At 49.7% G+C, this 281370-nt stretch overlaps 7 protein-coding genes across 28 annotated transcripts; 6 read left to right on the forward strand and 1 right to left on the reverse strand.

Annotated features, from left to right (window-relative positions):
- The first annotated feature begins 18120 nt into the window (after window positions 1-18120).
- On the forward strand, window positions 18121-119637 carry SCUBE3 (signal peptide, CUB domain and EGF like domain containing 3). Of its 5 annotated transcripts, none has more exons than XM_050953016.1 (23): window positions 18121-18702; window positions 36255-36377; window positions 40132-40257; window positions 51968-52102; window positions 64417-64542; window positions 67256-67372; window positions 78291-78338; window positions 88428-88544; window positions 92777-92899; window positions 96603-96719; window positions 101899-102021; window positions 103948-104064; window positions 105151-105243; window positions 105349-105465; window positions 105618-105779; window positions 106740-106943; window positions 107205-107366; window positions 108290-108457; window positions 109791-109952; window positions 110343-110540; window positions 111587-111739; window positions 113514-113593; window positions 114539-119637. In XM_050953016.1, the coding sequence occupies exons 1-23, from the start codon at window positions 18618-18620 to the stop codon at window positions 114686-114688; spliced, it is 3006 nt and encodes a 1001-aa protein (XP_050808973.1). In that variant the 5' UTR covers window positions 18121-18617; the 3' UTR covers window positions 114689-119637. The 5 variants fall into 5 exon arrangements, with proteins under 5 accessions (XP_050808973.1, XP_050808975.1, XP_050808976.1 ...); XM_050953018.1 differs by having other exon boundaries at window positions 64420-64542; XM_050953021.1 differs by lacking the exon at window positions 18121-18702 and adding an exon at window positions 31383-31438.
- Window positions 119638-122882: 3245 nt separating this feature from the next.
- Window positions 122883-128044, reverse strand: RPL10A (ribosomal protein L10a). Its single transcript, XM_050953101.1, has 6 exons — window positions 127931-128044; window positions 126686-126760; window positions 126406-126486; window positions 125862-126010; window positions 124870-125042; window positions 122883-123083 (listed from the first exon to the last, which is right to left on the reverse strand). Exons 1-6 carry the CDS (start codon window positions 127933-127935, stop codon window positions 122913-122915), a joined length of 654 nt encoding a protein of 217 aa, XP_050809058.1. The 5' UTR covers window positions 127936-128044; the 3' UTR covers window positions 122883-122912.
- A 1634-nt stretch (window positions 128045-129678) lies between these two features.
- On the forward strand, window positions 129679-156623 carry ZNF76 (zinc finger protein 76). Of its 4 annotated transcripts, XM_050953036.1 has the most exons (16): window positions 129679-129841; window positions 133685-133874; window positions 135395-135585; window positions 137813-137893; window positions 139475-139552; window positions 142412-142614; window positions 147170-147244; window positions 148055-148171; window positions 149293-149368; window positions 149741-149866; window positions 150963-151142; window positions 151930-152163; window positions 152493-152620; window positions 154520-154672; window positions 154765-154878; window positions 155534-156623. In XM_050953036.1, exons 3-16 carry the CDS (start codon window positions 135561-135563, stop codon window positions 155636-155638), a joined length of 1695 nt encoding a protein of 564 aa, XP_050808993.1. In that variant the 5' UTR covers window positions 129679-129841; window positions 133685-133874; window positions 135395-135560; the 3' UTR covers window positions 155639-156623. The 4 variants fall into 4 exon arrangements, with proteins under 4 accessions (XP_050808993.1, XP_050808992.1, XP_050808991.1 ...); XM_050953035.1 differs by lacking the exon at window positions 135395-135585 and having other exon boundaries at window positions 129682-129841; window positions 154520-154642; XM_050953034.1 differs by lacking the exon at window positions 135395-135585 and having other exon boundaries at window positions 129683-129841.
- A 1265-nt stretch (window positions 156624-157888) lies between these two features.
- On the forward strand, window positions 157889-193815 carry DEF6 (DEF6 guanine nucleotide exchange factor). 6 transcript variants are annotated; one of them, XM_050953030.1, is made up of 12 exons: window positions 158396-158478; window positions 160520-160585; window positions 174774-174914; window positions 177692-177877; window positions 183699-183926; window positions 184905-185051; window positions 186510-186618; window positions 188021-188319; window positions 189246-189412; window positions 190021-190219; window positions 191929-192019; window positions 192595-193815. In XM_050953030.1, the coding sequence occupies exons 3-12, from the start codon at window positions 174882-174884 to the stop codon at window positions 192804-192806; spliced, it is 1671 nt and encodes a 556-aa protein (XP_050808987.1). In that variant the 5' UTR covers window positions 158396-158478; window positions 160520-160585; window positions 174774-174881; the 3' UTR covers window positions 192807-193815. The 6 variants fall into 6 exon arrangements, with proteins under 6 accessions (XP_050808985.1, XP_050808987.1, XP_050808986.1 ...); XM_050953029.1 differs by lacking the exon at window positions 160520-160585 and adding an exon at window positions 169990-170075 and having other exon boundaries at window positions 158448-158478; XM_050953028.1 differs by lacking the exon at window positions 160520-160585 and having other exon boundaries at window positions 157889-158478.
- An 8426-nt stretch (window positions 193816-202241) lies between these two features.
- On the forward strand, window positions 202242-251481 carry PPARD (peroxisome proliferator activated receptor delta). Of its 8 annotated transcripts, none has more exons than XR_007774406.1 (9): window positions 208077-208109; window positions 230312-230542; window positions 231588-231739; window positions 233391-233529; window positions 235091-235293; window positions 238531-238981; window positions 239468-241204; window positions 245561-246046; window positions 251259-251481. XR_007774406.1 is itself a non-coding variant. In XM_050953051.1 (8 exons), the coding sequence occupies exons 3-8, from the start codon at window positions 230413-230415 to the stop codon at window positions 239713-239715; spliced, it is 1323 nt and encodes a 440-aa protein (XP_050809008.1). In that variant the 5' UTR covers window positions 202264-202323; window positions 205544-205657; window positions 230312-230412; the 3' UTR covers window positions 239716-244157. The 8 variants fall into 8 exon arrangements, 4 of the variants coding, with proteins under 4 accessions (XP_050809007.1, XP_050809008.1, XP_050809009.1 ...); XR_007774407.1 differs by having other exon boundaries at window positions 245561-245758; XM_050953051.1 differs by lacking the exons at window positions 208077-208109; window positions 245561-246046; window positions 251259-251481 and adding exons at window positions 202264-202323; window positions 205544-205657 and having other exon boundaries at window positions 239468-244157.
- A 54-nt stretch (window positions 251482-251535) lies between these two features.
- Window positions 251536-259099, forward strand: LOC127051146 (E3 ubiquitin-protein ligase makorin-2-like). The gene is made up of 8 exons (XM_050953076.1): window positions 251536-251774; window positions 253780-253899; window positions 254824-255128; window positions 255435-255529; window positions 256163-256371; window positions 257025-257135; window positions 257332-257464; window positions 258074-259099. Exons 1-8 carry the CDS (start codon window positions 251701-251703, stop codon window positions 258227-258229), a joined length of 1203 nt encoding a protein of 400 aa, XP_050809033.1. The 5' UTR covers window positions 251536-251700; the 3' UTR covers window positions 258230-259099.
- Window positions 259100-264006: 4907 nt separating this feature from the next.
- Window positions 264007-277085, forward strand: FANCE (FA complementation group E). Of its 3 annotated transcripts, none has more exons than XM_050953039.1 (12): window positions 264007-264175; window positions 266533-266757; window positions 267428-268100; window positions 268860-268904; window positions 269497-269556; window positions 269710-269853; window positions 272522-272645; window positions 273414-273489; window positions 274025-274091; window positions 274560-274685; window positions 275553-275882; window positions 275999-277085. In XM_050953039.1, exons 1-11 carry the CDS (start codon window positions 264150-264152, stop codon window positions 275655-275657), a joined length of 1671 nt encoding a protein of 556 aa, XP_050808996.1. In that variant the 5' UTR covers window positions 264007-264149; the 3' UTR covers window positions 275658-275882; window positions 275999-277085. The 3 variants fall into 3 exon arrangements, with proteins under 3 accessions (XP_050808996.1, XP_050808997.1, XP_050808998.1); XM_050953040.1 differs by having other exon boundaries at window positions 275553-275653; window positions 275942-277085; XM_050953041.1 differs by lacking the exon at window positions 275999-277085 and having other exon boundaries at window positions 274560-274733; window positions 275563-275653.
- Window positions 277086-281370: the final 4285 nt, after the last annotated feature.

Here is a 281370-nt window from a genome sequence, read left to right on the forward strand (position 1 = left end):
GCTCTGCTGCATGCTGCTTCGTCAGCAAGTGCTGCCCCTGCAGCTCTTATGGGCCGCGGTTCCTGACCAATGGGAGCTGCTGGTGTGGCGCCTGGGGCGGGAGCAGAATGCAGAGCAGAGTCCCCTGGCTGCCCCTATGTGTAGGAGCTGGAGACGGCGATGTTACTGCTTCCAGGAGCCGCGTGAAGCAGCCCCCAACCCTGCTCCCTGGCTGGAGCACCAGAGTGGGCTAAGCCCCAGACCCTGCCCTCCAGCATGAGCTCGAGGGCCAAATTAAAATGGCTGGCGGGCCAGATCAGGCCCATGGGCTGTAATTTTCCCACCCCTGCACTAGTAAGTTCTGGAATGGAACCCAGGAATTGTGACTCAAAGACTCTTGCACTATGCCCAGGACAGCACTGCTCCTCTCGCTCAGTGCATTCAGACGGGTAGAGATTCATTGTCATTTCCATGTAAATAAATGTCTAGTATATAGTGCTGCTTACTGGACATCTTTGAGATCATCCCTGCATCTGAGGAGACAGCTGAATTAGAATGGAATCTACTCATGGAGAGCACAGATATATTGAAACTATAGCAGAGATAGGACCAAACAATGCAAACTTCAGATGAGGATTCCAATCCAGATTTCCCCAAAGTTCAAGTGTCTTGGTTTAACCCATTCTAGAAATGAGACTGGATCCAGATCAAAACGTCCCCAAACTTCGGGGATGCTCAGCTCGAGGATTTTGGTTTGAGACTCATCTCTAGTTTATAGTGAAACTGAAGGACAGTCTTCTTCTTTCAGTGCATTACATCCTGCAATGTGTCTCCCGTGTAGAGGGAACTTTTGCATAGAGGGAAATTGCCCTATGAGAAAAATGACTTAGCTCCTAAAAGTTTCCACATTGCTTCAAAACAGCATGTTGCAAGAAGTCACTGGAATGTTGCACTGCTCCATTCAGGTAGGTCTTCCTGGACCAGTTATTCCGCCTGGTTTCTGTCATCCATGTACGAATGCCATCATCTGCTAGTTGAGGATTTTCATGTTGGATTGGCAGAGCTGTCCCATGGCATTGCTTAGAGCTTTCCATACATTGATTTCAAAAGACAAACATACATTACTTTAAAAGATGTTTTGAAGAGTTGCAGTGGCATCATTTTCCTATGGATTCTCAGGGCCAAATCCTTAGGCTTAAGATTCTAGTTGGTCCTGACTCAAACAAAACACTCTTTGGTGTTGAGGGGAGTTTACGGCATAACAGCCTCAACATTTGGGTCACAGTTACTGGATCTATTTGCAGAACTTCTTTAATACACCTTTCTTAAAACAGTTTCTTTCAGTTCCTTTCTGAACTATTCTGCATCTGTTCCATGCCACCTGGGAAAATCACGGTTAGCTTGTTTTCAAATTCAGAAGATGACCATGTGATGGGAGTAAGAATGGCTGAGCTATAGGAGTTCTCACTCTTTTCTTTCTTGTGCCTTCCAGCGTTCTTAGGGCAGAAGACAGACAGGGCCATGGAGCTGACAAATTAGGTGTGTTGTTCCAATCTGATGCCACATGGGCAGTTGTCTGTGAAATAAGCCCTTGCAGAGCCTTTGGGGAGCAGTGGAGTGAAGTGTAATCCAAGTGAAGTGTGACCAAAGCTTTGAAGTGCAATTTCAATGGCTGGAGCGGGGTTGGAACTGAAAGATGGGCCCGTGCTGGTTTTTATTGTGGGGGCCCCCTCCCTCAAATTTTAATGAGTGCAACTCTTATTTCCATCAAACATGCCAATTCAACTGATCTGTCATGCACGAAAGAATCTCCAAAATCCAACCCCTCTCTGTCCCCCTCATCTGATCCTGCTTCCTCCCCGCACTCCTGGGGTGGAGTTGCCAGCTCAGCCCTGAGCACATGGACCGGGTACCCTGGCTCCAACCATGGCACGGGCTCCTTTTCTCCACATCCTTCCTCCTGCTGCAGCTCCCTGCTGGACCAGGCAGCCAGGAGCTTGCTTCAGCACCACCAGCCCCTGGATGCTGTTACCAGTGGCAGGGAACAGCCTCTCTGCAGCCGGCTCCATGCACCCTGGGATGGGACCGTAAACAAGTGCCCTGTCCCACTCCCACCCTATCTAAATTGTGCCCTGACCCCTACCTCCCCCATCCTGCTCCTTATCCTCCCTGCTGGCTGGATGCATCCTGCCTGTCTCCAGCACCAAGAGCAGCTCCCACAGGTTCCAGCAGGTGGAGCGAGACCCAGCTGCACTGTCTCCTCCATCTCCAGCACGGCTCTGTTCCTTACCCCTCGGCTCCAGGCTTCCTGCAGCACCGAGAGAGGCCAGGGCAATCCAGCAGGAGGGCCTGGCTGGTGAAGTGGAATGCAGGTGCCAGCCGCGCTTCCGAACGCATAAAGTAGTTACTGCTGTGCAGCCGTGCATGTGAATGGCAGAAAGGGAGCGTTGGCAGGCCGGCCAGATTTGACTGGTGTTGTGACCTGATGCACAGGGTTGCAACACCACTGAAATTCAGTCCAGCTGCCCTTCCATCTGGTATTATAGAGGAGTGGTGGGGCTAAATTTGATTGGTGGTGTGACTCCATGTGCCAAGTGCTGGAACGGATTTCAGGTGCCAGAGCAGCACGCCAGACCACTCCAGCACCACTATCCCCCTGCCCTCTAGATTGTGTGGGCCCCTACGCATCTCCCCCATGAGCTCTGTGAGCATTAGGGAAGATGCTGAGGCTCTGCACTGGCTGAATCAGGATTACTGCGTCTCCTTTCATTTGATTGTTTGTTTATTATAATGTACTGGATTATTTTCACCTGTCTGTCTCTAGCCCTCTCCCATTACTGAAGTAGTGCATCCGTCTTTTTAAATGTATTTGTCTTCACATCCCCCCTGTGTGGTAGGGCAGTGCTGTTATCCCTGTTTTTACAGATTGGGCACAGAAGCTACATGACTTGCCCAAGGTCATACAGGAAGTATGTGGCAGAGCAGGGACTTGCAACCAGGTTTCCTGAGACCCAGGCTAGAATCCTAGGATCCTTCCCACAGATTTAAAAAAATCTGTGTGAGAAAGAGCTGGTGTTGAGCGTGAGATCAGCAGAATGATGGAAGACTAGACAAGGAGTCAAGGAATGCAGAAATGAACGGATTTGCCTTTCAAGACTCCAGTCCCTATTTCTTAGACTGTGTGCTCTTCGGGACCGAGACAGCCTCTTTCTTCTGTGTTAGTACAGCACCTAGCACAGCAGGGTTCTGGTCTCTGACTGGGTCTCCTAGCACTATCACAATATGAATAATAGCAGGCTAACTTCTCCAGAATTCACTGGAGTTATACCCCCGTATGCCTGCACCAAATGTGGCCTGTTAATACTCTATGAGCCTGGTTCCTCTCTTAACCCTCTTTAATACCATGGACTTCTCTGGAGTTACTCCTGTCTTTTGTTGGCGTGTGAGAGAACAATCTGGTGCTGAGCTGAATCACCCTGTGTTTGTGAAGGGCTTAGTGTCAGGGGACATCATGCTGTGGGGTGGGAATTAAGCGAAACTCCGACAGAACACTGAAGGAGTGCCAGAGAACTCCAGGTTATCCCTCAGCCCGACAGCAGCTCCAAGAGCATCATGACGAGACATTGCAGATGGTGCCCAAAGTAGATTGGCCACCTGTGGTGATGTGTGGTTGGAATCCAAAATGCTAGTGTTCCCATGGGTAGCTGGGGAAAAAGAGTGGACTTCATTCAGTGAACTCTGCTGTTGCAGCATATTATTCCCAAAGGAGATTCAAGGAGGAGCAAAGGTCCAGGAGAGAAAAAGGTGACACTTCTGGAGGGGCCAATCCTAGCCTGATTTGCACTATGCACAGCCCTGTGAAAATCAGTGGGGTGTATGTCCGGGCAGAAACTAGAACCTACTGTGGGACAATGCTAGATTGGAACTTCCCTGGGGCAGAGACCTCGTCTTCATATGTATCTGACCAGCACCTTGCCTACTGTTCAGACTTTGGAAATAATAGTGTAAAATAAGTCTATGAGGAGATGTTTGAGAAACTAAAACATTAGAGGACTTAGCCTATTAATGCTGGGATTTGCCATTTTCCAGCAGGTGGGCAATAACGTGATGGACCCAGAGGCTTAAGAAATTGTTGACTGGCTGGCTGTGGTCGTTACCAGTATCAAAGCCTTTGCTTTACTGCTACTGGAGTGTGCATCTTATGTGCATGACCCTGTTTGTGAAGAGGGCCATGTGTCTGTCTCTCTTGAGCTCCCATGATGAATTGTGATCACTCCCTGTTCTAAGTGGTCGGCTGATTGAAATGACGCTATGTCAGGAAGGGGTTGGGGCACTGCAGAAGGAAGTAGGAGAGGCTGCATTTCTTTAACTCGAAAAGCTGCAAATGCTCTCTGCATGGAGGGGCAGGAGATTTATTAGATTATGAGAGGGATGGGCTCTTCTGAAGCTGAGGAGTGAATTTGCTTGGGCCAAAACTCTTCCACTCCATCTTTCTGTGAACCCCTTTCTGCATGTAGCTGTTACAAAGTTCTTCACATTACTAGCTGGTAAACGTCAAGGTAACGCTGAGGTCAAGCTCAGATTTGAATTTGGTGAGCTGAGCAGATATGACTGACTGAGCCATGTGATGTGAAAATAAGTATGGGAGGGTCATGTGACATCCCCTTCCTCTTGTTTCTTGAGTCTGCTGGGATTATGGGAAGGAATTTCACAGCTGAGAGGCCAGCCTTGTGTTAAGATTTAGATAGTGACATGTAAACCAAGTCAGTCCCCTTGGGATGCTAAGTGCCTCCTGGGTCTGTTCAGAGCATTTTGAAGTCAATGGAGCTGTCTTGGTTTACACCAGTTGAGGATCTGGCCCAATGATTATTATGCCCATTCAAATCTTTAGTGAACTTCTCAAATCAGGCATGTGCATAGAAACCAAATCTTCATCCAGCAAGAACAGGCTAAGCTGACGATAGGCGTTTCAATACGGAGCTAAGTCAGCCAGCTCTAAACGGCACTCCAAAGCTACATCTACACTGTGTTTCAGAACCTGTGGCAGTGAGTTTCAGAGCCTGGGTCGACAGAGTTGTGCTCTGTGTAGATGTTCGGGTTTTGAAGCATGGAGAGGGGTGTGGGCTTGCAGGGTGGTGGTGGTGATGGATTTACCAGAATCTGGCTGTGGTCCCATGACCTGGTAGCAGCATACTTGGCAAAAAATTCTTGTCGGTGGCCTTTGCTAATGCAGGAGACAGTTCGCTCTGTTTGCAGGACAGCAGTCAGAACAAAATGGAAGAGTTAAACGCTGAGCAGCTGTACTCGAACCCAGGGGGAGTTGGCGGTGGGGGTGGGTTGCTTCTGTTTCCTGGGAGTCGACTGGCTAGTCTTGGGATAAAAAAGCCAAAGGACACCGGACCAAGGGATTGTGGGATAACATTGGTGGACTCTCAGGGCACAAGTCTGGGAACTGGGCCAGCGCTGCATCCGCACTGCAAAATGATTGAGTTGGGACTCGAGTCCCATTGGGAGTTGAGCTCTAACCCTCCCCTCCTGCTGAGTTCTGTGGCCCCCATTCTGAGGGCTTACTGGCCCGAGTAAGACGCATCTGTGTATAGATGGAAGGGGGGTTGGGTTCAAACCCAAGTCTGAGCCTGGGCATACACTGCAGTGTAGATGTACCTTTAGCCTCTATACCTGAGTTCCCCATCATAATAGCACATCCCTACTTCACAGGAATGCTGGGAAGGTAAATCCTTTAACGATCATTAGGCACTCAGTGATATGGGCCAGAACATAAGAATGGCCATACTGGGTGAGACCAAAGGTCCATCCAGCCCAGTATCCTGTCTTCTGACAGTGGCCAATGCCAGGTGCCCCAGAGGGAATGAACAGAACAGGTAAATCATCATGTGATCCATCCCCTGTTGCCTATCCCCAGCTTCTAGCAAACAGAAAAAATCCATCCCTGCCCATCCTGGCTACCTGATACATCAGTCAGCACCCATAGAAGGTGGCTATGGGAACACAGTGTCTAACAATGAATGCAAACTGGGATCAATAAAACCGAAGTCCACTGCTGTGATTGAATGGAAGTTATAACTCACCACAGTAACAGAGACTTGACTTTGGATGATACAGGACCTGTATTTTGCCCATAAGCTTGGGACTCCCTCTTCACCTGGCCACCCCAACACAGGCATCAAATTAACAACTTATTTGATGTGCTGTGGTGTGTTAGTTTCTTCTCCTGCTTCCCCAGTCACAGGGAATAAACCCTGCAGTGTGCAATAGTGTTCATTTCATGTGAGGGTAAATATAGAAAAGAAAACCTGCTGAGATCAAGCCATTTTTTCCCCTGCCCTACAAGTTCTCCAGTTATAAACAGTCAGTCATACCCATTTGGAAAGTCCTAGCATGGTTTACTTGGCAATCCTATAAGAACGTTTGCTTTTCTGCAGGTTAAGGATTCCATTTAATAATAATTAATGGTATCTCACTCCCATCTGCTCTCAGATGTTTAGGACTTGTTGGCATTCTTCTGCTGAGCTAAAGCTGCTCTGTTCTAATGAAAAACTGGTCTGCTGGATAATTTACTGGGAAGCTTGGGTTCACCTGTGGAAGTTGTTCCCGATTCTCATTGTGCTGCTTAAGTTAGGTAGGGTGGAGAACCCAACTCAGGACTTTTGTCAGATCTTTCACGAGCCTTCCTGTCCCGTGTATGGAAGGAGACCCACCAGGCAGGAAGGCTGGAATCGTATGACTGAGGAGGTATTGGGTTACATCAGTGTCAATTATATGGGAGATGGCGCTTAGGAGGTGTTTGAAAATGTCTCAGCAGCCCGTTTGGGGTTTGTGTGGTCCAGAGCAGATGCTGTGCTTAGGGATAGCACCTGCAGGCAGACAAGAAACCAGCTAAGGTTGAAGGTGGGAGGCGAGAGAAGGAGCTGAGTTGAGGGTGGTTTTAGCTGAACAAAAGGAACTGAGCTCATAATGCTGGTTGCATGGCAGCTCAGAAAACTGCTGTGAGCATCTGCAGTTGAGAAGCCCCCAAGAACAGAAGCAAGGCCCAAGGACTGTACCTCTCATGCACAGACTTCGAGGCCTACCATGAAAGGTCTGGATGGCCAGCTGGTCAGGACAAGCCTATGACATGTTAGCAGTGGAGGCAACCATGCAGGCAAGAAAGTCGGCCTCTGGGAGGATGGGAGGCATCATAGAATGCTCAGGGTGGGAGGCGGGGAGACTTTGGAGTTTGAGTGGGCCCTGGCATAGGTGGAAGTGTGGAGACCTTACACAACCTCTGCTGCAGGGTTAGGAGGACTGCAGCATCGGCCCTTGGGGACTGAATGCCACTTCAAAACAAAGCATGGTCTCCTCAGGCTGAACACACACATTCCCTGTCCATAAGACAGTGGGAAGCCAGATTTGAATCAGGTCATCCCCTTCTTTTGATTCTTGAGTGGCTAGCACCTGAGAGTGATGGAGATAAGTTTCAAACCCCACTGAAGTCTATAGGAGAAGGGGACTAAGACCCTGATGCAAAGCCCACTGAAGGCCATAGCCCACTGAAGTCACCATGGCCTTCAGTGGGCTTCGGAGTAGGTGCCAAATCTGTGTTGACTTCCCCCAGCAAGTGCCTTTCTCTCTCTTTGCCAGTTAAGTCCCTTGGAAGAATAAATGAGCACATGCTATTAAATGTCCTTGAGTAGGGTTCTTCGCTCTTTAAAGCAATGCCTCTGCACCGAGGTGAGCCTGGTTAAAAAGGCCTGTATTCCTGTTATTATTTTAAGAGCTATCCATACATCATCCTGGAGAAACCATGTTTAAAAAACCCAACCCCAAAAAAACTCCATCCTAAATGTTGACTCTAGTGGTGACATTTGTGAAAGTGACAAAATATTTATGCAGTTGGCGTTGGTTCTGGTCAGGGCTTCTGGAAATAAACCAATGCCTTGTTAAATTGTGTATGGAATTGAGGGGTGGAAATGCAAGGGGGAAAATGCCTAACATCTTATGCAGCTTGTGCAAATAAAATCATGGCTTTACTACTGCATGAAAAAACTCTGGAATTAATAGATCTCCTTTGGCTTGGGGGTGTGGGATACAAACCCAGCTAGGATTCATAAACTATTTAAAGCAAAGAAGTGCTACTTTTAAACCCACACATCTGGATTCTAGAGTTAAAGCTGTGTCATCGGTGCCCGTATTAACCCCTGGCTTTCCTGTGGTTTGTGTATCCGAGCTGCTTAAAAGTAATTCTAAGCTGAGCATTTAGCAGACAGGAATAGTTCTGTCCTCAGTATAAACATTAAGCAAATTGTGATTGTTTTTGGTCCATATTTAGATTTATGGACCAGAAGTAAATATTGTTAGTTTATAATTTATTTTTGAAGGTCATCATTGATGATATTGACTGAAAACTTAAGTCAAAACATGCTTTTAGCCCTGATCTCAGAAATGCACTTAAGCATATACATAATATGACTTCAGTGGGATTTAAGTACGTGCTTAAAGTTAAACACCAGCTGAAATGTTGTGCTGAACAGGGATAGATTTCAGCTAAGCATAAACTTCAGTGCAGTACTGAATCAGGACCTTAGTAATATACAGATTGATCCAAAGCCCATTGTTGGACTATTTTGGGGAAGTTCACTGGCCTGTGTTATACAGCAGGTCAGATCAGATGACCACAGTGATCCCTTCTGGCCTTGGAGCTTTGAAGTGAATGGAAAGACACCTTTTGACTTCAGTATTCAAATGGCTTGTTAGAGATACCTTTTAACGTTGCTTTCTAGATGTAAGCTATCTGTTTCCATAATATCCAAAGCACCTTCTTTCCCCCCATATCACCGTGCTCCATAAATTGAACATATAGGTGCCTGCTGAGCATGGGAGATAAAGGGTTACAGGGCTTGTTAGACTGTGATCCAGAGGTTTTTGTAGTTTGGGGCTTGCATGTGAGTACTCGTCATCCAAAATAAAAATGACCTTTTTCCAGCTTAGTTTATGTTGTTTTGAAAGCAGGATGAGCTAACCAGGAGAAAGGGACTCATATTCCAGGATAAGAGCATGATTAACTGGTAATCAGGATGCCTGGATTTTATTCTGGCTCTGCCATCAACTCACTGTGTACCCTGGGCAATGGTCTCGCTGTGTCACTTTCCCCGTCTGTAAAATGGAAATAACCACACTGACCTCCCTCCCAGGTGGTTAGCTGGGAGGCTTCATGAACATTGGCAAAGTGCTTTGAGACCAAAGGTGTCCTAGAAAGGCAAATTATATAATGTGGATTTATTTTCTCCTTCTCCCCAAAAGTGTCAAAAAAATGAAAGGTTTTGGCAAATTCAAGATCTACTAGAGAATTCGCAGTTGGGTGTGTCTTAGTTGTTCGAGCCTGTGCCATTTGCGTGTTACTGTGAATACAGAACTTTCTTTTATAGTTTGCAGTGTTGTTGTAGCCGTGTTGGTCCCAGGGTATTAGCTATAAAAGGTTTTACCTCACCCACCTTGTCTGCCTTTTGTATATGTTTTAAACACTGAACTCTGTTCTGTTTTTATACCACACCCAGCACTGTGGTATCTAGGAAACTCTTCTCCGCGCTTTTCTTAAATGAATACTTTTCAGTTTAGGTTCTCAAAGCACTTTACAATATTAATAAATTGAGACTTTCAACCTTTAGGGAGGCTGGGAAATCTTATTATTCTCATTTTACAGATGGGGCAAACGAGGTGTGGAGAGGTGCAGTGGCTTGTTCAAAGTCACCCAGCAAGTTGTAATGGGAGCCCAGAATAGAACCCAGGTGTCCTGACTCCCAATGTTGTAGTTTAACTACTAGATCACCCTTCCTCTGTCTCTCTCAGCTCTCATGGGTAGGTCCGGAGAACCATTATATAAATGCCTTTATTTCACAAACCATTATATAGGGATGTGTTTGCACAGCATCTAGTATAGTGGAGTCCTGGTCATCTGGAAAAGGGGAGTGAACAGTAGGGTGGCAAAATTTGCAGACTGTACAAAGTTATTCAAGATAGTTAAGACCAAAGCTGGCAGCAAAAAGTTACAAAGGGATCTAACAAAACTATGTGACTGGGCAGCAAAATGGCAGATGAAATTCAGTGTTGATAAATGCAAAGTAATGCACACTGGAAAACATAATCCCTACTATACATGCAAAGTGAAGGGGTTTGAATTAGCTGTTACCTCTTGAGAAAGAGATCTTGGAGTCACTGTGGATAGTTCTCTGAAAATATCTGCTCAATGTGTAGCAGCAGTCAAAAAAGCTAACAATTTTAAGAACTATTAGGAAAGGGATAGATAATATGACAAAAAATTTCATAATGCCACTGTATAAATTCATGGTACACTCACACCTTGCATACCTGGTCGCCCCAGCTCAAAGAAGATACATTAGAATGGGAAACAGTACAGAGAAGGGCAGCAAAAATGATTAGGGGTATGGAACAGCTCCCATATGAGAGCAGATTAAAAAGACTCTAACTGCTCAGTTTAGAAAAGAGACAACTGAGAGGGGATATGATAGAAGTCTATAAAATCAGGAGTGGTGTGAAGAAAGTGAATAGGGAAGTATTATTTACCCCTTCGTATAACACACACACACAATGAAATTAATAGGTGGAAGTTTAAAACAAACATAGAGAAGTACTTCTTCACACAACGCACAGTCAACCTATGGATCTCATTGCCAGGGGATGTTGTGATGGCCAAAATTATAACTGGGTTCAAAAAATAATTAGATAAATTCATGGAGGTTATGTTCATCAATGGCTATTAGCTAGGATGGTCAAGGACACAACCCGATGCGCCGGGTGTCCCTAAACCTCCATCTGCCAGAAGCTGAGACTGGACGACAGGGGATGGAGCACTTGAAACTGTCCTGTTCTCTTCATTCCCTTTGAATTATCTGGCACTGCCCACAGTTAGAGACAGGAAACTGGTCTCAATGCACCATTGATCTGACCCAATATGGTCTTTCTTATGGAACATATATGGATCCAGAATTCATATCTTGTTCGAAATGCCCAACTGTCTGAAAACTCATGATCAGAAGCAGACTCTGCCTGTGGAGTTGATGGACCAGCCGCCTGGTGCAGAGGCAAATAGAGAATGTGTTGTATCCTGTTTATGCTATGCCTATCACAGCACTATCCAACTGCTTTAATTTTTTGGCACTGTCCATGCAGCCCTAGTCACTGCTGATCTGAGTGGGGTTTGATCCAGTGAAATATATAGCCCCTTAACAATCCCTACAGCTAGTCCATCCGCCTTATATAAATTGTGGAGGGCACAAAATTATTGTCACCTGAATATGCGAGTCTACAGTTTTTGGTTTCCTGACTCCCAGCCCCATGCGCCTTCCCCTTGGCTTTGCTGCAGCCGATGGCCCTTGTTTGAACCCCCGGAGTTGGGCATCTTTTCAGGAGCTCTATAACCACCTGGCTATCGCTGATCCTTATCCCCCACCATTCTTTGTGCTCTGAGTTCTCCAGTTAAAATCTGCATGGGAAGGTTCCAAGTGAAAATGTGTGTCTGCTAATGGGAAATGAATTCTCTCTTCCTCTGAAGGATTGTTGCATGAGGAAAACAACACAAGGTCTAAAAAAAAATATGACCTCACGCCATCTCCTGGGGAATGTTCAGCCAGATGAAGGAGATGAAGGAGTGGGAGACAGCACTGGGGCAGCACAATGCATGTGTTGCTATCCCTGTGTAAACACCCTGTAGCTGCGGAAACCTCTTAAAACCCAGAATGAGAGGGAAGTGAACGCTTTGATCTGTGGATGTGCCTGTTGTTTTCTAAATGCAGATTCTTCTTTTTTTTTTAAATTGTGCTTCAAATTGAAAAAAAAAAAAAAGGCCTATTGTTATCTTTGCCTGTTTTTCCTGGTGACAGACTCTGGCAGGGTGCCCTAAACTTCCATTATTCCCCATGTAACCATTTCAGCATGGCTGACAATTTGTTACTGGCTCTTCCTCGTTGGAGCACAATGGACCAAATCTTCTGTCCCTATGAGAAGCTGGAGTGAATGAAGTGTGCCATGGCGGCTAGGGAGACTGAATGCTCCTCAGACTGCAAATATTGTGATCTCCTACTCAGGCTGGTGGGTGTTTTCCTACTCTCTGCAATGTCTTTGATCAACCATCAAGAAGTCTCCTTATATGGTACTGTGGATGGAGCTCCTACAGAGGATAGGCCCTATCTGGAATCACTGTTGCTTGCCGCTATTTCCTGGTCAAGTGGATCCGCCCTGGGTGGAAAAGATGGTCTTGTGGCTAAGGCAGTAGATTGCTACTCAGGAGTTTTGTGTTCAGTTCTTGGCTCCGTCACGGGCACCCCATGTCACCTTCTCTGTGAGATGCTCCAATACTGCAGTGATTTGCTGGGATGACACGTGAGCACCCATAGGGATGGGTTTGCTGCCTTTTCAGGCCATACGTACGTGCAGAGAGGGAAGCTAGGCCCACTACCCAGGCATCCTACTCGATAGCTTTTGGGTGAAAAGAGGCTTCAGAGAGACTCGTGCTATGGGGCAGTCATAGGCAGCAATGGACAATTGGACCACCCGCATCGAGCCAAGTTTGCAAAGTAGCCTCCACTCAGCCCCTCATTATGTATCCCCAAAGTAATGCTCCCAGCTCCCTGGTTTTTGGCCATGCACTTTTGGACAGCCATGTTCTCAGTCACCCACAAAGGCCAATCCTTACGTGCACTTCGGGCAGCTTGTGCGCACAGGGCTTGTTCTGGGAGTGCAAGGAAAACAAACTCACCCTTGTTGAAAATGGCGCCGTCAGCATCATGGGAGCACAGGTCAGGGATGGCACTGGCTGCAGCCATGTGAGCTTTCCCCATTCCTCCTCCTAGTGCTGCCTGGCCAAGGCTCATCCCTGAGGCAAGAAGAGTTCGGTGTCCGTGGGTTGGTGTCCTCTGTGCTGAGCGCACCAAAAAGGGGTGGGGCTAATTGTGGTGTGAATTTTGTGGTGTGGCCACCCACCAGTCACGAACTGGACTGAGACCAGCTCATTTCACACAGGCCTCCAAACACAGTGTCCGATTTTGCACCTCCATAGTTAGAGGCTCCTTTGGGAATTGTGTATGACTCATCCATCCCATTCCCACTGAGAACTTTGCCATGGGACATAGACCCCTCCACTGGGGGAAATCAGCGAAGCTCCAACAATCTACGTCAGCTGAAGATCTGGATCAGAGGGTCAAATTCATCTCCAGTGGAATTCCATTGGCTTCACTGGGAATGAGAAATTATTTTGGGGCAGTTTTCTGGCCTGTGTTTTGTGCAGGAGGTCAAAGGAGATGATCACGGTGGTCCTTTGTGGCTTTCGAATCTAGAAAACTATGAGCCTGGCCCAGCAGCTGGCCATGCCAGTAGCACTGTCAAACCTAAATTCAGTCCTGAGCATGTTGCTAATACTTAGCTTTTCATCCAGTGTTGTGCACGAGGCCCTATGGTGTTTTGGCATTTTGATTACATGTGATGCTGTGTATTTAAGGCTGGTTTATGGGTGTTTACACTAGTGCGTAAACCTGTAATTTATAACCTCAGTGTATAAATCAACATAGTTAAAGGTCTTGTCTCTAGTGCCTTGAAGTCTGTTTCCAGATTTAGAAGACAGGTTTTGTTTTTGTTTTTGTTTTTTGTTTTTAAATAGTGTTTAGTTTTCCTCTAGTTATGGCACTAAAAAGATCATCTGGTTGGAGAAGGACAGGTTCTGCTCTGGGTTACAGTGTCAGCTGGGGCTTGCTGACGTCAGTGAAGAAGCACTGGTATGAGTGAGAAGAATTTCCATTTGGACTCAGGAGTGTGAGGACAGCGACTTGTAAGAAAGTCTGATGTTTACACGACAAACCCACGTCTGGAGGGAAAGCCATTGCATCCTTGCAGTGGGTGTGATGTCAGTAGCTGAATGCAGGTTTAGGACTGTACTGGGCAGAGTATTTGTACGGGCAGTGCAGTGACCTGAAAGGAGATTGGGGTCCCATTGCGCTAGTCCCTGCTCAAAGACAGCCCCAGTCCCAAGAACTTACAGTCTAAACACACAAGAAGGTATTGGAGCTTGTTAAACACTCGAGATGTGTTAGCAGAAAAATAAAATTAGAACAAAAGCAACTAGTTTAAAATGATACCGAGAAGAGTAACTCTTAAAGGCTTGAGAAGGAGCTGACTAAAAAGCCAGAGGATGTTCCCAGCAAAGTTGTTCTTATCCAGATCTATAATACTCAGAAGTGTGTATATGCACTGCTCCTCTGTGTGTATTGGGTCCGATACGGATAGGTATTCAAGGTGCTTTGCTTTCAGCTTCATACTGTGGGGGCCTAGGTTTTTGGAGCAGAGTTCTGTCCCCGCTGTTGCTGTGAAATTCCAAGTGGCCGTGGTGGGCGGCACAGTGACAACTGTGAAGTTGCTCGGTAACCACAGATTTGTTACAGCTGTTGTAAACATGGCCTCTGCTAGTAAGGATTGGGAATGATGCAACTCGACCCTTCTTCTGCCTTGCCTGGAGCCATTTTTGTGTTGTTTCTGCTTTAGGGTAGCTACCCTTGGCCCTGGTGCAGAAGCAATATGCCCATGCAACATAGTCCCGTAAATTACCGGGGTAAATCACATGGGTGCAATTCCTGTTTTGCACTGTCTATATTAGTGGTTTGCACTAGTGCAAACTGCCCTATTTATACAAGTCCTTACTCTAAATACAAAGGCTGGTGGCTGCCCCACTGGTACTCGCTGACCAGTAAGGGATGACAGAGGGGTACTGGAAAGGCAAATGTCTTGGGTCCATTTGCAGCCATCAAGCCAGTGAGAACTTGTACCTTTGAGTTGTGTGTTGAGCACAGCTGAACTAAATGTTCGTATTAGGCTGGGAAGGGTGAGTGTAGTAACCAGGATGTCAGTGCTGCTAATGGAAAGAAGCTTTATTCATCCATCTTCCCTCATTTTCTCGTTCCTGTGAGTGTCTTTCAGCTCTTGCTCCCCTCTTTCTCATTGGAAGGGGTTGATTTCTGGGTTTATTGAAGGGACATCTCCACTTCAAATGCGTATGCCCCTGTTTCCATGTCAGTGGTGGCGAGAATCTGAGGATAGAGAGGAGAGGTTACAGTTACTCATGAGGTCTCCAGCGAGGGTCTTGATTGTGGTTAGGGAGGGGAAAGGAGGGGGTCCCAGTGGCAGGTGGCTTTTCGAAGATCCATTGTGCGGTCAAGGATATCGCTAGCAATTTATACACCTGCTGCCATCTTGCCCCATCCACAATATCCAAAACAACCTTTCTGCTACAAACACTCTGATCATTAGTGCCCTGATTTAGCAGCCAGGGCCCCTGCTCTTGTGTGGGGGTTGAGGTTGTTCTGTACCTATCTTGCAGGACAGGTCCAGAATCCCCATATAGGGTATAGTGGTTCCTCTGCCACTCCCTGCCCTAGGTTAAAGCCCTGATTGCCAGTACCTGGGAACAGAGAATTGCCATACTGGATCACACAAGGAGTCCATCTAGTCAAGATCCTGGTTCCAACAGTGGCCACCACCAGCTGCTTCCAAGGAAAGAGTAAGAAACCCTAAAGGAAGCAGTGATAGGATAACCTGCTTTTGGGGTCAATTTCTTCCTGACCCTCAATAGATAGTGGTTGGCTTATGCCCTGAAGCATGAGGGCTTAGATCCCTCCCAAACCCTTTTATTTATTTTTATAATTTATTGTTTTAACTTGGGTTAGCTTTGTTAGCCATCTCAGTGGATAACATTCAGTTTTGATTCCGAATGGACAGGGGACTAGACAGATTCTTGGATCTTCCAGGGGTTTGCTGGGTGATCTTGGGCAAGTCACTTCCTCTCTCTGCACCTCATTAGCTGTAAAATGTGGATGATGTTTTGAGATCTCCAGATGAAAAGCACTAAGAACTGGCTATTATTACTAAGCTCTTGGCCGCGGTGGTATCTTAAGGCGAATCATGGCTTGTGTGAAAAATGTCTTTCCTTTTATTGGTCTGGAATGCTGGGATATTTGTTTAGCCAGCCAGCTCTGTTTTGCACAACTGATCTAATTTCAAAAGAGTTTTGCTCATAAAACGTGCCACAAAGCTTTTCCACCCTCACACATTGACCGAGCTGTCCCCCAAAACTGATACTGTCCATTTCCTGCTAGGTTCAGGCAAGCTTCCCCTCCTTTCACTGTGTCTCACACTCCATCTCTCCCTCCTGCCAGACGCCTGGCTGGTCCCATCCAATTCCACAGGATCACACGAGTGCGTTGCTGAGTCTCTTTCATTTCTTCGTCAAGGATGGCAAAAACAATTGCAGGTTTGCTCATGTCCTGCATCACTGTTCCCTGAGTAGGGAGAAAGGGTAGCTGCTTCTAGCAGTGTGGTCTAGCAGCAAGAGCACTACACTGGGATTTAGGACCTGACCTAGGTGTTAGGCTTAACAGCTGCAAGCATTCAAAAATCGTTAGACTGGCTTAAAAATCTGAGCTTTCACAAAATAATGAAGTGGGGCTCTTTGTATTTAGCTACTAGTTTGGGAGCTTTGGGGGTGATGTCTCAGGGTTTTCTCTGCAACCAAGAGGGCTAGAAACTTACTTCAAAGACAAGAAAAATGAAATTCTGCCCACATCATTTGTCTCCAGGAACTGAGGTTTAAGAAAGATGCTAAATATCACGGGACTTGGACTAGAACTGCCAGAGTTGGCAGCATTGGGGTTCTATCCCTTGCTCTGCTACCAACTTGCTGAGTGACCCTGGGGAAGTTTCTTCCTCTCAGTTTCTTGCCTCTTTCCCCCCCTCCCATCCTTTGTGTGTCTTGTCTATTTATACTTTGGGGTAGGGACGGTCTCTTACCACGTGTGTACAGTGCCCAAGTCACTAGGGCCCTGATCTCATATGGAGTCTGTAGACCCGACTGTCATGCAAACAGCCGTTACTAATGCGTGGTAGTGGGAGTGCTTGAGATGAGTGATTTGCAGGGATGTGTGTCGGGATAAAGCCCTTAAAGGAAAGTCCTCCCTGCTGAATGTCATTGAAAACACATTGCCTTGGGTGCAGAATGTCCGTGCTAAGAGCTTCTAAAGTACCTTTCGTCTAGGGAGCTACAAACAGGAATTATCATTCCACGACCCCTTCCCCACCATGTCTGTGCAGGATTTACGATGACCCCTATTTTACTGATGGAGAAACTGAGGCACAGAGCGGTTGAGCTGATTTGCCTACATTCACACAGTGGAGTCTGTGCCTGACAGAGAGAGGGAGTAGGACCCTGGATTCCTGCCTCCCTGCTCTAAGCACTAGGTAGCACTGCCTCCCAAAACTGGGAATGGAACCCAGGGTTTTTCTTGCTCTAACCATGCTTTCCTGGAGATGGAACTAGTCCTGGCTCTTAGTCCCTGGTGCTAATCGTTAGCCACACTTCCTCCCAGAAAATTGGCTCTTCAGAGGTATCTTGAATAATTCAGGGAGAGAGAGACCCTTGGGCTAAGATGGTTCACGCAGTATCCAGCGAAGGGGATGGATCTCACCAGGGTAAGGCAGAGTCCCCACCACGCATCGTATATTCGTACACGAAGTGGCGGGGACTGGAACTGAGGAGAATGGGGAAGCTGCTGAAATGCAGCAAAGATTCTAGATCATTTGCCTACCAATTCTTTTGCTATTTCCAATTCTCCCTCTCCCTGCCTACCCCTCCCCTACACCTACACAGCAAAGAGAAGAGAGCATATTCTTTGATCGGGAGTTTCCATTGATCCACAGAGTGAGGGTGCATAACATGCTCTCTTGTCTTGAGACCAGGCACCAAAGAGGTGTGCTGCGAATCATGGGATCTGTAAACTGGTTTCTTTAATTCCCTTTTCTGAACACTCTATCCCTACCCCCCAACCCCATACACCTGCCCAAACCCCCCCCCCCATTCCTTCTGAACATGGCAAAAAGGGATGGGGGGGGAGAGTGCACAGTGCTTGTTGGGTCTGGAGGTTGCGTGGGAGTCTTGCATTGATCCATTGATTGCACATGGTCTCTTGCCTGACCTCCTTGCTCCCAGGGAAGCTGTCTCCATGGCTACTGGCCCTGCTCCCCCAGTGGCAGACTGTAAATTCCTGCAGGCAGAGCAGAGCCTGGGGATGGGGGGGGTGGAATCAAAGAAGGAGTAGCCAAAGCCAAATAGAAAGAAAGGAAGAAAGGGCGTTGCTTGGATGGATCTCTCCTTTCCACTCCCCTTTCTCAGGTCCCCAGCTCTAGACCAAGGCTCCTTGTTTCCCCCTTTCATTGCTGCTGCTGCTCTCTTGCAAAACTGGAATTGGCTGGGATTATTTAAAAAAAAAAAATCAGAGGCAGCAGCCGGGAGAGCGATCAAGTCCACTTTCTTCAAACTGCCCTGGGTCTCCTTCTCTCACTCGCTTCTCTTTAGAATCAAAGCCTCAAGCTGAACCCAGAGCAGCGTTTTCCATCAGTTCAGTTCCCTTCCCTCCCCCAGTCCCTCTTACAGCTAGACGAGAGCTCCTTATCCCCCCCCCTTTTTTTTCTTTCTTGCATGTTTTGGCTGTTGTTGAAAAGCATCAGAAAATTCCCCCCCACCAACCATCCCGTAGCCTTCATACACACACACACACACACACACACACACACACACGCAGACTGCAATGGGGGCTTTGCAGATTGCTGGATTTTGCATTCTCTTCTTTCTCCTCCACTCTGGAAACACGTTGGCAAATAAAGCTAGCCAAGGTAAGAAGAATCTTCCCTGCTCTAAGGTTTACTGTTCTGTCTGCATGCAGGCGACTTGTACCTTTCCTTTGGGTTTTTAATTCCGTCTGCCGTCTGAGAATTGAGCAGCATTTACAATAAATTGTGGAGTTGTTTGCAAGGTTGATCACAAAATTATCCTGCTCTCCCTTTAGTTTTTAGCCCTTTAATGAATGCGGTGTTCATGTCTTAGAGCTTGGTTTAGACTTCCTTTGAGAGGCAAAAGGGGAAATATTGGGTGGGAAAAGTTTTTGTTGGTGGTTTGTGGCTTTATTTTGTTTTTTAGCCCTAGAATCAGAAAGAGGAAGAAGAGAGCAGTTTTCTTCAGTGTCTCTATCTGTAAAATGGGAAGAAGATTACCTACTCCCGTGTGGGTTGGGAAGACTAATTAGCTAATGGGTTTAGAGTTAATAAGTGATGCTGAGAGAGACAAAAAAGAGTTGATGTTGGTAATGATGGACAGTGTAAAGTCCCTATTAATATTTATTTTTGTGTATATTCAAGTTTATTTAACCTTGGAAACATTTAGTAACTCCTTTGGTGATGGATGGTAGGGACAAACTTAAGGTAGATGATGTATAGTGCTTTGGATATATATATATATATATATATGCAGGCTACTTGTACCTTTTCTTTGGGTTTTTAATTCAAAAGCCAAAGCTGTGTGTGTGTGTGTGTGTGTGTGTGTGTGTGTGTGTGTGTGTAGATATATAGCCAAAGCACTGTGTGTGTGTAAGTACTTTATCTGACTCAGGTTTTTCTATATCACCACTTCTATATTTACCTTGACTTTTTCTATATACACACATTTAGCTTTCTGCGTGGTTTATCTGTATTTTAAATTTTTTATAGCACTTCTATATTTTGCTTAGACTTTTACACACACACACGCACACACACACGCATGTGTGCATACACACACGGATATGTGTGGTCTGTCTAGCTATATCTTCTTTTTTTCTATAGCACTGCTATCGGTATCAGTCTCTGTTTTTTCTATACACACACACACTTTTCTCTTTTTCTGTAAGTATAGATCATCTATATAAATCTGTCATGGCTTTTTTTTATACTAGTATCTAAGCACCTATGGACATGCTGAGATTAATTAGTGAGTAGGAGAAATACGGGGGTCAGTAGGGGACGTTTCTAAAGAGCATTAATGATAATCATAGTTCAGCCATGGGTATTCTCCCCCTCATCCCCATCCTCTGCAAGGTTAGAAGGAATTTCAAGGCTATTGTCTTATCTCTTTTAAAGTGTTTTTAAAACAATAGAAGACTTTATGGGAGGACTGTCTGGGCAAACGCAAGCGGATATTTTCCAGGGTTTGGAAAGAGAAAGTCCAGCTTAATGTAAAGCTTTATGATTTAGGCTCGGAAAGGAATGTTTCGGTTTTTATCCCGCCTCAAATTATCTTTGGTGTATACATTGCTTTCATTTCTTATCATAATATTTATTTATTAAGGCCTTTTGGTTTCCAGTTCCATTTAAGCCTGGCCCAGAATTGCATTAAAATAGCAAAGTAAAATTCCATCCTGCAGAGACTTGACAGATCCCTTCAGGGGAAGAAGGAGGAGGGGTGGGGAGAGACAAAACGCTGGGCTAGATTCTCCACTGAGGTAAATCCAGAGATTTACCCCAGTTGATGATCTACCCTCTCCCCATTTTAATTAAAAGAACCTTTCTGATCCAATGAGCTGATAAATTGAATTATTCTTGCAACTGTAGATTAGCAGGCAACTCTTATAATCAATTAATTCTGTAGCATACAATAGTAGCTGTTCTCAGTGAGGACATTTCCAGTGAATTGTGAGTGAAGAGTAGCTGTGAAAAAGTTTGAACTTCAGGATTAGATCCTTCTGTATCGCTGGAAAGACCCGAGGTTTTGAACTAAATGGTATGGAGAGAGGGAGAGACAGGAAAAATGTTGAACTTGGAAAGCATGGAGTATAAATTGCATATCACAGAGAAAATGTATCCTCATTGGGAATCCAGTATCCATTGGCTTTCAGAATGAACAAGTCACTGTAGGTCTCTGGGAAACTGACATGTAAAAATTAGGGTGGTTAAGGCATATTTTACTGAGAGGTTTTGAAAAACGATGGGCCAGATCCGTGGCTGGTGTAAATCTATGAAGCTATGCTGTTTTACACCAGCTGAGGATGTGGCCGTGTATAAAATATTTCCTTTTTTTTCTTTTCTTTTTTTTTAAAGGGCTCTTTAAAAATCTGCTAACTTTGAAGCTTTTATCCTTCTACCACCCAGGCAACTGTCTTGAAAGCTGGAGGCAGTTCATCTCCATATTATGGGTTTGCCTTCATTTTAATAAACAATCTCAGCATTTGTAGGGCTTGCTGACTTATTCATAACTTTGAATTATCCGTTGGAAGTTTAGTCTGAAAGAAAGAAACAAATTTAGTACAATCATCCTCCAGGCCTCACTTAAGTGGAGCCAGTGTCTGGAAGAGCTTTGGCCCTCTGGGGAACTTGTCAGGTCTGTTTAGGCAGGGAAAGGCAGGGGAATTAATAGAAAACCAAATAATCTGGGTTTAATTAAGAGACAGACAAAAGAAGATGCTGGCAAGCCAAGAATTATATGTACCAAGTTGCTAGTGAGGTCTGCGTTCTTCCCATAAACCCCTGGATAAACTGGTCAAAGAGTATATTTCAGGATACTTTGGAAGCCAGAGCCATATGTCAAGTCTCCTTTTGTACTGAAAAGCTGATAAATTCACCCATTCTTGTTTATTCCTTTGTCTACCTGTTAAACCATTTTACGATCCATAAGAGCGTGACATGGAAGCCACCTGCTCTACTGCAGGGCTTCACTCTTGTAAATAAGCCACAAGTGCAAGCCAACCTCTAACTACTGGGGGTCAGGAGAACATAAGAATGGCCCTACTGGGTCAGACCAAAGGTCCCTCTATCCCAGTATCCTGTCTTCTGACAGTGGCCAGTGCCAGGTGCCCCAGAGAGAATGAACAGAACAGGTAATCATCAAGTGTCGCCCATTCCCGGCTTCTTTCTCCCAGGAAATCTTTCCTCGGGAGCAGATCATCCCATCACTGCCTCCTGCAGGGTGTCTTGCAGCTTCCTCTGAGGCAGCTGGTGCCAGCCTCTCTGAGACGGAATTCTGAGCCAGATGTGGACCCATTGTCTGATCCAGTCTGGCAATTCCTCTGGTCCTAGATAATCATGCTTCTCCTTTAGATACTTCCTTAAGTCAGTGAGCTGCAGACTCCACAGTTTCAGAAGCAATGCAAAATTGCATTTGCCCTTTGATGGGAAAAATTCAGAAAGAAAATAAGGCAGGAGAGGGGTGAATATAGCATCTATCAAAGGATTCTGCTGCTTCGTTCTTAATACCAGGGTTGCAAACACTAGGTAGTGCAAAGTCTAATACAGACCCTGTGCAAATGCAGTAAAGCAAAATGAGATTTAAAATCTCGTGTGTGTGTGAACGCGAACGCGTGCATGCACATGTGTATTAAATAGAGACGGAATGCATAGCCTAAATAATTATTAATCTACAAGTAAAAGCATTAATTAGCCTCCTTTCTTAAATATCTATAAAGACATAATACTTTCCTGGCTCCAGTTTGCACTAGAAGGAAAAGATCTTTCAGCCTCCCATCAAGAATCTTCACTATCTACCCAGAGGCATTAATTTCCAGTGTTATTACGAAGATGCTGATTGCAGATGGGTTTCTGGAGTAATGGGTTGGGTTCTCTTTTAATGGGAGTGCACCTGCAGGGCCCACAGCGTGGGGAATTTTCAAGAATATAATTTATATGATTGCAGAGAAAAGACGCTCCCCTCCCATCTCAGTGTAACCTTTTCCCCCCACTCCTCCTCTTTCCTCCTCCCCCACCTTATGCCCTGGAAAAGCCAGAGTATTATAATCACGCTCCCCCTGCCGCCACGCTAAAATATGAAATATAAAACTGTAAACATTTCAACATGCAGCAGTTCAAAGGAGATCTTTGATTGAGGGCATCTAACATGCCTGTACTTAGATTTAATAAAAAGGGGGGTAAGAGAGAGGGAAGATGACTTTTTTTTTTTTAAACTGACGACTGGAGAATAAATATCCAGACACTTTGAATCTTCCTGTGCTGAGGTGCATTGCTGTCTCCAAACGGTAGAGGATTTTTATTTATTTATTTTTCTGAGCAGAAAGTCACACTGGAGTAATCTATTTAGGAAAAAATATGCATGAATGACTTTACCCTTCACTTTCAAAATTACAAGTCTCTAGACAGGCGTTCGGAAAAGCTTGTGATGGTAAAGAAGGTTCGCTCTGTCTCACAATGTGAAACTAGCCCCAGTGCACCATCCAGACTGACTTTTAGTTAAGGCCCTTTTCCCTTCTGGAGATCATGTGATCATCAGTTTCTAAACATAAAATTTTTTAAAAGGAAGTTTGATTAGTTTAAAAAATCCACTGTCCAAACTGGGAGGGAACAAAAACCAAAACAAAAAACCCATAGTAACGAACACTTTTATTTTCTTAAAGAATTAAGGGCTGGTGCACTTTAAAATAGTTGTGTCTAAATGGATTTAAAATCGATCTGTTAAATTGGTGCAAAAACCCTCCTGGTGTAGACTGAATTGGAAGTAGAAGTGGGTTTAAATCGGCACAGCTTTTCCAATGCCGATCAACCCACAGGGACTGAGTGATCTCCTGCATGCTGGTGTGAGATTGGTATGAAGGAGAGGACCCAAACAATGATTAACGTTTGCCATCCTCTCCAGAGCAGAGCAAATTATTTAAAAAATATATTGGGAGTGTTGTAACATCTTAAAGAAACAAACCTATGGGGGGAGACAAGCACAAAAGCCACAAAGAAATTTACAAAAGAAAGACCAGCTTGTAGCGAGGCGTTTGAGATTGTACAGCACAAACTGTGGGGCCAGGATGGCATGGGGAACCATGGAGCCACAGGCTGATTATAAAAATACATGAGAACTCGTCAGCAATAATACAGAAGAGTCAGCAAGGTGTAATGGTGGAAAAACCTGATGAAAGGCCCAGCACTGACTCTTACCCCGACCATTGAGTAAGGGAGCCCAAGATTGGCCCTCACATGGGTATTATGGGGATCAACTGATGGCCCACTTGAAATCAGTCTGTAAAATTGTTGCCTTGTGGCCAAATTCAGCTCTATTACATGGAGTTATCAAGCCATAATGCTGTCAAAACCACTCTGTAACTGAGAGCAGAATTTGCCCATTCATTGTTGCAGTTACCCTCATAGGAACCTGCACACAAAAGAAGTAACAGTGTACCATAAACATGGCATACAGGAGCTTTGCTGCCCCAACGTCCTCGTTGAATAGTCTCTCTTCTTTACATAAGGGAAGATGTTATTGAGGAGGAAACATGGCTAGTAGATAGGATCCTGGACTAGGCTGCAGGAGACCTGGGTTCAAATCCTGACAGTGCGTCCTTGAGCAAGTCACTTAATCTCCCTTTGCTGACTGTAAAATGGGGGATAACCTCTCCTGGGGCTCCGTGAGAAGACAATCCCTTATTGATTGTGAGGTGCTAAGATGTGGGGATGAGAGTCACATGCTGTGAGATGGCTCCTTAGGTGTGATGAGAAAGCTGCTGCTGCCGCCCTGGGATTGGCTGACCACGGTGAATTCACCCTCCCTTCTGTGGCAGAGGCCAGGCAGTGGTGGAGAGCAGCCAGGGAGGAGAGGAGCACATGGCAGCATACATGCTAGCCAGCAAAGGGCCTGGTTTTGCTCAAGGGCAGGTGTTAGGAATTCTGCCCACCTGCTGCATAAAATAGTGCTTACAACAAGCCTGTTACTCCAGTTCTCCAGTGGTGGCTTCAGTGGGTACGTCTACACAGTAGCTTGGTGGGTGTGTCCCAGTGTGGGTAGAAAGACAAGCAGTATGGGCACAGTGGCACAAGTGGGCAGGCCCATCTGATCCCCAGGGTCCATCCTCGGGTGGTTAGCCCATGCTGCCATGGCTGCTCTGCTCTTTTTAATGCACTAGCTTGCGCAGAGCTAGCGTGTCTGTCTGCCCACACTGGGAAGCGCCCGGCCAGCTGCTGTGTAGACATACCCTATGGAGCGACTCCTGATTTATGCCAGGGAAAGGGAAAAGGCCGTCAGGCCCAGAGCATCTCTGCGCTCTCACTCCCTTCCCCCGGTAGCACAACCAAGGATTTTGTCCTTAGAGATTGTGTCTGAGACTTTCATGGCCCTTTAATTTTAATGGGAACTGGGTGTCCAAACTGGAGGGCTTTGGGAATCTCAGCCTAGCAACAAGGATACTTTCAAAGCGGTGCGGCCCCTTCTGATTGGTGTGGCAGGACAGTCTTGTGGGTAGAGCACAGGACTAGGAGTCAGGATACCTGAGTTCTGCCCTGACTTGCTGTTCAGCTGTAGGCAAATCACTCTTTGCCTCCACATGCTTCAAGTTCCCCTATCTGTGAAATGGGGATAATACCCCATCGGGGCGGGAAGGGAGAGGGGGTATGAAAGCCTGAGTAGTGCTTTGAGCCACGGGCAAGGAAGGCCATCGCGAAGGCCACTGGCTTGTTGTCATCTATTGGAAGTGCACATAAATGCCTGCTCCATCTGCCAGATTTTCAGATGAGCTCAGAATGTTGGATGCTGGTCACTTGACAATCTGGCTCTATGCGTCTACTTGAGTCTCCAAATGCAGGGCCTGGCTAATGCTGGAAAGCCCTGGGGGTAGTGTTTGAGATTTGAACTCCAAGTTTTTGACTGCACATGTCCATTGCCTGTGCGTGTCTCTTCCCTTCTCTCTTAACTTTGTAACCCACTGTGGCCTCTAAGATTGCCAGTTTTGTTTGGACATATTCCTGGAGGTTTCATCATGTGACATAATCTTTGATTCCCGGAGACTCCAGGACAATCCTGGAGGGATGACAACCCTATTGTCCTCTCCCAAAAATACAAGGCTCTGTAGAGAGTTATCTGGGGAAGCGGTGAACTCTGAGGCCTCCTGATAAACCATTCCAGTACAAAGAGACTCAGCCAGCCAGCTTCTTTAGAGATGCCTCCAGAGTACATTCTGAGCTCCTGAGGCCTGTTTCTGGAGGAAGGGGCCATGTGTTCAGGCCGTTTCATCGTCTTCCAGATGAAGCAGCGCGTTGCCCTGTGACCAGACCTTTTAAGTGCAATACAAATTGCCCTCCCGAGTCCCTCTGCTCCCTGGCTGTGCTGTGCGCCAAACAAATGATTAATAAACTGCACCGCAGTGTCTGAGGTGGTTCTTAATACCCTGGTGAAAAGGGCTCCTGAAGTTATAAAGCTTAAATTTGGCATTAAGGCTGAGTGGAAACTTAATGAGCCTGCCAACAACTACACACACAAGTGTGCATGCACACACACACATGGAAAGTCTGTTAACTGTATTTTTATATAGTATATATATTTAATTTAAAAGAAAAATCTGAAGCTCTTATAGAGAGATGAAAATTACAGCATTTTTGTTTGTATTGGAGTTGTTTTTGCCACCACCCCAGCTTTGCAAATTGATTTGGGCTTTTAATCTAGAGATAAAAACATATTGGCACTTTTTTTTTGGTCTTAACACAAAAAAGGAGGAGGAGAAAGGACCCACAGCCAGTTTTTTTTAAAAAAATAAAAAAAAAATAAAGCTGGTAGCACGGATAATGTGGCCTAGTGATGAAGCACTGGACTGGGATTCAGGAGACCTGTGCTTTGTTCTTGGCTCTGCTACTAGCCTGCTGGGTGACCTTGGGCAAGTAACATCTCTTTGTGACTCAGTTTTCCCATCTGTAAAATAGGGATAATAATAGTGACCTCTTTTGAAAAGTGCTTTGAGGTGTGATGATGAAAAATGGCCATATAAGAGCTAGGTATTATTATGTGTATGTACAGTGGAACCCTGGAACGTCTAGCACCACTGCAGTACAAACAGGGTGGAGGTAAGGGACCACTGGTTAGGGTATTAGCCTGGGGCACTGGAGATCTGGATTCAGTCCTTGCTCTGCCACAGACTTTCTGTGTCCCCTTAGACAAGTCACTTAGGGTCTGGCTACACAGGGATAAAAGTCTCATGGTGGGCCTGGGTCAGCTGAGTCGATCTCATGGGGCTTGGGCTGGAGGGCTAAAAATTGCTGTGTAGCCATTTGGGCTCAGGCTGCAGCCCGAGTTCTGGGACCCTCCCCCATCACCAGTTATTTAGGTGCCCAGATAGAAGCCAGGCTCTCTTGGAAATCCAGCACTAAGCGGGGACGCTGAGCCCTTCTGAAAATTCTGGCCTCGGTGTTTACACTTTTCCTATCTTTGCAGTCATAAGAGAGGGCAATGCTGGTTTTGATTTTGCCGACAGTAGTCTGCATTTCCTTTGCTAACCAGGTCACTGATCCTTGTGCTCCTGTTTCTTAGGAATGCCACACATCCTTGGATCTGCCAACATGGTCCTACGGCACAGCATCCTGTCTTACCTTCCTGCTCCTGTATGAAGAGCCAAGCAGACACTCTAGCTTGCTAGGTAGCTTAGGTATTTACAGGGCAGTATCTAGGTGCCTGGCAATTTCTAATGTCGTTTTCCTTGTGACAGGCCTAGAAGCTATTGTCCTTACTGTGCAGATAAGGATTTGAGGCACAGAGACATAAGGCTACATTTTAAAATGTATTTAGGTGCCAAAAGGTGAAGATAAATGCCTAAGTGCCTAACTCCCTTTGGAAAGCCCACTTGGCACTTATCTATCTGTACCTTTGGGTGCCTAAAGACCTCTAGAAATTTGGCCCTAAGTGACATATCCAAAGTCTGTGATGGAGCAGGGAATTGAGCCCAGATCTCCCAAGTTAGCACCCAGATCACTAGATGATCATTTCTTGGTCGGCAGTGCAGAGCGGGATGGGTCCAGACAGCAACCCCTAGTCATGAGCTCACTTGGGTGCTGGGAGGGAGAGGGGAATTCCCAAAGGATAAAAAACAAGATGGGGTAAGAGAGGACAGTCAGAGTGAAAGTGATGGCGGGGAGAGTAGAAATGGTCAGGAGAACGGAGAGAGAGTGGCAGCTGTGCCAGGGAGCTGGGGGAACACCTGGGTGCCAGCTCATTGCAGTGAGGGAGCTCACAGCTGACAGAGGTTGAGGCTGTGAGCATGAATAGGAGTTGGGAGAGAGAAGAGGTGGGCTGTGTCTCAAGAGGTGTGTGAGCACAGGGGGCCTTCCCCACCCCACCCCCCCCAAGTTTCTCACTGTATTTATTTTTGCCTTAGTGTTTTGAGGCTGTTTGCTCCAGGAACCCCTGTCCTTGGTGTTTGTTTTTGTTTCTGACTGGCAGCTACCCCTTCGGGGCCATGTCTCTGCTCCTTTGGTGGGTGCAGAGGCCCCGAGCGTGCTCGAAAATGGGGGCTGTCCCCATGGCTAGGGAGCAACCCAAATAACTTCCCCTCAGCTTTTCCTTCTGCTTCTCCACTGCCCCGTTCTCCTCCTGAGTGACGCACAAAATTCCATTTGGGGCAGGCCATGCCCTGGGCATGTGCTGTGGTTGCCACTTCCCAGAACCCTTTGCTGCTGCTGCTGCTGGGTGTCCACTAGCACCTGGCCACATGAAAGAGGACAGAGAGACAGTGAAGAAGAAATTGTATCCTCACCCTCAGGTACCCAAATGCTTCTCCCCCCCTACCCCCTTAGTGTGGCTCCAGCCTTGGACCCATCCTACTGTGGGCTTGGTAGTGACAAGTGTTAATAATTTAGTCCTTGGTCAAGATCAGCGTAGGCACTGGCACTACCCAGAGGGCCCATGGGATTCACTCTACACGTGTGGGTCCAAAATAGCCTGTGGGTCTCAATCTGCTGGTAAGCTGCAAAGTCTGCCCATGTTCAGCAGGTGTTTGAGGAGGGCTGTAGGTGGGGGTCTGTCTCTCAGGAATTTGCAGGGTAGTTGGGGGTTTTGATCTGGTCTGTGAGACGTTCCAGTGACAGTGGATGGGAGGAGAATGTGCTGGTGTGATTTTTTTTGCATTGGATTTTTAACTTCTGTGTCCAGAGCCTGGTATAGGTGGTGCCCATGTTTTCCTTGCAATCAAAATAAGGCCTGGACTGTGCTTAAAAGTTAAGTATCAGAGGGGTAGTCATGTTAGTCTGGATCTGTAAAAAGCAACAAAGAGTCCTGTGGCACCTACCCATGCATCTGACAAAGTGGGTATTCACCCATGAAAGCTCATGCTCCAGTACATCTGTTCGTCTATAAGGTGCCACAGGACTCTTTGTTGCTTAAAAGTTAGGTCAACATCACTCTGGCACTCCCTGTGTGTTGTGGCTGTGCCGATCTAACCCCCGATGTAGATGTGTCTTGGTGCACCTAACCACCACTGCTTGGAGAGGTGGATTACCTATGGCAATGGAAGAACCCTTTCTGTCACTAGAGGAAGGGTCTACACAATAGTGGCTGCAGCGGCACAGCTACAGCACCCATAGTGTAGACGTGGCCTAAGTGAAGAGTGAATTGTCTTGTAGCATGGGCTGAGCCAGCGTCCAGATGAGTCGCTGTGTTCTAATTGCCTGGACGCGGCTGGGAACGGTCACATAGTGAAAGTTTGTGTCAGCTGGTTTACCCAGCACCTGAATATATCCTAATGAGGCTGATAAGTCTGGCTTTGCCTGGCGATGGAGCTGCACAGACGAGTGTGGGGCTGCTAGGCAGAGCTCCTCTGGGAACAACACTGTACAGTCTCTCTCCACATGTTTAGTCACTAATTCTTAGTGCCTCCATTTTTGGATGGATTTTTGAATTCATCTGGAGGTCTAACAGCTCAGCCCCATTGCAAATCAGACCCATAGGTTCTCCAGCTGGGTTCCCATAATTAGTGCCCACTTCTAATCATTTAGGTTGAAGTAGGTAGCAGTGAGTCCACACAAGAACAAATTACTCCAGCCATTTCAACCCCAAAATGTTGAAATCCTTCCTCATGCTCCTAATTATGAGCCCTACTCATGGTCCAGGATCCCTTTGTGCTATATAAACAAAACAAATGTCAAATGTCAAGTGCTAGTTGTGTCAGGAACTTCCTTCACCCAGAATGCTAGAAAAAACCTACATCTGAGCCTGGATTTGAGAGCAGAGACTAAAAGGACTTTCTTTCATCAAGGGGCAGCATCACATAGGTTGTGTCCTACATTTGAGAGAGAGAGGATTTTACAAAAGCAAATATGAACGGAAACATCAATGGGATGTTGAAAACATTCTGCTCAGGTGGTCTAATAATCAAAACCCTCCTGCCTTCCATAGTGCTGGAAATGCAAACAGCAGTGTCATGCCTAGAGCTTGTCAAAATGTTTCAACTGACATTTTTTTCCTGCAGAAAAACAGGGTTGCATTTTCATGGGAAAACATTTTTTTTTGTGAGAAATTTTTGAAAGGTAGCAGTAAAGAGTCGTGTTCGATATTTTGTGGGAAATTTTCAATGTGGTTTTTGAAAAGTGAAGATGTTGAAAATGCTCCATTTTTGGTCATCCCCTCCTTTCTTGTCATTTTTTATCTTTTTTTGCCAGTGAATCCAACATTTTGTACCCCAACCACAGGGGTATTCCAGGGGGTCTACGGGCCCCAATGACCAACTCTTCCCCCTCCCTTCCAGCACTTCCTGCACGGGACGGGGCGCACTCGGGGGAGGGGGTGGAAAGAGGCAGGGGTTGAGCGGAGGTGGGAAGAGATGGGGTCTTGGGGGAACAGATGGAGTGGGGATGGGGCCTGGGCCTGAGTATGGGGTTTTGGGGTCTGTGAAAACTTTTAAATCAAAATGACGATCCCCAAGTTGCTAAAGTTTGAGAACTAGAAGATCTCATTGTCTCCACGGAGTGAAAATGAAGCAGAGTAAATTAAATTAAATATTTAGAAATTTCAAAGCTAATGTGATTTTATTATCAGCACGGGTAAAGAAGCGTCTTGCCTCAAGAGCTGTTAAGTAGAGCGTCTGGGAACTGCTCCTGGATGCCTGTCTGTGTTCTAATTCCCGTTCTGACTCCGATTCCCTCAGTTGACTGTCCACAAGTCACTTATACCAAAACTTTCCAGCCGTGGTACCTAAAATTAGGCTCTTAAATCCAAATGTAGGTGCCTATGCATAAGTGGCCTACTTTCTGGAAGTGCTGAGTACCCACAAATCTGACTGAAGTAAGTGGAAACTGATGTTGCTCAGGGCCTCTGAAAATGAGGCTGCGTTTACTTAGGTGTTTAAATGTGGATCAGGGGGCCTCAGTTTAGCCTCCTGGGTTTGTAAATTTTGGCCAAAGGTCTTTTGTTCTCTGTATAGCTCCCACTGGCTCCTGGTCTGTGACTTGCGCTCAGAAGGAGGAGGAAGGTGATCTTGTGTTTTGAAGCATCAGACTTGGAGTAAAGAGATCTGGGTGCCTGTGACGTGAACACCCTGTGCATTTTTTGGGCCAGTCATTCCAGCACTTTCAAGCACACACAGGGGCTGCTAAAGGCAGTGGAACCCCAAGTGCTCAGCACTTCTGAAAAGCCAGACCTTTGTGTCCGTGCCTCAGTTTCCTCATCTGTAAACTGATGCTTCACTACTTCTGCAAGGCACAATCGGTTAGTGTCTGAAAAGTGCTGTGAAGATGGCAGCCGTGCCTAAGTGCTGAGTCTTGCTATTCTTAGCATCCCTTTCAATGCGATGAAAAGGTTACATAGAGTTGAATATTCCTTTGAAAGTCTAATTGCAGCTGGACGTGATGCCAAATGGTGAGTTATGGTAATTCCAGCGCTTCCTCCTGCACTGAATGGCTCTTTGAGTGAAAAGTGTTTTAGCTGCAGCCTTGTGAATCCTTCCCTTCTCCCTCGTAGCAGGCACCACGCAGGTCCCCAACTCTGTGGTACCGTCTGAGAGAGAGTTTGAAACCCGTGCCAGTGGCGGTTTGCTGGGGCACAAGACGCCCTTGTCTGTACTAAGGGGCATCTCTGGCCTTTGCATAAGACTCCGGCGTCCTGTGTCTCCCCAGGGGCAGCCTGTCAGGTCTGCGGATTGGTGTGGGCAGCAGCAAGAGCCTTGAAGCGGAAGGAAAAGATTAGGGGGACTCTGTGTGTCCTGCAGCGACCATTAGCCTTTAACTTGGGATCCCTTCACCGCAGCCTGAGCCATGGGTTCCTGGCTCTGTATACCTGAGGGGTTGGAGCCGCTCCCGTACCATGGCGAGCTCTCTGAGCCCCTCGTCTCCTTTAGGAAATGTGGTCGTGGAGTTCTCTGTGTGATCCTGTGTGGAAGTCTTGGCTCTGTTCCCGAGAGCTGGGAAGTATGACTCGGGGAGGGATGAACTTTAAGTTTTTGGGGGCTTTTGCAGGTTTTTCCATCTTGTTTTTATTTGCAGATATTTTTAATTTTAAAAGTGGTGCCCGTGTATTGTTGGGTGCATGCGCCCTTGGGGGCAGGGTGAGGCGAGGAGTGGGGGTATATTTCCACAATAAAATGCCTGGCTCTGCTTGGGAGGAAATTACCTTCCCCCTTTCTCCCGTAGAACTGTAAGGAACTTTGGGCCAGATCCTGAACTCAGCTACGTTTGTGTAAATCAGGAGTAACTACATTTAAATCAGTGGAATTACCCTGGAGTTACACCAGTATGACTGAAAACAGAATCTGACCCTCCTTCCCTTCCGTCTGTATCTCAGACCCCTGTGTCCTAAGGGTTCCCTGTGGTGGAGTAGATGCTAGTTCTAAACTACAGCATTGTCTTTGGCTCTGTGGAAGCCCTTTCATCTTCATCTATTGTTGGAGGGTCTGCGGCAGTGGCTGCCCTGTTGGAAATACACAGTTTCATAGGAATGAGGGGGTGGGGAATCCCAGGAAGGTGGAAGGTTTGGACTAGCGAGGGCTTCCCTTCCCAGAAGAATAAGCGATAGGGATGGGCAGCAGGGCAGAGACCAGGGTGGAAAGGCAATGAGAGGAAGGATGCAGGGAGATGGGGCCGGTGACAGCCTTGATCCCAGCTTCAGAAAGGAAGGGAGGTGAGCAGAAAGCATCCCTGGGGAAGCTGAGCAGCTTTCATTGCACACAGGCTCTTTATTGCAGCAGATCGGTGAAGTGCGCGTGGCAGCGGTTGGTGGGGGGACAGACAGCGGGGAGCACAGGGTAAGTCTGCAGCTGGGGAAGTCTCACTGCCAACAGCTTTAACAGTGGGGACTGGCCCCTTCCTTGTGCCCAGCCCAGTGCGAGCTGTCAGCGAGGCCAAATGCGCTCAGAATGTGGCTGTCTCCATGTGGCTGTTATGAGGTAACCGCTCGGGCCTGACAGGGTTCGCTACTATCCGGAAAAGCTGTGGCACAAAAAATCTGATTTCTCTCATCGTGAGCACTCTGTGCACTGAGTGGCTGTATTAACCTCGAGCCCTAGAGGGATTTGAGCAGAGGGCTCCCTGGTGAATTCGATCCGAGCAAGTTGAGCCTGAGGGCAGGTCTACACTAGAAGTGCTCCAGCACCGATGCAGCTGCACCGCGACTGGTGAAGACGCTCTGTGCTGACGGGAGAGCGCTCGCCCGTTGGTGTGATTACTCTGTCTCCATGAGAGAGCATCTCCCGGCGATATAGCACCAATGTGGACAGCACTTAGATCACTGTAACTTACATTGCTTGGGGGAGGTATGCATTTTCACACCCCTGAGTGACGTAAGTTAGATCGATTCAAGCAGTAGCGTAGACCTGCCCTGAGTCTAAGAAGGCAATTAGGTCCCACGATGGCGACGTGGAACCGTTGCATTGTGCTCTCTTCCACCCTGTCTGGAGGTGCCTCTTCCGGCAGAAAGTTGGATCCAATTTCCCCACCCCAGACTGTAAATCTTCTGTTGTCTCCAGTGTGTTGGGTGAGGTTCTAATGGATGATTAATGACCCGGGGGTTGCAGTAGTGGCTCCCGGCCATGATTAATGTAGGATAACAAATCTGAATGGATTGTGTAAATATTTATACAGTATACATGCATGTGCCCCCTCTGTGTTGCAAGTGAAAACCTCCCAATAGCAGCTCCTATGATCTCCCTGCAAGTGTGAGAATAAGAGGCAGGGCGAGAGATAGTAACTGGGGTTTCTCCTGCTCGACGTGGGACTCCCTCCTTGGGATAACTCCCATTAGTCACCTTCACGCTTCGAATGGCGGCTTCCCCCACTTGGGAGTCTGCTCAGCTGCCCTTTAGATCTCCTGAAAGCAAAGATTTCCCAGGCCAGTGGAATAGTCTCCCAAGAGAAAATTGCGGCATCCCTGCCACTCTGGGCTTTCCAAGGATCTGTGGGTTTCAATCTCTTTCCACTGAGATTAGCCATTTGAGAAGGACCAAATAGTCACGACCCCCAAGCTGAGAGCCTGTGAGCTAGATGGTGTACTGCAGGGAGCAGTCCTGCTGTGGGTCAAGACCTATTTTATTATCCCCCTCTCCTATGTCTTATACAGCCCCCGTCGCTGTAGTGTCTGAGCCTCACAAGTATAAATGGACCTACCCAGACAACACCCTTCCTATGATCCCCATGGTACAGATGGGACACTGAGGCACAGAGAGGTCAAGTGACTTAACCAGGGTCACAAAGGGAGTCTGTAGCAGAGACAGGAATCAAACAGAGCTCTCCTAAGCCTCAGTCCCGTGCCTCAACCCAACCAGCCCACCATTCCTCTAGCTCTGTGAAACCATCTGTACAGTACCTTGCGGTGGAGAGAGATGCAGCTACTGACTCTCTCTCCTTTTACGGTCTGCGTAGTCGTTACAACCCTTTTAAACGCCTGCATTATTCTGCTCATCAGCACAGCTTCTGTGCCCTTCGCTCTTGTGAGAACCGGGGGTGAAAGCCAGCCTGAGAAGGAAGCAAAAGCAGAATAAGATGCCACAATAGCTCATCAGCCAGCTTGCAGCACTAGGGGTGGGGCCTGGACCTGTCAGTCCCTGGCTGGGGCTGAAAAGTCAACCAGTCGAGCTAATTGCAGTGGTGGCACTCTAGCTGAACGAATGAGATGTGAGCCGTAGACGGGTTCGTGCCTGCTGCTGCACATGAGGACTCTGTTATTCACTTAGGGTATGTCTACACTGCCATAAAACACCCTCCCACCTCGCAGAGTCCAGAGCCTGGGCACCAGCCTGAGCCCAAACGTCTACACTGCAGTTTTACAGCCCCGCAGCCCGAGGCCACTGACATGGGCCAGCCATGGGTGTTTAATTGAACTGTAGACATACCCTTAGGGAACCACATAATGAAAAGCCAGAAGGGAACCAGGTGAATAGCCTATTACTCATAAACCCCAGTCAAGGGCTGTCTGTTTATAAATGGCCACTGTCATTAAAACCCCCAATAACTCTGCCTCCTGCTGTGTCAAATCTTTGCAGCCAGCAGACTGCATCCTCCTGGAGCCGGGGTGGTGGGGAAGCCAGGCCTTTCCTCCACCTCCTACCTGGTGCTTATCCCCTGCCATCGGTACATCGCCTGCCAGCGTAGCTGCTGCTGCTGCTGCTGAATTGCAACAGGGCTGGTGGGCACCTTCTAAAGAGTGAGCGAAAAGGGAGTGAGGCAGAGAGAAGAGGACCGTGTGAAGCAGACAGATGGAGAGAAAGGGAGGGAAAAAGAGAGTGAGGTTAAGCAGTGGGAGCTGAGAAGGGAGACCAGGTTGGTGGGCGAAGGAGGTAGAAAGGGCCGGGGGGGCGGGGGCAGAAGAAGGGAGAGACTGGCAAGAGGAGACCTGAGGGAAGAGAGGAGGAGAAGAAGCACTCCATTCTGGAGCAAGGAGTCAAGAGGATGGGCTGCAGCTAAGGTCACAGACTGGGATATAGGAGACCTAGGTTCCGTTCTCGGATCAGCCACCGTCCGACCTTGGGCCAGTCACCGAGTCACTCTGTGCCTCATCTGTGCAGTGGGGATCATAGCCCGGCTCTGCCTCACGCAGGGGTTGTGAGGATAAACCCCATTGCTGAAAGGGGGGCCAGCTGGAGACCTAGGCAGAGTGGAATGTCTCCAACAGGGCTGAGAACCCGCTTCCGGAGACTAGGGGAGTTTAGTCTCTAGTCACTGGGGGGGCTTGGTGCTGTCTGGCTGTGCCGGGGAGAAGGCTGGCTGGGGAGGGAGCGGCGCTCTCTGACTGTGTGGGGATTCCCGCATCAAGCCCGACAGCTCATGATTGAACTTGTTTGTACTGATCCTGATCCAGCTCTTGGTAAAGTCACTGGGAGTCTTTCCACGGATGTGAGCGCCAGCTGTGTCAGGCCTGTCATTGGCAGTCTCAGCAGAGGCCAAGGGCTGGAGCAGGCCTGGAGACTGATGGCTCGCCCCTAGCGGGGCTCCCTCCATGGCTCGGCTGAGGCCCATTGATTGGGCGTGGTCAGTGCACGTGGCGAGCCTGCCTTGCTGCTGCCCGTGCTTCACCTGGTCTGTGGCTACACCAAGAATTTCAGTCTCTCAGGCTGATCTTTCACCCGCAGAGCGGCAGCAGTGGGCGCAGTATTGACAGGTGGGATGTTTTTAGTGCATCTCTAGGCAGTGCAGCAGTGCAGAAGTGCAGAGATTCGTGACATTGCTTTCTCTCTTCCTCCCCACAGATGTTGACGAATGTGTCGAGGGGACCGACAACTGCCACATTGACGCCCTCTGCCAGAATACCCCCAAATCCTACAAGTGCATCTGCAAGTCTGGATATTCCGGGGACGGGAAGCATTGCAAAGGTAAGGAGCGCAGATCAGTCCAGCTGGGCGAAAAACCAACCCAAGCTATGAATGTGTTCTTAAAGAGTTAGCAGTTGGAAGTTTTGTGAGTGCTGGGCTGGTTGGAGTGAAGGTCGATAGGTGGCTCTTTAAAGCCAGAGAGCTTTCTGCTATGACTGCAGTCAGTTGTGCACCTTTATAGTCCTTTCCTGCCCAAATCCAGAGTTCGTTTTGGTAAATCCATGGCACGTTATCCGTAAATCCATGGCTGCTGCTATAGAGGGGCGACAGTGAACCCAAAGTGGCTCTGTTTATACTACTGTTGCCTTGACTACTCAGGCCAAAATGAGAAGCTCCAATTCTTAACCAATGAAGTTCTACTGCAGGATTGGATGACAGTCCTAAAAACAGTCCTGTCTACACTACTGCAGCTTCCAGTGTTGTTACCAGCTGTGCCATTGGGGAATTACAGGTTCCGTTTTGGCCAGCACAGGGTCAGCCTGTGCAATGGGAGCTTCTGGGCCAGGAGAAGGCTGGGTCTTATTTTTAATTGAAGGGTGGAATTTGGCTCGGAATCTAGAATTTGTAAAAACAAAGCCGTGGTGGGCATCACCCCCACACTTTTAGGAAAAGACAGATTCCCGCAATTGTATCTATTTAAATTCTTGTAGGATGCACTGGATTTTGTTTTAAAGAAATCAAACTTTTCCTGCCATTTTTGCAACCCAAACACTGCAGCCTTGTGCAAAAAACATGAAAAGGACTAGAACCCAGTAGTGAAATTGACTACCCATTTGGCGCTCTGCCCAGTTACCTCAATGCTGTACCCTCTATTCTGTGACCCCTGTGTAAAGTCCCTTCCAAAATGATTTCACTGAAATGAAGAGCAACAATAAAATGATTGGGCTGGAATTTTAATAGTCATAGCTTTTTGTTTGATTTGAAATCATGCTCTGGGGTCAGAATAGACTGGACACAAATAGCTGATGGATTCATAGAATCATAGGACTGGAAGGGACCTCGAGAGGTCATCGAGTCCTGTCCCCTGCACTCATAGCAGAACTAAGTATTAGCCCATCCCTGACAGGTGTTTATCTACATACAATCTAAGCTCAGAGATGCCTAACTGTGGAAACAGAGCGCATTAAAAATCATCTTCAGCCATTTCAGGAAATCCATTTATGACTTCTTGTGCCAGAGACTCCATGAAGTCCGCTAGAGACTTCACTATTGCTGTTGATTCTACATGGCACAGATGCTAAGATACTGTGATGGTGGGCAGCAGGGGAAAAGCTAGAGGTAGATATTCTCTGCTCTGAGCAATTCTTGCCTCGGGACTCTATAACTGCTTACAACATAGAAGAGATTCAAGTTTGATCTCTATCCCTTCCCATCTTTTTCATCTCTCTATGTTGTTGACACCATTCATCTTCTATGCCCCAAGCCAGGGACGCCTGGTGGAATGCTATTGTAAAGATCACGAGAAACTTTCTGCAGTCATTTCTAGGGGTCTGTAGGATAGATACTTGATCACTAACCAAAGGTTGCTCCATAAAAGATGCTGTGTAAAGTGTTATGTCTGAGCATTACTGTGGCTCCTTGGGCCTCATTGTGCTAGGGGCTGTACCTATACACCACAAGAGACAGTTCTTGCCCCCAACAACTTATGATCTAAATGTAGAAGAATGGAAGTATTGTTATTCCCATTTTTCAGTTGGGTAGTGGAGGACCAGAAAAATTAAGAGACTTGCGCAAGATCACACATGGGGAGTCTCTGGCAGAATCAGGCACTGAACCCAGATCTCTGTAGTCTGAGTTCAGCGTTTTTGCCACAAACCCATCTCTTCTCTAAAGATGAGGGTTCCCACCCAATCGCACCTCACTTTTAGCTGTTGTAATCGCATTTGCAGTGTAAAGCAGCCACCACTTGCCCAGATATTCGCCCCAGTGAAGTCCGTTGCTGGAAATGAGATGGCATGGACTAGTAGTGGGGAACCATTGTACAAGGTTCGTTTCCTGCACTCTGATTACATTGCCTTCTGTAACGCTTTCCTCTTGAGCACGACACCCATTCCTTTAAGCATCAGAACCAACTCACTTGTCTCTGGAATATCTCAGCTTCCACTGACATGGTGAATGGTGGAGAAACAAACAAAGAGATTAAAGAGACGACAGCCAGTCAACTGAGGTCCAAAATCTAGCTTGTGTTGTGAGGGAAAGAAGGCATTTCTACACAGCTTAATAGGAAGAGACACGCTGTGAAGTTCAACAAAAGAAAAGAAAATGAGAACCAATTTTAAAAATGCAAATGATGCCCTATATTTCCACTATCCCACACACAGCAGCCTCAGACTGAAGCCAAGAATTTAGCAAGAGCCAGGAAAGGACTGGGTATTTACACAGATAACAAGCATATCCAGACTTATCGTAATTAATGATGACAAAATTTGGAAGGGATATTAAGCCTCATCCTTCAGGGCTTAAGCTGACTTCTAATTATTAGAGAACAGAATGAGATCTGTGAGGTTCTTACAACTTTCTTTGAAGCAGTTGATTCTGGCCACTATCAGAGATGAGATACTGGGCTGAATGGACCTTGGATCTGATCCAGTACGGCAGTTCCTATTGTTCCAGCCTTAGTACAGAGGGACAAACCAGGAGAGTGAAAAACAGGCTGTAAACAGAAAGTGGAAGTGGCCAGGCTAGACTTGCTGTTGCAGCTGAGAGAGATGCAGAAAACACAAACTGCATCAGCAGCGGAGAGTTAAACTGGTTTTAAGAATCCTAGATGATTTCATTGACCCAAGTAATGACTTGTGTTTTTTTAATTAGATGGGGGTGTATCCGGAGTTGTTTTTTGTACTGTGCAACCCCATGGAAGTCATAGCCATAAGCTAGCAAAGAGGTCAGCCCAGCAGTTTTGTCTGCACCATGTTGCTTTAAACGCATCCAGTTCTTTACTAGACTAGCTTACTCAGTGACGCATCCTGCCCTCTGTCCTATGGGCCTTACTGTCCCACAGCAAGAGTCCTGCTAAGGAGGTGAGGGGAAGAGAGCTCCCCATGCAGGATGTTTGCATCCCAGGCCCACCATGAAGCTGAGCTCCATGGGAGCATCCTCTTTCCCCATGCACGTGGGTTGCTGGGGCAGAGCAGGGCTACACATTCAGAGTAATGGTGCATTAGCAGCAGGGGCAGCTGCAGGATCGGCTACTCCTCTGTGGACACCCCCTGTGTCAAGCCCAGCTATCCTGACTTGTGCGGATTTTGCTCTTGGAGCCCACAGCAAAGGTCACGCTGTCTTTGCATGGCTTGTTCTGTTGGTCATGAGCCGATGGCTTCCTTAAGACTGCAACTGTATCTGACGTTTCAATGCGTGATCTCTGTTTTGCATCCCGTGCCTGCTGACTCTTGGCAGAGGCTGATAACAGGCCCGTGGTTATGGTGCTTTGCTCCTGCCTAGCTGCTTTTGGCTGGTCTCAGTGTCGATGGCATGCCCATCCTTCCCGCCATACTGTTGCCATGGTGCAAGGAGCACCAAAATGCAAGTGAGTGGCACTAGCCCACACTGGGATGTGTGATGTTAGGGGGCGTGCATGTCACTCTGACCATAGCCAGTGTGGTGACCAAGAGCATCACATGTGTAATGAGTTAGCAAGTCTCAGTGAACCCCCTCCTACCTTGGAGGCGTGTAGCTGATCTGTGGTACAGCGATGGGCCTGGGGAGGGGATTCAGGTCTCTCACCGCTCTCCTCGCTTCTCTCCCCTCTCTGCAGATGTCGATGAGTGTGAGCGGGATGACAATGCTGGTTGCGTCCACGACTGTGTCAACATCCCAGGGAATTACCGCTGCATCTGCTACGATGGCTTCCGCCTGGCACACGACGGCCACAACTGTCTGGGTAAGGGTTTGGCAAGCTGCTCAGGGTTGCGGGGTGGAGGCAGGCAGGCAGGCAGGTGTTCCCCATGAGTCTAAAGCCAGGGAATCTGCTCCTGGCTGCAGAACTGTGCTCTGGAATCTCAGTGTGCATGTTAACCATAGGATCCATCGAAATGCTGGGCTGGAAGGGCCCTCGAGAGTTCGTCTAGTCCACCCCCACCCCACCCCTGTGCTGAGGCAGGACCAAGTACCTCTAGCGTGCCACTGGCTGAGTCGTCCGCAGAGATTGACCCCACAGCTTCTGGATCTAAAATTATGAGCCTGAGCTAAAGGACCAGCTCTAGTGGCTTGAAGGCAGCAGCAGGCTTATCAAACCCTTATACGTGGTCTAATCACTGTGGGATGCACATAAAGCTGGGCTGTGTTAATAGAGGTTACTATGCAAAACAGGGTGTTTCTGGCTTTCATAGTTGCAGAGAAAACGTGACTCCAGTGTAGTTGATAGCTGGATGTTTTCCTGAGTCTGCAGGCAGCCTGAAAAAAGCCTGCAAGAGGAATGGCTTGTTCCATTCATCTCATTGGAGTGTTAACCCTGAATCCTGATTCTGGGCATGAACCTGGGATGTGCTCAGTGCTTCCTATGAGTTGTTGAGAACCTTTTGCTTCCATTGATATCAGTGAGGTAGGAGGGTGGTCAGACCCTCACAAGGTCAGGCCCAGGCCCATAAGCAGCAGGCTCACATTTCTCCAATCTTGCATTGTGAGGCTGGGCGCAGCAAATCAGCTCTCGTGGTTGAGAAGTCTCTGGTGGAGCAGCCAGTCTCCGAGCCATCGCGATGGATCACCTCCCCCCTCAATGTTCTGCCTCACGCGGGTCCAAGGAGGAGTGTCTCGGAGCTGCAGGGTGATCCATGTTCCCTCCTGTGCCTCCAGACACGCAGTATGGCATTGCACAAATCCTCCAGCTGTGAGATTTTACTGCAGTGTTTATTGCTGCTGTGTCCCAGAGAGGAATGCAAGCTGCTCTAAGTGGCCAGTCCAGCTAGCAAAGTTAAAGGGCCCCCCACCCTTTCTCTAGGGTCAGGCAGATACTGCTGGGTTTCTTCACTAGGGGAATTATCATGGAAAGGATTTGTTGCTGTCCTACGTCTCTTTTTAAACAGCCCCTTGCAGATCTCCATTCTCTGTCCCCTTTATCCTGGTGGGAAACAAGCTTTGATTCTGGGCTGGGGAAGGATGAAGCAGGAGCTGATGTCTAGCTCAGAGGCTCTGTGCATGTCTTATTGATGAGACAGCTACAGCTATTTTGGGCATGGACCTGCCATTTATCCTATGTTTGTACAGCACCTAGCACAAAGGGGCCCAACCTGGAAATATTGCAATATTAATGGAGAGATAATAATACATGATTATTCTTTTCCTTGGATTGAGGATGATGTACCTTCAAGGAGGCGGAGCTCTGTGTCTCCAGCTGGTGGGAGGAGCTAAGCCCTGTAGGTGGAGCAGGAGCAGCTCTTGCACATGGTGCTGGTTATACTGTCCGAAGCTGAGTTTCCTTCCTACAATCACCCCATCAGGCCAGTGATTGCCAGGGGATGTTCAGGACCCATAGACCTGATAGGTAGGGAAGCTGAACACCTGCAGGATACAAGAGTTGTGTCCCCCTACCCCCCCATCCTAGACTAAAGGGATGAGTGTGAATCCCAGTAAGTGAACCTGGACAGCTCCTGCCCCTCTGAATCTATAATCTATATTGAGCCCCCCATGCTGAGGGTCAGTGGAACAATGTACTTCATGGCTCGTGGTGTGAATCCTGGCTGGCAGAGAATCTGCAGTGTGTCTAAGTCCCTGCTGTAATTTTTGCCTCCCAAGAAGCATAATCAGGATGGTGCCAATCTGGGTAATGACCATCTGAGACCTTCCCACACCCTCTGTTTCCATCTGGAGGTCCCAGGTGTCTGGACAGTGCTTTGCAAATGATCAGGACACTGGGAGCTTGCAGGGGGAAGAGGGGCAGCCTGGTGTCCTCAGTCAGTGTCAGGTATGGGTATCTTGGAGGAAGCCCGTGTCGCTCGGCCCTTCCTCGCCGAGCCAAGGTTCCTGCCTCCTGCAGAGCTGGGATCCTCAGTAGGCCTTTGTGCACCAGCAGGGGAGATGACTCTGGCTCAAGAGCTTGGTGTAAGCTTGAAAGCAGTTGGTCCAGTAAAAGATATCACCTCACCCACCTCTCCTCACTAATATCCTGCAGCCAACACGGCCACAATACTTCAAACAAAAAAGAGAAAGTGTCACCTTTCTGCAGTATGGATGGAATCCAACTGAGATGAAACAGGGCCCCGAGGATCAGGTCCAGGCAATCCCTTGATGTCTCATTTTGTGCCTTCTGAAGAATCTTTTGAGCCCAGAAAACTGGCTTTGGAAATGTCAAGAGTCCTGTTCCACTGTACAAGCTTCCCAGCTGGTGTGATGCCAGCAAGGCCATGCACAAGGTCTCATGGAATGAAACAGGGGAGGAAACTCATTCAGTACAACAGCAACAGTGTGGCCCATCCCCAGCCCTTGGCGAATTCAGAGCCAAAATAGTGGTTCGCTTTTCCAGTGCTGTCCTAAGATCCCCTTTCCAAGGCTCGGGTGCCCCTTGGTACCACCAACATGCCATGTAATCTGCCATGTAGCTGTGCAAAGGGCTCCTTGCAGACAATCTTCAGGCCTGCTCCAGTGGGTGAGCAGTACATGTGTCACAGGTTTTCCCCACTGAACTGGGAAACAGCATTCCTAGAAATTTTGCTTGTCGTCAGCAAGTCCTGGCAGGTCTGCAGGCACAACCAGCCAAGAAATGGGACTCCTAGCTGCTGGGGAGTCTCGCTGAGCCACTCGTACGGGGAGCGAATCCTGGAGCGACGGAGAGAAAAGTTTTAAGAGGCATCAAAATTGGGAAAGACACAGAAAATGGAGATGCAGGACCCAGCAGAATGGATGTGGAGGGTGTGATGAGCTGCGATCCCCGCTCTCCATCCCCACTCTGCCATGCCCCCTTCCCTTCCCAGCCTCACGGTTCTCTTGCTCACCCATTCAGCCTTGTCATGCAGCATTACAAGAGCTCCCTAACGATCTGCTATCCCCATCTTCTCTGCTCAGGTCTATCGTGGAACATTCCAGGAGCTGCTTTGGCTTTCCCATCTCCCTGCTGTGCCCTCTCCCTGGCTCAGCCTGGCTTTGCATTATTGCATTCAGTTACCCAGCTCGGTCATGCCTTCACGTCTCCCCCTATTGCCATGCCCTGATCCCTGGCCGAGCCCTGCCCTGCCGCATTCTAGTACTACCCCTGATTTCTCGAGTCCTGCCTGTCCTCAGCTCTGCGGCATAGAATCCATTGTGTTAGAAACCAACACAAAAATGTATGTTGGGGGCAGATCTTTTCTTTAAAAAACCAGTTGTTGTTGTATCTGGATGTAGCAGTAAGAACAGCAGCAACAGCTGGGAACCTTCAAAGACTCATCCGAGTTCTTTAAACACTGACATATCATCAGTGAAATGCTGACTCCCGCCCACTGCCCCTGCCCCGGGACCTCATGCTGAAAGATCGTAATCTCCCAGTTACGTATTTCAGACATGTTATTCGGGAAAATTGCTGACAAGAGAGACATCCAGCCCTGGATCTCATCCCTCTGGTGGTATCTGTGAGCACGGAGCTGCTCAGGAGCTCTGAACTGGCAGCACCTAGCGATCAGTCCCTGCTTGGGCCTGGGGTTATTATTTCCCACGTAGGCGGCAGTGGTGTCCTAAGGCTGTTTCTCATTCTGCGGCGGCACCCCAGGAGTGCTGGGAAGTCAGTGGATCTCCTCATGCCAGGAGAGAAGTTCTGTGCTTTCCAGCCGCCCCGTCCCGTCCTGGAATCCTCGGAGGGGCCACGGGTACCAGCACTAAGGGTTATGAGATGCAGGGACAGAGCGTGAGCCACCGCGCCGCGTCACACAAGCAGAGGCTCCCTGCCAGGGGTGCTTCCTGGGAGTGGTGGGCAGTGGTGGAGAGCAGGGCAGGTATTGCCCTGCACCAGGCTATGCAGCTAAAAATAATGCTCATAGCCTCCTTCATCCACATGTGGCTGCACGCCACGCAAGCGCTAGCTGGGTTTGTCCTCCACCATCCTCTCTACAAGACTGGTTGCTTTTACAGATGGAGAAACTGAGGCATGGGGTGGGGGTGAGAAGTGACGTGCACAGTCACACAGGCAGCCAGTGGCAGAGCTGGGGGTAGAATCCAGGAGATCAGCCAGCCAGCTCAGCCTCGGGGGGAGAGGGGAGCCCATCCCACTGGGTCACCAAGTGAGACAGTCTCTGTCTGGGAATAGCCTCGCTTGGTTGTTGTGTGGCGAGTGCTCAGTTGAGGGAGAGTAGCATGAGGAGTCAGGAGGGTGGCAAAAGGGCAGAAGTCCCCCATGTGAGCGCGCACACATCTGCACACCCTGTGTTTTGAGAGCTGCAGACCCCTGCTGCCAGAAGTGCGTCTGTGTCTGTGGGGGAAACCAACATGAACTGCCTCCCCCATCGGCCCTGCTGGCGTGTGGGTGTGCGTCTGGCAAGGACATTCTGCTCTTCCCCAGCTACCCGAGAAGGGACCAGTCTCCTTCAGATGCAGGCGCCTCAGCTGCCCGTTCCCTTTGCTTGTGCTTGAGGGTCAGCCCTGCACCTGCCAAAATAGATGAGTTAATAGCAAATATGGCAGGGATGTCAACCAGCAACCAGGGTGGGTAAATAATCCCCAGGCCAAGACAAACCCTGCATCTGCCTACAAAGGGGTCGCACATCCTGTCCCCTATTGTCACAGCACTGCCTCAACAGAACTAGCAGGCCACCTGCCCTCCTGTAGCATCACCACCCCTTCCTCCATTGGCACCTTCTGAGGGAGGAGGCGGGAATAGCACCGCGCCTATTAGCACCCAGGGGTGGGGTAGAGAAGCCAAGGAGATGGAGCAATTTACAGTCCCTCTCGCATCAGATCTCCGCGGAAGAGGCGGAAGCGGCCCCAAGCTGATTTCACTCTCATTAGCACCTGCAGCGGGATCGGTAGTGAGCTCATCGCTGGGGGGTTATGTGCACATACGTTGTGCATTAAGCCTCATCACCGGGATCTTGCCGTCCTCCCTGTTAATAGCGAGCCCGAGATTTACACAGCTGGAACCAGAGGCGGGAGGGGTGGCCCTGCCTTCCTTTCCCGGGAGATGATGAGCCCAAGGAAAGAAAGCAAAGCCGGGATGAAGAGCAGAGGACGTCATGTGTTTACAAAAATCCTGGCTCCAGCAGGAGGGCCGGAATTCCACAGGCAGTGCAAAGGGTGGGTGAGAAGAGGCTGCTTGCAGGAACTGAGGGCCACTGGTGGTGGAGGGTAGTTGGCTTTAGTAGGCCTTGGCCTGGGGAAGGGAGATTATTTCACTGTTTCTTTCCCCTGCTCGTGAGCGTCCGGCTTTATCTTGATTCCTCCCAGTCAGGTGCCTCAGCCCAGGAACTGGGTGTTAGGTAATGGGGACAGGATGAAGTGGGAAGCTGAGATCCTGCCTTCTTGTGCTGCTTGGGGCTTATGGGGTAGCGACCAATGCCGTAAATGTGCCCCCTACGCGAGCCTCACCCGTCCTCTCTCATGTGCACTTGGATGGTTGTTTTTTTGGAAGGGAGTTGTGGGAAGCAATATAGCCCAGGGGATGGGGGGGAGTTTATCAGACAGAAAAAGTCCACTTCCTCCCCACACAGATCTCTCTGCCTTGTCCCTGCTGCTCACCCAGGGACCATTGCTCTTTGCTTGCCCAGTGACATTCCCTTCCCACTCACTGGGGTCTGTCAATCTGATCAGCTTCCCAGCTGCTTACATTTCAGGCCATGTTTCCTTGGTTGGGAGCCCCCTGCCAGCCAGGACAAATTCTCCTTCCCCTTGTATCAAACAAACTCCCCCCAAAGTTTTCTTGGGCACCATCTCTGGTGGCTCTATGCTCTAGAGCAACAGCGGCCTTCTTGGTGGCGTGGAGAACCTGCTTCCAACCAGTCTCCACCTCCTGTGTAATTTGCAGCCAAGGTTTGCAGCTCCTAGTGCTCTTGGTTTACAGATGCTAGCTGTCCTCCCAGAAGGAAGGCCAAGGATTGTTGTCTACATTTCACAGAGAGGGACCCACACCCTCTCTGTGAAATGCAGACCTGAGACTCCTGACCTATCTGATTATTCTTCTCTTAGACCAGTGGGCAGTTCCAGGCAACCAGCTGTCGTTGGCTTCAGGAACACAACTGCTAGAAAATAATCCTAGGTTGCATGTATAAAGGCATCTTTTGAGCCAGGTCATCAGCGAGTGCAGGTGCTGTAGCTACACCAGTTTACACCAACTGAGGGTCTGGCCCTTTATCCATGGCGCTCAAAGGAGGGTAGGTCTCCATTATCCCCATTTCACAGGCAAGTAAACTGAGGCTGTGTCTTAACTGCAAAAAATAAAAAGTGGTGTTCATTCCACCTAGAGAGTTATCCTGATGTAAAATCCTAGTGGAGACAAGGCGCAGATAGTTATTACCTAGAGCTGGCGAGTTAAGGTCAAACCTATACCCCGCACCTGGGGTTTACCTTGTGTAACTGCATCCAGATAAAAACTCCAGTGCCTTTTTTGGCAGTGAGAACCTAACCTAAGGCACAGAGAGGCCCAGTGACTTGCTTAGGGTGTTGCAGTGAGTCAGTGGCAGAGCTGGAAATAGAACCCAAGCATCCTGATTCCCAGCCCCATGCCCTGTACTCTGGACCATGCTGCTGCTGCCAGCTCATACCCACAGCATGAGGCACAAGCCTCCATGCCAGAGCCCTCTTCACCAGGCCACTGGCTTCAGCATGTCCTCTTCAGTGCCATGGGGAGGATGTGTGTGACAGCGAGGGTGGGATCTGAGTAGCAGGCAGAGCCTGGGGTTGCTCCTCCTGGGACTTGTAGAGGATTGTCTGCAACTTAGACGTTATTAAAAGAAATTCCACATGCAACCCCGCCACCCCCAAAAAATCCCGAGTGACCTTTTGAACCAGGATAGGAATTCAAGCACTCCTCCTGCCACAGCGGCCTTTTGGCTTCTGGCTGTCTCCGTTGCATTTAATAAAACAGGCATTAGGGGCTGCGGAGACTCAATTCAGCCCTTGGGTTTGAGCCGGTGCCTTGTCGTTCTTATGCTGAGTTTGAAGGAGAAGTCGCAGGACGTTAAGCTCTTGTTATAAGTGAGGGATTTGAAGGGAGTTATTGGCCTGTGCAGAACGCAGCTCAGCTAGGACAAAAACTCAAGCTAAGGAAACAAACCTCCTGCCGTTGAACAGGATGTCCCTTTTCTGTCTTGCTGCTGGCTTTCCAAGCTGGCTACTGCCGAAAAACTGGCTGGAGCTAGCTTGGTCCATGGAACAGCAAGGGCAAAGAACATTTCTGTGAGGAAAAATTATGATGTGTGGGGACAAATCCAAGTGCCTTTTCTGAGGTGATGTGGTCTTTTATTTTTCTCTCTGGCTTTTATCCTTGCCCAGTCCCTGGGTCAAGCCACCTTGAGCTGTGATCTTGGTTACGCTTCCTAAGCTGAGTAAGGTTAAGCTGGAAGTGCACGGCTGGGAGACGTCCCTGGAACACCTGGGTGGCAATGTTGTCTCAGACCGTGGGGCTCCTCCTTGGGTGTCAGAGCTGAGTCCTAGCGGCGGGAGGCGCTGGGCTGGACTCTGAGTTGAAACTGAGTGGTGCGAAGGGGCCAGAAGGAAGCTGTATCCGCCCATCAGAGAATTCCCCTGGTGTAGGGGGGCTCCTTGTTGCCCCTGACCTGTGCCACTCCATGCCCAGGTCTGGTGTGGGAGACTAGGGGGAGCCTGCCAGGAGTGAGTGATGCTCAGCTGGTGCATACTTCAGAGGCAGCTGGCCTAGGTTGGAACAGGGACTCAGGAGAATACAAGTGTGCCTTGAGACGTGTAACTGGTTCTCTTTGCTCAGCGAAGAAGCTGGGTTTCTGCCTTTTGGGTTACGTGTACAACTGAGGTACGGGTCCATGTGTTCAGGGCAGATCCCTTAGCCCTTTTTCTAAAGGTAGGGATGCTAGCCACAATATCCTGGGTAAATCCCAACTTGGGAATTTATGTTCTGCTAAGTTAAATTTCCCCTGTAGTTTCAATTGGCTCTGGTCAGAAGCTGTTGGGTTCCATCCCAGAGGTGGCTGCACTGCAGTGGTGGGTGAAGGGCCTGCATTTCCTTCATAGAGGCACTGGGAAGATGAGCAGAGGAGTGCTTTCGGACCCTTGGATGAAAGCCAAGCATTTGTGTATTCTGTCTTCACATCTCTTTCTCAAAATCAGTTTTGCACCTGTGCCCTTTCAGTGAGAAACACCATACTGATAGGCCAAATGAAGAGCAAACTCCTGAAGATGGGGAAGAAAGTTGCTGGCCATGGCTTTGGACTGCAGGCTGTTTTCAGGAGATAGCAAGTCCTGCAAATGCCATGGGATGCTCCCCTGCAGGAAGCCCTTCCAGGGGGCAGCCTTCCCCTCCGGCTTCTCTTGACCATTCATGACCTTCCCATAGGGGTTTCCCCCCCCCCTTTGTTTCATTCAGAGAAACAAGTGATTGTACCTGGCACCTGCCAGCAAGGATTGCACAAAGGAAGCTGTTTGAGCATGGGTAACTGTCCTGGGAGAGCCTTTCTTGTCCAGGTATGGGAGGGATGTAACACCGTGTGGCTGTGTACATGGTGACTCTCTCAGCAGGGCCAGCTCCTAGTGTTTTGCCAGCTGGAGCGTAAAACATTTTCTGCACTGCACCAGCCCAGAGTGGCTGCCAGCCAATGAGGGTAGGAAAAGGGGTGTGAGGGAGCAGCACAGTGCTGTGACGCATCCCCTGGCAGTTATCACTCAGGCTGACCAGTTGCCCTGCTCACCTGCCCTGTGTCTCAGCATGAGTGTGTGCTTATGTGAATCTCTGTGTAAGTGTATATGTGTCCTCAAATATGTGTGTGTGTGTCCAGCTGTCTCTGTAGGAGTGTATGTGTGAATGTATGTTTGTCTTGGCATGAGAGGGTACATGTGTGCACATATGTGTCTGTCTGTAAGAGGCCATTTGTGGACTTTGTGCATCCTTGTGTATGGGGGAGCGTGTGTGTATTTTAATTAGTTGCTCAGACATTTGCTCAGGTTTTCGGGCCTGATCTGGAATTCCTTCACTCTGCAGGCTGTCATCAAACTGCTAGTCCAGCTTTTCCGGAGTCCAATCCACAGCCCCTCTGCTGATGTCCAAGGGGCTCAGCTTTCCTCTTAGCTGCTGGGTTTGAAATGCTCGAGTTCACAGGAGGTTTTCTTTGGCACTGGGCCTCTCACCTCTCATCCTGATGCTTTCCCTGCATGTTTGGATGGGAGAGGTCTGGTCACATTTCTCCTCTGCTCTTCACGGCTTTCTAGAAGAGGGTCCAGGGCAGGAAAAATCACTGGATGGAGAAGCTGCATCGCCCCACAGACCTAAGCGTTTCAAGCCAAGGTGGTAAAAGGGGATCTTCAACTCTGTGATCTCACTGCAGCCCAGTCCAGCCCCAGCCATAAGCTAGCCTGGTGTCTCAGAGACAAGATAGGCCTAGAATTCTGTGCCCAGAACTTAGTATTTATACGAGCCGGGAGATACTGGAATCACTCATCTATGGGCACAGCTACTGGCCTGTTAGGTAAGGTTCAGAATGACAGAGTGAGCGCTCTGACATCCCAGGATTCCCCTCTGACAAAGCAACCGTGTGTTGATTTTGGATAGGCAAGGGGCCAACTGAGACCTCTCTCTTTCTGCTAAGTCTGGTCTATTTTGCTATCTTCTCTTGCTCACCCCACTAGTCTGTTTTGTCGCCCTGTCGTATCCTGTCTGATGCCTAGATTGGGCTGATCTCGGGCAAGTCCCTGTATCCCTCTGTGCCCGGATTCTCCATCAGTACAATGAGCATAACAGCCCTGCCTTACCCCACAGGGCATGGGAGGAGAAATAGATCCAAGATTGTGAAGCACTCAGATATTAAAGTAAGGGAGGCCAGATACGCACCTAAGGTAGACAGTGAGTTATCCACAACAGGAACTGTCCTCCTTGTGACTCTTCTGTACAGAGCCCACCACGATGGGGCTCTCGTCTTTGACTGGTGTTCCTAGGTACTATCGCAGTGCAGACAACTAATGATGAGAATCCTCTCTACCTGCAGCTGGTCCTATTGCCATCCTTCCCCTAAAGGACTGCGTTTCTTGCAGCTAGGAAGTGGATGAGCAAGTGCAGGTCGAAGGCAAAGCTTGCAGGCTCCTATTGATCCAGCCTTCATTTTTGACCCCAGGCTAGATCTTTGGTCCTTGCTGTCAGGTCATGTGGCCTGAAGAACATCTGTGTGGATCGTTCAGAAGTGCAGTTCTTCACGTGCCCATTGTGTTTGTGCACTTGTGCCCATATCAGAGGCAGCTGGGTTCATGTGCTGTCCCCAGCGGCTGCCGTTCGTGTGTGTGTGTGTGTGTAACTTCCACAATCTCTGCTCATGTTGTACTTCTGCTGGGGGCACTAGAGGGCTGGGGGCACTAGGGGACTCCATTCTCCAGAGGGCAATTTGGAAAGCAATTTGCCTCCTGGCCAGGTTATGGAGCAAGGGAGGCTGGAGCTCTCCTTACAGCCAGGCTGATGCTAAGCCAGACGCACTTGATGAGCAAACAGTCTTTGAGCTTTGTTTTTAGTAAACCTAAATAGGCAAGAGAGCAGCGGCGAGATTAGGCTTCTGGGGATTTGAGTCTCCTCAGAATTCATTCTCCAAGCGAGCACCGAGCTGAGGTTTCCCTGCTCTGAGTAACAAACACCTGGTGTTTTCAGGCCCGTAAAAGGGCCAGAGAAGTTGGCTGGACAGCGTTTCGGCCCAGATGTTCAAACCCAGTACCTAAATTGAGGCTCCATAGTGCATATTCAGGCACCGGCTGTGAATAAATGGTATGACTCTTCAGAAGTGCTGAGCACCCAGCAGACGTGTCAGGTACAGGGAGAGGCTTCCCAGGGATCTAGCAGACAAAAACCCAGCCACTTACATATTCAGAGGAAGGGAATTGAGCTTCAGAGCCAGTGTAGCGTCTTGCAGCTAGAACAGGAACCTGAGAGTCAGGACTCCTGGGTTCTTTTTCTACATCTGCCACAGACTTCCTGTGTGACCTTGGATAAATCATGTTGTCGCTCTCTGCCTCAGTTTCCCCATGTATAGAGCAGGGATTATACCTGCTAGAGAAGTTGTAAGTCTTAATTAACCCTACTATTAACATACTTAGTGCCTGTTCCGCAGTGTTTTACACGAGAGGGTAAGTATCCCATCCCCATTTGTACAGATGGGTCAGTCAAGGCACAGAGAGAGGAAGTGACATATTCAAGGCTCCGCAGTGTATTAGTGGCAGAGTCAGGAACAGAACCCAGGTGTCCTGTTTCCCAGCCCAGTGCCCTGGCCACTGAGAAATCCTGCCCCTCATGTAACCGCTATGTGCCTCAGTTTCCTCATTGATAATACTGAGATGACTTTCAGCCATTTATCTAAAGCACTGGCAGGTCCCGCTGCATGCTCCTATGGGAGTCCCTAGGGACTAGAGCACAGTGTGGTACTCTGGTGTACTAGTGCCATGCTTCAGGGGGGTTGTCCTTAGACAGAGAGTGAATGCACGGTGGTGATGGCGGTGAACGTTGCACTCATTTCCTCTCTCACTTGCCCTGGCAGATCTGGATGAGTGCTCGGAGGGGAACGGCGGTTGCCAACAGACCTGCGTCAATATGATGGGGAGCTACGAATGCCACTGCCGAGATGGCTTCTTCCTGAGTGACAACCAGCACACCTGTATCCAGCGCCCGGAAGGTTGGTCTTTAACGGCTCTCGCTCCCAGCCCAGTCACTGAGCACTTCCCCCTGCCTCCAGCATCTCCTTTACGGACTGGAGTGTGCAAGCAAGATGGGCAATCGCTTGGACACTGGTGGTGTTTCAGGCTAGAGAGGGGCCATGATCTATAGGCCTTGTCTACGCTTGGGAGTACAGCCTCCGGCATAGCTGCACCAGTGCAAAGCCCTGCTGTAGATGGGCAAAGCCACCCTTTGCCTCCTCTGGAGCTACCTCGGTGGCTGGCCATTGATTGGGAATTGGCCCTGATTCCAACGATGTAAACAGGTTCTTAGCCACGATGACTCTCGCTCGTGTGCAAAGAGTTGAACTGTTCCCTAGTGCAGGGCTGGGACTGACCCCTCTGCACATCAGCTGGGACGATGGGGTCCAGTCACCGCCTTCTGAGGCCCACAATGCGAATCGGCTATTGGGACCAGGTGAGCATCTATCGCCTGTAATGACAGAGGCTGGATATTGGCGAGCCTTGGTCTTCCCATCCTGCTGGGTGTATCCTAGCCCTGGCAGAGAGTTCGTTACTCACATTGTGGCAAAAGGCATGTTGTGAGCAGCTCATGTCATTTTGCATTAGCGTACCAGGTTGGGGAGACCCATCTCTCAGCATCACAGGGTTAAAGCACCATCAGCTATCCTTAAACACAGGACTTCTTGGCTATTTCCTCTGTCTAATCAGTGTTGCCAGAACAATTTTAATAGTAGGGGTGCTGTAGGCAGAAACCATGTATTTGGGCTGTTATTACTACTTCAAACCAGGGGGTGTGGCAGCACGCCTACTTCCAGCACCTGTGTCTAATTTACTTTATCTGGGGATTTATACCATGCCCATCACCATGGTACCTGGCATCATACAAAGGCATCCGCCTCCTTTATGGCTTGCATTCTTCCACCACTGGGAATGGTTGTCATGCCAGGTTGTCATGTCAAGTCAGCGGGTGGAACAGCTGTTGCAGCCTAGCATTCTAGACACTTACTAGAGCAAGACGCCTGTCGTGCTGTGCCACAGCAGATGTTGCGCATGACCAGTTCGGTTTTACACCAGTGGGGCAGTTGTTCCCAGCAGCTGCTTTGGTGGGCGAATGGGCTGCTGTGTTTGGATGCTGGCTGTTAAGAAAGTTTTTGTGGAGAGTCTGGAGTCATTTGCAGACAAAACTAGACCAGCTCTTTGATCCATGTATCAAAGCCCTTGTAGGCCCTTTAATAAGGCATCTGAAACAATAATACCAAACGGAGGATGTTAATCCATATCCAGGATGTTTTATTAAAGGAAAAGGTACCAAAAAACTCTGCACGCCAATCCACAGGACTCATCTTCGCTTGCCAGTACTGTATTGATCCTGCTGTCTCCTTGTCGGTTCTAATTCCCTCTTGTTCCAAGTAGCCTCTTAGGTATGCTGGAGAACGGGGGTTTTTGTTTCACTAGGTTTTGTCTTTTCTGCTTAGCAAGCATCCATTTGGGTTTGCTCTTTCTCTCCCAGCTTCCCTGGCTGCAAAAGCCCACGTAGCAGCTTTTATCCTTTGAGTTTCCATGTGAATTTCACCCGCCTGGTGCCAGATTCCAAAAGAGTAATGTGGTTTAGTGGGTTGAGCCGGGACCTCCTGAGTTCTGATCCTGGTTCTGACTCAATGCGTGTCTGCAGGTTAGAGCGGAGCATTAGGAGTCGGGAGCTGCTTTTCTTTCTCCCACTGTGACTCATGGTGTGAACATGGGTGAGTCCCTTCCCTACTGTGACCAGTTGGCTGAGACGCTGTCTACCATGCTCAGCATTTCCCTTCTTCAACCTAGCAAGCCCCTTCCGGGCAGAGGCGACCTATGTGGGGAGGAAGTTTAGCGTCTGTGCGCTGGATCTGGCCACACTGCCAGCCTCCTGTTGAAAGTGTCTGAGCCTGGCCAACTTCCTGCAGACCAAAGGCCTCCTTGTGCTGTGAGAGCTGTTGTGGGGGCTCCACGCCCTGGCGATACACATCACTGCTGAGTATCAGGGGATAGCCATGTTAGTCTGTATCCACAAAAACGAGGAGTCCGGTGGCACCTTAAAGACTAACAGATTTATTTGGGCATAAGCTTTCATGGATTAAAAAACCACTTCTTCAGATGCAGGGAGTGAAAATCATAGACACAAGCATAAATATACTGGCACATGAAGAGAAAGGAGTTACCTTACAAGTGAAGTACCAGTGCTGACAAGGCCAATTCAGTCAGGGTGGCTGTGGTCCACTCCCAATAATTGATGAGGAGGTGTCAATACCAAGAGAGGGAAAATTGCTTTTGTAGTGAGCCAGCCACTCCCAGTCCCTAGTCAGGCCCAATTAATGGTATTAAGTTTGCAAATGAATTGTAGTTCTGCAGCTTCTCTTTGAAGTCTGTTTCTGAAGTTTTTTTGTTGAAGGATGGCTACTTTTAAATCTGTTATTGGATGTTTCAGGGAGATTGAAGTGTTCTCCTACTGGCTTTTGTATGTTACCATTCCTGATGTCCGATTTGTGTCCATTGATCCTTTTCGTAGAGACTGTCCGGTTTGGCCAGTGTACGTGGCAGAGGGGCATTGCTGGCACATGATGGCATATATCACATTAGTAGATGTGCCGGTGAATGAGCCCCTAATGGGGGGTCCTATTATGGTGTCCCTAGAGTAGATATGGGGACAGAGTAGGCAACGGGGCTTGTTACAGGGATTGGTTCCTGGGTTGGTGTTTCTGTGGTGTGGTATGTAGTTGCTGGTGAGTATTTGCTTCAGGTTGGGGGGTTGTCTGTAACAGAGGACTGTCCTGCCACCCAAGGTCTGTGAGAGTGAAGGATTGTTTTCCAGGATAGGCTGTAGATCGCTGCTGATGTGCTGGAGAGGTTTTAGCTGGGGGCTGTACACGATGGCCATTGGTGTTCTGTTATTTTCCTTGTTGGGCCTGTCCTGTAGTAGGTGACTTCTGGGTACCCATCTCACTCTCTCAATCTGTTTCCTCACTTCCCCAGGTGGGTATTGTAGTTTCAAGAATGCTTGATAAAGATCTTGTAGGTGTTTGTCTCTGTCTGAGGGATTGGAACAAATGCGGTTTTATCTCAGGGCTTGGCTGTGGACAATGGATCGTGTGATGTGTCCTGGATGGAAGCTGGAGGCATGTAGGTAAGAATAGCGGTCAGTAGGTTTCCAGTATAGGGTGGTGTTTATGTGACCATCACTTATTTGCACTGTAGTGTCCAGGAAGTGGATCTCTTGTGTGGACTGGTCCAGGCTGAGGTTGATGGTGGGGTGGAAATTGTTGAAATCCAGGTGGAATTCTTCAAGGGCCTCCTTCCCGTGGGTCCATATGATGAAGATGTCATCAATGTAGTGCACGTAGAGGAGGGGCGTGGGGAGGAGGGTGAAGTGAACCTGCCCAGAGTCCTCCGGCCCTGCGGGAACCTTTCCACTGGACTCGTTCCCTTCCCTCTGTTGTCTTCTCCATCTCTTCCTCTTTCTTCCTTCTCTGCTTCTCATTCTCTCCCTTCCGCTCCAGTATACTGCTCTCCACTCTTCTCTTGCTTGGGCTCACCTATCCTCACTGTTCCTGCTGCTCTTTCTGCCAGTCTCTCTCCCTCCTCGCTTGATAGCTCGACTCCCCGTAGCCAAGCTGGGTCCAGCATAGGAACCTGTTCACGGGAGTATCTTGTGTTCGGGCTCAGCCAGCACTGATTTGAAGAGGCCAGCTTGAGACGCCTGGGGCCTGATTAATTTTTTGTTTCAATTTTTTTAGCGGAGGTGCTGCGCTCTTGCCACTCCTATTGGCTTAAGTTAGAGCTGTGGGCGGTCAGGGCTTCTGAAAGCCAGGTCCACAGTCTGCTTAATGCTGGGCAGCCCGTACATGGAGGTGCCTCAAATCATTGACCCCTTGGTAACAGTGCTGCGGGCTGCTGCACAAGAGCCCCTGGGTATGTCATTGGTGGAGCTTGGGTCGGTGCCACTGTTGACTCATTTGGGGAGACTGCAGCCTCCTGTCAAAGCATTGGTGTCCAGCATTGAAGACAGCTGGGGGCTCCCACCCACAGGCGGATGGAGATCACTGCAGTCAATCCCAGCCACCAGCAGAGGGGAAGATAAGGAAATGCCAAATTCTGGGGCTCCTGTGTGTCTCAGCTGGACTGAACCCCAGTGTGATAACCCAGAGGAGTAATGCAAGCCCCTGCCTTCTGCCTCAAACAAATCAACCTTCAGACTGGGCCCCAAACCTCCTGCCTCCTGACTTATGTTGGTTTCTGGTTTTCTTGGCATCTCTACACTTGCTCAGCTTCTTTTGAATGGGTGGAAAATACCCAGCAACAGCTCACAGTCTGAGTTAAATCATCATTAAAGCTGCCCTCCCCCCTTCCTTCTCCCATCTGCCTCTTTCAGCAGTTGGATTTACCTTTATTATCAGCCAGAGTTGCGTGTCTATAGATAAATGGTTCAAGGGGCAGGAAACATTGGCTAAAAGAGTAGGGGATTACTCGGCTGGCAGGAAGCAGAAGGTAAGTGCAGGAACAGGCAGGTGTGAGGTTTCTGTGGCTGATCCAGAAGGAATCCTGCCTTCCTGGCTAAGCTGCGCTCCTCAGAACCCTAATCCCGCTCTGGCAACGGAGGTGCAGAAGGAATGATTAAGAAACCCTGGAAGGCGGTCTGTGCAGTACAGGATCAGAACTGGCCATTAAGTCTGCTCTCCTGCCTCCAAGTATTGGCAATACCAGGCGATTCAGTGAACAGAGAGGAAAAGCCCATAATGCACCTGGCCAGTTGGACAATGCAGATGGTGGGGAGGCGCAGGAAGAGACCGTCCTGACCTTCTATGGGTGATCAACCAGTGTCCCTGCAGCATGAGGTTTATTTCTCCTCTTTTTATGAGTTGCTATTGCCTCAGCACTAGAGACTGGTAGCGAGGGAAGCCATAAAGCTGTGGCTGTGGCTGGGGTGTTCTGCAGATTTAGGAGAACCAGAACCTAGACACAATAAATGCATGTTCTGCAGTGAGTGAGTTCTAGAGGTGGGGGGCCCTTCGTTGAGAGGGGAAAGTGCTTAGGGGAGGGAGAATGACGGTGAGGTGTGAGCTTCAAAGAAGGGATAGAATCCAGTAAATTGGCAGTCTGCACAGGGCCCTGCTGGTTTACGTGAGGGGAGAGCTGGGCCTGCTGCATTTCAGTGTGGCATGCAGGATGCCAGGGGAGGGGCATGACTGTGAGCTGGCGGACGGATGGCGCAGTGCTGGTGTGACGGTGCCTTGTCTGTGTTCCCCATGGGCATGTCTTGCACAGCTGTGGACAAGGGGCCTGGTTCCAGCATGGCATGAAGGAGGGGTGCAAGTGGAGAAGGCACAAGCCAAGTGGGGCTCAACTGGGAGAGACTTGAGCAGAGAGAGTCTCTGGGAGAATCTCGGCAGGGGAGACTCTTACACAGCGGGGTGAGATTATGCTGTTCAAGAACATGGTGCCTGCTGTGAGACCCAAGGCATTGATGGGTCAAAGGTGATGAATCGGGAGGTGAAGCAGGGCAGCTCACACTTGCTCTTCTAGTGTGAATGTGCAGCATGGCTCCCAGGAGGCACCTGTTGCCGAAGGAGATGCCAGTTCCCTGTCCTGACTTCTATTGTGGCTGCCGGAGTCTTCTGTTAATAACTCTCCACAGTAGCATGTGTATAGTAACTTACGTTCTCTATAGTGCCAAGCATTTTATAGGCCAGATGCAGGGGAACTGCCGACTCCCCCCTGAACGCGCAGGCATCCCCGGGATGGAAGGCAGCTGCTATCTAACAGCTCAGCATGACACTTTAGGGGAGCGAGTGGAGAAGAATCCTATGCCCAGGTGAAATTGCCAGCTGCAGCTCTCCTAACCTGGAGCTGGGCCAGCATGCCAGAACAAAAATCCTCCTGCTCTTACATGAAATCCTAGGGCATATTTAATGACGGCACATGTCCTGAAGATGCACCATCCTTGGGCATTGCATCAGTACTGACTTGGAGGAGAGAGTCAGCAACGGGCCCTCTTGGCAGCCCTGGGGTTATTTTTGGAGGTCTCCCAACTGTGTATTAACCCAGCTTAGCTGGTGAGAGCTGCCAGGATCAGAATCCAAGGTGGTATGGCTGCAGGTTGCATAAACTATGGCTGGTAGTAAATTGAAGCAATAAAAAGCAAGACAAGCCACCGTTTGGATGAGAGGCAAAGGGCTGTGGCTGCTTTTCCCACCAACAAACAGCTCAGAAGTACTGCGTGTGCAGAGCAGATCTCAGAGGGCAGGGGCTGGCCAGGCAGGCCTGGTACTTGGTATTAAAGGAGAGATTGAGCAGTAAGACCAAAGAGCGGAATCTCACTCCAGGGACGGAATTAGGGTCACTGAAAAGAAGCTCGGTTCTGAGCACAGTGGGGGTTTCAGAGCCGGCACGGAGGCCAGGACTGATGTGGTTTGAACACAGGATGGTTGTAATTACGGACAGCTTGCCTGCCACTGCAATTAGAGATGATCACCATTATCTAGAGCAGAGCTGCGTTGGATATGCCATGTAGGTGATGCAAGGACAGCATGTGTAAGGCAGACAGGGTCCAGACCTAGCTGCTTTAACCCCTTCTGCACGGACAGCCAGTGCAGCCTCTGGGCGATCCAAAGAAGTGAAACGAGAGCGCAGGGTCAAAAAACCCAAGCGACTGTACTGCAGCCAGAGCCCTGGCAGTGCAGAACCTGCCTCCCCTAAGGCTGGCAACAGGCAGCCCATCTTTCCAAAAAACAGTTTCAGTTCCCATGTCCCCCAGCCTCTCACTCAGCACCCACCTGCAACCCCAGCTAGGCTTGGAGGGGGAAGTCCCTGAGAGTGGAAGAGCATGGCACGGCAAGCCCTGGAACCCCCGGTTCATTGCCATTAATACACTGTGGGTACACTCCCGCCAGCCCCACCCGTGTGCCTGTCCCCAGCCACAGCCGGAACACTGCCCCATGCTGTGCTCCTCCCACACAGTCCTTGGTGATTTGGGACACAACCCGGGTGTGAAGCAACTGGAGTCTAGGCCCCATGGACGTTGGCACTAATATGAAAGTGACCGCACAAGCCCTTGTCAGCCATGGATTTGTAATGGGGAAATCCCAGGGGCTTCCCTGCTTGTTCTGTGACAGTGGAGAGGCACGGGCGCGATGGCGGATGTGAACTGTCCCCGCTGCTGTACAGCCAGACCCCTGGGAGGCAGTCGCTCCATCCAGCACTGCAGCTTGTCCCATGCATGCTAGGCAGACTGCTCCTTTGGGTCTGCCCCTGCATACTCACCTCTTCTTGATGCTGGTTCTCCCACAGCCCTGCTTTGATCTACCTGGGAAAGAATTGCCCTGCCCCTCCCGTTGCCCTGCTCCAGTGCATTGTACCTATCTCCGAGTGCCCACCAGTGGGAAAGACATGGGCTCAGGGCAAGAAGACGGGCTTCTGACCGTGTTACAGACCTACCCTGGCTCCCCGGAGTGACCCTGTGTTGTGCTTGGGGTCCTGTTTGCCTCTGGGTGCTGGATCTGCTGGGACCTGGAAAGGAAACTGTGTAGCCCAAGTTTCTAAAGAGAGACAATTAAAATGTAGCAGTAAAAGGCGAGAGAAGCAGGATGGGAGCAGGCACCGTGGCAGGGGCTTTGGCCTTTCCCTTTGAGGAGGGATGGTCAGAGCTGGCTTTGGAAAGGCCAGGACACATCTCCCTATGCTAACAAAGTCCTGGGGGTCAGAGAGGAATGCTGAGCCATTTCATAAAGGGCACAGCCTCCTGCAGCCCTGCTCTTAATGGGCAGCTGCTTAATACTGTGTGCTGCCAAGTATGTCACACCTCGGCACCTCCATGTGGGGCAGAGAAGCACCAGGCTGTTCTTTGTTTGAAAAATAGGTTTAACGGAGACACCCAGAGGGCTGACACGTTGGATGAGTGGCGAAAGTAGGAATATAGCCCAGGGGCCCTGAATCCCAGCGCCCCCCACTCCTCCTGGCTCTGATCACTAGGCATCACTCCCTCCTCAAATCAGGACTAGAACCCTTGAGTCCTGACTCCCAGCTCCCCCTGCTCTAACCACTGGACATCACTCTCCTCCCCAGGCTGAGAACAGAACCCCGAGGCCTGACTCTACCCCACCTCCCCTCTGTGTTTTTCAGCAGAGTGCCTCTTAGCATGTGGGACATTTCACTGACCCTATTCAAGGTACTCCAACCCCCTGAGGTGCCTTCTCCCAACACCTTGCCTTTGGGATCCTCCATTTTCTTAGCTGCTGACTCATTTTCCAGCGAGTTCCCTTTGGAAAGGCTGCCGTTGCTGACACTTCTAAGCCGAGCCAGTCACCTGCCCTGCGGCGCCCATAAAATGTTCACACGGTTAGTTCCCCTTTCCCCACCATAAAGCACCCCCAAAAGGCCCTGGGTTTGCAACTCTGCATTCCCCAGAGGGAGCCAGAGCCCTCCCCTTGAACTGGCCGCCTCTGTGCATCACACGGCAGTTGGACTCGTAGGGTCTGAGCACTCTGCATGGAATCTCTTCCTGGAACCGGGCTGTGCGTGTACCCACCCCAGGTCTCTGCGCTCCCCTCGGCTGGCTGTGGGTTTTGTTAAATGTTATATAAACTCCTGTCAATGCTCCATTCAGCACCCGCTGGACCCAGCTTTTTGCGGCTGAGGTTACAGGTGACCTTTCCTTGTCTCCCGTCTGGCTCTAGCCGTCAGCAGCTCCTCAGCCGAGGGGGGGGGGGCAGAGAGGAAAAGGAGACCATCCTGGGGGAAGTTGGGGGGGCAAGGGAGGGGGGGGCGCATGGCTAAGATAACAAGAGACATAAGGCCAGCAGCTCCCCAAACCCTCCCCCCCATGCCCTTTCCCCTGCAGCTCCTCAGGGCAGCCAGGATGTAAATCCTGCCTTGGTTGTCAACACTTCATGCAGCTTATGGGCACAGACAGAAGTTACGTTGCCGCCCACGCCACGCTGCTGCCTTAGGAATCCCCTGGGGCACACGTTGAAATGGGAATGCGAGCTGTCGCTGCCTGGTTCCTGGCTCCTTTCTCCTCTCTCTGGGCGCTTTATTACCCAGCATAAACAATGCTCTGATTATATGTATGTGTGTGGATAGGCCTTTCGTCACAACCATACCCACCGTGTTCCCATCTCTTCGCCTGTGCATGGGGCATGGCTCTGGGAAGCTTCCCTTGCAGGCAGCCCTTGCAGGGCATTCCTGCAACACTAGGGTGTCTGCCCTGGTAGGCCCAGGCCCCATATGGCCCACCCTGAGATGACGTGTTACAGTTCTATTGTCCCTTGGCCCGAGCGCTTAGGCAATATTCAAGGCCCTTGGCAGGTTGTTTCCAGTAGGAGGAGAAATGGATTATCTGAGTCAGGCATTTGTTCGGTGCAATCCTATTGCTTTACTGAGAAGGCACGCAAAGTCCTGGTTCCCTGAACCCAGAACGGACCAGCAACAGCAAGCAGTTTCCTTGCTTGCAATTCTCAAGCCTGCCTCGCCGGCCAGTCCTGTGCTCCAAGGAGTTCTGTGTCTGCTCCCTCTCAGAGCCATGCTCATGACTGCTTCTCGGGCTTTCTGCCTCGCACACCCACACAAACAGCTGCAGCCAATCAATGTCCTCACCTCCTGCATCTGTAATTGGTCCCCAGGGAACCCCCTCTTATGTTCTCCAAGTTAGTGCATACTTGCCCATGCAGCCCAGCGCCTTGGGCAATGGCTTCTAATATTAGTTACCTTCCTCCATAAAAGAACTTAGTTGCTTCTTCCATTGAGCTGGAATGAAAGGTAGGTGGCAGCCCCATCAGCGTCAGTGAGGTCTGCGATGTGGATGGAAGACACACTTGCTGGCAGCCGTAAGCAACTTCCAGCATAGCCGTCCAACACGTGTTGATCACATTGGGCCAGGCCTAGTTGAGTCTGAGATGCTGCGTCTTGGCTCTGAACTGGCTGGATCTCTGCTCTCCTCAGGGGCCCAGCCTTGATGAGATTGGAGATGCATCCTGGTCAACCCCGCCCTGAGTGGGGGTGGGATGGGATGAGCTGAGCTGGAAGTTGGAGCCACCTGAGGGAGAGGGACTGGGAGGTTGATTAGACCTGTTTGGTTGCTCTCGGCCTTCAGCACTGGGAGAGGCCAATGCACTGGCTCTCCGACCGGATGTAGGTTGTGTTGGAGTAAAATTTTCCTCTGGATGTTGCTTTCCCCTAGTGTGTGTCTCTCTCATGGCCAGTAAGAATCTTGCTATGGGCTAATTCCCACCAGTCACTTTACAAAGGGGACGGGGGCCAGCGTCCCTCTCCGCAGTTTTACAAATGGGGAAACTGAGGCATAGCAAAGGGAAAGGACTCCCTGTAGCCAATTCAATGAAGCATTGGCAGAGCTGGGAATAGAACCCAGAAGTTCTGGCGCCAACGCGTGTGGTTTGACAGCAGCCTTCCTCCGTGAGCTGCAGAATAAGCTGGGCTTCTGCCCTAAGGCTCCGCTGGCAAAGTCTCCAGATGGCGTTTGTGCCTGGTCATTACAGAATGCCCCTTTATGGTCTCACGTGCGGCTCAGGGCTGATCTTGTACAGCCTCTCCAGGAGCCGAGGCACCGCGAGGGGAAACCAGGCCAGGCCGTGCACCGGCTCACCAGGGCCGCAGGTCAGCGGTGGCAGCCTGTGTGGAAGAGGCTGTTGCATGCCACTGTCTGGCAGGGACGGCTCTGCAGGGGCAGAGTCGAGCCCTCTCCCGCTCCCACTCGCAGTGGCCTGCCAAGAAGAACAGAGACAGCAAAGAGCGGAAGGGACCCACGCTGCTGCCGGCAGCAGAAATCTGAACCGTGGGCCTGCAGAGGATGCTTCGTGGCTTGGCCTCTGGGGACCCTTTCCCCCATGGTGTTCCATGGCAGAGGAAGTTCCATGATGGGGACGAAGTGCTCTGTAGGTTGTGGAGAGGGGCTGTGGGCAGACAGGGTGCCATGCACACCCCACCCCTGGCCTGGCTGGGAAGTGCTGCCACCCCACATAACCTCCACCATGGCTGAATGCTGCCCTGGGGCTGGCTGCTGTTGTCAGGCTGAGGCCAGGCTGTTGGGTCAGCACTGTGACATCAGGTGCCTGCAGCTCCTCCCACTCCCTGGGGCGGCTGGAGCTGGGCTGGAGCCAACATCAAGGCACCACAGTAACCCCAACAGCTGCCCCATACAATGTGACAGATCCACCCAGCCCTGGCAGCCCCGAGGCCGCTCCAGGTCCTACCAGTGCTGTGTGTCCAGGGGGAAGTCTGGCTCCAGCTCCTGTTGATGGCAGGTGGCCAATACAGGGTGATGGATGCTGTCAGGCTGGGGACATTGCTCTGCACTCAGCCTCCATGCACCAGAGCAAAAGTCAAAACATTCTAGGGTTGTGAGTCAGCAGCGCCCTGTTTAGTTTGCAGCCTGGATAGCCCAGACAGCATCAGCAGCAGCTAATGCAGCCTCTGGCACGTTGACTGCCCAGCCTTCCTAGAGCTGTCCAGCCCCTCCTAGAGAAACAGCCCTGGGCACCTTGGCACGGCTCCTTGCTGCTGAAGCCACTGGGGAGCAGAGCAGAGCAGGCAGACAGGCCAGATTCGGGGAGGATAATTGGAGGGGGGCTATGGATGGTGGCGAGCTGGCAGAGTGGGGGTAGGGAAGGGGAAGAGAGGAAGGACCCTGGGTGCAGAGAGGTGCAGTGGGGCTGTACGGTGGGGGCTGAGCATGGGGAGGAGGTTGAGGGTGGGCAAAGTGAGAATGGAGGGGAAATGGGTACTGAGGGCGGAGGGAGAGTGGGCAGTGGGACAGGAGAAAGAAGTGATGGTCCTGTTGTTGATGGAGATGGGGAATGGGCATGCCAAGGATGGGTGGTGATGGATGGCATATGTGGGAGGGGGAAGGTGGGGCTGGGTTTCAAAAGTGGGGGAGGCACGTCCTGGCTGGATCTGTCCCAGGCTGGCAAGAGGGGTTTGAAGGGAGTCAAAGGCATTTTGGGGTGAGGATGAGATGCATGTGGGGCGAGGAGAGGGTTATAGAGGGGCTTGTGTTACTTGGCTATGTGGACAACTGTCCCCGGAGAGCCCTAGGCAGGGCTGTGGGATGCTTCCCCCAGGCACTCACAGGCAACAGAGGTTTCAGTGCAGGCGGGGCTTGGCTCTAGACTGTGCCCAGGTAATCTGGCCCCTCTGAGATAGTGACCATCTTGTATTCAATCCTAGCCAGCGTGAAGGAAACTCACCCTTCATCCCAGACCCTCCCTGGCCCTATGGCCCAAGCCCTGCAGGGGAGCGGTGGAGCTTTTATGTGTTTTCTTCTCTCTTTTAGAAGGAATGAACTGCATGAACAAGAACCACGGCTGTGCCCACATCTGCCGGGAGACCCCCAAAGGGGGCATCGCCTGCGAGTGCCGGCCGGGCTTCGAGCTCACCAAGAACCAGCGGGATTGCAAACGTAAGAGCCCGGTGCCTGGCTGCTCCTCTCCCCGCCTTTGTTTGTGGCTTCAGCCTGGGGGATACCAGCCCAGCCTTGTGTCATGAGACCCACCTTTCTCGGGGGGCTTCGGGCCTTGACGCAGCTCCATGGCAATCACCATTCCTTTGTGAAGCTAATACATGGCTCTCCAGACTCCCACCCCCTGCTCTAGGCCGCCCTCTCCACCTACCCAAGGAAATGAACCTCAGACCCCTAGTGCCCAAACTTCCCGCATTAAGCAGTAGACTCAGGAGTCCTGACACCATCTCTTCCTTCTCTGAGCGCTAGACCACACTGCTCTCCCAAGTCTGGGAGCAAAACCCCAAATCCTTGACTCCCGGTCACCATGCGTTAATCTCTAGGCTTCCCAGATCCAGATAAAGAACCCAGAAGCCCTGATGCCCATTCCTCGCCCCTCGGCTCTAACCACTTAGACCACATCACCTTGCACTGCTCTGCACTTTCCTCCTACCATCTAGAAATCAAACCAGGGAGTCCTGACTCCTAATAAAAGCTTAATAACACCCAGTTTCCAAATGGGTTGATTCTCTGAGGTTTAAGGGCCGTGTTTCCAGCCAGCCTCCTTCACTGCTCTTGCAGCATCTGTTGCAGATGCCATCTGCCTGCCCAGCTTTCTAGTGGTTTGCCTATGCCGTTGTGTCCGTGGGCGCAGGCCGCTCCCTGCCCAGGCTGAGGCGACCCCGGATAATGCAGAAGTAATTAAAATGGGGTCCTGACGGCTCAATATCCCCCTGTGAGTTCTTTACAAAATCCCATTGCTCCCTCTTCACAGAGCTTCAGAGCTCATTCTTTTGCAGAGACAATGGGCCAGAGTCACCTCTGGTATAACGCTGCATGGACTTCACCACTTTTCTTGGGCCGAGCCTGCTGTCTGATCAGCTTTAGTCTTAAAGTAGAAGATTATCTCACTCTAGTGATTGGCACCAGAGAACCACAAGAATCATTTGCCTGGGGACTCGCTGTTGTCAGCTCCTCTGATCTCAGGCCAGGAATTCACTGCTGCTGGCAAGATTTTAATTTTTTTTAAAAAATATTTTATTTATTTGATTGTTATTTTATTTGTTCTCAGCAGTGAGGATGAAATGGAGCTTGAATCCAGCAAACTGATTCTCACTCTGGGCTAAGTTAAAAGAGCAACTTGCCTGCTTAAGAACATCGGGTCGGATTTTCAAAGCACCTAAGTGACATAAGAGTTTTTGAAAATCCCACGCATCCCCAGTAACAAATGTTTTATTACTGAATAAACATTACCATACTGGACCAGATCAGTGGTCTTTCTAGCCCACTCTCTGACATTGGCAAGTAGTAGATGCCTATGAGAAAGAAGCAAGAAACCTCATGGCAGTCATCTGCTAAGATTTCTGCAGCGAAAGTCAGAGACTTAGAAATGGCTGAGGAGGATTTCTTTTTAACCATTGTGACTGAGACTTTCCAAGTTGCCTAAGGGATTGGGAATTGGGAAGCTAAATCTACTAGGTAGAATTACATTCAGCTTAAAAATTTCTGCAAACCCTGGATTTTAAATCCTTTCATAAATTTTAAATTTAAACCATCCAGGGTCTCCCGGAGCAGTCTTGGAGCTAAACCCTGTTGTTCTGTGTATTTGGGACTGTCCTGTCAGTTTCTGTTCCTGTAGAGTTGAAGGCCAAATGGGACCACTGTGATTATCTAGTCTGACCTCTTGCATAACACAGGCCAGAGAATCCCACCTGCTCCAAGCTAATAATTATTATTATTTTCATTTCTGCTACTTGTGTTTCCTTGGGGTTTGCACTTGGTACCTCCAGCACTATAGGCAGGAAGCCCACCACAGAGCCATGATGCCAGCTCCCTACTTCCCCTTTGAATTGTGTAAGGTATTGTCCTCCAAGTAGTGATGAAATGGCAACCACTTTCAGTCACTACCAATTGGGGCCAAGATTTTCAAAACTTACTAGCAATTTTGAGGGCCCAACTTGAGGCACCTTAATGGGCCCTGATTTTCATGGTTGGGTGTTCAGCACTTTCTGACTTTCAAGCCCCTTTAAAGTGTCTGAAGTCGAGCACCCAGAATCACTCCTGATAATCTTGACCCTAGGCTGGATTTGAACTCGCAACCTAGGGTGACAGGATCTAGATCTGACTCACTCTAGAACCGCTCGTTCCTCTCATCTTACCTCGGCTGGTTTTCTCACGCGGCTCTCAGCCTTCCACCTCTAGGACACCAGTTTAAACGTGGCCCAGCTGGGTATTAACTGAAAGTTGCTACCATGGGATGGTGCATTGGCCAGTGTGAATCGAGCTGGGAAGATGAGTTCCCAGTAGGCAAGTGTCCCCATGACAAAAATTGGGAAGAAAGGCCAGAGACAGAAAGGGCCATAGGGATAGAGCGTCTCTCTCACATCCCTAGAGATGATCTAAATAGCTTGAACATCAGGTACTGGGTCAGATGGACCAGTGCCTTGCTCAGGATGCCTGACTAAATGGATCGTTTAACCTAATTCATCGTGGCAGGAGATGGGATGCTGGCATAAAGGGACTGTTTGGTGTGACAGTTCCAATCTCCAGACAGCCTGCATTCCCCTGCTCATGTGCATTCCAGATCAAGAGCGTAGGATGATGATGTTTGGAACCTGCTCCCTGCTCTAGGCTGTTGCTGACTTCTTGACTGTGGGTTCTTTGCCCCCTGCAGTGACCTGCAACTATGGAAACGGAGGATGCCAACACACGTGTGACGATACAGACCAAGGGCCCAAGTGTGGCTGCCATGTGAAGTTTGTGCTGCATGCTGATGGGAAAACGTGCATAGGTAGGTGAAAGCTGTAGCTTAGATCACACCTGTGTGTATCTGTGTGTGTGCTCTGGCTGGCCTGTGGATCTCAGTGCACTTGCACTAAGACTACTTGCTTACCAGGCTGCTGCCCCAGACTCCACTGAAGTTTACTGAATGCTCCCTCTCCTACCTGTAACACTCACCGGCCAGGGATCCAGAGCTGTACAGAGAGGGTCAACACTGCTGTGAAGATTTATTCTCTGATCTGTCTCTGTACAGCCAAACAATTGGCTCTGGATCTCACTGAAAGTACCAGCTCCTGAGGCTTCCAGACATTGTGGAGTTTTCCCCCACAAGAAATCTAGGTATTCTAAAAAGCAGCACAGGGGTGTGTGTGTGTGTGTGTGTGTGTGTGTGTGTGTGATAGATCCAACTCAGCTGCACATCATAAGCCCTGTACTGTTGTCCAGTAATTGGAGAGTCTCCTTTAGTTCAAATGGACCAACAATAATTGGTTGATTAATAGAGCTGGATCAGAAATGGACTCAGTATGTTTGAGGATGTTTCTAAGTAATTTAGCAAGGGTGGGGGAGCCTTTTGTACAGGCTTAATTAATGCACAGATCTATATATATTACATGACAGCATGTATTCTAATTGCAGACAGCTGTACGGGGTATATGTGCATTCATTCGTTTGCTCTTGTGAACATGGTCAAGTGGATAGTTGCACGTGCATGCCCAGTCCTGTTCTCACACTCACACACTTTTGAGCAGACACAAGGGAAAGTTCTCTAGGAAAAGAATTAGAATGCCTTGAATGAGGAATCTGAAGCTTTGTTCTGGGCTAGCAGTTATCTTCCCTTGTGTTGTTATCCTCTAGTCTTTGGGGAAGGATGAGTGGGGGAGTTAAGATTTGGACGTGAGAAACTTGGCACCATGAGGTCTCAGCCCACCAACAATTGTCTTGCAAAAATGAAAAAAACAGAACCCAACAACCCCCCAAATCAGCTTTTTTTTCTCTGTGTGTTTTCAAATTGTAAAACATCAAACAGAGATAGAAGTTTTACTAGTTTCAGATGCTTGCGCAGCTTAACAGCTGATTTGATTTCAAAAAATGTTACATTTGGGAAGTGATTAAGTCCACAGATTACTGTAAACATGTTAGCTCTTACTGAAAAATAAAAAAGGAATTAAAAGCAACTGAGAGATTTAGCTTTTCAAGCTCCTGCTGTGCAGGCACAGAAAATGCCCTGCACACGAGGCAGCTTCGTTCTACAAGCTAGCACTGGGAAATCCCATCTCATCCCTCTCCTTGGCCTGTGACTGTTCCCTGTTTCACACACGTGATCTGTCCAGTCTAACTTTACCCCTCCCAAGGAACAGGGCTCCCACCCCTGCCTCCTGGGAGATAATTCCCCACTCTCAGAGATCTCACTGCCAGGAAAACTTTTCTGACATTCAGACCCCAAGTTTTCCCTTCCTTAATTTCATCACATTATGCCTAATTCTACCCCCTTTTGCCCTCCTAAATAATCTCACTCCTTCCTTGGTGTTTACAGATATGTGTATCCTGTTATCCTGTTCTCCCTTAGATTTCAGTGAGCCAGTCTCTGTGTATTTACTTCTATTCATCTCTCCCTCTTACCCCCTGCCCCCCGAACATCTGTGTTACTGTGTTACTCTCCTGTGCACACCTGCAGTTTGTCAATATCTTTCTGGTACCAGGGTATTTACTCCCTGGTGCTCTTGCACCAGAGCCGTATAGATCCTGTTCTCACACCTGTTGAAATCAATGGCAAAGCTCCCATTAACTTCAGCAGGAGCAGGATTGACCCCATGGAGAGGAACTAGTGCCTCCCTGCTCCGGGATGTGATGCCTCTACCTAGGCAGCCCCATGCTACTTCTGGGCAATATTGAACTGCAAATGCCTGTCTAAATTATTGGCCACCATCATCACCCCTAGACGTCTTCCAGCCCTGCTGATTCTCCAGTCTCCCCTTCCCATTGCATAGCTCTGCTTGGGAAGCCAGTGCCCCTAGGTGTGTTAGTGCTTACATTTCCTCTGAGTTGAACCTCATTGTGTTTGGGTTGTTTTCTGATCACGTTTCCAGTCACTCTGGCTCCGCTGGAATTTCTCTGTCCTCCCTGATGTTTTCAGCTCTTCCGATAGAGAATTATCTGTAAATGTAATGAATGGGCAGCTTCAGCCTTGGTTCTGCATCATTAACGAAGAGATTCAACTAGACGGATCCTAAGCTCTCTGAGACAGAGACTGGCTTTTCATTCTGTGCCTGTACAGTGCCTAGCATTATGGGCTCCTGGCCCAGCACTAGGGCTCTTAGGCACTACCACAGTACAAATGATAAATAATCATTAAGCACGCTAGTCTCTGTGGTACCTCCCCTTGCTTTGATGCTCTTTATTACCCTTTTTCCATGGCCCTTCAGCCTCTTTTCGATCCTCCTACCTTCCACTTTCCAATCACAGTTGTGTTATTCTAACAACAAAAAAAGTGCAACTGAGTGACCAGATCTAGTCTTTATAAACCATTTTTCATGTTTTCATTATCTTCCAGCAGTTGAGTGATTTTTCCCCCACCCTCTTATTCATTGAATCATTAAACGAACGGCAGTCATGGCCAGGACCGACCTCCTCGCCTTTCTTTGAAGTTCAGTACCGTATTTACATTTCTCCACTCTCATGGCAACATCTCAGATTTCTACCAAAAAAAACCCAAAAAAACCAACAGTGGTATGGTAAATTGAGTTGCAGATTCCCTTGAGAGAATCTTTCTTCTACGACAGCAGTTTTTTTCTATGGTCTTAACAGGGAAAAAGACGAGGGGGCAGATTTTTCAAGGTATTTAGGTGCCTAAAGATGCAGAATGCCTAGCAGAATTAGATGTGTAATGGCCACTGACTTCAATTGCACTTAGTCGCCTAACCTGCTTAGAGCTTTGTAATTCCCAGTCGGCCCCTGTTTGCATCTTTAGGTGCTTCAATTTCTTTGTAAATATGTTGGATTTTTCCAAATATTCCCTTGCATTCTCTGTGCACAAGTCGGTCAGGGCTCCTTCCATCCTCTAGCCTAACCATTCCTGCTGTGCCTGGGAAGTCTAGTGGTTAGAGTTGAGAACTGGGTGCTCTGGACACCTGGGTTCCACTCCTAGCTCTGCCACTGACTTACTCTGTAACCTTAGGCAAGTCATTTCAGTGGTATGTGCTTCTGTTTATCCACTAGTAAAATAGGAATACCTACCTTCCAGGGCACCAGAGCTTTAATGTCTAGCTAGTGTTTTGAGGTCCTCATTTGAGCCTGTACAAGCCTTCAGGATAATGTTTTGATGGGGCTCAGCAGTGTCTAGGGATTTAGGACACACAGCTCGTGGGGCCTGATTTTTAGAGGTTTTCAGTGCTCAGACATTTAAGATATCTCATCAAGTTGAGGCCCAAAATCACCAATCTCTTCCAAAAACCTTGGTCAAAGAATCTTCTTTCATGTTTTCCCTGCCCCTTAGAAAACATTTTCCTGTGCGATTCAGTACATGTAGTTTATATTCCTGCTAACTCACCTCCATGCATGAAATTAAATACAGCCACGAAGTATTTTAGTAGTAACATTGGCCAATCCTGACTAGCCGCTGATGCTCCACTCTGGACTCATCCCAGGGGGTCTGTTCACTGCATCCACTCTGCCGCTCCTTCCTCCCGCAGCCAGGTGAGTTACAGACATAGCATCCCTTTCAAACTGGGCCAGCTTCCCGCATTGCCCAGCCCTTTGTCTAATGAGCCACGCTCTGCCCTTGGCTACACCTGGCTGTGCTGATCAGCGTGAGTGAAGCCAGGATCCAGCCCAGCATGGTTGGTAGCATCGGAGTGCAGCTGAGTCCCCTAACTGCGCCCGCCTCGAACAGTGCAGGATTGTGCTGCCATCTGTGACTAACAGGCAGCCAATCTTGCCTTCCCTGCAGGGATGCCCGGACGACAGATTTATAGTCAGGCAGAAGGCTTAGGTACCTGCTTGGATATTTATAACTGCTCTTTTTTGTTCTACGGCCGAGTCTCAGCAGACAGCTTCCCTTGCTCGCCCCAGCCCTCCCCCGCCCTTCTCCATTTCCTCTGAAATACTTCATCATTTCAAGGGGAATAAAGTTTCCAGGGAGGGGAGTGCAAACCTGCTCCCCAGGCCGAGAGCTTTGAAATTGAATGCGGTGTGTTTGAAGGGCCGCTGGGAGCAGGCTCCTCATGCAGGTCTCCTTCAGCTCACACCAGCTGGCAGGAAGCGGGGTGGCTTCATTTGAATGACAGTTTCATTAGGCCGCGGCCGGTGTTTTTCATTTTTCTGCTTTTTATTGCTGCTTTTAAAAATGCAGATAATGAATAACATGCCTCTGAGCAGAGCAGGGGCCAGCCCTCATGACTCCCACCCTGGCTCCAGCATCAGAGGAGGGGAGGCTGATGACCTTATGTATTCATGTTTATTCTCTAAAGCAGCCTTTTCAACAGCCCCAAAACCCACCCCGCCCTGTTGATTAAAGTGCTTTGCAGCTCTTTGGGTCAGGTCAGCCTCACACGATGGGAGGGGCTTGTTCTGTCCGCTGTTAGAGACGCCAGAGGAAAGCAGCAGGCTGCAGTTGTGCGCTCAGCCCTGGACTTGAGGCTTTGTGGTTCCATATGGAGAAAACATGACTGTGAGATGCACTGTCACTGGTGGAGGTGTCAGTCACCCTGCTAAAGTGCTCCCCAAACAGGTGGTTTATGCTCCCCAGAAATGGCAACACTGATTTATAGCACGCTCCCCAGACACCCCAGCGCTGTCCCGCGTTGTGATGTAGCACGCTCCCCAGACGCGCCAGCGCTGCCCCCGCATTGCGATATAGCATGCTCCCTAGACGCGCCAGCACTGCCTCCCCATTGTGATATAGCATGCTCCCCAGACGCGCCAGCACTGCCTCCCCATTGCGATATAGCATGCTCTCCAGACGCGCTAGTATTGCCGCCGCATTGCTATGTAGCACGCTCCCCAGACGCGCCAGCGCTGTCCCCGCATTGCGATATAGCATGCTCCCTAGACGCGCCAGTACTGCCTCCCCATTGCGATATAACATGCTCCCCAGACGCGCCAGCACTGCCTCCCCATTGCGATATAGCATGCTCCCCAGACACGCTAGCATTGCCCCCGCATTGCGATGTAGCACGCTCCCCAGATGTGCCAGCGCTGTCCCCGCATTGCGATATAGCATGCTCCCCAGACGCGCCAGTGCTGCCCCCGCATTGCATTATAGCACGCTCCCCAGACGCCCCAGCGCTGCCCCCACATTGCAATATAGCATGCTCCCCAGATGCCCCAGCGCTGCCTCCCCATTGCAATATAGCATGCTCCCCAGACACGCTAGCGTTGCCCCCGCATTGCGATGTAGCACACTCACCAGATGTGCCAGCACTGCCCCCGAATTGTGATGTAGCACACTCCCCAGACACGCCGGCGCTGCCCCTGCATTGCATTATAGCACACTCCCCAGATGCCCCAGCACTGCCTCCCCATTGCGATGTAGCACATTCCCCAGACGCACCAGTGCTGCCCCTGCATTGCAATATAGCATGCTCCCCAGACGCGCTAGCGCTACCTCCCCATTGCGATGTAGCACACTCCCCAGATGCCCCAGCGCTGCCCCCACTTTGCGATATAGCTTGCTCCCCAGACACGCCAGTGCTGCCCCTGCATTGTGATATAGCATGCTCCCCAGATGCCCCAGCGCTGCCTCCCATTGTGATGCAGCACGCTCCCCAGACGCGCCAGCGCTGCCTCTCCATTGCGATATAGCACGCTCCCGAGACGCACCAGCGCTGCCCCCGCATTGCGATATAGCACACTCCCTAGATGCGCCAGCACTGCTCCTGCATTGCAATATAGCACACGCGCCAGTGTTGCCCCCGCACTGCGATATAGCACTCTCCCCAGATGCACCAATGCTGCCTCCCCATTGCGATAGTGCACGCTCCTCAGACACACCAACGCTGCTCCCGCATTGTGATATAGCACGCTCCCCAGACGCGCCAGTGTTGCCTCCCCATTGCGATAAAGCTCCCCCGGTGCCAGCGCTCCTTCCCCATTGCATCCCCTCTGTATTAGGCTGTTAGTGGATGCAGGGAAAGCGGGTTTGTGTCTAGGATGGAGCATAACTCAGCTGGCAGCTTGGAAGCCGGAGCCACGAGTTGGCAGGAAACATGATTGGAGCAGGAGAACAAAATGTAGTTTGGCCTTTAGGGCAGCAGTTCTTGAGTTTTATCATACATTGACCCACACTCAGCCACCTGCAACGGGTCCTCCTCAGATGCTCCCAGAATCCTTTGACTTGGTCCTGTGGGCTTATGGGGGCACTCCTGGCATCAGAGGTGGACCCAGATGGGCAGAAGGACAGGGACTAGGAAAGAAGAACATGCTCTGCCCCCTTCCCAGGCACCTTGAAGAGATGCTGAAAGATCCAAAGCTACTGAGCACGTGCGTTATCGAGGGCAATTGGTCTGCAGAATGAGCCATGCATGGGGGATTTGGAGGTTGGGAGAAAAGATGGTCTGTGAAGGAATCTTGCTCTTGCAAAATGTCTACAGAATGGAAGAGCCACTGATGTGGGGTGGATTTTTGCTTTTCTCTGAAGCATGGAGCAGAGATCCGATCAGGAGTGGCATACCCTGTGTTCTCGGGTCCTCAGCTTTGTGGCTCGTGGGCAGGGGCGGCTCCAGGCAGCAGCACGCCAAGCGCGTGCTTGGGATGGCAAGCCACGGGGGGCGCTCTGCTGGTCGCTGCTAGGGCGGCAGGCAGGCTGCCTTCGGCAGTATGCCTGCAGAGAGTTCGCTGGTCCCGCCGCTTTGGCGGACCTCCCGCAGGCGTACCACTGAATCCGCGGGACCGCGGACCTCCCGCAGGCAAGCTGCCAAAGGCAGCCTGACTGCTGTGCTTGGGGTGGCAAAATACCTAGAGCCGCCCCTGCTTGTGGGTCACCGGGAATCCCAATGAGCATGAGTTCCAGTATGTATCAGTTTAGTAACTGGCTCCCCCTCTCTCTGGGGGAATGCCGATGGATTGCATGCTCTGGGGTCACTGGGTGAGTTGGCCCTTTAAGGCAGCTGGGGCTCAGTGGTTTGACTCCCGATGTGGAGAGGAGGAGGGACACAGAGTCAGGTGGGTAAGAGCAGGCCTGTTGGGAACTAAGAGCAGCCTCTGGGGCTGCTGACCCAGGGACTCCAGGGAGAGGAAACTGAGAAGTCAGGGCTCTTTAACGACCAGGAGGACCGGCACTGTAGGAAGAAGATGGGGCAACTTTGGAGCGCGGGGGTTAGATAGTCTGTCTGTATCGGGTCACCAAGCCTGAGAACCCATAGTGGAGGTGGGCCTGGGCTCCCACTGTGCTGCCGTCTAGAGACCTCTGCTGCTACCAAGGGGCTGATTAGATCCCAGGTGGGCTGGAAGATTGGTGGAAGAGGACAGACCTTCAGAGGGAGGAATGAGGCCCGGGCAAAAGATCTGGGTTTGTGTTGGTTTGGATTATTTGGGGTGAACTTTGGGACTTAGCCAGCGGGCTAAGTCGCTTCAGCAACTAATAGAGCCATCGGACACGAGGAGAAACTGAGGTAGGGTCTGACATTGGATATAGAGGGTCCTTGCGTTTGGTTAGCTCTCTTTCCATCTTTAATAGCGCGGATCCTGTGAGCCCCTCTACCAGGCTGCTCTACCCCTTCTCCTTCTCAGTGTGGGTAGAGGGGTGCACATCATCACCCAGCTTTTCTGCCCCCTGTATTATCCAGGGTGTGTGGGGTTGTGCTATGCAGGGCAGCATTAATAGGGAACTAATTCAGTCACTGCTTAGTCTGCCAGCCAGCAGGCCAATTGGTGCCAACTGTGACAGTGTGTTCTATGGCATAGACCTCCGTTCATGGGCTGAGACCCACCCAACTTATTTTGCATAGGATGGGGGCACTGACCAAACTTTGGATAGCAATAGCTTTTGGTCGCTTCTGGGTTCAAGGCTCCTTATCCCATTACTGATTTCCCTGAGCCACTCCCAAAACTCATTGGGCAGCCCTGAACCAGGTTGCCAGTCCCCTGCAGCTGGACTCCCCAATCCTGCCTCACATCCTGCCCATTCTGTTGGCCATAATGGGGTCAGCATATTACAGGCAGGTCTGCCTCCCTCAGAAGGTCCGTTCTTTCCCCAAGGCTCCAGTCTGTCCCCACTTTACCCCAACATGGGGAGTGCAGACCTATGCCCAAGATAGATATATGACGTTTGCATCAGTGCAGTTGGCTTGAGCAGCTGTAAGATGTTACATGGTGTTCTAAGGTGGGAAGGGGCATGGTGGGGCTGAGGCAGCGTTTCCTGGTGCATCTACAAGATGTCATCTTCTGCTGAGTGCCCCCACAATCACAAGAGACTGACCGTACAGGAGATACTCCCTCTTTGTTGCTGCAGAGGAAGGGAGTGAAACCCCCTGCCCATGTGCCCTGAGGGCATCCACCATCCCCCAACCGCTGGTTTGTCCAGCATGGACATTTGGGGAAAATCCTGGTGGCAGAGTAAGGTCCCAGGTGCCAGTTAGGATTTGCCCAGTACTGAGCACTGCAGAGAGCCGAGGACCTGAGGTGTCTGGGAGCAGATCGCACTCCTCTCTCTTTTCCTTCTCACCTTCCTCCTCTCTTCGACTCCATCCTGGCCTCTCCGCGCAGTCTTACCTGCCTCTGGAGTTTATTTCTTGTTAAGCCCTTTGCTCAGACACTCTGATTGTCTCTCGTCGCCTCACCATCCCTGGGGAATAATCAGTTCCACATGGGCCGTGAATGTATGGGGGAAGCACTGCCCAAACGCTCACCTTCTCTGTGCTGCCAGGTTCCTGGTCCTTGGGTCCAGCCCATCTGCTTGGCTCTTCCTCTGTGGAGGGTTGAGGAATTGGCTCGGGAACCCCCACGAGGCCCAGCGCGTGGAGAAATGACTCTCCCAGCTCCTTCGCCTGCTGCTGTGGATCCATCTTACTAGGCAGGGATCCACACAGTCATATAGCAAAGCCCAAGCCTGGCTCAGGCTCGATCCTGACCCTAGTGAAGGCCCTGGGACCTCTGCCATCGATTTTAATGGGAGCAGCAGCTGGCGCTTTGTTCCTCAGCCCCCCATCTCCCCTGAGTGCAGACGGCTCCAGACGGCTCATTGCCGGTGCTGCCTAGACCTGATCCGTTACGACCTGGCTGTGACTCCTCCCTTCACCTCCTTCATGCTGGCTCAGGCACCCATGGGCCTTGCGACCATAGTGATCCCTCTGTGAGGGCAGGGCTGAAAGTGGAGGCAGGTTCTACGCAAAGGTCCTTGTTTCAACACTGCTTCCTCCCAGGCACAAGCTCCCCCTCTCACCCCCTCACTCCAGCTCTCAGGCTCCAGCCTCCTCATCAGGTCCCCCCACCCCCTGGCCAGGCCTTGGCTTTTCCAGAGCAGCCCCACCAGCACGTGTGACACATGCATGTACCCTGGAGCCTTCAGCATTGGGCCTTGGCCTCCCTGGAACTCTCTATACCAGGCCTCAACCTCCCTGGAGCTGCCTGTCTCACGCCCCCTCTCCCTGCCCCAGGTAGCAGCATACTTCCTGCTCCTGAAGCCTCTCCTCTAGGACCTCTCTTCCTCATACTTATCTTCGCCTTCTGTGACATGTCTGTCCCCCCTGAGCCCCCTGCAGCCTGGCTCAGTGGGGCTGTGTGCCCCTTCCCTTTATCTTCCAGGAACTGCTCCAGCCCCTGCCAGGCTAGTTGGGTTCATTCCACGGATGCTTTCCATGGGATTGCCCCAGGGGGATATTTGCCATGCAGCTCATGGCAGAATACAGCCCCTGGCCCAGCTGCTGACTTGAAGCTGGTGATACAAGGGCCAGATTCCCAGGTGATGGGCAGTTACACATCAGTAGGTGGGCCCTAGGGGTCTAAATTGCTATATGGTGAAGGAGCAGAAGAGGGTGTATGTTGAAGTGTGCTGGGAGTTACTTGGGCTCACTCCTCCTTACACCTCCCTCCTGCTTGCGTTTCCTGCCACACTCTTCTTTTGCACCCACGGGGCCTGATTCTTCTTTCACGCCACTTTTACACCAGTGTCGCGTCTCATTTACATCAGAGTGACTGAGGGTGGAATTGGTCCCTTAGTGTGTCCATAACACTGACTGCCTTAGCCCTTGCCTTTAGCCAGAAACCTGCAGTTAAATGTATTGGAAACTGATCTAGTTAAATGAGTGAACGACCTAACAAAGACATACTTAAGCCCATTTAACCCTTGCTGAAATTGGTTTAGTTTGGTACATCACTGGATTAAGCTAAACTGATTTAAATGCCTCTCCATTAGGAGGTCTGCACCAGTTTAACTACGTGGATTTTTAAATCAGACCAGTGCACCTTTTCTCATACAGACAAGACCGTATGGTCCCAGAGCCTCGTTGCCCTTACGCTTAGACTCCCTTGCACCCATCGCATATGCCTGCTGTAGCTCACAACCCCTTACATGTCCCCTGCTAAATTTGTGTGGGCGACACTCTGCTGCCCAGATAGTGAAGAGCTAGTCTGCAATAGCATCAAACCAAACGAGGGAAGACGTTCAATACTAACCAACTAACGCTACTTCTCTTTGCAACTCTTGGTCTTTCATCCTCTCACCCCCAGCCTGTAGCATGAGAATTCTGCCTCTTTGTGTCAGAGGACGTGGGAGGGGACCGCCCCAGCAGTCTGCTATGGGTTGTGATGGGCTGGGTGACGGAGTGGTTTGCTGATACAAGCTCAGGCCTCTGTGCCAGGCTCATTGGGGTGGGGGAAAGGGAGGAAATCTTTGCAAATCTGAGAGGCAGAGAATAAGAAATAACTGAAATTTTAAAAAGGTAGGCTTCTTGCTGGACACTGTTTCTAAATCACTTTTTTATAATGTTAAACAGGGGAGAGGCACCTCCAGCAACACGTTACCCCCCAGACGTTTTCTAATGGTAAATATTTTTGTTCTCTCTCTATCTCTTCGAGGAGTTCTAACCGTAGATGCATCTTGTCTTGGGATAAAAACCAGGCATGGGGCCTGAGCCGTCCACCTAACTGCATGCCACACTTCCCGCCCTAGCGCATGTGGCTCAGGGGTTATTAATGATGCACTTTCCATCTCCGATGCTTACTAACCTCCCCCACCATTCCTACTTCTAAACCCGCTGCAGCAAGGCCAGCCTGGGATCCGGCCCTGAGTTGTCTCTGCTACTGGAGAAAGAGAGAGAGAGAGAGACAGGGCCATCCGACAAGGAGCAGACCTTGTGCAGGATGTGGGGCTCTGAACAGCTGCCTGCTTTGCTTGTGCATATGGCCAGTGCTGCTATCAGAAGACGTAACCGGCTTTCAAACTGAGGATTAGTGTCTGTAGGAGGGACACTGAAACTCTGCCCATCTCAGCAACCTAAGGTCCTCTCTTCAATTTCCATGCAATGGAGCAGATCATGGTTTCTCTTGTCTCTTAGTGCAGAGCTGCAGCTACCAGTTCCAGCATGCAATGTGCCTAGCTGCCCTCGTCAAAATGGAGCATTGTATTGTGGGAATTGTGGTCTCCAACTGTTCAAAATAGATGTGGGCAAAATTTTTCACTCTAATAATTTGTTTGCCCAAAAATGCAGTTTCAGGGCAACTGAAACTGTTTGCCAATTCAGGTCAAATTCAGCAAATAGATTTGGCTGAATAAGAAGTAAATGAAAAACAGAAAGTTTGAAAAATTCAAAATGACATTTGAGACTTTCAGAATGAAACCTTTTGACTTTTCGTTTTGAAGTGACGTGTTTAGAAATGTAGCTAGATTTTGGTTTTGTTTTTTAATTAAAAGGGTAATAAACATAATGCAAAAAGCAAAGCAAACAAAAAAAATTGTTTTGTTTGATACCAAACAATTTATTTTTTATATTGGTATTTTGTTTTGATGAGAACAACTGAAAAATGTCAATTTCAACCCAAAATGAAATTTTTTTCTGATTTTTTTTTTTTTTTTTTTTTTTGGCTCCCAATCTGGAAAACCAGTGATTCCCTCCGCTCTAGTTGTGATCCCCACTGTAGACCTGGCCTAGCCAGTGGGCAAGTGGTGGACTCCAGTGTGGCTTTGATTTAAGTGTGGAAGGGTGATAGAGTGATCCTGTAGTTAACTGAGATGCCACGTACCTCCTTTATGAGGAGACTGTCCCAGCCCAGAGAAGAAAGGAGTTTGCTGCATGTGGAAGGTCAGTGCCAGGACTAAAATCCAAGTCTCCAGCTTTCTAGGCAATGATGTAACTTGAGCTGAAGGGTCAGCGGTAGCTAGGTCAAGTCCCCAGAGTGTCTCTTACTTTTGCCCATGATGCTGTTTTGCTGAACTGGCTGTGAGCTTGGATGTCAGTCAGGGAGAGTGGTGCTGAGAGTCTGTCTGGAAAGAGCTTTCTCTGAAGCTGCCTTCCCCTCCACAGTGGGAATTGAGGGAACGGCTGGTGTCAGTTTGGGGCAGCCAATATACAAATAGGACTTTGCAGGAAGGAAGGAAACACAAAGCCGTTGGAGTCTCTCCCAGGGCCAGCATACTGGGCAGCTTCTGCAGTAGGTGAGGGTCCCCTCTGCATTCTAACTGGTCATGGGTTCCAAAGGGTTTAGCTGTTTGGAGGACAGGGCCAGATGTCTTTTCCCCCTTGGTTTGCTGAAAGGGGATAGTGCATCAGTGATGGCCAGCGCCCTCTCCTCTTACAAACAGGGAGTTCCTCCAGCCAGGCGCAGCTTTGATCCCTGTCCAGATGTTAACTGGGAGCCTGGGGCGCCTGTTCTGTCCTATATTTCATCCTCCACTTGGTAAATGTTAATGCTCTTCTCTATGTTGATTGGCTTTGCTTCTGGTTCGGACTCTGGGGAACATTCTCGCTATGTGCACTCCCCATGGACCACTCTTCTTCCCCCATGCTCTGCTTCCTGGGCCAGTGACACCAAGCTGCAGGGTGTCCTCTTCCCACCATCCTTTTCCCATTTTCTCTCTCCCCCGCTCTCCCCTTACAACCGGGAAGGTGCGTTTATTGCAGTGAATTGTTGAGTTGTCAATGTCCAAACCTCCCAGTGTCTGTAAAACGAGTTTGCTTCCAGTCACAAAAGATCTGCTTGGCCCAGGATCGAGCAGATAAAAGTTCCCCTAACGGTTTACCCACACTAGGTGTTTGCTGTGACACAAGCACCGCAAATGTGGCTAACAGTCACCAGGATTCAGTTCATTAACCACCTGTGAAATAAAGCAAAAACTCAGATTTTTTTCCAGCCAGTCCCCTGAATTCCCTCCCCCCCACAACCATTGTTTTGCTTGTGCAAACTGGTGTTCATACACACACTGTTTTCACACGTGCAGACTCCCTGTCTGCTTGTGCACCAAAGCACAGGTTTGAAGCGTGCAAACCTAGTCATATGTGCAAATACTGTGGGTACAGTAGAGGTAGCTGTTTGAAAATTTGGCTATGTGTGTTAGACAAGCCCTTGAAACTAAGGAAACAGCTCCCCAGACATAGGCACAAGGAGAAACACAATGTTATGGCAGCTTCTCATTGGATTTGGCAGCTTTAATTGGCCCCTCCGAATTTTTGCATAGGATATTTTTCACTTAGCACCTTTCATCTGAAGACCTCAAAACACATTAGAAAGGTATATAATAGCCCCACTTTACAGGTGGAGAAACCAAGGCACATTACAGGTGAACTGACTCGCCCAAGGCTAGAACCCAGGAATCCCCAAGCCTTATTTTTCGAGGTGCTGAGCACCAGTAGAGTTGTGGGTGCTCAGCACCTCTGAAAATCATGCCCTTCCCTTGTTCTGAGCGCTAGAGAACACTGCCTGCTGGCCTTTCAAAGCGTGTCCCAGGGCCTTGGTGGTTTTGTTATGGAGATTTGTTGTTCATTTTGTAGGTTGTAATTTTGGCATAATAGTTGCAGTTACACAAACTGCCGTCATGAAGGTTTGTCTTTGGAGGGATGTGATTAGAACAGCAAATGCTGCTTTTGAGGGGAGGCTCTGCAGAGCATTACCCCAATTTTTTGACCATCCTGCATTGCATCACATATTTCCTTGCATCCCAGTGATCTGCCTTTACTCCCAGGCAGGCTTAAATAGGTCTGCCTGTAAAGCCCATCAGCTCAGCACTACTCTTAGATCACCCAGAAAGATCCTTGTGATGTGAGGCAAAGGACTTTCTCTTGCTGTGGAACCTGCTGCCTCCATGGCACCTCCTGGCTTGGTAGCCAGGGCAGCACCCTACCGTGATCCGACATTAAGAAGTTTTCAGTAATGTGATTCTCGCCTTAGACAGGCTGGATTAAACGCTCTCTGTGGTTACTGTATCTCAGCAGTACAGCGATAGCAATCGGTTCAGATTATCCAATGGCTCATTGGATGAAAGTCGCAGGATTAAATCCTTCAGCATCGGGTTTCAAGGCAGGTAACAGTCGATTCATCTTGACTGGCCAAGGGCTTATCTACACTGGTACAGACTCGTAGTATGGACAGGGAAGGCAGCCATAATAATAATAACACTACCTAGCTCTTATTTAGCACTTTTCACCCACAGATCTTATAGTGCTTTAGAAAGGAGGTCAGTACCATTATTTCCATTTTACTGATAGGTAAACTGAGGCACGGGGCAGGTAAATGACTTGTCCAATGTTGCACAGCAGAGGAACTGGAAATAGAACCCAGGTCCCCTGAAATCTAGTCCAGTGCACTCTCCACTAAGCTACACTGCCTCTCTGTAAGATGCACTTGTACAAAGTGTGGCTTATTCCAATTTCAAGCAGGGCTAACCTCCATCAGTGCCAATAGCAACTTTGCCTATCTGCACAGAGGGTTTGCACCAGTGCATCTAGTCTCTTCTGGCTGGAATCATCATGGATCTGCATAGACATGGCCAGGCCTAACGTCCTTTCTTGCCCGCTCTTCCTTTTAAGGTTTTTGAAGAATTATTTTGTTCCTCCTTGGATGCTTTCATTTGGCAGAGTGCGGCTACTTCTCTCTTAGCCGCTGGGACCAGCTCTGCGATATTTTAGTTGTGGTTGGTTTCACTTTTGTACAGTGCCCAGATACATTGTAATGGGCTCAGTAGGCATTAATTAAAACAGTCCCTGATAACGAGGGTATAAACACAAAACCCCTTGACTTCCATTTATTTAAGGCAGATGAGAAATCAAGGACAGCAGCGTGGCTTCTAAGATGGTGGCCCGATTCTGTTCTCACTCTCCCTGGTGCAAGTCAAGTATAGTTCCTTTGAATTCAACGGAAACACCCCAATGTAAGTCTCAGAATCGGTCCCTTTTTTTTTTTTTCCTGGTCCTCGGCGTGTGCTGCAGGGAATTAACCTTTCAGTTCCGTGTGAGCCAAATTTATATGGCAACATTATTAGGAGTGTGCAGTAAAAACGCAGGCAGGCACAAGATGCACGGAAAGCATGATACTGTGTTAAAAGGCTATAAACCAAGGACTTTAAAGGGACCAGCTGAGGTTAAAGACCATGGGCCCGATTTTCCATTGCTGTGAACTTTGTGTTGTTATATCAGATCAGTGTTCATAACTGCTGGTCAATTTCACATGCCCCAGGGCAGATTCTGTTTTTTCTTACACGGGTGTAAATTAGGAGTCAGTGGAATTACACCAATATGAAAGGAGGATTGTGAGCAAACATTAGCACAAGGCTGAACACAACACAACAGAGGAGAGTTTGTGTTTGTTTTCTTTTTTGTTTTGTTTAAAAGCAACATGTTTTCAATTGCAAGGCACAGCCGTATCATGACATGCTGGAGAATTTTCTCTTGGTCTTTGTTCTTGTCAAAGCTTATTTTTACAAAACTTAGCTCTGAAGACAAATTTGACTTGACGAGACCTCTTTAATATTGGTAGTCTGGTTTTCTTTCAAAGAGTCTTTGATTTCGAACTGAAATCTCAGCATAGTCCACTCAGAGGTCGAAAAGTAACTTCTGCTGGGGTATGAGTTTCTTGAAACCTTCCCTTCTGAAACAGACATATGTCCTGAAAGCAGGTTTGGAAACTGATTTCAGATGAGACATAAAAGCACTTGCAGTTAGTAAAGGTTTCATGGCACTTGAAGAGTATGGATGTTAACCCCATCGTCCTCCCTAAACATCCACACTGCCTCAAAGTTTTATTTGGATACAACAGTCTTCTTCACTTCCCATCCTAAACTATTGTGCAGTGTTGCTTTACACTGTTCACAAGATGCCATGTTCCACTCAGAGGTGGCCGCGTTGCAGTAGGGGGTAAATGATCCATATATGCTGATCACCATGGTCCCTTCTAGCTTTCAAATCTATGCATTTTTATAATCTAGATGTTTGTTTGTTGTTGTTTATCATTGAAAGAACACCCTTCTTAAAAAAAGACTCTTGGGATCCCTTGGGGGAAGCATGTCAAATGCACATGCTGGCCCAGGGAATACAGGAAAAGAACCCAGGGTTATCGTGGTTTCCTTGCCCCGATAGTTCCAAAGGTCAGTGCAATGGGGAGCAGGGGTGCAGCCGGGCATAAGAAAAGAGGGTAAGGAGCAGTTGTTGGCTGCCTGGATCCCGTGGAGCAGAGGGGAAAGGTAATGTCGGGGCTGGTATCTGAGTTGTTGTTTTAGTGCATAAGGCTCTTTTTGTTTGTTGGTGAGCTGTGCTGATTGCAGCCTGCTCCAGCTGCTGTGTCATGGTCAGGAAGTGAGACAGCGGCTTTCTGGGGGTATGCCGCTCTTGTGTCTTTCCTCCCCCAGTGATTCAGCCGGCACTTGCCAAAACCCTGTGTGGTTCGGGTGAGTCATGTTAACACACTCCAGGCTTGGAGAGCCACATTCTCTCAGCCACCCAGGTCTGATATCACCGCAGAACAGTGGATCCCACCCCACACTGCAAGCAAATTACTGTCTCCAGAGGCCTGAGACAGGCAGGGGTGAACCCAGGCTATAATTAGGCTTTGGGTGTTTTAGGAGCTGGAGTCTTGATTTCCAAGGCCATTTGAAAGTCAATGGGACTTTGGTTCCTAAATCACTTAAGCACCTTTGAAAATGTTGCCCTTTGTCTACCCAGGAGATTTGCCCTGATTACCACCAGCTGCACCGGTGCTAAACCACAAATAGGCAAAGCTTCCCTTTGCACTAGTGGAACTTGACACCGGGAAAGTGGCACCAGTGCCAGTCCTGGTGTGTAGCAGCTTTGCCTGTCTCCACAAGGGTCCAGGCCCAGATCCTCAAAGGTATCTAGGCTCCTGACTTCCAGTGATGGGCCCAGGTTCTTATCTGGTGTAAATGGGTGTAACTCCATTGAAATCAGTGGAGCTAGGCCTGTTTACTCCAGCTGAAGGATCTATCTTCTTGCATGCACCACTGCAGCTATCCCAATAGCTGAGTCTGGCTGACTAGGTTCTTGCCTTCCTCCGTGTTAACACAGAGCATCAAGGGTCAGATATGGATTCCATTAAGGGAGCACATGGAGAGTAACTGTCCATCTAGCCACTCGCTCTAGGGATGGGAACTTGGAATTATTCTGCGCAGGTCCCCTTGCTGCCAGTGTTTGTGCTGCCTCATAATAAGAGATGCCCTGGGTGGGTCTGGAGGCAGCATGCCCTAGTAGATTGGGTACTAGGCTGGAAATCAGGAGAGGTGTGTTCTAGTCCTTGTTTGACCATGGATTTGCTAGGTGAGCTTGTATTAATCTGTGCCTCAGTTTCCCTTCCAGCCCATTTGTCTGTTTACGGCGTACGCTCTTTGGGGCTGTGATGGTGTCTGACTGTGTGCATGTACGGCACCTAGTACAATGGGGCCCTGACCTTGGTTGAGGCCTCTAGCTTCTACTATAATGCAACCTGATGCTCTCGGTTCTGCACAGAAAGGTCCTAGGGAGGTTGACTAATCACTTTGATGAGGGGAGCGCACCAAAAGCCCTGAGGCAGCCACTAGAGAGAGAAACATCCTTCACCTCTATCAAATATTGTCATGCAGTGTGTTCTCTCTGCTCCTCTCAAGGACGGTCACCCTGATGTCTCAGTCCTTTACGGTCGCACTATTCCTCCGCTGAGCAAAAAGGCTTTTGTGGGTCTAGAACCCAATAACTCCTGCCTCCCTGCTCAGGAAACCGACTCAAAGCCAGCTCTGACCCTTGTGACAATCATGGCATGAGACATGTCATTTGCTCACCTCCAGCTCTTGCATAGCTGCAGTTGTCCGTAATGGTCATAAAGTTATCCAGCCCTAGTATTAGGCTATCTGTTTTCCTGCAGAGGGGAGTTCCGGTGGTTGGCTGCATGCTATGTAAGCATCTGGTTACATAGATAGGTGAAGAAATATGTCCTTAGCATTACATTTTGTAATTCTACTGGCCATTAATTTCATAGAATGGTCCCTTTGTTCTCTTGTGATGAGAGCATAAAAATAGCAGCAGCAGGACATTCACAGAATAATAATCCCAAATCCCCAGCACAGCAGACAGGGGTTAGGCATTTCAGTCAATTACACTTCATGTGGTTCCCGCAAAGAGAGACAACCTGGAATTTGCTCTTTTCCAACGACTTTCTTCAGCGGGTTAGCACATTAGGTTCCTTGAGCCCAAATGTCTCGGTCTTCCAAGTAGCTGATGTTCTGGAAGGGAAACTATTGGTCTTCATTAATGAATTCAAAGCAATGTTCTAGTGGTTAGTACAAAAAACAAAAGATTTGGTTTCACAGGGACATTGTGCAAGATGAAAATGTTGCATTTAAAATAATGCCTCTTCCTGTTGTAACAGCAACGGCTGAGTTTGATAACAGGAAGTAATTAACATTGTAAAAAATCGAATGTGCCCTTTGCCATACTGCAGTGTGGTTTTATTTTGCAAAGCTTCATTCAGCTTGGACAGTGCAAATAGATTTGCCATTTTCATTTCATGGAGCCAATCCCACTGTCCATACCTCTGTTTACTCTGCCAGGGAACTATTCATGAAGCAAGATGCTGCTGAGCATGGGTAAGGGTGGCCGAATCTATTCCAGATTTCAGAAGAGCCTGGCACACAGGTGATGGGCTCTTCTGAAAATCTGTGCAGCAGTGCCATGGTGGGAGCCTGAAGGCTTTTGAAAATCCGATGATGAATGCCAGGTAACATTTTCAAGTATGTCTACCTAATTGAGGAAGCTAAATCCCATTGATTTCAATGGGAGTTAGCGTCTAAATACCTTTGAGGATTTAACTTCAAAGTCATGTTTGAAAATGGGGCTGAGGCATTTTTGATAATTATTCTCTGCTGAGCACTTGTAAATCTGACCCCATGTTTCTAGTTAGATTCACTTCTTGTTCCCCCCTCTAGCCCAGCGCTGTGATGTGTGGGTTGCAAACACTGACTCGGCATTGTGAAATCATCCCCAAAACTCTATTTTCCTTGAATTATAATTTTCTTTAAAGGGAAAAACCGTTTCTACTAGCGTTAGGGTTTGCAAAACGTTTTATTTCACAGCTCCCTGTGCCTAGCTTTAAGCACGTGAGGAGCCCCATGGAACTTGTCACATGCTTAAAGACAGGCACATGCGTAAGTTCCTTGCTGGATGGGGACCAAAACAGCCTGCTCCTTTGGGAAGCCAGAACCTCTTCCAGTCACAAACAAACTCCACTTTCCCAGTGCCTGGGAGTGAGAGGTGGCCTCCTACAGGGATTTAACTGGCTCACATATGCTCCCCTGAAACCTGCCAGCAAACTGCTGTGCCTCAATCTCATCTCAAGATCCATCTCCAAACATTCCTGAGCGGCCGCTCTGGCTTTTACCTGTGTTACTGCCTGACATGTTGTTTTAATAGAGAAAGCGTCTCCTGATAGAACAGACCAGTTCCCCTTTCCTATCTGCCACACTTCAACCAAGATATTCTGATGTTATTAATGAGCAGATTCTTTGAAGGAGAGAGGGTTATCTAGGGGGTAGAGTGGGGGACTGGGCACCTGGACTCCTGGTTCTTTTTCCTGCTCTGCCATCGACACATCAGAAGACCTGGGATTAGTTACTATAACCAGGATGATAATGCCAGTGCACCCCTCAGGATGTGGGGAAGGCTCGCGAATGTTGTCAAATGACTTAAAATCCTCTGAAGAAAGGCACGATAGAAATGCAAATCATCAGGAAGGCTGTGCTCAAGTGGGATGCTGCCAAGTAGATTTACGCCCCACATTTGACCTGCCTTAAAATTTCTACAAGAGTGTTTTAATTTAAGCTAGTAGCAGTTGTCCTCCAGAACCTGAGCATCTATTAAACAATTCTGTTGCTGACACATTAAAGACAACCAGTGGCAACAGCTGTTCAGTGTTTATGTAGGACCTACTCTAAAGTTTTGCAGTCTCCTGGTTCCCTTTGTCGGCCCCTCAGCAGTAGGTCACTTAGCAGGCCCTGTGTGGTCGACATGTGTGATGTTGGTGCACAAACAGATGTGTGTGTCTCTCCCACCATTCCCCGGCTTTCTTGAGGCAAAGAATCAGTGCTTTCCAGATGGAAAAAGCCAAATTCCATATTTCCTTTCAAAGAGAGGTTAAAACTAATACAGGGAGAAAAGATCCTGCAAGTTCTGAATGAGTGTGTACATGCATGTGTATGTGTGTGTGAGATGGTGTCACTATTAATGACTGGTTGCTCTACTGGTGAGTCAGAGAAGATTTACTCTCTCCTCCCTAAGCACAGGTAGGCATCCTCTTCTCTTGTAGAAAGCCCTGCCCTGGGTTTTGTTGCTCTGTCATTACATTCAGACCACCGCTGAGCCATGTGACTAGACTTTCAAAAAGGGATGCCCAAAAAAGGGGCTGGATTTGCAGAGGGCATTCAGCTCTTTCTGGAAGTCTGGCCTGTTTGGGTATGTCTAACTGCAGCTGGGGGACCAGGCTGCCCAGCCCGAGTAGTGAGACTCATACTAGCCTGCTAAAGATAGCAGTGTAGATATTTCCACTTGGGATCTCAAACATACCCAGCACGAAGCCACCTTAGCAGCATGTTTACACCTCACTTCTTGAGTGGACATCCTTTAAAAGCATTTATTGCTAACCTCTCTCTTTTCCCCCCCACGCAGAGACCTGTGCCGTGAACAACGGGGGTTGTGACAGCAAGTGCCACGACGCAGCCACGGGTGTGCACTGCAGCTGCCCAATGGGCTTCATGCTGCAGCCAGACAGGAAAACTTGCAAAGGTAAGAGACCAGCGAGCGAGGGCCTGGCAGCTTTGAGCCCATTTTACATGCGGGAGTGTGAAAGCAGCAGCTCTCCTGTTGGGGGATTATTCTCTGCTGGGAGCAACTTTTACTCCTGGGAGAATTCTGCACCACTGCACATGTGCAGAATTTATGTCTCCCACAGAATTCTTTGCTTCCCTGCAGAAAAATGATTTTCTGATAGGGTAACAAAGGGAAGTCACAATAGCGGTCATGTGACCCTCCCCAGCAGTATGTTTTGGGTGCCCAGGCCATAGGGTGACGAGACAGCAAGTGTGAAAAATCGGGATGGGGGTGGGGGGGTAATAGGAGCTTATATAAGAAAAAGACCCCAAAATCGGGACTGTCCTTATAAAATCAGGACATCTGGTCACCGTACCAGGGCAGCTGGCAGAGAGGTAAATCACTATGGGGCAGGAGGCAGAACTGGGGAAGACCTGGCTGGTGGCTCCTATCCTGCGCCGGGCTCAGCTATTAGTCCCCTTCCCCACACACTTCCTGCACCCATCACTACTCAGCTGCAACCCCCTTGCATCCAGATCCCCTCATACACAACCTCCTGCTGTGCACGGAGAAACGTTTCAGTGGCTGTGGAATGGATGAGACAGCTGCATATGTCTCCCTGGGGAGCTCTGGTTCCTGCTTTTAGCGATAAGAGGCCGTCTTCCTCTCTGCCCCCCCAGTCCCTCTCTCTCCCTCATCAGCCCCATCGCAGTCTGCTGTGCAATGGTTCAGTAAGGATTAAATCCCATGCGGAAGAGCATTGCTGTGCCATAAGAGAGCCTGGGTCTGTCCTCACTGCCATCTCGCTGGTGTCTCTGGAGGCTTTGTGGGCCAAGCAGAGCACTGGTTTTTAAGAGTAGAATTCTTGGTGGATGTGGACCCTTGTACTAAGTCTTCCTCGTACGTGGGGATGGTGACCTGTGGGTGCTGCGTGCTAGACCCCGTGTTTGAGGTAGATCTATACTGAGGTCTTGTGATGATGAGTGTTATACCGGAGATCTGTGCCTAGATACTATGGTGATGAGCACTGTGGTGTGCACATAGGTTGACAGGCTGGGGCTTGAGTATCTCAGAAGACTCCAAAGAGTTTGGGCAAGATGTACAAAGGGATTTAGGTGCCTAACGATGCAGATGGGCGTTGAGTGGGATTTACAAAAGTGCCTAAGTGCATTAGACACTGAAGTCCCATCGACTTTTCTGGGAGTTAAGCACCTAACCTGCTTAGGCACTTTGTGGACAAAAGCACTTACCTGCATCATCTGGCGCCTAAGCACCTGGCTCCCTTGACAACATGAGGTGCTCTCCTCTCCTCCCCTGCCCTCCAACAGGCCAATGTGGTTAGGCCTGAGGATGAGGGCTGACTCCCAGCCAGCACAGAGGCCTCTACCCAGACTGTGCATCGGACTGTGGGAGATGAAACGCTCTTTTTCAGTCTCTGTGGTGCCACAAGTACTCCTCTTCTTTTTGCAGATACAGACTAACACACCTGCTATTCTGAACCCTGTCATTGGGAAACCAGTTCACCTACAAAGGAAGGGAGCTGTGTTTTCCAGCCGAACTGTCCGTGCTCCCCGAGCTTACCGGGAAGGTGCACCGTACCTGGGATCGCTGGCGAGGCAGACTGCACCCTGTCCCCTGGGGCGCCTTTTGGAACTTCTGTTGTTCAGAGGCATTAAAATCCCACTTCCCAGACACTCCCCCCCAGCTCTGCCTGGGAACAGCTGCCTTGTTGTTCCGATTCCTTTTGAGCCGGGGATTGTAGCTGCCTTGTGTCAGCCTCGTTCCCTGTGAAATCCAGAGGCGGGGGAAAGTTCGGTCTAGCGGCAGTTATGCAGCCTGGCAGCACAAACACTGTGGTGGGCTAGCAGTTAGAGCAGGGTTCTCAGTGCCAGGACTTCTGCATGCCAACCCCAGTGACTCACTCCTTCACCTTCAGCACCTCCTGAACCTCTCTGCCTCAGCTCCCTCCCCTGTGAAATGGGGTTGAAACATCCAAGGGGGGACTGTGGGGAAGGCTGATCTTGTGATGAAACCAGAAGACTGGGAGCTGGGGAATCTGGATTCTGCTCCTAGCTCTGCTACAGACTTCCTGGGCAAGTCACACACAGTCTCCCTGTTTGATGTCTCATCTCTAAAACGGGATAACATGGCCCTGTGTCAGGGTGTTGAGAGGCTAACTTCACTCTTTGCAACGATGAATCATATTCTTGCCGGTGGTCATGGTTGATTCATAATGTGTGGGTGCCAAGGAAATTGACCCATTATCCCAAAGTCAGAGTGGACATAATGTTTGTGCGGTGTTTTGAGGTTCCTGGATGGCAGATCTAGAGGTATGTATGCTATTCGTGGGGTATCACTGAGTAATAACCCATGCACACCCTTAGTACAGCAGAGTTAACCTGCGGATGGCTGCCTTGCGTGGGCTGTCTGGTTCTGTTTTCAGCTGTGTTTCTTGTTTCCTGACACAACTTTCACCTGTGAAATTTGCACCTGCAAAATGAATTGTAGGAACAAATAGAAGTCTCCGTGCTTGCTGGGGCTGTACTTGAAGAGAAATGCTGGCCGAACGGCCATCAATCCATCATGTTTTAAATTAGCAGCAAATTCCCTACATTATTTTAAAGAAAAGGAGGAACATTTGGAAGAATTAGAGGTAACACCAACACATGTGCATAGTGTATGTGAGTGAAAGAGACAGATCCGGTCACACACACACTCATGCACATATGAGCTTGGGGTTCCAGACACAACCGCACTGCATGCTGTCCCTTCAGCGGGAGACCCTTGACTCGGCCAGCCCCCAGGAGAGAAGGTGAAGCTCCAGAAATGGAAGGCGCCTGCATTCTGTCTTTTGGCAGCTTGGGGTCCTTGACGGTAGTTGAAAGGAAAGAACCATCCTGCTGAAAGCCATCTACCTGCCTGACCGATTCCAGACCCCTCTCGGCTTCATTATTTTTGTTCAGAACACACCACCTTTCCCATTGTGCAGTTCCAGGAAAGCATCATAACCCAGAGCCATATCCCCTGGGTCTGGGATTTTATTACGGTTGTGAGCTGTTTTATGGCTAGTTCACTCACCATAATAAAAGAAAAGCCACAACCCCAGAGAGCCGCAGCTGTTGTCCTGGAGCTGAAGGCAACACAGAGGTGGGGGAGGGATGCAAATTGAGCTTTGGGCAAGGTCTGCCCTGAGCTCTTACCTGGGATTTGTCAGCCCAGCCTCCTTCTTCTGTTTTACAGGTAATTTCCTAGCAGTAAATTTTCTGGCGAATATGAAACAAAACCCAACCGCTTAGCAGGTTATAGAAGCTGTGTGTGTGTGTGGGGGGGGGGGGGGGAGAGAGAGAGAGAGAGAGAGAGAGTGTGTGTGTGTGTGTGTGTGTGTGTGTGTGTGTGTGTGTCGCTTGTTGCCTAAAAGTCAGGAGGTTTTCCAAACTGCGTGCTTATTTTGTCTAACTCCTGTTCTTCTGAGGGTGACTTTTCCCCTTCTTGTTTTCTGCCAGTCTTTCTATTTCTAACACATGCATTCCCCAAGAGCCGTCAGCCCCACTTGCCAGTGGTGTCTGCGCAGAATCTTTGTATCTGTGTCAGAACGGATGCTTTCCACCAAGAACATCCAAGCATTTTGCAGATATTCATTCATCCTCCTTCCACGCCAGTGATCTGGGCGCATAGTCTAATCCCCACTGGACAGCTGGGGAAACTGAGATGCAGCAATTCCCCCCGAGGACGCAAAGCTGGGAATACAGCCCAGGTGTCTTGAGTCCCTCCTGGCCTCTGACTGTAGCATATCATCCTGTCCCATCACTGGTAGCCGTGCTCATCAAAGGCCCCAGTCCCTCTCCCGTTAAAATCAATAGCAAAACTCCTCTTGACTTTAATATCCATCTAGCTGAGGCACTTAGATGGACGCTCTTATAACTATAATATCAGAGCGTCTCTCAATCTGTGCCACATTGAGCCTGCCAACACCCTGCATGAGAAGTCAATGCTGTTCTCCCTAGTCTTCTAATGGGGAACTGAGGCACCAGGGATATCACACAGGGTGTCTGTGGCGGAGCAGAGACTTGAACTCGGGTCTCCTGATTGTCGGGCTACTGCCCTAACTGCTGGGCCGGGTTCCTTCGCCTCTAAGCGCACCTCGCTTGCTTGTGTCACCGGCTCCAGTCAGTCTGTGTAATGGGACGTTTTATGTCTCCCTGCCCCAGATATCGACGAGTGCCGGCTGAACAATGGTGGCTGCGACCACATCTGCAGGAACACAGTGGGCAGCTTCGAGTGCAGCTGTAAGAAAGGCTACAAGCTGCTGATCAACGAAAGGACCTGCCAAGGTGAGCACCGTGTGGGGCCTGCAGCGCAGCTGGGTTTCACGTCCTGTGGAGGGCCTCCAAGGCTGATAGCTGGTCCCAGTCCCCTGGACGTGACGCAGTGTTGAATGGAGTCATGGAGGGGTGCTGTGTGCCTCCCAGTGAGGAGTTAGCCACGAGGGCACTTCTGATGGCTAACGCATGCTGTGCTGACAGCATCACCCCCGAGCACTCTTGGCTTTTCAGGTACAAAGGACTTTGTCTTAGCATCAAAAACATCCCACATCTCCAAAGCAGAGGTGGCCAGGGTTGTTCAACCGCTCAGCATTGTTCTCAGTGGGAGCGCGAGGGGGAGGGGGGGGTCCCCATTGTTCTCAGTATGTGTGTGCATGTGGGAGAAGGGGGTTCCTCATTGTTCTCAATGGGGGTGTGGGCATGGGGCAAGGGGTTTCTCCATTGTTCTCAGTGTATGTGTGTGCATGGGGGAGGGGGTTTTCCATTGTTCTCAATGTGTGTGTGTGCATGGGGGGGGTTCCCCATTGTTCTCAGTGCGTGTGTGCACATGAGGGAGGGGGTTCTCCATTGTTCTCAGTGCGTGTGTGCACGTAGGGGATGGGATTGTCCATTGTTCTCACCGGCTGTGCGGGCATGAGGGAGAGAGTTCTTCATTGTTCTCAAAGCGTTTGTGTGCATGGGCGAGGGGGTTCTCCATTGTACTCAATGTGGGTGTGGGGCACTGGGTTCTCCATTGTACTCAGTGTGGGTGTGAGCGCATGGGGGAAGGGGTTCTCCATTGTTCTCGGTGTGGGTGTGAGCGTGTGGGGGAGGGAGTTCTCCATTGTATTCAGTGTGGGTGTGAGCACGAGAGAAGGGGTTCTGCATTGTACTCTGTGAGCATGTGGGGGAGGAGGTTCTCCATTGCACTCAATGTGGGTGTGAACACTTGGGGGCGGGGGTTCTCCATTGTACTCAATGTGGGTGTGAGCATGTGGGGGAGGGGGTTCTCCATTGCACTCAATGTGGGTGTGAACACTTGGGGGCGGGGGTTCTCCATTGTACTCAGTGTGAGTGTGCATGGGGCGGGGGTCCTCCATTATTCTCAGTGGGAGCAGTCAGAGGTCACTTTTAAAAATCTGACCCCAATTGTGGGTTCTGAGTACTTAAAAATCTGGCCCCAGGGGACTCCCTGAGTCTCAAAGTTCCGCTCCTAGACTTCTCCCAGGCCTGAAGCCATGAGGGAGACTCAAGGGCCCAGCAGTGAAAGCAGGTTCCTGATCCAAACCTCTTCACGCTTCAAAAGTGTTTGGATTTTGGGCTCTGGTCTGGGCCCGTCTCTTGAGTCTGCTCCAGGCATGGCTTTGTCCACAGTCAGCGGGGTTACTCAGATCGTCAAGCCACCGAGGGGATGGCTGCAGGAATCGCTGGGTGAGGTTTTTTGGCTGGTGCTACGTGGGGAGTCAGGCAAGATGATCATAATGATCTCTTCTGGCCTATGAATCAACTGACAACCTCACCGAGCGTGCCAGATAACATCTTAGAGACCACAGCTTACAACCAACACACGAAAGCCTGCGGGTGTTCAGTGTTATCACACCTTGGCATGTCTTTCTGCAGAATGTGCACATCTCTGTAACAGTGAGATGCATGGCCGCACGCACAGGCGTGCTAAACCCAAGGGATCTGACGACACGAGGCACGGGATGCCCTCTGAACCTAGGGGAATGCGTGCAAGCCTCATTCGCCCATTAACACACTCAGACATGTCAGTGTTTTTACAGACCACAGCAGTTGTTTATTGCACAAGACTTTTGCAGGGAATCCAGGGGATGAGTTGACATCTCATTGGCTACGGCACACACATGCACATTCACACATGCGCGCGCACACGTACACACCTGGGCACACACATGCCAGCCATTTCTTTTTGCGAGATCTGTTCTCTTCAGAGGCAGCCAGGACTCTCAGGAACCTTAACGGGAATAATAAACAGCCTGGCCCATCCCCTCCTGCCCTGTTCCCTGGGAATTCACCTTTGCCAAGTGGCCCAGCTGGTTGGAATGAACAGGGATAGAGTTATGGCATGTGCAGTCTGGGATTGTGCTGTGGTTTGTAATCAACCACATTTTGTGTTCACCGTGGACTATAGAGGTAAGGCAGGGACTGGCTGGGTGGGCACGAAGTGGTCAAACCCACAGTCCCTAACAGAACACTTCTGTCCTGCCGCTGCTTTCAGCTTCTTCCATGCTCATGCGACTTGATCTGCTTGGAGCAGAGAAGGGAGGCAGTGTGTTGACTACTGGTTAGAGCAGGGAACAGGGAGCCAGGACTCCTGGGTTCTCTGTTCCCAGCTGTGCCACGGGCTCACCTCTCTCTGCTTCAGTAGATTCATCTGTAAAATGGAATAACCTTTACCTCTCTCCCTGGGTGAGAGAGAGTCATGGTTTGCAATCTTCTTATGAAAGGCCCCATGGGCATGCAAAGTATTATCCGTCTGAGGCCACCCAACTCATCTCGCTTGTGAACAAGACCAGCCTTGAGCTGAAGTATGCAGGGGGGCCGGTATCTGCGCCTCCCCTTCCCCCCAATGCCAAGGTTCCCAGGCCTTCCCTGAATCAGCACTTGGGCCCTTCATCGCTGGGTGAGTGTCTGAAGCCATGAGTCGCTGGGGTGTGACAGAGCACAGGTGTTACCTGCTGAGTGCATGGGGCCAGGCCCTGGGGAGGTCGGCAGGGGGGGTTGCTGTGCCTTTGGCTGGCACCTCTTTCATCTCCATCCAGGTTCTACATTCTTGGAAGTTTGAGCTGATCGTGGCAATTAAGTCAACAAAGCCAATGAAATAAAAACAAAGGTGGTGGGCCAGGTTCACCCCCGCAGACTGTGCCGCCCTCCCACAGCGAGGCCCCCCACAGGGCAGTGTGGGTGATGTTGGCACCTTCCTTGGAGGAGGCTCTGCCAGGAGATCGCAGCTTTGGTTTCCATTTGGGGTGGAGGAGGGGAGAGGATGTGCTGGATCAGAACATGTCCCTGGACTCTTGGCATTGGGGAGCTTGCAGCTGCTTTCCCGCCCTGCACCCCACAAGGGGCTTTCCATTCCAGGCTGGCACCTTGGGATTTAACCCTTTGTCTTGCAAAGCATCTCTGTGGCAGGGTAAAGGCTGGGCTTGGGCAGGGGGAGGCGCTAAGAGGCATAATCCACCCGCTGTGGAGCTCTGTCGCCCTCTAGTGGTGGCTGGGCCACCGGTGGAGGTTGATGAGCCTGGTACATCCTTTGCTAACACAGACAGGTCGTTTAGCTCCAGCCATAGAGGCTCCTGCTGGGAGGTCCCAGGTTCATTGCGCATAACCCGCCCAGGGGCACAGCGTTGCATAGGCCTAGGGAGGCTTAGCGTGGCAGTGGGGCTGGGAAGGGGATGTGTTCTGGGGTGCCCCATCCCCTGTCCTATGCAGGGTAAAGGAGCAGATGTTGGCATAGACTCCATTCCCGGCTGGCTGCCTCTCTGCAGGGCTTTGGTCTTGGACCACCCCTCTGGCACAGTGGGAGAGAGCTGTGCACGGACCTCACACGGCGGGAGTATTCATTTCAGTCTTTCTGGGTGACGCTGGAGGTGGGTGGGGAAGGAATCAAACCCTTGAGAAGCCAACCAAGCCCTGGGGCTCGAGACCCCTGTGGAGCCCACCCCCTGGCTGGGCCGGGCCTCACGCTCTCTGCCTTCCCTCTTCCTCCCAGATATTGACGAGTGCTCCTTCGACAGGACCTGTGACCACGTCTGTGTCAACACTCCAGGGACCTTCCAGTGCCTGTGTCACAAGGGCTACACGCTGTACGGGCTCACCCACTGTGGAGGTATGAGAGTTCCTGTCCCATTTGCCAGCTTCCTGGCTGTGGGATCTCTCTGGTAGGGGACTTGACTCCCCTGGGAAGGGCTGGGAGGCCCATCACTTGGGCTACCTAAGATTAGACTGGACCAGGCCCTGGAGAAGGATTGTATGGAACAGTCTTGCCTTGTTTCCTGGGGTGAGGAGAGGGGCTGGGCTAGATGGAGCCCAGTAGGGTTTTTCCAGCCTTAACATGTACAATTCAGTAGAATGCATGGCTGGGCTGTGGAACTCATTGCCACAAGTTATCACTGAGGCCAAGAGCTGAGGATTCAGAGAAGGATATAGATAAGGGTTAAAATGAACAAATGGTCTAAAGCTTTCTGTGTCAGCAAGAAGCCAGTCTCGGACTATTGGGAGACAGGAAGAAACTATCTCAGGCAGATTTTCCTGGAACTGCTCACATCAGTGTTTCTTGCACTTTCTCTGGAGCGTCTCATACTTACTGCTGTCAGAGACGAGATCCTGTACTAGATAGATTGACGCAGTCTGGCCATCTCTGTGCTCCTACCAGGGATACATTTCCTGCTACCCAGCAGGAGACAGGAACCATGTGTGTGTGTTGGGGGGTTATGCAGGTAGCATACAGGTGTTCCAAAAGGGCTGGATGAGCCATGAAAGGGACTGCCGCCCGGGTGTCCCTTGAGGAGGAGTGGATGGCAGAGAGATCTTTGGGACGCAGACACTGGGATCACGGTTGTGGGGAAGTCCCATACTCGCTCCTCTCCGGAGCAGTTGAGTCCCTAGTTTCCCAATCCGCTCTGGGACTTTGATTGCTTCTTTCCTGACTATTCCAATGGCTTCACCTCTTTGGATAGGAAAACAGGGCCCCCGCTGCCACGTTTGCCTTCCCCTGTAAGCAGCTAGGGGGCTGCCAAGGGGGGAGGGGATTTCTCTCTTTCTGACGATTCCTCAGTAGCTGGAAATGGAGCTCCATAAGCCGAGTGGGTGAGGGAGCCAGACAGTTGTGTCTGCAACTTCAAACAAAGCGACCAGAGCGATTTGCGACTTGTCCGCTCAGGGAGAGAGAAAAAATCCCCAGAGTTCTTGGCACAAAGCTGGGGGGGGGACTTCAAAAAGGTTTTGAGTTGAGTTTCCCGAATCAGATAACTCCTGAGCGTGAGGGAAGGGGAAGCCTGTGCCCGAGGGAATAGCAGGGAAGATGAAAAGCACAGAGAGGTTTGTTCAGGCGTGTTATGGCAGTAGTGTGGTTTGCAGCGGTAGTTTTCAGTGCAAGTTACCTATGTTGAGATATCCTGGATTACCTAGATTAAGGCTGGTGCACCACACAAAGAAGCCCTCACGCACACAATGTACACACCCTACTGCATGACACCCCCACCCTCCCGTGCACACACAACATACACTTGCACAGACCAGTGCAAATGCCTCTACCTGGAAACCCGTTTGATTCTGTGATGGCCTGTGATAGCAGGGGACTGCACTCGATGACTCAGGAAGTCCCTTCCCATCCTGTGTAAACACAGTCCAGACTGAAAACTCGCCTCCCACATCCAGAAAACACAAGTGCCCATGATGGGGCATATTCTCTGCCGATGTAAAGTGGTGCAGCTCCATTGACTTCAGTGGAGTCAATGTAAATGCAGTTCATAGAATCACAGAATCAGGGTTGCAAGGGACCTCAGGAGGTCATCTAGTCCAACCCCCTGCTCAAAGCAGAACCAATCCCCAACTAAATCATCCCAGCCAAGGTTTTATCAAGCCAGACCTTAAAAACCACTAAAGAAGGAGATTCCACCACCTCCCTAGGTAACCCATTCCAGTGCTTCACCACCCTCCTGGTGAAATAGTGTTTCCTAATATCCAGCCTAAACCTCCTCCACTGCAACTTGAGACCATTACTCCTTGTTCTGTCATCTGCCACCACTGAGAACAGTCTAGATTCATCCTCTTTGAAACCCTCTTTCAGGTAGTTGAAAGCAGCTATGAAATCCCTCCTCACTCTTGTCTTCTGCAGACTAAATAATCCCAGTTCAGTTCAGTTAGATGTCATTGGCATGGCACGCTGGATTAGTGTTGTCAAACTCACATACCTAAATGTTCATGAACCCTGTACCCAGGAGCCCCCCTATTAGACATATAGTCCCTGCCTGCCCCAAATAAAATCCTGGCCCTGCTGAAGTCAATGGGAGTTTTGCTATTCACTTCAATGAAGTCAGGATTTCACCCACCAAATGCAGCTCTGCTCCATCTTTCTTGCCAGGCTGCCTCTGTTTATATAGCCAGTGAGTCCTTGCTGTGATTTCATGCCCACTTACATGCAGACACAAACACACAAGCGGGTGAACACAGACAGGCAGCCACACTTGTCCATGAGCGCTCGCTGTGCTAATCGCGCCAGACAGGGAAGTGCTGTCCCTCCCATTGGGAGCAGAAGAGTTCCTTGAGGTAGGAGGTTTATAAAAGCTCTCGTAAAGCCAGAGGCCAGCTTAAACCGCCTGCTGGCTGCGGTTTGCAGAGAGAGTGAGGCAGGATGTCGGGAAGGGCTCTTGGTTTGTGTCACACCGCTCAGGAGCACACATGTTACTGGGCTCAGTGCTGGACTCATGGTGTGAATTTCTCTGTCCTGGTATATAGGAGGGTCGCCAACCCTCCAGGATTGTCCTGGCGTCTCCAGAATTAAAGATGAATCTTTAGCTGAAGATTATGTCATGTGATGAAATCTCCAGGAATTCATCCAAAAAAGGTTGGCAACCCTAGGGTCAGACTAGGTGAGCTAATGGTCCCTTCTGGCCTGAAGCTTGATGAATCAATGAATGTGGGGTGGCTGAAATAGACGACAAACTGGGAAGCAGAATCCATTGGGGATGCAAATTGAGCTTTGAGAGCAAAGCTGCTAAATGGAATCTAGTTTCTAAGTCCTCTGTCTGTCTGTCTCTACGTCTGGCTGGTCCCCCATCTAGCAGAGTGATTGGTTTGTCCACTGACGGAGAGATTTCACATTGAAAACAAAAAGAAGATTCTGTCGAGCACTTCAGCTGCCCCTGCGAGGCAATCTAGACAGAGGATCTAGTCCCTATGAGCCAAATGTTTGTCACCACCTGGCTGGGCTAGTTTATTTCCTTGTGTCTAGGGGTAAAGGTGGAGCCACACAGAAATTCCAGCTGGTGGAGAAAGCAGCCACTCCTTAGTGAGAAAAACCACCAAGAACACAAGGGTGGGACAAGGGTGGTGCTGGTGATTCTGAGTCAGTCCTGCATCCAGCACCCCAGCAAAGTTGGTGCAAAGGCTGCTGTCACAGAAGAGCTGCCATGGTTTGGGATAAGAAATAAAACCCAGGCCCCGTCCTTTGGCTCATGACAAACCGCTCCACCAGTAGCACTTGTGTCAGGATTCGGCGCGTTAGCCCTCGCATCCAGACCAATTTCAATTGAGAAATTCCTTCCTACCTCCCTGTGGGTCGGTCGGCTACAGTATTTGTCTTCACTTCTTGAGATGCAGTGTTGCTGTGCATTGTAACATAGCTGTCACTTTCCACCCCAGAGACGGATGCAGTTCAGTGGTGAGCCCTAATAAGATCGGCCCATTTGGGTGATCGAAAGAGCTGTGAAGAAGGGAAGGCAGAGCAGCTCCCCTGCCAGTGCCATCCACTACGGAGCTTGTGAAGCAATTGACACGGTGGGATTGGGTCAGAAAGGCCAGGTTCACATTGGCAGTGCCTTCAGCCAGGACAGAATCCTCTTGCTGGCCTTGAGCCTGAGAGGGTGGGATGGATGGTGAGAGCAGAGTCCCTTATCCCCATCTCTGGTCTGCCTCTCCCATCTAGCTGTTCAGTCTTAGATTGCTTCAGAGCACCCATCGTCATGGGCTCTTCACCCCTGAGGTTGCTCCTGGTCACTCACCATTCCCCTACTCTCTGCTCACGTTGGATCTCTGCCCAGCCCTGCATTCCCCCTCCCCTTCCCTTTCCCTCTTGCCCAGCTGGGAGAAGCTGGGTCTGGCTCCGCTTGCAGACCTCCAAGGCCATGATTGGAGTCCCAGCGAGGTGGGGGGATTGCTCAGCTCTGAATGGAGACCCATTCCTCTGGTTGCTTTCCCCAGCCAGTGGGCGCTCTGTTGGCTTGTGGGAGGAGTGATCAGAGGACGGCTCCTGATTAATGGAAATAGCTGTTTAAATTGCTGGTTGCAGGGAGCTCTCAGGGTGGGGATGAGGATGATTACGGGGCTGTGCTCACGCCCGGCCTGGCTGTCAGCAAGGGGACAAAGGTGAGAAGAAGCTTCAGGGAGCTGAGGAGCCTTAGGGTCATGAGGAGTTTGAGCAGGGAACATCTTCTACATCCTACCAGAGAAGCCGCTGGCAGTTTTTCTCCTCTGACCCTGGCTTCAGGGAGAGGCTCTGAGAAGAGGGGTCTGGCTAGTGGTTAAAGCAGTTGCCTGGGTGCTGGGGCACCTGGGTTCTCTCTCTGGCTCTGCCCTGACTTGTCATGAGACTTTGAAAAAGTCCTTTTGCCCCTCTGTAGAGTGGGGTTGGGAGATGTAATGGGTTCCTGCTCACATGGGGCTTTGAGACCTTCACAGACAGTGCTGCTAGGTACGTGCCAGGTCTTGCTCCTGTTTGTTACCCTGGAGCAGCTTCATTTTCTGCCGTCCTCTGAGCCTTTCTCCAGAGTGTCCTTCCCTAGCTGCTATCTGGAACTGTGTGCCCTTACTTTCTCCCTACGGAGAGTGCCTGGGGCAGTGCTTTCCTGAAGTCACAGCTGATACGCAGCAGGGTGCTGTGAAGAGGGGACTCATGTCCCTGCACGTGTTAGACTAAATTCTCCTCTTCTTTCACGTGACCTTCCCCACTGGTGCTGATTGGAGCTGTGGGAGCCCAGCTCCTCCGAAAACCTGGCCCGAGACATCTCAGGTTGGACACCCAGAATTACAGGCCACTTTGAAAATGTAGCTGTAAGAGATTTGGTCAGGACTGCGCAGTGAGTCAGTAGCAGAGCCAGGATTAGAACCCAGAAGTCCAGGCTGCCACCCTCTGCCCCACCAGCTCTAACCACTTTAACACTCCAAGAGCTAGAAATAGAATCCAGGAGTCCTGTCCCTGCTCAGCCTACTGTAACCTCTAACAGAGCTTGCTTTATGCAGCATGGCAATTCCAGTTTTCAGTAATCGTCTCGCTTTGCTCCCTGCAGACATCGATGAATGCAGCATCAACCGAGGAGGCTGCAAATTCGGCTGCATAAACACCCCTGGCAGTTATGAGTGTACCTGTCCGGCCAGCTGCAGACTGCACTGGAACAAAAAGGACTGCATAGGTGGGTAAAGAAAGCCCATGCTGCCATCTAGTGGGTGAGCATAGGTCAGCCGGCAAAGCCAGAACAGAGATCTGCATTTTTCTATTCGGTCCTTGCTGGGACGTGGTGGATAGACTTGATCCAGGTGGATTTTGCTGTGAAGGTTTTGTAGTATGGGGAGATGGTGCAGCAGAAAGGGTGCTGCTTATGGGATGGATTTGGCCACTGGGTGCGCGTTGACCACGCACCCCGGCATATAGTGTCCTCTCTTGGTCCTAGCGTCATGCCGGGTGGAAACCTTTTCAGTCTCGGCCTAGAGCTAGACCATGTTTATTTTTGTGCGGATTCCCATGATCCCCATGCTTCCCCAGTGTTGTACCTTCTGGCAGAGACAGGGAGTTCAGGCGCCATGCCCCAGTCTGCCTTTCGCCACTCTGCTGAGACTGCTAGCACAGGAAACCAGATCATGCTGCCTGTGAAGCTGGTTTTCATGCTGTGGTCTCCTGATCTAAATACCTCTTTCCTCCTCTAAACCCATCTCTCCTGGGCCGATGGACTCAAGAAAAGAGAGAGTTTGGGAAGCAGTAGAGGAAATTCTGGCACCTCACCTAGAAAAGTGTGCATCAGAAAGTGTAGTCCTTCACTTGCTGAACTTCCCTTGGCTATTTCTGACCTGGTTCAAATTCTGTTTGTTCTTTACATAGTGCTCTTCTCCCCAAGGGATCCCAAAGCACTTTACTGATAGATATACCTATAAAAATCTCTGTACCTGCCCTGGACATGCAGCAACCTCTGGGGAAGGACACAGCAGCTGTTTTAAACAGCCTGCAGCAACATTGTGGTGCCCAGTTGATTCCCTTCCATTACCAGCCAAGAGAAGGGAGGGGGATAGGCTGAGCAAAGCCTCCTCAGAATAAAGGAGTGAGTGAAATCCCAGCAAGTGCCTCTTACTCCTCAAGATGATCTGCTGACTCCTGGCCCCAGGTTGAGCATGTGAGTGTAAAGTTGTGCAGGAGAACCCAGAAGACCACACACACCCCTGTCTTGCCAGGATGGCTCATGGCAGAAGCAGGTGGCTGAGGGAGGAGGATAAATGCTGTGGCGGGAATGGAGTTGGGAGCAAGGTTAGAGTCCCACTGTAGTATTAATTTGGATAGACTAAATGGGCTTTTAGCTGCCTCTTTCTGGTCACAGGCTTCCAGCAGTGTTGCAAAATAGGCAGTCTTGGCCAGCTAAGCCAGACTCTTCTTAGCCAGAAGGAAAAAGGAGAGAGAGAGAGGAAAGAGAAGAAAGACAGTGGGGAAGGAGAAGAACACGCCTGGGGGGAGAGAAAAAGTCTCTCATCCCAGGTGGTGGTCAGGATTCAGACAGTGGAGGTGGTGACGTCATGTGACTCCTTCTCTCTCTGGCCTAGTGTGCTCAGGACATCTCTCAGGGTCAGAATGATGAAGGCCCAGGGACACAGGAGATGGTGGGGGTGGCAGCCATGATGGTGAAGCTCACTGCAGTCGCTAATTTGTCTCCCGAAGTCTCTTTCTGTAAGGACCTCAGAAGCAGTGATGGGCTGAGTAGCCCATCCCCTCACTGTTTTGCCCACCATTTAGGCCTAATTTCCAGCCCACCAGTTTTGATTCATTGATGTTTCAGTCTCACAGTGCAGGGACGATCATAACGCCGTCCTTGAGCGATATCACGAGGTCTTTTTGTTTCTACTAATTCAGTCTCTCTGTCTCCCCGTTGCAACTTTCCCGATCACTATTGATGCCGATAGATTATCATGAATGAAGTTTCACTCACTTTTTTCAGTTGCGCCCACAATTGCGATAAATTTGTAAGCCCAATTATGATAACTCCCCACTCCCAGTGCCTGGAGCAGCGCCTGCTTGGCTGGTCGGCCCTGAGTCGCCCCCTGCTTATTGTCACCACTCAGTGCTTGTTGTCCTTCAGAGCTGGTGAAATGCCTGACGGGCCCCATCTCTCACCGGGCCATGCTTACCTGCAACAAGAATGGCAAGAAGGACAGCTGCTCCCTCACCTGCATCTCCAAGGCCCGTTTCTTGCCAGGTACCAACCCATGACCGCCACATCTCCCCTGAAACCTACCCGGGGCACTGGCCTTTTCCAGTTCCTTCCGTCCCAAAGGGCTTTACAAATATGGATCTCTCCCTGCCCGTTACTTAGGTGGATGCTTAACGGTGCCCCCCATCGCCGTGCAGAACACTGTGTGTCGTTGAAAGCACAGAGGGGGCTAGGGAAGCAGGATGTCTCTGCACAGGGTAGATTTAGGCCTGGATAATGCTGAAGTCACCACACCGTAGGGTGCACCCCCCTCGGGGTGATTAGAGGACTTTTCAGGAGCCATGACTGGGGCCCGGGCCAGCCCCCACCAGGGCCAGGGAGAAAGCACCACACAGCTCTGCTCCTGGCTCCACGCCTGGGGCTCCACTCCTGGCCCCACACCCAGGGCCCTGGCTGCCAGTGTCGGCCCCTGGCTGGGTCTCCACTCCACTCCTGGCCCCATCCCCAGCTGTGGCCCCAGCCTTGGCCCCCTTACCCCTGTCCGCAGCCCTCCCCACAGAGCCACAGCCCTGCTCCCGGCTGGGCAGAAAGGGGGCTTGGACAGAGAAGGGGAGGCACAACCCTGAAAAGTTTGTTGACCACTGGGATAATGACTAGATCTGCCCTTGGGATCATCTTCATACTTCAGAGCCACAGCTGGGACACTTAGCAGTCCCCATTCTCCTCCTAATGGGGTCCCCATCCATTATACCTCCTGCTTCCCCTAGCTCTGGACACTGTCCCCATTGCCCCTTTGCGGAACTGGACTCTCTTCACTGGAGCTAGGCTGGTGGGGATATCATGGAGTGGGAGTGGGGAGGAGGCTGTACACAGGATCTCAGACTTTGCAGCTGAACGGCTGAGCAGGGCCCTGGCTTTGCCTGACTCTCGGGTTGTGCTAGCAATGAACCAGTCTCTAGAGCTTCAGAGGTTGGGGTCATATCAGCACACATGGTCTTCTTAGTGCCTGATTTCTTAGGGTGCCGAGCCCCCACTGACCTCCCTGGGCGATGCAGCGGAGCAACACTTCAGAAGCTAGCTGGGAGTGAGCCCCAGGCTCTGTCTGAATCCCTCCTTTCTCCTTCTTCACAGAGTCAGACAGCAGCTACACGGTGAGCTGTGGAACGCCCATCCTGCGCCAGGGGGCCCAGCAGAGGCCTGGCAACAGCAGCCATCACTGCGTGGGTAAGGTTGCTCTCCTGGGCTGGGCCGAGCCTCCCCTACCCCCAGCTGCCATGACGGGAGGCTCAGCTGGTGCCTCTGGTGTTTAGCACCTGCCTTTTCTTTTAGAGACTGTCGCTGCTCCAATCAAACAAAAGGCTTCCTTCAAGATCAAGGATTCCAAGTGCCACCTGCACCCACGTGTGAAGGGGAAGCAGGACGAGTCGGGGAAGCATGGGGCGCCAGGTGAGGTATACAGCCCCCTCCCCACTCCCCAACCAGCCATGTAAGCTCCTCTATGGCTGTGTGGAGGGAAGTGGCCCCATTGACCACCTGGTTTTGGGTTTCCCAAGGGAGCTGTGGGGAGGATCCTGACTCTCTACCCTTCACCCTTCCAGGCGGGGCGGCCCCCTGCTCGGATTGCCAGGTGACCTTTGTGAACCTCAAGTGCGACTCATCAAGGAAAGGCAAAGGCCGCCGGGCCCGCAACTCCCCCAACAAGGAGGTGACGCGCATCACCCTGGAGTTTGAGGCAGAAATCAAACCGGAAGAGGTTACAGGTGAGGGACAGGGCTGAGAGGACCAGCTTTCCCAGAGTGCACTGGGCCTGAGGCAATCCCAAGTTGGGGGATATGGGACTGGGAGCACTGTTTCTCCCAGAGTGCATTGGGCCTGAGGAGAGAGGCCTGGCTGTCCCAGAATGCACTGGAACTGAGGTGAGCCCACGTAGCAGTAGAAGCCCTGGCTTTCCCAGTGTGCACTGGGCTGAACTCTCCAATAACATCTGCTTTGTGCTCTTAATTACCTTCACACCTTGCTAGGCAGCATGTTCCATGGCCTGTGTGAAATGAGCTTGGCCATTCTCAGACCAGCTCCTTCTGGGCGGGCGTCTGTGTCATGAAAACCACTGTCCCGGCTTGCACTAACTAGCCCCCTCACCAGCGGTCTGGCCAGAGGCCAAGAACTCAATAAGACCATGGAAACTGAACCCCTTCTGCACCTCTAGAAGGGGCTTGCCCAAGATGTAGATGAAGCAGGCTGATGGGGTAGGGTGCGGGAAATTTGCCCTGCCACTCCTTGCTGTGGTTCTAGTTCTCTGGCCAGTGATAATGTTGCACAGAGCCTCCTGCTGTCCACAGTACCGCTTTAACAGTTACATCCAGAGCCATCCCAGGTGCGGTGATGGCACTAAAAGAGGAGGGGGGTAGAATAGGCAGAGATGTATAGTCACCCCCAGCATGTGGAAATGCAGAGGTGGGCAGCAGCCCTGGCTCGGGCATGAGGAGATGGGATGAGTAGTAGGAGGAACCCTCTAATCCAGCTGAAGATACCTGCTGCGTGAGTCCCGTCCCCCCCCCCCCCCCGCCCGGTCCCTGCCACCCCACTCACACCTGATAGAAGATTGGTGAGGAATCACATTGCTAGCCCCTGCAGGGATGGGGAGGGGCAGTCTAGGAGGTCATCTGCTTTTCCTTTGCTCACCCTGATAGTCTACCCCCTCCCCCGTCTCTGACCTCTAGCCAGCTGCAATATTAACTGCCTGCGGCAGAGGGTGGAGAAGAAGCTGAAGTCTGCAATCAAGGCCCTGAAGAAGTCCATAAACCAGGAGCGATTCCTGATCCGCTTCGCGGGCATGGATTACGAGGTGGCGCGGAAGCTGGGCATGTCCCCGGAGAGGCAGGAGAGCTGCGGGCCAGGGCAGCAAAGGCTAGGATCCAAGTGTGGTAAGGGAACAGCTGGGGGGCTAGGGCTGTAGGCCCTAGTGCTGAACTGCAACTCCCAAGCACCAGCGCTGCCAGCTTCATGTGCTGACTGGCAGTAGGTGAAGTTACCATGTGTTCTCCCTTTAGAGGCACTGACTTGTCAATATTAGGAGTTGGGGATCCTGAGGGCCTCTCACCTGCAGCCAGAATAAGGCATGTTAGGGGATAGCTTGATGAGGGTTCTCGCTACATGTGTCCCTAACGGCTCTGCCTTTCTCTTAGTTAGCTGCCTGCAGGGAACATATTACCACGGTCAGATGGAGCAGTGTGTCCCTTGCCCCCCTGGGACTTACCAGGAGAAAGAAGGCCAGCTGTCTTGTGACCTTTGCCCTGGAAGTGATGCGTACGGCCCAGCCGGAGCAACAAACATAACCACCTGTGCAGGTATGGTGCTGGGTCAATCGGTTGCTGTTTGTGACCTCGAGGCTGGCGGAGGAACCAAGAGGCACCTTACACCTACAACGTTCTTGATCATCTCTCCTATCGGGCCCGACAAGGGCCTTTGGGTGGGCTCGGCATTGTGGGATGGGGCTAGGAGCACCCACAGAATCAGTGCAGCGTGCAGCTTCCATTCTGCGCTGCAGAGAAACCATTGTAGACCTCATCCCCGTCTTGTTCAAGGCCCGGGCGTCAGGCATGAAACAGCTCCAGGGGTTCCACACCAGCGCTCCTTGCATTGCCTGGCCGCAGACAGGCCCTTGGAGCTGTCCCCTGACTCTCCATTCAGAACAGGATGGGAGAGAAACACGAGAGGGAAGCACAAGTGCCCAGTTAGGATGCAGGTGTGGTGGCGTGACTGCAGGGGACTGCCGCTTTTGGCTGTTCTTTCTGCAGGGTAAACCTGGATGCATCCCAGTCATGAGCCAAAAGGGGGTGGGAGGTTGTAAGAGCAGAACCATGGGGCAATCGGAACCAGTCCATTTTATCAGAGTCCCCAGAGTTCAGGGGAGAAGGGGACAGACACCATTTCTTTGTCCTTTTTTATACAGCGCCTAGCAAAATGGGGTCCATTGTGGGGCTCCTCGGGGCTGCTGCAGTAAATAATAAAGATCTGGCTGAATGGTTCTGATCCACCTGCAGCTGTCACCAGGAGGTCACACGGCAACAAGGTGATAATTTCCAGGCTGCTGCAAGGTCCATGCAACCAGTGGGGCTGCCCCACGGATCTGATGAGGAGCCACAGCTGCCTGTGGCTCCCCCTGTCTGGGGTTCAGCGCCAGTGCCACGCAGTGGAGCTCAGGGCACGAGGAGGCTGCGTTATTGCACAACTGACCCACATCTCTCTTTGATTTCCGAATGGGCCTTAGGTCAGTGTCCCCCCGGCCATCATTCAGTGGACGGCTTCATACCCTGCCAGCCCTGTCCCCGGGGTGCCTACCAGCCCGAAGCTGGGCGAGCTCTGTGCTTCTCTTGCGGTGGGGGGCTGACCACCAAACACGAGGGAGCGTTCTCCTTCCAGGACTGTGATACCAAAGGTACGTCCAAGCCAGCAGCTCCGTTGGCATCTGGGAGGGGAACAGCCACGGGAAATCAAAGCGGCGGGGCAGCTCCAGGGAGTGTTGGGGGCTGAGTTCCCAGGACTGAGCCTGCTTCATTATCGTTACATCCCCCAAACCCACCTCTGCCTCTTCGGCTCCCCAGGCCCCGTCACAACAGCGATATGGGCAGCGAGGCGGGAAGCTTTCATTTTGCCAAGTGCCTAGTGGGAGCCAGTCCCACCCTTGCATCACTGCTCCCTTTTGCCCTGCACATCCTTCCCCAAGACTCTTGGTTTCGATCTACGCCCCCACCTTTCCTGCCCTGTCCCATTTGTCCCACTCTCCTGTTAGACTGCAATCTCCTTGGAAGCTACGTGCTTGTTGAGCTGCTTTGCACCATGGCTGTACGAATCCACCAGCCCAGGCACAAAATCCGCCTGCCCACCCTTTAAATAACGCTGCCAAAACGAACGAGAATTGGTGGCATGTTTGCAGCGCTGTTCTAATGCTGCACAGATGCATTTAGTACCCCAGAAATACTCTTACAAAAGGAGCACTCCAGCGTTGTCCAGTATTGGAGTCCGACTCCGCAGTGTTGCTGTTATGAAGCTGTGTGCGGTCTTGGTGTTTGTTAGGGTTAATAATAACAGTGTAATAATTGGGTGCTTATTTTAGGCTTAGCTTTACAAGGAAATCTGGTCTGCCAAGTTTTGCAGTTAGCAGTGCAGTGATGATGTGGATGCAATTTCTCCTCTTATTAAAGGGCTGTAAAGTGTGGGGACCGATGAAGTTAATGCAAAATCCAGAGTTCAGCATGTCGCTGCCCCGGGGGGGGGGGGGGGGAGAGAATAGCCATTCTAAACAGGAAGGTGGTGCAGCCTAAATTAACACCTTAAAGGAGCCTTGAATGTGCTTTCCCCAAAGTTCGCATGGGAATACCTGTGTCACTTTAAAAAAAAAAAAGAAAAATAGTCTCTTTGCACATAGCTTCCAGGCAGTGTGAGTGGGAGCTGGGAATCGGAACTCCTGGGTTCTACTCCCAGCTCTGCCACTGACTTGCTGCTTGATCCTGGGCAGGTCACCTAACTTCTCTGTGACCATGTTTCCCCAGCTGTAAAGCAGGGAAAATACTCGCCTCTCCCCAAGGAGTAGCAGAGCTGGGAATGGGAACCAGGAACCGGCTGCTCTGATCACTCATGTCTGCTTAATAAAACGTCTGATCGGCTGAGCTAGGAGAGCTGTGGCTCCTAGACAGCTGGGATGACTCAGTGAGCTGATACCTCCTTGCCTGATCACTGACCGTATGTTTTCCTCTCCCCTCTCACCATAGTTCAGTGCTCCCCAGGTCATTACTACAATACCAGTGTCCACCGCTGCATCCGCTGTGCCGTGGGCACCTACCAGCCAGACTTCCGCCAGAATTACTGCATCAGCTGCCCCGGCAACACCACCACGGATTTCGACGGCTCCACGTCCGTGTCCCAGTGTAAAAGTACGCACTTCAGGCAGCCCGAGTGCTGTGTCCATATGTCGCATGTGCAACACAATCTCTGCTAGTCACTGTGTTTTCCTGTTAGCGTGATGTCCAGCCAGAGGGCCCTGGCAGAAGGCCACCTCGTCTTGCTGTTTCCCTTTATGCACACCCAATCGTGCACAGACAGCTGCATCTAACCATGCACGCAGTCACATGCACACATGAATAGATGTGACCATAGGTGCATCTGTAGGCACAGATAGCCCGGTGCATAGAGGATTGGAACATCCAGGATAGCCTGATCCAATTCTTCTGCCTGCTGATCATTGCCTAGTGCCCCCATGTCAGAGAAGCATATTCTCTAGGGGAACTAATTCCCAGTGACCACTGGTCCTTGTTGCCTTACAGACCGCCAGTGTGGAGGGGAGCTGGGTGAATACACTGGCTACATCGAGTCTCCCAACTACCCTGGCAACTACCCCGCCAACATTGAGTGCACCTGGAACATCAACCCCCCCCCAAAGCGCAAGATCCTCATCGTGGTCCCAGAGATCTTCCTGCCATCCGAGGACGAGTGCGGGGACGTCTTGGTCATGCGGAAAAACTGTAGGTAACCGATTGCTGTGGTGTGGCCATGCTGTGCAATGAGGGTCCTGGGTAATCCCATGAGAGCACCCCTCCGCCACCTCCCAGGCTATCTGGTCTGTGGACACCTCTGGGAGGAGCGGAGTCCAGTACATGATGGAGCAGGCATGTGTGGAGGAGAGGGTGACAGTGCTGCAGGTGAACTCGATGCATCCCTAAAGAGCTGCCTTCACCCCTGGCTTGGTCCCAAGTAAGCACTTAGCCTAACAGGGAAGTCTGCATCCTTGGGCTGTGCGTGGGTAACTACTACGGGGAGTGGGGTCTGCAGGGAGTGGATCCACCCCACATACCTCACTACCTGGGGCTGGCTTCCTTGCTGCAGAGCTGGGTGAATGCCCATCAGTAAAGGCTCCTGGTGGTACATCACTCATGGCACCTGGCCCCAGGCAAGGAGATGAAACCACTCTCCCAGCTGCAGATTTGTCTCCATCCAGATGTCTTCCCAAGTGTTGCCCTGGTTATAGTGGAGCCATCCTGTGGCATGCAGGAATGGTTCCTGGGGTGCTATGAGGCCTGGAAGCAGTTCCTGAGGCTTTGCCAACCTAGTCCCCAGGCGCAGTGTTTCCATATGACACTGTTGTGCTGCATCACCCAGTGCTGACGCCACATCAGAATCTCATCACTCAGTCCCGTCGGGTGAAGGGGCCCCGGCTTCATGTTTGCGAAGGTGGCCATAGAATTAATTGAACTCCGTGGTGCTCAGCACCTCTGAACATCGGGCCCCCGGGTGACCGATACCGATGCTGGGCATCCACAATCTGTGCCCACCTCTGAAATTTTGCACTCAGGTGCCTCAGTACCCCTACTGAATGGTGGAGGAGGAAGGTGGCCCTGGAGTAAGGAGTAGAACCGGAGCCCTACAGTCAGCTCCTGTGTTCTCATAACACAGTCCTTCGGCAAGGAGACCCCCGCCCGCAATATTGAAACAAAAAGATGTCTGGACCTGGGTGTTTGTGTGGCTGAATGATTCCAGGCAACACCTGGTCCTGTGGTGTCCCCCTCCGCAGCTTCCCCCTCCTCCATCACAACCTATGAGACGTGCCAGACGTACGAGAGGCCCATAGCCTTCACCGCCAGGTCCCGCAAGCTGTGGATCAACTTCAAAACCAGCGAGGCTAACAGCGCCAGGGGCTTCCAGATCCCCTACGTCACCTACGATGGTAAGTGGGGGCGTGCAGGACAGAGCAAGTGAAGGCATAGCAAGAGCAGGGGTAGGACTGCATTGTACATGCTCGGCCTGCAGGACTCAGACCCCTGAGTTAACGTGGTCTTGGAAATCTCCAACTGAGCATTGTAAAGAGATTGGAATTCCATAGATGATATTACACACACAAAAGGCCAGTGTTAAGGTTGCATAGTCAAGCACTCACAAGTTAGGAAATGCCAGAATTAAGTTTGTGTGTGCAATCTTAACCCAGCCTCTTGTGCCTATGTATTACGATACAGTTTTTAAAAACAATGAGGAGTCCAGTGGCACCTTAAAGACTAACAGATTTATTTGGGCATAAGCTTTCGTGGGTGCTTGTGCCCAAATAAATCTGTTAGTCTTTAAGGTGCCACAAGACTCTGCGTTGTTTTTGTGGATAAAGACTAACACGGCTACCCCCAGATATTTGATAGTCTTTAATTACATGATCATCTGCTATTTTTTCCACAAGTACCTGGGCCCAGCAGGGGGTCATTGAAAGCTCAGAAGCGACAGTCTCCCTGCAGTCTGTTCAGGTGCCCAGCCCCGGACTCAGGAGAGTCTGCAGCAGTCCAGAGCGGCATTGTAGGGCAAGTCCTGCTCAACCCCAGGCTGGAGCATGCTCAGTATGCCCGGGATCTTTGGGAAATTTAGCTACTAAAAACAAAGAAGTCTGCACGAAGTATGTGCAAGCTGCCAGGTGTAATTTGGCCAAATTTGCGATGACGAAAGGTGACAGTGCCATCCTCCTGCCAAATTTCAAGTCCCTGCTCCAAAGCACCAGGGCACTAGAGCTTTTCAAATAAAAGGTTGCCAGATTTTTTTTAAATGGGCAAAACAATATGTTTTCCCTAATTTTGTTCTCACACGGCGGTGGCTGAACTCGTTGGGCTAAAAATTTTCCCAAAACAATTCAGCCTGAGACAGACATCTGGCATGGGAAATTTCAGTCCAGATGCTTAGCATGGCAAAGTTATCAGCAATTGAAAACAGGGTCTTACAACGGGAAGTCTCAGGCAGTCTTAATAGGCAGGGCTACCAACCCAGCTTAGAAAGGAATAAGGTACACACGTCAGGAAGTTTGCTGCCAGTGTACAGTACTTGTTGAGATGCAGTGAAAGGAACCAAGGGGTTAGAAATGAGACTTAAGAAGTGACCAGTGAGTAGATGATCATTAATACCGTAAATATTTGTAAAGTGCCAAATAAATCTACCTCTTCTCTCCCAATCCGGGTGGGCTTTCCCTCTTCTCTCCCAGGTGGTTTTGTACCTTGCTGGATGATTAACTGCCTCACCCTGGCCCCACCTGCACTCCACCCTCCTGTATCTGCCCTGTGCTCAGTTCTACAGCTAGTCCCTGGGCCTCAGGCTGAACTCATGACCTAATGTCCTGCCTCATAAGGCTTTCCTGGCCTCAAAGTTTCCTCAACACTGCCATGCACCTGTCTGGGGCATTCTAAACTAACCCAAGTGTAAAGTGTCTTGCCTTGAAACATCTGAGTACACATGATTGGTAACATCTGTGTTCTGCGGGGGGAACCACTCCAGCTTTTGGGGCTCCAGCTCCAGATATGTGGGAGACAAACAATAAGTTGTGGAGTGAAGCTTTTCGGCTCATGGCGGAGTACAATTTAGCTGCTTTTTGAAGCCCAGAATTCCATCCTTACAATAGCATCCTGTCGCTGAATTAGCTGAGCGCTTGGGCCACCTGCTTCCCCCCTGACTGCCTTTCTCGCTTGGCATTGCAGAGGATTATGAACAGCTGGTGGAGGATATTGTCCGGGATGGCAGACTGTACGCCTCTGAAAACCATCAGGAAATATTAAAGGTGAGACCATCCGTGAGCAGGCCTGGGAATCGGGACTCCTGGGTTCTGTTCCCAGCTCTGCAACTATCCAGGCGAGTCACTTCCCCTTTGTGTTACCTATCTGTACAATGGGTACTCCTCCTAGTACTGCCCCGTTCTGAAGTCCTTAATGCACTCCCAGTATTCATAGGTGTGTCCTGGGAGCCACAATAAGGAGCTCAGGATTAGAATTCACCTACTGAAATACAATGGCTTATCTTGTGGTCCTGTAACTCATCGCGTGCCAAGCACTCTATCTAGTTCTCCCACATACACTCCTTGGAGTTTCTCTGTTGCTTGTTGTTCTAAAATTGACTGACTGAGGCAGCCTTGTCTAGTAGCTAAAGCAGGGGTCGGCAACCTTTCAGAAGTGCTGTGCCGAGTCTGCATTTATTCACTCTAGTTTAAGGTTTCGCATGCCAGTAATACATTTTAACATTTTTAGACGGAATCTTTCTATAAGTCTATAATATATAACTAAACTATCGTATGTAAAGTAAATAAGGTTTTTAAAATGTTTAAGAAGATTCATTTAAAATTAAATTAAAATGCAGAGCCCCCTGGACTGGTAGGCAGGACCCAGGCAGTTTGAGTGCCACTGAAAATCAGCTCATGTGCCACCTTTGCCACGAGTCCCATAGGTTGCCTACCCCTGAGCTAGAGCAAGGGACTTTGAGTCAGGAGATCTGGGTTCCATTCCCAACCCTGCCACTGATACCCCTTGAGGCAAGGCTTTTAGATGCTTTGTTCCTCAGTTTCCCCATCTGTAAATTAAAGCATTTGAGCTCGTTGAATCCATGCAATAAGAACACAAAGTATGATCTTTTAGACCAACCATCAATCAGACCACCTCCATTGTGCTTTCTTTAATTGTGAGTACTAGCTTTTACCTGGAGGTGATGTGACTTTGCTTTGTTCCCCTTGAAGGACAAGAAGCTGATGAAGGCTTTCTTTGACGTGCTGGCTCATCCACAGAACTACTTCAAGTACACGGAGAAACACAAGGAGATGTTACCGCGCTCTTTCATCAAACTCCTCCGCTCCAAAGTCTCCAGCTTCCTCAGGCCTTACAAATAGCCCCCAGGCATTTCCACCCGCCCCATGGGCCTCCCTCCAGCCAAGGAAACTTTCTTTTGCTCTTATTTGATGGTTTTGGGTTTTTTTCCCTAAACAGCTTTTTAAACAAACAGAATCCCCATCTGTCACTATGCAGACGACTCTAAACAATTTCTCCTTGGCTTTCTTCAAACTCATCTCAGCGCTGACTTTGTCTTCAGCAGGGGCGGTCTGTAATCTCAAGGCATCCCATGCTCTGTTCTTTTACTACGGAGTTGCAACCCATAACGATTACCAGTCCCAGACGGGGATGCTCTTTCTCAGCCCAAGTGGCCTCTACATGCCAAGGCAGCTGCGACCTGCTCTGTTTTATGCAACTTAAGTGTAGCCACTCTGGTTGCCTTTGTGGCCCTTTGGATAGCCCTTGATTACTACACATCTGCGTACAAATCTGTCTCTGTTCCTAGGCACCATAAACACACCTACAGTCGCCTGCACTCCTGGGATATAGTTTGGTATTTTTGTTCCTGCTGTGGGGCTTTCTCCAGCTGCCAAAGCAAAGGAAAGTTGCTGCAGCCAGAAGGGGCTGTTCCTCAAAGAACTAAGCGCAAAGGAAGCCCTGAATGTGGAAGGTAATGCCTTATTTATCGCAGTGTTGTGGTTTAAAAAAATATATATATCAACACAGCTTTGCAGGGGGGATCGGGAAAAAAATATACTTTTTTGTTAAAAAAGAATACTTAAAAGAAAAAAAAAAAGACAACGCTGAAAAGCATCACAGGAAATGGCAGTTCCAGTGGGCAGAAGGGAGATCTGCATCTCTCCAGGGAGCTGGGTTGGTCTCTCTGCACTTGAAGAAAGCATGGCCAAGCCACATTCTTATAGAACAATGGATGAATGGGAGAAAAAACGTAATGAACAAGAAGCCTTTCAGATGGATTTTTTTCCCCCATGGACACTTGTGCCAAGAGACCAGACTCTCTTACAAGCTCTGCCAAAGAGTAACTCGTTGACAGAAAAGCAGGCGATGTGAAGAGCAGGAGTAAATGTTTGTGCACTAGGATATCGTCCTTTCTACCTTTTTCATATGTATTAAGTGCAATCATTTGAGTCTTCTTTATATTATTTAGAGGGAAGTTTTTTCTACTAGAAACTACAATATTTATACCTGCCTGAGAAATGAGAATGTGTGTTTGTAACAAAAAACAAAAACAAAAAACAAACCAAGGCTTCAATTAACAGTGACCCAAACGTGATGACGTTTTCAGACTTTGGAATCTTTTCTTCTGATATTGGTCCCTGATAAGGCAAATCCACTTGATGTTCCTTTTTATCATTGACGCTTTTATTCCCTCCTCCCCCTTAAATCAGTTGAATCTTTCCCTGATGACTGGAAAGCACAAGATCTTTTCCCATCCACAAGTGTCTCCAGTGTGTCAGTTTGTGCTAGATCTCCGCTGTTGGATGCAGAGTTACCAGTTTACACTCGGTTGCTGGTTACACTCCTTCGCCCTGCAGCATGAATTCTAGAATCTGGAATGCTACTCAAAAGATTCTTAAAATTCTGTCATTTGGGCTAACAGATCCTCTCTGTTAGCTGCAGTAGTACGGAGGCTTATCTTGTCGTCGGTAGGTCTCCAGGCATTAACAGCCTGATTCTCCTCTCATTCACCGTAGTGTAAATCAGGAGTAACTCCACTGAAGTTAATGGAGTTACATCAACATAAAAACAGCATGAGGGGAAGAATGAGGCTCCAGACATAGATCGCAATACTGGAATAGAGCAGATTCTGTCCAGTAGAGAACAGGGACGAAATATAAGACGTGGAAGCTAGTTTGTTCTGGTGGAGATTCCCTTCACACTCATCTCCTGTGTCTCCGTGAACTTCAGTTTGGTTTGTAAGCAGCCCCTGAGGTTGATCTCACCAGCTTTAGCTGTTGCCTGCTTTATACAAGTGCTTGTTTCTATTTTCATGAAGAAATTGGCTAATCTGTTTCCATTTCCCAAAGAGTTGGAAGAAGCAGGGCTGGATATTGAGCCTGATCCTGGAGGCATAATTCCCATTGACTTTTGTGGGAGTTCTGTGTGAATTAGGAATCGACGAATGAGGTGCAGAGGAATTCAGTGTCCCCCCCAAACATGTTCTCATGACTGCCCATTTTGCTGGGACATTCTTGCATTAAATCGCTTGGGAACCTAATGGCCAAAGCTGCACCAGACCCTTAGTTAATTCAACCTTGAAAAGTCACCATGTCTTTGGGGGAGATGTACAAGTGCCATTGGCATCCAATGAAATGTGCTTCTAAATCCCTTAGGTGCTTTTGAAAATCTGCTGCCTCCTGCAGGGGTTCTCAAACTTAGTCACAGTGCAGGCCACATCTCACTAGGGAGATTGTCTTGTAGCTAGCTCCCCTTCCATGTGCAATCACAGAGCTTCCCAGGGCCAACTCCAGCAGTTGCTGCCATGAAAAATACTAATGTTTAAGACAGCATTTTCAGAAGTGGCCACTGATCTTGGGAGCCTCCATTTGGAAGCCCAACATGAGACACCTTAGGCCAGCTGAGCTCCTGCTGCTCCCTTTGATCTCGATTGGGCTTTAATGGCTGCAAGTATCACCTGTCTGTTGATGTCTTGCCAATCTCCATCTCTGCCATAGCCCCACATCTCATCTGATGTCTCATCAGCCAAAACTGAATGTAGCCAAAACTTCTCTCCCATTAGCACTTCTTTCCCTGTCACTCAGAGTTGCAACCTTGAGATGCTATCTGGCTCCTCACTCTCCCTTGCCCCAGGCACCCAGACCATTTCCAAATCCTGCCACTCCTTCCTTGTGAATCTCAGAGCTGTTCTTTACTTGCCATCTCCGCAGCCAGATCTGTCAGGCCCTTATTAGACACTTCCTCTGGCCTCCCGTGTCCATGCGCATCACCGTGCAAAATGCTTCCACTTAACTCTTCCATGCAGATCATACCATTTTGCTGGATCTCCATCCGCAATCATATCACCTCTTTGTCCGAGGTGCTACCTAACTCTGCCTCTTCCTTCTTATCCTCTCTTGTCTGGCTTCATGTCGCCCCCCAACCTCCACTATTCCTGCCCCGTTGTCAGCCTCTAGCATGGTCACCTTTGTGCCTTCTTCTGGGCAGCTCCCTATGCCTGGTGCAATCTCAGTGTCCACATCCTGTCCACATTTAAGTCTCTCTTTACAGACCCACTTCTACTGTGTGGTGAACTTAGTTGACTTGTGTACAGGTTTCCTATTTGTTGCTCCACTTCCCGCAGTCTCTGTCTCCTTGTGTCCTTTGACTGTGAGCAACTTGGGGCAGGGACAGTTCCTTTTTGAACATCCAGAAAACACATAGCGCACTGGAGGCACCACCACCAGCTGATTGATTATTATGCAATACACTCTCATGGCTATTAGCAGATAGAAGGGACAGGGAGCTGGGTTCTGTCTTGAGCAGATAGCAGCTGATATCCCATATTTTCTTTTCTCCCAATGTCTGACTATACAGCTTAGTTCTACTGCTGCCCCCCTGAGTTCATTTGCTGTATTGTATCATCCCACCACGCTGCTGAGGGATGCTCAATTCTGTCCCCTTCATCCTGACTGCATCTCTCATGAGGGGTTGTGCTTTTTCGTGCCATCTGTATATTTGCCCCATGTCCTCAGATAAGATGGACACCTGTGCACTGAGATACCTGTCACATCACTGGGTCTGCAGCAGACTTCCTAGGGGAAAAGGCACAAGATTTATTTTTGGGGTTCAGAATGCATGCAGCAGTGCCTAGAGTATGTAGATGTTTAAAGGGACATGATCAAATCTAAAGGCCAAATTTCAGATATGGTTTAAATAAAGCAATCCCCAAACCTGATGTACACAGAAGTGTTTCTAGGGCTATAGAGCTTCTTACATTTCAAAATGAGACTGCAGCATTCTGACCCCAAACACCACAGCGTGTAACCACTGTGAAACCAATGGCTCTGGCTTCACTGGCCCCCAGGGGACACATTATTTAGGTTCATCGGACAAGATTTTGATAAGTGATGTGTGATCTTGGGTGATTCCTGGGACACCTTAAAAATGCCCTGTTTTTCACACAGGGCTGTGCACCCTCCCTCTGAAAATCAGACCTCAAGCTGATGGAAGATGAGCCCTCATTGGAAGTTCTTGGACTTTTAAAATTTTTGTTTGTATAATGTGAGGGCCTGATCTTGCAGCCTTAGTGCTATGAACAGTCCTTTGACAGCAGACCTGTTGAGGTCTACAGCCCTGATCCTGTAAAAATCATATGTACTTTGGTAACTAGCCCTTAATGGCTTCATTGGGTCTGTTCACTAATAAGCATTTGTAGGCATGGCACTACTCCCTTGAAGGAATTGCAGGTTCAGACCGTCTAGCTGTGACTTACTCCACAGGTAAATAATTATGTCTTCCATAAGCTAGAGAGTGCTATGTTAACTAGTCACTTAAACACATTTATTGCACTGGGAAATCTTGATTGTATTATGCAGCCAGCTGTTAGGCCTCAAACTGTTTGTCCATCCTAATTCCTAGAACATGCCACTGACTGGTGTTCTCTTCAGACAATCCTTTTGGGGACTATGAGGATGATCTTATCAGATGTTCTGTACACCATCAAACCCTGTGTCAGTTCCTGCCCCAAGGCAAGAAAATAGAAAAGGTTAGAAAGGCTGAAAACTGTCACCCACTTTCTGATGTACTGAATGTTTCAACGTAGTAAACAAAGGGTTGGTTTAAAAAAAAAAAAGGCAAAAAAAGTTGGAATATTTATATCTGTCTTTTGCAGTGGGCCACGATTTAGCATCTCCCACAAAATGATGATTAAGTGATGAAAAAAGATGTAGTTCATAAAGTTATTTGCACTTGATTAAAAAAATTGTATCTGAACTTTGTAAAAAGAAATGTTTGCATTTTGTATTGTCTTTTTAATTATTAAACTGAATTTCTTGGTGTTGTGTTGATCTTTTAGAAATTGGTTCTACTTATTTTGAAGATTTTTAATGGGGACATGAGTGTTTTCTTTCAGAGATTAGAGAAGTTTCAAAAGCACCTAAATCCCCTTGACTTTGTCAGACTAAAGCACCAATACTGCAAACACACCTAAAGTAACTTTACCACGATGAGGAGCCCCTTTGAAATCTAGTCCTATCCCCAATGCTAGCACAGGATTCTTCTTCAAGGCTTAGGGTACGTCTACACTACGGGATTATTCCAATTTTACATAAACCGGTTTTATAAAACAGATTGTATAAAGTCAAGTGCACACAGCCACAGTAAGCACATTAATTCGGCGGTGTGCGTCCATGGTCCAAGGCTAGCGTCGATTTCTGGAGTGTTGCACTGTGGGTAGCTATTCCGTAGCTATCCCATAGTTCCCGCAGTCTCCCTCGCCCCTTAGAATTCTGGGTTGAGAGCCCAGTGGCTGATGGGGCAAAAATCATTGTCGCGAGTGGTTCTGGGTAAATGTCGTCAGTCATTCCTTCCTCCGGGAAAGCAACGGCAGACAATCATTTCACGCCCTTTTTCCCTGGATTGCCCTGCAGATGCCATAGCATGGCAACCGTGGAGCCCATTCAGCTTTTTTTTTTTTTTACAGTCACCGTGTGTGTACTGGATGCCGCGGACAGAGGCGATACTCCAGCACTACACAGCAGCATTCATTTGCTTTTGCATGATAGCAGAGATGGTTACTAGTCGTTCTGTACCGTCTGCTGCCAGTGTAATTTGGCAATGAGATGATGGTTATCTGTCCTTCTGTGCGGTCTGCTGCTATCATGGGTGCCCTTGGCTGAGAGCTGCCGGGGGCGCAAAAGCAAAACTGGGAATGCCTCCCCAAGTCAATCCCTCCTTTATGGTTTCTAAAAAGAGAGTCAGTCCTGCCTAAAATATGGGGCAAATGTACTAGAGAAGCAGTGTATCAGAGAGTACAGCTGCTCTGTGTCAGATCCCACAGAAATGATGAGCTACATGCCATTCACGGGGGGGTGCCCCTGCAACAACCCCACCCGTTGCTTCCTTCCTCCCCCAACCTTCCTGGGCTACTGTGGCAGTGTCCCCCTTTGTGTCATGAAGTAATAAAGAATGCAGGAATAAGAAACACTTGAGTTTTTAGTGACATAAAATGAGGGGGAAGCAGCCTCCCGGTGCTATGATAGTCCAGGTAGTACAGAATCTTTTCTTTTTACATGAAAGGGAGGGGGCTGATTGAAGCTCAGCACCCACTTGCTATGATGAGGACGGTTACCAGCTGGTCTGTACCATCTACTGGGAATGACCAGGAGTCATTCCTATTTTCACCCAGGCACCCCCCGGCCAGCCTCACCTAAAGCCAGCCAGGAGCACTCACAGGTTGATAAGAAGGACCGTTACCAGTCCTACTGTACCATCTGCCACTGGGGAGGGGAGAGGAGCAGATACTTCTCTTCACTGCTGCAGCATCGCATCTACCAGCAGCATTCAGTAGACATAGGGTGACATTGAAAGAAGTCAAGAAATGATTTCCTTCCCTTTTCTTTCACATGGGGGGGGTGGTGTAAATTGACAAGCTATTCCCTGAACCATGCCAGACAATGTGTTTGAACCTACAGGCATTGGGAGCTCAGCCAAGAATGCAAATACTTTTCGGAGACTGCTGTGGACTGTGGGATAGCTGGAGTCCTCAGTACCCCCTCCCTCCCTCCATGAGCATCTATTTGAGTCTCTGTCTTCCCGTTACACTTTTCACGCAGCACTGTGTAGCCTGTAGATTTTTTTTTTTTTCAAACTCTTGGCATTTAGTCTTCTGTAATGGAGCTTTGATAGAACAGATTTGTCTCCCCATACAGCAATCAGATTCAGTATCTCCCGTATGGTCCATGCTGGAGCTCTTTTTGGATTTGGGACTGCATTGCCACCCATGCTGATTAGAGCTCCACGCTGGGCAAACAGGAAATGAAAATTAAAATTTTGCGGGGCTTTTCCTGTTTACCTGGCCACTGCATCCGAGCTGAGACTGCTGTCCAGAGCGGTCACAGTGGTGCACTGTGGGATACCGCCCGGAGGCCAATACCGTCTATTTGCGGCCACACTAACCCTAATCCGATATGGTAATACCGATTTTAGCTCTACTCCTCTCAGGGAGTAGTACAGAAACAGATTTAAAGAGCCCTTTATATCAATATAAAGGGCCTCGTAGTGTGGACGGGTACAGCGTTAAATCGGTTTAACACTGCTAAAATCGGTTTAAACGCGTAGAGTAGACCAGGCCTTAGATTTTGTCCATCTGCTTCCATAGCAGCTGGGAGTGCTCTGCTGCCTATGAGGTGTTAGTGACTGGTATGTGCATAGGGTAGCTCATGTTGGTGCTCCAACTTCCTCCACTCCAACTCTTAATCCTCTCCAGCACTGCACTACCCCATCCTGCTGCTGCTGCATGTGTCTAGCTCCCCTCACCCTCCATTTCCTATCACTCATTCCTCAACCCCCCAACTCATTTCCCATTGCTGATCCATCCTCACTATCCTCAAAGCCCTAGTGTTAGCCATGACCCAGTGTGACAGTATAAACTACCACAAAGTCAGTCCTCCAAGCAACAACTGTAAATAGTAGCTACACCCAGCATGTTAGAACAAGAGGGTGGCCCAGCTGGCTCTAACGAAACATTAATGCTTGCAGAGCCTGCTGGGAGAAATCAGGGGCTATATAAATCAGTACCCTTGCACTGAGCTGGGCGAGTTCATTTCAGGAAGGGGATGCTGTTGCTGAAGGAGCTGGTGAAAAAGCTGGAACTGCCAAGCCCAGCAGCAGGGCAGAACTGACTACTGAAAAAACAGACCAGACCCTCAGAAAGGAAGGTACTGATTAGGGAGTCTGGGTACAGGCAGGCCAGCTTCCCCTTCATTTGAATTCCCCATCCCCACCCCAAAGGGAAAGATTTTAATTGCACTTGTGCACTGAACATGCTTAGATTTAAAAGCTTCCCCCACCATGCACCACATTTAGCTGTTCTTTGGACAGACCTAGATATCCATTTAAGGGCTGTTTGAAATCTAGTGACCATTTTAAAAATGGTTTAAATAGTTAATGTTACCTGTACCCCTGTTATCAGTTGTAGAGAAAATAAGCCAATTCCCCCTTCTTTGTGGGTCTCAGTAAAAGACAAACTAATTGAATTTTCCACTCAACTCAGCAGATAAGACAGACAACAACTGGTTACTCAAACCATTTATTACTGCCAGTTTAGTAGAGGCGCTGTGGCTTGCCCATGGTGCTTTTAATGTACAATGCACGCACGTTCTGCCAGTTCTTTTTCAGCAAGGACACCAGGAAGTTGATGGCCAGGTGAATGTTGTAGACTAGCTCATCCTCTGTCATTTTCACATGGCCAACAGCCACAGCCAGACAGAGCACCTGGGGACATAGAAAGCAGTGTCACTAGACTAATGGTGTAGACTTTGCAAGGAACTGCCTTGACTGGAAAGGAATGTGTATTAAACAAGGACAGCAGGAACAAAACTTAACCAGCAGGGTTAAAGTCTAACTATAGTCACTTTACAGACCACCCTGAACTAGCTGAAACCTGCAGGCAATTAACGTTAAGGGCCTGGCTTCTCTTTGGAATCTCTCTCGGGCTGGGTTTAAGTCACAGCATAACTTTTCTTTTTTAAAGGGATAAATCAAAGGTATGTGGTTTAAAATTCCCCTGTTTTTCTGTGACCTGTAAATGCTGCTGTATACATTCCAAGCATTTTAAAAAATGACTGACCCAGTAAATACAAGATCTGTAAATTCAGACATTCCAGAGCTGAATAATGATGTTTAACAGCTCAAAACCTACTCTTCCAGTTTGCATAGCAGGAGCTAGAAGGCTTAAGAGCACATGTTAAGTTTGCCAACTGGCTTCCACACACATTAACATGCACACTCAACATCTAACTACAATGTACATAGGTGTTTCATCTTCTGTTCAAAGTGCTCTACAAAGACAGTAAATGTCATTCCCTATCTATAAAATGAGGCTAATCTAAGGCATACAGAACCAATGGCACACCAAGGAATATAACACCTAATCACAGGCCTGATTTATCACTATATTGTCTTATACACCCTTGCCTCCACAAATACTGCCCAGCAGTAACCCATGCTGCACAGATTAGCTCAACCACCCATACCAACTGCTTAATTTTTTCATATTGTAAAATACAGAGCTGACTTGTTTTGCCCCTAACCAACAAGTCTTTCTAGTCATCAAATAAAGAACATGCACCCAGATCAAGTCTTTGATGCCAAATTTGCTGAGCTGAAGTATATAGCCGAACTACAGACTGAAGAAAAAAAGGGCTTATAAAAAACATGACTTAGTTTCCTTTCAAATTGTTTTAAAGCAGGTGCCCTGTTAAGGTCGATCAGGAATAGTTCTCTTCAGATGGGCTGGAGCTGATTTAGCAGAGTACTTAAATGTGTGCTTAAGCCTTAGAAACAGACTTGTTAACTGAACTGAGTCAGGTTTACACCACCATAGTGCCCAACAGATAATGAATATGCATTTGAATTAGGGCCGCTTTGATTTAAAATATGATTCTGCTCCCTATAGTGACCTTTCTTCAAAGTTAAGACAGGACAACAGTCTAGAAAGTCAAAATTCTGCACTGCAGCTACTGTGAAATTCCCCTACACGGCCTCCTGCCCAAAGCGTACACTACCACCAAGTACTGACTATACAGTTCAAGCCTGCTCTAATTCCTGGCTAACAAACTGAACCACATCCTCACAGTGTTAGGAGCTTATCACACAGGGTGCCCATCTCTTCCTGCAAGATGCCAAATGCCCTCAACTCCCACCCACTTACTTCAGTGAGCATTTAGGGTCCCCAGCATTCTGCAATATCAAGCTCTCCTCCACTTTTTTTTTTAAAAAGAGAAACACACACACACACTACTGACAAGTTACATTCTCCCCTCAGGTCAGCAGCTGAATGCTCTAGTTGTGTTCCCTAAATGCACAGAACAGGACTGACCAGATATTGATCACTAGCTTTATAATTATCTTAAGAAGGAAGCTGAAGGATAGCTGCAGTTCAGCCCTGAGAGTAGAAATCCACACATCATGGCAGGCAGCTAGTTGCTTCATTAAATCCCACCCCGCACAGGCCACAGAACTGACTTCAGAGGTTGGAGTTTGCTTTTTTTTTTTTTACCTTCTTCATTTGAAATTTGATAGTAGACTTGACCTCGTCAATCTTGGCCACCATGTTCTCATTGTGGGTGAGGAGAGAGGGGAACTTGCCAGCTTTGTTCAGCCCTGGACCCAGGATACGAGGAATCTGTTTGATCAGAGACTCGGAAGCCAGGAAGGCATCGTACTTCTTAGCTATGGGAGAAAAAATGTAATGCATGTGTGATTGCAGTTTATGCTTATTTTAATTCTGGGCTTGATTTCCTCCTCACCTAGCAGCAGTCTGCAAGTTTCTCTAAGAGCAACTAATTAAAGCAGGGGATAGGCAACCTATGGCTCACGTGCCGCAGGCGGCACATGAGCTGATTTTCAGTGGCACTCACACTGCCCAGGTCCTGGCCACCTATCCGGAGGGCTCTGCATTTTAATTTAATTTTAAATGAAGCTTCTTAAACATTTTAAAAACCTTATTTACTTGACATCCAACAATAGTTTAGTTATATATTATAGACTCATAGAAAGAGACCTTCTAAAAACGTTAAATTGTATTACTGGCACGCGAAACTTTAGAGTGAATAAATGAAAACTTGGCACACCACTTCTGAAAGGTTGCTGACCCCCGAATCAAAGCCTTCACACCAAAGGCTTGTTGTGTATTTACAGACTCTTCAGAGACTCTAGAAGTCAGTCACAAGGTAGGCCAAGTCTACACTAGGGCTTTTGCCAGTATATCTGTTAGGAATGTGATTTTATGATTTGATAGAAAATGACCTAGTGTAGGTGCAGTTATACCAGAAAAGATAAGACCAGACAATATGAGTAGATGGCTCAAGCCAGCAACCATACTTCAGATCTAGTAGCCAACTTCCCCCTAACAAGACAGTGAGCAGGAGTCTGGCTGCTGGGGGAACTCCACACTGGTCACATTTGGCACTGCAGGAGTGTTAACTATCTGTGACATCCTTCCCCCCTAGAGATGTTACAGGTATACTAGCCCTTCAGAATTCTACTCACCCAGCTTTTTCACTAGCTTCTTGTTCTTGTTGAGTTTCTTCAGAGCCTCGATGTCCATGTGAGGGATATCAACCGCTTTGGCCTCATCACAGTGTTGCTGGTCCCCCAGCACGCAGACTGAAAATTTAGGGCGTGGGGTGGACTTGAGCCTATCAGGAAGGGAAGAGGACACCACATACTGTCACTATGCACTGCCAGCACCACACACCTTGAGGGGAGCAAAGAGCCACAGCAGAGAAACCTTACCACAGTCACCTGCAATTCTTCATCCACCAGCCTTTAATCTGGCTTCTCCAATTGGTCGGTGGGATCAGCACAGAAGCCTCACCACACCTCCCCTCATGTTTTAAGACCCAGGGTAGGGGTCCGTCCAGCCACACCCATGTAGAGATGTGGGGGGTCTGAACTACCCGGGCAATTCAGCACTGCACCCTCCTGCCATTGTATCAAGCAGTCAATGTGCTGCTCACAACATGTACATTTAAAGTGCCTGGAGGGAGTGGGATGCAGGCTGAAGGCTGGGTGGGATCAGAAAATGCCGAACCTGACTGTGCCAGAGAAACGCTTGTCCTTCTGTGGATCATAGTTTTTCAGACTGATCTGCAACTCCACAGTTTCCGTAAACCTAACAAACAGAAAAAGAAACAGACCAGGTCAGAATTTAAGAACCCAGTAAAACAAGATGAATAGCAATAAACATGGGAAAAAACTGTAGTAACATCTAGAAGAGCACAGAGACACTGCCACAAACCCTTCCCCCTCCCTCTCTCTTCACCACAGATTTCCAGTCATGGAGTTGGCATTTGGGGAAGTAGAGTTCTTACTTGCGTGGTTTCACTTGAGTCCCTTGCAGGACCTCCTTCACTGCTTCGTACAAGGTGTCACGGGAAACTTTGCTGCTGTAGATGTGAAAGGCACGAAGAGCAGGTCAGGCACTTGAAAGAATCAACTGAATGAATCACTCCGGGCAGGTTGAAAATGTAGGTACATTAGCATCTAAAACCACCTTTAATCCTGACAACCAGGGGAACTGTTGAGCCCACAGCATTCTGGGGGAATGAAATGAACCATTCCCCTGTAATGATGTGAACTCAAATACAACAGTCTGGGGCCAGTGCAGCACATATAAAGATGAAACTGACATGCCCAGGTTCACTGTGCAGGCCCAGAAAGGTGCAAAAATAACTGAACAGCAACAATGGTGAACTGGAAGTTAGATCCATTGTTCTTTCAGCTTCACCCTCAGGCACTCACAGCAGTGTGACTCCATTTTTAAATACAATAACCATTTCTCTGGTCAGCCCATTTCATTCCACAGCCCCAGAGACGCTGAAGCCAGAAAAGACGCCACAGTGAAGGTTTCTTCCTTAGTGAGCCTTAACCCCACCATGGAGGGGCCCATTCTAGAAGCAAGAGTATAAGGAGTTTATAAAACATAACTGGGTTCAAAGAATTAGCTGAGTTCACGGAGAGCAAGTCCCTCACCAGCTATTAGCCAAGATGGTCAGGGACTCAAGCCCATGCTCCGCGTGTCCCTAACCCTCTGCCAGCAGCCGGGACTGGACAAGGGGACACCCCGCTGCGTTCTCCCCGCTTGATCCGACCAGCCCAGCCCTGCTCATGGCCGGGTGGCTCTTCGCCCCGGGGGACCTACCCGGGATGCACCTAGAGAGGCCCCCAAGCGGCCCCTGGCCTGGCGGGACCAGCTGAGCACGGGCCTGGCCGGTGCAGACGGTACCCGGTGGCGCTCCCCGCACCCCCGTGTCTTGGCCCAGCCCACCTGGCCAAGGGGCCCCACAGGAGGCGACCCTCACAGGGAAGGGCCCAGGCAGGCTCCCGGCCCCCACATCGCCTCCCTGACCCCCCGCCAGCCGCAGCGCGGAGGGAGCAGAGACTCTCCGGGCCCACCCGCGCCTCGCACCCCGGCTCAGCCCCTCAGCGGAGTCAGTTCCCGCGGGAGGGCCGCACCGGGCCCCCCTCTGTCTAACGCGGGAGCCGGGCCCGCCGCCGGAGTCAGATGGGGACGGATGGGGACGGATGGCACCGGATTGAGCCCCCCGGACACGTACCTCATCTTGGCACCGGCCCTCCCCGATTCCGGATACCGCGGGTGCCGCCGGGCAGAAAGGGGCGGGGCACTCAAATCACGCTATAAATAGTGCATGGTCTCGCGAGACGTAGGGGCTGTGTGGGCGCCATCTTGAGAGAGGCGGGCTGTGGGGGAGGGGGCAGCCCAGCGTCAGGGCGGGAGCTAGGTGCTGTGGGAGCAGGATGCACTTGTGAGCAGAGCGGGCTGTGCATCTTCAGAGCGCCTTTCATTTAAGTGCAAACCTTGCTTGACCGTGTATCGCACACTTTTTGCATCTTTCCTAGGAGCCAGTGGCTGATTACTGAGCAGATGGGAATGAGCTCCAGTTTAGAGCCGGGGGTTGGCGTGGTGGTGGAGGGATTCAACCTATGTGTCTGCTCTGAGCCTGTAGAGTCTTTGCTAAACTCTGGCGTGGGCGGGATGCAGACGCTTCTGCACTAGAAGGTGGTTCCAGAGGTGGGTTAGGAGCTCTGGGCAGTCTCCCATGCTAGCTGCTTCACACCAGCTTGTGCCTGGGGTCAGATTCATTCCTTGTTACGTATCAGAGAGGTAGCTGTGTTAGTCTAGATCTGTAAAAGCAGCAGAGTCCTGTGGCGCCTTATAGACTAACAAACAGTGGAGCATGAGCTTTCGTGGTTGAATACTCACTTCATCGGTGCTCCAATATGTCTGTTAGTCTATAAGGTGCCATAGGACTCGTTGCTGCTTTTCCTTATTACATTGGTAACATAAGTGTGAACATGAAAAGAGCTCAGTCCTACCATGGCCCAGTGGGGGGAGTGGCTGTAATCAGTGTCTCGATGGCATCTCATTGCTTTTAAGCTCTTATTTTGGTTTCAGGTGGAGTTGAGGGTGTTTGGCTCTTTGCAGAATCAGGATGGGGCATGTGACCAGCTGTAAGTCTTTTGTGGCGTGGAGCCCTGGGGGTTCCAGTACAATTTGCCACAGGTTTGCTTTTTAAACAAATAGTTCCCAAGATTACAATTGGCAGTGGCTTCACCCACAACTAAAGATTCCCATCAAACAAAATCTAACCTAAAATTGCAGTTTAGGGCATGCCTACACTGCAATAAAAGACATGTAGCTGGCCCAGGCTTATGGACTTAGGCACTAAGATCCTGTGAGGAGGGTGGGTCCTAGATCCTGGGCTCCAGCCCAGGCTCTAACATCTACACTGCAATTTTATAGCCCTACAGCGAGAGCCCTGCAAGCCCATGTCAACTCACCCTGCTGCCAGTCTCTTAGTTCAGTGTGGACATACCCCTAGAGTCTGTGGCATCAGACCTTGTGGTGGGAAGTACATATTTATGGATACTGAGGTATTCTCCTTCATGCCAGTCAGCGGGAGAAGCAATTAAATGTATGTTCTCTGTCCCCCACCCTAATCCCACTGTTAGCTGTATTTTGTCAAATAGTGAGTGCCACTGGATTCAGTGTTTGCTAATCTGATGGCACATCACACAGCAACAGCGATCTTCAGCGTTTGTCTCCTCCCCTCTGGATCAGAGGGTCATTTACAGTCCTGGGCCCCCTCGCTGGAATCAGAGGCCTGCAGCCGTCCCCACCCTGGCTTCACACTGAGTTGCACCCTCAAGACACTATTAGCTTCCCTGGCAAAGGCTGAGGGCAGAGGCCTCACTGCTGTTAGTGCGCATGCTCTTGATTTTCGTACATGCGCATTGGTGGCACAGTTGAGTGCGTTCCGAAGGCGCTCTCGCCGTTCCTGTTCCGGGGGAGGAGTTAGCAGGCCCCGGAACGTGGATGGGCGGCGGCGAGTGGTTGGAGCCCCAGGGCAGAGGCCGGGCCATGCAGGTTGCGGGGCGGGGCTCTAGGAGCTGGGCCCGGTGCATGGCGGTCAGGCGGCGGACTCGGCCCGCTAGGGCATCCTCAGGTGGGTGGCTCTAGTGGGGGCGGCCCGAGGGGGTGGAGGAGCCGGGACTAGGCGGCTGCGCCCCCCCGCCCGGGCTTGGTCCTGTGGTATGGAGACCCCATTTCCCGGCACCTTACCCGCCGCCCCCGGTACATCCCCGGGCCCTGTCAACCCCCCGGCCCCACGCTAACCCACCGGGCCTTGCCACCCCCATGCCCCCCCGCTAGCCCCGCCGGACCCTCATTACCTCCCCCTGGACCCTGCCACCCCCCGCTAACCCCCCCCCGGCCCTGTCCTAACGCCTCCTCGGGCCCTGTCCTAACACCCCCCCACTAACACCCCCCCGGGCCCTGTCACCCCCATGGCCCCCCGCTAACCCTCCCCGGCCCCCCGCTGTCCCCCGGCCCCCCACTACCTCCCCCCGGGCCCTGCCACCCCCCGCTAACGCCCCCCCGGGCCCTGTCACCCCCATGGCCCCCCGCTAACCCCCCTCGGCCCCCCGCTGTCCCGTGGCCCCCCACTACCTCCCCCCAGGTCCTGCCACCCCCTGCTAACCTTCCTCGGGCCCTGTCCTAATGCCCCCCTGCTACCACCACCCCCGGGCCCTGTCACCCCCCACAGCCCCCCGCTAACCCCCCCCCGGCCCTGTCCTAACGCCTCCTCGGGCCCTGTCCTAACACCCCCCGCTAACCCCCCATGGCCCCTTGCTAACCCTCCCCGGCCCCCCACTACCTTCCCCTGGGCCCTGCCACCCCCCGCTAATGCCCCCCCGGGCCCTGTCACCCCCATGGCCCCCTGCTAACCTCCCCGGGCCCTGCCATCCCCACAGCCCCCTACTAACCCCCACAGCCATGTCACCCACATGGCCCCCGCTAACCCGACCAGGCCCTGTCCTCCCAGCGGCCCCAGCCCCACTGAGCCCCCCGGGCCCTGTCGCCCCCACGGCCCACTGCTAACCCCTGCCCCAGGCTCTGTCCTCACCACGGCCCCCTGCCAACACCCCACCCCACACACACACAGCCCCCTGCTACCCCCCCCCCAGCTCCTCCACCACCATGGCCCCCTGCTACACACACACACACACACACACACACACAGCCCTGGTCCTCTTTTTTTTTTTTTCCCTTAGCCCACCCTAATCCTTTCAGTAACCAGACCCCAATATCTCCTTCTGGAAGTCTCAGCCCCTGTACTCAATTCCTCTGTCATCCCAAATTCCTAGCTCCCTCAACACCCCGTCACTGCCAATTCTTAACACCCCCTTGTGCCCCAAATTCTGTCATTTCCATTTCTGATCCTCTCTAGTATCCCATTACCTTGCACCCTGATTCTTCATTCCCTTAATATCCCTAAACCCCAGAATCTTGTTGCCTTATCCTTAATCCCCACAACACCATCCCTATCTTTAATAACACCCAAACTCCCTGTCTCACCAGTCCTTCTTTCTAACATTCCCAGACATCCTCAACACTCCCACACCTTACCCCTGCCATGATCCAATTCCTAGTCCATTCACACACTATTTGCTCTTTCTGATCCCCTTCAACATCCTCTAACTCTCTATAACCTTGTTGCTAATTCCCTTAACTCCAACTCTGCCACATAATAGCCCAGTCCGAATCCTCATTTGAATTCCCCCAACTATTGCATTAAACTTCTTCTTAACTGACTTTAGGCACCTTAAATGTTGTTTTTGTCCTTGTTCATCAAGGGCTTGTTTTTACTAGAACACATGTCAACAAACACATTGTCAAACACAAGTTGACACAGTGACAAGGATGGTCACATTAACCACAACCAGCTGCTAAAATAGTCAACCATAGGATTACCCATGAATGGTTGGCACAGTGTTAAATGCATTGTGGCCTTCCTGTGCTTGAAAGATCTGTCTAGATGATAAACTAACTTAATTTCAAAGACCATCTTCTTTCAACATAGTTGGAAATCCCCATTAATGACTCTTTCCCGGTATCCCTTTTCACTCTGTCATGAACACATAGGTGCCGGAGAGAGAGGACATGAAGTACTGGGGTGAGTGGGGGTTGGATGAGACATAAAACTGAGATCCTGGCTGCTTTTGATCATTAAAAGTCTAATGGCACTTTACTCAGTTCGGGGGTGTTAATATTCCCATTCAAGCAATTACATTCTGCCTTCTGAGATTTCCTCATATCAGCTGTGTGTAGTACTCTTCACTGTCTTTCTGAACAGTCATGTAGTGTTCTGCACTATCAAACAATTGCTCTGCTCCAGCACAGAGGCTGTTGCACTTTGGGGGCGGATGAAATAATGTTGGGGGTGTCTGTACATTATTAATATGCTTTATAGTGGTAAGAAAGGATTATTTAATTTGATAGCACCCACAGGTTCCAATCCTATTCAGGGGTCCACTGCAGTTACGGCTGCACAAGCATATGAAAAGACAATCCCTGCTCCTAAAAGCTTACAGGAGTGTTAGAAAAGATGATGTATAAACATAAGATTCTATTATTAGAGACAGACCGTGGCTTAGTGGATATAGCACTGAACTGTGAATCAGGAGACCTGGGTTCTATTCCCAGCCTTGCCACTGACCTGCTGGGAAACCCTGGGCAAATCACTTTTAGTTTTCCTTGGAGATAATGATATTGACCTCACTTGTAAACCTTTGAGATCTATGTATTATAAAAGCTACAGATAAGAGGAAAGTGGTGGTAATATTGTGGTATTAGTATTAATTATTATTACTGTATTATTCTTTCAACAAAAGTTACATTCTCAGGTAGAGTTAGTGTTTTGCCCCCAGAGATCTGATAATTCACAGGTAAAATGCTAAAGTTTTAAACCTATGTGCTAAATTTTAAGTAATTTCTAATTATACTTCCCACAAGTTTCCTCTGCCGCCCATCATCACAGCTGCTATCTTGGCTAATGCCACATTGGAACTCTTGGCGTTTGGAAACTGCAACACAGTGATGCACAGTGGCAATACAGAGCATGCTGCCCCTCCCATTGCTGCTGATCTGGGCATCAAGGTTTGATTTACGTTGGACGTACTTAGATACTACAATGAGATGCCATTGAAAACCCTAAGACATGTGATCAGTCCCTCTCATGGTAATAAAGAGCATAAACTGCCAGGCTGCCCCAGAAATAACTTTTTTTTTTTAAATCGCATAAATCTAGGGTTTCAAATAATTTATTGATAGAATGTCTCCTAAAACATCATTGCAGGGGATGGACAGCTTAGGGAACTGATCCTGGGATATGGAAGACTTTTTCCTCTAGGTCGCTGGTTCATATCCAGGCCAAGTTGTTAGTGACACAAAATTGTTAGCATTTTGAAGGCTATTTGTTGGCCTTCGTATGAGATTAGGTGGGTTTCATACCATTTGCTAGCTGGTATTTTGCCCATATCACAAAAACTACCACATAGCTTGATGTTATTTGGCCCTTTTGGAGATGATCTCAGAAGATAAGTCAGCAACTGCACAGACCTTTTCCTTCTATAAGGGCTTGTCTATGCAAGAAAGTTCTTCTGGAATAAGGTAGGGTGTGAATTGAAAGCACATTTCTGCAGTAGTTCCTTCCTCATGTGGGCGCACTAGTTCTAAATTTTAAAATGAACTGTTTACAGTGTACCCATAGAGAAAAATTATTCTGCCAATTCACTTGACAGCTGAGCTTTGTTCTCCCCATTTTTGGCCACAGAACTGGGCTTTGACCCACATGTTAGCAATTCACATAACAGACACTGGAAGGATTATGCACATTATCCGATAATAACTTTTCCCCAAACCGTAGTTTGACATCCACCCATTTTTATGTGCAAGCACGAGTGTGTTTTGGGGGAAAATATAGTTTGAAATGTTCTTTTTATCTAAGATTTGTAACAAAGAAGAAAACTCCTTGCCTGTTCCAAAAAGCTACAGCTTCCAACACTCTCCAAGTGTGTGCTGATTACAGTGAAATTCATGTCTGAGGAGCAGTCATCAGGACACTATGGAGAGTTTGGGCCTGCAGGCAGTGACCCTTACTGATGGGACAACAGCCTACATTCAGCAGGCCATCAAAGGTAAGAGACCCTTTGGACTACTGAGCCTGACCTCTCTGATATGTTGAGTGACACTGCAGAAAATCACACCTGTTGGCATCATACACATAATACTTGCTGTTTCCCTCGTTGACTTGGGCAAGGAGCTTGTGGTTGTCTGTTAGGTTTCACTGACTCATATCGAAGAGGAAACATACCACTGATCTGGAAAATAACACACAGGAGCTAAGAGAGCTACTGAAACATAAACAGAAGATAGGTTCAGAATACAGTGATTGGCTTTCTCTCTGCAGGTTAATTATAGGCTGCAACTCCTGACTCCTGTTGGAGCCAAGCTAGGTGCTTTGTCTGACTAAGGAGCATAGAATTTGGTTTATGCCAGGAGTAGGCAACCTATGGCACACGTGCCGAAGGCGGCACACGAGCTGATTTTCAGTGGCACTCACACTGCCCCGGTCTGGACCACCGGTCTGGAGGGCTCTGCATTTTAATTTAATTTTAAATGAAGCTTCTTAAACATTTTAAAAACCTTATTTACTTTACATACAATAGTTTAGTTATATATTATAGACTTATAGAAAGAGACCTTCTAAAAATGTTAAAATGTATTACTGGCACGTGAAACCTTAAATTAGAGTGACTAAATGAAGACTCGGCACAGCACTTCTGAAAGGTTGCCAACCCCTGGTTTATGCTAACACCTTTCTCACTGAAATGAGTAATGCGTTAAGTGTTGGTTAGTGAAATAAAGCTGACACGAAATGCAATGCCTATTATTTTAGTTTGGGAGTTATAAAATGCAGTCCTCATGCAGTCTCTAGGAACTTACACAAAATACACACTCCATGCAGTATTGAACCATAGAATATCAGGGTTGGAAGGGACCTCAGGAGGTCATCTAGTCCAACCCCATAGTCAAATTCATAGTCAAACCCATCCATTAGATGCTTTGTGTGTCCCATAATATCTTCATCTTGGGCAAAAGCCTGAGGGAATAGATGGGCCTTGTGCTGGACCCTGAACGTCAGCAGGTGTGAACTGTATCCAACCAGGGGGTAGGTAGTGGGAACCAGAGCACAGAGTTCTCCACCTGGGACACCCAGCCCCAGGCATTCATTGCTATATTGTTAGCAGGAGCACCTAGGCTCCTCTCAACTGTAGCAAGAGCGTGCAGGGAGGTAAATGGTGTGTTCATTCAGTTTGATTTGCAGCATTAGAACCTATTTTATTAATGTACCTTGTTGGCCAGGACATTAGGATTATCCACACTTTTTTCAGAATTAGCTGTAGGATGTGTGTCTTCTCCCAAAGAGCCACAAAGGATGAGTACAAGAGACCTCCGCTTAACTCTCTGATGAAACATGGCGTCTCTTTATAATATACATCATACCTGCTGCTCTGCAATGTCAGCATTGGGTTTGAATCAGATCTTTGGCCCAGAGGTAAAGGTGCTGCCCCAGATGTACACCCAGGCACCGCAATGATTATTGCAGAAAACCTTCTCTTCTCTAAAGCTATGAATAACTGTGTTTTTTAGTTAGAGCAGGCACTCTGAATCAGGACTCCTGGATTCTCTTCCACTGATCTGCTGTGTGACCCCAAGCAAGTTTCCTATCTTTCTGTCCCTCGGTTCTCCCATCTGTAAATGGGGATGATAATACCTCAACCACTGGCATGTTCTGAAGCTTAACTAATTGAAATCCTCACATGAGAAGAGCTGAACGAATCCAAAGTACGATTATTTTCATTATTGCTCATGTCCTCTGACAGGCTTCCAGGGGAGGTAGTGGAATCCCCATCACTAGGTTTTAAAGAACAGTTTGGATAAAGTCTGTCGGGGTGGTTTAGGTTTACTTGGTCCTTCCTCAGTGCAGGGGGCTGGACTAGATGACTTCTCGGGGTCACTTCCAGCCCTACATTTCTATGATTGCATAATTTCTCCTTATTTGAATGAGAGCAGTTTATTTGAAATAATTAATATACCACCCAGCATTTCTACATTCCTGGGGAATGACTTCTGGCAGAGCATAACATTTCCTTATAGAGAAACATTTCCTTAGTGATCCTTTGATCAGTAGGAGAAGGCAAGCCCAGTTCACATAGTCCTCCATTTCTGATTTTCCTTCATTATTTCCAGTTTTAATGTGCTGCCTGGAGAACCTCATTCTGTATTTTAACTGGTCAACAAGTGTGTAGGCAGAACACAATTGGTTTCTGCTTTGATCAAATCTATAATCTAAAAACCCTATTAATAAAGAAGTAAACAAATAAGAAATATTACTTAACAGCAGGCATACATTTCTTGGTCCGAATATATAATGGCCTCCAACTGGGTATGTCATTTCCACATACTTTTATAGTTCTGTTTACAGTGAACCTTCTTAAATGCAGATAGGATTAGTTCTTGTGGCAGTTTCTTTCCCTGGTCATATACTGGAGCCTGGCAATAGTCAGAAATTATTGATTGATTTAAGGTGGTTTGAGGTTCGAACGAGATACAACCCCCACCTCCCTGGTTTTTTTTTAAATGCTAGAGTAATAGTTCCAAACACTATGTCTTACTGTTGTGGTATTGCAGTGTTCTGAGTGATTTTCATAGGGATTGTGTCTATATCTGTGTTTGGAGTGCTCATGTGCTAGGAGCTGTACAATCCTGACTGGGCCCTGCTTCTGGGCCCTACCTACTTTCCCCTATTAATGCCAACTGATACTAATAGCAACTTTTCTAAGGAGTTGCCTCAGTTCTGATGAAAGATTAAGAGCATTTAGTAGCTCCATGTCATCAGTATAAATATCCCAGGCATCCAGGTGTATATCTGGGGGCCCTGAGCTACACTTTAAAAAGTCTAGGGGCCTGACCTTTCTGCTATCTGCTAGCTTTGTGCTGAGTCAAGGTCATTGATAAAGTTTCGTTTCTCCTGTCTGAAAACATAGAAATGAGTTGTAGGAGTATTGAAGCAGAGATCTGGTATTTGCTCTTTAGACCTGCAATACAGAGGAAGTAAGGACAGCTTTAAGGTCAGAAATCTCACAATTCACAAACCAAAATTGTGAGAGAGGAATGCTCCATCACATGGATGTGTGTCATCCTGTGGCATACAATACGTGCTTATAGCTCTGGTAAACCTGGCAAATCATGTTTTCTGGTTACCATCTTGTTTTCTTTTCCACTTGGATTCACCAAGTTTTTCTTTATTAGATTTCAATAAATGCTAAAAAGGGGGTGCTTATCCATATATTCTAGACACCTGTGACATAACTTAAAAATACACAGGTTAGCAGTCCGTAGCTTGAGATCTCCTAGGGCTCTAGACCCAAATGCTTTGCACCCTCTGAAAGTAGCATGGGCTTCCATAGGTTACTAAAATGTCACAACTGGAAATGTATTTCAGAAGCAAGATGGTAATCCTAATTATACGATTGTAAGATTCCATTTCTCACAACCTGCCAGAGGTAGACGCAATTAGTGCTTCAGGACCTGTAAAGGTTTACAGGAATTGGTCCTTGACCAAGTGAAGAAAAATAAGCATTCAGTCCCTCATTTACGCCGTTAAGAGGTCCCATCGGTTGCTGGTTTAAGCCCTACTCGTATTTGCTAGAGTATTTTTGTTCCCTTTACTTCTCTTTGTTCACATGGCAGAGAGCTGGCAAAAGAATCCTGTACCCTGTAAATAAGTGATGGTTGAGATTGCCTTAGACTGTTTCCTCCATTCAGACAGCATAGGAAAGGGAGGTTTAAACTTCTCTATGGTATTCATAAGTGTAACCATTACTATGGTTCTGAATGCAAATAGGGGTTGATAAAATAATGGCCTCATTTGGTGACTGTGATCCCATGAGATTATTTCCCATTGGGGGAAATAGCAAAGGGTTAGGAACAAAGGGGAACAGTCCTGTGTGCTGGCAGGTTCATCAGTCCTGCAGTCAGCTGTGATGTTTTTCTTTTCACACTGTTGCAGGAGAGAAGTTGCTTGAAGGGCAAGTGATTGAGCTTGAGGATGGGACGACAGCTTACATCCATCAAGTGACAGTCCAGAAAGGTGAGGATGAGTTGAGCTCAGGTGACATTTGGAATGCGTCCCTATTTTGGGATGTTACTGGTGTGACTCAAGGCTGACCTCCTTGACAGTTAGATCCCACCTCTAAATTTCTAGCCTCAAGGATTCCATCTGTGTGTGATTTATTCCCCCTACCTATTGTTTTAGTGCTGAATGAAAATACAGTATAGATGTTTTTTCAGTAATATGTGACTTCCTGTGAAATGTGCAGTAAACTCATCTGAGGCCAGATTTGCTGTTGATGTAAACAGATGCAGGTTAAAATAGTGTTGGCCTGTGCTCTCTGTCACAGTGTGTATCTGTCTGATCACAAATCGGATAAATTCAGTTCACTGTGTGTCTTTATACATAGCCTCTGTCACGGAGTGTGGGGGAGTCAGGGCCTTGCAACCCCTCACTTCCTGCAATTCACCGTGACTCTCAGCCAGCCAGTAAAACAGAAGGTTTATTAGACAACAGGAACACAGTCTAAAACAGAGCTTGTAGGTACAGAAAACAGGACCCCTCAGTCAGGTTCATCTTGAGGGATGGGGAGCCCAGACCCAGGTTCTGGGCCCATCTTCCTAGCCAGTTCCAAACTGAGACTCCTTCCAGCCCCTCCTCTACCCTTTGGTCTCTTTGTTCTCCAACACCTTCAGTTGCCACCTTTCAGGGGAGGGGGCCCAAGCCATTAGTTGCCAGGAGACAAGGTGTCAACCATTCTCTGTGCAGACAGCCCTCTAGGGCTCTGCAACAATCACACACCCTTATCCCACCACCTAGATACTTAAGAAATGCATAGGGGAAACTGAGGCACCCACACAGTATTCAGAGAAAGCATTAAGAACATTCCTACTTTGTCACAGCCTCTGTGTCCATGTGGTTTAAAAACAACATTAGGGCACTATACGTTTATCCGTGAACAGGCAGACATGAACTCTTTGTAAACTATTAGTTATATTAGACTCTGGAATAGTCTCCCAAGAAAAGTGATAGAAACCCCATAGCTTGGGTCATCAATAGATATGTTTTCCTCTCGGATTTGAAATGGGATGGTGTTAACACAACTGAGAGGGGAAGAGAATGGAGCTACAGAGGATAAGAACCTTGCACCAACCATGATAAGGTGTTGTAAAGGAACAGAGAGAAGTTAACTGCTAAATAAATAAACTCATCCTCTGTCTCTAATTCCCTTTATGACTGGAATGGGACTCAGGATACTGGGGCTCTATTATCTGACCTAAAACTTGTTGTATGACCTTGGGCAAGTCAGTTAATCGTTGTGTGCTTCAGTTCCCCATTCGTAAAATGGAGATAGTTTCATTTCCCCATCTCACAGGGATTTTGGGAGAATAAATTAACTAATGGTTGAGAAGCTCATTTCCTGCAGTGATGAGTGCTGTAGAAAAGCCAGTAAAGTAGGGGGCAGCTCAGGCAAGTCCATGGCAGGTTATAAAAATGAGCGGGACATTTTTGAACTAAGCCTTATATGTGCTCTGCTGTATGGGGAATTGAGCAAATTGACTTTGAGATCCAGACATGAAATTCTTCACTCTGTTATCTATGGGTTGCGTTGATTTACAGAGTCTATAGCTTTTGAAGATGGGCAGCAAGTGGTGTTGGAAGATGGCAGCATGGCTTATATACACAACACACCTAAAGGTAATTATTAATTTTTCCATCCTTTCCCATAGTCAAACATCTAATGGATTAAACAAAATGTTACAGGTTTCTAAGGGAATGTCTACACTAAGAAATTAGGTCGATTTTATAGAAGTCGATTTTTTAGAAATCAATTTTATACATTCAATTGTGTTTCCCCACTGAGCGCGTTAAGTCGGCGGAGTGCGTCCACAGTACCGAGGCTAGCATCAACTTTGGAGCGTTGTACTGTGGGTAGCTATCCCACAGTTCCCACGGTCTCTGCCACCCATTGGAATTCTGGGTTTAGCTCCCAATGCCTGATGGGGCAAAAACATTGTCGCAGCTGGTTTGGGGTACATGTCGTCAGGCTTCCCTCCCTCCATGAAAGCAACGGCAAACAATCATTTCTCACCTTTTTTCCTGGGTTACCTCGCAGACGATATACCACGACAAGCATGGAACCTGCTCAGCTCACCATCACCATACGTCTCCTGGGTGCTGCTGGCAGACGCGGTACTGCACTACTACATAGCAGCAGCTCCTTGCCTTCGTGGCAGCAGACAGTGCAGTATGGCTGCTAGCTGTCCTCTCCTGGGTACTCCTGGCCGACCTCGGTAGACATGGGTGCTCCTGGCAGACCTCAGTGAGGTCGATCAGGAGCATCTGGACATAAATGGGAGTGACTCCAGGTGATTCTCTTCTATAAGTTTCATCTCATGGAGATGAAGTCCTGCCTGGAATATCATGCAAGCTGGAGGCTTCTGCCTCAGGCTGCTCTCCCAGCTGGCAGCACCACATGGTCGCACCTACCCCAGCCTACCCCTTGCTCCCATGGCTCATGAAGTCTGGACAGTACTAAGGGGCAGTTCAACTGTAGGCTGAGCAAGTGCAGAATGGTGGTAGAATGTGCATTTGGATGTTTAAAAGCATACTGGCGCAGTTTATTGACTTCATTAGACCTGTGTGAAACCAATATTCCCATCGTTATTACTGCTTGCTGTGTGCTCCACGATATCTGTGAGAGTAAGGGGGAGACGTTAATGGCAGGGTGGGAGGTTGAGGCAAATCGCCTGGCCACTGATTACACACAGCCAGACACCAGGGCGGTTAGAAGAGCACAGCAGGGCGTGCTGCACATCAGTGAAACTTTGAAAACCAGTTTCATGACTGGCCAGGCTATGGTGTGAAAGTTCTGTTTGTTTCTCCTTGATGAAAACCCACCCCCTTGGTTCACTCTACTTCCCTGTAAGCCAACCACCCTCCTCTCCCCACTTTGATCACCGCTTGCAGAGGCAATAAAGTCATTGTTGTTTCAAATTCATGCATTCTTTATTAATTTGTCACACAAATGAGAGGGTAACTGCCAAGGTAGCCCGGGAGGGATGGGGGAGGAGGGAAGCACCGGGTGGGGTGTGGTGATGGAGGAGGAGAGGAGGGAAGAACAAGACCACACTGCACTTCAAAACTTATTGAATGCCTGCTTTCTGTTGCTTGGGCAGTCCTCTGGGATGGAGTGGTTGGATGCCCGGAGGCCTCTCCCACTGCATTCTTGGGCATCTGGGTGAGGAGGCTATGGCATTTGAGGAGGAGGGCGGTTGGTTACACAGCTGCAGCGGCGGTTTGGAGATTTTTTCAAATATTTGGGCATTTCATCTTTTGGAACGGAGTTCTGATAGCACGAATTCCTCTCCCCATACAGCAATCAGATCCAGTACCTCCCGTTCGGTCCATGCTGGAGCTCTTTTGCAATTCTGGGACTCCATGGTCACTCTGCTGATGAGATCTGCACAGTCACCTCTGAGCTCGCCACGCTGGCCAAACAGGAAATTCAAAAGTTTGCAGGACTTTTCCTGTCTACCTGGCCAGTGCGTCTGAGTTGAGAGCGCTGTCCAGCACCGTCACAGTGGAGCACTCTGGGATAGCTCCCAGAGGCCAATACCGTTGAATCGCATCCACACTACCCTAAATTCAACCCAGCAAGGTCGATTTCAGTGCTAATCCTCTCATCAGGGAGGAGTACAGAAATCGATTTTAAGAGCCCTTTAAGTCAACAAAAATGGCTTAGTTGGGTGGATGGATGCCGATCTAATGCCGCTAAATTCAACCTAAATTCGTAGTGTAGACCGGGGCTAAGAATATAGCTCGGATGATGTAAAGTGTAGGAAATCCAGATGTGACCGTACTAGGGTGACCAGATAGCAAGTGTGAAAAATCGGGATGGGGGTGGGGGATAATTGGCAACTATATAAGAAAAGGCCCCAAATATCAGGACGGTCCCTATAAAATCGGGACATCTGGTCACCCTAGACCATACCATCAACAGAAACACAGCGTGAAAGCCACATTCTGGCCCCTGTTGCTACTAATAAAAATCTATCAGGTTCACTTGGATTAACCTTCAACCAAGGATTCTTAAAACTTTCTCTGCTAACTCTGCATCTTTTTTATAAATTGAGGTTATTGGCTCCTGTCATCATCTCTAGCTCTGATGTGGGTTATGGCCTAACAGAAAGAGAAGAGCGAAGAACTGGCTCAAGACGCTTACCTTCTAGCAGAGCTTACAACACAGGGAATCGTTGGTACATGAAATAAAAAAGATCATTCTTACTATTGTGAATGACTAAATATTAATAGCAGCAGATTGATAATGGGTACTGATAAGGTAATCATGTGCCTTTTTAAGAGTGCTTGCTTCTCCTGTACAGAATAATTATACACACAAAAATTAAGCTAAAAGAGCATTAAATTTGGAAAGTCAAGCTCTCAAAGGTTAGGGAATGTCAGGATTACATTTTCCTGTGCCAATAGGTACATAGCAATTGCTAATAAGCATTCATAGGCTTGACTACAGCGTTTGATTTTTGTGGTCCCCTCCAGAGGGTTATGATGCCAATGCCCTGGAAGAGGTCCAACTGGAGGATGGCTCCATTGCCTACATACATCGTCCTGATGTCATGCCAGCTGGCAGCACCATCCTGGCCGTGCAGGCAGAAACAGGGCTGGAGGAACTGGCTGGGGAGGAGGAAGATGAAGCCTTTGATGCTGATACCATTAATGCTCTCAAGCAGTATGCCAGCAAGGTAAGGATGCAGCACTCATTTTACAGTCTGGCATCATGGCTGATTGGCGGGCAGGGAGGAGCTGATTCCCAGACCAGATTAGGACAGGGGATTAAATAGCCACAACTGCCCGTCTCTTCTGTATACCAGCTTCTGAGTGAAAGTGCAGACTTTTAGAAGAGAAATTGCAGAGTACTCTTGTGGGAATGTAGCAACTGATATTAAGATGGGTGTTTAATGGTCCCATAATACTGTTAATGAACATTTAAAGGCTCCCATTAGTATTGTAGAATACCATTCCCCAACCTCTCTGTTAGGTGACACATGGAGGGAGGTACCTAGCTATAGGTGTGCTGCTGCTCCTGGGTTTCCACTGTGTGTTGAGCTATTTACATACAATTGGCTGCAAATGCAGCACCGACCAATGAAAAACCAGATTAGGAAAAAGCTACTTTTTATGATCTGTTACAGGATGTGTTAACCAAGGTCCCAAAACGTGAAATCATAGCAACTTGATGCAAAGGGTGGAAGTAGCAGTCAGGGTCAGACAATGATGGGATAGCTCAGTGGTTTGAGCATTGGCCTGCTAAACCCCAGGTTGTGAGCTCAATCCTTGAGGGAGCTGTTTAGGGAACTGGGGTAAAGATCTGTCTGGGGATTGGTCTTGCTTTGAGCAGGAGGTTGGACTAGATGACCTCCTGAGGTCCTTTCCATCCCTGATATTCTGTGAAAGTTATAGGCAAGTGTGGCGGGGATTTGGACATGAACCAGAATGGTGAATGATTAGTAGAAATTTGCAGTGTGAACAACCTGGTGGTAGGTGGAACAATGTTTCCTCATGAAGAAATTCATAAAGTGGCCTGAAACTCCCCAGATGGTACTACAGAAACCAGATAGATCACCTCTGCATGACAAGAATGTTTTGCAGCTCGTTGACAGATAGACATGTGTGCAGGGGAGCAGATGTGAGCAGTGATCATAACCTTTGTATTGCTAAATTGAAGATCAAAGTAAAGAGGGTGGTGCAGGTTAAAAGAAGACCCAAACACAAAAAATGCCTTTTAGCTTGAACTGAAGAGCAGGTTCAGTGTTCTGATGGCATGAACTGAAGAAAACTCAGACTGATGCTCTGTGAAAACATCAGTGTGTACTATCTAGAAAGTGCAAAGAGCTCTAATAAGGAAAGCTGAAGAGGAAGAATGTATTTGTAATGCTACTTGGGCAGCAGTGGAAAGGAGAAGTGCAAAGCAATTTGAATCATGAGATGCAGGGCCAGCTCTAGGTTTTTTGCTGCCTCAAGCAAAAAACAATTTTGGCTGCTCCCCACCCCAGCCCTGGGCTCCCCCCCGCACTCCCCTGCTGCCCAAGTGCTGGGCTCCCCCTTTCCCCCCAAGCAGTGCCCTCCCCCCACCCTCCTGCTCTCCCAGCCCTGGGTCACTGGTAACTCGCTCCCAGGGCAGGTCATTCAGCAGGAATTTTAGATATGCACAGAACACAGACAGGATTGGTTCCCATATGGTTACAGAGCTGCAGTAAAGTGGGACAAGTTTCGGCTTGTGTGATTGGAGGATATCTGGATGCATATTGTAAGACTGTCTTCCATAAATGAGGAAAAGTTGAGGTACCTTTATTGTTCTTTTGTTCCACTCTTTCTTTCTATGAGGAATTTGCTAATGCAATATCACTGTCTTCCTTTTAAACAAATAAAACTTAAAAAAAAAAAAAAAAGGTGGCCCATGTAAATCTCCTGCCCCAAGCACCTGCTTGTTTTACTGGTGCCTAGAGCCGGCCCTGATGAGATGTGAATAGACAAGCAAGTTGCAAGAAGACTTCAGAGCACTAGCCGAAGGGTAAAAAGGAGTGCTAAGAAGAAATAAAAGGGCAACTTGATAGAAAATGTCAAGAGTCTGAAGATGCCAACCTCATATAAGACAATAAATCAAACAACTAATCAGGAACTTGAGCAGTATTGGAAACCCTATTAAAAATGCAGATGGAAAGACTCTAAACACTGAATAACAAAGAAAAAGATAGGCTGAACATTTTCTGGCTGTTTGAAATAGACTGAAGACCTACCACTAAAGCTTGTTATTGATGTAGTGTCTATACAATGGGAAAGGTTAGAAAAGCCATCAGTAAACTCAAAAATGGGAAAGCAGCTGGAGAAGATGACATTACTGGAAAGATGCTTAAAGCAAATGATGAAACAGTCCTCCAGGATCTCCTTGTGTTTTTTAATAGAAGATGGAATGAAGAAAAGAACCCAACCTGTAGAAGAGAGAGAGGCTCATTGCAATATTGCCAAAGAAGGATGACCTTACATACTGCCATAACTGGAGAGGGATCACATTGCTTTCAGTGGCTGGGAAAATCATGTGCAAGATTGTCCTGGAACTTGCCAAGAACAAATGGACCTTCAATTCAGAGAGGAACAAGCAGGTTTTAGTCCGTTGTTATGTGCAGACCATATTGTTCTCAGATAGAATGGCAAGCACCTCTTGTGATTAACAAATGTTGATTTCAAGAACGTTTTTGACAACGGACACAGAAACCATCTTTAGTATATTATGGAGTATCAGCAACAAGAATTAGAATAATCCAAGCTCTATGTGATAATGCCAAATGTGCAGTCAGAGGTGGTGACACCATCAGCCAACAGTTTGCAGTGACAATTGGAGTAAGTCAAGGGTGTGTTATGCCCCCACTATTGTTTGCACTGGTCATGGTATCATGAAGAAAGTGACTGCAGAAGGCAACCGAGGAATTTTTGCGGGCAAATGATAAAGCACAATTAGATGACCTCATTTTTGCTTTTGAGACTGTCTTGCTTAGCTCAACACATTGTTTAATGGAAAAAAAGACCCAGCTTTTGGCAGACAGTGAAACAAGTTGGTTTGTTCATCAACAAGGAAGGGGAAATATATTGCTGTCAATTTCCTAATAATAACCTTTAGAGTAGATGAAGAAACACTGGAAAAAGTCAGTCATTTTATCTGTCTAGGACGTGAGATGTGCAGTGATGGTGACATGCTAGATTTCAAGCAACAAATATCAAAAGCAGCAAATAACTTTCAGAAACTTTTGGATAAAGATTTGTAAAAGTATCATGATAAGCACTGACACATCAGTATGAATTTTTAACACTGGCATCGTGTCTATCATTCTTTATGGAGTTGGGTCATGGAAATCTACAACAGAAATTGATATGAAATTGATTCCAAAATCAGATTCTATTGGGAAGAGTTTCTTAGAACATCAGAAATTCTAAGTAGAGCAAACCAACCTAAAGCATTGCATATGGTAAGAAAAAGATGGACTTAGAGAAACATTACACAGAACAATAGAGAGAGAAGCCAAATCGATCAATATGACGCTTAGAAGCCTTAACGGACTAGCACAAGACCAAGCGAGAGAGTCCACCAGTTTTCTATTTATGGACCTGAGGATGCGGAAACATAAAGATAAAGAAAAGAAATGCAGCTGCAGAGGGAGCAATGAAATGCAGTGATCTCTATACAACTTGGATTTTGTTTCATTGCTTTTGTTCTTTTCCCCTGGCCACTTGTATGTAATTTCATTCTGTCTTATCTAAATTCCTTTTATAGTTTCAATTGGATACAATATCCTTCACTTCTTGGCTGAAAATGTTGTGAGGTGTTGCTGTGTGCTGTTAAACAAATGCCATCCTCCACACTAGAAATGGCTGCATTATAGTGGCAAATGAAATGTATCGTTATAAAGCATATGTGATTCTTCTGGATGGAAAATGTTATAGAAGTATAGGATACTGCGAGAATATGTTTCTAGGACCTATGAACCTGCTTTATACTCCTGATGAGCTGCAAATTTCACCAGCAACTTAAAGCAGCTCACAGGCTCTCCAGGTCCCAGCCTTTGTTTCTGTGGTAGAATCCTGCACTCATAAGCAGGCATTTAAGTTCACTGTTAATTTTTCTCTCTCCCTTCCACAAACTATAGACTTTCCTGCTTTAATTACATCAGGTGATTGAGCAATACACACTCTTAATGTTTGCCAATAGAAGTAAACAATGATGCATGTTTCTCTTCATAAAGGGATTGTTGGTTGATATGACCAACGTAGCACACCAAGATCTTTAATATGGCCATGAGACCCGTAACATTGCTAAGTCCCAAATGTGTCTGCTTGATCCAAGTGGTTGTGGAGATTACCAGTCCCAGCATGCAGTGCTCCATCTTAATTTGTGTGGCCTTAATATGGAGCATTGAGTGAAGGGACCTGTAGTCTTCATACAGTTCACTTTTATATTAAAGATGTGAACAGCTGCAGTCAACTCCATTTTATTTTTGGGAACGGTCTTCAGGCTCCCAGCAATTTACCAAGGCAGCCTTCAGGTAGGCAAAGATTGGCTCCCCTACTGCAGACTGTGCCAATGTGCCAAGAAATTCCATCACCAGTAACAGCAGCTGTGGTGTCTAAAAAATAGCAGCCCGGGTGCACTCTGCTGGTGTGAATGTCTCATTGCTTTGTTATGGCTCACCTGTTCTGTGCTCTGCAAATGGGCATGAGCAAATGCTACGGTCTCTCTGCTTGCAGGTCTCTGAGGAGGAAGAGAGAGTGAATAGCAGCAGCTACTTGAAGAGTGAAGTTTCTAACAATGCCCCTTCCCAGGTTTGTACTTGTCAGTGAGATGTTCCTTTGAATCAGCTCAGGCTAACTTGCCAGCCAACCACTTCTCAGGTGTGGGTTGGAGAGGGAGCCGTGAGTGTGCCTTGTTGACTTTACCAGTTACATGGCTAATCTTTTTACTAGTATGGCTATTTTTGTTGATATCATCTCCTTATAGAGCTGTTTTCTTCTGGGCTTTTTCAACATATGAATGTTGTGGATCATACATCTTGTAGACTTGCAGTTTCATCCTAAAAATGTACTAGCTCAGGCACAAACTCTGGTGGTCCACCCTGGGCCATGAGGGCACTGGGAGAGCTAAAGATATTAATTCCCCTTGTCAGTGAATGGCTTATGATGGGCAAAGAGGCCAGTAGAATTTTTCAAGGCTTAAAATTAGGATTATAAACCTGACATTTTTTTTTAGTTTGAGATATGGTGGATAATCATCAGAGTAATCCTTAGCTCTCCTGTAGCACCTTTCATCTGAGATTTTCAAAGTGCTTTGCAAACTCTGGTGTAAGGCTGGTAAATATTGTGAGCCATATTTTACGTATGAGTAAACTGAGGCACAGAGCAGTGAAGTGGCCTGCTGAAGATCACCCAGTGAGCTGGGAAATGGAGCCCAGAAATCATGACTCCTGCTCCCCTTGACTGTCCTGTTTATGCGCCACTGTACAGTTGTATGCACCTGAGACATATTTTCCAGTGGTATCACTGTAGAAGATGAGGGTGCAGGGGTAAATTCGTCTTGGCCTTACACGGTCTCTTGTGGTGGTTCTTTAGGTTTAGCCTCGCTGTGTTTCTTGGCAGGATCTGCGGGAAGAGGAGATGCACAGCAGCAGGAAGGGGCAGCAGGTTGGTGACAGAGCCTTCCGTTGCGGTTACAAAGGTTGCGGCCGCCTCTACACCACCGCCCACCATTTAAAGGTAAGCCAGCTGATGCACTGACACCAAAAGCTCCAGCCAGAGGATCACCCCTTGCAATAATAGCAGCTCACAGGGCTCCCACGCAGGGGATTGAGAGACTCAGACTTGGCTCCATGAGGAAAAGGCCAGGATCCCTGGAGCATAGCACTCTGCAGTGACTTACTATGGCTATTTTGTGAGGTGCATCCAACTGTGAAGAGCCAGAGGGATGGGGCTTGTCACCTGGAGGAAGGCTGGTGTCTTGAGAATATGCACATGAGAAGAGATGAGGAACCTTGAGGGGTTTAGAGGAAGGGAGACTTCGTCCTGATAGTTGACTCTGGTATCTTTGGCTGCTGAGCTGCAGTGTTTTCAGAGCAGAGCTGATGGCAGTCAGTGTGTCCTTTGCAGCAATGAGAGGGATCTAGATCTATCTAAGTATTAGAAACACTTGTCCCGCTATTCAGCGTGTAGCTTGAAGTAGAACCCAGCCACTGTATAAGGTTTTATCTGGGCTAGGATAAAAGATCTTTTATTGGACCAACTTCTCTTCTTGGGATGTACAGGCTTTTGAGCAACACAGAGCTCTTCAGGCCTGAGCAAGGAAGCAGAGTGTTTGAGCTAAATATAAGCTTGGTCACATTGTTAAGAAGGATTAATGCATGTTGGAGGCAGTCACTTAAAATGAAATTACCTCGCCTATCTTGTCTCTCTCACATCCTGGGACCAACATGGCTACAACAATACTGCAAACAACGTAGGGTCAAAAGTGTATTGTAAAAACGTGTTAGCTTGTGAGTTGTATTTTTACCACGAGTTAGTTGTTTGAAGTGAACCCTAGCAGGAAGCCTAGGATTCACCCCAGCTGGCTAACGTATCTTAAAACCCAATTTATTTTGTTACCTAGGAGTTTAAAATGTCTTCACTAATCCTAGCCTAGACCAGGCCTAACAGCACACTGCTGGTACATGGCAGCTTAGCACAGGAAGAGAACCCGTGTCTAACTGATGTGAGGATGGGTGGGTTGGAATGTAGGTGGCAAAGCGGCTGGAGAGTCCCAAGTGTGCTCCTTCCCCCAGATCTCCACATGCTGCTACCTCATCTAGTCTTGGCTTCACATTCTGTCCCTTCTCCTTCTCCAGGTGCATGAGCGAGCTCACACGGGTGATCGGCCGTACAGGTGTGACTTCCCGAGCTGTGGGAAAGCATTTGCTACAGGTAATGGTTGTAGATCGTGTGCCGAAAAACTCTGTCCTATGCACATGAATCTCACTCCTGAGGCTGCCAGTTCTGTTGTTCTGAGGAAGCTCAGTTTTTAAGGCCTCATTCCTAAGACACTCTTTCTCTCCCCTTCCTCCCCATTGTAAACTGCTTGGAACTCAGTTTATCTAACTTGGAAGGGTGAAGGACTAAATGACCCCTGCTGGGATTTGAACCCGTGTTTCCAGGCAGTCCAGGTGTTCCATCCCTTGACTTTCCAGGACACAGGATAGAGCTTGGACGATCCATGGAGTGAGACGTTGTCCATCTATTCCCATTCTACGTGCAGCAGATGGCAACACATATTTCCTGTGACCTCTTCCCTTGCAGGGTATGGGCTGAAGAGCCACATGAGAACACACACTGGTGAGAAGCCATACAAATGCCCCGAGGACATGTGCAGCAAAGCCTTCAAAACCTCAGGGGACCTGCAGAAACACATCCGCACACACACAGGTGGGCTGCATTGCCACATAGTAAGAGGTCTGAGCTCAGTCCTTCCGAGTCTGAAGGTCTTGATGACAAGGAAGCACGTGTCCATCTTGATTATTGTTCATTAGGTGTGTTATGATAGTCTCCAGGAGCTCCCGTCCTGGACCAGGACCCCATTGTGCTAGGTGCTGCACGAACAGAAAGACAGTCCCTGCCCCGGAGAGCTTACAATCTAAGTACAAGACATGAGACAGCAAGTGGATATAGACAGATGGGCGTAAAAGGAAACAATGAGACAATACCGTCTAAGCTGGTGGTTTTCAACCTATTTGCATTTGCAAAAAATTGTAAATGGAGGCAAGGACCCCTTTGGAAATTTTAGACATAGGCTGCAGACCTCAGGTTGAAAACCACTGTCTAAACAGACTGGACAGACATAGGTCATGGAAAGAAGATACAAGCAATGTGAACCATGTGACACTACCAAACAGCGTGTCAGTTCACTTATTTTGTTGTTTTTCTGATTTGCGTTGCTATATGCTTACATGTGGACAAAACTTCTGTATCCTTAGATCCTTCCCTGTAGTGCTGCATTGGTACAGACAAAAGTACCATGAACCTCAGCTTTGCAGTCTGACGTATGATAACAAAAAACAGTGGAAGGCACTTGGGGTGTTAGCTTGTTTCCTACAGAACATGTCTGCAATTGGCAGCCTTGTCAGGGAGAACTGAATTGCCCATGGAGATTTTGCTTCCTTTCTGTGCTAAGAAGGAATCCCCAACTATGCTGTCTTCTTAGCACTAAACTCACCTAGTAGAAAGAGCTTTTTGGGGCATAGACATTGTCAAGCATTGGGTTGGGGGGAATATGAAGAAGACATGTCAAAAGCATGAAGCCATTGTGTATGCCTTGCATGCAGCCTATCCTTTCTGCTTATTCTTGTGCACAGTGCAGCCTGGATTCTCTGAATGCCCTAAGGCTTTGGAAGTGAGGGACTCTTCAGCGTAGCAGACATGGTGGTGGGGATGTGATTGATCTCTGTTTCAAACTTCGGGGCGTTGTGGGGAGCGAAGGTCGGTCTGACTCCATACCCTGCCATTCTTCTTTTTGTTGATGAAGGTGAGCGTCCCTTCAAATGCCCGTTTGAAGGCTGTGGCCGCTCATTCACCACCTCCAACATCCGTAAGGTCCACATCCGGACACACACAGGGGAGCGCCCGTACATGTGCCCCGAGCCCAGCTGCGGGAGAGGTTTCACGAGCGCCACCAACTACAAGAACCACATGAGAATTCACACAGGTAAACTGAGGGAGAGGGTATAATTCCCCCTGTAGGAAAGACAACTGAATCCATAGCCAAGTGACAACATTGCCTGTACCTGGCTGTGCAGTTCCATAGATTTCTATCACCTGGCCAAATTTTTCCTTTCCAGATTTTGAGGGTAGGTAAGGCAGTGAAGGTCATAGGACTCACCTTATTGGGCCAGTTTATCGTTCCATCAACTCCAGTATCCTGCTTCCCGCTGTGGTGAGCAGAGGAAGGCAAAACAACCCTCTGTGATGGACCTGCATGGTTGTACTGCAGGCGAAAAGCTCCCTTCCTGACACTGACCTGTCAATTTATGCCCGGAAGCATGGCAGCTGATCGCTCTTACCTTTTAAACTCTAGTTGTTAAGTGCAGCGGGGCTGAGGTTCTGTAGCCCACTGCTCCCCTGTAAAATAGACAAATAAAATGCTCCATAGAGGTAGCAAAGGCTCTACAGATCGGTGTGTCTACGAGAGAGACGCACCAGGCTGTGCAGAGTGGAGGGAGATCTGCCTGGAAAATGCTTCACAGAGCCCAGGACTGGGAGGCAGAACTAATGGAGTCTGTTCTTGGCTCTGCCATTGACTCACGGAGTGACCTTGGCCAAATCCTCTGGCTTCTCTGTGCTTTGGTTTCCCATATGAAAGGGGATGAATCCCTATGCCACCCCTTGGCAGGGTGAAGCTGAATGTAATGCTTGTGCCGACTCCAACGTTGACAGCATGTCTAGTGCTGTTGTGGCCCCACCCTGTTGCGTGACCGCCTCTCTCCCTGTCCTAGGCGAGAAGCCGTACATGTGCACTGTGCCGAGCTGCGGGAAACGCTTTACTGAGTACTCCAGTCTGTACAAACACCACGTGGTCCACACCCACTGCAAGCCCTACACCTGCAACAACTGTGGGAAGACCTACCGCCAGACCTCCACGCTGGCCATGCACAAGCGCAGTGCCCATGGAGAGCTGGAGGCCACGGAGGAGAGTGAGCAGGCTCTCTACGAGCAGCAGCAGCTGGAAGGTGTGGGCCACGTCCTCCTGCAGCCCAGGCAGGGCTCGGATTAGACAGTGCAGCAAAGGGAGAGACTGAGCCCCCCCAGCCTGGGCCTCCAGCCCTTCCCCTCGCTCACACCCACCTCTGCAGGAAGGATCTCCCATCCTAGGCTCGCAGCCACTCAGACTGAGCCCCACCTTCCAGACCCACCTTGTGTCATTGTCATTACGATCCCATGCTCTTATCTGTTGTGTTGTCCTCTCCAGTCAGAGAGCAGGCAGATCCTAGGGTCATAGAGATAGTGCCACATCCAGATGCTGCCCTTCTCACTGGCGCTTCCTTTCTCTTTTGCCCAGCTGCCGCAGCTGCAGAACAGGGCCCCCCGCTGAAGCGCCAGCAGATTGCTTTCCTTTCGGAGGAGGAGGAGGAGGAGGATGGCATACCTACCCAGGTTTCACTTATCTCTCAGGATGGAACACAGCAGGTACAGAGACCAGGGAGAATTCGGGGTGCAGCTAACAGAGCTGGTCACTGCCTCTAACAGACACATGTTCTCCATCCTCCTGGACAGCTGTCGGGTCCTTTCCTTTACTGTTAGGTAGACACAGTCGGTCGCTCGCATTGGGGTGTGCGATGTGGGCTGGGCTTCATCTTAGCTTTCACTTTAGGGTTCATTTTTGTCTGAGTGCCATGCTGCTGAAAGATGCTGGAGAGCAGCGGGCTGTAACCATCAATCTGGTGCAGCCTGGGCAGAACCAGTTGAAGCTTCCTCAACGCGTCCCTGTCCTCATGCGTCAGTTTTGGCATGGAGGGCAAAGGAGGTTTCAGTTTCCTTGACCTCTGCTGAGAGTGCCGCTAAGAAGGTGCTTTATTTGTCCTGTAGGAGCTGCCTGAGGCTCACCAAACACATTTGCCATTGTCCACTGAGCATTCATCTGGTGGTAGCAGCTTTCAGTCTCTGTTGGCGTTAGCTAGATTTGGATTGTATTTTGCTTGTTATTTAAATTACATCCCTGTAACCCAGGGGTTGGCAACCTACGGCATGCATGCCAAAGGTGGCATGCAAGCCGATTTTTGATGGCACATAGGGTGGGCTGAGCCGCTCAGCCCGCTGCTGCTCTGGGGTTCCCACTGCAGGCCCCTTGCCAGCCGGGTTCCCGCCGCTGGCAGTGGGCTGAGACCCCGGCTGGCAGGAGCCGGTGGCTGAAACCCCAGAGGGGGGCTGGCAGAGACACTCAGCCCACCCCTGAAACCCCAGAGCTGGGCGGGCTGACTCGCTCAGCCCTCTGCCACTCTGGGGTTCCGGCTGCTGGCCCCTTATCAGCCAGGGTCCCAACCGCAGGCCCACTCACCTTGCTTCCAGTGCAGGCCCCCTGCCAGACAGAGTCCACGCTTCTGGCCCTACTCAGCCCTACCAGCCACCAGCTCCACTCACCTCAGCTGCCAGTCTGGCGTTCCAGCCACTGACCTCCTGCCAGCCGGTTATCAACTTATAACTCAGAAGCCTGTGTGCAGCTTGAAGTATCTAAATAGGTGCCACCTGACATTGGAAAACTCAGCAAGGACAAGGATCACACTAAACTAATAAAATCTGCATTTTAATTTAATTTTAAATAAAGCTTCTGAAACATTTTGAAAACCTTGTTTACTTTACATATAACAGTAGTTTGGTTATGTATTCTAGACTTATAGAGAGACCTTCTAAAAATGTTAAAATGTATTACTGTCATGCGAAGCCTTAAATTAGAGTGTATACATGAAGACTCGACACAGCACTGCTGAAAGGTTGCCGATCCCTGCTGTAACCACTGGCCATGTCCCCCTCGCTGATCAAATGCAGCCTTCTGCAGCAGGGCTTGAGGGCTAAATGTGGAAGCCTGTTTCTGCAGCACTGGGCTCAGGAAGTAGCTGCTGAGAATAGCACCTCAATTTGCTTACGAGGCTGCCGCAGAAAATTGACTAACTGCCCCTCATGAGCATGGCAGAAGATGCTTAAAGTGGGAAGGAGATGAGGTCAGATGATGAGAGCTGGGGACTGGGAGAAGGACTCTTGGGTTCTAGTTCCAATTCTGCCACTGACTATGTCACCTTGGGCAAGTCACTTCACCTCTCTATGCACTGGGTCATGCATCTGTAACATGGAGTCATGGTCCTTCCCTTCTTCATGGGAGTTGTGCTGCCAAGCTCAGGAATTGTTTAAGGTCTTGAATGGGAAGCACTGGAGAAAAGCAAAGTGGAATACAGAAGAGGGGCAGGCAGAGAGGCAGCTGGTACCCCCTCAGTGTCTCTTTGTCCAGCAGGACAGCCCCCTTGGAAACCCACCTGGGTGCAAGCTGTGCCTTGTTATCCCTTCAGTGGCTGACCATTTGTTTTCTCGTCACAGGTCAGTCTGTCCCACGAGGACTTACAGGCACTGGGCAGTGCCATCAGCATGGTAACGCAGGGTGGCACCATCACAATGCCACAGGAAGACCTTGCAGCTTCTGGCACGCACACCGTCACCATGGTCAGTGCGGATGGGACTGAGACGCAGCCGGTACGGGTTTCTTTCTGCTTACTCACTCGGGACTGTTCTGGGCATGAAGAGGCCTTTTGGGCATGAACTTTATTTGGTTGTCTGTTTTCCAGGTTACGATAGTCACCGCTGGGGCAGTGATGTCCGAAGGGTCAGCCATCGCATCCCTCCATCACCAGCAAGTGGCATTGCTCGCAACTGCCTGCGGCACTCATATTGCAGTGCAGGTACCATGTGACACCTTGTCCAGGGCTGGGCTTTGCTCCTGTGCAGTCACTCTGCTCAGATTCCCTCCCCACTTACAGCTATTTCAGACCTGCTCAAGGTGCTTACTTCAGCACCTTGATTTCATGACGGCCTCTGTGTCCCTCTCCTCAGTGTTCTTTCCTTTTAACTCCCAGCTGTTGTTTGTGTCCACCTGTGTACTCCGCTCCCACATGCCTTGTCCTGGTAATGCCTTTCCTTGCAATGTTTCAGTAACATCTATTGTTATTTGTTATCTGCCTTTCCCCGTCACCCATGATCTTCTCCCTTTCGAGGTGCCTGCCTCAATCAGCAGTCTCCTGAGCACACAGCGCTCCATTACGCCCCACTGTACCCCCTTTTTCTGTGTTCCTCCTACTCTGCACCCATTGCCCACTGATTGTATTCCTCTCACCTATATATGTCTGTCCTTTCACAGCACCTGTATTCCTTCCTCTCTGCTTTGCCCCAACACTTGGTATTCCTCTATCCTCTGCACCCATGTTCCTCACTCCTTCTCTTCTATCTCACCCAGCCCTCTTGCATCTCTGCCCCTGGGCTGTCCTGGTAAAATACAGATTAACTCAGTCTGTGCATTTGGGAGAATGATACTATTCGTTCATGTGTCTCCTCTTGTAGCTGGAAGAGCAGCAGAGCCTGGAGGAAGCCATCAGCATGGCAACAGCAGCGATTCAGCAGGAGTCTGTAACGCTCAATGCATCCGTGTCTGAGAACGGGTGCTGAGGCACTGCGCAACCCGTGGACAGGGAGGCTTGAGTAGAACTGGGATGGCAATCAAACGGCCCCCTGTGTTCGGTTGGGGGTTTCAGGTTCTGAAACAGCCCCCCCCCGGCTGCTGCACAGAAGACAAACTGTAATGCGTGGTACAACCCGTGAATGCAGAAGGGGAGTCCCTGATAACTGTTACGTGCATCCAGCTTGTGTGTTAGGCAGGCAGCAAGAGCAGATACAGGAGCTCTCTGGGCTGCCAGAGTGACCCTGTTTAAAGGGCTCTCCTATCGCTTACAGTGACATCTTTCTAAGAAACCTGGCTGGAGGCTTTAAAGCTTTCCTGGATCCCGGGCAGTCGCTCTGCTGCCATCCAGGACTATCCTGCTCATTTTCCAGGGACACTGACTTCCCCTGAGTCTGGAGCAGGGCAGAAGCTCTTGTGTTCCTTTGTGGCCAAGAGTTGGAATTCCAAGGCAAGATGATCTGCTACACCCCACATGGAACTGCAGAGACCATAGCTTCATGGCACCACCGGGAGTCAGCGATCATTTTGGAGAGGCAGTTCCTGCTCTCTCACACTAGGTGCTCCAGGGATGAACACAGATGCTCTGACATCCACACACACCCTGGAAACACATACACAAGTGGCACAGAAGCAGCATATGCACAGAAGCAATAAAGCCCCATCAAAGCAACCCCAGGCTGTCCTGGTCTCGGCGTTTTGGACAACGATCACTTCTTGACGCTGGAAGTCAGAGATTATCACCGGCACAAGCTGAGGGCGGCAGGATCCACGTTAGGCTGGATGTGACAGCACTTCTCCCTTTCTCCTTACCCACCTTCCTTTTGACTCAACAGCCAAGTTCATTTCCAGACTCAGCTGCTGTGGTGAGGGTAGAGTAGTCCACCTGGGCAGGCCAGCACTTGTTGGGGCACAAGCTAGAGTTAGATGTAAATAGTGAGTTTAAATAAAACTAATTAAAGTTTGTTTTTTTTTTAATATCCTTTCCTCTCTTTCAATCCCTGCAGCCCGGGGGAGGGGAGGGGAAGAAAGAGGGGGGTTGACATGTACTTAATAAAGCTTCTGAGTTTACATTCTTTTTCTCTTCCCTGCCCCGTCTTAGGGGCTTGGTCGCCAAACCAGTAAGGACCTAAGCAGCATCCCCTGTGCCTCAGCAATAGGCGATTGTGCCAATCAGCTGAACAGCGTCTCCCAGACGTCCCAGGAGCTTATTTCTCTTACAGGCTAATGTTAGCATTTGAATCAAGTCAGATCCTCTAGTAGACGTAAAGAATCTCTCCCTAGGGGGCTGTCTCCCCTTTTCTGAGCCTGGGCTCAGCCTGAAGGTGTTACAATTTGTGTGCTCACTGGTCAGTTACTAGACACCTTCCCCACTCCCATTCATTTTCTGTTTATCTAGAAACTTACATGGACCTTGTTGGTAGTGTCTGAGCACCTCATTGGTCGATTTATCCTCCCCACGCCCCTGTGAGGTAGGTCTGGATAATTATTATTTTACAGCTGAGTGGAGCTGAGGTTTAAGGAGATGAATTGACTTGTCCAAGATCACACAGGAAACCACCCAAAAGTAAGGAGTAGTGAATGAACAAAGGCACATGTGCCGCTGGCTTCGAAATCTTCACCATGGGTATTCCCAGGAGTAGAACCCAGATCTCCTCAGTTCCTGTCCAGTGCCTTGCCATTAAACCATTTTTCTTCCCGTAGGACTTGCGTAGTCCTGTTTGTCAGTAGGTCCTCTCTATCTCTGCGGAGGCTGTAAAAGGATTAAGATCTTGCGGGGGGCAGGGCCAGGCACACAGCCTCCTCTGAGACATGCCTATAACTCCACTCATCAGACGGTAGATGCCTCTGCCCTTCTCTGTCACCTCCCGTGTGCGTGTGAGAGAGAGAGAGAGCGCGTGCCTGATGGGAGTTAACAGAAGTTCCTATTGGGTTGAGTTCTGCTGGACTGCACCGGGCTGTGCTGGTGCTGGGGTGACCTGTCCCCTGTATTTAAACCTGCAAATGGGGAGCTACTTCTTGAAGTAGCCGGGGAGGGATTTCTTCCTCTGCCATGGATAAAAGGTTTTGGGGTAACCCTTAGGTCTCGTGGCTGAGTTGCTGCAGAGCTGGGACACTTTGCCAACCCCTCGGCAATTCCCACTAACTGGGATTCTTGGGCCTATTTCCAAACTGAGCCAAAAGCAAAATTTGTCTGCCCTTCGAATGACATTAGTTCCCCCTTTGCGGGTGCTTTGAAGCAGAGGTTGTCTGCAGAATACATGCAGCAGACGTATGGGTGCTGGGAATCTGGGGAGCACATGCTGAGGCTGATGGTCTGAGTCCCACTGTGAGGTCATTGCAATGTGACTTACCAACCACGCTGGCTTTAGGGAGCCAGCTAGCAGATCAATGTGTTTTACAGTGCTTTGAGTATGTGCGTGCTAAGTATTATCCAGTCCCAAGTCGTGTGTTGTGCCTAAAATCTGGGGGCAGGGGGCTCACGAGGAAAGGGAATGCAGAGGCGAGCACGGTGGACTAATACCTGCTGTGGAGGGCAGAAAGATGAGTGTTGTCATCTAGGCAGCAAGATGCAGCATCATGGGGCCTATCCGAGGTGTAGTCAAGTAGGTGGCGCTGCTGCTCCTCTATTCTAATTGCAGGTTTCTGAGGACTGTTGGAGTGAGAGAGTCAGTTTCCTGAAACCGGATCCTCCTCGCTGACAGAGCAGGCTCTGTCATCTACGCCTCTAGCCATGGACCTGAGAGCAGAGCTTTTAAAATCCATCTGGTACGCCTTCACCGCCCTGGATGTGGAGAAAAGTGGCAAAGTGTCCAAATCCCAGCTGAAAGTGAGTACAAAATGAGACCCCCGAGCAACGGGAGGGGCCTTGGGGTTTCTGAGTCTGGATCTGCTCTCTGTTTTGCCCTTGGGTGTCACAGACATGTTGAGAGGCACGAGGCAGGGCTGGATGCTGCTTTGCAGCTCAATGGACTGCAACAGAAATAAAAAACACCCACTGCGCACTCCGGTATAGCCAGTCCCGTGGCTTATGAACAGGCTCGGGCTTTGATTCGCATTCTTCTAAGCAAGGGTCAAGCAATGGGGTCTTCACAAAAAGATTAGTTTGAAAGTAACCCTTTTTGGGGGGTGGAAATCTTCGAATTCAAGCTGCTCCACAATGTTTCTCACCCACCTTATCCCCAGGTAAGGAAACCAAACTCTTTTTTTTTTTTCTTTCTCGTTTTGATACGCACTTGTCTGCTTCCTGTTGCATTTCACCTCCTCTCTTGAAAGGAAGAGCATTTTTAAAAAAAACGCTTCTTTAGGGTTTTGACAAAAAACATTTTTGGTTTTTTTTTTTTTTTTTTTGTTTTATCCTGATCACCCATAAGCTTCACAAAAGGCTCCTGAGTTATAGAGAATCCAAAACCCAGCTTGCCTCATTTTAAAAAATGTTTTTTCTACCTACAGTAGAAACAATTGTCTCGTACTCTGACGAGAATTGCGGGATTTCTTCCCCAAGCGGGCACCCCGTTTTGTTTTAAAAGTTACAGCTAATTTAGACTGGCCCTGGAATTTGGGTTGGAAGAACTGGTTTGTTCAGAGGTTTTGTAATCTGGAACACAACCTGCGATGTGAGCACCCAAAGGAATGTGAAATACTGCACCTGAAGGAGAAGCCCTGCTTGGCAGTGGCTGCATGTATGTGTGATGAATTTTGAAATTTCCACAGACTCATGCATGGAAAGTAACAACCCTCGAGACTCCCTCCTTTCAGCTTTTTCTCCTCCATGTTAGGGCCGATTCACCCAACAAGTGAACAGCAGGGAAACTACCTCGTTCTTTCGGGGTCAGATTCTGCCAACTCAATGGGAATTCTGCCTGGGGACAGGCTGAGAAACAAATGAGGGTTTGGGCTCTTCATGCTGTGATGCTGCCTTTGCAGAGGAATAGTCCAGGCCCAGAATAGCCCTATTCCACATGCTTCAAAGAAACGGATCTGACACTTGGTTAGGTGTGAATTTTGCTGATGTGTGTCCACCTTTGGCCTTTGTGAAATCAGTTAAAAGAATATCCAAAAGGAATGTCTGTCTAAGGAAATTGTGGGCCAAGCGATGTTTACCTGGGATTGCTAGCTTTGTTGGGTATTGCAATCGGGTGAAGAGTAAAACGTACAGTGACGTGCCATGATGACCGCTGCATTGTGATTTCCTTGCGTTACTGTGTTGAGAGCTGTCAGTGTGCTCAGACCCTGTATAGAAAGAGAGATCCAGTCCTCTCCTGGGAGAGCAAATGACACAGTAGGGGCAGATCTCTGAAAGTGACTGTTACAAAAGCCCCTTATTACCCCACAGATCTGCTCCCTGCATATCCAGAGATTTCTCTCTTTGCTTTAGTGTCAACAATACACTGGTGTTCCTTTGTTACTCCAGTTAGCAGGGCCCAGCTGACATAAGTCAGAAAGCAGGAGCTGAGTTCTCTTCAGCCTGATGCATCGTCTAGAGAATTGTTAACCAAGACCTGGGTCTTTGTGGCAAGCACAAGGCAGAAAAAGCCCAGCTTGACTCTCGGAGCCCCGAATGAATATGCAGGGCTGGGCACTGGAAGGGGAGGAAGAGGCAAAATACCATCTTGTAAACTGGGCAAAGCTGATCTTTGAGAGACAATCATGGAACCCTCATGGTGCCATTTTTCCAGATTTCCTTGTCAGAGCAGAATCCAGGCTTCCCTCCCCCAGCCTTTGCATCTCAAGCCATTATTCCCACAAGCTTCAGTAACAGGGTGAGAACATTTGCTGGCCAGCGAGAGCAACAGCCGATTTGCGCTTGCCATAGTATGCCTGTGTTGCCATGTGCTATAAAAGGATGTTTTCATTTTGTCCCGTGCTAGATCTCGCCACTCTGAGACTTTCAACCTGACTGTAGATGGGGAAGATCAAGTCTCCCTTGGTACAAGGTATCCACTCCTTTAGGCCTAGATTTGTTTCCATCCCACACAAGCCTGCTGCTGTATTGCTGCTGGTTCCTATATGCTATTTATATCAGAAATGCAAAGCCATTAAAGCTGAGGTTAGAGGAGACTGCATCAGAGCAGAGATTCCCCGTTATCATGAACTTCCCCTGTTGTTCTGGTGTTGTCGTAGAGCGAAGTGCCATGGGGAGGTGTATGCCGTTCCTTCAGCCTCGTATGCTGCTGAAAGAAGGCTCTCGTTCCAGGGAAGAAAAGCACCCAACAGGCTTTAAAACGACTGAAGTGACTAACGGCCCTGATTCAGCCCAGGCGCACTCTCTATGGTATGGGTGGATTAGATGAAAGCTAATGGGAGCCAGGCACCTAACTCCTTTGCCACTCCCAGCCATTGTTTTTAAGCAATTGGACAGTGAAATGTAGTAGTCTCTTACGCTGCTCTCCTCCGCCCCAAGGCCTGGCAGCTGGGGATGTGGTAAACTGTTTGGTTGAGCATAGCTCTCTTAACACAGGGGCATGTTCATGTATCTGTGCAGGAAGGAAGGGTAGTCTTGCGGTTAAGAACTGAGAGTCAAGAGATCTGGGTTCTGTTCCCAGCGCTGTCATGGAGCAGGCATGATCTTTGGACAAGGCAGTGAAACTCCCTGAGCCTCAATCTCCAGATCTGTATAAGTGGGGGTATAATTTCCTGTCTCTTTGGGTGGAGACTAAGTGAATGTTTGCAAAATGCTCTGAGATCCTCAGCCAGACTGGTGGTGTGGGTGTGGGGTAAGAACCTAGACAAGATGGATGACACCCTGCAGGTGCAACGTGTTATATGTTCCTGTTGCCCTCATGCATGTGATTCTGCTAAAATTTTCTTGCCTCCTAAACCCAATGGCCCAAGGAGAGGAGAGGAGAAAAGAAATGTGTTGCCTGGGAATTTAAACAGTTCAGGTTTATAAAGGGGCTTCCAGCTATTATGAAACCCTTGTAGACCACAGGAAAGGAGCTGAGAGATTGCAAAGGTAGCCCGGGTTTATAAAATGGGAAGGCAGAGAGACCATGGGGATTAAAGGCTAGTTCATAATACCTGCCTCTTACAACAGTGGATCTCAAAGCACTTTACAACGATGGGTTGATGGGGAAACTGAGGCACAGAGCAGGGAAGTTAACTGCCCAAGGTCACCCAACACAGGCCAATGGCAGAGCCAGGAATAGAGCCTAGGTCTCTCAAGTCCCAGTCCAGTGCTCTGTCCACTCGGCTGCAGTGGGATGATAGGGGCCTTCTTTTCAGAAGTGCTGAGCACCAATAGCTCCCGTAAGCTTTGGCTGGAGTTCTGGGGCTGCAGCGCTTCTGAAAATCAGGCCCCAAGTCAGTGGCTTCATGAAGCATTTGAAGAAAATTTGCTACTGTGCACTAAGCCAGGTCAGGTCCATAAGTTGGCTTGGTGTGATTTTTGTATTAAAAGACTCACTGACACCTCCTGGAAAAGGAAACGAATGCAGGACAATTCTGCTTTGATTCAGTCAGCTTCCTCTATTGCACTCCTCCAAAGTACTGGCTTGGAAATGGGGTCTTCCTGGCTTTGGGGTTCATTTCCTCCATATGGCCAGGTTTCTATGTCCAATCCTAGGACTCTGGTCATATCCTTTTGGGCTTGCTCCTAAGAGATGCTGGACACCTTCAACCCGCATCAACGTCAGCTGTGCCACGAATTGGTAGTTTAGAGTTGGGGAAACTGAGCCACAGGGGCTGGGATTTTCAAAGCAACCTTAGGAGGTTGGGTGACAATTACTTTCAGCTCCTTTGATAAGCCCAGCCAGAGAGATTAAAGCCTGACCCACAACCACACGGTCAGTCTTCACTGCACAGGTGAAGCGATGGCTCTTTAATTGGGCATTGCCCCAATCCCCCACTCACAAAAATCTCTCACCTGAGTTAAGTGGTGCTTTTAACCTGGGCTAGCTAGCCCAGTGTGGGATGAGTGTTAGACCTCACGTTCCACTTAGACTCAGATGGGCAGCCGGCCCACTTTGCAGTGAGGACTCAGGCTAAATCACTGGAATGCTGATATTCCTCCAGTGCCTTCCCACAATTCCTCCCATGTGCCCAGAGTGACGGATGAGTTCTCCCACAACCCACTGCACAGGAATCACAGTGTGTCTAAGCTTACTGCAGCACATGTCCTGGTGAGGGACGCAGGGCAGGGTAGTGCCAGTGAGGACGTGGTAACTCAGGTGGGGTTTGCAGTTGGTAGTTCACACCCAGGTGAGGCTAGCTGAGGTGCTTGGAGCCCAGCGCAGATCAGCTGCACTAACTCTGCAGTGAAGACAGAGTTGCACCAGTTTAGCTAAAGGTGTGGGGTGGTTGGTTTTTTAAATTGATTTAGTTAAACCAGTACAAAAATCTGTGGGGGGCGGGGACTTGATTCAAAACACCTGGCTTTTTCCAGCTGAGTGTGCATTGGTCAACTTACAGGTACAAGCTAAACCTACACGAGGAGGTTTAGCCCTGTATGGCTCCATAGGGGGGCAGAAAAAGGGGAAGGTTGTTCCAATTTAACTGAGACCTGATCTCTACCCCATTTTTATACCAGCTATGTCAGTTAGGGGCATGCAGTTTTACTGATATGCCTCTATAACCTTTGTGTGGGTGTAGTTATATGGGTATAAAGGTGCCTAATCCCAGTATACTCCATTCCCCTTCCAAACAGGTATCAGCTATACACATTTATACCAATATACCTGCATCTGTCCCACTTTAACTGTACCAGTAGAGCTAGAGCAGTACAATTTTTGTATGTAGACAAGACCTCAGTTGGATTATCCACTCTTTGGAGCAGAGACTCTTTGTTTTGTGTTTGTACAGCGCCTAGCGTGATGGGGTCCTGGTCTATAACTGGGGTTCTTTGGCATTCCCGTAATAGAAATAAGAAATAATTTTAGCTTAACTGGTACAACTTGTGTGTGTAGCCAAGAGTTTTTTAAAAAAAAGAAAAAATTAAAAAGGTCCTGTAGTGAATCAGTGACAGAACCAGGAAGAGAAATCATTTTTCCTGACTTTCTAAGCTTTGGCCAGCAGTCTATAAGGACTAGGGAGGAGGGAAAGCCAAGAATAGGGGATACAGCCCGAGCTTTGTTTCTCAACAGGCTGCTCTGCAGAGTTTTTCAAGAGGCTCATTAATATCGCTCTTTGTCAAGATGATAAGCTTGGGGGAGGACAATAGACGATTCTTGATGTTGGCAGAGGCGTTCAGTACAGCTCCGCATTCTGGGGTGGTAGAGAAATGTGGTCTAGCTGCAACTCCTACAAGAAGGATGGAAAAAATGTTGCCTAAGGCCCGTGTGTCATTGCTGATCATGTGATGTTGAGGTGGCAAAAGGTTAGACAGTAGACTTCCACAAAAATCTGCGCCAAGAGCTTGAAATGGGAAGTGCAACAGTTGGCTTGGCTGGCAGTACGGAACCGGTAAAGGGCAGCAAGCCTTCTGAGAGATGGAATGAACACATCTCAGAAAAGCACAGAAGACTGAAATGTAAATGACTGCAGGGCAGATTGGCCCATGGAGGGAAGAAGGAATGTGATGCAGAAGTGTGGAGTGGGCTGTGTGTTGGGGGGGGTGAATTACTAGTGTAGGTTTCTCTGTTGCTTTTCAGCCTGAGAGATCAAAGTGCTTGACAGATTGACACATGCAGGGATCACAAATGCAGCCATCTCTGGGGCGAGATCCGCCGGTCTTCTGGGACAAAGCCCATGTCAGTTTCATGGGGTGGGGGATCAGTCTGCCCACAGCAGAATGAGCGAGAGGCAACTCTAAGGGGAACTTTGACACGTTTTCTGCCTTCTGTGTGGTGTTTTCCTGGATAGGGAACAATCTTGCATGTAGTTCCTTTTACATTTGCTTCTCTGCTGGGGACTTAGATTGCACTATGGGCAGATATGGTGCCTGGCTGCTTTGTGAAGGGGGCACCATTATAATAGATCGTGAAGCAGCAGCAGGAGGAAGCTGTGTGTCGTAGGTAGGTGCTGGTTTGGCAGTGTATGGGCTTGGCCTGCTTTTGAAAAGGATGGAGACAGGTCAGTAAATGTGATTCTCAGACAGGCGATGGGAAAGGCCCAGCCCTTGGAAGAGGGGGGTTCATTCCATGTTGGGGAGAAAATAGAAATGGACAGGGCTTGAGAGAGCATCCGGGCAGCTCTCCGGAGAGCTGCTGGCCCATCTGATCACACTGCAACAGTTAGCCCCTTCCGAGAGTTTTGTTCCTACGGCAGGCAGAGTGCGTCCATTGCGGGCTTGCTGCTGGTGTTGCCTGGGGAGCCATCTTCATCCTGTGGCACAGGAGATACAGCAGTCCCAACCAGCCACATGGAGGAGGAGGAGGATGATCGCATAGTTCCTTTCCCTTGATGATCTCAAGATACTTTGCAAACATGCACTCACTGAGCCTGACCTCATTTTGCTGGTGGGAAACCCAGGCACAGAGCAGTGAAATGATTTTTCCCAGGATCACACACGAAGTCAGTGGCAAAGTCAGGAATAAAACTCAGAACCCCTGGCTCAGGCTTTATAACCATTAGGAAACACTCCCTCCCTCTGGGCTACACTGCTTGAATCTCCCAGTCCCAGTCCTGCCAGTTTGGCAACATTGTCACCTTTTAACATGCAAGACCAGTCTCTGGCTTGGAGGATCCATTCCAAAACCTAGGATTGCCCCAGGCACAGCCAACAAGGGAGAGGAAAAGGAGCTGCCATTCTCGGTTGGCATTAACTATTCCACCCCCGGCTCACACTGGCGCCTGTTGCAGCGTGTGCATTTCAAGCCACCCACAGACGCTGATTGTAATTCCACATTCAGCTTGGTGAAAGGAGGCCAGCTTGCTGCAGATAAGGGATGTGGTTACGCTGGCACGTAGTCTGCATTTCTATTGCCTGTGCATCAGAATGCCCATACTGAGTCAGATCAATGGTCCTTCTAGCCCAGTATCCCGTCTTCTGATAGTGGCCAATGTCAAGTGCTTCAGAGGGAATGAACAGAACAGGTAATCATCAAGTGATCCATCCCCTGTCGTCCACTCCCAGCTTCTGGCAAACAGAGGCTAGGGAGACCTGGAGCATGGGGTTGCATCCCAGCCCATCTTGGCTAATAGCCGTTGATGGACCGAACCTCCAAGAACTTACCTAGTTCTTTTTTGAACCCTGTTATAGTTTTGGCCTTCACAACATCCCCTGGCAAGGAGTTCCACAGGTTGACAGTGCGTTGTGTGAAGAAGAACTGTGCAGAGGTGGGTGAGCAGGGCAGTGGTGTCAGAGGATCCTCTTTCCATAACCAGGACCTGAATAAAGGGCTGTGCGAAGGCAGGGGCAGAGGATGGGAAAATCTTGGACGGGGACCTTGGGAGGCTGGACTGGATGTAGCGCCTGTCCTATGAAAACGGCTGTAGGGGGAGAGATGACGGAGAGTGCTGGTTACTGCGTCTCATGCAAAGGCTGCGAGCACCGATAGGGCAGTAGGTGGTGTCAAGGTTATAAAGAGGGAAGCTAGCTCTGATACTGCTGTGCCGCTGCTCTGAATCCCACCTGGCTGGGTGGCAGCCCGTCTGATGACTGTTGAGGGGCTGAGGTCAAATGAGGTTAACAAGTCTTGGTGCATTTCGCTGTGTCTACTTCACACAAAGCGTCACACGATTCTGGCCTACGTGGGCAGCCTCTGTGCAGGTATTGACTGACCTCCAGCCCTCCAGGTGCCAGAGGTGGTCCTGCAGTGTTAGTGCCAGTCCTGTGTGGTCGAGGAGGCACCTGTGGAACAGAAAGGGGAGCCGGCTTGTTCCCCTGGGGGGAAGATTTTCCAGAGCAGTGTAGAATATTGATGGATTTAGGGCCTGATCCTCCACTGGCCACTTTGCTTTACATTGTCACTTTGCTTTACACAGCTTTAAAGTGAGGATAAGTGTGATTTGTGTCAGAGTGGTGTCAAGTGGCCTTGGTGTGAATGAGTATCAGGCCTTTATCTCTCTGGGATAACAGAGGCGGGATTTGTTTGTTAAAACAATCCTAAACTAGCACCTGTATGTCAGTGGGAACACAGAGCAGGGGTCTGGGGTAGTGGCTAGAGCAGCGAGCAGGGAATCAGGAGGGATTCTATCCCCAGCTTTGTCACTGACTCGCCCTGGGACCTTGGGCGAGTCTCTTTGCCTCTCTGTTGTGACTTACCCCTGTGTGTAAGTGGGGTTTGTGATACTGACCCACTTGGCAGGAGTATGAGAGGTGTCATGAATTAGTGATTGTGAAGCATTTTTGTGATCTATCCAGATAAACAGGCGGGCATTAAAGTCAGACTTAACCAGTTGGGAATTAGCATGTGTCTTAAGGGTGGAGGTGAGCACCGCCGTGTCCCAAGATAGAGTGAGCTCCGTGAATGAAGGCACTGAGATTTAATAGCCAGGTCTCTGATTACGATCTGTATCGATCCTGTCTGCGCTACAGAAGTAGCCACATGTCACTCCCAAACTCCTGTACATGCCTGTCCTGGGCTGGATTCTGTGGAGGCTGGTCAGGAATTTGGAGGGGCTGTTCCCAGAACAGTACTGCACGTGTTTGGACCGGAAACAAAAGAGGAATGAACCCCTGGGATGTCTGTAGTTGCTAAGCTAGTCCACTGAGCAGCATGTCTTCTAGGGGACTGGGTGAGCAGACCTGCTGCCATGTGCAGGACTGAATGATTTTGTTCGTCCCAGCTCATCACGTAGTGCCATAGGGGGCAGATGTCCTGACAGCCCTATTCCCAAAGGGAGCTGTGCTTTCAGGAATGCCACGGCCTGATGAAAGCATCAGACGCTGAGTTGCTGACCTGTGTAAACATCTAGGAGGGAGAGAGTGTGACTGACTGGGATGAAATGGAGCGATGGAAGATTATAGGCTGAATACGGATGACAGAAGGAGGGCATGACTCCTTAACTGTGAGCAGGGCCAGCTCCAGGCACCAGCTAAAGAAGCAAGTGCTTGGGGCGGCCAATACAAAGGGGCGGCACCCCGTCTGGTATTGGGGCGGCACGTCTGGGTCTTCGGCGGGAATTCGGTGGCGGGTCCCTCAGTTCCTCTCTTCCTCTTTGAGCTGCCGCTGAAGAGGAAGGAAGGGTGTGAAGGATCCGCTGCCGAACTTCCACCGAAGAACAGAGTGGCACAATTGAACTGCCGCTGAAGAGCCGCCGATTGGCTTTTTTCTTTTTTCTTTTTTTTTTTTTTTGCTGCGTGGGGCGGCAGAAACCCTGGAGCCGGCCCTGACTGCGAGACCCTTGAGTTGGTGGAAGTTCCCAAGGGAAATGATGGAAGCTCCATCGCTTGAGTCTTTTAAAATTCCCTAGTGAGATCCTGCACTGGCTCCCAGACGATGGCCTAGCTGCATGCGAATATCTGCAGTTCCTAAATGTCCCTCGTTAGGTGAGACGTCCCTAATACCGGACCCACATTTACCTTTGCCCCACACAGACCTGTTGTCACTTTTCTGGATATCGCAAGCTATTGAAGTTCGAAATACTGAGTCATGAAACCACCACGCCAGCCAAGGTGGCTGGGCGTGTACCACACTGGTCCTGTGTTGTTCAGAGCCCGCTCTGCTGGTGCTGGTTTTCTTGTATGCATTTTGGGGGCTGGGAAGTTTCTCCTTTCAGTAGCTGCCATTGCATGCTGGGCATGGGTACCACAGTAGGGAGTGTTGGCCGGTGATGAGAACTCAGGCCTGGGGTCTAGGACATTCTGGGTCTTATTTCTCATAGGCAAGTAATTTTTTCATAGCAAATATCTTGCTCTGGCCGCCATTCCAGTAGTGAGGACACTGATCTAATGCATAGAGCAGGGGAACAGGGAGTGAGGACTCCTGGGTTCTCTTTCTGGCTCGACCACTGAGTGTCACGTGACCTGGGACAAGTCACTTGCCCCTTCTGGAAATCAGTCTGGCCAGTCGTACCAGGGGATGACGACAGCTTGCAGTGGGGTGGAGTGGATGGGACTTTAATGTTTTTGAATGTGCTTTGAGATCTGCAGATGAAAGGTGTTGTTAACATTCCTCTTGTTCCTTCCTGCCCTCGAAGCTAGGGTCGCCAGTTTTGGCTGAACATATTCCCGGAGGTTTCATCACGTGTCGTAATCTTTAATTATAGACTAATTCCTGGAGGGTTGGCAATCCTACTAGGAGCACAGGTCACTATCACTCCACTCCCCACTGCCTCTCGCTCCTATTCAGCACTAGACCTGCTTTGTCCCTCCTTTTTAGTGAAATGTGACTTGTTAGAACAGTTCTGCTCTCTGATTGACATCTGTCCTGGCCAGTGGCTTGCTAGTATGGCATCCCCAGAGGACATATTATGCACTTAGATAAGTCCTAAGAGTTTGGAGAAGCAACCAAGCTTTGGAGGGCTAGTTCTCCCCTTTCACACTGTGCTCAGGTCTCTGTCACCCCATTTTCTGTATCCCAAAAGGGGCAGCACACATTGCTACAGGAGTGAATGTGGTTACTCACCTCTTCTCGTCCCCATTCTCTCTATCACTACCCACCTTCCTGATGGATGCTGCGGGTTGATGGAGAAGGAGCCAGGTGTGCTTCAGGGGATGATGTCTCAGCACCTGACCAGTGCTTTTGCCCTTGCTGTGTTGCTGTTCCAGGAAGCAGCGTCTCTAGGAGTCAGCAGCAAAGAGTCCTGTGACACCTTATAGATTAACAGACGTATTGGAGCATGAGCTTTCCTGGGTGAATACCCACTTCGTCAGATGCATGTCTAGGAATGAGTGTTTCAGGGCTGGTGGGAAGTTGAGTGGTTAGGATTGTATTAGCATTCCAGAAAGTCACAGCATCAACGAGGTTTTGTGAAGTAAGAAGATGAAAAGGCAGATAAAATGTGGAGAGAGGGTATATGAGGGTCTATGGAATAGGTGATATAAAGAGAATTGGTTGGAAAATTGTCTTTGTTCTACAGAAAATTTGGATGAAAACAAAAAATCATTGTCAAAATTTTCTGTGGATTGCAGGCACTTTTCATGAAGAGTTTTTATAATACGTTTTCAGGGACTATAATATTGTTACGGCAGGTGTCAGGAGACGGTGCTGTTACACATAGCCTTGCAAGTTTTTCTTAGTGTGCAGGCGGTGTTCAGTCTTGGAAGAAAAGCTGTATTGTTGTTTTATGATACAGTTCTTTGGAGATGCTTTTGCAAACAGCTGGAGTGTTTTCTGGATGCCTTGATCTACTAAATTCTTAGGGCAGAGTAGCTTCCTGATTTGGTATTTGGGCTGAGATGTCAGAAAGAGAGGACTGCCCGTATGCTGTTTGTGACCACTTCTGTTCCAGGACTGGTGTATAGAGTGTAAATAAAAGAAACTACCCAGACTAAGCATGAATAATTTTCTTTTCCAAGGGGAAACTGACCCTCACGGCCCTGACATCCACTATAGCAGAGGGGCTATAGGGAAATATAATTGGTGATTGATAGGTCTTCAATCGGTAAGTCTATTTATAGGTTCTGTGATTCTATAACTTGAACAAATTGTCTTGCACATTAACCAGTCCTGGGTTAGATAGAGAGCAGGAAGGGGAACGATTTATATCCAAAGGGTTTATGTCCCACCTACAGGGCCTAGTTTCCTGTCCCTGCTAGTGTTTTCCTGCCCCCTTGCCAGGGGAGGGGTGTACATGGAGCAATTCCTTGGGCGTGCTGATGCTGAACTGCAAAAGACTTGAGTAACTGGTGACTGCACAGTTGGGGTTAGGACTCTCCTCTGGGTGCGAGTCCAGCTACAAACATCCATGACTGTCACAGAGGCTCTTGGCTCTTTGGGTTGGACATGACTTTTTGCATCAGCATACAGACGGGGACAAGACTTGGTTAGAAACGTAGGAGCCTTGCTCAGGGAGGGAGGAGGAAGATCCTAGGGCTTGTCACGTGCTGCTTGTGGTTTGATGGAGGGTTCTGATAAATGACTTAAACGCAGCGGGGGGGAAAGAAACATGGGGAACTGAGTGAGCTGCTCTTGGAGGTAGATTTGAGCCTTCAGATACTGCAGCTTGCACATCCCAGTGAAGGACAACAGAGACCAGGGTCTGTGGAGCTGTGATGCCCCAGACTCTGCCCTTGGTTCTGTACTGCCATTGCAACCTCCATCTTGTTAGTTATCAAATCGCCCTTCCCACAAACAACCAGAGATACTATATGGGCCTAGGTGCACAGACACCATATGGGGCACATGCAAGCAGAGGCATCCGTGCTCAGTAACCCAGGTACATGTGCACTCTACCACACTCTTGTCCTATCTCTCCAGGTTCTTATCTCTTAGGCTTGGCACGTGTCATGGCAGTTTCCCAGCTCTAATACTGACAATCAGTGAGGATTCATTGCCTTCCTCCAGCTCCTTTCATCTGCAGGCTTCACAGTACTTTCTGGGCATTAGTGAATTTAGGCTCCTAACACACCTAGGGTAGGTAAGAGGTTTTGCTTCCACCACCACCAACAAAATGCAGCTAGCTCTAGGGTGGAGGTGGCAGCCATGTAACAGCACACAGCAACACAACCAGGAAGTTTAGAACAGGCGGGAGAAGGGTGGATCTTTAGGAAGCCAGGATCTCATTATCCAAACTAGGAGTTAGTTAGGACACTGCGGCTAATGAAGTTTTTTTTCCGCTGCTGATCTGAGCCGAGTGCTGTGGCAGGTACTTGTAATATATAATCCTATGCATCAGCGTAATACTTGTAGCTGTCACACATATACTGTGCTTAAAAGCTGGGTGGAGTCAATATGTTACTGAGAATTTGATTGGTCAAGAAAGGCTCCAAATGCTGAGCTCCCCGTATAACCTCAGACTGATAATTTATTAAACAAAGCCAATTTGAAAGTGAAACTCCATCCACTGTGCCCAACCAGCTGCGCTTTCACAGAGTGAGCAGTGCTCCTGTGAGTAGAAGGGGGGACTGTATGGCTCAGGGGACCGGTAAATGGGAAAGCATGTTCAAATTTAGTGGACAGGGCACCAGGCTGGGAGTCTGGAGGCCTGTATCTCTGCCATTGACCTTGCTCTGTGACCTTGGGAAAGTTGCTTCCCTGCTCTGTGCTTCAGTTTCCCTTCACCCTTTGTCTTGTCTGTTTTCATTGTAAACTCTTTGGGATGGTCTCTTTCTAGGTGTATGTACAGGACCTAGTACAGTGGGGCCCTGCTCTCAGTCAGGGTCTCTGAGGGCTAGTGTACTGTGAAACGAGGTCACTGCTTCTCCCTCCATGTTGCCTATGGTGTATCCACCAGCCTTGGTGCTCTTTAATGTCTCTGGTGGCCATCTCAGCAGACAGGCCAGGGATGTCCGGATCACAGAGGTGAATGCCCACGTTTGCAGATGGGCAAGCAGCCGCCCCATCCTTGCCAAAAGGGCCAGGTGCCGTGTTGGTGGGACGCCCTTCCACAGCATGCTCACCCAGCTGTCTCAGATGGCTGTGAGGTCTCAGACCAGTCTGCATTAAGCATGTGCTTTGCTCTCTCCTGGCTGCTTTCTCTAACTCTTTTCCCCTGCCTGCTCAGCCTTTAAAGGCATATTTGAATATTAGTAATGGCTTATAAATATTACTATTGGATGTATTCCTACCCACCCCCAGTGTCTATCCGTATCTCCCTCCCCTAGCACCTTCCACATGAGGAACTCAAAGCACTTCCCACACAAACATTAATTTAGCCTCAAGAGCTTCCTAGGAGGCAGGCAAATAAATACAACCCCGTTGCATGGATGGGGAAATTGAGGCAGAATGGTGAAGGGATTTTCCCAAGATCCCACAATGTGAGTCACTGGTGGACCTGGGAATCAGTTCTCCTCACTCCAGGGTCTTCAGTTTCCTTCCTTGGTGAAATGATGGGCGGAGTTGTTCTGCCAGCATCTCAACCTGCAGCTCCAGGGCCTGATTTGTAAGGTACTTAGGCACCGAGTGGGATTTCCAAAAGTATTCAAACCAATGGGGATTAGGTGCCCAGGCCCTTCGGAAACCCCCAGAGTCACCTAAATACCTTTTAAAATCTGGCCTTAAGTAACTAAGCCAGCCCCTCTCAGTACATCAATGTCTGTCACCACCCCAAGGTCTGGAAATGTCCCCTCCCCCCCAGCAGTGCTCTGCAGACTGAGTCACCTCATGGTCTGGGCTCTTGTGCAGCACTTTAATCTCAGCTCTTCTGCCTTCTAGGCAGGGCTGCTGGCACCTGAGCAGTACTGACCAACGTTTCTGTGCATCCACTTTGCAAACCGTTTGGCAAACAAACCCACCCGTCCTCTGCTCACTGACTGCAGGAGCACTGGGGAGCTAGACCAGTGGGGAGACTCGCACAGGAAACTGAGTACCATGGAGTTAATTTACTCTCCAAGGGTGGGGCACTCACTGAGGCCTCAGTGGGGAACTGTGCATCAAAGGTCTGTGTTTAGGAGGTCATCTGTCCCTTTCTCTTACTCTCTGCCCCATCCCTGTTGCCAGGCTGGCTAACAACCTCGGTTAATATCCAAAGCTCTTAGCCCTTCTATGAGGCCCCCCACATACTGCACACCCTGTGCATGTCCCACAACATCAGGCAAAGATATCTGCGAGTTGTCTGTAGGTGGCATGTGATTATCTAAAATGCCTCTGTTCCCCACAAAAGAACCTGTGACTGACGCTCATCCTATAGCTCAGTTGAGTATGGTTATTTTTTAAGGTTTGAAATTCGGAATCTGAGCTGCTTTGGTTAGTTTTGACTGGAGGCCTAAGTCACCTGGTACGTTTCCCTACCCTGATTGGTTGAGTACAATTTTTTTTGCATCAGAATATGACTTGTGGTGCAAATAGTGTCGGTTGTGAATTGGAAATTCTCCAGTTCACCGTTTCTGCATGTATTCCTGCCGGTAAATGTGATTGTTGGAACACTCACAGAAAACAAACAGATGCAAACAGACCCAAAGCCATTGAAGTGTTTTATGTCAGTTAACATCCACAGAATATATTTTGAGGCATTCACCTATGTTTGCTGCAAAGTCTGTCTACCTGGGCGTTGCTAACATGCCCATCACCATAGCATCTAGGCAGCATATACCAAATTAAGAGTAGCAGCATTATGATTCAGCCTTTCCCATCCCTCTGATATTATTATTATTATTATTATTTTATTTATTTGTATTATTATAGCACCAAGAGGGTCTCAGTGATAGAACAGGATCTCACTTTGCTAGGCAAGCGCATAACCTCATCAAAGTATCTCTGAAGAGCATACTCCCCCCCGTCCTTCGGAATGGCCAAAACCAAATTTCAAAATAAAAACTCTCAAGGGAGGAACTCCGGGTCCCCCATTTCAAATGACACCCATCAATCATCACTATCAATATGCTCAGTGTATCTTCAGGGACACGTTCTAAGCCACTCCAGCCAAGTGCAGCTCAATGTCAGTTTATTTGCTCTATGGTTCTGCGCCTCCATCCTTCACTATAGTTATGAAAATGTGATTCGCTTTACATGGGGAAATAAACTATGAGATACCCCGGATCTTTCCTCTGCTCCTTGCAGCCTATACCTACCTTTGGAAAGTGGGAGTTTATCCCAGGCTAAACTGGGATACTTTTGGGGACTCTGTTGTTAAACAATTAGCATATCACTGACTTATTGTTAGGACATCAGGATGCCTAGATGAAATAGAGACACTTGTTTTCACAGCAGATAAACAGAGAAGTTAGATAAAATTATCAATACTTGTGTTGGAAAGTTGCAACGTAACATGACTTTATCTCATACCATTCAGAACAAAAGCACACAAGGACTAAAAACAGAGAGAGAGAAAGCGGGCTGCTCCCTCAGGCAGCGATGTCCAATACTGCTTTGTTCTAGGCTGGTTCTTACCAGGCTGTCTGTGATTGCACACATCTCTAGAGCCCCTTAGCCTGCAAACCAGGAAACGCCCTACTCTTAAAATGATAACTTGCAGTTCCAACACATTCCCCAATACACCACAGCGCTCAGTCACACCTGGATAGCTAGGTCGGTGTCTGCATGTCACTGTTCATATGTGCCTATGGAGTGCTGTAGGCTCGTTGTTGACGAGTGCTGTGCCTGGAAGCTGTAGAGTGCATCCTATGGAGTGCTGTAGGCTCGTTGTTGACGAGTGCTGTGCCTGGAAGCTGTAGAGTGCAGCTGTTTTTTCTTCCTCTGCCAGGTGCTTTCTCATAACCTGTACACGGTGCTTCATATCCCCCATGACCCAGTGGCGCTGGAGGAGCATTTCCGGGATGATGATGATGGGCCAGTATCGAGCCAGGGCTACATGCCTTACCTCAACAAATACATCCTGGATAAGGTAAGCTCCTTCACTTTCTCCTTGCCCCTTCTGTTTGGTTGCTGGTGGAATGTCATTCTCCTTTCCCTACACCAAGGCCAGTCATCCCTTTAGAGCACCCCCATCTGTGGACTTAAATGTCTTTTCCTTAAGAAAGGACCATTTGGCTGGGATTTAGGAGTCGGTGTGTCTGATGGCCACTATCTTGGCCAACACACCGGGACCTGAAACAGGCACCTCCAGAGCTAAAAGCACGAGCTGTTACAGCCTGAGTTAAAGAAGCTGTAACGGATTCATATCCTCAGAGGAGCGGACGCAGAAGGGGACCTGTAACACACACTCACCAGTGGGTTACACTGAGAGAGAGGACAACCAGACGCCTTAATTCACCCTGCGTTGCATCTTGTCATCACTGACACCTGGGTAAGATAAAATGCTACCCAGTCAGAACTCTCCGCTTGCCCTGCTGGTGGCATTCTGTAGCCGCTTTGCACAGGCATGAGTGCCCACCCTGTGCTAGGCCTTTATGTCCCATTGCCTGGGGGAGGGAGAGTTCAAAAGGCAGATAAGCGCTGAACGTTAGTAGTTGCATTGGCAGCTCTTTGCAAACAGTCACCCCTTCCACTCTGCCAGCCCTCCCTGCATACCGTGACTCAATGTTTCCAGAAGGGGCAGTGTAGCTCTGATAGACAAGATACCCAGCGGTGGAAAACCTGACAGGAAAGCTCAGGCTTTTCTCCTTTAGTAGGAATTTTTTTCGCCCCATTTGGTGGTTTATCAGGGAGGACGAAAATAGAAGTTGGCACCGCAAGGGACAGGTATTTGGGATTTTCTTGTATCTCAAAGGCATCTTTGTTTCTTAAACTGAAACGTTGTGGCTTGTTGCTCTCTGGGCTGCTTCCTCTGGGCATGTGGGAAAAGGAAAGGTTACTAGCAACTAACTTTCTTCCACTGCGCTCTTTAAAGAACACGTCCCCTTCTTGTCCGCCAATTTCCGAATAGCCAGACTGCCCTGCCCTAGATTGTGCCACCAGCTGGTGGAGTAGGTTACTGCTCACGGTGGATCAGAGCAGAATGGGGGCCACAGGGGTTCCGTGTGCCAAGATGAGGTGGTTGGACTGCCCTGTGACCGCATGCACCCTGTCTCGCCTTTCATAGGAGGTGCCTCCCGATTGCCCTAGGTTGTGCCTTGGCCCGTTCAGGGCTGCAGCTAGTAAAAGAAGCCACGGTGCTTGTTTGTGCAATGCATAGCCCCATGTGTCAACATCTCACCCTAGGTAATCAATGCAGCGAAGCGTGTTGCTGGAGCTGGGTGGGTGGCATAGCGGTCAAAGCCTCTGATATTAAACGCCCCTGCTCTGCAATGTAGTCAGCTGTCCATCTGGAGAGTTCTTAGCCCAAGACTTGGGGATCTTCTGGGTAGTAACTCTAAGCAGCACAGGCTGTTAGTCCGTCAGGGAGCCAGAGAGAGCCGCAGGCTCTGGCTATGTCCAGCAGCCCCAGTGAAGGACCTTGTTTATATTCATTACAGCTAAACCTTGTTCCTTGCCTCTGCCCTGCCATAGACTCCAGGGAATCACAGGTTGGAATCCTGACTAGGCCAGCCCAGCCCATCAGAAGTAGATAAATTGAGTTTCTTGTGGGTGGGTCTTTCAGAGGAGACATTTCAAAGCCCAGGTCTTGTCTGCATGGCCATGAAAGATCCGAGAGGGCATTTTGATAAGAGTAAGTGATTTACCCTGGTATTTACGGCCAAAAAGTTTCCCTCCCACCCTGCCCCTGGGCAGTGTGCTGTTTGGATGCTGCCCCACACCCCAGCAGTGGCTGCATTTCACTGGGGGTGGCTGCGTGCAGCTTGTAAAGTACCTTCTGGGTGAAAAATACTGTAAAGCTGTGAGATCTGACTGAGCCATTATAGTCACTGTTGTGGTATCCCCTGTGTGTCACGGAGTTCTGAAATAATCACTGACACACTAAACCGACCAGCTGGGAAAGCTCCTGGACATGGTCATGTCCAGGTCCATGTGCTCCAGGGTTAGGCCAGCGGTTGTAGTGCCTGGCAGATGTTGAAACATCACACATCTTGGCTGGGGTTCGGGACTGGACATAGGAGAGCTAGGCTCTATTCGTGGCTCAGCTACCGCCCGGCTGGGTGACCTGGGATGAATCACTTCCCCGCTCAATGCCTCAGTTTCCCCATCTGTAAAAGGGAGATGCTGATACCAACCCTACTGCATAAAGAGCTTTGAGACTCAGAAATGGAAATGACTCTGTAAATGCCAGGTATTGTTTATTATCTATCTTATGCTGCCTTCTGTTACTTGGATGCAATGGCAGAATTGCCAGGTGTGTCTGAGAGGGGGAGGATCATGCCTGGATGACTTACGAGGTAGGTGTCATAACATGATGCCCTAGGTACTCCAGTGCTGGGTGCGTTAGTAAGAGACCGACAGGCAGCAATTCTATATCAGAGTCCCTACAGCTCTGGGTTCATGTTAGAGTGCTCTGGGAGTAGAGCAGGGGCCTGGGAACTGGAACTCCTGGCTTCTAGCCCCAGCTCTGCTGGTGATATACTGGGTGATCTTGGGCATATCATGTGCCCTCTCTGTGCCTCAATTTCCCCAAGTGTAAAATGAGGGTGACAGTGCTCCCCTACCTCACGGGGGTGACAAGCAGTTTGGGTTTGTGGACTCTTTGCACTCTTGAGATGACAGGCGCTATAGCAGGCTGTTGTGTTATTCCCAGTGCTTTGTAATGCCATGGCATCACCTTCACGGGCTCCCGGGCTGTGTTTGCAGGTGGAGGAAGGGGCTTTTGTCAAGGAGGATTTTGATGAGCTCTGCTGGACGTTGACAGCAAAGAAGAATTACAAGCCCGACCGGAATGGGAACAGTGTTGTGTCCCATAAGGACGCCTTCAAGCTCTGGTGTCTCTTTAACTTCCTCTCTGAAGACAAATACCCTCTTGTCATGGTCCCAGATGAGGTAGGAGCTCCTTGTCTTGTCATTTACAGTCAGTTCCCCAGCTTCCCCCTCTCTGAGGAAAACTCTGGCCAAGTGCAAGAGACTTTTATTGGACTAACAAATAACACAGTGATCCAATACAATTTAGTGACGTATCTACCTTGTAACGTTACAGCAAGGGATAGTGCTATAGGTTGGTATGGGAAAGCGTGAACTTTTCCCCCAAAGCATCGCCAGTTCAATTCCAGCCTAGATCAGTGCTAACAAAGTTGTTTGCCGGCCTGTGTGGAATTAGTTTATTTCACCTCAGACCAGTCTCAGTGGGGCCAGAGATCACATCTCAAACTCCTGCCCCCACACTATAATTGAGACTAAGTGCCAGCTTTGTTGGCAGTCCCAGTGATGAGGCCAAGGGCCGAATGGGTCATGGAGACTGAATTCCCTTCTTGGGCTTAGAGGAGGGTCCCTCCAGGACGAGGCTTCTGCACCTGGGCAGGCTGGGGTGAAGGACTGTGCTCTGCTTGTCCTGTGGCTAAACAGAGGGCTGTGGTGCAGGTTTAACTAAGCCCACACAGCCGCTGTAGTCAGGAGGGGTGATGAGGTGATGGCCGAAGGGAAGGAAGAGGGGTGAAGCTGCTACGAGCAGCGGTATGGGAAACGCTCTCTAGGCTAGGCTGTTTCCTTGCGTGGCCACCATCCCCCTCAGATCTGAGAACTGGCTGTAACTGCTTGCAGAGCCAGAAGAGGGGTGGGTCAGAACTGTGTGCCCAAGAGGAAGGGAAGTAGCCGAGGCAGAGGCAGGAGAGCAGACCGTTCTGCCAGTACAGCCGTGGAACCAGCTTGCGGGAGCCAGCCGTCGTTCCTCAGGGGATTGCTCCATAGCGAAGGTCCTTGCCCGTGGCACAGATAGCCTGATGGTGTGGAAAGAGTGCAAGGAGACAATGTGTTCTGTCGGCTGGCTTGGATAGTTTGCCGCCCTGGGTGTTCAGCTCAGCTGGCCCTACCTCCATCACGGGGGCCATGCATTTTCAATCCCTCTTTGCCAAGCCATGTCTGATGCTTGCTCTCCACTCCAGCTGGCTTTCGTGGTGCGGATGCAGCTATAGCAGAGAGGGTGGGGGTACAGGGCCAGCACGCTCGCATTGCACCTGCCTGATCAGCCAGCGCCATGTGCTGGAGCTGCATGAGCAGCAAAAGCTGTCAGTTGAAAACACGGAAGCCCAAAGCCTGCTATCGCAGGTAGCTTCAAGCCCCCAGGTTTGTAACGGGGATGGAAATGGAGCTGAGACCTCAACTGTGCCAGGGACTCCCAACTGTGATTGCCATTGTACCCGCTCAGGGGCTGGCTGAGTGGGAGCCAGCTGCCTGTGTGGACATGCATTCTCACCCTGCAAGGCCCTCCCTAAGGTTGCCCCCCTTTTCCAAAACGAACGTGGAACAATAAGCCTCTCACAACACATTTAAAGCCACACAACCCCATAAGGTCAGAGTCCTGTCGGGGGAATGTTGCTGATCATTTAGCATCCCTAATGAGCAACTTTATGGGGGTGGTTTTGTCAATAGATTCTCCTGCATCACATGAAATAGTTGGATCCAGATGGATCACTGCGTGCTGGGATATAGTCTCCATGGGTGGCTGTGGAGTGACGGAGTCCGTGTTTTAGCCAGCAGGAAAGACTCTGACCACCCCGGATATGTGTGTGCATGCCGCAGGGTTAATTAAAAGAGAGGAATCCCGGCCGCTCAGCCAAAGCGGCTAATCATAATCTCTAAATTCCACGAGGCATGTGGGAAGAAAGGGAGGTTTCTATGGTCTCCCAATGCAGAACTAAAGTTCCCATCAGGTGGTTTGCAAATCCACAGACTCATGCGGGGAAAACAAACCCGTTGCCGCTGGCTCCAAAGCTAATAGCGGCCTGGCCGGCAATAAGGGGATGGTCTGGGCCTGGCCTTGCCCCTCTGACTGATGGACTGGTGAGGATGGCCTCTGTCATGCCACCATGGCTGGGTGCTCTCTGCTCCCACCAGGCAGCTGCTGCTCTTGCTCCATCTCCCCTTTAGATCAGCAAAAACCAGGGCTGTGCGGTTGCTGCATATGCATGCGCACTTCCTGTTCCCCAAGAGAGGTATTTCCTGTTCCACAGACCTTGACGCACTGAATCATCTTTCTGTTTGAGTGGCGCTGCCTGGGGGCTGGGCGTTCGCCTGCTTTTTATAAAGGGGGCAGGGTATTGGGGGCTTTTTCCTTCTCCTTTGCACTAGGCTGTTGGGAGCAGGGGAAGGACATCCAATCCAGGGGACAGAGTCGGTACTATCCCTTGCCCTGGGTCACACCACAATTGAACCACAGTGACTTCAGCAGGGTTGCATGGATGTCAAACTCGACCCTTCATGTCTGGGCTCTGGCTCAGCTCTTGGGAGATGAAAGGTGGCCAAAACCCTCAGTTAAAATAACCAAACAAAAACCAAAACTTTCTGATGGGTTTTTTTCACTTTTTTTTTTTTTTTTTTTAAATTTCAAGGTGATTTCCTGACATTTTGACCCACTTTCTGGGAGACTGTCTCTCTCCCTTCTTACAGTAACTTGCTCTGATCTCAACAGCAGCCAGAAATCCACAGCTAACACTGCGATTATGGCACTGGTGTGCGACACCTGCCTCATGCCCTAGCTCTAGCACATGTGAGGTAGTTATCCAGCTCCTGTGACAGATTCTGCAAAAATCTAAACTTTTTTTAAAAGAAGTTTCTAGTCTTTACTGTTGCAAAAAAACCCCTCCCAAATGCAAACTGACTGTAGACAATGCAACTCTATCTTCCTGAGGCCTGGTCTAAACTACGAGTTTGTCGAATTTAGCAGCGTTAAATCGAATTAAACCCTGCACCCGTCCACACAATGAAGCCATTTTTGTCGACATAAAGGGCTCTTAAAATTGATTTCTGTACTCCTCCCCGATGAGGAGAGTAGCGCTGAAATCGACATTGCCATTTCGAATTAGGGTGTGGCCACAATTCGACAGTATTGGCTTCTGGGAGCTATCCCACAGTGCACCATTGTGACCGCTCTGGACAGCAATCTGAACTCGGATGCACTGGCCAGGTAGACAGGAAAAGCCCCATGAACTTTTGAATTTTATTTCTTGTTTGCCCAGTGTGGAGCGCTGATCAGCACAGGTGACCATGCAGTCCCAGAATCAAAAAAGAGCTCCAGCATGGACCGTACAGGAGATACTGAATCTGATCTCTGTATGGGGAGATGAATCTGTTCTATCAGAACTCTGTTCCAAAAGATGAAATGCCAAAACATTTGAAAAAATCTCCAAGGCCATGATGGACAGAGGCCACAACAGGGACTCAACACAGTGCTGCGTGAAACTTAAGGAGCTGAGACAAGCGTACCAGAAAGCCAAAGAATGAAATGGATGCTCACGGTGGGAGGGGCAATTGATAACCGTAGCTATTCCACAGTTCCCGCACTCTCAGAAAACCATTTGAATTCTGGGCTGAGTTCCCAAAGCCTGAATGGTCAAAAACATTGTCGCGGGTGGTTCAGGGTATATGTCGTCAGCCCCCTCCAGCCCCCTGTGAAAGCAAAGGGAAAAACATCGTTTCTTGCCTTTTTTCAATGTCACCGTATGTCTACTGGATGCTGCGGGCAGATGCGGTTTTGCAGCGCTAAACAGCAGCATCCCCTTGCCTTGCCTTGTGGACGGCAGACGGTACGGTAGGACTGGTATCCATCATCATCGTCCCGTGGGTGCTCCTGGCTGGCCTCGGTGAGGTCGGTTGGGGGCACCTGGGCAAAAATGGGAATGACTCCAGGTCATTCTCTTCTTTAAGTTTTGTGTAATGGAGATTTCAGTCCTGCCTGGAATATCATGCCAGCTGAAGGCTTCTGCCTCAGGCTGCTGTCCCAGTCAGCAGCACCGCACGCCTACTCCAGCCTACCCCTTGCTACCAGGGTTCACAATCAGATACTTAGACCTCTACATTTGGCTGCAAATAAAAAAAAATAAGCTGCTGTTTAGAACTGTCCCCCAACATACATATCCTGGGACATTTTGTATTTTACCAGTGTCAACCAAAGGCCCACACACACATGGAGATTCAGTCCTGCCTGTGCTTCTATCCTAGTGCTTATCACAGATTCCCATTTTCAGCTATAGGCTGAGCAAGTGCAGAATGGTGGTTCACTCTACTTCGCTGTAAGCCAACCGCCCTCCCCTACCCCCTTTGATCTCTGCTTGCAGAGGCAATAAAGTCAGTGTTGTTTCTTATTCATGCATTCTTTATTACTACATGGGAGGATAACTGCCACGGTAGCCCAGGAGGGAAGCAACAGGTGGAGTTGTTGCAGGGGCACCCCCTAGAATGGCATGCAGCTCATCATTTCTGCAAGATGTCTGGGGCTCTGACCCGGAGCGGCCTTTTGCCTCTTTGGTTCTTTAGTAGGTTTGTCTGATATTCTACACAGGACTGACTCTCCATTAGACAAAACTTAAAGAAGAGAATGACCTGGAAGCCATTCACATTTTTGTCCAGGTGCCCCCGACCGACCTCACCGAGGCCAGCCAGGAGCACCCATGACAGCAGCAGACAGTACAGTATGACTGGTAACTGTCTTTGTCAACTTGCAAAGCAGCAGACGGTACAGTATGGCTGGTAATCGTCTTTGCTAACTTGCAAAGGCAAGTGGATGCTGCTGTGTAGCACTGCAGCACCGCATCTGTCAGCAGCATCCAGTAGACATACGGTGACAGTGAAAAAAGACTGAATGGGCTCCATGGTTGCCGTGCTATGGCATCTGCCCAGGTAGTCCAGGGAAAAGGGTGCAAAATGATTGTCTGATGTTGCTTTCACGGAGGGAGGATTGACTAATGACATTTACCCATAATCATCCGTGACAAATTTTTGGGCCCATCAGACTTTGGGATCTCAACCCAGAATTCCAATGGGCGGGAGAGACTGCGGGAACTATGGGATAGCTACCCACAGTGCAATGCTCCGGAAGTCGATGCTAGCCTCGGTACATGGACGCACACTGCCAAATTAATGTGTTTAGTGTGGCTGTGTGCATTCAACTTTATAAAATCTGTTTCCAAAAATCGATTTCTGTAAAATCGGAATAATCCCGTAGTGTAGACATACCCTGAGTCTGAATGTAGCCTGAAACAGCCAGATCTGAGCAGTGTGAGCTTCACCCAGTCAGCTGAAATTGTGTGTTTACCCTAAAACCTAATGATGGTGCTTCACAAGACAGAATTTAAAATACGTTAAGTGTATCACTGTGATTGTCAGCAGTTGTGTGTGCGTGTTGGGTCATTGCTATGTGAGTGAGGGACTGAAATAGCAACTTCATTCTTTCCCACTAAGCAAAACTGAGTGCAACAGTAACTGTGTTAAGTAAAATCATAGGCCAACACTTTCAAAACTGCTCACTGATTTTTGGTTGCTTTGAGTTTTGGGGTGGGCTACTAATGTCTGGGGGGGAGTCTCAGGTGGAAATGAGGATTCCCCTACTTCTTTTCAGTGAACATGGGGGTTCCCCCAGGTCCCTGGGGTGGAGGTGGGGTGCCCCCAGCTCTCTGGAAGTTTGGGGGTGAAAGTAGTGTCTGTGGGGTGAAATAGGGTTGCTTCCAAGTCTCTGGGTGTTCTGGGGTGGAAAAGGGGCTCCCTTGGGTCCACTGGGTGGAGTGGCAGTGGCCTGAAGTCTCTGGGGTGGAAATGGCGGGTGGCTCCAGGTCTCCGGGGATCCCCAGGTTAGAAATGGGGATGGCGTAGGTCTCTGGAGGTCCCCAGGTGGAAATGGCTCTTGCTTTGCCCCCCCTCCCACCCCTGCCTGCAGGTGGAGTACCTGCTGAAGAAGGTCTGCACTGCCATGAACGTGGAGCTGAACTGCTGCGAGCTGGACGACTACCTCTCGCAGGATCCCCAGCACCAGAGCGGTATGACGGTCTGGCAGTTCCTGGACCTGGTGAACTCGGGAAAGCTCCTGCGGGGGATCGAGCGGGAGGCCGTCAGCATGGCCGTTGAAGAAGTGTACCAGGAGGTCATTGAGGACATGCTCAAACAGGCAAGGAGCTAGCAGGGACTCTGGGAGACAAGCTACTGGGAAAGGGGCTCAGGCTGGGTTTTGATCCCCATCAGAAATGGACTGTACCACATAATCTTGTCACTAAGCCCAGTGCTGTGGGGGCCTGCCCATCTTGGGGCAAAGCCGGGCCCTTCCCACTCACCCCAGGGACAGTGTGCCACCCCTCCTCAGTTCCATATGGACGAAGTCATAGGGCTATTACGAGATAACCCTACCTGCTGAGTTCATGGGGAGGGGTGAGGTTAGAGCTCTGGACAGGGGGGCTGACCCTCCCTCCTGCCAGAATCCTTCCTGGAAAGCTCGTGAGAATTGCATGTGCAAAGGAATTTCCAGCAGCCACCCCTAGACAACCAGGTGATGAGTCTGCCAGGCGCATCTGGCCACGAGGCAGGCTCTCAGCCCTTCTTACTAGCTACCAGGCCAGTTTTTGGACCTAAAATACTTCACTTAAGAGAACACAGACCCTCACTGGCAGCCAGCATCTCTGATTGTTTGTCTATAGTGACAGCGGCTCTAGCCGTGGCTTGTGGCCATGCCCGCCACGGCTGATGTGCAGTTGGTAACGTGGCAGTGCTGTTGGCTGACACCGTGTTTGGCACGCTGTGGATAGGGCTCCCGGCCTGTGCTTGTCAAACTGGTTTGGCAGGTCCTTCTTGCTCCCAGCAAGCTGTGTGCAGTATGACACCGTGGGGCACATTGCTCCATGCATGTCTGCTGGGCACTCCATCCTTTCTGAGGCAATACGGGACGGGGGCCCAGCAGCTTTCCCAGCATGCACCAATACGCGCACAAGTAGGAAGCACGGTAGGTGCGGATGCACCGAGATGGTTCTGTTGCCTGGGCACAAACTGAGACAACCCGGGTGGGAGCCAGGTGCAAAACCCGCCTTGGACTCATAGTGCAGGGGCTCTCTGGCACAGCCCCTGGATTGAGACACCCGCTTCTGTCTGGGCGCAGGGCTACCTCTGGAAGAAGGGCCAGCTGAGGCGAAACTGGTCCGAGCGATGGTTCACACTAAAGCCCAGCGCCCTGTCCTACTACATGAGCGAGGAGCGGAAGGAGAAGAAAGGCAGCATTGCCTTGGACAAACAGTGCTGCGTGGAGGTAACTGTGCCAGGCTCCAGCGGAGAGGGGCTGTGCTGGGCCATCGGCGTAATAACAGCTCCTCCCTGTCTCCCCAGAGGGTGTGCGCACCCCAAGTGCTACTGTTCCAGTGGGTGATAGACCCCAGGCAGTGCCTGTGGAAAGAGAGTAGGGGACATACAGTCAGACCGATTTCACCTTCGTTAACACAGGAGCCCCATGGTAACTCGAGGCTAGAAAAGCTCCCCAGATGCCATGGTGACGGGCGCTGTTCGAGAACCAGAACCAACCGGATTTTCACAGGCTAGGGCACAAGGGTGGCTGCTGGGTTGTCTCCACTCAGCATGCTGCAAAAAACTGATGTGTTCTTAGCTCGGGTTAAACCAGCAGGGCAGATGCAGCACTTGGCTTTTAACTTGGGTCAGCAGTGCAAGCTCCAGCCCATAGGGCAGCCTTGAACTGCTAACCCGAGTTCAAGGCCTCGTTGCTGTCTCTTAGTTGCTATTTTAACCCGAGTTCGCTAACACGTGCTAAGAAAACCCCTTTTGCAGTGCACTTACCCTATGTGACATGAGCTTGCTCGTTCTCAGTCCAGCTCCCAGCCAGCCGGCCTCCCCGACCGAAAAATCACTGCTACAATTGGCGCTAATTAGCAGTCTGCAGAATGGGCCCTAGAGACTGAGCTCTCTTGATCAGATCAGATGCCTATTGGGCAGGGGCGTGTTTGGGGGAAGTTTGTCCTGTCAAGCCCTGTACGTGGGATGGATGGAGGACTTGGCTCTCCCGGGCTGTCAGTCCAGCACCTTTCACCAGCGCTAAATCCACACCAGGTTTCAGTCAGTTTTACTGCTGGCTTCTCCACTCCAGCATTGCTGGCTGCTGCAGGGTCCCCCAGGGGGGTGCAGTGACATCACTGACACACAGGGCTATGCTCGAGGGTCATCTGATGTGACAGCCCTGGCCTATGAAGCAGCAGGAGACCTGTTAACCAGCTGTGTGCTGCCTGACATCCCACCTGCCGCATGCCTTTGTCAGTGTGGGGGGGGACTCACATCCATTGCTGGTACCTGGCCTAGCAATATCAGCTGGGTACCAGGCTGCCCTTCATCAGCACGCCGCCCCAAAGGCTTCCGTCCAGCAAAGGAGGAGTTAATACCAGGCCCCGATTTGTACAGGGACTGGGGGAGGCTGAACATAGGCGGGGAAGGAAAGAAACGTTTCTTTTCCTTGTAATTCCTGCCCCTTTACATCCAGAAGGAAAGGCCCTAGGGGAAGGGCAGAGTGGGGTTTGGTGGGGAGCTGCCTGGGCCAAAGGAGGGAAGCTGGCAGGCTCGAAGTTGTGCTGTGGGAGGCTGTCCCAGACTGTATGGTAAGGGAGGGGGGGGATTTGCTCCATTCCAGGAATGGGTTTGTGGGCGCAGGGGGGGATTTGTACTATTCCAGGTACAGGAGCGGTAACTCCTTCCCCTCTCCCCGTAGGTCCTGCCTGACCGGGACGGGAAAAGATGCATGTTCTGTGTGAAAACCTCTTCCCGCACGTATGAGATGAGTGCCTCGGACACCAAACAGCGGCAGGAGTGGACACTAGGTTTGTGCTGCAGCACCCACGCCAGGTTCTCATCCCGCCCATCCTCCCTGTCCGTCCTGCCTTCCTCTTGCTCCTGGGTCGCTTCAGTGGAAGGAAAAGACGAAACCCTGAGGTGTCAAAGGCAGCTTCTGCCCTTAAGCTCTGTGTGCACCTCTGCATGCTCTTTCTCTGCACGCTCAGCACCCCTGGCAGGGCTGCCCCAGGCCCATAAAACAGAGACCCAGTTTCTTCCCACAGGGCAATAGCAACTCCCATTAACTTCAGTGGAGCTGGCTGCTTGTGCCCAATGCTGGGAGGAGGGGAATGCCAAGTCTGCTTCTTGGCATTCTCTGTCTCTCTTACATGTGTATGGGTAGGACATTCCCTTGGTGTCCTTTGGAGTTCCCCTTTCCCTTGCTTGTGAGCTATGTGTCAATCAGCAGGCTCACTCCACCCCAGAGGTGGCCACATTTTGTGTTAGGTGCTGAGTGTATCTCATTGGTGAAGCACTTTGGGATGAAACTGTGAGAGATTCTTATTAACTAACCACTTAGAGCAAACTAAGTGAGGCACTACAGCCTAGTGGCTAGAGCATTGAACAGGGTCTCAGGAGACCTGGGCTCCTGGCTTGGTCACTGGCTGCTGGTTGACCTTGGGCAAGTCACTTCCCCTTGCTGGGCCTCAGTTTCCCCATCTGTAAAATGGGGATAATGTAAAGAGCTGAGCGATCTACCGATGGAAAGAGCTAGGGTTTTAGAATTAACCAGCTTTTCTTGAAAACCTCTCCCAAGATTCTGCTAGTGCCTGATCAGCTGGTACAGGTGCCCATTTCACAGAATTCAGGTCCAAACACTTTTTCGAAAATGTTTCAAGTTGTTTGGAGTTAGCAGCTGGACTTTCCAAACATCGTGCTGCTGCAAACCAGGTCACTTTAATCAGCCTGACTCAGAATCCATGGCAAACAGCCGCTCCCTCAAGAGGGGGCTGTGTGTATAGCTGCCTTTCTTAGCACTGTACAACTGTGAAGTAATTAGCACCCTTGCAACACAGGTGAAGATTGTTGCACAGATTGAGAAACTGAGGCACAGGTTGGTCAAAGGCCTGATCCTGTTAAGTGCTAAGTGGCCACAGCTCCCATTGAAGTCAAATGGATCTCAGCACCCTGCAGGACTGGGTCCAGAGGTCACAGTCAGTGGCATGGCCATATTAACCCTTCGGATGCTGTGGATGTATTTGACATACACGTGCATCAAGAGGGGTCAAAATGCAGAACGTCAAACCCAGGAGTCCTGTCTTCCAGGCCCCCAGTCTCGTTCTCATAGGAGGCCATGCTCTAGCCATGTGGGTTGTGGCACGTTGCGGCAGCTGGATCTATGGCCCAGCCGGGTGTGGCCCTGCTGAGTTTCCTTTCCTTCCTTCCCAGCCATTCAGACAGCGATCCGGTTGCAAGCGGAGGGGAAGAAGTCCCTGCACAAGGACCTGAAGCAGAAGCGCCGGGAGCAGAGAGAGCAGCGGGAGAGGCGGAAGGCTGCCAAGGAGGAGGAGATGCAGCGCCTCAAGCAGCTGCAGGAGGAGAAGGAGCGGAAGCTGCAGGAGTTGGAGCTGCTCAAGGAGGCCCAGCGGCAGGCAGAGCTGCTGCTGCAGGAGGAAGAGCAGCGGCGCCGGCTGCAGCACGAGGAGATGCAGAAGACCTTGGAGATCCAGCTGAAGGAGGCTGAGCAGGTTGGCGGGGAGGAAGGGGAGGTGGTGTCCATGCTAGGAGGTTTCCATTAGAGCAGGACACAGTTTCTCTCTTGGTCTCCCTTGTAACTCACTGGAGACCCCGAAGTTAGTAGCAATCTGGGTTGCTACTGTTGCAGCCTCCTGGGTCTTTCAGCTGGCAAACTCCAGACCTCTGTGCGCATCAGCTCCTGGTTTCTGACACAGACGGTCCCAGGCAAAGGCCCCTCAGCAGCACTGCATCCTGTTGAGGCTGCACTGGGGCTCTTCCTGCTTTTCAAGTCCAGCACAATACTTCCTCCCTTGCTTGGCTAGTGTTTTCCTAGCCCCAGACTGCTGAGCAGTTCTCAGACCCAGGGCTACAGGGCACCCCTCCATTTTTCCCATCGGAAGGGGCTCAATTTGCAGCTTCACCGTGCGTCTTCACAATGGCTGATTGAAATTCAAGCGCCTCAAAGGCCAGCTGGCTGGGGAAACGCAGGGCTTCAATTTCACAGTCCCGTGCAATCCGGGGCGCTATCGTGGTGTAGCTGGGACATCCAAGTGGCAACGGGGACAGTCTCCTGCAGCCCAGTTTATTCCCAATTCAGCAGGAAGGCCTGCTCGGCGGCAGTGTCACATCTTTGGGGAGCAGGCTGAGGTCCCTGTTGCCTATCCCTGCATTTGCTGGTTAGCTGCTGCAGAGGGTTCAGGTGTATAGGCACCACCCCCCTAAGCAGCTAGGGACAGGGCCAGTGAATGCGTCTCTCAGCGCCCCGTAGAACCGCAAGCCAGCTGCTAAGGGACGTCCATGACGGGGAATACGTTCAGCTCCATCTTCCTGGCAGTACAGAGAGGAGAGGCTGGATTCGGGTGGGGGCTGGGGACCCAGCACTTGGCTGTGTGCTGCCCATGCTGATCACCGTCTCCTCCCCACCCCACGGCTCCAGGCTCGTGCCTCCATGCAGGCTGAGATGGTGCTGAAGGAGGCAGAGGCCGAGAGGCAGCGGAAGCGTATCGTGGAGCTGGAGGAGATGCAGGAGCGGCTCCAGGAGGCCCTGCATCAGGAGGTGAAGGCACGGCAGGACGAGGAGTCCGTGAGATATGCCCAGGCCAGGTATAACCAGAAAATACCTTTCTTCCTACTGACTCCTCAGTGGGCAATGCTCTAAAAGCTGGCTACAGCTCAGCTGGGACTAGAACAGCTGGGAGCTCCCTCACAGCCACCCACTGGGATGCTTTTCCTTGCCTAGTGGTGGCTGGGTCACACAGAGAGGTTGATGTGCCTGCTACAGCCTTGGCTAACAGAGCTGGGTCTCTTAGGTCCGACAGTCGAGGCTCCTGCTTTTAGATCCAGAGGTCGCAGGTTTAATTCCCACTGCTGCTGACCCACTGGGGTGTGGTGTTACTCCAGCACTCCTCCACTATTCCCCACCGTGCCCCTCGCTGGAAGAGACGGCGACAGGGGAAACTGAGCACTTCTTTCAGGGCCAGTGTTCCTACACCGTTCCTTATAGTGCCCAGCCTTCCCAGCCGGGACCCTTTCCCAGCCAGCGCGTCTACGCCATTCCGTACAGCAGTTCCCACTGGAGGAGATCAGAAGTGGAGCCCATCCCCCGGCATTCTTGCTGGGTCTGGAATAGCTCCAAGCCCCGCCACAGCAAGGTTGGGCGTGTTGGTCACTTGGAGGGTGGGGTGTAGCCGCCTCTCGCTCTTTCTCGGCAGGTTGCTGGCTGAGGAGGAGGAGAAGCTGAAGGAGCTAATGAAGCTGAAGGAGGAGCAGGAGGAATACATCATCCAAACCCAGCGGGAGAAGCAGGTCCTTAAGCAGGAGATGGAAAACAAGAGCAAATATTTGGAAGAGGCCCAAAAGCAGCTGGAAGAAGTGAGAGAGAACAGGCAGAGGGTAGACCAGGATGTCATGGTGAGCATCGTACCAGCCCTATTCCCCCCCCCCCCCCCCCCCCCCCCCCCCCCCCCCCCCCAAGATTTACCAAGCCCATCTCCTGGAAAGAAATAGGATGGCTTTACTATCCTGGAGATCGGGGTTTCCTCTCAGGAAAGATCACGTAATTTACTTTTAGCATGTGATTCTCCTTAATACTAGAGGAGTGGGGCCCGATCCTGTTCTCACATGCCCTGCTGTAAATGTGGCGTAGCTGCATTGAAATAGACGGCATTACACCCGTGTAAACACTGGTAAATCAAGGACATCGGACCGATGGATTTCAACGGAAAAGAACTCCCCTGTCTAAGCACGTAGAAATATACCCATCGCCATAGCATCTAGGTGCTCGCGTTTCTTGTTAAAGGCGCTGTTGGTGAGTGACTGGCAGCTGCTCTGATGGGCAGAGTTGCATACTCTTCCGCAGGAGTGCTATGTTCTCCTCTGTATACGAGGGAGCAGTTTACTTTAGCTTTACGGTAGCTTTGTTTGCAGCAGCAGTAGTAGCCTCTGGGTGGCAGACCAGCCAGTAGAGTGGGAGATCACCGGGGTGGGCTCTCTGTGCTAACAGTTATTGGCAAGTCTTTCTTCTCCCTGCCAGCCAGGTAATTTGCATCAACACAAACACCAGCTTTTAACTTCTTAGCTGCTACCCATTCCAATGCTGGACTCTGTTTTAAAGAGAGACCACACAAATCCAAAGGGTCTGAGGGTGAGAGTTTGCTTGCTTTCCCCTGCATCCTCAAGCATTCGGCCATAAAACTGTTTTGCTCTCTAGTAACCAAATCTGTCCTTAGACCCTGAAGCACAGACTGCTCACTCACAGAATCAGCATGGAGACATTCCTGTCCCAACACCATTGTCTTTCCAACAAGCTGGCCACACACAGCCTTTTGGTTATAGGGCTGCTCAACTTTCTTAACAGCTTTTACTTCATCTGAGACCTTCACTGAATGTTTTCTTCCATATGTTAAGAACAGGTTCCCAGAGAATATTGGTAGGAGGGAAGGAAGTGGTGGTTTGAGTGATGAGCAGTGGTTGTAAGTTTCAAGTCCACTGGGCTCGGCTGGCAAACTCTATTGTGGGAAATCTGCTGGAATGGCATCCCTAAGGGTGGGTCGCCAAACCACTGAGATGGGATTCCCTCGCTACTATGTTGCATATTGATTCATTTATTATCTGTCCGGCAGCATCTGCATAGGTGGGGCACTTTGTGGTGGTCATTCGAGGCCAAACTCCTGCCTTGAGGGTGACAATGGAACGTTTGCGGGTAGCAAAGGCATCAAGGCGTGGGGATGGAGGGATTAGGACCGTGAGAAAGCAGAGCCGGGGTGGCAAAGAGCAGTCTGATTAGGAAGATGTTGGTAGCTGAGCACTGATCTGGTCGTAGCAGACCCCATGCAAAATTCAGGACTGTCACACAAATCAAAGTGCCCCTCTGGCCCATGGGGCTTGGAGTCCCCAAAGCTGGCTCTGGTTTCCGGGCTGGTGTTGGTTCAAAGCCCTGCCAGAGCAGAGCCCAGGATAGGTCCGATCAATCTCCATTCTTCAAGGCAACATAAGGGCGAGGCCCAGTTTCTGTGCTAAGGAGACGGGAACTTTCTGCAGTTGGTCCAGGGCATGTGGCTCTGCACTAGGTGGATTTGCCGGCTGTGTGCATGTTACCTGCCTGTTCCTGTTCATTTCAGGCAGCCCAGAGGAAACTCCGACAGGCCAGCACCAATGTCAAGCACTGGAACGTCCAGATGAATCGACTGATGCACCCCATTGGGCCAGGAGGTGAGAGGTGGGGCTAGGACTTCGGGGCAAAAATATTCCTTCATGTGAGAGCTCATTATTTTGCAGCCATTCTGCCTTGGGATTCTTTCATATCTCACAAGCTAAACAGAGTTGGGCCTGGTCTTTACTTGGATGGGAGACTTCCAAGGAATATACATGATGCTTGGGAACACTGGGCAGTTTGGAGGCGCTCTCTTCCACACCAAATGTAAATACAAGATCCTAACCATTTGTGGTTATTAAATATTCCATTGTGTCCCTTTTCGCTGGGTTAGGGGGTGTTAAACCAAGGCTCCTAGCCAAACAACAGGGAGAGCAATTGCATTCTGACTCTCTTCTTTCACTTCCTGTGTTCAGTTGCCTAGTGTTGCTCTGTGCTGTTTAACAGCTGCCAGGCTGCACTCCAGAAGTAGCTGCATTTCAGGAGCAGGTGAAGTGAGAATATACAGCCAACTTGGTGAAGTGCTTGGGGATGAATGGCCATTACATGACACTGAGAGGCTTATGGCTGTGCTGCTTCTGTCTGAAACTGCACGTGCAATGGGAAATAATCCTCTGTTTACATCTGTTCCCAGAGAAGCGTATGACAGCGTGTGGAGGATTCCCCAGCATCCCGCCTGTGCTCCTCACTAGAAGGGAGTCGTCCCTCAAGCTCAGGCAGAGATTAGAAGATAAGAACTATGATCTTGAGAGGGAAGACAGCAAGAAGAACGTGAACAACGGCGAGACCAGGAGGCTGTCGCTATCTCCTGATATGGACACCACGGCCACAGAACCCTCCAACTAGCCTCAGCAGCATGGCAGAGCCCAGTGCAGAACTGTGTGCACCTCGGGGAGTTCAGACTAGCAAGAGTAGTCAATGTGGTGATCTCTTTAGGGAGACAAGCTGTATGTAGACACATGCCAGAGAGAAGTACAGATTCTATAGGAGATGTATATAATTCATCTAGGGCAGCGGTGCTTCCACTTTATGCAACTAAAGTTTGGTTGCCCCAAGAGTCACACCTGCCTTGCGGAGATACTGCAGCTTCTACCATCTGGGTTGCATAGGTGCAGCCCTTGAAAACTACAACTCCCAGCATGCTGTGCTCCGTTTTGACCTGAGCACCCTGCCGCCTTCCATAGTAAAGCCGAGAGTGGCTGTGGATTGCCTTGTAGAATCCTGCAGACTGTTTGGCCCATGGACCCTGGTCTGGCCACCTCCTCGTGTTAGGATTTCCCAGTTGCTATTGCAACCACAGCTGTCTCGCACGCCGAGATGTAAAGTGCATGGCTCATGTCAAGGTGACATCCAAAAGAGACTTCAAAAATTGAGCTGTGCCCTATTTTGCTTATTTTATAAAGATGGCCAAGAAGGTGTTTGGGATTTTTTACCTTAAATATCGGCAATGTCAAATCTTCCCTACTTTTCCAGAAGGAGCCCTGGGTATGGTGTGCCTTTGCACCTTTATAGAGGGAGTGGGGAGGGGCTCGTTAACAAAGATGTGCTTTCTCTAAGGCAGGGGTTCTCAAACTGGGGATTGGGACCCCTCAGGGTTGTGAGGGTATTACATGGGGGATCGCAAGCTGTCGGCCTCCACCCCAAACCCCGCTTTGCCTCCAGCATTTATAATGGTGTTAAATATATAAAAAAGTGTTTTTAATGCGTAAGGGGGGTTGCATTCAGAGGCTTGCTGTGTGAAAGGGGTCACCACTAAAAAAGTCTAAGAACCTCTGCTCTTAAGGTCTTCATTAGTCACTGGAGTCAAATAGATGCTAACAAAAAGGAACCAGAAATAAAGCTTTTTAAAACAATGCGACTGTAAATCTCCTTCCCATCGGAACTGCTGCACTTCCTCTCTCCTCTTGACCCGTGCGATGTCCTACTTTCACTAGTTCTCCTTTCTCTGTAGAGTCTTCCTGAGCAGGCAAGGTCTGAACTTCTAATGCAGGGAACAATCCATTTTAAAATAAATCCTCAGGTTTCTTTATCCATCGTCAAGACCTGAGAAATGGCATGAGCTGGTCATCTGTTCCTTTTGCGCGGGCCCTGTATCGAGGGCAAGAGTTCATAGAAAATCAGGGTTGGAAGGGACCTCAGGAGTCATCTAATCCAACCCCCTGCTCAAAGCAGGACCAATCCTCATCTAAATCAACCAATCTCCAACTAAATCAGTTGAGTGGGGATGCCATGAAGGGTTCAGAGGTGAAGTCACCAGTGGAAACTTTGCTCTTGGCCCTGATGGGAGATGAATTAAGTACATTTCAGGATGTTCTGGCTGGAGCTGCATGTGAAAGACACATTCTAGTGTGGATCTTGCTGCTGCTGCATGGGATTGCTTCAGCAGGCGAATGGTTTCAGGTCTTCACAGGCAGACGTATGCAAACACCAGCCTGTCACCACAACAGGTGCCTAGGCCAGAAAGAACGTGCAAGCCCATCATAGTATTGGCCAAGACCTCTTGATCACTAGTGTATAATTCAGAAGATGCTGTCTGTCCTTTATGCAAACAGCATCAGGGCATCCAGAGTTGTCTGGTTTTATTTGGGAGCTGGGCAGAGGGAGCTAATGCTAGGACATGCTGGCAAAGGTGTAAAGATGATCAAAGGAAGATGCTGGGGCATAATTTCCCTGGAGAGAACATGTAATTACCTTTAGTGTTGAACAGGATTCCATGTTCCACTCTGCTCTGCAGCGTCTCAAGCTGAATAAAGTGGGGGAGTGATAAGAGATTGTCTGTCTGGGAGGAGGCTGGGACATGCACCAGGGAACAGATGAACAAGCCGCAGCAAGGTGCTCAATGTTCGGCAGCCATCCCCCACCGCCTCCGAAGAATCCCGCTTGCCATTCCCAGACTATGTGGGTCAGCCCAGGGACTCCTGCTCTGGAAGTGCTGCCTGCAGTGACAAGAGAGTGGCTGATTTCATCCTCTGACTGCTGTGGGGAAGATTTGGGTTTGCCCCTTGAGTCCCCCAGTGATTTTTGTCCTTCTGGATTTCATTCTGAGACGTGGTTCATAGCCAGGGTAGCTAAGCTGGGCCTCCTAAAACGCATCTGCTTCAGGGCAGCTTTTAGAAATAAACCCCCTTTAAAATGAATATTAAATAGAAAAGTTCTGCCTGTTTAAGAAAAGTCTTGTTATTGGGAATTCCTGGGCATCTGCAGTGTATTGGTCCGTCTTCTGCCTCTTGCATACAGCCCTGGCTTCTCCTGGTGTGATCCTTTCCGGCGTGTCTTCCTTCCACAAGGGCCTTAACTGTGCTCAGAACAGAATCAAGAAACTGTAACCAGCCCACATTGCCTCTGGCATTCCCAGCCATCAGCTACTTGGCATATCATGGCTTGTGATACTGACCTCCTTTTGTAAAGCGCTTGGAGATGTAAAGCTATATAAGAGCTGGGTATCATTATTCCACAACCACTCTGCTTTGAAAATACCGACCCCTCTCTTTTGAGCTCAAGGAGAACTCCCATTCACTGCAGCAGGAGCAGCAGAAGGGCTTATGGCCTCTCTAGACAAGAAGCCCTTGGAGCGTGCAGAGAGAGACGCGCAAGTCTAACAGTCCATCTGGAGCAGGGTAGCAGCCACGTGTAATGAATGGGTCATGGGGGCTGAATTCCCCTCTCTGCCCTGTGGGGGAATTCCCCTCTCGGTTTGGATGGCAGGCATGGTGGTGGGCCCCGCTCAGGGAAGTCTGACCTGCCACTGCCTGTGGTGTACCTGATTTAAAGATAGAGGCGGGAAGGATGGCCCAGTGGTTAGGATGTTAGCCAGAGACCTGGCTTCAAGCCCCTATCGTGCCCCACACTGTGTGACCATGGTGGGTAAGTCTCTTAGTCCCAGATCCAATTAGGCTCTTGACTGAAAACAATGGAAGTTAGGAGCCGAAATACCTTTGTGGATCTGGGCCTTAGCTTTTCTGTGCTTTAGTGCCCTATCTGTACCATGGGGCTAACTGCCCTGCCTGCATCTCAGGAGTGCCGCGCGAATAAACACATTAATGATTGAGGTGCTCAGATACTACAGTAATGGAGGCATCTACATAGCTTCAGTATCTGCCTAGCTTTATAGGTCCTCTGTCTCCAGGACTGTCCAGGCATCCTCATTTCAGGGCTGGGCTCTGTCTACTTAGGGAGCGAGCCAATGCTCACTGAAGGCAAGGAAAAGCCTCCCATTGACTTCAGTGGGTGTCTGTGTTGCAAGCTCAGGAGCAGGTGCACCTGCTGAGACTTTAAAAGCTTTTGCCTGCATGTTGTCTATATCATCTCATTTTCTCCCTGGAAGATTAAGAACATGAGCCAAGATCATGAAAGTGCCAATGCCAGCATCACTTTTTCCAAGCACCTCTGTTTAAATATAGTTCTACTAGCCTGTGGCTTGGGGCGCTTTGTTGCATTGGGTACAGGGCGTCCCCTCCAATAAAGAACATTTTGAAAGCTGGTGCGGACAGAAAATCATGCTGTAAAAGGCTAGGACGGAGTGAGCGCTGAGGAGCTCTGCACAGCTTGGCAATAAAACTCCAATCTCTTTCCTACCTTGAGCTGCTCTGGGCAGCTCCCCACAGAACTCTGTATTTTAACGCTGTTCCTTTACTATGATGTTTTAATTAAACTGAGCACGAGGGAAGCCATTGGCTACGGCAGGTTTGTTTATGCTGGTTTGGGGCCGCACAGATGTTCTTGAATAAAGAGACTGTGTGTGTCAGCGTCAGTGCTGATTTTTGCTGAGTGGCCCCTCTGTAAAAACACCACAGACCCACACTCGATACAAAAGCACCACAGATGGAAGAGGATTTGTCTGCCCTGCATTTCTCCTGACCGCACAAAATAACCATGCTCATGTGATGTCAAGGGGCTGTCCACCTTTTCTAAAACTGGAGTCCTCTCCCATCCAGCAGCCCAGAGCCCACCTGCTCCTGTTTAGAAAGGACAGGGTGGTCATGACCCATCCCCTGTCTCATGACTACCAGCTTGAGAACCCCAAGGAGGATGAGAACTGAGCACCAAGGGACTGTGGAGTAGTGGATGTAGATCAGCTGGTAAGCCAGAGACACTGAAGCAGGGCATGCTGAATCCCTTGAGTCTTTCACACAGAAGGTGCGGGGGAGAGAAGAATGCTCTGATTAGTGGGTAAAGAAACGTCCCTGTCACAGAGGAGCACTGGGGCCTGGTGATTGGACTCGGCTCGCTGACAGAAGACTGGATTTTGTTCGAATACCTTCTGGAGACAAGGGGCAACCGCTCTTTGTGGTGGCTGGTCTCTTGCAAAGGGAAATGCGCAGCAGTGCCGTAATGGGAGGTTACTTTTTCTGACCTGGCCGATGAGGTGATGGCCTCAGTTAGGAGGCCAGTGGGAGTGAATGGTTCTCAAGCAGGGACTTATCTTTGCACCCAGAGAGGGTCTCCTCTGTTGGAGGATGGGTTTCTTAACCCTGGAAAGTGACAGGCCATTGATTCTGGGAAATCTTTACACAAGGGGCTTTCCTGGATAAGCGGCACTCTGCCTGAAAACAACAGGGAAGGGGACAGGCTTCAACCTCCACTTGAAATTCAGGGACTGGAGCCACAAGTCTTCTCCATCAGCCGCATTACGTGCTATCTATGCACTGATCTGCATTTTCCAGGCCTCCGTCATCGGGGTAAGTAGGGGCCGTACCCCACCACACCCTTGCTCTAAATTCCTGAGAGTCCTCCCCAGTGCAGGAGGAAAAGGTAGCTGTCAGCCCACATAGGGATTCACCTCCCCATTAGTTGGGAGCAGTAGCCATGATGCAACTGACTAGCTCGTGATTTACATCCTCCAAAAGCGAGCCCTAAAAACCCAGATGGAATATCTGCCTCAAACCCCTTTTCTTTCCCCAGCAGAGGGGCTGCCCCCTGGATTATTGTTTTAAAATAGGTGTCATTTTTCACTTAATTCCTCTCCCATGCAGCACAAGAGGTTGGCATGTTAATTTCTTCAAGTGAGAACAGGCATTGAGTAAATAGGCAGCTCTTGTGTCAGCACTTTCCTTTGATCAGTGGCTGACTTCAGATGCGTCTTGGTTGTGCTGCCTCCAACACAGAGCGGAAAGAACTTTGACTGCTGGCCGAGTCAGCAATTTTGGGGCCCTGATCAGCTACTGCAGAGACTTGAACTAAGAATAGTGTAGAACGCAAGGATCACAAGTGAGAAATCAGGTGAAAAACCATGGGTCTTCTGCATTTAAACATACCCTGCTGTTTCAACACACACACACATCAGTTATTTTGCTGGGTCTCATCTTGTCTTAGTTGGATCCATGTCCCAAGCTGTGATCCCTAGTCCACTTTCCAGTGGGTTGCAGAATGCTGGCGGCCAGCCACGTGGGTGCTGGCCCTACTCCTTGCTTGTACCTGCTTGGATTGCATCACTGATAGTATTGTCCTAACGTTACTTTGCCAGGTCAGCAGTTACTGTTGCTGCTATGAGGCAGAGCATCCTGCTGTCCCCGCTGGGAGAGCCAGCGTTCAGAGGCTCATCGCTGTATGGGGACATGGGCCATGCTATGGGAAAATACAAGAGCTGCTGAAGTCGGCCCTGATCCTGGAAGCTCTTAGGCATCTGAGTAACTTTATGCCCATGTGGGCTCCTGTGTGAAACACCCTTTGTGTTCAAAGGAGGGGAAGTTGCTTCTGTGCATAAGGGTTTGCAGACTCAGAGCCTTGGCATGGAAACTCCTTAGGACAGTGGTTGTGGTCCTGATTCTGCCTCTGTTTCACTGGTGTAAATCAGAAAATCTGAAGCCAGTGGAGTTAGAACTGAGCCCTTTGTGTTTTGCATCATGCTACCTGAATTGCTGCCTGGAATGCACCCTCTTCTGTTCTAGTTCCCCCCACACACACCTTTTTGGGCCAGGTTCTGAACTTGGTTACACCAGTGTAAATCACGAGTGACTCCTCTTCATTTACACTGGGGTAGCCGACAGCAGGATCAGGCCCGACGTTTGTCATTTTTCCATCCACGACCTCACATCTCTGATCAGCAATCATTAGTACGTCCAGGAGGCCACAGAGGTAGGTAACGTGGCACTGTACAGCTGTTAATCTAGATCAGTCCAAGAACAGAAATCAAAGCCTGAAGGAGGTCAGAATTTAGTTCAGCGCAAGGGCAGCTTGTGGCCATTCAGGGAATGGAAATGTGAGTTAGGAGACAGCTGGAGGCTGAGAATGGTAGCTGGGAATCAGTTCCAGAGCCTCCATGGTGGCCCTGCAGCTCCTGTTGAAGTTGAAATCTGTGGGAGGGGTGAGCGCACAGCTGAGTAGCTTCTAGGATCCATTCCAGAGTCAGGAATGGGCCTCGGACTCAAAGGGGTGTGCTCGGGAGAGGAGGAGTGTCAGGAAAGAGAGGGAGGCATGGGGTGACAGAGGTAGAGGCAGGAGCAATGCAGAGGATCTGGAGTGGAGGCAGAGAAGCTGGGATTGCAGAAGCAGGGAAATGAATACAGTGATCCGAGACCACACCGAGGTGAGGACAGAAGAGACATCTGCATTGCATGCTAAGGCTCCATCTTTCGTTGTCTTGGGCAGGTAATTGTCTCACTATTAAGTATCTTCCAAGTGCCAGTACAGAGGGGCACGGAGCGTGTATCTGATTGGTCAGAGCAGGGACTTGGTAACCAGGACTCCCAGCTTCTATTTCTTCTTCTGGTGGGAATGTGGTCCAGGGATTAGAGCAGGAGATGGGATGCCAGGACCCCTGGCTTCAATTCCTGGTTCTGCCACTGATGCACTGCATGACCTTCAACAAGTCACTTTCCTTTCTCCCTCGTTAGAGGGGGAAAATACCTGTCTTATGGGGCTTATATAGAGACTGGCTGAAAAGTGGTTTGAGATCCTCCACTGCAAGCTGCTGTCCAGACACAGAGTCCTAGTTTTAACAATACAATCAGCACAGCCCAAAAGCAAATTCACAAAGCAGGAGTCCTGCTGCGGTATCCTATAAAGATAGATAAGAAGCAGTACACTGCAGGGTCAGTTCAGAAGCAAGGGGCTACCCTTAGGACTAAGCAATTCGGGAGCCTTTGTAACACTTATCGGGGTTAGTGCTGATTGTTGAGCCTGTAAATTTCTTGAGACAAGGTCTGTTTATCCTTTTTGTTCTGCCTAATCTACAGCGTATTTACAGGGCTCCCAGCACCACAGTCCATCAGCACTAAACCTTCCAGTGCCCAGAATGCTGCTACTGCTCAGTAAATAATTTGTCGCCATTAATAATTTCATGGCCTAAGATCAGCAGCAGCAGCTTGTATCATTTGGTCATATTCTTATCCTCATTCTCAGACCAGTGCTGGTTGTGAGTGTGACCAACTCGCCCAGTAACCCCACTGGCCGGTCTCCAGTCTGTTGTGAGTGGACCCAGTAGCGCCAGAATTTCTTAATCACAGTGACTTTACTGATCAAATGCTCGCCCGTTACAGATCTCGGAACAAACAACAAAAGTCCAGAACTGCCCCATGCCCTCATCTGAGCTCGCCTTGTCTGGAGGCCGCGGTTTGTCAGCATTTCAGGCTGGGCTGAGTCCCTCCTGCCCCCTCTGCCCTGCACATCCTCCTTATATGTCTGAGGGCTGGCTCCCCTCCATGCAGCAATCCCTGACTCTGAGGGGCTTTAGCCCTTACCGGTCTTGTGGGTCCCCCCCTGTGTAGAGACTAGGTTCAGGTGGCTGGGCCAGCAGCTGAGACAATACCAAAGTGGCTGGCCCCAGATCACTCTGTGAGGGCATAGGGACTGTCCATTGCTGAACTGCCTGCAATGCTCTTGGGCAGGTCCAGGCTTGTGCATCACAGCACCCTGTATTTCCCCATCTAGTATAAGAACAAGACAGCGGAGCTTGACACAGCCCCATCCTATGCTGTCACCGAGGGCTCAGGCCCTGATCCTGCATTGCTCACTGTCCCACAACCTGCTCAGCCAGCACTCCCTGCAGAAGCAGGGGCATAGACTTCCCTCAGAGAACCCACAGTGCACACGCTCTCTTTAGTCACTCACACCAGCCCTTTTAAAGAGCCAGTCTGCCCATGTGCGGCTGGTTCAGGCAAGAAATTCACAGGTTAACACACAATGGACTAGATCCCTCACTTGAGTCACTGCTGCAGACTCAGGTTTGCCAGACATCCGGGGGCGGCGCTGTCATCTGCTTAAAAGCATCAAAAGCTCATGCTCCAATATGTTTGTTAGTCTATAAGGTGCCATGGGACTCTTTGCCACTTTGACTTTCTCATGTTTCCCATATAATTATAAAATAAATCGACTGGAATATAAGTATTGTACTTACATATCAGTGTGTGGTATACAGAGCAGTATAAACAAGTCATTGTCTATATGACATTAGTCTGTACTGACTTGGTTAGTGCTTTATCTGTAGCCTGTTGTAAAACTAGGTAACTATCTCAATGAGCTGAGGTCCCCCCTGGGAGACCTCTGCGCAGGAACGGCGCTAGGGGTTTGAGCGCCCGAGGCGCACGACAATTTTGCCGCCCCGTGCGCTGGTCCCGTGGCTCCAGTGGAGCTGCCACAGTGGTGCCTGCGGGAGGTCCACCGGAGCCGCGCGAGCAGCCGACCGTCTGCAGGCACCACTGTGGCAGCTCCACCAGAGCCGCGGACCAGCGGACCCTCCGCAAGCACCACTGCAGCATGTCCACCGGAGCCACGGACCAGCGGACCCTCCGCAGGCACCACTGCGGCAGCTCCACCGGAGCCGCGGACCAGCGGACCCTCCGCAGGCACCACCGCGGCAGCTCCACCGGAGCCGCCTGCCGCCCCCTCCAGCAAAACGGCGCCCACCCATTATTCTGGCGCCCTAGGCGATTGCCTAGGTGGCCTAAATGGTAGCGCCGGCCCTGCCTCTGCGCACCCCAGGGGTACACGTACCCTGGCTGAGAGTGAGAACTGCTGCTCTAGCAGACTCATTGCACACCCACTCCAGCAGGCCTTCCCTACCCAGCAGGCTTTGCTAACAGCCTACAAGTCCCATGAACCTCCTGGCAGAGTTTCCCCGCCCTCTCCCTCCCGCCGGCTTTTCCGGCTTCGCATTGTCCTGAGCGCCCGCCAGGGGGCGCCGGGCCCTGCTGAGGGCCGTGCCTTCTCCTGCGAGGGGAGGGAGTGAGGGAATGGGCTTGGGCCGTTGCTGTGGCGATATGCTAATATAGCCCAGGCGCTGCTGATTGGCGAGTTGGGGATGGGCACGCGGTGGCGTCAGGGCGGATGCGTGTGACGTATTCGCGGGGGGGGCGTGGTTAGGGGGAAAAGTTCTGGGCTGAGCTGGAGCGTGAGGGGGGGTCGGAGTCTCCGCGTCCGGCAGCAGGTGAGGGGGGGGAGAAGGGTCCCCAGCCCCCCCGGGACCTCTGTGTCCTGAGCCCCACTTCGGGGAGGGGGATCCCTCTGCCCGGCACCTCAAACCCCTCTCCGCATCCCCCAGCCCCTTCCGGGGGGACCCCTCTGCCCAGCCCTGTCTGCGGGGGGGCTCTTCCCGGCGGGGGATCCCTCTGCCTGACACCCCCAAATCCCCCTCCGCATCCCCCAGCCCCTTCCGGGGGGACCCCTCTGCCCAGCCCTGTCTGCGGGGGGGCTCTTCCCGGCGGGGGATCCCTGTGCCTGACACCCCCAAACTCTCCTCCGCATCCCCTAGCTCCTCTGCCCAACCCCCCAGCCCTGTCTGCGGGGAGGCTCTTCCCGGCGGGAGACCCCTCTGCCTGACACCCCCATTCCCCCCGTCCGCATCCCCTAGCTCCTCTGCCCAACCCCCCAGCCCTGTCTGCGGGGGGGCTCTTCCCGGCGGGGGACCCCTCTGCCTGACACCCCCAAACCCTCCTCCACATCCCCTGGCTCCTCTGCCCAAACCCCCAGCCCTGTCTGCGGGGGGGCTCTTCCCGGTGGGGGATCCCTCTGCCTGACACCCCCAAACTCCCCTCCGCATCCCCTAGCTCCTCTGCCCATCCCCCCAGCCCTGTCTGCGGGGAGGCTCTTCCCGGCGGGGGATCCCTCTGCCTGATGCCCCCAAATCCCCCTCCGCATCCCCTAGCTCCTCTGCCCAACCCCCCAGCCCTGTCTGCGGGGGGGCTCTTCCCGGCGGGGGATCCCTCTGCCTGACACCCCCAAATCCCCCTCTGCATCCCCCAGGCTCTTCCCGGGGGGGGACCCTTCTGCCAGCTGCCCCCATTCTTCTCTCCTGGGGGGATCCTTCTGCCCCTAGCCCTCTGGGGGATCTCTCAGCTCAAACCCCCTGACCTCGTCTGTGGGAGGACCTCTCTGTCACCAGCCTCTACCGAGGGGGACCCCTCTGCTTGACACCTGCAGCTCTCTCTGGGGAGGACCCCTCTGCCTCCAGCCCTCTCTCTGCAATCTCTAGCTCTCTTTCCAGGGAGGATCCCTCTGCCTGACACCCTCAGCCCTCTCTGCGGCGGAACCCATCTGCCAGCCGCCTGCAGTCCTCTCTCCCGGGGGGACCCTTCTGCCCCTAGCCCTCTCTCTGGGGGATCTCTCAGCCCAAGCCCCTCTTCCCCCAGCCCTCTATGTGGGGGGATCCCTCTTCCCCCAGCCCCTTCCTGGGGGGACTCCTCTATCCCCAGCCCTCTCTCTGGGGGGACCCCTGTGCCAGCTGCCCCCAGTTTCCTGTGGGGGGAACCTCTGTGCCTGCAGCCGTCCCCCCTGGAGTAGTGGGAAAGGGGGAACATCTCTGCCTGCAGCTGACCTCCCCCTGCGATTAAGGGGTAGGGGGAACCTCTCTGCCTGCAGCTGCTGACCCCAGAGTAGGGAGGAGGGGGAGCCTCTCTGCCCACAGCTCCCAGCATTCTCCTCCTGCTCTATCTGAAGGAGGAGTGTGAGGGAAGTGGGACTGTCTCCTGTAGTGGGGTGTTGAAAGGCAAGTGAAGGGTCTGAAGCGAGTGTCATAAGGTACAAGATTCTAGGGGGAGAGGTGTAACCATGGAGGGATTAGTGATCAGAGCAGGGCATGGGAGAGAGAGGATGCCTGAGTTCTATCCCAGCTCTGGGGCAAGGGTGTGATCTTGTGGCTTGAGCAGTCGACTGTGGACATAGGACTGGTAGGTTGCACTATCTGTCTTAGTGACCTACCACAAATCTCATTTCCTCTCTGTGCCTTGGTTTTCCTGTCTATAATATGACGGTGACTCTTCCTTGTCTCTCTAGTGTAGTCTCAACACCCTTTAGAACTATATATAGAGATCACACGGCCCACCTAGGAAATACAGCCATGTCTGGTGTGGGATCCAGTAGAAATAGAACAACTGTGCATCGGTGCTGCACAGATGTTTAGGACAGCAAGTAAAGAAACTGGTATCTAGACAAAACTGCTTGTAGGTGAGGGCAGAAAAACAGCCCTTGCTTACTTCACAGTTAGGCTGCAAGTTTTAATTAATTGATTAATTATATGTTAAGTGCTTGGAGATTCTTGGATCGAAGGCAAAGGAATGTAAAGACACAAGACAGCCACCCAGCGTCCTAGGTTAAAGACTAGTTTCTTTCACCCCTCACCTTCTTACTCATGTATTGACTTAGTCTTCTTGCATCTTTTTTATTCCACACTGATCAGCTCCCAACTCCTTGCTGCAACAGCTGACTCCTTTGTATTACAGTGGTTGGCTCTACCTCGGAACTAGGGAGCTTTCGCCATCCAAATGTACTGTAATAGCCGCTTTCCCTAGCAGGATTCCTCCTGCCTGTCTGCAGTGGAAAGGGATGGTCAATCTGCCTTCCTGACCTTGCTGCTCTTTCGACAGCTGGTGCTGGGTGATTGCCCCTCAGATCATACAAAACTGCCCTCCTCACTTTCAATGTGAGGATCTCAAAACACTTCAGACAGTAGAGAATTAAGCCTTGTAACCTTGATGTAGGTGTGTAGTACTGTCTATTTTATAGATGGAGAAACTGGGACATAGAGAGGTGAAACGGCCGGCGTCACCGTTAGTAGTAGAGCAGGGGCTAGAACCTGCATCTCTTGATTCCAATCCTGTGCTTTGTGCACAACTGTTTTTCCTCATTCTTATTATTAATAAAGCCTGTCTTATTATTTTGTACGACTGTAGTTTAGTAGCTGAATTGCCTGCATTGACTTAGTCTACCATGGCAGACTAAAACAACGTAGAGTGACCCTTTAACAGCCCATCTTGTCTGATCAGACAGGCACATATCTTCCCCTCCAACTGCCGTGTCATAGGCAGAGCCCTTGTAAAAGGGGCTAGCTAGATAGCCATGGATGCTGAAGAGCTCTACTGTACCGTAGAGCAGGTACAGGAGGGGCAGTGGCACAGCAGACTCTCCCCCACTCCCAGGTTACCGTCAACGTACATCAGCGCTGACCTGGAGGGATCGTCTTAGCATGGAAAGGGAATTCAAGTATCTCTTATTCCCTTGTTGGTAGGGAGGCCACTAGTGATTGTTCTTGTCATCAGACCCCTGTCCTTTAGAGGCTGGTCTGAGACCAACCAGTTTCATTTCCCATTGGCCTCTGGACGACTGTCAGATAGTAATGATTTCTGGCCGTTCCCCACCTGGATTTTGAACAGGTGACCCTGATGCGACCCTCCATATCCTGTTTCCAATTGCTGGAACCGACTCATACTCATCCTCCTCTCAACACCGGGTTGAAGGCCTCCAGATGCAAATGTACTGAAAGCTAGGTGAGTTTCTTCCTTAACAGAGCCTGTCAACCTGGAAGAATAGAGGAAGCTTTGGGGAGGAGCTGGGATGTTTGTTGGTCTTTCTTTCATGCTCTGTTGAGTTGGTGCAAGTATCGCCTTGCACCAAGTGCCGACGGGGCATGTCCTGACATTTGGCTGAGAGCAGAGCAAGGTGAACTAATGACTTAATATTGGTTTTCAGATTTGTCTGTCTCTGTTGGCAGTTGGAGCTTGGACGGTGACATAAGGTGTGTGCAGTCAGGGTGTGACTTGCATTCTGATTGGCACTGTCTGTGCTGGGTCTCCTGCAGAGCTTTGTGTTACAGGGTCTGGGAAGGTTTTTACTGGTAGCGGAGATGAAGGAAGTGTGCTTGGGTTCAAGGCACCTGGGTGTGTGTTTATTTTACTACCCAGGAATAATAAAATGTGCAGACTTGGACTTACAGTACAATTGCTTTCCCTTTTAGGAGGAAGCGGGAGGAATATTCTGCAACCCTAATGTCCTGTTTACAAAGGCAATTCATTTTACTTAATTTTTAGAATAGTTGCTACAGCAGAGGATTGAGAATCAAGAATCCTGGATTCTCTTCATTGTTCTGCCACTGACTCACTCAGCCACCAAAGGGCAAATTATAAGACTACAGAAATGTAGATCTGGCAGGGACCTTGAGGTCACCTTGAAAAGTGAAATGATTCACAGAGAGAACGTTCATTTCACTTCTCTGCCTCAGTTTCCCCACCTGTAAGATGGGGATAATACTTACAGGGAGACCTTGAGTCTTAATAACTAAGTGTGAAGTACATTGAGATCCTTGCCTGGAGTCAGAACTACTGAGCTGCCTATTTAGTGCCCTGTGCTGCTAATAGTTGATGGCGATTCTCCTTTAGGGGTCTATACTTTAGGAAGACCTGAGGATTGTCCCTGCTGTTGTTATGCAGTTCCAAGTGGTCATAAACTGCAGCATAGTGACAGCCATGAAGCTGTAGGTAGCTACATATTTGTGACCGTATTAGGTATCATTCAAAGGTCTTTCAGACCTGACCAAGCAATTGCTAGTTTTCCTCTTCAAGCCAGCTCTCTCTAGGGCCTAGTCTACCCTGGGGTGGGGTATCGATCTAAGATATGCAACTTCAGCTATGATAATAGCATAGCTGCAGTTGACATCTTAGATCGACTTACCTCCCGTCCTCAAGGCATGGGATCAACAGCCACAGCTCCTCCGTCGACTCTGCTTCCACCTCTCGCCCTGGTGGAGTTCCAGAGTCAACTGGGAGCGCGTTCGGGGATCTATTTATCGCGTCTAGACAAGATGCGATAAATCGATCCCTGATAGATCGATCATTACCCACCGATTCGGTGGGTAGTGTTGACGTACCTTTGATAACTGAACTGGTTTATTTGCAGGTACTCAGCTAGCTTGCGACACTTCTAATACTGAAAGATGTATTACTCTGAAATGGGGGCTTTCTTATTGGCGCGAAGGAGCAGCTGAGCCCATATAATACTGGGAAGGGAACAAAGGTTCAAGACGCATCTGTGTTCTCAACATCTTTGTTTAATCTCAGTGTTGGTTATGAAACCCAGTTATTCTGATGTGTTTAAAAATATGCCCTATTTTCTCTAAGTTCCCTAGTTCTGAATTGTTTGTTAGCTGTTTTCTTCAGAACCTGGTAGCTTGTTGCTCCACTCTTCTATGCTTGGAGTGGTTTCCCTGTGTTATGATCCTATTTTCCAGGTCATCAGAGAAGCCCCTAGGTGCCGTTTCTCTATTGAATCTGTGAGTTTTAGCAACTTGGTTGCTCTAAATAGTCACCTGAAGAGTAAGATTAAGTATCGTTCTAATGCATACATCTTCTCACATCCAGTACTGAGAGGACACTCCTCAGCACCTGGGCTAAGGGACGGACGGACGGACACACACACGCACCCCTCTTTATGCTTAACATTTCTAAGAAGCATCAGTATCTTTAATACCAACTCTCTATGTTATCGTCAAGGTTCAATGTATTCAGCCTGTAGTTTCTTATGGTGTAAGTCAGTGATGAGGATCTTCTAACATTACACCTGATCTTGGACCAATGACCTGTTGATATTTCAGCTATGATCTACGACTTCCATTGATGGCAACTATAGTACAGTCCATAAAAACCATGAAAGAGTCTTTAATAAACATCTGCAACTGCTGAACAGTTCTGTTCGTCTCAGAACTGGGGGCATTACCCTAGAGTACAGTCTGAGCATGCAATAAGGGTCAATATAAACTTCAGAGTTGTAGTTCGTTCTGCTCCTGTTTTTCCTGTAGCACAGAAATAGCTGGACTTCATGCACATCAGTGATGATTTTGTGTTGTGTTCTCTTGCAGTTTTCTTCAATTTGCAGCTCTTTGTGCTGGTATGGTAACTACATGATAGCTTTCACCAACAGGCAAACAGGGACAGCTGTTCCAAAGAGGTAACCCTTCCCTTTGTGTGCATGTGGTTTACAAAAACTTCTGCCCTATCGTGTTTTTAAGAAAACTCAGTGTGGGGTAAGTGTGTGAATTATCTTTAAGATCTCTTCCATGCTTTTTGGAGGTGGTCTTAGTGTCCGCAGAATTTAAGCTTTCCCTATTTCTTGAAGTCAGCTTCCATCCTTATGTTTATATAATTTTCTGACTGATAACTTTATGGAGCTGCATAGACAGAATGACGCGCTCTGAGTGACATAGCCTGTTCCCACTCATCTCTGATGTATAATGAAGACAGACTAAAAATGGTTGTTAGCTGTTTCCAGTGACTGGAAGTTGAAACTAGACAAATTCAGACTGGAAATGAGATGTACATTTTAAACATGAGCGTAATTAACCATTGGAACAGTTTGCCTAGGCTTGTGGTAAGTTCTCCATCACTTGCCATTTTTAAATAAAGCTTGGATGCTTTTCTAAAAGATGCGCTCTAGTTAAGCAATAATTATTTAGAGGAAGGTCTCTGGCCTGTATTATGCGGAAGAGTAGACTCGCTAATCACAATGGGCCTGTTTGTCCTTAGAATCTATGAATTTCCCTGCATTTTAACAGAAACATCAGCTGTTCTGAGATTGTGGGTGGGGCCTGGGGTTGTAGAAAGAGCTTAGATAAACTGCTGTGACTATTTTTCCATCACTCTGACTACTGCATCTGCAGCATGTGTTCTTATGTAATTGCCTCCTTTACATGAGACAAAAACAACTGAGTTAACTGCAGAGATGAAATGAGGTTTGTTAGGACATCATGGGACATGTGCTCTGAGAACTGTTGTTTTTTTCCCCCTAGGCTTTTGAGTTGGCTCACAAAGTACAGTGCAGTCACATGGCAACCAAAACATTGTGTGTAGGCTTGATTTCTTTCTGCCACAGCACACATCATGGTAACTTAGCTGAACGGGCCGCAGTTTGCTCGTGTAAAACAAAATGTGAGTTTTCCTAAAGCATGTGCATCTGTTTCTGCTGGGTGTTTTTAAGTATTCAAGACATGAGCCTCTAAAAATGTTTATGGCACGTGGAAAGGATTTTGTAATGATCCTGTATGAGGCTTTGATCATAAAGCCATTGTTATACAAAATAGCTTACCGCTGTTCACTGGTATCCTTTTTCTAGGATGCTGCTTGGGATTTCTTGTTGACAAAGCTGTGTTTATACAGTACAGCTGTTGTGCTATGGGCTTTTGAATTATGGATTGGAAATCTGCTTTCTTAGAAACCAAGTGACTAGCAGTAAAGGAGATAAGTGGAGGCCTTTACTCAGTAGATCCAACTGCAGTTAGCTTCTCTATGAAATCCTTTAAATTAGGAAGGAGGAGGTCCCCACATTCAGGACTGAGGCCATGTCTACACTTACAGTTTTGCAGCGCTGGTAGTTACAGCTGTGTTCGTACAGCTGTGTAGGGCCAGCGCTGCAGTGTGGCCACACTGACAGCTACCAGCGCTTCAGTGTGGCCACATTTGCAGCACTTGCAGCACTGTTGGGAGTGGTGCATTGTGGGCAGCTATCCCACAGAGCACCTCATCCCATTTTGGCGCTGTGGCTTGTGGGAAGGAGAAGGAAGTGTGCGGGTCTTTCCGCTTCCTGTTCCAACGCCCCGTGGTGCTTTGCTACACATTCCGAGCAGTTTGGCGGCATTGTGAGTCTGCAGCGCGATTTATGCGATTTTTGTTACAAATGGAGCCTGAGCTGCTGAGGACCTTGCTGATGAATGTTGCCAGCACATCACGCATGGCAGTGGAGCTATTCCTTCAGCTGCAAAGTGACAGTGAGGAGTCAGACGATGATATTGAAACGCCTGACGCTCAAGACACTCAATTGCTTGTGGCAATAACAGACGTGCTTAGCACCGTGGAACGGCGCCTTTGGGCTCGGCAAACCAGCACTCAGTGGTGGGATCACGTCGTCCTGCAAGCATGGGATGACGAGCAGTGGCTGCAGAACTTTTGGATGAGAAAAGCCACTTTCATGGGACTGTGTGCTGAGCTCGCCCCTACCCTGCGGCACAGGGACACAAGATTGAGAGCTGCCCTGCCAGTGGAGAAGCGGGTGGCTATTGCAATCTGGAAGCTGACAACTCCAGACAGCTACCGATCGGTGGCGAACCAGTTTGGAGTGGGAAAGTCCACCGTTGGAATGGTGCTGATGCAAGTTTGCACAGCCATTAATCGCACCATGCTAAGAAGAACCGTGACTCTTGGGAACGTGCAGGACATTGTGGATGGCTTTGCACAAATGGGTTTCCCTAACTGTGGAGGGGCAATAGATGGGACGCATATTCCTATTCTGTCCCCACCCCACCTGGCATCAGAGTACGTTAATCGCAAGGGGTATTTCTCCGTGGTTCTGCAAGCGCTTGTGGATCACCTTGGGCATTTCACTGACATTTACTCAGGATGGCCTGGAAAGGTGCATGATGCACGCATCTTTTGGAACAATGCCCTGTTCAGGAAGCTGAGGGCCGGGACTTTTTTCCCAGACCGCAAGATCACAGTAGGGGACTTCGAAATGCCCACTGTGATCCTTGGAGACCCCGCTTACCCCTTAATGCCGTGGCTCATGAAACCGTATACAGGGAAGCTTGACAGGAGCAAGGACCGGTTCAACTACAGGCTGAGCCGGTGCAGAATGACTGTGGAGTGTGCTTTTGGCCGTTTGAAAGGGCGCTGGAGGTGTCTTTATGGGAAGCTAGATTTGGGGGAAAGCAGCATCTCCACTATTATATCCGTGTGCTGTACCCTCCGTAATATTTGTGAAGGGAAGGGTGAAAGATTCAGTGAGGAATGGACCTCCGAGGTTCGACGCCTAGAGGATGAATTTGCACAGCCAGAGAGCAGGGCTACTAGAGAGGCCCAGGAAGGGGCTTCAAGGATTAGGGATGCCTTAAGGGAGCAATTTGATGCTGAGAGCCAACAGTAATGTTTGGTGCCTTTGCTGTGCTCCTTTCTACCTTGGGGTACAACATTTACCACTTCCTGCAATAATAAAACGTATTGTAAAAGCCATAAAATCCTTTATTCAAAGTACAGTACATAAAAGGCCAGGGGGGTTAGGGTGCTGGACTGTACATTCAGAGGTTTGAATTTGTCCTGTTTGGATTACTGTTCAATGTCTGCTGCACTTCAGGATTACTATGCTGCAGAGTAATGGGGGTGGAGTGCACAGGGTAAGAATTGTAGTTATCAGGGCTGGTAGGTGATCGTACAGGTGTTGGGGGCAGCTGGGGGTAATAAGAAACTGGCTGCTGGAGAAAGGTGGTGGTTTGTGCAAATACTGGGGAACAAGAAAGAGAGCTTTGGGCGGGGTGTGGGTTACCACGGTACAGATCTGCCTGCATGGCTACGAGAGACTCGAAAGAGTCAGTTTGGCGAGCCAGGACGCTTATCAGGTGCTTTGAGGTTTTTTTGGTAGCCAATTCCTTTCTCCTGCTTTCTGTTTGCCTCCACTCATACAGTTTCTCTCTCCATTCCTGCGTCTTCCTACTTTCTCTGTTGTAGTGAATCATAACTGCTTTGATCAATTCTTCTTTTGATTTTCGCGGATTTTTTCTCAAGTTCTGCAAGCGACGTGAGGCCGGTGATCTGGCTGCATTAGTCAAGGTCACTAAAAAAAACATAGATAGAAACATGTAATACACAGAGGCTACATTGTTTATTATCACACAGTGAAGAAGTTTTTAGACTTTTTGTAGCATCCTTCCCACATACCTAACATAACACAGAGAGGCCAGGGAAGCGAAGGCATGGCGAGCAATGGGGTGAGTGTTTCTGCACCGACTGCACCTGGGAGGGGGAATTGACCGATGGGTCACTGGGGTTTATCTGCACTGGGTACAGGAGGTAGCTGGTGTCCTGCACAGGGGACAGTAGTGAACAGGAAGGTGGCGAGCTGCTGGCGGGGGGGGGCGGTCTGCGTAAATGCCGGCCTGCTGGTGGGGGGGGGGAAACGCACCGCGGGGCAGGCTGCCTGCTGGAAAGGAAGGGGGGGAAACCGTAGCTCACCGCGGGGCTGGCTGCCTGCTGGAAAGGGGGGGAGAGACCGGAGCGCGCCGCGGGGCTGGCTGCCTGCTGGAAAGGGGGGGGGAGAGACCGGAGCGCGCCGCGGGGCTGGCTGCCTGCTGGAAAGGGGAGGGGGGGCGGGAGACCGGAGCGCGCCGCGGGACTGGCTGGCTGCTGGAAAGGGGGGGGCGGGAGACTGGAGCGCGCCGCGGGACTGGCTGCCTGCTGGAAAGGAGGGCGGGGAGACCGGAGCGCACCGCGGGGCTGGCTACGTGCTGGAAGGGGGTGGGGAGACCGGAACGCACCGCGGGGCTTGGGGGGGACCGCAAACCTGGCGCCCTGCACTCAAGTATCCCTAAATTCTCAACAGGGTTTCCTACTGCCAGATATATCACTGCTGCGTGTTACCTGGGAAGAGAGGGAGGGTCTTCTACAGCAATGTGGATTCCGCCCTGGCCCCTATGCAGCTTGCCTGTGTGCAGCCATGGTCCCCCCCCACCCCTCGCTGCACAGTGGATCGGACGAGTTAGCCTTACCGGGACAAGGACCACGGTGGCTCTCCCTATAAACTTGCGAAAGCACATTGCCCACGCTCTGGCTGCAAGTTTTCAAGAGATTACCGAGGCCGATTACAGAGACGTGATAGAGCAAATCAATGAGCTATTCCACGTTTAGGCATGCATAACTAAAACCCTCCTCTCCCAAAACATAAAAATCTGCTTACCCCGAGCACGCTCCTCAGCTTCTTCCTCACCAGCAACTTCCTGCTGCTGCGACTGGCTAGCCTCCTCCTGGCTTGAGAAGAGCTCCTGGCTGCATGCCTCCTGGGACTCCGGGGTGTCTCCTTCCACCCCAGTAGCCTGACTCTCGGCTTCCTCTACACCCTCCCCCACTTCTCCCTGCTCTGAACTCTCCATCGTGGTCCTCGGATTGGCAGTGGGGTCACACCCAAGTATGGCATCCAGCTCCTTGTAAAAACGGCAGGTTGTGGGGGCAGCTCCTGAGCGGCGATTTCCCTCACGGGCTTTGCAGTAAGCACTCCTCAGCTCTTTTATTTTGACCCTGCACTGCAACGCGTCCCGTTCATGGCCCCTTCTCAGCAAGGACTGCGATATCTGCCCATAGGTATCATAATTTCTCCGGCTGGAGCGCAGCTGTGCTTGCACAGCTTCCTCACCCCAAACACTGATGAGGTCCTGCAGCTCGGAACTGTTCCATGCTGGGGCTCATCTGGGGCGTGGAGGCATGGTCGCTGATTGATTGAATGATTGATTGCACTCCACACCTGGCTGAGCAAACAGGAAGGGGATTTTTAAAATTCCCGGGGCATTTAAAGGTGGGGTCAGCTGAGCCCAGGGCAGTGGAGTGTGCATGATTACCAGAGAGGCTTCTAAGGTATGCTGGGATACCTCCTTATACCCCGGAGGTCAATAAAAGCGCTGGTGGGCGTCCACACTTGCTGACCAGTGCTGGATCCCCTACACCCAAGGCTCGACCGGGTGTACAGCCAGCGCTGCAACCAGGGAGTTGCAGCGCTGGCCGTGCTTTGCAAGTGTGGACACATCCTAAGTTGCACCGCTGTAACCCCCTCACCAGCGCTGCAACTCTCTAGTGTAGCCATGGCCTGAGAGATCATTCTGCTGCCAGTAAAACTCTGCCTTGCTTTGAATGCAGAGCTGTGATGGGCTTGGTTTGATTTGTGATTTGGATTGTTGTCTGCCTAGGTCACAGCAGAGACAAGCTTGCTAAAGTTCATGCCACAGGCTGGAGGGATTCTAGACTAGGTGTGCAGCCAATTCATTGTAATGTACTTAGCAGCAGCGTGCTTTTCTACAAATTAAATGTTCAAAAATTACTTGCCCTTCTTGCAATAAGCTCTTAAAACCTTTAAAGTAATGGAAGAGTAGTAACAACTTCCAGAGTTAAGGATTAGCAAAGATGTCTGTTTAAGAGCTGATTTTTTTATTTATTTTATTCCCCCCCCAAAAAAAAAAAAAAAAAAAAAGCTCTAAAATGCACTGGTAGATTACTTTGAAAATCCCTGTGCCACATCAGGATTCTGGGTAGAGTTAGTGGCGCAAATTTGGGGCTTTGGGTCAAGGGACTATGAAATACACCTCCCTCAATGACTTGATTGTAATGTGGGTCTGTGCAGCACTGCTGAGAGCACGAAACAGATTGTGAGGCAGAGATGGGGGAGGCTAGAAGAGCATGTCAGTTTCAAGACCACTTTTCAAAATGTTGTAAAACTTACAGGTGCATGAAAAGTGGCTGGGAATGTGGTATGCCACTTGAGGGCCTGTAGAACAGTTTGTGGGATGAACTTGAGGCTGGTTTGGTCAGGCATGTTCTTGAGGTACAGCATCTCCCAACCCCCTCCGAATCGTTTTGTCAGTAAGATACTGAACCACATGCTGTACCAGTAACAGATGTCTGGAAGTTAATTGCTGGTGGCACAGTAAGGGAAGGGCAAGAGGCCTGCTGTGTATCATAATGTGTCTCTAGATACCATTTTATGCCCGTGTGTCACGTTTCCTGGGTAGTGATAACTGAGTGGGGTGGCTGTATTATGTGGAAAGTATCACCTTAGTTCTGCGTGTTCTCGCTTGCCAGTGTTTGTGTTTTCGCAACTCTCACGTTCTTGAGGAGACCAGGGCAATGCTGGAACTCCATGTTAACAAAGCTTTTCTAGGTGTGATGGGGATGGTTTGTGGAGATTTTCGCCTCTTGTCTGTTGTGTGCATTTGGCTCAGGTTGTTAGAGCATGAAAGCTGTTACCACCTGGTGACCGACATGTGATGCAAGTCAGATGAGTATGTGGATTTACTGTTGTTCTAGTAGATGCCGACAGAACAGTTGGCATTAATTGATATCCTTGTTGGCATTAGCGTCTTTGAGGGAGATTTATTGTCTGATGGTTTGAACTCTGAGCCATGCCACTGAATCACTATATGACCTTGGGCAGGGCACTTAACAGCTCTGTGCCTCCATTTCCCCATCTCCAGAATGGGGATAACACCTAAGTTGCAGAGATGTTGTGTGAGGTTTTACCAAGTGCTCTGTGCTTCTGGAAGGTATCATAGAAATGCAAACTGTCAGGAATGTACACAGCTGTGAGAATGATGTTATGTGACTGTTCTGATTGCCAAAGCTGCTTTTGCAAGAACAAGTTAACAAAAGAGTCTGAAACTGGTCAAACGAAACCTCCTTCCCTGTTTAAAAATAGGGGAAGATCCCACTCCCCCAGACAGTGTTTGGAGAGAGACAGCAAGAAAACTGCCTTACCTTCAAGCTCCCTGAGAGAGGTTTTACACTAGTGCATATAACAAAGTAGTTAAAAACCCTCTCAGGAAGTTTTCTAATTGACTATGTCCATATCCTTATGGCAAACATTAATATGCTTTTTCTCTCCTGTGGTTTGAATGGAGACTAAGTGAACACTGTGGTTTTGTTCTAACAATTTCAGTCTGTACATTCCCTAGCCCCACTAAATCATCTTTCTTTGAGTACAGGCATAATCAATCCCTATCAGCAGAGCCCTGAGAATGGGGTTTAACTGCTGCTGCACAGAATATTTTGGTAGGATCTACAAAATCAGCAGAGATGTGTAATCTCAATAAAATCTACAGTCTGATTTCCTCATTTGTTAATGAGTGCCTAGGACCTAAAATGGGGACTGTTAGGTTAGCTGCTGCAGCAGAGGCCATGAGGGAGGGGCATATATGGAGGAAGAGAAAAGAAGTCACCTTACCTATACAGGATTTTGTTGGACCACACAACAATGGTGACTGTTAGGGCAAATGTCTTTGGGACTTGCTGGCGAGTGGATAAAATTGCCTGGTTTGCTCATATAACTGATGGAACCGTTCAGCAAGGTCAAAAATATACAGTCTCAAAGCTCTTAAAATGGTGACTGTCTTGGGCTTTGTGAACTAGTTTTTATTGGGCTGTTATGGGGCCTGATCCTGAGAGTCGTTGTCCATCTGCAGGCCTAGGGAAATGCCGGTACTCAACCCCCTCAGGATGACGCATGTGTTTAGAGAGGAAGAATGGGAGTCAGGACTCCTCATGTGTTCTATTCCCAGCTCTGCTGCTTTGGCTTAGTCTCTTGTCTGCAGCTCAGTTACCCCCATCTGCGAAATGGGGATAATGTGGAGCTAAGACTTAAGAGGCTCTTTGAGATGCTTGGATGAGAGGGTTCGGAAATGCAGTGTGTGATTGCTATTGCCCAGCACTTGCTGTGGATGAGTTAGCGAGGGCAGTGCTCTAAGTCCGACCCTAACTGTGGTACCTCGCATGGCAATCTTTCACTCATCACTCCCCAGCTTTTCCATTCAACTTGCTGCGCTCGTCATGCTCTGAATCCCCTGTTTGCCTCAAGAAATGTTGCGGCTTTGCTTACTAATGCCTCTCTGTCTTGTTCTATAATTACTGATCTTGAAACCAGATCCTTCCGTGGGGTCCGTTCAGATCTGTGAGGACAAGAGGATTGTAAGCAAGCCAGTGCCTCGGATTAACACATGAGGGGCCTGCAGGAACTTCAGAAAGTTTGTTTGGTTCAAAATACCAGTTTTGTTGCATTCCTGGAGCCCCTTAGCACCCCCTCTTCCTTTCACCTCTCCTAAGACTTTAGGAAGAGGCAGGCATATGGTCCTCAACAGGTCTCATTGTTGCCCTCTCAAAGAGGACATATCTTAAAGTATGGCTGCTAAAATTTGTAAAGCACTTTAAATATGTAAAAAACACCATAAATGTGAAATATCATTATAATTGGGGCTGGGGGGTTATGTGGTTAGGTGAAGGAGAGGCAGAGGCTTGCCTTTGTCTAGTGGTCTAAGCAGAGGGCTGGGAATCAGGAACCCGTGAATTCTAATCCCATTGCTCACACTAACACCTTCTGTAGCCTCTAGAGGCAAATCACTGAAGGTTTCTGTATCATGCTCCCCTTTCCCCCTTCTTAGGAGTGAGAGGAGGGCTCATCGACATTTGCAAAGTGCTACGTATAAAGTTGTGAATGTCTTATTCTTGAGGGTGTTGTAAAACTGCTGTCACTGGGAGCTCTGTGGGCCGCTAGCCCTGTGACAGTGAGCTCAGTTCCGTATTGCCTAAGTCGTCATCGAGTCCAGCGGGGAGGGCATGTTGCTTTTTTTGACTCGCTGACTAACACTGTTGGTCATACGCAGTGTGGGGTGTACGTCAGTTTGTCAACAGAGGCTGTAGAGAAGTTCTCTGCCTCGCTGCTAGCGCTGTAGTTGGTTGAACGAATAGGAAGCACTGGAGAGACTGTGCAACCGGCTGGATCACTTGGCTGCCTGTGCGTTCCGGCACCTCTGACTAGACAGGAGCTGCCTGACCATGCCATGGAATTACTAGGGGACTGTGCCATCAGCACAGTTAATTAAGATCTTCTACAACATTGATATTACTCTTTATTTTCAAACACTGTGAAGAACCTTGGTGCCGCTAGTCCAGGGGTTCTCAGCCCTTTTCTCTCTGAGGCCCCCCTCAACATGCTGTAAAAACTCCAGGGCCCAGTGGGGCCTCGGGTAGGGGCCTTGGACATAGGTGTAGTTTGACTTCTATTGGGGTGGGGGGGGGGGGTGAGGACAGGGGCCAATGGGGCTTGAGCCACCTCTGGGTGGCGGGGTCCAGGGAGGGAGTGCCACCTCCACCCCGGCTCACCTCAGCAGGCCACCCAGTCTCTGTATTGGGGCGGGGAGGAGAGGAGGCGCGCAACCAAAAACTATAACTCAAAGGTGCTTAGCTCAGAGAGTTTGAAAACAGCTTAGGGTGCAGGGAGGGGGTAGTTAGGGGCTGTGTGCAGTCACGGGGATAGCTCAGGGTGTAGGGAGAGGGTTATTAAGGGCTGTGCGCTGGGAGGATTCCCCTGCGGTCCCTGTTCCCAGAGGGGCCTGCCAGCCACAGAGCTGGATCTCCCAACCCAAAGGGATTCTTACTGGTTGCCTCTGCGGGAGCACAGGGGGCCGGGAGCTGAGGAGCAGCTTTAACCTTAGGCACTAGCAGGAGAGGAGGGCACACTGCTGCTGTCTGCTCCATGACACCAGCCAGAGCAACAGCTTCCCCGTGCTGCCCAGCTCCTGCTTCAACCTCCGATCTGGCCAGGGGACGGGAGAGGAGATGGCGGGGTGGAGCTGTCCCTGGGACTGCCATGATCTTGCACTGGCATTTTGGTGATGGGACAGGAGGGGAGGGATGCCCTCCATGTCCCCGACACTGCCCATGGGCTCAGGGCTTCTGCCCCACAAGGCAAACCAGGTCTTGGGGCTTCAGCCCTGTGGGGGGCACCGGAGATTAAGATTTCAGTTGCAGGGCCCTGTGGCCCCCTTGAATGGGCCATGGGTCCCCAGTTGAGAACCGCTGTTCTAGTCAAACGCCTCTCCTTGGCAATGCCTCTCTTATTCTGGATATTCAGTCTCTGTTCCACCAAGACAGAACTGCCCAAACTTTCCCTCCCACCCCTTTCGCGCTGACTGCTCATGTGGTCACGCTCCTCATTGTAAGCAATGTTGTCAAGCACAAATACAAGAAGCAGCGAGGCTACTATTGAAACTGTATAACTGCTAACAGTGGCCCAAGAAACACTACTCTCTGTTTATAAAGAGGGAGGAGACTGTGTTGCTGGCGTTGCTGTCTACAACGATTTGGAAATGATTTACCCCCTTGCACTTTCAAAACTATGCCACTATTAACTAACCCTCCCCTCTCCGCAGCGGAGCAGCATTATCCTCACTCTTCACACACACACAAGTGAAGTGAAGTGACTTGCTTTTGAGCCCATGTAGCAAGAAGTTGGATAAGAATTTGGAAGTGCTGGATTTCTCACTTTTGGCTTGCTTCATTCACCCACAATGCCCCTCTGATACCACTCTTTGTAACAGGGGTGTTGTGAAGCTCAGTTTGTTATTGACTGGAAAGTGTTTAGAGATGGACGAGGGGAAATACTAGACTTTTCTAGTAACCGCCGTCTCAGGTTCTCACAGTACTTTATACTCCTACATTACCCCTCCCTACGGTTAATTTATTATGATTTCACAATTGCAGTGGGGACTTCTAGCCTTGGCTGTACCGAGGGAATGCTTGGACTGCCAAGGCTCTTCTAACCACAAGGCAAAAAAGTAATTTCTGGCAAGCAGTGCGGTGGAATGTGTTTCTCGTGTCTGGGATCGTGGGTCCAAGAAGTCTTCTCTCTCCTCCTGCCAGCCCAGGAAACTCATTCAAGAGCAGAGAGCAAAGAGCCCTTTCAGGAACCTGTCCACTAGCTTCTCTCAGCCTAGAGGGAAATGCAGTGTCAGGGCCTTGGTGCCCATGTCAGTACCATACCACTGTGAAGGAGGAGAGGGTCCAGTGTGTTTCACAACTTTTCAAAGAAGTCTTTCAGGAAGTGGGTGAATTTAAATAAAATAAAGCAAAACATACATCAGGTCTGTGACTCATTCTGGGGAGTATCTGCTCTGGACGAGTGAGGAAAGCTTCCCATGCCCCATCATCAAATGTGTCTTAATAATTGACAGTAACATGATCATTGCAATGTAGGCAGCTTCCTGCTTCTTCCTGTCTGGGCTCGTGCTTCACGACAACCAGATATAAACGTATCATAAAGCTGTACTGGGGAGAAGGTCAAAGAACTTGAGTGCACTTGTGGATGGAGAAGTGACTTTGCAGTTTCTTCGACCCCTCCCCAGTCTGTATGCGCTCTTGGCAGATTGCACTGGTGGTCGCCGTCTGCAGAGGAACAGATTCGAACACAAACTCACGTGCTCTTCTGAAACCCCTTCGACATCTGGGCGTAAGTGTAGCGAGTTAAGGGCAGAGTGAGAACTCTGCTGCTGATTCTCCTCATTAGCTGAGCATGTGACAAATGCTGCATGTTTTTGGAATTTGTTTGGGTTTTTTTCCTTTTTACAGTAACATTAAAGGGAGACGGGTGTGGAGATTTCTGGCACAAATCTCTCTTGTACACATAGTTGGATTTCTGCAGAGACGGTGTTGTCTGGTAATTGGAACAGGTGACTGAGCATTGCGGGCTGGGGCTCAAATATCAGCTGTTAGTGCATGGTGTAAACTCCAGAAAAAGCTTGGAGCAGGGAGTTGGGAATTTCCTGAGTTCTAGCTCTGCCAGCTTACTCAGACTTGCGCAAGTCACATGCGGGGATTTCTTTGAAAAGGCACTGAGCACCCATGGCACTCATTGAAATCCGTGAGAGTTATCGATGCTTGGGGCCTCTGAACAATAGACCATTAACCTTTCTGTGCACCGATCTGCCCATCTATCAGATGGGGATAATGCTGACCTACTTCCCAGAGGTCTGGTGAAACTCACTTCCGTAATGTTTGTAAATTGCTTTGAGATTCCCTCAAGAAAAAACACCATATGAATGTAAAGAATTATTTTTCTTGATGGGCTACATTTGGATGGGGGGAGACGCCAGCAACCTCCTAGTATGTTATGCTGCCATTGGTAGGGTGGAGATGTCAGCAGTTTACAATGTTTGTGCTTGTACAACAAAGTTCATTGCAGATTTTCAGCCGCTTGTCATGTCCAGTCCGTTCTTTTTAAATATCAGTGGTGGTATGAGCAAGAGAAAACACTCAAAACTAGAGTAACTTGGCTCTTACAACTTAAAATGTCCCAACAGATTCTTTTAAAGACTGAAAACTTGGCATGCCAAGTAAGCTTCGGCTCTAGAGAGGGCTGTATAATAGAAATGCTGATGGAAGGAACAGTTCTAGTGACTGCTACTCGAGTTCCCTCTGTTGCAATGTGCAGCTTGCATGCCAGTGACTTCCAAGCAGGTGAAAGGGGTGAAACATGCTAGACTCTGCTGAGAATTCATTAGATAACGAAGGTGGTGTTCTGGGCTTTCGGGACTGAAAGCCAACATACAGCAGTTTTGTGTTTGCACCTTAGTTACCTGTCCTGAGTCACCCTGTTAGCTTAAGGGAGTTTGTTTATTTGGTTTTTACAACTCTGTGTGCAGAGAGGCAGGACATGTTAGCATGGTGTAAAGGTTTTATCAGCCTGGGATAGGCACCTTATTCAGTGGACTTCAAATCATCATTAACGAGTGCCAGCCAAACCCTTTTTATTCCACCACATGCCATTATGGACTCAGTACGTGCCATGTGTTGCAGAAACAGCTGTCTTATAGACATTTCAGAAAAACCAAATGACACACACTACGTGTGTAGTTATTGTCTTATCCTAGCACCTCAAAGCCCCAGTCCTGGACCAAGGCCCCACTGTGCTTGGTTGTGTGCAGACAGAGGTGGCCTCTGCCCCCAGAGAGCTTACGATCTAAGTACACATGAGCTCTTTATGACCCTGTGTGGGATCTTGCTAACGGGTTTTGTTTGATTCAGATAAACAAAAGTGCCCAGCACTGGTTGGCTTCCATTTTAAACACAAATTCATCATATAACTCCTGGGTTGCTCCTTAGTCTCGTGGAAGGAAATCTCTGCTGGAGAAGGGGAGCTTTCCTGCTGGCTCTGCTACCCTGCAGGAGGAGGTTTGGGTCTGACGTTGTCACCAGACTGTGACTGGAGTCCCACATCTGTGGGGAATGGGGATAAGGAGGGACTTGGCTCTGACATGAAAAGCAGTAACAGGGTGACTTGCTAGGCATTGCATCTAACTTAGGTATGCATTCTGTAAATGTCTGAATTTAAAATAAATGCACACACCTTTAGGCTTACCCTCCTGGATGGAAACTTGTTTGTGTTGGGGTCTGCCTCAGTGAGTGCAGAGAAATTGCCTGTTGATCGAGTTCATCAGCAACAAAACGGTATTGGGAGGACCTGAGTCATTAATTGTCTTTTAAATTTTCAGATGACGTCATTATTAGTAGCCCTTCCTTGCCCCCGTCGCTATGTCCGTCGACCCTCTGGCTTCCAACACTTTATATGTACGTGCCTGTATGCATGTACCTTTCTCATTATGACTTGCAGCTTATTTATTGGTTTACTGTTGGAAAGAAACTTGGACGTCACTCAATTCTTCCTCCTACGCTAGGACACAAGTGACATGGGCACTTCCTCATTGAACTTCCAGCTACTGTGAACCTAGCCACAAGATCTGGATGCTAGTGAACTGGGACTAGCCTTAAGCCCACGTTTGTGAGCTGCAATTACTAACTACCGAGGTGAGAGCTTAATCCAGTTTCAAGTCAATGACAGTTTTGCCGTTCACTACAGCAGGGTCAGGATTTCACTCTGGGTATTGGAAACTGCTTCCTCTACATTGGAGCCCCCTCAGACCTTTCTGAATAGCTTATTACTCTTTGGAGGTGGAGCCCCCCTTTGATGGGTGGCCAGCTGTGCATCAGCGTCTGTTCCCTGCGTTCCATGCCGTGGGCACAGCTGCATCAGGCTGTCTTTCTGCACATTTACTCTCCCGTTACCTGGCTCTGTTCCCTGTTCCTATGTTTGTTTGTTTCCTCGGTTTGCCCCCTGATTTACCCTTTTGTCTTGTGCCTCCCTCTCCTTGCCCTGTACTGTTTGCAGTGTCATAGGGGGGTCCATGGGTGAGTTTGCATGCGCTGTTGCAGCTTAGTTGAGAGCTGCAAGAGCTCAGGAGAGACCCGTGGGTCAGCAGGCTTGTACTTGAGCCCGCAGCCTTGTACAAATAGGAGGTGCTCCTGTAGCTGACTGCTTCAGGGGCTGCTGTGAAAACAGGGAGAGAGGGTGGGTGGCTTTTCAGAATCCACATGCTGCTTCAACTACAGCTACAGGAGCATATTTGAATTTGTGGGGTGGGGGGGAGAGGCGTGGCAGATCAGGAGTCATGTGACTTTCTCACCCTTTGCTATTTTAACTGTGGGTTTGTGCCCCCCCCCCACCTCATCCCACAGGCTAAGAAACAGCTTTAAGAGGAGTCTGATTTCCCAGAGAGGCTCAGGGAAGATTAAGAAGGAGTCTATGTGACCTTCTCATAACCCCCGCCCCCCATTTTAGTACCGTGCCCTTGTGTAGTTTTTTATGTAAAATGGGTTTGTTCTCATGGAGGGGAATCTTCCCCCGACTGTACCATACCCACCTCCCAGGCCTAGAATCCCCATCTGCTGGTCGTGATACTGCAATGGGAGCATATTAGGGCCCCGCCTTATCACCTCCCACCCCCCAAGTTCTTTCCGGTTGTGCTCTGCGTGCTCAGAAGCTAGACAGACACTAGCTTGACTGGGTGTCCGTTGTATGTAACTTTCTCCCTGGCTTTAATCCTTCCCCCTGGGAATAAACAAACCCAAGGGATCTGGTCAGGGGATGACCAAGCTGTTACAGGTTCCCTACTTAGCCTGGGCGGTGAAAAGCATGATAAAGTATCAGTGTTGCAGAAGTGAGCTGTTGATGTGGCACTCGTCTCCATCCAGGCAGGGAAGCGGAAGAGAGGTCCGGTTTCTGTGTTGCACTGAAGCCAGGTAAAACTTCCTCAAAGCCTGAACCTAAACTGCAGTTCTTGGAGAGAGTAACTTGTGCTGGAAAGAATCTGGAAGATGTGGGGGAGTAACTAGATTTTATTTGTTTATAATCTTTGTAATCCTAAACCAACAGTCCTATCAGCCAACACCATCCTTTGTGCTTTGAAGGGATTGTGGATTAGGATTTCATTCTGATTGTCCTACTGCCATGGGACCGTCTACAGAAAACATCTTTGGAGATGGAAACAATTGTCATCAGCTTGCTGGGTATTAAGGCTGCAAATTAACTTTCGGTGTGCGGTGAAAGATTCCAGTGCTCTGAGAAATCGAGAAGCTTGCTACTTTTCTCAATTTAATTTAAGCAGACTTTGGCATTTTTTGCATGGAACTTCAAACCTTGTGCCTGAACCTTTCAAATTTGAGTGCCTAAAGTTAGGCATCTAAATCTGTATGTAGGTACCTAAATAAAAGTGACCTGAGTCTTCAGAGATGCCAAGCACCTGCACTGGGACTCATGGCTGCTCAGCACCTCTGAAAATCAGGTGACTTATTTGGGTGTTCTACGTAAGGTACCTGCATCTAGGAAAAAATTGGGCTGTGATTCTGTAAAGCTGGATGGAGAGGCAATTGAAAGGGGATTTGTGGTTTGTGTAGTAGTGCTTAGGGACCTTGATTGGGATTGGGGCCCCATTATGTTAGGGGCTGTACAAACGTAGAAAATGACTGTCCCTGCTCCAAAGAATTTACCTCAAGTTTTCTGTTGCTCAAATAAGTGAGAACTCTGTGGATTTTACCCCCTCCCTTGGGAGGTTATTCCATGGAAGGAGTAAAAGATTATTAAGATTAGGCCCTGTGTAATCAACACCACATACCGAATGTGAATCGTCTGAGCAGGGCAAGCTCTGGGCACCTGTGCAGTGTGGAGGCAGCTTTTGAAGCATCATCATGTTTGTTTCTTAAGCCACTTGTGACGAACACGCTTAAATATTTTAATGAAGCAACCTCTTCCTTAACGGATTGGATGCTGTGGCTTCTACTTAGTGGGAATGTCCCATGGTCAGAGTGCCATCAGTGGGATACAGGTACAGTATAGGCAGCGGCACAGCAAGCTGCCCACGCTAACACATGACCTCTGGTTTTTGTTGCACCATCTCTAGAGATGAAAGGGGACTTCAGCATCTTGATGGTTAGTTAGCCATCTAAGCTGTGTGATGTGGACATAATCCCCTGGGAACTATGTAATCCAAGTCTTTCTTTATCCTCATCACACCCCTGTGAGGCAGGGCAGTGCTATTATCCCTGTTGTACAGATGGGGAACTGAGGCACAAAGACACTCAGGGTATGTCTACACTGCAGCAAAACACCCAGGGCTGGCCAATGTCAGCTGACTTGGGCTCCGGCTGCAGAGGTATAAAATTGCAGCGTAGATGTTTAGGTTGGAGCTTGAGCCCTGGAACCCCACCATGGAGGAGGGTCAGCCTGAGTCAGCTGACATTGGCCAGCCACAGGTGTGTTGTTGCAGTGTAGATGTATACCCTAAGAGGGACTTGCCCAAGGTCACAAAGAGAGTCTGTGGTGGAGCAGAGAATTAAACCAGGGTTCCCGGAGTCCCAGGGTAGCATCCCAACCAGTAGGCCAACCTTCTCTATCACTAGCCTGAGCCTCACCAGTTCATTTCATAGAGGCCACCAAGCAGCCAGTCCCCCACTAACCGCACAGCCATGTAGAAGTCGGTTTTTCTACGTTGTTGTGCTCTGCGCGCCGATCATTCAAAACGTTTCACAGCTCTCTCTATCTGCCCCTGCTCCCCTCCACTTCCGTCACTCTGTATTGATTGCTTCTCTGTTAACAGCTGCTTTCCTACTTACCGCGTTAGCTTTCCTTTGGATGCTGTTTGGCTTTACTTTCAGCCAGTGAAATTGCTGAGGTTCTTAAGTGCATCCTCCTTCCAGTAAGAAATTAATCTCTATTTTTATCTCCCTCGGTAATTGTTTAGAATGCAGGGAAAGGACGACGAGAAAATACAGGAGTATAAATAATTCTGTGGCACTTCCACTGATTAGGTTAAAGAGCTCCTGGCTTTTGCTGATGGGCTATAATAATACCATAATATTACATAACACTCATATAGGCATTCTCAGTCTATATGAATGTCAAAGCACTCTTCAGGGTGTGGGGCAGGAACGTTGGACCCATTTTACAGATTGAGGACATGAGGCATAGAGAAGAGAAGTGACATCCCAAAGTCACACAGCAGGTTATTGGCAGAGTGGGGCCTAGAAACCAGGTTGTCTTAGATCACTAAGCACATTACTGGGAATAATTTACAACTTCCCCATACGTTTCACCTCTAGACTGGGCGTTCATATCCAGCCCTGACTGATAATGACCAAAAATTATTCTCAGCTCATCCGTGGCCTTTATGAAAATGGTTTCATGGGTCTCAGGGGCTGGGTCCATCTTACAAAAGCTGCCATTGCAACTGGCATTAATTGGCGGCAGAGAGACCAAGAACAGCATGGGCTGTGGAGACTGATCTATCTTCAAACCTAAAGAGATGGTGTCCCTCCCAGATGCAAAGTCCTGTAGAGAAGCAATGTGGGGTGAAGCTTGTAATATCGTTCTCTCTGCGTTTCCTGTGCTGTGGTTAAATAGTGGACTTCAGGCTTGTCAGTTCAACCCCTTTCACTATCCTAACATTCACCCCCCGAAACCTCCAGGAAATGAGCCTGGCCTGTGTTGCTCTAGGCAAAACTGGGCCACTTAAAGCAATGGGTGAAGACGATGCTGTCCCTGATTCAGACTCTAGGCAATGCCTACCCAGAGCAGCCAGCTGTCAGTCACGTACAGTATTATTTTACAGCCTGCCAGAAGGTGTGAATTACTGCACGCCTAAAATCCATCTGGAGGAATGTGGCAGTGTTATTCCAATGGCAGCGTACTGTGAAGATGATGAAGCTAATGGGAACTACATAGACACTCGGTTTAAAATAAGTCCTCTATGCTTGCCCTCCCATATGGATCCCAGAGACAAAAGGTAGCTAATCAGAGGCTGAACAATGTGCTTGGGTTTGGGTTCCACTGCAGACTATTTGCTTCTCCTGCACAGACTTTTCCTCCCAGCCCCTCACCAGATGTTCCAGGCAACAGGATTTTCCTGAAGCTTGTGCATTCATTTATAGATGAATAGATTTTGGGGGGAGGGGTGTGTGTGTGTGTGTGTGTATATATATATATAATGTGTGTGGAGAGAGAGATAGGTATTAAAAAAAAAAAAAAAACAATTCAGCTCCTTACACACACACTACGGTGAATAGTTTTCCCTCCGCGTGTACCACATCCTACCAGGCGGGTGTGCCAACAATAACACCGCATGTGAATGATCCCTCAGTATTCTTGAGGAGGCACTGAAAGGGAGCTCTCTACACTTGTTTAAGACTGTACAGTATTCTGCCTCTCTGCCTGGCTCCACTGGAAACGAAAACAGGGTAGTTAGGCTCACCAGGAGCCTGGAATGTACCTTGCCCAGACGCTTGAAATGTATCAGTGCATAGTACTAAATCCCTGGGGAGGGAGAGTTCAGACTTTGCAATCAAAGCTCTCCTGCCTTCAGGGTCTTGCAACTCATAGATATGGGGAACTCTCACTGAACAGGCTCTGTAGGGTCTGGGACTTGTGCTCCAAGTGCTGGCTCTCTACGTGATTCGGACATAGAGCTTGATGTGCATTTGCCTTCATGCTCTAGTTTGACTTGTGATCTCTCAACACCATCTTGGGCTTTCTCTGTCTCGCAGAACTTTCTCCTTGCACGTGAGCTGTGACCTGCCCTGTGCTGCAAGCTCCCATGTAAATAAAAGGACTGGGATGCAATCTAAGTGCTCCAGCAGTGGAAGAAGGGTAGTGTTCATGGACATAGGCACATCTCCCAGGCATGTGGGATGCGGTGAGCTAAGAGGACTAGCAGAAGGAGGGTGAGGACAGGACTGTTTTGTTTCCTTCCTCCAAATGAATAATATGCCCAAGGCAATGACAGCATGGACCATATACAGCATAGGCAGTGTCAGGGCAAGTTTTGCTTCTACTGCCCTGCCAGTGTGTCTGATTCTGCTCTGGGAGGATCACTGCTGCAGGGAAGGGGAGGTTCAGGCTCAATGGTCTGTCTAGGCTTCTCTGCCAAAGCTCTCGGGAAGGGGGGCTGATTAGTGCCAATTCCAGTGATGGGCCTTTGTGGGCCGGCCATCTAGGACCTGGGCTGAGATCCACCAGCTCACTTCCTGGAGGCCACCCTGCTGCCAGCAGATGATAGCCCACTTTCAGGGCTTGCCAGTGCACCAGAGTAGCACAGGTTTAACTTGAATGGGGTTAAAAACCAATGTAGTTCAAGTGATGCGAAGCCCCCTGGGGACACTTTAATGGATGTAGATGATTCTATGGTTTAACTTATGCATGTAAAGTTACCCATTCAGGCCAACCTGAGGTAAGGTTTTGATTGACTTGGGAGAGCCTACATCCTGAGTCGTACCAGTGTAACACAGTCGGTTTGAAAAGGACACCTTAGTTGAACGGTGCAACTTTTCAGGTAGACCAGGCCTCTGTGGGTGCGCCTATGCTGCAATAAGAAACCGGTGACACTGAGTCTCTGAATGTGGGTCCATTGACTCACTGTGTAGCCGCTCAGGCTAGAGCCCGGGCTCTGGGACTCTGCCCCCTCATTGGGTCTCCAAGCCCGAGCTCCAGCCCCACAGCCCAAGTCAGTTGTCCCAGGTTAGCCATGGCCCTTGCATGAAGCTTTGATTGCAACGTAGATGTACCCTGTCAATGCTGACCTGGGCTGGAGGGTGAATGCATTTGGGATATGGAGCCTATGTCCTGAACCGTCAGGGCTCGAGTTGGTTTTGACTTTGAATCTAGCACTTGACAAGAGATGGGGAGTGGTGTTTGTGCACAGCTGTTAAAAACCTGCCTAGCCAAGGGGGCAAAGTATCCACACCTTAGCTACTGGGCTGGCGATGGAAGAGGTATCTGACTTACTCTCTGTATAACTTCTGTGACTATGAGATTTATGTGACTAAAGGAAATCTTAGCCCTTGCCCCAGAGTGTCTTGGGGAGGAGATGGTGGCGTCAGAGGGAAGGGGAGGCAAGAGGCTAGTTTGCTAATCCTCCCAAAGGAAGACCGCGATTAAGACACTAGCTGGACTGTACAGCAGATTTTGTCGCTATTAGACTTTGTGGTGGAGTGCGGCTCGGCAGCTGCATGGAGCAATAGGAAACTATTTAAATGACTGATTTTTGGCAGAGCAAGGGGGGCTAGTTACAACATAAAGGAATAAAAAGAAACATGCAGCCATAGCAATGCTGTAACTTCTTGCAGCATGATTGAAACCAGTGTGATCCCAGAGACCCACAGGAGGCTGTCACCCTAGCAAGTAGTCAGCAGAGAGACCTGCAGTATCTAGCCAGCCACTGGGTTTAGTGCTATTGCATTCAGCCTTTGTCTGGCAGTGTCTGTTGCATGGGGCGCAACATTTGTTTCCCTGTTCCTCTCCTAGTAACTTCATTAAAGCTGTCAGTTTAGTGGGTGTGGAAGGATCAGGCCTAATGAGTGGAATATAATATGTTCAGACAGACCTTGTGGTTCAGTGGACAGGGCATGGAATTCCCAGCCCTGCCACAAGCTCCCTGGGCAAGTCGCTGCATTTCTCCATGCCTCAGTTTCAGTCTCTGTTAAATGGGATTCGTGAGCCTGGCCTTCCCCTGTGAAGTGTTTTGAGAGCCTTGGAAGGAAAGTGCAATATAATCCAGAGTAGTGGTGATCTATTGTACGCCTTCCTATTCTCCTCCGGCCTCATCTGTGTTTGCGCCTGCCTGTAAATATTAACAAACTAGGCAGTAGCTCCGGTGTAATTCCTCCATCTTGGCTGCTGTCTGTCCCCAGCTTCCACAATGTTGTTCTGGAAAGACCCAACGTGATGATATGCCCAGCTTCTGCCCTGCAGCTTTGGATAGGATTCTGCAGAAACGTGGATTGCTCTGGCCTATTCTCGTGCCTGATTTGGGCAGATGTACAGACCAACAAATGTATAATTACCCTGAAGGATTCTGGTTTACTTTCCCCTTTCTTCTCTCACCCTCATCACACTATCGTTTTTCCAACGGAAAGTGATTAGCTACAGCTCCTTAGCCACCAACAGTGGTAGCTTCCTTGTGACATCAGACCCTCCGACTCTGAATTATAGTGGGACATTCCTTGTACCTGCAGCTCTGCAAATGGAGGGACGGGGCCAGCATCTTGGGCTCCGGTCCCCTCTGCTGTGTTGCAGTGTGAGTTACCTCTGGGTCGGCATGCAGTCTGGATCCTTGCATCTATTGGGCTCTAAATGGGGACTGACCTAGATGACTTAGTGTGGATTTTAGAATGGAAAAAATCAGCGCTTTCTGAATGAACTACATGAAAATGGATTGTTTGTACTGGAAGCTGGTAAAAATCAGGGTATGGAGAGAGAGAGAGAAGCATCTTTTGAAGGAGGAAGTAGGTGTCTTGGCCACAGCAATAACCTGCCAAAAGCCGTGCTTCCTTTTCTGGATAGACATAGAAGCCAGTGTGGGACTAGCAGGGTTATAGTCCCTCTCTCTCCTTCTCGGCTGCTGTGTGATAAAGTGCCAGTGGTGTACAAGCTCAGCACAAAAGCTGCTGATAACCTCTATTTCCCCATCTTTCCCATAGGCTAGCAGGAACAGCCCGGTAGGGGTCCATCTCCGGACAGACGCGGATGATGCCAGAGCTATGACAGGGGCTGCAGTCTTGGCACTGAGGGGTGATCAGTTATGGAACAGCTACAGAAGGAAGTACTTGAAGTCAAGACGGAGGAAAAGGAAGAGGCAGTGATAGCAGCAGGTGAAACCTCAGATCCAAGTGGAGGACCAGATTGTTCGCTGCCTTCTAGCAGCTATACAGGTAAGTGGGAAGGGTGCAGCTGGGCATCAAGCAGGTGTATCCAATGAACAATGGATGCTGGCTTAACAGGATGGAAACCATTTTTCCAAAGGAAAATGCCTGCATAAAGAAACCAATCTTGCAGCGTGCAGGGGAGCCAGAGTGGTACAGCCCTGTCGGGACTAAGTTCCATAGCTCCAGGCTTTCAGCCGAGAGCGCTCAAAGAGGCGGAAAGTGACCAGATGTTTGTATAACTAAGAATAGAATTTTTAGCTTAGTGAGAGGAATCTTGCCCTGTGCCACAGCTTGTCTCAAGTAAGGAAGGAATTTTCTGCCCCATGGACAGTGATGTGAATGAAGGGCTGCAGGAAGCTTGCCTCCCTCTGAAGCAGCAGCTGTTGGCTCCTGCCAGATGTTCCGGACACTGGTCTGTTCCTATGTGCTGAGCTGCACAGGGACTTGCATGTGAATGGAGTCTGGCTTGTTTTAATCTTTTCTTCTGAACTGATTCATTGGCAGCCAAGCTCCTGAAAGCCTTAATCATTTCACTAAAAGGAAGGTGATTCGCTCTGCTCAGCCATTCACTGAGAGTCAGAAGACAAAAATTAAAGGGACACTCAAGTAATTTTAGGCCCAGAATTTAGTATGTGGGTTTTAGTGGCAGGAGGGAAAGCTTGCTGTGAAGCAAATATTTTGTTGTTGCTTAAATCTTTCCCCTGCAGTCCTGAGGAGCCCAGCACAACAGCATTGGGCTACTGCCTAAGAACTGGGAATATGGAATTTACCCATTGGGGTTCATTGTCCAGCCTGAATCCAAATGCCAAAAGGAAGAAAACAATGTAAATAAATGAAATTGTTACAATATGAAAACTCTTGTTTCCCATCAATAATGTGCAGAAGCCAGTAGCTTGACCCGTAGAGTGCTTCTGTCTTGGCTTCTGATGACCTGGAGAAGAGGTGCGATCTTCTCTGTTCAATCACTCTTCTGTAGGACTGTTAAATGCCCACATGCATGCTGCTTCAGCCTAGAAACACCTTTTTCCGTTTCCTCTTTGTATCCCTTTAGACCTCTCCCAGAGCTCTTCTCCATCCCTATCGGACCAACTCCAGATGGGCTGCGAGGAGACATCTGCTGCAAGTCTAAATGTGGAATGCAGGGTCTGTGGGGATATAGCATCAGGATTTCATTACGGAGTGCATGCATGCGAGGGCTGCAAGGTACGGAGTGCATGCAATAGACACTGTCCATTGCAAAGGCATCAGAGCCAGGCTTTGGGCCCTTCTCTGATACCCTGGAGAACTAAAACTGAAACTCACTGAGTTCCTGATAGCCTGGGCATCTGATCTTGGCTTAACTCTGTGGGTCTGTGGTGTTAATGGATCATGATTGTGGGGAAGTGGAACGACAGACAGTAACAGAAAGGGCAGAGGCTCTGTCTTGGAAGAGGCAGGAGCTGCGGGGGGGAGGGGGGATCCTACGTCGTGCAGGAGTTGAGCTCCGCAGGGCAAGTGCCTTTCCCAGCTGCACAGCAACATAGCTCTGTTCTTCTCCCTCACTGCGTTTCACATAGCAAAACTCCGGGACCACCAGCCTTGCTTCTAAAGAGGCTCCTTGGCTGATCTCTGCTGCAAGCCAGCAGTGGACCTGTGTTCTTATCACCCTGTGAGCATGCGGCCCTTGCTTGAATGAGGCTATAAAATTCCTTCCCCCACAGCAGATGCTGGAGGGGCTGCATTAGCAAGCTCCTGGGTCCTGCCAAACATTCCTCAGGGCTAGCAAATGCTGGAGTCGACAGCGAGGGAGTTGGGAAGTTAGAACTTGTTTTTTGGTCTCTCCCTGCTGGCTCCGTGTGGTATTGCAACCACCTGGTTTCTCAGCTTGTGTACATAACAGCAAGGCCTTCCCTGGCCCTCGGCCAGGGCTGGTGCAAGGATGTTTCGCGCCCTAGGCAAAATTTCCACCTTGCGCCCTCCCTCCCACCCCACTTCCCTGCCCTGAAGTGCCCCCCTGCGGCAGCTCCCCCCCTCTGCCCTGAGATGCCCCCCTTGTGGCAGCTCCCCACCCTCTCCCCTGAGGCACCCCCCCTGCCCCAGCTCACCCCTGCTCTGCGCATGTGCACCCCGAGCACGCCGTGACTGCTTCACTTCTCCTGCCTCCCAGGCTGGCGGCGCATAAGCTGATTGGCGCTGCCAGCATGGAGGTGGGAGAAGTGAAGCAGTTCACCCCTGCCCCGCCTCCTCCCCAAGCACACCGTGGCTGCTTCACTTCTCTCGCCTCCTAGGCTTGCGGCGCCTAAGCTGAATGGAGCCGCAAGCCTGGGAGGCAGGAGAAGTGAAGCCAAGGTGTGCTTGGGGAGGAGGTGGGGCGGGGTGAGCTGGGGCGAGGAGTTCCCCTGCGCACCGCTCCCACCTCTCACTTGCTGCAGGTGGCCCTTCCTGCGCTCTCCTGCCCCAGCTTTCTCTGCCTAAATGCCAGCGACGACCGGGGCAGCCAAAGAGCCGGCCGCCGCAGTCACTGCCGAAGAAAATGGCGCCCCTCAAATCCTAGTGCGGTCGCCTAAATGGTTGCACCGGCCCTGCCCTCGGCAATGCCTTCTGCATCGTCCCCCTTGTGATAGAGGCTCTGCTCGTTCCAAGAGGAATGAGTGGAAAGTGGTCTCTTTGTTTGGCAGCTTTTCTGCTTGCTACTGGTACCTCCTTTCCACCCCGAGTGAACCTTTAAGAGGGTCAGAGCAGCACGAAGCCTGGAGCACCGCAGGCAGTTTTTTGCAGGCATCAGCTGATGCTGTTCTGAGGCACTGTTAGTAAAGCTTTTTTTTTTTCTCTCCTGGCTCCCTCTGCCACACACTTCCCCACCCACCGGCCACAGGGTTTCTTCCGTCGGACGATCCGCATGAAGCTGGAATATGAGAAGTGTGACCGGAACTGTAAAATCCAGAGGAAGAATCGGAACAAATGCCAGTATTGTCGCTTCCAGAAATGCCTCTCGCTGGGCATGTCGCACAATGGTGAGGGACGTGGGTGGCACTGGAAAGCCTTGGTGATTGTGCATGCGGTACCCCATGTTATCAGAAAGGATTGGGGGCATCCAATTGTGACACCGCAGGGGGGCCTGGTTTCAAGAGGCCAGGTGCCTGGCACATTCTGACAATTGGTGCCCCTTTAAAACGTCTCAAGCTGAGCGCTCAAAATCACTAGACCCTTGTGCAAACAGAAATTGTCCTGCCTGGCCAGACCTCAGCCAGGTCTGTACAGTGGTGCAGACAGAGGCAGTCTCATTCCTGAATGAAGCCACGCAACTGCGATGGTGCCTTCAAGTGACAACAGAGCAAAAGGGCATCCAGAGGAAAAATAGCAAACAGTATTTTACCTTCCTGAAGCGCCTTTCACCACAAAGGCTGTGTATGCACAGCGCTGCAGTGCAGCATCTTCTGGGGGGGAGTGGCAGCTGGGTGCACAGAATGCTGCACAGCGGGGTGGGGTGTGAGGTAGAGGGAGTCAGGGAAACTTTGAAGGGGGAAGAAAACCACCAGAGCAAATCCTCTGCTCTCTCAAAGTTCCCTGGGACACAAAGGGCCAGATCCTTGTTTGCCTCAGCGATGCTGGATGTACTGGGAAGGGGCATGAGTGGGTGTAAGTGCTTTTCTGCTATATTTCTATCCTGAGAGGGGCTGGAGGCCAGTTCAAGCCCAGAAGCAAATCAGAGCAGCTTCAAGGTTGCCCCAACCACACCCCTAGCATGCCCACCATGTCAGAGGGGACCAGTAGTGGGGGGCAAAGAACTGTCTCTGCCCCCTTTACACCACTCAGGGTTCTCCTGTGCGTAGGGACTCTTCACATCTCTGGAGCAGCACAAAGGGAATGGTGCGGAGGCCAGCATGTAGTTCAGAGTTGACTCACAGCAGAGAGGACCCACACAGTGTGCTGTATGCAACTCACTTTATCCTAAGGGCTGAATTGTCTCTGGATTCAGGCCTGTAGCTCTGGGCGTCTAGTTTGTTCTATACTCAGTGCTTGGCCTCAACTTTCCCCTTGGTCTCATTCGTCCATAGCAGCACGGGCTGTGGGCTGAGTGCCAAGCAACTACCTCTTATTGCTGTGTTCCTGGAATGTGTAGTGTGCATAGGAACGGACAGTGCACGGCTCTTGTGCTTTTATCCAAAACACAGTAGTTTAAAGCCTAACAATCCTCTGATTGAACAAAGAGTGGTGCCTGTCTGAGGAGTGGGCCTCTGTCTCTTGAAGGCCCAAATTACCACAGTGGAGAACTCGCACTAGAGACCTAAACTGAATCTTCATTGGAACATGAGGTTATAATGACCTCACACTGATGCACTAGGGCAGTGCTTAGCCCAGAGGAGCTCTGCACCATGGTGCCTTGGTGGTTCTGTCTCACTGAAGGCTTTAAACCAGAGGTTCCCATGGGAGCCAGGGTCCTGTACGCACAGAGTGCTTACTGTCAGGAGTTGGTTATTGATGCCAGTGCAGATGTGTGCTCTCAGGAGCATCCCTAGCCTCCTGTGGTTTCTCCCAGGACTTGTTGATCATGCCCGCTTTGTTATGTAACAGCAATTCGTTTTGGCCGCATGCCAGAAGCAGAGAAGAGGAAGTTGGTAGCGGGTCTGACGGCGAGCGAGATCAGCTGCCAGAACCCACAGGTGGCTGACCTGAAAGCTTTCTCCAAGCACATCTACGATGCCTACCTGAAAAACTTCAACATGACCAAAAAGAAGGCAAGAGGCATCCTCACTGGGAAGACCGGCAGCACTCCGGTGAGTGCTCCTCGCAGATGGGCAGACCAGAGGGCTAATAACAGCGCTGAGCACTAGCGTTTATTTCCAGGGCAGGGCATGTTGCTAGGGAAAGAACAGGTTAAAGAATATTTGGATAAGTTACATGTATTCACGTCAGCAGGATCTGAACTTCACACTATGGTACTTGAAGCAATCTCAGAACCATTAGCAATTGTCTTTGAACTCATGAAGGATGGGTGCGGACTGCAGGTGGGCAAATATAATATCATTAAAAAGGGGAACAAAGAGGACCCGGGAAACTACAGAGCAGTCAGCCTAACTTTGATATTTGGAACAAATTATGAAACAATCAGTTTGTAAGCACCTAGTAATTATAGGGTTATAAGTAATAGCCAGCAAAGATTTGTCAAGAACGAATCATGCGAAATCAGCTCATTTTCTTCTTTGATGGGGTTTTTGGTCTAGTAGATGGGGGAAATCTGTAAACGTGATATCTTGATTTTTAGTAAGGCTTTTGATGCAGTCCTGTGTCATTCTCATAAAGGAACAAGAGAAACCTGGTCTAGATCAGTGGTTCTCAACCAAGGGTATGCAGAGGCCTTCCGGAGGGTATGTGTAGCCCAGTGAGCCAGCTTACCTGTATTATATTCATTGCTTTATCCTCCTGCTTTATTATATTTAGTAGTAATGCAAGGAACCTACAGGCTTTTATCCTGTAAGATTTGGCTTTAGTAGACAGTAGGAGGCTAGAGGCCTATAACCTTTGGCATAGATGAACTTAAGTAACTCATATGTTATAGGGAACTGAAAGTGGTATGCCAGAGGGGAGATTTTGTCCAGAATCCTGACATCAGCCACCCACAGAACATTGCTGACACCAGCATCCGGAAGGTTCCACACACAGCCTCCAATCACAAAGGTGCCATGACAACAAATACATATACTAACCTATAGAAAACAGACACCTTAAGGGGAGGAAATACAAATAAGGACCTCTGTTGAATAGGCATTGGTCATGGCAGCGTCAGCATAACCGACTATAAAAGTAACATCCCAGGGGCAGCAGATGGGTTGGAGAGATGTAGATCTTGGGTGGGGCCAGAATGGTGGTCCCTGGGATGATGACGGTGATGAGAAAGAGATAAGGGTGTAAGTATGGATGTCCAAATGTACTTTCTGTATTATCTCTATTTGCCTTGTTGCGTTTGTGTGTGTATTTGCTAAATTATTAATAAATATATATTTGTGTGTGTGTAGTGAGAGAGAGAGTTCCTATGGTGTGAGTGTTGCACCTGTGCACATCGGGGGTTCCCAAATTATATGATGATTTTACAATAATCTTACTGGGCTAGATCTTGGGACAAGAACCTGTTAATCCTCAATTTACAATTATATATACCCAGGCTGCATATGTCAACTCATCTAGATATTTGCCTAGTCTTACAACAGGCTACATGAAAAGCACTAGCAAGTCAGTACAGACTAAAATTTCATACAGACAATGACTTGTTTATACTGCTTTATATACCATATCAGTGTTTCTCAACCAGGGGTTGCGATTTGTTTTATAATTATATGGTTAAAAATGAGAAAGTCAGCAATTTTTCAGTACTAGTGGCTGTGACACTTTCTCGTGTTTGTCTGACTTTGTAAGCTGGTAGTTTTTAAGTGAGGTGAAACTTGGGGGTCCACAAGGCAAATTAGCCTCTTGAAAGGGGGACAGGAGTCTGGAAAGGTTGAGAGCCACTGATCTAGATGAAATTGCTAAAAGGGGTCCACACCTGGTTGAAAGACTACTCAGAGTAGTTATCAGTGGTTTGTTGACAAAGTGGGGTGACATACTTAGACTGATAAGTCTTCAGATATGTTAAGGGGTGTTATAAAGAGAATGGGGATCAGTTGTTCCCTGTCCACTGAAGGACAAGCAGTAATCTGCAGCAGTGGAATTTCAGGTTATGTGGTAGGAAAAACTCACTAACAATATGAGTAGTTAAGCTCTGGGACAGGCTTTCAAGGGAGGTTGTGGAATCCCTGTCACTGGGAGGTTTTTAAGAACAGGTTAACCAGTGGTAAATTAATAACACTGACTATATCAAGTGCATTCACACTAATGATTTCTAGCACGTCCGTTGCTGGCAATTGACGTCTTTTGGAGAATCTGAATCCTGGTGCCAAGGAGTAAATGGTTTGCATATGCCCAAAAGGAATGTCTTTCTGAAAAAGACAGTAACTATCAGGAATCATCTCGCTATACTTCTTCCTGCCTCAGTGCAGGGGCCTGGACTAGGTGACCTCTCCAGGTCCCTTCCCAGCGCCACATTTCTACTATCCTATCAAGTATTTGACATTGTTGATGAATTTCTTCATTACTTTTTCTTTTTGCAGGGTGGGGGGTAGGGGGGTTGTATTGGGGAAACGTCTTTCTAAGATAGATCCCCCCCAGCCTTGTTCATTGGGATGCAGTGGGGTTCCCTGTGGGGAAGCCCCCAGTTTAGAAGTGCTTTGCCATTCAGAGATGTTGTTATATCCCTGCACCAACACTCTATCTTCTGTTGCAAAGAACTGCAGCAGTTCCATTTGAAACCAGCTGGGGAATTCACTCTCTTCTCCTCCTTTCCCTGCTGACTTGACTCATGTACAGCACCATGCTCCCACCGTTCAAGGTTCCTGACACGCTGCAAAGGTTTCTCCAACAGCCAGGGCTAAAAGTAACTTAGACAGAGGAGTGATAGTTGCACTCAGCTTCCTGACGTGCTGCAGACCTCCTCTCGCTGTTGCAGTTCAACAGGCTTCTGGTGGCAGCAGCCCAGTGCAGCATAAAATGCAAACTTGCCTTGTGGAAGCTTGCTACAGCAGTCAACTGATGTGCTGTTAATGTCTCTGATCTGGTGACTGTCTGGTGAGCTTTACTGCACTCAGTCTTGCTGCGGATGAAATAGGAGTGGAGGTGGCTTCAGGATCAGAAATGGAGGCCTTGATGCTTCCAGGCTTCCCGTGACCTGCTAGTAAGCACACAACCTTGGTTGCTCTGCAGTGCTTGCTGCTGGATTTCCAGGGCATAGTTACAGACTTCTTGCAGTTGGGAGGCCCAGAGCTGCATCTGCCACAAAATGGAAGGGAAGGTTGGGGACACATGGAGGGTTTTGAATGATCTTCTTCCACACCAGGGACAGGTAAAAGCGCAGTCGCTCGGTACAGCCGGCAGCTCGAGTCCCCATTGCAGAGATCCTAACTGTTCTCTTCTCTTCTATGCAGCCGTTCGTGATCCATGACATGGACACCCTGTGGCAGGCAGAAAAGGGGCTGGTCTGGAAGCAGCTTGTGAACGGGATCCCTCCATACAAGGAGATTGGGGTCCACGTCTTCTACCGCTGTCAGTGCACCACGGTGGAGACAGTGCGGGAGCTCACCGAGTTCGCCAAGAGCATTCCCAGCTTCCTCGGCCTCTACCTGAACGACCAGGTGACTCTGCTGAAGTACGGGGTTCATGAAGCCATCTTCGCCATGCTGGCCTCCATCATGAACAAGGACGGGCTTCTGGTGGCCAACGGGAACGGGTTTGTCACACGTGAGTTTCTGCGCAGCCTGCGCAAGCCCTTCAGCGAGATCATGGAGCCTAAGTTTGAGTTTGCCATAAAGTTCAATGCCCTGGAGCTGGACGACAGCGACCTCTCTCTCTTCGTGGCTGCCATTATCCTGTGTGGGGGTGAGTTGGGGCCCACCAACCATGCGCACATTAAGAAGGTTGGGCGTAGGGTGTGGGTTGGGGAGAGTTGGTCTGAGGTCATCCCTGCTGGGGAACAGGGGCAGTGCACTCCAGAGTGGGTGCCCTGCTTCCTGGGTCTAGCAACCAGTGGATTAATAGGGGGAAGAATAGCGTACATCTGAAACCAAAGCCTTCTAGTGACTCCCAAGATCTGTGTGTTCCCTGGCATCACTGTGTGGTTGGGCCATAACAAACAAAGACAACAGACAGGGAAGGTGGAGGTGGAACCTCCCGCCCCCTCCCTGAAAAAAAAAATGTCCAGTGAAGGGAGTTACCTGAACGCAGGGCTAGGGACCATGAACTTCTGATTCACTGCATGGCCTGGGGCAAGTTGCTCAGAAGCAGTGGTCTGTTTCCCTCCGGGTAGCACACAACAAGGAAGTGGTGTAGATAGTACTCTGACTCACGTTAATCCTCTCCCTGTAGACCGCCCTGGCCTGATGGACGTGAAGCAGGTGGAGGGGATACAGGACAACATCCTCCAGGCCCTGGAGTTCCACCTGCAGGCCAACCACCCGGATGCTCAGTACCTCTTCCCCAAGCTGCTCCAGAAGATGGCTGACCTGCGGCAGCTGGTGACCGAGCACGCACAGCTGGTGCAGAAGATTAAAAAGACAGAGACAGAGACCTCATTGCACCCACTCCTGCAGGAAATCTACAAGGACATGTACTGAGGAGCTTTAAAGCCATGGATCCTGAGCAAAACACTTTGTATGATGACCGAGAAGCCTCCCCCGCCCTCCCTCCACAACGTCTTCCAGTTCTTCTACTTGGAACGATTTTCTAGATGATCTCTACCTATGGTACATAGGCCTATCTGCCATGAGATTTCGTGGCTACTGTGTGCTAAGCCCGGGCTTCCATTAACGGATACTTATGAACCTCAAAGGCAAAACAAGCAAAGCTTCTGTTGCCGCAGCCCAGCTGTCACGCCGCTCCCTTCTACCTTCCAAGCACCCACGTGTTTACGTGCATTGCAGAGATGGTGGGATTACGGCACCAGCAGAGTAACAAGGGTATGGTCTGATGTAACGAGACCACTCAGTACCTTGATTATCCGACAGGTCCAGGAACAGCACTTAATCACTTGTGCATTGGTTTTGTATTGCACTTTGGAAGACTCTTAGGCCTGCGCTGTAAAGCCTAGGACATTGGAACAAAAGGAAGTGTATCTCTCTCTCGATGGATGGATGTGTCTCCCAAAGAAAGGCCTGACTGTGTGGTGAAGGGTACTGATGCTTCATTGGGGGAGAGACCATTGGTTAGTCCCCTGGATTCACAAGACAGGCATGCCATCCTCGAGAGATGTGCATTCTCCTCTGCCTTGTGAAACACTCCTGTGGGTTGTAACATGGAATCCTGTGTCTGACCCCCTGCCGGGGTGGAGCTGGTCCTTCTTAGCCCCTAGATTTCAAAGGGGAAGGCTGCTTTTCCTCTCCCTCCTATATTTGCTTAAAAACTGGAGTGGGGAGATGGGCAGCAGTGGGCAGTAACTCTCTTTAAAAACCAACTTAGTCTTCAGAGCAGATGCTAAAACCACAGTTGCTCGCAGTCTTTGATCCAGGGTATCCAGAGGAGACTTGAAGTGTCGGAATGGCAGGTTGCTGCTGATCTAGGAGGATGAAGGGTCGGCTGTGCTGTGAAGGGGACAGTAGTGAGCAGAGCAGGGTAAGGCAAGGGTGTCACAGAAACCAGTAATAGTAATTTCTCTGTCTTGCTCTTTCCTTTCCCACCCCGTTGGTCAACCCGCTGCAGCCTGTGGCATAGCCAGAGGAGGCCTCTCAGTGTGAGGTCAACAATGGTGACTTCCCCATCAACACAGACAGTATAATACACTGGTGTCCTCCGATCCCTGGGGTCCCTCCTCTTTCTCCTATGGCTGGTTGCATCTGCACAGTTGGCGTCGGCAATGGCCGGAGCCATCACTAAGCTACATTGCAACATCTCTCCATCGAACTCTCCCGGCACGGGCTGCTGGGGTGACCCGGAGCCAAGTGTGACCCGTGACTTACTCGTTTTGGGGGCTTAATTCATCAGACTGAGGCCATCCAGATCGGCCCAGCTGAGGGGCTGCTTTGGTAATTTGCCGAGAGCCTAAGGTCCACAGCTGCAGGTCCCACTATGCCACACTCCAGCTTGGTCAGAGCAGCTGTTGAAGGATGGGTAAGTGGCCTTTGGCCCCCAGATCAGCTGCTCAGATCCAGCCCCGGTCTGTAGCGAGCAGGAAATCCGAAGGCTTTTGAGTGGCCTATGTGCAAAGAGTTGGTGATTCTCAATCCAGTTCCTAGCGGACAAGTGTCCACCTCACTACTCTCCCTGGCACTAATTGGCACTTTCGTCGGCAGTCTCAGCAGGGATGCCACCGCTTGACTGAGCTGTGGAGACAAAACTCACCTAGTGGGACGAAGGGCATGACCCCTCCCTGCTCAGAGCTGAGGCATGTTAGTGAAGCAGTACAGGGGAAGTTTACCCAGCCACCACCTGGGCTGTCCCTGCTCTGTGGACACGACTTCAGTCTCTGGTGCAGCCTAGACTCTAGCCAGCACTAAATTCACTTTGACTCTAGCTTCAGGTGCTGGTGGCATATGTAAAGCTCTCCACTTGCACCAGGCTGCTGAGATGGGATGGGTGTGCGCAGGGGCGGATCTCTCTTGGCAGGTGAGACCTTTGGAGGGATTAGGGCAGGTGGGTCATGAGGAGATCCTTTGCTTGCCAAGTGGTCTGCAGAATGAAACTGCTGGGGAGTCACTGGCATAGGGCAAAATGTAGCACCCTGCAGCTGTGCCATTCACTGAGCTCCGGTGGGGGCTGCAAGGCCTGTTCTCTTTGCAAAGTAAAGAGCAGCTGGGGAATGGGAAAAGCCTTAGTGAATGCACAGCTTGAAGCATGACTCCTGCTCTGCAGATCATAGAGTGCCTCCAGCCTGTGGGAAGGGACTAGAGCAGCATGGGGAGCAGTCCCGTGGCAGCCAGGCCGATGCACAAGATGTGTGACCTGCTAGGTCTCTTCCGTGTCGGATTTCTAGGAGAGCGGCAGGCACTGAAGCTGCAGCGTTAGAGAAACCTGCTGCTGGAGAGTGACTAGTGCTGGTCTGAGATGCCTGAACCCTTTGTTCCTAATCCTGGCTATGCCGCGGTCTTTTTGTGGCCTTAGGCGAGTCAAACTGCTCTGCCTCAATTTCCCCATCTGTAAAATGGGACTAATAGTTGACTCTCCCTTGCATGGGGGCTGTGAAGGTTTACTAGTTAGCATTTGTAAAAAGCATTGAAGCTGTAAAGTGTGATATAAATACCAAGTATTATTTATTTTGGGAGATGGGGAGCAAAAATGCTGCATTTATCATGGTGACAAACAGGGGTTTATGATGAGGTGGAGAGAGAAGCCTGTTTGAAGAGCCCAGGCAAGGCACAAAGCAGCTGGACCCAACCTAATGCTACCTAGCGGTTCTCTGTTCATTGATGCCACGTTGGCAACTGCAAGTACCAGTTTAGCTTTCAGGCTTTGTGGTCTGACAGAAAGGCCGGGCACCCTAATGAACCTAGAGCGATCTCACATCATGACTTCCTCGCAGCTTGGGGTTCTGTCTGCCTCTCCAAAATGGAAATCCCATGTTCCCTCACTTTGTTATACCCAGCGGATCGGGGCTGAGTCAGGTTTTCTGGCTGGGACGGTAGCAGCTGACCCAAGGTCCCGTCTGCATGCAGCACTTAACACTCCATCTGTGGCTTTTGGAGTCTGTCTAGTCTCAACATGAGACAGTTGGACCGAAGCCACTGAGCTCCAACTCAGGAACAGTAAAGGGAAGGACGAAAGGAAGAACGCTGCCTGCCCAGGAGTGGGGGAGGAGATTGTACTGGTGTTTATAGAGCTCCCATGTGACCATGGCACTGAGGCTGCCTTGTGGCGGTGCTATTAGCACAACAGTTCTTAAGTCTTTGGTGCTCCTCTCCAGCTTTCTCTGTGTATCGGGGGCAGAGGGAGGCCTGGAAGCTCAGATGGCGGCCTGGATCTCTATCTTTGTGTCTCACGGATCCCAGAAAAAATGGGCTCAGCTTGACAAGTGAAGACCAGGTGGCTGTGAAAGGACTGGACAGGGCACATCTGGTGTCCTGAGCAGGCTCGCTAACGGACCTGGATTACACTCCTTCCCTGCCCCTTTGGGGTAATGGGTTACCCTGGTGCAATAATGTCTTACAAATCTGAGGCAGAGGAATAATCTGCTTCCCTTCCATAACTGCTTGGCAATCCCACTGCTTCTGTCCTCCCTAGTAAGCACCCATATCAGAAGTTGGGACTGGTACAGATTCCCACCCGTCATCTACACCAAAACTGCAGCCTATCCCACCATTATGCTCGTTGTCTTCCCCCACACACACACACTCCCTGCAGGGGCGATACACCTCCTAGGTATGGTTCATGGCTGCACACACTAGTACTAAGCAATGTACATTTAATTGAAGGAGGGTTGTGTAGTGCAGCAGTTCCCAAACTTAACTGGTTCCCTTAGCACTACCTGTAAAGATCACGGTGAAGTGAACAAATAGTCCATCAAGCTCACAATCTGCTGTTTGAAAACCCCTGGTCTAGTGGCTAGTGCATGAAGAGGCTCCAGGTTGAGACCTTTGTGGCCTGTTCCCAGCTCTTTGCCAGCTTGCTGCGCTCCTTTGGCAAGTCACACCTCCCCTCTTGCCTCAGTTTCCCCATCTGTCTTATCTGCCTAGTCCTTTTCCTTCCCTATGTCACAGGGGTGTCGAGGCCCATTTGTAAAGCACTTTGAAGTCCTCTTGTGAAAGGAGCCAGAGAAGTGTGAATGACGGACTGATGGGTTTGTGATTGGTACCTTTCCAAAGTATCTATACTGACCCTGTGGCCCCTGCTCTGGAGCGCTCCGAGGCTGTGAACAGATAGGCTGCTGTGACTCCCGGCCAGCCCTGGCCCCCAGGAGATGCTAGGCTCATGTTCTCTTCATCGCTTGAGGAACTTTTGCTCGTTGTCAATGTTGTAACAAGCCTCAAACTGAAATGTATATTTTTGCTAGAAGTACAAACCTCCAAGTGTTTTTAATATAAACAGTGTCGCAGACTGACTTACCTTTAAAATAAATCTGACCTAAATATTTAAGAATTTTTTAGCGCATTGCCGTGGTTTCTTCAACGCTTTGTAGTGTCTCCCAGCCCTGCCTGGGGGCAAAGTTTAAACAGCTCTTTCATTAGATGAGTCACAGGGACTTGCCGTTTTGGGGGGAGCTTTGCGGGGGTCTCTCAGAGCTGGATCCTTCCATTTGCAATGCATGGAGGGGTCCTTGCACCTATATCAGTAGGAACTCTGTGCAGGGGCAGTAGTCATCCACGCAAAGCTTGTCGCAGGACTGGGGCTTTGAGCGCCTATTATGTGAACACTTACTCGCTCAAGTAACTTTACTCCCACAGCTAGTCCCATTTCAATAGGACTGTTTGCATGTATAAAGTTCAGCAGCTGGCTTGAGTTTGTGTTTCATAGAATCATAGACTATCAGGGTTGGAAGGGACCTCAGGAGGTCACCTAGTCCAATCCCCTGCTCAAAGCAGGACCAGTCTCCAACTAAATCATCCCAGCCAGGGCTTTGTCAAGCCAGGCCTTAAAAACCTCTAAGGAAGGAGATTCCACTACCTCCCTAGGTAACCCATTCCAGTGCTTCACCACCCTCCTAGTGAAATAGTTTTCCCTAATATCCAACCTAGACCTTCCCCACTGCAACTTGAGACCATTGCTCCTTGTTCTGTCATCTGCCACTGCTGAGAACAGCCTAGATCCATCCTCTTTGGAACCCCCCTTCAGGTAGTTGAAGGCTGCTATCAAAACCCCCTCACTCTTCTCTTCTGCAAACTAAATAAGCCCAATTCCCTCAGCCTCTCCTCTGGAGGAGCAGGGATCTGATTTATTTTACCGTAGCATGTAGGAGCCCAAGTCATGGACTAGGACCCCATTGTGCTAGGAGCTGTAGGGAATTACTTCGTAATCAATTTTTTTCAAGCCTGTCCCTTGGTAGTTGCGGCACCCCAGTTGTGCTGAGGACAGTGCTCAGGAAAACCGGCCACCTGTCGAGGGATACAGAATATGTGCCGAAGAACTGTGTTCAAACTGTGTGCAAATAATATCTATCTCCACCCTGGGGAAGTTGGATAGGAGCAAATTTGCTGTGTTGGTGTAAATTGTGCCAACATGAGAGGCTTCCTGCACTACTCTCCTTCTTCCAACTGTGCACAAATAGAGGGTTGTGATGTTCCATTTTGTGTTGGGTTTTGATGGTTTAGTGACCAGCTATTTTGTGGAATTTTTTTAAAACCCTCTTTTTAAGAGAGAACTTGGAGCATCACCACACATTCTACCCTAGGCGTTCCCTGAAAGAGCTGTACCAATCTAAAATAACCTTAACTCATCTTGCCGGTGTAGCACCTCCATCTGTTCAGTTCACAGGCTCCTTGAAGAAGAGAGTTCCTGAGCAAAAGGAAAATCCTCTGCTGTGTTTTCTCCTCACAGGCAGAAACCTCACGTGAGCAACGTTCATCCGCTTTCAAAAATATTTTTTATGGCAAGAATTCTTTCCATTCTGCACATACAAGAGGCCCTTAAAACTAACTCTGCTGGAGTCCCAAACACTCCCCTTTGCACAAAAGCTCCTGTTGACTTACGAGCCTGATCCTGAGCCTGTTGTGAGTGATCCCGTCTCCCACTGAGGTAATGGGAATGAAGGGTGCACAGCAGCTTGCAGAACTTGGCCCTTAACTACGCAGCTGGAAGAGCCCATGGGGAAATGCCCATTCAAACAAAGGGTGCTAATGGACAGAGCTGTTGTAATAAACCAACAAGAGTGTCTGTCTGTCTGTCTCTTTTGAATGGAATTAGAGCTGGCTGCTCTGCTGTGTTACATGCCCCTGTGCTGCTGCTACCAGCGATTCTTTGTTACAGTGGTTACAGAGGCCTCTCTTTTGGAGCAAGAAGAACTGCGTTCCATGTGCGGCCCTGGTACGTACGTACAGTGATGGCTAGGAAGGCCAAGGGCACCATGGGTTTGTTACTGTGCTGTGTAAACTTCTCACTTTAAGCAAGAGCATGGCAAAAACCCTCCCACTTTCCACGTTTGCTCTTCCACTCAGCACAACCAGACCCATTGCTAGTTCTGCTGTAAGGAGCAGGGCACTCGCACAGCTCACAAGGCTTTTAGCCAAAGGGGGGGAGTGGGTGTAAGCAACCCCATAAATATTCAGCCAGGGCCCAATCCTGCTCCTGTCAATAATTCCTCTCTCTCTGGGCTCAATCTGTGCCCTATGGACGTTTTACTGTTGATTAAACTAGGAACAGGGGCAGGTTCATGTTTGGAGCAGATCCTCTGATTTCACCAAATAGTTTTGTCATAGAAACCAAGGAGGGAGAGAACGAGGAGTCCTTGTGGCACCTTAGAGACTAACAAATTTATCCGAGCATAAGCGTCTGTGGGCTAGAACCCACTTCATTGGAAGCATGCAGTGGAAAATACAGAAGGAAGAGAGAGAGATGCAGAGAACATGAAAAAATGGGTGTTGCCATACCAACTGTAACGAGACTAATCAATTAAGGTGGGCTGTTATCAGCAGGAGAAAAAAGAAACTTTTGTAGTGATAATCAAGTTTTCCAACAGTTGACAAGAAGGTGTGAGTAACAATAGGGGAAAAATTAGCATAGGGAAATAGTTTTTTGTGCTGCAGGCTTGAGCCTGACCTATGCAGATATCTGCCTGAGGCTGCAAAGAGCCTGAAACAATAGTTCTGTGTGAACTGCCCCATTCGTTCCAGTGGGTGCTAATGCTGATATCAACCAGGAGTCTGAATGGCAACCTTTTTTCACTGCTCATCAGGGCATGTGGGAAAGGGGAGGAAGTGTCATACTGTATCTCGACGATCTGAAAATACAGGTAAGCCTCTAGGGGCTAAAAAGGGCACAATTGGCTTCATTTTCCTGAAGTTGAATTTTACATAGCACAGTAACAAACCTGTGGTGCCCTTGGCCTAAATGAAAGTCAGGGCTTGTCTACAGCGTGAGTTATTGCAGGGTAAGCCAAGGGCTGAAAACTATAGCATACTGGTATGCCATGCAGTAACGTCCCGCGTGGTCGCTGCTACAGCTAGTGAAAGTTCAACATGTGAAAATCCACAGAGACAGGTACTGTGCACTATGAAGAGGAGCTCTCGGCTTTGAAAAGTTTGGGAAGTGCTAACTGAAGGGATCTGTCTGTGTCTCTTCTATGGTGTTCCAGGGGAATGGGCTCTCTATGTGGGGTACATGAGCTGATGGCAACAGCACCACCCCATCTGCAAAAAAAAAAAAAAAAAAAAAAAAAAAGCCCTGAGCAGTGTTTTATGTTGCTAAAGGTAACTTAGGTAATTTTCAATCATTATGTAGCACTTGGCATTCGTGTAGGTTTTGCAAATGCAAACTAATGAATCCTCCCAACAACCCTGTGCACTGGGGAACTTCTTAGACCCATTATAGAGTGTGGGAAAACTCAGGTAAAAGAGGTGAAATGACTTGCCCAAAGTCACCCTGGGAGAGTCAGTGGCAGGGGTGTTGCACCTCCAGGCTCATTTCACTAGCTCGTGATGCCTCACTGAAGTTTTAGAAACCAGCACAACACTGTCAAAAGACAAGCCTGGGAACTTAAATTCACAGCTTTGCTAGGCACTAAAAATCAAGGACTGAATAAAGACACTGGATTTATGGCCTAGTGTAACAATCTGTAATCCGCTAAAAACACGCATCACTATTTTTTTCTTTTCTTCTTCCATTTCTTCCTCTCCCCATGACTGGAGAGGTGTTAACAGGCCACTCCGCTTCCCCCTGCACCATTCCTTGAAAGGTGCTAACTACGTATGTTAATCTATTTCACCTTGTATTAAGCTAAGATCTGAAGAAGGGCTCTGTGTAAGCTCAAAAGCTCGTCTCATCCCTGCAGAAGTTGGTCCAACAAATGGTATTTATTCCCTTGTCTCCCTTAAGTTTTTAGAACTCAGTTTTTAGAACCTAGATCCTCAAAGTTATTTCTATTAATTTTAACGGACATTTGGTACCTAAATCCCTTTCAGGACCTAGGGCGCTGTGAATGGTTTAATGTATGGCCCTACTGGAGGTTGAGTGCCAGTTAACTTGGGGTATGGCTACACTTGAAATTTCAGAGCGCTGCCGCGGCAGCGCTTTGAAGTGTGAGTGTAGTCGGAGCGCCAGCGCTGCACGTAAATCACATCCTTTACAGGTGTAGCTTGCAGCACTGATTACGCTGAGGCTTTACAGCGCTGTATCTTGCAGCGCTCAGGGGGGTGTTTTTTCACACCCCTGAGCGTGAAAGTTGCAGCGCTGTAAAGTGCCAGTGTAGCCATGGCATTTAGCTAGGATGCGGTACGTTCAAAGTGCTCACAATCAAGGCCCTGCTTTTGCAAACACTTCCGGGGCATGCTTCAGCGCAAGCAGATGATTAGTACCATCAAAGTCAGTGGAGGGGGCTTGTAATTCCCTTAGGCCCTTTGGCACTACTTATGTGCTAAGGTTAAGCAAACGCCTAAGGCCCGGATCGTCAAGGTATTTAAGGGCCTAAAGCTCACTGAAATCAATGGGCGTTAGGCACCTAATGACCTTGGAGGATCTGGGCCTAAGGGTTTGCTGAACTAGGGCCTGGCTAATTTTCAGTAGTAGCAAACAGGCAGGAATAAAGTGCATGGGTCCTACCAGGCTGCAGCTTCAGGGATGCACATACAATGTGCCCAGCTTCATTTTAATACACACAGTCATGCCTGTGATACGATGCAAGAATCTGAGGGCATTGCTGAGCATGCACAGATTGTAATGCAAGGTGTTGTGTCATGTTTTGCTTTGTGCCAGATCTGGGCTATTCCCTTCACAGACTAGTAGCCATCCTCTTACCCCCCCGCCCCTCAAGCCACAGGGTTTTATGCCTACATAAATAAATGGGGACAAATAGCAAGTCTGATCTGAAAGGGTTTGGGGAGATAGAACTATAATGGTCAGGACAGCTGGGGCCCAAGGGCAGCTGCTAAGAGATTACAGAACGGAGCAGAGAAAAGGACAGAGCCGACTGTTCTTCACTGGTCTGTCCCTGGAAGCCATTATCCCATTTCCTTGCATTTACTCTGCTTTGTGTGCAGAAAAGGTGTGAAGCAGGAAGTGGCAGGGGCTAGAACTCTGCTCTATGTAGCCCCTTCCTTTGTGCTGTTGAAAATTCCAGGTTTCAGAGTGGTGACCGTGTTAGTCTGTATCAGCAAAAAGACCGAGGAGTACTTGTGGCACCTTAGAAACTAACACATTTATTTGGGCATAAGCTTTCGTGGATTAAAACCCACTTCATTGGATGCATGCCGTGGAAAATACTCCAACAAAAAAACTTCAGAAACACACTCCAATGAGAAACTGCTGAATTGGAATTAATTTGCAAACTGGACACCATTAAATTAGGCTTGAATAAAGACTGGGAGTGGATGGGTCATTACACAAAGTAAAACTATTTCCCCATGCTAATTTTTCCCCTATTGTTACTAGGGTGACCAGACAGCAAATGTGAAAAATCGGGAGGGGGGTAATAGGAGCCTATATAAGAAAAAGACCCAAAAATCAGGACTGTCTCTATAAAATCGGGACAGCTGATCACCCTATTACTCACACCTTCTTGTCAACTGTTGGAAATGAGCCATCCTGATTATCACTCCAAAGGTTTTTTTTCTCCTGCTGATAATAGCCCACTTTCATTGATTTGTCTCATTATAGCTGGTATTGCAACAACCATTTTTTTCATGTTCTCTGTGTGAATATATATTTTTCTACTGTATTTTCCATTGCATGCATCCCATGAAGTGGGTTTTAGCCCACGAAAGCTTATGCCCAAATAAATTTGTTAGTCTCTAAGGTGCCACAAGTACTCCTCAGTCTTTTTGAAAATTCCAGGGCTTCACATCAGTGAAACTGAAACTCAGGCTCTGTCTACATGTGAAAAAGCCCCCCTGAATGACGCAAGTTACACTGACCTAAGCGAAGTGCCGGTGTGAACAGCGCTGTGTTGGTAGGAGAGCTTCTGGGGCTGGAGTAGTTAAGCCAACGGGAGAGCTCTTTCCCGGTTTACAGTGATTACATTAGAGAGCGTACAGTGGTGCAGCTACAGCTCCTCTGCTGTAAACTCTCTTCTGTAGCCGTAGCCCCATTGAAATGCTTTCAGTTTATTTCAGTCCAACCTGCCTCTCTCCCCACCCAATAGACACCCTCACGGAGGCCCTGCCCAGATTAGGCAGCAAAGACTTGCAGGCTGGTCCGAGAACAGCATCCAGCCAAAACTGGGGGGTGGGATAGCTCAGTGGTTTGAGCACTGGCCTGTTAAACCTAGGGTTGTGAGTTCAGCCCTTGAGGGGGCCATTTAGGGAACTGGGGTAAAAATCTGTCTGGGGATTGGTCCTGCTTTGAGCAGGGGGTTGGACTAGGTGACCTCCTGAGGTCTCTTCCAACCTTGATATTCTATGATTCTGTATTCTATGAAACCATTGTAAGACACTTGGAGTATGCACCACCTCACTCCTACCCAGCCCTGGGGTTTTATACTGTATAGAGGCCGAGAGTGCTAGGTGCTGTACATACAGGGTGTTCCTGCCCCAAAGAGCTTACTGCCTAAACAGACAAAAGAAATATGAGAGATTAAGACCCAGCTCCTCAAATGTATTTAGGCTCCCACTGATGGATTTCACTGGAAGTTAGGAACCTAAATTCCTTTGAGGAGCTGGGCCCAAGTGATTTGCCCTCAGTCAGAGTAAGGTATTTGTGGTCAAGGCAGAAATGGCACTTAGAGCTCCTGACTCCCAGCCCAGTGCTTTAGCCACAAGACCACCCTGTGATGATGCCTCAGGATCAGCATCCCCTGCCAGGATGGGGACACCCATGGTTGCTCAGCAGAAGATTCTGTCTTCGTTCCATTCTGTCCAACTTTTTGGTTGGATGCTGTTCTTGGACCGGCCCAGACTCCTCACTCTGTTTATGTCTATTTCACACACGTCCGCTGGGACATCAATTATTTTTTCAGTCCTTTTTTGTCTCCCTTTAATGCCAGTGTCAAGAGGGCTAGACATCCATGGCCCTGGTCTCGGTGTCAGTTGCAGTTTGAGGTACCAATAGACTCTGCAGGCTTTGGTTTTACAAGGATCTATTTTTACAGGGACATCAATAACATGTTGGATGGGGCCGCGGGGAGACCATCCTGCTTTCTGCAAGCATTGATTGTATGTACCAGCTGTCTGCAATGCCTGAGATGAGGCGGTCTTTCCCTCTGGGCTGGCTCTGGCTGCACTAGTCTGAATCAACATAAACCAAGTTCCAACTTCTCCAAGCACAGCAACGAAGGGGTTAAGCCTTGCGCGCTCGCCCATTGGCTCCGTCCTGTGCACCTACCGCAGGTAGCTGATCAGTGGAGGGGTAGGTGGGTGGGGAACATTCTTTACTCCAAACTAGTGGGCAGCTGGGTGTGTCCTAACCTCTCTGTCTTGCCAGTGGGCTAGGCCTTGGGGAAGGCTGGTTTAAACCCCTCCCCTTCCATAAAGAGCTCTGGAGGGGGGTGTGGGGGAGGGGAAGAGGCACTTTGAGTCTGTGTTTGGGCGAGGATGGAGCCTGGCTCGCTGGTTGCAGCTGGAGGGGGTCAGCCAAGCAGGGGCCCCTGCTCCAGGGTCTTGTGCAGGTAGGGTCTGGGGAAGGGGGTGGCCGCAGATCAGCTCTGCAGGGGCAGAGAGCGATCCCTGAGCTGGGTCTCAGGGGTGGGCTTAGGGCCCAGGAAGGTTTGCGGTACTGCCCCTGCAGCCCCACCCAGACAAAAGCCCGGGTGTGGAGGGAGGGCTGCAAACTGCTCTCCCCGATTCCCTTTTTGCGCTATGGGGCGGGAGTGGGCAGCAGGCGATCCTCCTGGATGGCTGCTCTGAAATGGCCCCCATACAGGCTCTGAAGGTAACACCTCGTGGGGAGAGATGAAAGGGGCCTGTGGGCAGAGCCACCATTGTCTGGCTGGGACAGGCTCTTTGCAGTGCTGGAGGGATCCTCTGGTTGCCTGGAGTGGCAAAGGCCAGGACCTTGGATCTTACAAGCTGATTCTGCAGAGGCAGCAAAACCTACAGCAACTGCTGCGTCTGCTTTTTCTCCCCTTTGGGTTTCCCCACTGACCTGACTTCCCTTTGTAGTGAAACTTCTTGTGCTAATTTCAGGCACAACCTAGCTTTGCATCAGGCTCTCTGGATGGTGTGGTAAATAGCTCCATCTTTAAGCCAACCACGGGTAAAGAAAAAAGAAAAAACAAGCACCACCACCTTGTTTCCTGAACTTGTTTAACAGCCAAACTTCCTGGAGTGCTTCTCTGAAACGTCGGCGTTCCTTGCTCCCCACGTGAGAGGGGCTCATGCCTGGGGGAGGTCTGACCGGCTGCTGATTTTTTAAAATGATCAGAGCTCCATGTTAAGCATTTGGGGAAGCTGTATCATGTGCATTCCCAGCTCTCCTGATACCTTAATGCTCTTGTTACTGGAGTAAGCATGTGTGAGACTGGGACTCTCCATGGGAAAATGCTCCTGTGGGGTTCCCCTGCTGCCTCACTCAGCCTTAGGGTGACCAGATGTACCGATTTCATAGGGACAGTTCTGATTTTGGGGTCTTTTTCTTATATTGTATTTGATTACTCCCCCGACCTGATTTTTCACACTTGCTGTCTGGTCGCCCTACCCAGCCTGGCCATGCTTCTGCTCCCTGAATCAGATCTGCTGGGCAGTGGCCTTTCTCCAGCGCCCCTGCAGGTTTCCACCTGTCCCCTGCTCTACCTCTGGGGGCTCTCTGACTCCCTAGCCGTCTTCCTCTACCCAGGTTTGGTTGGCTGTGGGTTCTCAGCACACACAGTGCTCTCTGTGTGCGTTGAGATGGGCTGTAGGCTGGGGAATGCCTCTGCTTGCTGTCAGTCATGGCATGTAACCGCACACCCAGATCAGTCAGGCTGCTGTACCATAGCTCTTTTCCTCAGGCTATGTGATGTCCCTATGGGATGTGTCCACCCCATGGGTTTCCAGTGCTCCTGAGCTGAGCTGCTGTCCCAGCCTTCTGCATCTCACTAGTAGTGGCTGCTGGCCCTGTTCTCTCACCCCTGCTGGGCCCTCACCCATGGGCTTCTCCTCAGTGCACCCCGGACTGTGCAGCAGGCTCCGAGGCTGGGCATCTCATGGGAGCCCAGGGGAGTTAAGTGCTCAAGTTCTACTGAATTTCAATGGGAATTGGGTGCCCAGTCCCTGTCGGCTCCCTTACAAATCCCAGCACCATGTTCGAGCTTCGCTGATGTGTGCAGAATGCAAGGGAGCCGCTCTGCTCCCCCATGGCATGAGAGCCTGGCATTTGCTGCCTAACACTAGGGCATCTCACAAGGCTGAAATGAAGACCTACAGAGTCAATCTTGCTGCCAGTGTGGCCTCCGCTGAGCAATCATTCCCCCCCGCCCCCGTAGGAAATAACCTATAGTTTGTGCAGCCTCCCTGATTAGTGGGGCTGAGCTGGGGGAAGGCGCTGAACTCCTGGGAAGTAAGGGAGTGTCAGGATGAGCAGATGGACTAGTGGGAACTGTATCCATTGAGGTCCATAGGAAGCTGGTGTGCAGCCGGAGAGATGGTGGAGGAACGGCAGCCTGTGAGTCCGTATGGATTCTGTTATTCCTGCAGGAACTTTGCCCGTGGAGCCTGCAGATGGGGTCAGAATTGCCGGTTCTCACACGACCGGAAGTCAGCTCAGATCTGCAGGTATTTCCAGAATGGGTTCTGCGGCTACGGGGACCGTTGCAGGTAAGGACGTTGCCTGGGATGCTGCAGATCTGGGCTAGAGACCAAGGTGATGGGCCCCTTAGAAATACCCTAGACCAGGGGCAATCAATTACTATTTATTTTTTTTTGTCATGGTCCAGACTCTACGACCCGTGGGCTGCATCAGGCCCCAGTTTGCCCAGCCCTGGTCTAAAGCAGTGGGGTGGGAGGTAGGGATGGAATCTCTAGAGCCTAGTCTAAAATGGAAACCATAATTCTCCGATAGGCTGGAGATTTGGTTAGGTAAGATGGGGGGGAAAACGCCTGAGCCCTGTTTCTCCAGGGGAGCTGCATGGGCAGAGGAATACAGGGTCCACTCCTGCTGCTGTAGATGTAGAAACATTCGCAGCCAAGAGGTGCAAGACCGCTGTAGTGAGCCAGAGCTTGGAGATTGTAGCTTGTCAACTGCTGGAAGTCCTAGGTTGAGGTGCCCAGTCTAGGTTTTTGTCAAGCGGGGACATGGGGGAAACAAACACTTCCTGGTGCTGAAGCTATGCTGATAAAACCCCCAGAAAAGTGCTAATGTGGTTCGGGGAGACGGTGTGCCTACACAGGCAAAAAAATCTGCTGGCATATGTGGCGTCTACACTAAGGTTGTGCGAGCATAGGCTTTGTAGGGTAGATGTAGCCGGAGACTTCCAAAGCAGTGGAGGGGCTTTAGACACCGCTGCCATGAACTTTAATGGAAGAGATGTCTAAATCCTTTAGACTTGTTCTGAAAATCTCCATTGTCATGGCTACAGCTGAGATGAGCTGTTCCCTGGTGTGTCTCTGTCTTGGTGAAGCTTCGGACACTGCAGTGGCATGAGATTCTGAGCGGAAAGGGGCGATCTAGTTACCTAATGGTTAGGAATGTTTCTCATCCCTGGGCCTCCCTGTGTAGCCTGTAACCTTTGACTCCTCCAGCTACCAGCACATCCAAGACCCTCCAGCCCCTGCTTGGAGCAGATGCAGCTCACAGCCTGCCTTATCGCTGAGCCGTCGGGGCTCGGAGCCAGCTGTCCGGCCAGAAGCAGCAGCTGGGAGCTGGGGAGGAGCCAGGCGTGGGTCGGAGCCCTCTGTCCCTAGTGTGACACAGCTGCAACTGAACTTCAGACAGCTGAGCACAGAGTTCGAGGAGGAAGAGGAAGATAAAGAGATGGTCCCCATCCCCACGTATCCCCCAAACGGGGCCGTCGGCAGAGAGTTTGTCCCCAGGCAGGTCCAGCGTGGTAAGTGCTGCTGGCTTGTTAACAGTGTTGGGAGGGAGGCTGGGACTGGCTGGGTGGGCGTGCCGTACGGCGCTCTAGCGTGGGTGGGGAGTGCTTCTGTCCAATGCACCTTACGTTTCTTCCAGCTGACTAGTCCTCCTGCCTGGAGAAGGTTGCATTTGCTCAGGCAGCTCTTGATGGGTCCCATTGGGGAGGTGATATATGGAGCCAGGATCCTGCCCCAAGAGGCAGATTGGCTGTGCTTTTGTGGAAGGCCCTTTGTCCTGTGAAAATGCATCTCATAGTAACTGTTGTGTTGCTGGTCAGGGTCCCGACCATGGGATCTGAGATTGCAGAGAACTTCCTTGGCACCAGAGGCTGCATCTAACAAGGCGATTGTCCCGGCACCTCGAACCCTAGAGGTGGGTGAGACTCTCGGGGTGGGGGAGAATATATTGCTATTCAGACATTCCCAATGGGATGCTCTTACAGTGTCTGTCTATTGTGCTTACCTGGCCCCCATCACCATGTCATCTGAGCACCTCTCCATCCTTAATGCATTTATCCTCCCAATCCCTGTCAGGCCGGGCACTGCTATTGTCCCCATTTCACAGATGGAGAACTGAGGCACCGAGAGGCTAAGTGTCTTGCCCCAAGGTCACCCAGGGAGTCTGTGGCAGAGCAGGGATTTGATCCCAGGTCTTTTGAATAGGCTAATACCCTAGGACCATCCTTCCTGTGAGTCCCCCCCCCAGATACCCTACAGTAGATGGCTGCGAGCAGTTGTTTCTGTAAAGCAAAGCGGGTGCGATCCTCCCCCTCCTCTGTCTATGGGCCTGTTTGTTGCCTGGCAGGGGTCTGCAGAACACCGGCTCTTCCCATGTCCAGAGCTGAGATGCTGGCCCTCTGCAAAGCAGGGTGGCTATTCAGCCAGCCCAGAGCTGAGCACCAGGTTTTACTGAGGAGCCCAGCCTGGGGAAGATGAGGCAGCACAGCTCTGTGGAAGGAAGAGGGCTCTGTCTCTGAGTGCTCGCTGACTGTATTGCTCCATGCAGGCAGCTGGTGGGCTGGGAGCAGCTGCTGCTTCGGTGGGGGAGCTGCGGAGCGAGGACGTGGTGTGCGGCATCTGTATGGACAAGGTCTATGAGAAGGCCTTGCCTGAGGAGCGCATATTCGGCATCCTTCCCAACTGCAGCCACGCCTACTGCGTCGGCTGCATCCGCAAGTGGCGCAAGAGCCGAGAGTTCCAGAACGCGGTGATCAAGTACGATTACGGTATTTTTATTACATTGTGAAAATGGCAACGCTCTTCCAAGATCTTCGTAGCTTGTATCGCTTAGAATAAGCCTGTTAGAAGACAAGGCTCCTGTGTTTCATCAAGGAGTATCAGATGTGAAACCGCAGGAAGGGATTTAAGAAGCCAACTCAAAGAGTTCCTCCTACACAAGCATTCGGGTCTTGAGCAGTCCAAACAAACAACACACGTTACAACAAAGCTTAAACTTGTTCTTCATAATTTAAAAACATCAAAACAAAATCCACCTCCCTTTCCATTTCTTATAAGGAGTCTTGACATTTCCATCTCCTCAGTGTGATAGATATGCTTGCTTTGATCTGCTTAGCTCTTGGAAGTCCAGGGGCTCCCGGCCCCGTGCTGCCCAGGGTCCCTAGGGACAGCTCTGTCCACCATTAGGGACTGTTTTTCCCAAGTCCCCCTGTAACATTTCATGATCCCCAGTTTGGGAACCACTGGTCTAGAAGGAGGTAGCAGTGTTAGCTGCTGAGGGGTTGGCCTGGAGTTGCTGATCCCTGGAGCCGGTGCTCTGCCAGACTGGCGGAACCCCCTCCTCTGCCCCACCCTCTCATTCACTCCTGTTGGCCGCAAATGGCCCATGCACACCGTGTCTTTGCCCACAGGGCCTGCCCCGAGTGCCGGGTCACGTCCAGCTACTTCATCCCCCACAAATACTGGATCTCTGACACGGACGAGAAGGAGAAGCTGATAGAAACCTTCAAGGCGCGGACAGGGTAGGTGGCTGGCTCTTCCGCTTGCTGGGATGGGGTTTGTGTGATGGGCTTTGCTGTTCAAAGTGCTCCCTTACAGGGATGGCCTTTGCTAGAAGGGTGAGAGGCTGGCTGTCTGGGTCTAGTGTTGGCAGGTACCTGCAGGAAGAATTCACCCCTGAATTTCCATCTGAGTTTAACATAACTCTAACTCTCCTAGGAAAATAAGATGCAAGTTCTTTGCCCGCGGCCGTGGCCGCTGTCCCTTTAAATCGGAGTGCATCTACCTTCATGAGGTCCCGGCCAGGGTGCGGCCCCCTCGACAGAGACGTCCACGTGGGACAGGCCCGGTGGTAAGCAAAAGCAGCTTGAATCTCTCCTAAGTTGACAGCTGTTGGCACTCACCAGCGTGGGGTCGGGGGGAGACTCTGAATCCCGCCAGGCTAGCATGTTCTAGTTAAAACAAACCAATGGTGCTACCGAGGTTTTGCTCTGGGGCCCTGATTCAGCAAGATCCGTAGGCATGTGCCCAACTTCCAGCACCCGATCACTTCCACTAAAGTCAGTGCGGCTCAGTACTCGGCTGGAGCAGGGGATCCAGCTGTGACTGTCCAGCCACTGGGCGCTTGGAGGCCAGTCCTGCATGCAGCAAAGCAACTGCTGCACGTCCCCTGAGGAAGCTGCAGCCTCCTTACCAGCGGGATGGGTGGGTGAGGAGCTCTTGGCTGTTGCTCCTTACGGTTAATCTTTCCTGGCTGGTCCTCCCTCAGCACCACGATGTCTGTCTCCTGCTAGCGGCTGTCAGGACACCCTAGTTCCCCAGGGCAGATCTGTGGGAGATAAAACCTCCGTCCAAGTCCTGGCTGATGAATAGGAAATACCACACGTGTGGCCATACCTTGCAGGGGGTGGAGTCGGTTCTCATCTTCCCCAGCTGGGATAAGCATGTTGTCCTGTTGCAGGCATTCAATCCCTCTCCCTCTGAGAGCTCTGAGGAGGAGGATGATGACGTGTGCTTGTTCCAATGGGCTCTCACCTTTGCGCTGCTGCGGGGGGACATCGACGATCCAGACTACTGCCATGAGATTTTCCTCTTGGATTCCAGTGACTCGGACTAGAAATTCCACTGGTCCGGGCTTGACTCAATGGAATCAGGGTCACTCCATGGCTTGTGAACCTATGTCTTTTGGGGGAGGGGGGATGGGGGAAAACAATTGACTTTTTTTAATCTGTCTAGTTGTGTGTCTGGCAGGACTTCTAGTGACCAAAACCACTCTGTACAAGCTGGGAGAATGAAGCGCCGACAGTGGGAAGCTCTCCCATTCCACATGGTGGTGGGATGCAGTTACCATTGCCATGCTGCTCTTTCATCCGTTCTGGGGCTGATGGGACTGACAGCTGACACATCGCGTCACGTTTCCACTTCTCTCTCTCCCCTCCGAAACGGCACCTCTCTCTCTCTCTCTCTCTCTCTCCACGGGTTCCTCACCACCATGGCTTCCCAGCCTGGGATCTGGTGGTGTCCCCAGTCCTATGGTCTCTCAGCTGTCTTGTTGTAGGAGTAGGCTGTACGCCAGGTTTCGCGGTGGTCCTGCAGTCTCGGTGTTGTGGTCAGAGGCAGAGCGTGCTTGCTGCTGAGGCTGCTCTGTCGTGAAGGAGAGTCGGTTGAGCAGTGCTATTGGCCACAGCAGCAGGCAGTGTCTGCGTCTTGGCAGGTTGCTCTAGTATTGATTGCAGTGCTGCCAGGCATCCATAGCAGGCTTAAAAGGGGGAGCAGTCTGGGATTAGTGGGTGGGGGTGTTTGGCTTTTTTTTATTGATACAGGCATCTGTCTCGGAGGTTTCATGGTGTAAGCAGGGAGCCCCGGCTCCGTGGGAGCTGGAAGTGTTGCTGCCTGGTTGTGAAGCTGCCTGTGCACATACTTACCAAACCTTTTAACTCTTTCAGAAGATGGAGACCATGAAATAAAAATCAGCTTTAAAAACTAATAGGCCAAGTCTCTTCTTCACAAACCGAGAATGCTGGCTCTTCATTCCCTCCTCTGTCTCCCTCTTACCAAGAACCAGGCTGTTGCTAGCACCCATGGCAAGTAATGAGCTAGGGTAAGTGGCCCCTATCTACCCGGGAGCCCAGCACTTGAGCAGAGTGGCAGGGCTGCTGTCAAAGGGGGATGTGAGGTGGGGGCAGAGAGGAGTCTCTGCTGTCCCTTCTGCTTTACCCACCTTCCAAAGTAATATGCATTGGAAAACATAATCCCAGGGATACACATAAAACGATGGGGTCTAAATTAGTTGTTACCACTCAAGAAAGGTCTTGGAGGTGTTGTGTATAGTTCTCTGCTCAATGTGCAGCGGCAGTCAAAAAAGAATGTTGGGAATCATTAGGAATGGGATAGTGTGTGTGTGTGTACACAATCCATGGTACGCTCACATCTGGAACACTGTGTACAGATGTGGATGCCCCATCTCAAAAAAGATATATTGGAAAAGGTTCAGAGAAGGGCAGCAAAAATTCTGAGAGGTATAGAACAGCTTCCATATAAGGAGAGATTAATAAAAGGGGGATTTCTCAGCTTGGAAAAGAGTTGACTAAGGGAGGATATGATGGTCTATACAGTCACGACTGTTCTGGAGAAAGTAAATAAGGAAGTGTTATTTATTCCTCAGACCACAAGAAGCAGGAGTCACCAAAGGAAATTAATAGGCCGGAGGTTTAAAACAAACAAAAGGAAGTGTTTCGTCACACAATGGGCCGTCAACCTGTGGAATTCTTTGCCACGGATGTTGTGAAGACCAAGACACCTAAGGGTTCAAAAAAGAACTAGATACATTCCTGGGGGATAGGTCTATCAATGGCTATTAGCCAGGACGAGAGGAAGGGTGTCTCTAGCCTCTGTTTGCCAGAGGCTGGGAGTGGATGACAGGGGATGGATCACTTGAGGATTCCCTGTTATGTTCATTCCTTCTAGGGCACCTGGCATTGGCCACTGTTGGAAGACAGGATACTGGGCTAGATGGACCTTTGGTGTGACCCAATATGGCCATTCTTATGTATGTTCACACTTCACATGGGAGCGTGCTTCCCAGGCTCAGGAGACATGGGCTAGTTCTGCTTCTGCAAGTACACTAAACACCTGCCTGAATGTATGCAGTGGGCCTGGCTGGGTTTGTGCTGGGGGGCTTGGCCAAGCTGCCGGCTGTGTGACTGCTGGTTACACTGCTAGTTTTAGCATGCTAGCTTGAGCAGAACTAGCTCTTGTCTTATAAAGCTGGGAAGCCCTTAGCCTCCACCTGGAAGGCCTGTGTATGTCCAGACAGTCCAGGCATCACTCCACTCACATATACTTAAGGAGCCCAACCTGGCCTGAATTTCTGATGGTGGGACATCTAAGGCTGGTGTCTCACCACTGAAAGTTACTGGGATCGAGGACAGACTCTCCTGTCCCTCATGCCATGAGAAAAAGGTTATTAAAACAACCCCTGCTCTTGCCAGGGGCTCTGATGAGAAGTCTGTGCACAAGGCAATTCATTGTGAGCATGAACTGAGTTTGCTTGTCCCGTGCAGTCCATTTCATCCCCTAGGGGACAGGATCAACAGTGGCTGTGTCCCAGCCTTCAGTAAAGTATGAAATGATTCGCCTTGCCCGTCTTCGCTGGAGCAGTTGGCAGAGCCATGAACACGTATCTATATGGCACAGAGTCCAGGTCCAGAGCCTCTGTAAAGGCAAAGGGAGTGGAAAGATAATGCTGCAAATCGCAAGCTGCTTCCAGCCCTTCAGCAAGGGAGCATATGCCAGCGTGGCAGAGGAAACGGGCAGGCCAGGCTGCCTCTCCTTTCTGGGAGGCTGCACCTTTGCTCAATTCCTTTCACACTGTTTTGTGGGCCAGGAAACAGGGGACTGAGTATGCTGGGGTCTTGGGGGGGGGGTGTGTGTGTGTGTGTGTGTGAGAGAGAGAGAGAGAGAAGTGGTAAATTACCTCCCATCCCCTTTAAACTGAGTGTGCTGAAGTAAGGCGTGTTTCACTACGGTACCTCATGGGTTGGGCCATTGTATCCTACCAGGGCTGCTGTACCTATAAATACTAACTGCAGGGGTGAGCTACTCACTCATGACTAGAAAATGCGCGCACTTCATCTACAGCTGGCTTTGAAATGCCACAGGGGAGCCATTCTTCCTTCAGGGCGTGGGCCTCTGCTCTGCTCTCCTGTTTGAACTGCAAACATGCCTCTCCCAGCACGGCTTGCAGGGAGCACTGGGCCAAGCTTACAGCTGCTCTGCGAAGATGTAGCAGACGCTGCCCTAGCAGCTCTGAACCCAGTGAGGGCAGGCAAAGTAAAAACCATCTGTCCCCTAACCGCTACACAGACCAGGCCCTTCAAAGTTAAGGTTAAATATAAAAGCGATCAAAAGCTGGCACCAAATCATTGTAACTTCCTCATGGTGCTGGTATACGAGTGTTTTGGGCCCTGCTTACATAAAACCAATTTCTGAGGTGTGTCACTACAGGCTGGCGTTACAGTATTTTGCAGGGGAGGCCCATGTAGCCTTTGGAGGGAGGCATTCAGGGGATGGATCTTTCCTCCCTGCTGTGGAGGAACCAGAGTCTTTGGTATATTTGGAGGTTACAGGCATGGGCTGGATCCCACTGATTCGTGTGTGGGTTGAGGGGAGGCTGCTGAGTCTAATGTTTGTGGCACTTCAGTGGAGAGAGAGAGAGAGAGTGTGTGTGTGTGTAGAAATTATCATGAAAAATGGGCTGAAACACACAACCTTTAAAATAAGGTCTCCCCCGTGCCAAGCAGTACCAGATGTCAGGCCAACTTCCTACTGGAGGACAAATTGGTGAGGTAGAACCTGAGTATATTTTGAGTGCAATTTATTTACCCTCTATACTCCAGCCTTAGCCCAGAGGTGCCCACAAACAGCACCCCAGCAATCCTCTCTGCCAGAACTCTCAGCCAGCCTCCCAAGACCTGTTAGCAGGCCCCTACTCCATTCTGGGAGATGATGTCAGAGCACACACGTTCTTGTTGCTTGCCACAGCTCCTGCTGAAAAAATAAGTCCACCTCTACACCCCCAAACAAACTACACCACAGCACTATCTTCCAAACCGAAATCCTTCTCCTGCAAAAAAAAAGAACTGAGCGCATGTAACAGTGCCACCTGGTGACTTCTGTTCTATCAGCCGTCACGTTCAGCGCATCTGTTGAGTAACACAGCAGAGAAAGCAAGCCTGTCATTTAGATCAGTGGGTCTCAAACTTTTTTACTGGTGACCCCTTTCACATCACAAGCCTCTGAGTGCGACCCCCCCCCAGTAAGTTAAACATACTGTTTAATATATTTAACACCATTATAAATGCTGGAGGCAAGCAGGGTTTGAGGTGGAGGTTAACAGCTCCTGACCCCCCATGTAATGACCTTGCAACCCCCTGAGGGGTCCCAACCCCCCATTTGAGAACCCTTGATTTAGACGGTAAGCTCTTGGTGGGTAAGGATTGTCTTTTTGTTCGGTTTGTACAGCACCCAGCGCAACGGGGTATAGTCCATGACAGGGGCAGTGATGTGCAGTGTGATACAAGTGCTGAATTTGTAACTGCTGGAATAAGGGCGTTTTCAGACAATTGTGGGTGAGCTTGGAAATGTTTCATTGAAGTGCCGGGGGCCAAATCCTCCCCCCAGAGAGCCTTAAAGTCAAAGGTACTTAAACTCATGCACTGTGCAGATTACTAGCAGGGCCTGCAATTGCTGGAAGGGAAATATTTCTAAACATCACCTTTCCTTTTTGGCGCCTTTGCTGCCTTGCAGTCAGCTTGGCCAATTCATGGTTATTCATTTTGCAGCAATGCCCCGAGCCACCAGTCGAGATCAGTGCTCCAATGGGCTGGGCGCTGTACACGTATTAAAACAAGGCTCTGGCCCTAGATAGGGTGTTTCACAGCTACTCCCCTCTCTTTTCCTGCAACACCACACCTAGGGAGTGGGAGAAGAGGACCTGGCTGCTCCCCTAAGCCCTGGGAGCAGGGAGGTGAATAACCTCTGGAGCGGGAATAAGGAGCAGGAGTGGAGCTGGGGCAGTGGGAATCGATGCAGAGGCTGGGATATAAAAATAAATTGGACATCCAGGAAGAGCCTGAGCCCAGAACGCTAGGCAGCTGGGCATGTGCACTGAGCATCCTTACGGATTTCCCAGGCCAGCGGCCTCAACAAAGGGACGATTCTGAGAAAATCTGAACAGGTGGCAATGGGGGAGAGAGGGGATAAATAATTGCTGCATGGGGAGGGGGACTGATGTGGAGTTAGGCGGGCCATGGACTGAACGAATTATCATATGGGGGTTGGGGAGAGGCTGGAAGCGCCGACCCATCAGGAGGCAGCTGGGGCCAGATTGGCGTCACTATAAATTTGAGTGAATTCAAGCTGGCAAAGTGTGTGTGTTGCAGATGCGATGTTCAGAAATCAAGCGACCCTCCAACAAACACAATAGCAGTGCCAAACAGGTCTCAAGATTTGGGGGGAGGGAAGGAAAGATGAGATTGTGGGCTCTGATTCTGGGTGGGCCGTATGGCCCCCTTCCTGCCTGCCCCTGAAACCCCTTGATCTAAGGATGTCATGCCGGCAAGCAAAGGTTTCGTGTCCTCCCCTGGCATTTCAGCAAATGACGTTGAGTGATTGTGGGTGGGCAGGGGAGCAGGGACAGGGGTCTGCGTGTTGGGGACATGGGATGTTTTGGGGTGTGCGGCGGAGGGTCGCTGCTCCTTTAAGGGTGGAAGGAAAAGAGAGGGCCTGTGAACCAGGAAGTGGAACACGCTGTCCCCGTGGGAGCTGGGCCCTGGCAGAGGTGGAGGCGGTGCAGAGCGGATGCTGAAGCTGACTTCGCTTCCAAGGCCCCGCTAGGGGGGAAATCAGCCCTGTGGCAGCTACCCCCCGCTGGCTGCAGCTTCTCTCTGGGGCCTCCCTGGCGTGCTGAGCGGGGAGCCGAAGGATTCACACAGCAGGCTGCTAAATCCGGAGTCAGTGGCCTGAGGGTCCGCGCTATGATGGAGGCTACTAGGAGCCGCAGGTACTCAGTGCCTTAGGGCAGGGTGGGGCTCAACCTTTCCACGCTCCTGTCCCCCTTTCAGGAGGCTGGTTTGTCTTGTGCTCCCCCTCACTTAAAAACTACTTGCTTTCAAAATCAGACCTAAAAATACAGGAGCGGCACAGCCACTAGTTCTGAGAAATGGCCGATTTCTTCATGTTTACCATATAATTATAAAATAAATTGATCAGAATATAAATCTTGTACTTACATTTCAGTGTATGGTATACAGAGGAGTATAAACAAGTCATTGTCTATGAAATGTTAGTCTGTACTGACTTCACTAGTGCTTTTCATGTAGCCTGTTGTAAAACTAGGCAAATATCTAGATGTGTTGATTTACCCCCTGGAAGACCTGTGTGTACCCCTGGTTGAGAACTGCTGCCTTACAGAATCAGGCCTCATCTGTGGTGGCGCCTAGCTACTGCAAACTCTCCAGATTGAACGTTTTGGCTTGAGATTTCCCCCTTGGGCACAGTCCGGGCTAGGATGTGGAAGGTGCTGGCAAATATCTGTACAAAGGACTGTGTCTTTAGCATGCATAATCCAGGTTGAGATGGCAATTCTTAGCTGTTAACACATTAGCCCACACCTTTGAAATCCTAGTCTAGACAAAGCCTGGGGTCCATGTGTCTTCCCCCAGTTCCATTTTGCAATTGTGGGGGCGGGGATAAAAATTAACATTGTGTGGTCTTAAATCGTGACTAATCTCTCCCAGGCATACTGGGCCGTGCCTCATCCCGCTGGTCTCTTTGGAGTCCTGCTGGGTGAATTTTGATGGCTGTGCGGCTGGAGAGCCGACATCTCATTCGTGGGCTGTCAGGACAGCACCTATTTCCCTGTTTCATTTGTGGGTTTAGTCTCCGGGGCTAGGGGCTCTGTGGTATCCACAGCTATGGCACCTGCACTGCCCAAGAGTCCTGAGATTTTAGAGGCTTCCTTGGGGGCCTGGGAGCTCCCCCAGAAGCCATTCCCAGCACAAAACCTGCTTAGGGCCACATTTTCCCTCCTGTCCTCTGTGCGCACCACAGCAGCGTGGTCTAGTGGGTGGAACAGAGTGGACTTGGATTTCAGTGACTTGGTTTCTATGTATTACTAAAACCCTGCAAACAAGGCCTCTGCAGATTCTGTGGGTGCATTTCTGGGTTCTTATTTGTAAAGCAAATAAACCACTTGGCCCTGAATGTGGCCCCACAAGTGGAATATTTTTGTTATGCATTAGATCAGGGGTTCTCAAATTGGGGATCGGGACCCCTCAAGGGGTCGTGAGGTTATTACATGGAGGGTTGCAAGTTGTCAGCCTCCACCCCAAACCCTGCTTTGCCTCCAGCATTTATAATGGTGTTACATTAAAAACCCTTTTTTATATATTTATAAGGGGGGTCGCACTCAGAGGCTTGCTGTGTGAAAGGGGTCACCAGTACAAAAGTCTGCGAACCCCTGCATTAGACGTTCCGTGTGCCGTGTTTGCAATGTGAAGGTTGCCTCTAGGCTCCAGTAACTGCCCTGCTTGACCGTGGGTGCCATGCTCAGCGGCTCCCTGCTCCTACCTCCAAGCCAGTGTGGAAAACAGCCGTCCAGGGCTCTATGGAGTTCACTGTCTGCTGAAGTGTTGTGTGCCAGGCACCTGGTAGGGCATATCTCCTCAGCCCTGTCTTGGGGGTAGCTGAGGGGTAGGGGGTTGCTGTGTGTGACAAGAGCTGTCTACACAAAATGAATTTGCTTTTAATCTTTTGTGTTAGCTCGTGAGCTGCTGCTGCTCCTCTCCCTTATGCCACGGCTACAGGAAGTCACTGAGGCAAACGCAGTGGCTGGATTTTAAAAGGGGCTGCATGATTTAATGACCAATAATAGTTAGGGGACCTAGGAGAAGGCTAATCCAATAAGTGCTCCAGGGCAGAAGCCAACTGCAGCAGGTCAGGAAGGAATTCCTGCCCTTCCCCAGGCAGTGTTCTGCAATAGGCTAAGTCCGTCGTGGGATGTTTTCACCTTTCTCTGAAGCTTTTCTGGGAGATGGGAGATCTTTCTAGGCAGACCAGTGGTCTCATCTGTCTCCTGGGGTATCTTACTATCTCAGCTGGTACATGGAAGGAGACAAGGTGATTGGATCCACTATGGCAGGAGATGGGGTACTGGGCTAGACAACCCAGTGGTCTGATCTGGATGCTGGGTACCATACTAGATATACTAATTGTCTCCTTTGCACCCCTTTTATGGCCTGAGCCAATATATGGCAAATCCTATTTTTTCCTCACCTCTCCTGGCTGCTCTTGGGGTTTTATTGCATCGCCGGGGGGTCTTGGAATGTGCCCCATCAACATTGGATGTGTCCTTTGCAGGGCTGATGAGATGGAAGCTCCCCCAGCTCCCTGGCTGCAGAGGTTTGACAAGCCTTCCCGTCTCCTCCTCCACATGTTGACGTGTGGGGCGCTGGCTGCCTTCCGAGCCCTCCAGCGCATCTGGGCCTGCGACGCGCTGGGGCAGGCGTTCCATTGGCAGATCTTCACCGAGACCTTGTGTGCTGAAGAGCCCGTGCTGCGAGGGCCCGAGAGGACCCTCACCCTGTGAGTCGCTTATGTTGTCTATTTAGCAAACCCACAATAACTTCTCCTTCCAGCAGTTGCTTTGGCCCGTTAAGGGCCCAATCCTTCATGGTGCTGATTGCCCTTAATTCCCATTCAAGCCCATGGGACATGAGGCAGCTCAGTATCATTCAGGACCAGCCCTGGAGTGCCAAACCTCTTGCTCATGTACTGCACTGGGAGTGTGGGTTGAATAAAGAGGGCAGGCTTGGCCCTGAGTGTGGAGTAGAAGCAACGTGCTGGTCTGTATATTAATAATGCTTTGCACACAGGTGTCTGCATAACTAACTGCTGCAGTGCCCGTGGGAGGCAGGGGGGTTCCCTGTGTCACACGGGCGAAGGTGAGGCAGACAGACAGAAAGGGCCCAGTTCCAGAGCGGGGCCGTTTTGTGGTCAGAACGCTGGGGATCCTTCAGGTCAAGAGGGGGCCGAGACCAGATCGTTTTTTCTAGAAACGCTGTATCTGACCCTGTCAGACTCCTGGGCGGCCCATCTCTGTTCCTCTGCCTGCTCCTTTTCCCCGCAGCGGATGGTGAGTTAGGACTTCTGGAGGCAGCACCCGGCACCTGACCCTTTCCCTGGAGCAAATCTACAAGCGAATTTCATTCCTTCTTTTTTTATTATCCTCCCCCTCCTTCTGCCCCCTGCGCAGGAGACCAATACTGCTGCTACTTCCTGTGCTGTGCCAGAGAAATCTTTTCTCCTTGCTACACATGGTGCAGGGCAGCGTGCCAAAGGACTGCCTCAGCCAGCTGCTTCAGGCTACCAGGAAAGATCCCAGCCCAGACCTTTGGGTGCAGGCCCTGCGGGATCTACTTCAGAGGGGGCTGAGAGAAGAGAAGAGCTGTTGGACACCAGTTCCGCTGACAGACACGTGCCGGCAGCAGCTTAAAACTCTGTGCCAGAAGATTGTGGGTGGCACTCGGAGCAAACTGGACTTGGAAAGGAAATGGAGCTGGTTCATTCAAGAGCATCCAAGCCCTGAACTCTGGCTGGCTGGGGATGCCACCAACTCAGCATCTCAGCTTAGGAAGCGCAAGCAAGTAGCTGAGGAAAGTCTGGACTCCGAGGGGGAGAGGCAGAGGAAAAGGTCCCGGTTGGAAGAGGAGGAGTTAGACCTGGAACCTCTCGCAGGAGGCGCCTTTGTGAAAGGAGTTGGTGCTAGGGAGAATGAGATTGGTATAGAGGCATCCGGACATGGGTCCATTCACAGTCAAACCAGGGGGGCCAATGAAAATACCCAGCCGGACGCCATCATGGAGACAAGAGAGGCCAGTCAGGGTTCCCAGCAGGATGCAGCAGCAAAAGTCCCTGATTTTATGCAGGTACCAGCTAGTGTTTGAATTCCTTCTAAGTGAGTTATCTCAGTGCAAGTTCAGAACGCAGAACCCAGCCTTTCCGATATCCAAAGCAGTATGGCCAAGAGAGCTCCCTTTTCTCTCCTCTCTGCGCCTCGCCTGGTGACGCTGTATCCCCTGTCCGACGAACAGCAGCACTGAACAGCTGACCCTTGTCCTGTTCCATAAAGGCTACCAAAATTGGGCTTTGTGGAGCGACACGGGCAGTTGTGGGGCCTAGAGCCGAGGGCCTGCTCTTTGGGAATAAACAGTGTAGGTGTGAAAGGGATTATCTTGTAACTCCAGTTTCTCAGCCATTTTTCAGCAGCTGACTCTCTTTCCAGAGGTGGCTGCTACTAATGGCTGCCTTGAAGTGGAATAATGGCTACCATAGATATACCTCCTCCCACCCACAGATCCCAAAGGGCTCTGCTGACTGATTGCAAACTACTTGTGGCATTTTAGGGGTCCTGCTGCCCGTTACTGAAATGCAGCTGCTTCTGGGATGAAGCACAGCAGCCCTTTAACAGCACACAGCAACTTAACAGCACAATTCAGAACAGGAGAATGAAGGAAATGGCCCAGAGCACTGAGATTTAATTCTCTGCCTTCCCTTGTCCCATCCCAGAAACCAAAGGGGAAGTAAAATGGGCTGGGGAATTATCTGGCTGGCTTTGAGAATTTTGCCTCCCTCCTGAGGGTTTTGTTCTTTCTAGGCTTTAACTGTTTTTAAAATGTTTTTCCCAGATGCACCTGCCTAGACTGAAGATGCTGCTAGAGATGGAGTCCAATGTAAGTATTCGCATCTGCCTTCCCACTAGGAGCACTTGGTCTAAACCAGCTTGCACCAGGGGCTCCAGAAAGGGAATGCGTTTGATCCAAGGAGACAGGCTTTGCCGGAAGAGGTGGAGGGGGTGACCTGTACTGGGAAAAGGGCAGTCCTGCTGCTACATCAGGGGTGGGCAAACGTTTTGGCCTGAGGGCCACATTGGGGTTACAAAACTGTAGGGAAGGCTGTGCCTCCCCAGACAGCCTGGCCCCTGCCCCTATCCGCCCCCTCCCACTTCCCGCCCCCTGATTGCCCCCGTAAGAACTGCCAACCCATCCAACCCCCCCTGCTCCTCCAGCAGTTACCTGATTAACCCCTGACACCTGAGAATTGATTCCCTTTCTAAGTTTTCATCTTAGGCTGATGTTACTGCAGATGCTGCTCTTCTTCCTATGTGTGAAGTTGGACATCTTGTGGCTTTGCTGTGCTCTGAACCTGGGTCTGTCCCAACTTCTGTGTTAAGCAGCAGAGAATGGTTTCTTTTGAAACCAACTGGGGGAATGGGGATAGAACCTGTTATTCGAATGGCCTGTTTGATCTCCTGTTTCTCTTTAGCAAACAGATGGGACTGCCCCTCCTGAACTGCAGATCCTGAACGAATGCACCCCTGGCCAGGTGAGCTGGCAATGGTAACACGGGAAGGGATGCTGATTGCAGCCCGTATAAAAGTCATCCCAAGGGAACCAGCTTCTAATCCCTCTCCTTGTTCTTTGGTGCTTGGGAAATGTCCTGCTGCCGTCTGTAATGCTTGTATGGCCTCTCTTCCAGCTGGAGGGACTGTGCTCATTACTCCAGCTCTCAGAGCGTCCGGAACATGTCCTCGTACGTTTCTGCACCTGGCTGCTGGCTCTCACGCCCAAGCTCAGCTACACTAATGCCGCAGTGCTGACGGAGCAGCTCTTCCTCCAGCGGGTAGGTACCGATGGCCCCCAGAGACAGCGTCCTCCAGGATCCATTCTCCTGATTGATAGGGGAGAGAAGGGGTTGTATGTTGTGTTTCATGCTGGTGAATCCCTGGAGACTGAAGTCCTGCCTGTACAGAACAGGTGCAGCTCTGTGCAGTGATAGGGTAAACTTTCTCCCACTGGTTCTGTCAATATGGGCAGGAGAGAAGCTCAGGCTCCGTAACCTGTTCAGTGCTTGACCTCTCTAAGCCTTGAGCCAGCTCCCAAGGCCAGTGCTATGGATTTTGTACCATTGGCACCTGCTTACTAGGAACCGCGCTAAAAGACACCAGCTCACTGCTTGTGGGGTTACAGATAACAACCCCTTTTTGCGACTGCTGCCTTGGGCTGGAACCAACAACTTTCTGGTGAGCAGTGCTAGCGCTCATCCCCAATCTCCTGAGCCACCCAGGCCCACAGTTACAAAGGTATTGACGGCTGTAACTTGGGGGTCTGTGCTGAGTTGTGTTACTGCTGTTGACAGAACCATCCCGTAGGAACTATTCTTATAAACCAATTATTGAATGCTGCAAATTTACACAGCCCTTTGCTAAATCTTTTTAAACCTTATGGGTCCTGTCCCAGGGGCTTATAGCCTGAGATAGAGCCAAGAGCTGGAACTGGTGCTGAGCCCAGGGCAAGTGTGGGCACAGGAAGGATTCACAGCAGAAGTGGATTTGAAGGAGGAGGCAGTGAGACCGTCCTTGGTGGATAAGAAGAGGGTAAAGACTTTCAGACATGCCCCCCAATCCTGCAAAGAAGCATGTACATGCTAAACACATGCGTCAGACTTCGCCGACTCAGCGCCATCGGGAGCAACCTGATAGGCTCTGGTTGAAGAATGGGAAGGAGAGAGAAAGGGACAGAGAGAGCTGAAGAAGTCAAGAAGCCGAGACGATGGGTTGGAGTGTAAGGAGTAAGAGGAAGTGAGTGCAGATGGGGATGAGGTCACGTGCGGCCTTTGACATGAACCAAAGAGCATGAATATGTTCCAGTAAGAGCCAGAAAGCCCCTGAAAGGAATCACAAAAACACCAATGGTCCGTCTAGCCCAGTATCGTGTCTTCCAACAGTGGCTGGTGCCAGATGCTGGAGTGAATGGAAAGAACAAGGCAATTAGCGAGTGATCCATCCCCTGTCATCCAGTCCCAGCTTCTGGCACTCAGAGGCTTAGGGACACCCAGAGAATGAGGTTGCGTCCCTGACCACCTTAGCTAATAGCCATCAAAGGATCTATCCTCCATGAACTTACCTAGTTCTGTTTTGAACCCAGTTGTACTTTTGGCCATCGCAATGTCCCCTGGCAACGAGTTCCATAGGTTGACTCTGCGCTGTGTGAAGAAATACTTCCTTTTGTTTGTTTTAAACCTGTTGCCTATTCACTTCATTGGGTGACCCCTAGTTCTTGTGTTCTGTGAAGGGGTAAATAACACTTCCCTAGTCACCTTCTCCACACCAGTCATGATTTTATAGCCCTGTATCATATTGTCTGCCTCAGTTGTCTCTTTTCCAAGCTGAACGGTCCGTCTTTTTAATATCTCCTTATACAGAAATTATTCCATTCCCCTAATAATTTTTGTTGCCCTTCTATGTACTTTTTCCAATTCTAATATACACTTCTACCCTGATATAATGTGACCCGATGTAACATGAATTCGGATATAATACAGTAAAGCAGTGCTCCGGGGGTGGGGGGCTGCGTGCTCTGGCAGATCACAGCAAGTTCGATATAATGCAGTTTCACCTATAGCGTGGTAAGATTTTTTGGGCTCCCGAGGACAGCGTTATATCTGGGTAGAGGTGTATCTATTTTGAGAAGCAGCCACCAGAACAGCACATGGGTATTCAAAGTGTTGGCAAACCATGGGTCTATATAGTGGCATTATGATATTTACTGTCTTCTTATCTATTCCTTTCCGAATGATTCCCAACATTTGGCTAGTTTTTTTTCTTTTTTTTCCTGCTGCTGCATATTGAGTGGATGTTTTCAGAGGACTATCTGCAATGACTCCAAGATCTCTTTTCTGAGTGGTAACAGCTAATTTAGACCCCATCACTTTTTCTGTATAGTTGGGATTATGTTTTCCAATGTGCATTACTTTGCACTTATCAACTCTCAACTTCTTTTGCCATATTGTTGCCCAGTCATCCAGTGTTGTGAGATCCTTTTATAACTCTTTGCAGTCACTAGTGCAGATGATGTGGTCAGAGGAGTGCATGGGGTCTCCAGTAGGGGTGTCAAGCTTGGATCTGAGATCATTGCCCATGGCACTGGCTGGGTGTTGCTCTGTGAGCTCACTGGTTGCCAACAGTGCCAAAGGGCCCGAGCAGCAGAGAAAGGGACCTCGGCCTGGCTGGAGCAGAGTCTGTGCCCTGTGCCCAAGACATCCCCTAACTTTAGAGAATAGAGCAAAACATCACGGAATGGGTGCTGGTTCCTTTTATCTCCCTTCCCCTTCAGCAGGGGAGACTGTGCCCTTTCTAAATGGTATGCGCTAGACTTGGTAACATTCCCCCCATAGGCCCCTAAAACACCCGGGCTTCACTGACCGGCCCAGGGATGGAAAGGGTCCAGGCGACAGGGCCTGCATTTCCATGCTAAGCTGTATTTGTTCTGCATCTTCTTCCATGCCCTAGGTTCTCTCGCTGGCCCAACCGGCCTCCCGTCATCTCATGGCTGCGCTGACCTCATTCTGTTCCAAGTACGCTCGGCCAGTCTGCTGTGCTTTGCTCACTCCAGCCCTGCGGACCTTGGGGGCAGGTGAGTTCACAGCTCGTCCTACAGGGAGAAGGGCCCCTCTGTGGCCGGATGTATGTGGCATGCGGCCAACTTGCTCTCACTGCACCGGAGAGCTGCGTTACCTGATCTGTGGGTCACCAGTCATTGTCTTTTATGGTCGGAGACCACAGATCTGCTCCTGTTCGCCATCTCTGATGCAACCAGCCTGCTAAGTCACCTAAGAGTTGGGGCTCCTCAGTGCCCAGGAAAGCCCTGTCAAGCATTGACTGGCATCTCCTTTCAAATTACCCATGCAACAGGCACTGTGTATTCCGGAGTGAACGAAGCAGTCTGGTTGTGAGTGGTTGTTGGCGGCCCAGGGTGTGCGAATGCCTGAGAACTCCTGATCCAGACTGAGTGGGAGAAGGAGCCCCTGCCCCAGAACACCGATTCCAATGGATGAGCTCTGCCCTGGTGTAAGGTGGCACTACTCCAACCTGAGAGGAGCAGTGCCCTCTGACACCAGGCCCTGAGTGGCATGTCTGGAGTGAGACACAACAGCCCCTACCTGGACTCTTTGGATGTGAGACTCTCTCTGACCGGGACCGGTATCAGTTATTCTATCCATGTGGCCAGGGGGAAGCCAGACTCTCTCCAGCATGGCAGACAAGGCCTTTGCCCTGCAGCAGGTCAAGGAGCCAGGGCTGTGAGGACATGCCCAGTGTGCAGTGGTGGAGCTGACTGTGGGGGCGGGCGGAAGGGGATGGAATGTGATTGCTTGTGGCCAACGCTGCCATCTTGTCGTTGCAGGCCCTGAGCGGACAAAGCTAGTGTGCGAGCTGATAGAGGACAGCCTGGAGCCAGAGTACGTGAGGCTGGTACTCAGGTAAATGCTTATAGAAGGGGAGGAATTTCTACCCACTCTGTCCCCTCGCACAGGAATGACTAGGATATATCACATCACCCACTGGTTCAGACAGGCAGTCCTCGCTCACCCCAGACTGAGGGCCAGGTACTGTCCTGGATGCACACAATCCACTCCATTGCACACATGGAAACTGTGGGGCCAGCATGAGGGCCATATACCCTGGAGAATTCTGTGCGAGCAGAGGCAGGCAGTTAGCACTGATCTATTCCAAACAGTGCTCACAGTTCAGCCATGTCGCCTTCTGAGGCATAGACGACACTAGAAAGGGTTTGCTGGTCTAGCTAGTCCAGCAAACTGCCCCTAGTGCAGACATAGCTTCTACTGGCAAAAGAATTCCCTTATCGGCATAGCTTATACCAGGTCCTCTAACAAAGTAAGAGGTAAAACTCTGTCTGCACTAGTATAAACGTGTCACCATTATTCACACCCCTACCCAACGTTATTATACCAGCCAGAGTTTCTCTTGTAGCCCTGGCTTTATTCTCCTCTGCAGCCAGGTTCTTGAGATGCCATGGTCAGAGGAGCTTATCACTGTTGTGCAGACATTGCTGGGAAGGCAGGTGAGCAAACACATTCTCTCCTGATTTATTTAAATGACTCTTTTGAAAAACCTGTGTGTGAATTTAGTAGTGACGAAAGGTGCCGACTTGATGTCCTGGAGTCCTCTCTCCCCCCAGAGCAGGACTCCACCTTGACCCAAGCTACCACAGTTATTATCCACTGCCCATGCTACCATGTCTAGGCTGTGCAGCTTGAGATGGAGCATTGCATGCTGCAACCAGTAGTCTTCATGGGCAGTTCCTCCATATTACAGATGAGGGCAGCTGCAGTCTGTGTCCCTCCCATGCCGCCTTCAGGCACCTGGCAATTTCCCAGGGTATTTGGGTGCCCTTGCTGTTGGTGGGTGCTGACTGCTCTTTGGTTCAATTCATCCAGAACCTGCAGTGAGCCAGTCTAGGACACTTGGTGTCTGAGATGGCCCTTGTTCCTTATATTCTCCTTGCTCCATGTCCACATCTCTCTTTCAGGTGGAGCTGGCCCCTGAGCTCTTTAACCTCCTGGTCCTGAAACTATGCCGGCTGGCCCAGGAATTTGCCAAGTCAATGAATTACACCAAGCTGATGATGGCTGTGCTGACCATATACAGCAGCAACGTGAGTCCAGACTGAGAGCTGAGAGTCCCGGGGGAGGGTGAGTGGTGGGTGTCTTGCTTTTATGTGCACAGGGCCAAGAGGAAATTGCACAAACATGAGCTCCGCTTAGGGTGTCCATTGCGCCATCTCGTTGGTGAAAGGGATCTCAGTGTAAATACCTTTCAGTTGGATGGGATTTTCTTCTTCACTTTCTGTCTTAATTGACTGTACACCGCGCATCTGGAATTCCTGAGTTCTGATCCACCTGGAACTTGGAAAGAGTCACTTAAACCCTGATTTTTTCAAAGGAGCTGAGCACCCACAATTCAGCACCTCTGGAAAACCAGGCCCAGGGCCCAAAATGAGTCACCCTTCTGGACAATGGACTCAGTGGTTTAAGCACCAGGTTTAGAACTGCTGGAATGCCTGGAACCTCAGCAAGTAGATGCATTGAGTTCTATGCAGTGTATTCAGGCTGGGCCTTTTGGCTGAGACCTTTCTGAGCTCCTGCCTGCTGGAGGGGCATGGAAAGGACATATTGAAAAGTGGCCCCTGCTTTTGAATGTTGCCATTTTGGGGAGCTCTGCATCAGACACCAAGGGCCTCATTTTTCAGAGGCATTGAGTATTTCTTGGATGGAAGGTGCTGCAGAACAACACCCTCCACAGCTCCAATGGAAATCAGTGGGTGCTGCAGTTGCTCAGCACCTCTGAAAATCAGGCCCAGTGCATCTCGAGTTGGGCTCCCAATTCAGGCTATTAACACAGGGTAACGTAGCTCAGTGAAACTCGGTTGTTGATGAGAAAGAAACTAACTCTTACCAGCCACCGTTCCTTTGAATCAAAGCCAGAGAGGCCTAAACAGCTTCTTTTCCCTCTTCCTTCACAGATTACTGCAGCCCATCGGAGACATTTGTCTGGTGCTCTGGATCTCAACCACACAGCTCTCCGGAAATCTCTGCAGGTTGCCCTGGAACAAATGGCTCCCAGGTGAAATAACAAGTCCGTCCCCTACGTTCCACGGGAATGGGAGAGCTTCATGGTCACCTGCCCCAGCCGGGAACACCACAGGTTGCCCGGGAGGGCATGTGAGAAGACAGTTCTGAGCTCTTGCATTCCTAGTGTCGGTGTGATGGAAACGGGTGGAGATACCCTGAGATGCTGACATACGCGGGAGTGGAAACTGCACTGACGTCTTGCTTTAGCTATTACTCCATGTGTAAGTTTCCCTGTCCCTCAGCGTTTTTGAGTCCTTCTTTCTCTCTTTCTTCCTCCCAGGTGAAGTAGCTCATCCTAATGGAACAGAGTAGTATAAATGTCTGTCTGCCTTCTCAGACTCCAGCCACCAAGGGTCTGTGTATGGCCCTTCATACCACCAGTGACTGTGATGAGCCCCCTCTGGCACAGGAGAAGGACGGCTTCCAGAGCTAGAGTTAGAGCCAGCGTAATGGGGCCTTGGAGAACAGGTCGTGCCAAGTAACGTCAGACTGATGCCTGCAGAATATTCCTGAAACAGAGACATCTGTTGAGTGACTGTAACGGCCAAACCTGGATGCCCCTTCAACTAAAGATTCTGTGTATGGAAAATCCCACAGCTAAGGAAGATCTAAAATTCTAGGAGAACTCCCAGCGTAACTCTCCTTATTAATACTCCACCTGCTCCAGGTACCCCTGCGTTCCCACTTGGGCTGTTTTCTTGCATAAAAACCGTTCAGATATGGGGGTTCACTCTGTATTTTTGGATCTCCCAACGTGGAGGATTTTCCTGGCTAAGCTAGCTCAGAGTTGAGCGAACATCCTTTCTTTAGACCTAGTGAAACTAGTTTGGATTAAATAACTTCCTCTCCCTCAGAATGTGAACTGGACCTTCCTTGAGGTTCAAAGATGACTCGGCCTTTTCACTTTCCTTCCTGTGACTGCCTCCACATTCTCCTTGGAAGTGCCAAAATATCTGATGAGGCCGGACTACAAGCAAGTGGCACTAAGTCTCTTCTCATGAAACTTGCAGCCCAGTTTTGAAGGCAGATGGTTTTGGTAAGCTTGTGATCTCTGGGGTGTTTGTGACCTGGAGATGTTATTAGTTATCCCATAAGTACAGTTTATAAAGTGAGGAATTAAATGCTCGGGGCCGGTGTTCTGAAGTGTCCATTCCCCCACCGCCCTCCGGAAAGGACTTTAACCTGTGTTATCTCGGTAAAGGAGACACCTTGCCTCTGCGTGTCTTCGGGGTTCCATCTTGTCCCATGGGCTCACCTTTGGGTTCATTAAACATCCCAAGTGCTATTAATTGCTCACAAAAGCGTTTGTACCTATTGTGTCTGTCTAAAACCTGAAGGAAAATACATTTGTATTCTTTCTACTTGGGTGTATTGTCATTTTTCCTTTGTCAGAGCAGTACAATAAAACAGATCATTTCATAACCCACCCGTATTCCTGATGCTGTTTTCTCTGTGTTATATCTCTGGGCCTGAGCTTACCTAAGCCTGATGAGTCCTCCCTGAGCCGGCTTGCAGAGACAATTACCATTCAACCAGGGTTCAGCCATTCCGCAGGAGGACCCACCCAGGTGATCCCAAGGCAGGTATATAGGTTGCTAAGGAAAGCTGTCTCTGCGCGGTGTCACTACCTGGCTCAGAGCATTCCCCTTCCAAGTAGTTTTAACAAGCTGCCCTTGTTCCTGCTCTAGCCAGTGTCTCTTTCCACGCTCGCCGGCCTCAGCTGGTTGCCTAGTGATTGATGGGGAAAGGACCTGAAGAACTCTTGTGCGTAGCTCAAAAGCTTGTCTCACTTGGCAGAGAAGTTGGTCCAATAAAAGCTATTACCTCACCTGTCTTGTCTCTAATATCCTGGGCCCAATATGGCTATACCAACACTGCCCGACTCTGTCACTTTGTCCATCCCCTGACTCCCTATTCTACCAGAGGCCGGGGCAGGGTTGAGTTAATAAATGTAGTCTTGAGACCCTGGTCACAGTTCAGTGTGGTATGATCTCAATGGACTGATGCACATCACATAGCAATAGCGATGGGAGTGCAAAATCATGGAGCAGCTCAGTCCCTCTCTACAGAGGATGTGACGGGAAACGGGCCTGTGGGTCTTAAGTGTCGTTAAGCCTTTTCTCCCAAAGCACAGACTTCAGATCTATTTTGACTCGATGCTGTCCCTTTAATGCTGCAATTAATGTAGGTAGAGACAGTGTGTTTAAATCAGAGGTCCCCAAACTGTGGGGGGTGGCAGGACCTGAGGTAGCCCATGTTGGGAGTGGCACCCAGCCCTGCTCTGCCCCCGCTCAGCTCTGCTCTGACTCTGGCCCTCACCCCAGCTCCAGTCTTGGCCATGGCTTCTACTCCTGGTTCCACTTCTAGCCCCTGCTCCAGTTCTGCCTCTCCAGCCTTGGCCCCCAGCTGCAGCTCTGTTCCTGGTCCAGACCTGCCCCCCTTACTAGGGTTGCCAACCCTCCAGTATTGGCCTGGAGTCTCCAGGAATTAAAGATTAATCTTTAATTAAAGATTGTCATGTGATTAAATCTCCAGGAATACATCCAACCAAAATTGGCAACGCTACCTCTTAGCCCCCCTGTCCATGTTTCCTCCCTGCCAAGGAGCCAGGGCCCTGCTCCCAGCTCTGGGGCATAGGGGATGGGCATGGACAGGGTTAGGCAAGGGGCCATGACTGAAAGTTTGGGGACCACTGGTTTAAATGCAGCAGTTCACACACGGCTCATTGTACAGATGGCCTCTTCCCAGAATTTGGCATTGCTGCTGTTAATACATTCACTCCAAACCCATTTCATCCTTAGCTGTTTTTAGTTTTATGTAGCCGCTACCAATGCTGGGGAGAGTTCACACACGCACACACATGATGCATAGCTCGCTGTGCTGGGCAGGAAAGGAGGCGCTGCAGCATCAGGTGCCAGAAGCAAGGTGGATTTATTTTCAGCGCTAAGAATCCTGGGGGCTCTTTGGGTCAGGGTGTACCTCTTTCTCCTTGTCCCAGCTGCAGATATCTGTATAGTGGCTGAACTTCTAGGGCATCATCTCCTGAAGTGGATCATCAAGGCAAATATACTTGTCACGGATCCACAAGATCGGTGCTATGCCCCCAGCTTTGGAACAGTCTCTAGGAGGCCTTCACTGTGCCCAACCCTCCTAGGATCCCATTCTTCCTCCAGAGTAACCCATGTCTCTTCTCCACCCCCTTAGACTGGACCTCTAGGCCTTCAGCATGCCTGCTTCACACCACAAGCTCTGTTTGGCGAGTCCACCAGAGACAGAGAGACTCCTGATGGAGATTTGTACACTCTTCAGGGATTAATGCACCTCAGCAAGCATTTGCAGTGACGCTCGGACAGCTTGGTCAAAAGTCAGGTTTATTAGTCAACTGGGACACAGCAGAGGAAGGCCTTAGGTTAGCATAGAGACATGACAGTCAAAGCATCGCCTGTTCTGCTTATCCCAGCACCCAGCCAAGCTGCAGTGAGCCCCGTGATCAAGCTCTATGTGTCTCTTAGTCCGACTTCCTTGGTCAGACTCCAGGTGAGAGTCCTAATCCGTTCAGCAGCCAATTCTTTTGTTTTGGTGCTGGGGAATGTTGCCCAGCTTCCCTACTGAGAGGTGGGTGTGACATTCCCCTCTGGTGTTATCTGGACCAGTGATCTGCTAGGCCACACTAATCCTTGACTCTGGAAGCCAGCCTTACCCTGCTCTGCTGTGAGAGCCCCCACCCTTGGGCCATTCATGCACAGCCTCTGGCATGTCAGCTGCTCCCAGCTACTTGCAAGCGAATGACACTAGCCAATATCTCTGGTCCCAGACACAACCCTAGGAACCTCCATCTTGCAGTGTCCAGTTATGCCCACTGGATGCTGCAGCTTATATAAATTCATTGATTTAACAAAGACATTGATATGTACCAGGCTTATTATTCCAAGGGGAGCCTCTGACACTCTGCATACCAAACGCACTGCTTCAGGTAGACTTAACAAACAGATTTATTAAAGATTGATTTTAAATGATTATGCGTCAAAGCATAAGTCGGATTTGGTCAAATGAAATAAAAGCAAAACACATTCTAAGCTGATCTTCACACTTTAAATGGCCTTAAGAACATAGATGCGTCTCACCACAGACTGGCTACACTACCTACGCCAAAGGGAGGGCATCCCTCATCAGCCTCTGCCTCCCCAACAGGCGGTTGCTGGCTTGACAGAAAAAGTCTTCTGTAAACCTAGCGCTGCCTATGTGGGGGCTGAGATTGGCTGAACTATGCCGCTCGGGGTATGAGTGGATTTTTCACACCCTGAGAGACGTAGTTAAGTCGACCTAATTTTCTACTGTAGACCTGGCCTCAGAAAGCCAGGTGCCATTCATACCTGTATCTCTTAGCCAGCCTCGAATGCAAACAGGCCTTTTCCACCTGCTGAATAACAATGCAGCGTATAGTGGAAACTGAGGCTCACATAGGATTCATACACATATTACAGAAAATTTCCACTTCATCACAACTGGATCTTATTAGTTAAGCTTGTACAAGTCACATAATCATGTGTCCGTCTGATGGCCCCATGGAGTTGGTGGTTAGCAATTAGCTTTCAGGGAGGAGAGTTCTGATCATGAACCCATATCCCTTCTATGCTTTAAAACCAAGCCTGTTGGGTTGTGGGGGCAGACGGTGGCACTGTCCATGTGGATTTAATCAGCTGTTGTGCGTAATGCATTTAGGGAAATCCACTGCTGGGACTTTCCTCCTTAATCCTCTTAAGCCCAGGAATGCCTCAAAATTTAGTTTATACTTAAAGTGAAGATAGCTGACCAAGGAAATGCCTGCTGGGTCATAAGTATAAAACCCTTTAGCACTAAGTCATCAAAGCTGCTCATCTGTTCCCCATTGGCTGGCGTTGAGGGGCAAGGCTGAGGAAGGCGCAAAACATTTACCACTCACATGCAGTGTCATGGATGAGAATTTGATCCTTTTACTAAGTTTTTAGGCAGTTCTGATGTTCCTCTAGTCTAACGTGCCTTGTTGCAGCTAGTTTTGCATCTGAGTAACTTGTCAAATATACATGCGGAAGGACCCACTTTGCTTGTGACTCCTGAGCACATAAGATAGTTATGGCCTTTAAATTATACTGCAGTGCTTCTAACGCCGACTGTTTGAAACCTCAAGCATGAAAAGAGTGGGACTATTTAAAAAACAAAACACATTTGAAACTCTGTCTGTACTCCCTTGAAAAGTCCCAACTTCAGGATTCCCTGCTGGCAATATCCTAGAACAGTTTTCCTGCCCTGTTTCAGATAGGTGTGCCATCACAACTGCTGGTAGGGGAAATGTAGAATCCTATATTAATGTAGGCTATTAACCCATATTTAAAACTTGTTTACAACTTGTTGCCATTCACCTTAACTCACTATTATCGGGATTTAGTGTCATATGAACACGTAATCCTCTAGCATTAGCACACAAAGTGATAGCTTGGAAATACATCCCATTACTGAACATAGCTCCTAATGTTTAGGCTGCATGTCTTCAGGTGTGACAGAAGCTGTCGGTGTCTGACAGATGGGAACCAGGTTACCTGTCACAAGTCACTCGGTAACACTCATCACACTGTTGTGGTTCAACTTTAAAACTAACACTCTCCCCTCACTGCTGCTGCTGTTTGCCTTTATGAGAGTTGTTGGGCTGTTTTGACTAAGGCAACATGCCTC

This window comes from Gopherus flavomarginatus, chromosome 5 (genome assembly GCF_025201925.1).
Source record: "Gopherus flavomarginatus isolate rGopFla2 chromosome 5, rGopFla2.mat.asm, whole genome shotgun sequence".
Classification (NCBI taxonomy): domain Eukaryota; kingdom Metazoa; phylum Chordata; order Testudines; family Testudinidae; genus Gopherus; species Gopherus flavomarginatus.

Coding starts and splice junctions, on each gene's coding strand:
- SCUBE3 (XM_050953016.1), top strand. CDS start 18,618: ATGGGGGCTTTGCAGATTGCTGGATTTTGCATTCTCTTCTTTCTCCTC. Junction 36,378..40,131: donor GGACGGGAAGCATTGCAAAG/GTAAGGAGCGCA, acceptor CCCTCTCTGCAG/ATGTCGATGAGTGTGAGCGG. Junction 92,900..96,602: donor CAACGAAAGGACCTGCCAAG/GTGAGCACCGTG, acceptor TCTTCCTCCCAG/ATATTGACGAGTGCTCCTTC.
- RPL10A (XM_050953101.1), bottom strand. Junction 126,487..126,685: donor ACTCAAGTGAAACCACGCAA/GTAAGAACTCTA, acceptor TCTGTTTGTTAG/GTTTACGGAAACTGTGGAGT. Junction 126,011..126,405: donor CGTTTCTCTGGCACAGTCAG/GTTCGGCATTTT, acceptor CCTTCCTGATAG/GCTCAAGTCCACCCCACGCC.
- ZNF76 (XM_050953034.1), top strand. CDS start 133,802: ATGGAGAGTTTGGGCCTGCAGGCAGTGACCCTTACTGATGGGACAACA. Junction 133,875..137,812: donor CATTCAGCAGGCCATCAAAG/GTAAGAGACCCT, acceptor ACACTGTTGCAG/GAGAGAAGTTGCTTGAAGGG. Junction 151,143..151,929: donor CCACATGAGAATTCACACAG/GTAAACTGAGGG, acceptor TCCCTGTCCTAG/GCGAGAAGCCGTACATGTGC.
- DEF6 (XM_050953028.1), top strand. CDS start 158,383: ATGGACCTGAGAGCAGAGCTTTTAAAATCCATCTGGTACGCCTTCACC. Junction 185,052..186,509: donor ACAAACAGTGCTGCGTGGAG/GTAACTGTGCCA, acceptor CTCTCCCCGTAG/GTCCTGCCTGACCGGGACGG. Junction 189,413..190,020: donor GTGAGATATGCCCAGGCCAG/GTATAACCAGAA, acceptor CTTTCTCGGCAG/GTTGCTGGCTGAGGAGGAGG.
- PPARD (XM_050953050.1), top strand. CDS start 230,413: ATGGAACAGCTACAGAAGGAAGTACTTGAAGTCAAGACGGAGGAAAAG. Junction 230,543..231,587: donor GCCTTCTAGCAGCTATACAG/GTAAGTGGGAAG, acceptor GTATCCCTTTAG/ACCTCTCCCAGAGCTCTTCT. Junction 238,982..239,467: donor TGCCATTATCCTGTGTGGGG/GTGAGTTGGGGC, acceptor CTCTCCCTGTAG/ACCGCCCTGGCCTGATGGAC.
- LOC127051146 (XM_050953076.1), top strand. CDS start 251,701: ATGGAGCCTGGCTCGCTGGTTGCAGCTGGAGGGGGTCAGCCAAGCAGG. Junction 255,530..256,162: donor CGGCACCTCGAACCCTAGAG/GTGGGTGAGACT, acceptor TGCTCCATGCAG/GCAGCTGGTGGGCTGGGAGC. Junction 257,136..257,331: donor ACCTTCAAGGCGCGGACAGG/GTAGGTGGCTGG, acceptor TAACTCTCCTAG/GAAAATAAGATGCAAGTTCT.
- FANCE (XM_050953039.1), top strand. CDS start 264,150: ATGATGGAGGCTACTAGGAGCCGCAG. Junction 266,758..267,427: donor CCCGAGAGGACCCTCACCCT/GTGAGTCGCTTA, acceptor CCCCCTGCGCAG/GAGACCAATACTGCTGCTAC. Junction 269,854..272,521: donor AGCAGCTCTTCCTCCAGCGG/GTAGGTACCGAT, acceptor TCCATGCCCTAG/GTTCTCTCGCTGGCCCAACC.